Genomic DNA, 214609 nt, shown 5'->3' with positions numbered 1-214609 from the left:
TTTTGTGACTTTCGGTGGTAAATACGAGCCTCCACCAGGGCATGGCCCATTTTTTTATCGAATTTCTGGAACCACATACCATTTGATTAGTTCTCTGGAAGCAAGGAATTTAGGTGGCCAGCTTTACTTTCTTGATATTGAAGAAGCAAATATTCAACGACAACAACATCCTGCTAATAGCTCTCTATCTCAAGTGCTGCTAAACCATATTGGAAACAACCTTTTGGTACTCAATCCGTATGTAACAAGCTACGAAAATATGCACTACATACAACTTCGAGAAAATTTAGATGCGCAGGCGAATAACAGGACACCAAAACGTTTCGGTATCGAATTTTTCAATGAACCAAATGATGATCTTCGGCGAATGAACTTACCCACTGTGTCGGAAATCGCAGCGGTTTTTGAAACAGATGACGGATGTCCTCCTACTTTTCGAAGTTTGAAAATATATCCTACTGCCACAGATAGTCCTAAATATTTGAGTTATTATAGTCCTCATTTAGACCCAATGTGTTATCCTTTGATATGGCCAAAAGGAGAATTAGGTTGGAGAATCGGATTGCAACATCGAAATGGTACAGCTAGAAGAAATACGATTTCACAACGTCAATATTATGCACATCGAATAATGAAAAGGCCAGGGCATTTCAGTGCTGTCATTCATTGACAAAACTCTTTCAACAGGTTGTAGTTGACTTTTATTGCAGAATAGAAGCCGGCAGATTGTTATACGTGAGAAAACATCAAAAAGAGTTGAGAGCAGATACATACTCAGGCTTGATGGAGGCTCTACATAATGCAGCTGAAGGTGAAGGTATAAGAGCTGGTAAGGCTGTAATATTACCATCAACTTTCGATGGCAGCCCAAGAAATATGATGATGCGTTACCAAAATGCTATGGCAGTCGTTAGAAAATTTGGTAAGCCTGATTATTTTCTGACAATGACTTGCAATCCAAAGTGGCCTGATTTTGATCAAGTTCTTGAAACTTATGATAAAATTGAACACAGACCTGATCTAATAGTCAGAGTCTTTCATTGTAAAGTTGTCGAACTAAGAGACATGATTGTTGAACAGAAGATTTTCGGATCTGTTACAAATTTGGTTTATGTGATTGAATTCCAAAAACGTGGTCTTCCGCATGTTCATATGCTTTTGGGTGTTGATGATCCATTCAAACCAAGTGACATTGAACGAATTGATCGTGTCGTGTCGGCTGAAATTCCCAATCCAACAGATAATAAACTGCTATATGATTTGGTAAAAAAATTCATGATTCATGGTCCATGTGTCAATTATAATTCCAATAGTCCCTGTATATCGTCTGATGGAACCTGTTCAAAAGGCTTCCCAAAGACAATGAACGAAGAAACATCTATTGAAAGAAGTGGTTTTCCTGCTTATCGAAGACGGAATCAAGGACGGACCATTCAAATGTCAAATGCAGTCCGCCAAATTGATATTGATAATTCATTTATTGTCCCTTATAACGTGCTTCTTCTCAAATATTTTAGATGTCACATAAACGTCGAAATTTGTGCTACCATCAATTCATTGAAGTATCTTTACAAATATTTATTCAAAGGCTATGACCAAACAAATTTACGAGTTGTTGAGACAAGTTCCAGTGATGCTTCAGTATTAAATTATGATGAAACTGCAAACTTTCAGAATTCAAGATTCGTAGGTGCTACTGAAGCAGCGCACCGGATTCTGGGTATTCCTATGCACTTCAATTTACATACAGTAGTTGATTTACCCGTTCATCTTCCTTCTGAAAACTTCATAACGTTTACAGAAGCAGCAATCGATATTGCTTCAATTCAACGATTAAAATCCACGAAATTGACAGCTTGGTTTAAGGTAAATAGAGAGGAGGGTTGCCAAGAACTTTATCAAGATATGCCAACGAAATATGTTATCGTCAAACAAAGAGTAACAGGTGACCCTGATGCTCCTAAAGAATTTGTATGGAAAAAGAGAGTTAACCACAAAGAAAATGTAATTGGTCGGTTGCATGCAGTATCACCAAAAGATCGAGAAAGATTTTCGTTGAGATTGATACTTCTAAGAGCAAGAGGGGCGAAAAGTCCAGAAGATCTGCGAACCTACAATAATATCGTATACCCGACTTTTGTTGATGCTGCAAAAGCGAGAGGCTTAATATCCAATGATGATGAATGGTATTGTTGTTTATCTGAACTTGAGCCTATTGCGTTCCCATGCCAACTCCGAGAAACATTCGTATATATTTTAATCTTCGCGAATCCAAGCAATGCATTGCAACTATTCGAACGTTTCTTTGAAAGCTTAGCTGAAGATTTTCTAAGGAATCAAACTCTCGAAAACGCACGTCAATCTACATTGATCGCAATCCAATCTATTTTAACGACACATCAAAAAAACGTTGCCGATTTCGGACTTCCTGAAATCAGTATGAATATAGATTTTGATATTGTTATTACAAATGACGAAAGATCGAGATCTCTTGATAATGCTAATTATTCTCTAAGAATGGCAAATGCTGAACAAAAAATTATAATCGAAAGTATTATGAAATCCGTGCATGATGACGGAACAGAGCAACGTCTTTTTTTCCTTGATGGATCTGGAGGTACTGGAAAAACATGGATTTACAATTGTCTCATCGATTTTATTGTAGGTAGTGGTTTAACCGTTGTACCCGTAGCTTGGACAGGTATAGCTGCAACTCTTTTGAAAAATGGAAGAACAGCACATACAAAATTTGGTCTACCTCTCAGTTTCAATGAAACCTCAGTGTCTAGCATTAAATATCAGAGCAAAGAAGCTGAGCAACTTAGAAAAGCGAAAATCATAATTTGGGATGAAGCGTCTATGATCCCTTCAAGAGCATTGATAATTGTCGATGAATTACTGCGAGATTTGACTAGATCTAGCTTACCTTTTGGAGGTAAAGTTTTAGTTTTAGGTGGTGATTTCAAACAAATTCTTCCAGTTGTTAAGAACGGTAACAAAACAGCCATGATAAATAATTGTATCAAAAAATCTCATCTTTGGCCACTTTTCAAAGTTTACAAATTAACCCATAATATGAGAGTTGGTCAAGGTAATGATTCTTTTGTCAGATTTTTATCGAAGATAGGAGATGGTACTTATCCTTTTCTGCCTGCTACTGATTGCGTTGCAATACCAAACGAGTTTATTTTGTCGAATGATATTGATATTGTAACTGCTGTATTTGGAGCAGAAATCAATACAGATATAGTAAATAATCCATTATGTTTTGCAGATAAATCAATATTATGCACAAAGAATATTCACTGTGATGAACTCAATAATCGCATAATTTCAATGATCGATGGCGAAGAAAAAACATACTTAAGCACAAATTGTCTTTGTGATGAAGATCTAGAAAATCGTTGGGACACGCCAACAGAATTTTTAGATAGTCTTAAAATTCCAGCTCTTCCTTTACATGAGTTGAAGCTTAAAAAAGGTGCAATCGTTATGCTTCTCAGAAATTTAAATCTCAATGCAGGTTTGACAAATGGTACAAGATTAGTTATTAAAGAAATGTATAGTCATTCAGTAAAAGCACAAATAATAACCGGACATCGAATAGGATCGGATGTGATTTTGCCTAGAATAGATTTGATTTGCGATGATCCAAATGTATTGCCATTCAAATTCAAAAGGAGACAAATCCCAATAAAACTAGCGTTTGCTGTAACCATTAACAAAGCACAAGGCCAAACCTTGGGAAAAGTAGGTGTTTATCTTCCTGAGCCAGTTTTCACACACGGGCAACTCTATGTAGCTCTATCACGTGTTAAAAATCCAGAAAATTTGAAAATCCAGCTACCTAACAATCATCCAAACGTTCTTTTCAGTAATATTACAAAGAACATTGTGTACAAGGAGATTTTGTAATTGTTTATTGAGCTTATTAAACAAAAGTTTCAAATAAACAGTCAATCAGATGTATTTATGTATGTATTTGCTAATCTATTGAAAAAATCATTATGTATGAGCAACGTTCTTCAAGAGTCTACATAAACTTAAAAAATTTTAAATGAGAGATTTCTAGAGGTTACGAGATTCAATACTATTCAAATTTCAGAAATTTTATCAACTAATTGAATCTTTATGTATTTCATCTTATAAAGTTGCATTCCGTACATACACAGGGCAAAAGAGTTCATTTATTAAGGCTGGGTACGCTTGTTAATATTAATACAATAAATTTGAAGATGATACACCAATTGCATTCAAAGTCTCGGTTGTCTTCGATCAGCCTTCAGCTTACAGTGTTTATATTACATTGTATAACGACAATCAACTCAATATAGCTGAACCATTTACATTTTAAACTGGTAAATATGAATAATTTAATTTACAAAATTACCGCCTTTGTATAAATCGGATAAATTGAGTAATATCAGGATCAAAATACTAATATTGATAGTTCGAAGGTTTAATTTTAATCTAACGACTTGCATCCATTTTCTTGTGATTGGTAATTATATAAATTTTAATTATGATTATGATCATCATTGTTTTTCCATGTGATTTAACGGATTCAATACCAATCGAGTTTTCCAAGGTTTGTTTGCTATCTAAAAATAACTCAATTTCCAGTATTTAACCATGACTGTTAACAGGTTTCTTTTGCTTAATGATTATCAAACAATTGTGATTGTTCATCAACAAACATTATTTTGTGAAATTAGCTGGAAATGTTAGTCAAACTACTTAGTAATTATTTAATCAGCTTGATCAAGCATGTTACACCGAATGCAACTTGTTAGTAAATTTGCTCGGAAAAAGTTTAATGCCCAAGTCGTAGGTAGTTTCAACTTGAAACCTGAAATAATCAGTTGTACACAAGCTTACATGTTAAAGTCTCAAAGTATACATTTATTTATATATTATTCACAAGTAAGGTAACAGATTGATTTTGTCCTTCACAATTAGCTTATTTTTTTCACATCTTCATAGATGTTTTCTTGTAACTGAAGGTTATTACATTTCCAAAGAAAATATATTTACATGGTTTTGATGGATAAGCTTTCAATGAATTGATGAAGTTGATAAATAATAACATGTTGGTAAATATATGATAACAATACATGAATATATACACATTGCTAAAGGATGTTACAGTTAATAAGGTTCTAGTAATCGCTTGCTAGAATGTGGACATTATCATGTTCATCATTATCTCCTTTTGTACATTTTAGTAACTGATTACTTGAACCTTAACAACTACGACACCTTTTGGATGAATGTAATTAGGTGGACTTAGCTTTGCTAGTGAATGACAGTTTACTAACAAGGTAAGGAATAATGGCAACAAATACGTATGGAAGAATCATGTTAATGACTAAGGCAGCTCCATAAAAGAAGACAAGATTAACCATTGGAATCTTTATGTATTCAGATGCTTTGCAGACTCCTAAAGCCAGAATAGCTGAAACGATTTTCATTGGAGTCGTGAATGTAACTTTGGACGCAGATTTGGACCAAGAAGATGTTAATCCTAGACCCATGCCAATAAAGAAACCAACATAACGCATTACCGAGAAGAAAGGGGTTGTATCAAGATGGACATATTCACGTTTGACACACCATTTGAGTGCTCTATCAACCGACCACATTGGATCAACACCAATAGCTCGAAGAGAAACATATGTCATGATAGCAGAAGCAAACAAACCAACACCACCCAGGACGTAACCTCGACGAGAAAGGGAATCAGTATCTAAATTACTGATAATCATGGCCACAGCTACACCAATGATACCTCCAAGGAAACATTGGTGAGGAAAATGAGCTGCAATGTAAACCCGTGAAAGCGAAACCACAGCCAGTATGATTGTATAAAAAGACCAAGCAAGTCGATTGGCTAAGCTATTCTTACTCGAGTCAACGGATCGTTTGCGGAGGAAAGATTCAATGAGAATGTACCAAACAGAGGCTGTAACCATTGCATGGCCAGAAGGACTGCCTGGTCCAGTTTCACATGTGATGAAAAATTGTTGAACATCGGGTAAACTAGTTTTATTATACACGGAGGTTTCATGGATCCACCAGTATGGTCTTTCACCGTGTAATATCCACTTTAAAATCTGATTAGACCATTCAGATATAGCTGCAACCCACATCAACTTACGTCCAGTGTAACGATCAATTGAATAGAGAAGCGGTGCGTAAAATAGGAAAGCATAACGAGGATCAAACAAGGTTGAAATGAGAAACATCAAGTTGGAAGATTGATCAAACCTGTGAAAACAAAAGAGACAAAGATTAAGCATAAGTGAGTCAATGAGTTCAAAAAAATAAACAAACCATTTAGTCATCTTGAATATAGATGACTAAATGGTTAAAGACAAAAGACAAAAGACAAAACAATCAACACTTACCTATTTTGAAGCAATGAAATAGCTGAGATGCTATTTTCATGGACCAGTTCCATAGCATTGAAAAGCATTTTTAACTAGATCACTGATTTAGAATGAAAAGCAAAGATTAAATTGTTGGTTAAGATTGATTTTGTAAATGTGTGTTGATTAGCTCAGGTTAGATTGGTGTTTACCTTTAAACTAACATCTAAACTCTTCTTCGACTCGTCTTTATTAGCCGAGAGTTTTTTACTCACGCAATCTCTCTAACCAAAACAACGCAGAGTTGTTTACAATTAACTAATCATTCAATTTTGTGATGTCACAGTATCAAAGGTAAATTCTGATATTTCCTGTAATAAGTTACATCACACAGCATCTCTCTGATTGGTTAATTCAATTTCAACTATCAATTCCATCATCTTTTGAGCAACAAGGTATTTTCCAACATCTTCCAGACTTTTACAATTAACATTATTATTGGTGTACGATTGCTCACTCAACCATAATAACCTCAACACTTGCCTGATTCCGCCCTCCTGCAAATCATCGTAATCGTCATCAAAACGACCTTCGAGCTTATTATCATCACGCTCAATCTTTTTCAGGGATTACCTTTTTACTTTCATGTTTTCAAGTGATGATCAATGATCGGAGAGCAAATTAAACCATTTCATAATCAATTAGATGCTTATTACCATTATTGTTGCTGCTCTCCTCTAATTTGTATTATAATGGCCGTAAGTGTTCAATCAATTACTCTTTTAAATAATGTTTTTTGCAATTAAACTCCACTTGGAATTTTCAATCACTTTTCAACTGAACAACTCTTTTTTCCATCACCATCTCACTGGATTCATCTTTTCCGTCAGTTAACAATTCTTGAAGGTAAAAAAGCCCAATTCATGATCAAGATCATGATCTTGAAACATGTTTAGCTTTGGAAACGAAATGGAAATGGAAATCTAGAGTCTAATTCAATCCGTCTATTTGTCTGATCACTAATAAACCTTATGGCTTGTCAACGGAAATTTTAGTTGAAACCAGTGATTAAACATTGAACTGTTAATTAATTAAACAGATTTCCAGTTGATCGATGTAAAGGTAATTCAATAGGACATCACATATTAAAATAGAGGAATCACGAGCAATCTGTATTACTGTTCACGTGAAGATATAAAACTGTAAACAACTTAAATACACATTTCTTCATTTCTCACCTCAACAATTATCTCGATTAACCATTAAACTTTATCCCTTTTAATCAACAATTTATTCAATAACCCAAATTTCAGCTAATAAAGGATAAAGTCTAGAAATAACCAGAAAATTCAAGACTCAATCTTAAATCTTTTACCTTAAGCTGTAACTCGACAACATTAATCTGTCAAAGTAAACAAGTTTCCAGTTAGATTTTTAATTAACATTTAACAACAACAGTTACTGTTTATATCAAATGATGTTGTTGATTATCATTTATAACACAGTTGATTGGCTTAAACAACCTGATTGTTTCAACTCTATTCCCGGCTAAATAAGGTTGTTATCCTTGAACATGGTTCATGGTAACACTGTGATTATCATCAATCTATCGTAATTTTTGCTTACTCTTATCCTTGGGATATCCTACCTTAATTATCAATAGTAAATCAGCAAATCAAAACATCATCAATACATATGTTATTTGCCTTGACAACTCGCCAGTTCAGACTGCAAACCTGCAAGGCAACAATTTAAAAAAAAATTAAATTGTCTCTGAATCATTTGACATAATTCACTTTCTAATCTTTCATAATTTCATTTTCATTTTTTAGTTTCAATTGTGATTGCATCCAGTATCCAATTATCATTGAAAATGATATAAATGATTATATTCAACAAAAGCCACTTGAGATATATATTTCTTAATCAAACCAGTCTAATCAAGTCTCTATTGTTTGATTAGCAGCTTAATTGGAATCATCTTACGATAATCGTCGTGTGTTTTCCTGTCAATTATACAATTGATTATCAAAGGAAACGTCACTATCGCTAATCAATTGAAAAAAGTTGAAATTTCCATTTTAATCATTGTTCGATTAAGCATGAGTTAGAAGTAACAATCAATATATCAAAAGTGAAATGCTTTCAATTGAATATGGTGACCGAATTGACAATCAGGGAAACGTCTACTCTTAATGCTGATAATTATATATTAATTTTATATTAAAAAGGACAGGCTTGATGCATTGAGTCTATGAAATTTTACGATTGCAATTTTATTGATTTAGCTGCTATTTAATTATGTCTTTGGTAATTTTCATTTTGTTGAAGTCAGGTAAAGTTGTATTAAATACAGAATAAATATTAATACAGATTAAATATTGAATGGAAATACAAAAAGAAATGAATACAGAAATGCTTAAAATTATAAGTTTAAATTGTCACTTTCACCACAATAACTACAGACTTAAATGTAAAAGCTTTCCTAGTAATTGTAACTTGAAATGGCTATTTATTAATAATTATCATCTGTGGAGTTTGAATTATCTTTAATAATCTTATTTTAATTTTTGTTTAAACAGCAGTCCGTTTAAAAACTGTATAAAAAACAATTTGAAACGGACTCCTTATTCATATCAATAAATTTGAAACATAAAATTCAACGATTGCTGTACCTGTTTGAAGATAGCGCCAATGGATACTTTTACCCTATCTTTTTGTTTTTTTATGCTTTGTTTATCTTCAACCCTTGCTGATCCTGATGGTCCACCACACACGCATACATTAGAAAATTTATGCAAGGATTTAAAAGAATCAATTGATGATGGAACTTTTTTTGGCCGCAAGAAGATTCTGGACGATTGCTCGGTATTAATTCTTGTTGAGATATGATTCTTTAATTGCCAAGATTCATTTTTAAGATCGATGAGTTGATAAAGTCTTTTTGTTGTCTTTCGGCTTAGGCTAAATCCCTTCCACCGGATCAAGTTAAAGCTATGGAAAAATGTCGATCAATGATCCCGCTGGAGACTCCAAGTGATGTGGAAAAGGTTTGCTCTGATATTAAGTCACATGAACCTAAATTCAATGAGGTAAGTTTTTGACTAGTTTTACTCCATTTCAACCGTTTTGTTTTACTCATTGGTTCATTGCTAAACATTTAACATTGACTCTACTTTCTAGGCTCGATCATGTTTCAAATCCAACTCCCCTGCTTCAGACGCCAAGAAAACTTTTCAGGTGTGTTATTGCTCATTTAATTTGATTGTGGTTGTAACATGTTTTCACTTCATTAATTTTCATCTTTTCTTTCAATTTCATTTTTTCTAGGATTGTATTAAAGAAGCTTTGGACAAGGAATAAATCAATCAATGCAATCAATTCGGATGAAGTTTCGGATATTGGCCTTTTATTAACTGTCTTACATCGTTGTTACACGCTAAAAATATGATTTTCTGGTCTATTATTATTAAATGAATAGAGTTTATTGTCAAGTTTAAATTTCTTACTCATTAAATGGATTTTAATTTTGGTTAACTCGTTGCTCATGATATTTGATTAACTTTGAGTTAAACTTTTCTGGGTTCGCGAAGCTATACTCTTATGAGCTTAGAAAAACGATACTCTATGCTATTCTTTAGCATCAAGCTTTAGTCTCTGAATAAAGTTATTGCTTCAAAAATCTAAACAATTTAAGATTTAGAATGTAATTAAGATTGAATATCAATATACATTTTTAAAAGTTTAAAATCTGAGTTAGAGGATTAGAAGGATCCTATCTGTATCTTTACCTTCTATCTGCTCAGGGTCAGTATTTATTTAGATACAGTTGTGTTGAGCCATGAGAAAATAATTAATATCCCGAATCAAATGTGTATTTATAACGTAATTAAGCTCTTAAATAGATGTTTGTAATAATTTTGAAAATAAGTTTTCCACGTGAATGCATAACTAAATCTTATTGGTTGAATAAACTTAACAGCTGAAGTTACATATATCTTATTTACTGTTTGTTTTTAACTTAATGTTTTATCAAGAACTATTCAAATGCTTTGTAACCAACACCATTATATTTTTTTAAGTTTTTCATCTTTTGACCAGTTTATCAACATTCGTTTCTTATCTTGTATCATTTTTAAAATCTTGAGGCAGTGATGTCTCCTGATGATATTTCTAGTGATTCTAGTCCAGCCTTTTCTTCAGATGGTTTCTGCCAAATATGTAACTGCCTGCTATACAAAACATATGATCCTCACAATACAACTCAAACTTATGCTTGCTCAAACTGTAATCGCATTTATAGATTTGATCGTGACAAAACTGTTTCAAGAGCAGTCCAAACTGATTTGGAACCTCTGAAAGAATATTGGGAAAATTTGAAAGAGTCCATTCTGGAAGATAGCGTTTGTTCTGTATGCCTTGACCCATACACTACTCAATCTCATAAAGCTGTAATTTTGAAATGCGGTCATCTATTTGGTGATCAATGTATCACCCGATGGTTTACTGAAGGCAAAACTGATGGTGGTACAAAATGTCCAACGTGTAAAGCCAAAGCCAAATCTAGTGATCTCAGATTTATTGCCCCATATTCAGTTTTGCGGGCTGATCCAACATTAGTTACCAAATATAAACATGAAACTGAGAAAGCACGAATGGAACGCATAGCGGAAGAGAAACAAGTGGAGAGAGTTAACCAGGAGCTTCGTAATTTGAAAGATGATTTTGAAGCAACTAAACAACTGTATGAAGAAGAAAAAAGGGAATACGAAAGACTATTGTCATCAGAAACGGAACGGATCGCAGCTGCTTCTATGCAAAATATTATCGTTCGATCCAAATCTCAGCCCCTTGTACTGAGCAAACGATTAGATTTTGATAATAGATGTGATACAAGAGTTCTCACTGTTTCCGATATGTTGGGTGTGATCATGATTCCACAAAAAAAAGAGTCACTACTATTTCCTCCTTATGGTCTGCGAAACATTGGTTCAGCTGATCTTCATCAAAACGAATTTATTCCTCTCCATCAAGATGTAATTCGAGATGTTGCTTTTCATCCTTATGACGCTATGGTTTTAACGGCATCACACGATAAAACCGTTAAAATAACTAATATTTTCAGCTCATCGCCGGTGATGACTTTTCCCTTTGAAGATGCTGCCTGGAGCTGTTGTTGGAATGATAAGAAACCTCAGTATTTTTATGTTGGTTTGAAGAGTGGAAAAGTTTTCGAGTTCGATATGCGGGTTGTTGGTAGAACCATTGCTCAAATTCCTGTTTCTGATAGAACGCCTTGCATTTCTTTAAAATATATCTATAATGACATGTTCTCTGGCATCAGCTCGACGCGATTAAAAGGAAGCGAATTTCATTTCATAAGGAATGGAAACTATGAATCGCAATTATTTCCCATCCAGGGTGTTTTCATGTCTTCTCATTATGAGCGTAAAACAGCCAATTTTTTAGTTAGTAACCGACCTGCCAAACCTAAACAAAATTTTGTTAATCATACTGTAAGTAATTCATTCCCTAATTTATGAACTGACTATAAAACTAATCGAATCTTTTAAATTTCATGATCTATATAGATATTTAATTTAAGCCTCAACTCTAATATCTTGGAAGAAGCTTTAATCGACATTAAACCAGTTTTGACGTTAAATGGTGGTGCTAGAGCAGACCAATCTTTAAAGGCACGAATTTTTAACCACCCTACAAAGCAAGACCGTTGTCTTGTTATTGCTGGTGATCAAGATATTGGAGGATTCATTGCGTGGGATACCGAGGTTGGAGAATGCATTCAAAAAGTTGGTGGAATCGGTTCAGTATTTGATATTGCTCAAGTCAATCCAGTTAACTCTTCTACACCAGCTTACATTGCTTTGACCGATAAAAGTCTACTTTATTATACTTGGCGCCGTGATTCTTGATCAAAATTTACTTAACCAATTTAACTAGACGCCTTATACCTTTTTCAATTGATTAAATGGGAACGCAAAAAAATTGAATTCTCATTAATTTTGTAATAACATGTTTATTTCACATGTATTATATTTTTGGTTAGAAATTTTTTTACATAAGACTGATTGGTCATTATTTCATCTGTTACCAATGATGATGATTGTTCAGAATAAAAAAAATATGCATTGACAAAAGTAATTTCACTCAGTCCACTTGTGAGCACATTTGGAATCCGTGCAAACATAATAGAGTTTCATGTCGTCTTCAGCTCTTCTGGATTGACCCTGGAAAAAGACAGCTTCCTTGTGGTGGCATTTAGGGCATGGGTGATCTTTGGTACGGGGTAAAGTGGGGTCATGTACGACTTCGGGTACAATACGAGATAGTTCATCAATGTCATGAGTAATTTTGTTCACATAAACACAATTGTTCTCGGCAATCTGTTTGTAATCACAATTTCTACAAGCATACAGAAGCACTTTGTTTTCACGGTCCTCTTTTGGGTACAACATGTTGTTACATTCTTGACAAAATCTTATACCAACAAAAGTTGGTCCTGAATCACCAGAAACTCCCTCACGTGGCATTGTTGATTAAATTGATAATGTCGTTAACAATGAGTAAATTAGATAAAATAAATAACAAAACAGGTAAACACTAAAGGTAAACACAGCAACCTGAACCAGGATTTACATTTGTTTGGATTGGAAGAAATAGCCAATAACCGCGGTTATTTTGAAATGAATATTTACCTGCCGGCTTTTTGTAGTCATTTTGAATTTTTTTATGACAACTTAATTACAATAAGTCAAGTTCATTTATATAAACCCGATTCCGATAAATTATTCTTTAAAATTTATTAAAGAGGTTGAGTTAGATAAAGAAGAAACATATTAACGAAATGTTGTATCAATTTAACGTTGGCCAATGAATAGATTTATCACATAAACATCTATCATAACACTTTGAATATCTTAATTTAATCAATTCGCAGTTGTATTTGTTGAGCTTTAATGTCTACTTCAAAAGAAATTAATAAATAAATATCAATAGTATAGAGTTTTTGATTTTTGAATTAAAATTGTACATTAGAATAGATTTTGTGGATTTCATCTGCCGGACTATAGTTTTGATAAGTATGAATTGAGTTGATGTTAAAATTGTAATTACACATTATTAAATTGCTGAATTTAATGTGTTATCAATGAATAAATATCTAAAAAGTCTTACTGAACAGAATGAATTATTACTTTAATTGAATAAAATGTTGAATAAGGTTGTTTGAATCTGAAAGCGGGTTATTATGTAACAGTATAGTTAACAGATGTCACCAGAAACAAACCATGCATTTATCATATGTTTGCGGTGAAAATAGAATCATTATTTTTCAATTTGTTTGTTTTATTTATTCTTTTTGGTTTAATATTAATCGACCTGGTCGTTTGTTGCTTGTTACTTTGCTATACTCGCTTATGACAATCGATTGGGTCATCCTAAGATGAATTTAGAATCCTCTAATTTACCAATTTTTAATGATGAAGAGAATGTGTATGAATCTCTTCCTAGTCATTACAGTTTCCATATTCACATGGCCGCTGGTGCTCTTGCTGGTATAGTTGAACATTGTGTCATGTTTCCAGTTGATTCAGTCAAGGTAAGCTGATAACTTTCACTTCGTCATGTTTACTATTCTTTTCCTACTCTTGACCTCCATATATCATGATGTAAACTGATCTCTGTCTCTTTTTCATTCTAGACTCGGATGCAAAGTCTTTATCCAAGTCCTAAAGCAACTTATAAATCAGTGCCTGAAGCTTTATATAAAATTGTCCGACATGAGGGTATAAAACGGCCATTTCGAGGAGTTTCCGTGACGCTCATTGGAGCTGGACCAGCTCATGCATTTTATTTTTCAATTTACGAAAAAGTAAAAAGATCTATTAGTGGTACAGAAACTGGAGGACAAAGTCCCGTAGCTCAAAGTAATTTGATTTTGTCAATCTTTTTCTTCTATCTTGTGTATTCAATTGGTTCTAATCCTTGGAATCGCCTTCCTTTTCAAGGATTTATTCTTCAGGTCCAAAAGTAAATATCATATGTTCATCGTTTAGTGAGATCGTTGCTTTATCTTTTCCGTGTTTTTTATTTTACAAATTTATTCATCTTTCACAAGATTTGCTTATTTCATGATAAAAATAAGCTATCGATCAAGGTAAACTCTATAATAAAAGTTTTACGTGATTTATTTCACTCTTCCATTGACATTTACCAGCAGAACCAATCTGATAATTTACATCTGACTATTTTTTCAGCGTACACAGTTATATTATTTCTTTCATTTAATCTGTTTTTCTCTATCTCTCAATTCCAGTTGCCGCTGGATGCTTAGCAACAATCTTTCATGATGCATGGATGAATCCGGCAGAAACAATCAAACAGAGGCTTCAAATATACAATAGTCAACATAGTCGAGCATTCCCGTGTTTTATATCGATCTGTAAGAATGAAGGAATAAAAGCATTTTATCGGAGTTACACTACTCAGCTTTCCATGAACATACCTTTTCACTGTGTTCACCTTGTGGCTTATGAATATTCTCAAGAATTATTGAATCCAAATAGACAATATAATCCGACTACTCATATGGCAAGTGGAGCCATTGGAGGTGCCGTTGCTAGTGCAATAACAACACCACTGGATGTGTGCAAAACTCTTCTCAACACACAAGACCCGAGAACATTAAAAGTCTCCAAACAAGCTCGTATAAATGGTTTCTTTCATGCCATCGGAACAATATATCAGTGCTGCGGTATCAAAGGTTATTTTAATGGCTTACAAGCTCGTGTTATTTATTCAATTCCATCTACTGCGTTATCCTGGTTAGCATACGAATCTTTTAAAGCGTTCCTTAAATCAGAATCCAATTAAAAGTACTTAGTTAACGATAATCAACTTGTTAATCCAAAGGAGACGTTGCTATTCTTTTTCATCATCATTTGTACCAGTTTCGTTATACTTTGTGATTTGTTTTCTCTCTTCGCTGCCGTCTATCTTAGTGAGATTCTACTGTCATTTTTTGTGATTACCAGGACTTAACTATTTCACGGCAAACTTGTGCTATTACTGTATTTATATTTTGTACTCGAAGCAATATTGTTGCTCCCTGTATCATTTACTATAACTACAATGGTGATGGTGATCATTACTAAGAGAAAAGCTCGTAGGCTAAATTAGATTACTTATTAGTTCCTGGAACAAGGAAATGTTTGATGGAAAATGTAAATTGTTATGTGAAGCTTCGACAGACTTAATTTTGGTTAGACAAAACGAACTGATTAGTCGTTTAACAAAAATTTTCTCTGAGTGAATTAGTGTGATTTATAAATTTGTAAAAGATTTCGACAAATTTTGTAATTAGTACTTTAAAAACTGAGAATTGAAATATGAAACAAGATTATTGCTTAAAAGAAGAAAAAAGTCTTATTACCATCGTAAGAGATCTATGTAAATAAGTCTTTAAAAAAGCTAATAAAACCTCTTAAATGTAACTGTATCAGTAAAAAAAATTAATGCAAATCAATCAACAAATTTGAACAAAAGGTGGTTTGAATAAAAAGTAATTAATACAATCAACTTCATTTTCGTTCGTTATGATTTGTAATTTTACTCAATCAACAAAAAGAGACAAATTCATCGAGTTTTAACCCGTTACAATTTTCTCTTCATTTCTTTCATCCGTCATTATTTAATTATCCAACTTTTATTAGTTTATTATAATACAGTTGAGCTATTAATTGCCGAGCAAATAGATAAGGTACAGAATGGAAACATAGCTTCTTAAATCAACTTTGAGCATCACTATTTAAATAGAGTCTTATAAGTCTCATAGTTGGTTGTTGGTTAACGAAGCCATCGACAAAAAATTAAAATCAAGACTAGAAATAAAAAAAGTATAAAATAATTTCAGTCAAACTAAAACTGATAAAATACTGGTAATTGTAATTGTATTACTCATGATGAGCTTTAGGTCAGATTTATTCCTCTAGAAAAGTTTTCCCGCTTTTCATTACATGGACTACCAGATTGATGAGCAATGAAGAATAAGATCTTATTATCGTGTTCAGTTGATACAATTTAGCAAATTGAAGAAGGAAGAATTACTTTACTTAAATTCGCCAAAAGCTTGCAATCTGTTGTTCATCAACCAGAGAAAACGTATCAACATCAAATTAATGAAAGGTAACGAGTTTTCCAATACCAATTTCCATTATTTTTATATTCATTCATTTCAGTGATGAACACAATCAATTCAAAGAGCAGTTTATTCAGAGATAAAGTCAATTCATTATGAAAAACAATTTTACCGAAGAGCTTAACAAAATGAACAAATGAGCTTTGATTCCAAGTAAATTTCAGTCTTTACATTCTATAGAAATTCTGAGAAAAGTAATTCGTTTTCAAATTCTGTTTATTATTGATCCGTCCCTAAATAAAACATATGATCATACTTACAACAATTTGTGTATCTAAATTAAAAAAAACTAGCCTTGCAATTCTCAAAATTACCTTGATAAATTCAATTTAAGCATATCCCTACTGATTAATTATACTCAAAGCGCATTATTAAAGCAAGAAAAAGCCGCGTCTGACTATCAGTCGAAAGTACAACTGCATCAACGGCTCAGCCGATTTTGGTGAATAATGATTCAATTTTGATGGCAACAGTAATTATTTTTTTAAATTGATAATTTAAGTCCTAAATTTCATCCCAATCATCTTACAATAGAATCATTCAATTAGATTTAAAATGTACGATTTAATCAAACTGGCCAATCCTTGAGTTGATTTGAGGTCGACTACCAACCATGAGCCGAACAATCAGCGACTTATAACTGAATCGACTGGTTTTCGGTATTTATTTCATCTTGTTATTATGTTTATCGTTTTTGTTTCGGTGTTTATGACCTTCTTTGTGGATTCTTTAGGTAAGTTAATTTACCATAATTGTCTTAACCAGACAGTAGAGATTCAAATTGAGTTTCCAAGCGTTTTAAATACCAATCCTTGATATATTTCTTCTCCTCTTGCCTCTATCCTTCCTTCATCTTATTAAATAAACCTTGCTCTTTATTTCTTCCTTTCATTTCGCTTTTGTTTCAATTTTTTCTTCATCAATAGATTAGCTTCATTTATTATTTCTGTTATTAATCTGCATTGTTTTAATTTTAACCAATATTTAGCTATATTTTCCAGCCATTCATCCCTGTTTACTTTTGATGTTCATCGTCCTGTTTCTTTCTTATTTTCATTCCCATTCTATCTTGTATTTATTTTTTGTTTGTTTTTCCTCTCTCTTTCTCTTTCTATCTCTTTCTCTCTATCTCTTTCACCCCCATCTCTTTTTGGCTTTATCAGACCGACAATGATATCCTCTTTCCTATTTCTTTTCATTTCTGGAAACGATCAACATATTTTCAAGCTGTTTACAATCAGAAGCATTCCTATCAAAACTAACAAATTAGTCATCAATCTACTTCTACTAATAACCTATAGTTCATATGATTAATTAATAGAGCTTTTATCATCCAACTAGATAGTTTCTGTCTTTTGTTTACATTTTTTTCTCAAATTGCCATAGAAATTCAACAAATCATCTTATCTTTAGATTGCAAATGTCAATAAATTCATATGTAATGAGCAGATTGGTAAACACTAACAATTAATCTGAGTGTTTCCTGAATGCAAAATGGTTTTGTTAAAAAATCCAAATCCATCTAATGAGTTCAAGTTTTTAATGGGTTTATTTGTAAGCATTTCATCTTGATAATTGTTGATTAATGAGAAAAAATCTGAAAATTATTTCATGATTGTTTTGATGATTTTTTAAATTAAAACTCATCCACTCCCAGTTATTTTTTTGTCACCTAGGTGTCACTGTCTTTGAATTGTTCATCAATAACAAAAATTTTTGCCTTTCTTTCTTTCTGTCTGTCTTTTAACTGAGCAGTGTTGTGTATGTTTTGGTTTTCATCTGTAATTTACTTTTTTTTCTTTTAGATGAATTACCATATTTTTAAGGTTTTCAAATGTTCAGTTGGTTGATAGACATAACCAAGGAATCATAATCAACTATTAACAGTCACCGGCATGTATGGTAGACTTGTTACTCAGGATCAATTGGTTGCCCTTGCTGCTGCAACTTCAGCCAGCTCTGGACAGTCTGGTAGTGGCTCTTTAAATTGTAACGATATTGTTTCATCACTTTCCAATCACTCATCTAAACTGTTAAATTTCAAATTCCGTGATCCAGCTTCAGCTCCGTTACGTAAATTAAGTGTGGATTTGATTAAAACATATAAAAGGATAAACGAAGTGTATTATGCGAAAAAGAAACGACGTGCTCAACAAACCCAAGGCGAAGATGATAATGCAAGTCATAAAAAGGAAAGAAAATTACACAATGATGGTCATGATGATGAGAACCATGATTATATTGTTCGACCTGGAGAAAGGTTTTCCGATCGGTATGAAATTGATTCATTAATTAACAAAGGATCATTTGGACAAGTAGTCAAAGCCTATGATATCAAAGAACAATGCCATGTTGCCATTAAAATTATTAAAAATAAGAAGCCGTTTCTCAATCAGGCACAAATTGAGGTTAAACTGTTGGAGATGATGAATAACTTTGATACAAGTGGGTCAATCTATTCTGCCGGTAAAGAGAAGATTGTTCAGTTGAAAGGTCACTTTATGTGGCGTAACCATCTTTGCCTAGTCTTTGAATTGTTATCATACAATTTGTACGATCTTCTTCGGAACACAAATTTCCGTGGTGTATCCCTAAATTTAACCCGTAAATTTGCTCAGCAAATCTGTACAGCTCTGATGTTCCTCACCCATCCTGAAATATCAGTCATTCATTGTGATCTAAAACCGGAGAATATTCTTCTCTGTAGCCCCAAGCGAAGTGCCATCAAAATAGTTGATTTCGGAAGCTCCTGTCAACTCGGCAACAGAATTTATCAATATATTCAAAGCCGATTTTACCGTTCTCCCGAAGTTCTACTTGGTATTGGATACGACATGGCAATAGACATGTGGTCGCTTGGTTGTATATTAATTGAAATGCATACCGGTGAACCTCTATTCAGTGGAGCAAACGAATTTGACCAGATAAATAAAATTGTGGAGGTACTTGGCATACCTCCGAAACATCTTCTCGACCAAACACCTAAATCAACCAAATTTTTTGACAAAACTCCAGATGGGGAGTATGTACTCAAAGAAACACGAGAGGGTAAACATCCGGGAGGTAAAAAATACATGCCTTCTGGATCAAGAAAACTTCATGACATCCTAGGAGTAGAAACTGGTGGTCCTGGTGGCAGACGTTTAGGTGAACCGGGTCATTCTGTTTCTGATTACCTAAAATTCAAAGATCTCATATTAAGGATGTTGGATTACAATCCTAAGACTCGTATAACACCACATCATGCTCTCCAACATAGTTTTTTTCGTCGAACCAATGATGGAAGCACCAATACAACCTGTCACAGTATAAGTCCTCTAGCCGATCAATCATTGTTAAATGTTTCTACTCAAGCCAGTTCTTGTTTATCTGGCCAACAACCATGTATAAATGAACCTTTGATTTATCATAATCATGCAAACGAGAGTAAAAAACGTCATCCTCATCCTCATCCACACCTTCAGGGACTCGCTTCGCAATCATCTTTACCTTCGTCTCATCAAACACCAACATCAGGGAATGTTTCAACTCAACAACCACAACATCTTCATCAGGGCCATCAACCACCATCTTCATCACACCTCAACACTCATACTCATCACAACCAACATTTACATTCTAATCAAAATCAGGGTAATAGTAGTAATAGCAGTAGTAACCTTAGTAATATAAATAGTAGTAGTAGTAATAATATTAATAGTAATAGTAGTAGTAGTAATAGGCAGATTGTGAATGCCCAGCACTATCAGAATAGTTACACCGAACCTGGTGGCTCTTATGGTCACTTGACATCATCTACAGCTTCCAATAATGCTGCCAATAATATTAACTCTTCAAGTGGACCTTTGATCGCCAGTGGTGTTGCCACAAGACAAATAACTTGCTCATCCGCCATGGACTGTGAAAGTCCTATCACATCCGGGTTAAATGGACCTCATCCACCACCTCTCTCTTCTTTCACCTCATCTCACTCTCACCATCCTCAAATACCAAGAAGTGGACCATCAAAGTCATCTTGGTCTGCACCATCTGCATCAGCATCGTCAACATCCTCAGCGGCAACGGCAGCGGCAGCGGCAGCAACAGCATCAACATCAGCATCAGTTGCGTCCATCAACGCAGCACCCATTTCACTTTCCTCTCCTACTAATCATTATCATCATAGAAATGCCCGTAATGGACCACCTTCTGGAGGTTTAAATGGCTTTTTTTAACGAATGTTTTTTCTATTATGATCTATACATATATATACATAAATATTTAAAATCCATTGATATTCTTTAAAACAAAACAAAACTAATATCCTTTCTTCTTTTACTCTCCTCCTTCCCTTCAGTCGTCACTTCATCTTTTGTGTGATGTCCTCTTTTTTGTCCGAATTTGGATTCCCTTGTATCTCAGTTTTTTGACCCATTTCCATCTTTGCCGATTGATTGTATCTTTACCCAAAAAGTTTATCTCTTCCGATGAATCTTTTTTTGTATTATCTTGCTTTTTTTCTTTATCTTCCTTCTTTCTCTTTTGAACTGGGATGATTTATCCTCATAATGTATTATATCGGGGCACTTTAACAACTCAATGTGTAGCATCTAAACATTCATTGTTATCTCCTTAATAACTCCAGCTCACAAACACAAGCACACCACGCATCAAACACAACCATATCAACTCTTGGTTTGTTTCCATCGACGAATCATTAGCATTTACTCCTTAGTCCCTCGTTTATTAGTATCCTAATATTAACGGAGCAAAAAACTGTTTTTTCTTCTGCATACTTGAGTTGTGAAACTTGAAATTGATAATGATTCTGGATATTTCTCATGCTTTAAAGGTGTAGAATAAATAAATTAAAATATCAATCTCTTTTATTCATCATACCAACCGCAATTTGACTTGACAACTTTTTCCCGCTGTCAATTTAAATAATCAGCCAAGTTGACAGCATAACTCAAGAAAATGTTGATGTACATTTTAACTGTAAAATTTACAGTGTAAATCTTGTAATATTGTAAATATCAAAGAAACTGGACAAGTCTGTCTCTCGCTCCTGACAGTAAGTTTGAGGAAAGCAGGTTTTCGTTAATAATTTTTCACATGAAAGTTTGATTGAAATATGCCTAGCTTTTCAAGAATGCTAAGGGCAATGTCCAAGGTATCTTTCATTTGGACAAGAGATTATTCGTTGGATTTAAAATTTAATTATATAAATTATGGCAAATTACGATGAAACGGGAGATGTTATAATATATGGATTTATCAATTTACCAGATGAAGATTTTGAACTGATTTACATGGTCCATGAATTTCAGCTAATTGTAAAACAGATAATTCAAATAATTTAAGATTATATTGGCGGATTATTTTTTTTCATTACTTTCGTTAAGTTAACTGAACCAGATTTGAGTCAAATTGTTTTGGATTGCAATTACAGTAGTTCAGTAGGTCAACTATAGATGATTTTCTGCAAATGGGTAGTGGTCAAGAGATTGAAATAATTAATCGTAATAATATGACTGGGGAATTACGTACTTGATCGATCTCACTGTCAATCAGAGGGTTGTTTGCAAATTATGATACACAATTATTATGTACTACAAGTCGCGTTTACCGTAAATATTAGCGGATTGAGAAAAATGTTATACGCATCTGATAGGCTTTTATTTGTTAAACAAGTTTAAGTGAATAAAATTTTTTACACAAAAAAAACAAAAGTAATTAACTTATTTACATGATTGATATTTATATCTTTCGTCATAATTTCTCTCATCAAAAGATTCGTTTTCACTTTGTTCTGTACTAGTCGAGTACATATATTTTGGTTTACTGTTGCCCACCACGACGTCTTCATCAATATAAACCGCTGAAATATTGGATCCTGGAATCTCAAACATAGCGTCGAGTAAAAGATTTTCCTGATGAAAAAAATAAACAGAACATTAGCTTAAAGATTCTGATTATAAGCAAGTTATATAATATATAATATTAATAATAATGTATTAATAATATAATAATATTATACTAATAATAGCTGAATAGGAATTGAGAGAATTAACAAACCATAATTGCTCTTAATCCACGGGCTCCTGTTTTCCTCTCCATTGCAAATTTAGCTATCTTTTTCAAGGCATTCTCATGAAATGTCAGCTCTACTTTGTCCATTGAGAAAAGCATCTGATATTGAGGCACAAGAGCATTTTGTGGCTTTGTCAATATATCAACCAACATGGCATCTGTCAAACTATGAAACGGAACAACAACTGGAAAACGACCAACAAACTCGGGAATCATACCAAACTCTATCAAATCACGAGCTTCAACACATCGAAGCAGATTATCCTTTTCAGCTAAATCTTCTGCAGTAGAGTTAGAAGCATAATTGTTAGCAACATCAGCCGCTGAAACAGCTCGACGGCCTAACGATTCGGAAACAGTTGCACCAAAACCAAGGTATTTCTGATTTTTACGACGACTAACTACTCTATCTAATCCATTGAAAGCTCCAGAAGCAACGAATAATATGTTAGTCGTATCCACAGTAATACCATCGCCTCGAAGTTTACGAGCATTTCGTTCAGGAAAGGTGACTAATGTTCCTTCTAACATTTTAAGCATTCCTTGTTGAACACCTTCTCCACCAACGTCTCTAAGCTGATGAATACCGGGAACAGCGCCAATTTTATCAACCTCATCTAAAAAAACGATACCCTGTTGAGCACGTTCAACGTTAAAATTTGCGTCTTGAAGAAGTTTAGCTATAACTGATTCAATATCTTCCCCAACATATCCAGCTTGAGTTAGAGTGGTACAATCACAAATGGCGAAGGGAACTTCTAAACATTTTGCTATTGTTTGCGCTAAAAGAGTTTTACCACTTCCTGTAGGTCCAAGCAAGAGAATGTTGGACTTCTCTAATTTTAGTTCATGAGTTTTAGAATCAAGTATATCAGATCCACGATTAGATGACCTGGAGTCAGTGTTGAATCCTTCCGCATTGGATTCGCCAGCAGGAAAAGTTGAATGATGGGCGAAATTGCTAACTCCAAGCGCATTACTGCTATGTCCTAATCCAGAAATATTCAATAAATCTGAAAAAAGAATAGCATGAATAAATCAAGTTCTTCTGGTGTAAAATATCATAAATTAGCGTTAGAATATTAATTTTCTTGACTATAAGCATGAAGAAATATAGAACACAAACCATTGGAATGGGTCTCTATAATTGTTCCTTCTGGCGCTCCTGTTTTTTGACTCTTGTTTGAACTCAAAGGGATGTTATTATATATTCTTTTATAGTGATTGTAGACGGCTACTGACAACACTTTCTTAGCTTGTTCCTGTCCGATCACATGCCTGTTTAAATATTCATAGATCTAAAATTAGAATAAAAAAAATATTAGAAAATTATCAGAGTTAAATAAATTTAGTGAGTCAATTAACCTTCTTAGGAGGAGGTGGAGGAGGTCTTCTTGCTGAATTATTGTTTTCTGAATTGCTTTTAGGAGAACGCGCCTCTTGAATAGTTTTTTTCGAATCCACATCTGATAGAACCACGAAAAAGTGATGACATTTTTCACATTTTACAAATCGAGTTGAGGCTGAAAGAGAAAAGAAAATTTTTTTAAAAACGAATGCCTGTAGGAATCGCGATAATGATTTTGAATCCTTGAAAGTGAGAGTTAATGAGACGTAAAAACAAGATTGAGGTCATTATGGTAAAACAAATAAGAGATCGCACTGTTCTATTTAAATGCACACAAGACTGACCTCTACTTGTTACTTCCAGTTAAACTTGTTGAAAATAAGCTCTCAGATCTTGATATTGAACTAGTGACGCAATTATTTAAAAAGAAAACAAAAACTTACAAACAAAGGTTTCCACTTGAGTACAAGGATTGCCGCATTTGGGACAACTAAGTTGACCATCTTTACCTTCACCTGAAGATTGGGAATATAATCTTTTACCAGTGAGAAATGTTAAATGATTAGCACATAATTTTTGAGAAGCCAACAACTGATCGTCCAACGGTGAAGATAGCGTTGATGAGTAAGGACATTTGTTAATCAAATAAGACGAAGCTCTTAATAATCGATTTCGCTGTTGAGAGAAATAAAAGAACAGAAGAAGAATGAATTAATTTAAGTGAAAGGATATTAAAAATAAAAGATTAAAAAAGGGTTTAAAAGATGAAAACATTGAATTGCATTGTATCAAGGTTGTCAACTTTGATAAAACGAAACAAAATGGAAACAAAAAATGTAAAAAAGTATTCAATTTAGATAGGGAAATATAGTGAAGAGGGATAAATTATAAGATAAATGTTACAATCAATCAGATGAACATGAATATTACAGAATTGGACAATTTAGACGAGTAAAAAATATACTAACCTTGAGACAATGAGAGGATAAACTAGTTGGATTGAATTTACTTTTGATAGTGTTCATTATTTGTTGTTAATTTTCAACTAGAAATAAAAAGGCAACAATAAACAATCAATTAACTATAAGGTAATCTTGACGAGCAATAAACAGCAGTTCATTTGACGGAAAAAATAAAAATGTAAACAGAGCATAGGGACCGTTAACCAATTTTCTAATGGATTGATCATTAATTCAATAATATTTATTTAACTCTCAACAATTAAGACAAATCCGACGTTCTTAATGAAAATCAGTGACAATTTTTTAATTACTTTCTATTAAAATTAAAAAGGGTAAAACTTAACGAGATCCCGTCAGCTCACTTTTCACTTTCAAAGACTCAGCTAGCTTGAATAAAGCATCAGCGCTAACAGCTGACATCATTTACGGCAGTTTAATAAAATCTGTTTAATCCTGAACTAATCATCTTAGACTGACTTGGAATTATCTAAACAAAGCTAATCTTAATCAATCTAAATCGGATTATCTTAATCAGCTGACGGGTTCTCGTTTATTCTCACCTTATATTAAAAGGTAAGCTCTGAATGAATCATTATTCCTAAGTATTTTTATTATTGATCAGTCCCTAAGGTAACCACGTGACCACACTCAAACTCACTCTTTCTGAACTAAAGACAATTTGGTTGAAATTGAAAAGTGAAAACCATACTAAGTTAACTGAATACAACATCGATTTAACTTGTTATTTTGATTATGGCTACTTCCGGTGTTCGCGGTTTTTCTGAAGGATTCTCCAGGTAAGTTAGTTTATTATAATTGTCTTAACCGGGCATTAAGAATCAAAACTAGGTTTCCCACTGGTTTAAATGCCAATCCTTATACTAGTCCCTCTCCCACAGTCTCTCCCTCCCTCTCTTCATAAACCTTGCTTTCTTTCCTTTATTCCATCTTCAATTTGTTTCATTTTTTCCATCCCCAATCATTGTTACTCGGTATCTCTCATCATTTTACGTTTACGTTCTTTCGTTAGTCTCTTTTAATTCTGTTTTTTACTATCATTCCATACTAACCACCTATGTTCATTCTCTGTGCGTATCTTTTCTTTCTCCTTCTTTCTATTTTCTTTCTCATTCTCTCTTTCTGCTTTCCTTTTCCTCTGACTCTTTCACTTCATTCTCTAGATCCCCTTCTCCCTCTCTTTATCTCCCTCCCCACTCTGTTCCATATCATCTCTCCCCTTTTCTCTCTATCTCTTTCTTCTGGGTTTACTCTAAACACATCCTGAAACACTAAGCACATTGACATGCTGTTTGTCTTGTAAATTGAATGGCACACATTTTACTCATTACTTTTTTTCCTGTTACTTTACAGGGGTGGTAGAGACCGAGGAGGATCTGGCGGAAGATTTCAAGAATCAGATTCCTATGTTGCTCCTTATGCTGATCAACCATCACGATTTGAACCACCATACCAAATTTATGTCGGAAATTTGCCTCCCAATACTGTACAAGGCGATATTGACGTTATCTTTAAAAGTTTAAAGGTATAGTCTTCTGTGAAGATTTTAAAACTTATTTAACTCTAATTATGCTTTTTCACCCCTCAGATTAGCACTGCTCGTCTGGTTCGTGACAAAGAAACTGATATTTTCAAAGGTATAGTAAATAGCATGTTAAATTTCATTAAATCTATAATCTAACTTTAATTTTTACTATACTTTCATACAAATAGGCTATGGCTTCGTTGAATTTCATGATGTAGAATCATTAAAAAAATCTCTCGAACTCGATGGTGCGGTCAGTAACCAATGAAAAATTTTCCATCTCTTTGTATACTTATATTTTTCTTTTAAATTTTCAGGAATACTGTGGTCGAGTTTTGCGTATACATCCATGTGATAATAAACGTAAAGATCAAAACCGAAATCAGAGAGGAGGTATTTATTTTCTATCCCGTTCTTGTAATTTTCTATTCAAGTATTACAAGTACATAATTATTTATTTTACTTGTCTTAGGTTTCGATCGCAACAGGGGATCGCAGGGGAACATGAACAATCGAGGTAGAGGCACCGGTGGTTTTGTACCACAAAATCGCGGCAACTTCTTCAATGACAGAGAAGAAGGAAGAGGCGGTTTTGATAATAATAGGCGTGGGGGTTATAATGATAGAAATTATAATGACCGTGGATTTAGGGGTAGAAGCTTCGAAGAGCGTGGTAAAAATAATTTTGGAAACCGATACGGGGGTAATCGTAATTTCAACAACCGAGAACGTAAACCAGCACCAGTTTTCGAAGAGTTCAAAGAACCAACTGAAGAGGAAATTGCCAATCGGCCTAAATTAAAACTTTTGCCTCGTACCAAACCTACCCCAGTCAATGATTTAGCAGAGACTAAAGACCGAGACGCCATTTTTGGAGGCGCCAAACCTAGAGACGAAAAAGTCTACGAAGAGAGACGAAGAAAAGAGTCCGAAAAATCAGGTTTGTATTTTTTCTTTAGATTTAATTTCGCGCTCTTCTGACTTGGTTTTTTTTTCTAATTTTCATCTTCGTATTTATATTTTGCAGAAGATATAGCGTCCAATTAATGGATTGCTCCAGTTCACTCACAACCATCAACCGTTGATTGCGCTTTATAAACGCTACACTCAGACTTTACAATTTCTTCACAATTCTTTCTGTTGCATGGATGATATCGATAATAAAACCATTAAAAATCAGTAATTTATCATGTATAAAAGAACACCAAACCAGCCAAAACAAACCAGCACATCAACATCAGCAAACAAACCAACTGTTTCGACCGAAGAGTTAAAAGAACTTATTTCTTCCGCAATTCCCATTGCCAACGGTAAAAATTAGCTTGTTACATAAAAAATTGAAGATTGAAGAATGAGGAGATAATATTCTTGCAGTGTATTCTACATGTAAATCTTCATCTTCTATCTCATTTCGTCTTCATTTTTTCGAAATGAATATTTATTCTTTCAACTCTTTTTTGTTAGTTCTTTTTCTCTTCTAGAATTTGCTTTCTTACTTTTCTCTTTCTTTTTTTTTCTTGTGCCGGTGTATCACTGGCGAATTAAATTTTCACCTCACTATCTGATCAACATGTCTTGTTTTTCTAGAATGCTATTGGTTTTGTCTGAAAAACCTGATCACATTTCTAACCCATTCAACATTTACTCATCTCACCTTCATCCAAAAATAGTCTGACAAATCATTAAATGAATGACCTGTTGATTAAAAAAAAGCAAATCATTTAGACAGTTGAAAAAAATAATATTTTCCCAAAGTCGCAAAACCATCAACTCTCAAGATCTTTTTGTCAATTTGATATTACTGAACTAACTTTAAATGTTGTTTCAAGTTAACCATTATTAATGCAAAAATTGAACGTTCTCTATATCAGAATGCAAATCTTTGACAAAACGAAAATCTATTCATAAATTGTCAACTTCAGTATGGAATAAATCTAAATTATTAATTTTAGCAAAATAATGTTCACTTTCAACTGAACTTAAGATTTATCTCATTTTATTTAGAGTAAAATAACATTTAATGACACTAAATATTCTCAAAAATCCCTTGATTGCTAGGTAAAAGTTTAATTCGCGCCAGATCAAATGTTTCATGATTAATAATCAGTGAAATCTAACTAATCTTTCGCGCATACTTAAGAATGAAAACAACCGGCTTCATCGATTCTTGCATTTATAAGAAATATTTATCATAGAATGAGGTTAACTTGATATTATTCAAAATTATTTTTGAAGGGAATAATAATTGAAACAATGATTATGATTATGGAAATCAAAAATAGCTAATTTAGTTTCATTGGATTTAAATTAGTAAAATGAATTTTCATATTTACCTCGCATTTTGGCTCATCTGTATGGGGTGAGCATGCGTGGAATGGTTGGTTGGTTGAGTCTTGACTCCCAAATTGAAATCTTGAATCTAACATAAGTTTCAATGTGTGGTTCTTCAATCGGTATGAAGTCATCATCATTCTTTAGTGATGTTTGAATTGTTTCTTTTTTTAATAGCTTAATAAATAAATTTATATCTCCCTGTCCCCTAAGTTGGCCGACTCACCTTAGATCACCCGTTTTGTGCGGGTAATATGACAAATCAAGCTCCACCGGCAGCACCAACCATATCCTCGTCTTATCCGTTGCCACCAACATTACTAATACAATGGTACTCTGATGATAATATATCTAAAGGCCTTAATCCCGAACCACCAAAACCGATTACCGATGGAAGTTATTCTATGTTTGCTGTTGAAATCAAAGTTGATGAGCCAATAATCCGTACATTGGAAGATCAGGATATTAAACGCTTGTACCCCAAAGAATATGACTACCGGCGTGAGATCAAGAAGATGAATGTAAGCCTTATGGCTAGTATGTTAGATCTTTTGGATGCTTTAATTAAGTGCCCGGAATCACCCAAACGAAAAGAGAAATGTTCCGACATTGAGATGTTATTTATTCAGATGCACCACCTTCTTAATGAGATGAGACCCCATCAGGCTAGAGAAACCATCCGTGTTAAATTAGATCGTCAAAAGAAACAGCGTTCAGATATGATCAGTAAGCTTGAAACACAAATTGAAGAAGTTATTGAGATGCTCAACACTAGTATTAACTCTATACCTGATATTGTTGAACCTTCGATTGACATGGCTGACCTTATTGATGATTCAACTAGTGATAAAGACTCTGAAGACAATCTCTTAAATGATAATGATGAACAAATTGATCAAGTTGCTTTGTTGACTCAATTGGACTTTCTCATGTGTGATATCGTCGACAATCTACAAGTTGAAGCTTACTGAGATAATTTTCGCGTAAAATTTAAAAAACCATTTTTCTACAAATAACGGAGAGTTGAAACACTCGAGCATCAAAACATAGCCAAAGGACAATTACTGATTCATTTTCACCATCTTCCACTGTGATCACAATTTTTTTCGAGAAATCTAAAACTCTTTTCGCTATCTAGCTTCGGGATAGTGTTACTCGCACATCAACATCCATCCACCTCACATTGCATCATACACAAGATTCATTACCACATCTGCATTTCACTCTGCAAACTATATTTTCGCGTTTCCTCAACTGATACGTTTTTCTCATTTTTTGATATTTTTATTAACTTATAAAAGCCTATCCTGAGTCAAAAATGAGTAATGATAAATGTGACGAAAAATTCTCTAAAGATGTGAACTCTTTCGGCGATAGACCTTGTGGTTGCAAAGGCATTCGGACGTGTCTCATTTGTGAAAATCTAACTGTGAAGAGGAGCAATTTCATCAAAAATGCAAACCAACAAACTAAGATTGTTTATAATTATTGTTCTCAATGTGGGTCTAAAGCTTGGTTAAAGGATGATCTTCAAACACATCTTGATGATGAATCATACCATCTCCAACACAGCTCAATGGAAACTTCTATTACTGGCAGTTTTGAGTTTTCTACTAAAAGTAATCAACTGCCAAAATTTATTCCTATTCAAGGCATAACTGTTATTAAAAATGTTATTGGTGAAGATGAGGAGAAGTTAATTGTGTCTCTGATTGATGATCCTGCCACACCATCACCTTGGGTATCTTCTCAATCTGGCCGTCGTAAACAAGATTATGGGCCTAAAGTTAATTTTCGTAAACAAAAAGTTAAATTGAACGGGTTTAATGGACTGCCTGATTATGGTCATAAATTATTTCGTCATGTCCAAAAATCTGCCAAGGTTTTAGAAAATTTTATTCCCGTTGAACTTTGTAATTTGGAGTATGTTCCTGAAAGGGGCTCGGCAATTGATCCGCACTTGGGTCAGTTCAACTATTTTTCTATTCCTACCTTTTCCTGATGCCAAAACTAATTTTTTTTAAAAATATTGAGATTTAATCAAAATTTTCTCTAACTTTTGTTTTCATTTTACATCTTAAGCTGCCAAAGTATATTCAACAAGATTCGCTTAGTAAGCGAAATAAGTTTTTTTTCAAACTAACATTTAGCTTATTCTCAAGTCAAATGTCATCCTTTATTATAAATTATTAACACATAAAGTCTTGAGAGATTATCAATAAAAATCTAGTTGAAAAAGATATTTATTTATTAGTTACAGCATTTCTAATTATAAAACCCCGCTCTTTTTTTCTACTGAGCTTTAATCGCAATTCAAATAAGTTCTATTTGTTTTTGAATATCTCAATATAATTAAAAAATTTATCCTCAATGATTTGCTAATTTTCTCTTTTTTTCTTTATTTACAGATGATGATTGGCTTTGGGGAGAAAGATTAGTTACAGTAAATTTGATCTCAGAAACACGACTAACATTAAGTCCAGTTGAATGCTCACACAAAGATATTGATGAACAGAGTGATTATGATGAAAATAACTTTGATCATTCTAATTATAATGTTGAAATTGAAATATCTTTACCTGCAAGAAGTTTACTGGTTCTCTATGGTGATGCTAGATATAAATGGTATCATGCAATTAAACGAGAACACATAATTTCACGGAGAATTGGGATCACTATTAGAGAATTAACGCCGATTTTTCTGCCAGAAGGTCAACTTTATCAATCTATCGGGAAACAAATTTTATCCATAGCAAGTGAAGAGCTTTCCTGTAAATTAAATAACTCTGAAAGTCATATTCGCTGTGGAATCCGAGATGGAATTGAAATGCAAACTAAATCAACTGATTGAAAAGAGGAGAAATACATTTAAATAGAGCAAAAGAAGAGAAAAAGAAAAGGTTATTAATTTCAACAATGGTCGAAACATTAAAATGGTGACAACTGTATTCAAGAAATTAAAGCTAATCAGCCATCAAGATCTAGTTAAACAAATTGTTCCATTATAAAAATTATACAGATCTTGATAGCTGATGATATCATTTTCAACTTTTTTAGAGTATACAAATTGTATTTAACTAATTTGAAAATAAATTTGCTTGGATAGCAGATGAAAAGATAGCAAATTGTCTTATAATTTATTCCATTCAGTTATAATTATTTTCTTTCCAATCAACTTGCTAGTTATTGAGCCCTCTAATATTTCATTTCTTTGCGTATGTGTTTTATGTTTGACTGAAACCTTATGCAGACCAACCTGGAAAAATGCAGGTGTTAAAATTTGAATCACATTTAAAACAAGAATAGCTGTTTTAATCAAGTGCATGTGGAAGCAATTTGTTTCAACAACTCAATTTGAATATTCACAAAATTCGAGCCTTGCTTGTTGTTTCTTTCATCTTGTTACAGAATTGAGGATATCGGTAATCTAGAAATTGCTCAGTAAAGGAGAGTATCTAAACAGTTACGATCTTGGAGCATTGCAGGGCACGACATGATCGACTGAGATAGTTATTCAAGATTTACATAAATATTTGAATAGTAAAGAGTTAAATGTAGCAACAAAAAAAATTGTTTACGGTAGCTGGCGCCTTCTTGAGAGCTATAAATGAGTCAAAAATAGTGAATTTTACTGGAAAAATGTATTCATTTGAAAGCTAAATTAAAGTCCAAAATCATCGAATCCTCGTCCAAACTTTTTAGTGTTTTGTCTCAAATACTGCCTTTTTTGTATTGTGGTCATTTGTATTATTTAACTAGTGAAAGACATGAATTCTGGTAAAAGCGCAAGCAAAGGAGAAACTGATCCAGTTTTGAAGAAACGTAGAAGTCAAGTTCGTGAGGTTGGAAGCCAAGGCGTTTGGTCTTTATCCTCCTGCAAGGCAGGTTTTGGCGTTGATCAATTGAGAGATGATAATTTGGAAAGCTATTGGCAATCGGATGGTCCACAGCCTCATCTGGTCAACGTCCAATTTAAAAAGAAAACATGCATTGAAGATATTTGTATATATGCTGACTTCAAGTTGGATGAGTCTTATACACCATCCAGAATTTCAATTAGGACGGGAAGCCATTTTCATGATTTACAAGAGGTCGAGGTAATGGAACTACAAGAGCCTACTGGATGGATACATATCGACTGTCGACACGCTAACAACGGTCAAGGGATTAGAGCCTTCCTGGTTCAAATAGCGATTCTTTCAAACCATCAAAATGGTCGAGACACCCACATCAGACAGATAAAAATTTATTCAACTGCAAAGGAGGATAATGCATTCAATAACAATGTTGATTTACCTTTCAATTTCACAACAGTTGATTTTAATAAGCATACTACTATTCGGTGAAATTGTTAACACAACTGGCAGGTATAATTTATGTTGATTTATTCGAGCTCTCAAATTGAAAATTGTATTTGAACCTCTGGTTCTGTTAAGTCTCTTCCAAGCTGTTAAAATAGCTTTGTCTCTATTTACACTCATTTTTACCGGTATCTCGCTGCTAAAAATCTATGTTTATTTTTTGATTGCTAATTAAAATGGACAAACAAAATATGGACGATATTGCCAAAAACTACCATGTTTGCCGAAAATTTGAAAGCTTAAAATGTTTCCAGATTGAAGCCCATGTTTACAGTCATTCCAATTTTATTCAAATTAAACTTTTCAAGACAAGTTCCTTCAAAAATAGTCTCCTTTCTTTATATAATGTGATAATGTTTGGCATTATTTGTTTGGTTTGTAATTTTATTCACCCAATGGTTAGTATAACTAATTTTTCTCCACTACTAATGATTTCTGGATTAGTTTCATTTTTTGAAACATAAATATTCAATAAACCCGAATAATTGATTGGTTTGCTTTTGTTGCAGAGTCTCCAACTCAAGATATTACTTGTTTTTACCTTGACTTCAATTTTGACTTTATTTATCCTTAATTTTATTATTATTGAAGGTAAGTAGCTTGTTTTAGTTATTTTGGTGTGAACTATTAATCTTCAAATAATGAAATTTCATTCTTTTACTCTCAGAATCTTTAGAAATTATTAGATCTATAAAAGGTGTAAATTATTATACAAAGAACATGCTGGGAAAGGAAACCTCAAAATTTATCGGTTCTACTAATTTTGTTATAAACGAAGCAATTACAATGGTAAGAATTTTATGAAAACTTTTATTCGTTCATTTAATGACTCTCGATTTTCTCTTCACCGTTCCAGTTTCGAGTTATCAGCTATCTAGCCGTACTTGCCTGTGAAAGTAATCAACTCACGTCGTCAAAACAAGTAAATTTAATTTTTACTAAAATGTTACCAAGGAATGATTGCTTGGAATTTATCTACACGCACATCCATCATTTTCTCAATCAAAATTAGTTATAAATAACTGATAACTTAGTGCCATAGAAGGTTTGTTACATAGTTTTGGAGTTACCTTTATCTGATAGAGACCAAATTTTAAGTCATGTTTTGTCAAGTTGACTGAAACTTGTTGAATGTTGAGACATTGAATATCTAGTTCTGCTTTTTTTTCTCTTAATAGTTCAACTTTGTCTGGTCGAAATAAACTTCAGAGTCTCATGCGATTGGAATATTCACCATTTGTTTGATTTCAAGCCATACATTCCCAAAAGCAACAGGCTATTTCATATTTCTTGATCTGCTGTGAAAGGGTTAAGCTTACTGTGATCATCTTATTCAACTACCTGTAAAAATTTTCCTAATTATTTATTTTATTAGTTATTTCCCCAATTATAACAATATAGCCACATGCTAGATTGTATTGCAGATAAATTTGAAAAATTAAAATTTAAGATTTCTAATCTTTGCAAGTCATGTTGGAACCAATCAATCGTTACTTGTTTTTTTGCTATATTTGATGGAAATCGCTGTGTCCATTTCATCTTATAATCTAGTCTAATTTTCAATTATCTTTGATATCAAAACTTTGAAACATGAGAAAACATATGACAGTGAGTGAAAATAAAGTCTGTGCTATTCTCACTAACAGTATCGGTGGATCTCTCTCGATTCAATACTGTTTACTTTCAAAAATGATATTTAGTCTGATTGATTGCATTGACAATCATCAGATAATCTTTGCTCATTTTATTTTCAGTTTCATCATTATTTTATTTTCATCTTGTTTCTTATTTGATTAGTTATGGCAGGTTCTCGAAGAAAATCTAATGCAAGGTAAATCAACTTATACTTTTTTTGATTTTTTGATTTTTTTGTGTCTTTGGTTCTTTCATTTCGTTTTTCCTATTTTATTCGTTCATTTCTATTCATTAAACCAGAGAGGGGGTTAAAACTAGATCAGGCAATAGATCTACGAAAAAAACTAAGAAAGGAAAAAGTAAATCTCAAGATGAGCAGGGTAATGATCCACAAAGCTCAAAAAGTGTAGATGAATCTAAAAATGAAACATTCAAATGTTCACAATGCGATTTAGAGTTCGATGATGAAAATGGTTTAGTTTTGCATGAAGTATATCTCCACGAAGAGAAGAACTGGCATTGTGATGTATGTGACAAAAATTTTACCAGAAAATATCACCTTGATCGTCATCTTCAACTTACTCCTTGCTCTGGTCAACCTCCGCCTGCTCATCCTTGTGAAGTTTGTGGTAAAGTTTATACCCGTAAAGATAATTTAAGGGAACATTTAAGGGTCCATGCCGGAGAAGTTACTCGAAAAAAGAATTACAAATGTTCATTTTGTGGGAAAATGTTTCATGGTGCTTCTTTGTTGACGATTCACGAACGAATGCATACTGGTGAGAAACCTTTTAAGTGTGAATTATGTCCGAAAGCTTTCCCATCTAGTGGTGCCTTGGGTAAACACATGCGAATACATACCGGGGAGAAACCTTACACTTGTGCTGAATGTCCTGCCGCGTTTTCACTCAAAGGGACACTTAATCGACACATGAGAGTACACACAGGAATACGACCCCACAAGTGTCCTTATTGTGACAAAGAATTTATTCAAGCTGGAGGATTGAAAGCTCATCTTTTTCATCATACTGGTAAAGACGGGTTCAAATGTGAACAGTGTGGTAAAATTTTCAATCGCAAAGGTCGTCTTCAAATGCACCAACGCTATGTTCATGAGAGGAAAAAGCCTTTTGAGTGTGACCAGTGTGACAAAAAATTTACACGCAAAGAAGACCTCAGGAGACATAATATCCTTCACACTGGTGAAAAGCCTCACGTGTGTCCAAAGTGCAATAAAAGGTGAGAAAATTAATGTTGCAATCAAATTAATTACTAATTTTATGTTGTCATTTTATCAATCTCTTTATTAGATTTGCAATCAAGCCATCTCTCAAGTTACATCTTTTAACACATACCAAAGAAAAACCTAGATCATGTACTGAATGTGGAAAAGAGTTCTTACGGAGAGATTGCCTCATGCGTCATATGAGGAAACGGCATAAAGACATGTTGGGCAAAGTAGCGATTGATGATAAAGATGAGGCCGCTTCAAATACGTCCAGCTCAAGTTCAACCATACCATACAACGATGAATCAGAACCAGGTCCGAGTAAAGTATTAACAGAAACTGAGCTCGTTGACTCAATAAAAGAGGTGTTAAGCTTATTAGTTGATGAATCTACACTGGAAAGTTTCGGTTGGCCGGATAGACCCATTGATGAAATTTTGGATTCTGTTATAAAACGATGTGGACACCAGCCAGTTGACCCTAAAGAATTTAATTTTCCTGATAGACTCAGAGAAAACTCAAAGCTTCTCTTTACTGTAGTAATTGATGATGATGCAATCAAATCATTATTGAACAATCAAACGGTTGATGAAACGATTCTTCATGTTCTCAACTTAGCTAAGTCATAAGAAAATATCTGTTTAGTCATTTCTTATAAGCAATTGGTATTTAACCATTCAAAATTTAACATTCATTTATCCTTGAAAAATAAGTCATTTGATCTTTTAGGTTCAAGAAATTGATCAAATCTTCAATCGAGTACGTCAATGTGCCTTATGATGTGCCTAAAGATTTTAAAACTTCCGAGCAATAACTTAATCTGAATAACGCTGAACTGTCTCTGCCTTTCTTTTTCATTTGAAACTTTAAGCTATTCGAAATTCATAACGATATTGAAATATAATCAAACGGAGCATCATAATCATCTATCAATTTCTGAAAATTCTCTCAAAACCAAAGTCATTCACCAATATTGTAAATAATTTTATTCTGATTGAAATTTATTGTTTAAAATTACTTTTTAAAATTTTTGTATTATCTATCAAACATTTCGAAATCTGAACCTGAAAATGCAGTCTCATCGGCTGAAACAAAAGTTTGAGAAAATTCAACTTCCGATATGCTTGTATTGGACTTTCTCGAGCTTCAGTTTCTCCGAATAACCAATAATATTCAGTTCGATTTCAATTCATACTTCAATTATTTGTAAGCTTTGGATGAATAAATAAATGCAAATTTAATGTGCTATAAAAATGTTATTAACTGAGTTGATCTGAGCGAAAAAATCCTTTTAACGATTTGGGCTAAACCAAACAGCCGATTGTGATGAAATTTTGTACTAGCATACAACATATGAGTACGTAGTGCGAAAAGGAGTTTATAAAATTTGTTAAAGAGGATGAGGGGAATGAAAATGACTGAAAATGTACATAATCTCATTTATTTGCATTTTAATAGTTATATTTTTTTTAATTTTGAACACTCGCTTAGTATGAATCTTACCTCAGCACCTATCGATGTAAAAACTTCCATAACATCAATAATTCAGCTATAATATTAATAGATCATTGGAAGTAAATATGCATTTAAAAGTGAAATTAATATCTTTTGGTCTTATAAAACCCCTCCTGATTTATATTAGAAAGTATAAGGTAATTCCCTCGTTTTTTTGCTCAGCTAATTGAGTAAAAGCCACTCAACAATTAACCAAACTAAACTTTTGATAGAGGGTATTTTTTCCATCCATGATATTGATCATGGGAGATAAGAAAATCATTTCTTCTTAAACAACGCGGTAATCAAGATTTTGCAAATAATTGGGTTTACATTTAGTTTTTGGTGAAAATTTTTAATTTTCAAAATTTATTGATAAACTTTTTTCAGAGCATGCTTGAATGTGTTGATCTATTACAGATTAATGATGGGGAAAAGTCAGAACTTTTGGAAAATAAATTATAGCTGACATGAAAAGGAACGTTATTTTGAATGCGTTAAATTACATTCGAAACTAGAACCAAAACCTACAATTGAAGATGAAGATTGCTAATCAATTTAGGCAGTAGTAGCGGCAGAAGTAGCAACTGAAGCGGCGGCTGTACTAGCGGCAGCAGTTGTACTTGCAGCAGCAGCAGCAGTGGTTGTTGAACTTGGGGCGGCAGTAGTTGAGCTTGGTTTAGCTGCAGTGCTTGGAGCTAATTTTGAAGGTGAAGTGGCCATTGGTGTGCTTGCAGAAACAGTTGAAGGTGCAGCTCGGACAGCTATAGTAGGTTCTGCTCCTTGAATAGCGTTACCATCAGTGATACATTTCAAACAATCATCCATGCAGGAGAATACGTTTTTACTTCCAGCTGATGGGCACTTACCAACTTCGTATTTGTTGCAAACATTTCGAGTCATGTCAAACCAGAAAATATCAGATGAATTGGTTCCATTGGCACATGCAGTAGATGGTGAGTACTCTCCATGACATTTGATGTGTAGATCAAGGGAGTGAACATTATCACCAGGCTTGTGTGCAGTGTGTCCATCATTTTCGTAATGATCACTCTCATGAGAATGATTAGCATGTGAATTATGATGATGATGATCATGGCCGTGATCATGGCCATGGTGGAAACTAATTTCATGATGGCCAGAATGGGATCCTTCATCGGTGTGATTATGGTGTTCATGGGAATGTGCATGACCGGCAGAATGAGCAGTTTCATTGGTTGATTCGGCATGACTGTGGGTATGGGAATGGTCGGTTGGTGCTACAGATAAAACAAAAAGAAACAGAGTTTATACAAATGTATAACAGGTAAACACAGTTAAAATGAATGAAAACAAATGGTAACTTACCAGTGAGTACAACCGCTGCAAAACCAGCAACACAAATAGTAAATATGAATAGCTTCATGATGATGATTAATAAGTGAATTTGTTAAAATTGATAAACACAAAGGCAAAAGTAAAGGAAGAGTTAATGGTAAATGTTAGCACAATGTTACTTTGTTTGGTAGCTCAACTCAAGTTATGGACGGAAGGCAACGAATCCATTTATATATCGAAATACTCGAAGATGATTATTGACACTGGTTGTCAAGGTTCCAATCCCGGGAAGAGAAAAAGAAAGACTTATCTTCTCAATCATCCACCTTCACCTCCACCTCCTCTGATTTCCCTTTCTTTCTTATCTATTGCCTTATCAAAGCGCGCTCTTTCAAGAGTCTTCTTGCTGGGTAATGGTTCAACATAAGCCTAGCAAGCAATGGTTGCATACTTTATGTCAAGCTATTTTTAAAAATGATTAACCTTGTCTAGGTATTGTTTTTAACCACATTTTCAAGTGTTTAACATCGGCAAAAAGAGTAGATTATCGTTGAATTGATTAAACTGATTATCTTGATTGCGATTCTCAAATTAATGGGAAGTAAAGGAGTGAAAGAAAGTGAATTTTTTCCTCATTTTGTGCTGTCATATTGAAAGGGAATAAAGATGATGATGGTTGAAGGATCAAGAAGGCAACCACGATTATTAATAGTTTACAATCTATACTTTGTAGGCAAAGTTAAACCTTGCTTTTAGTTGAACAAATTGTTGATTAAATTGTTGATTAAATTGTTGATCCACTTATTAATAATAATAATAAAAATAAAAACAAGTGAACAAAAAGGTAAGGTATAAAGATTATCACGAGTGAAGTAGGCAAAAGAAATGTTCCTTGTTTACGTTGATCAATGATCTACTTGAGATATATGTTTTTAATTATCGTTATTAACATTTCTTATTAGCAATTGTCATTCAAGTTTGGGTTAAAAATTTCCCGGACGCCTTGATAATTTAGGTCATATTAACTATCGAGATAAAAATTTCATTGCAATACTTCAATTCAATCTTGAATGTTGAAGCCTGAACCTGCAGAAAAATCCTTCAAATTGCAATTGCAAATTTATCCAATCAATTAATCCGACATTTGGTAAATTATTGATTCTTGTAATATACAGATTTGCCATTTTCATCTGCAACTAACATTGCAATTAAATTTCATTGAACTACAGCCATTCAATGTGTAAGCTTTAATTCAGCAATTAAGCTGCATTTTTAGGATTATTTTCCAGTTTCCACAAAAAAAAGTGATTTTTATATAAAAGCACATTGAGATCAACAAGTTGGAATTTTGTTTGGTACATTAAATGACTTGATTATTATTAAGATTGTTTACATGAAGTGGGAAGTGTTTTTTATCATTACTAACTCAATAACGACGCAAAAAGCTTAAGATTAATCAATTGGTTCATTTTGATTGTTTACCTTATTCACCCGAAAAATTATTGATGGAAGAGGAAAAATCAAGGAGTCATGTATCAATTCATTTGCTCATATGATTGATTGCAAGATATGTAAAATTAAACGTTGTGATCTTATCAATATTATCATTAGCTTGATTCCAATTTGAGATCAAATCAAGTCAGGTATTACCTTTAATTTGAATTAAATAAAACACAAATCATCATTGCTCTATGGTTGGTTAAAGTATCAACTCAGGTCTCAACAATAAACCTTAAAATCTGGTTTCTCCAAAAACCAGGTTCATAACACTTTAATACAATGTAATTGGTAATGTCAAAACTGGTTAAAATGGTAATGAAAAAAGCGGTTAAACATTTACATTGGTTTTTTGGGTAACTCTTAAATTTCCCGGTTGATGCAAGAGGAAAGTAGCAATTGTTGAGCAAAATTTGGAGGAAACTTAACTGCTTAAGATTTATTTAATCTGATTTAACCCGTTCTCTTGACAATTTAAATAATGACTGTAAATGTGTGAATAAGATGTTCAAGTAATCGTTTATTGTCAATGTTTATTTGACCTATGATGGGTTTCATATGATGGGAAAACATTTTGATTTTTGATTTTCGGTCCAAGCAACTTTATTTGTATATTTTTTCAAATTAATTTCAAAGACTTTATGAGTAACAATTGATTATTAAAATTGAAATGTAAAGATTATAAAGGAAATACAAAATTAGATTTAAAAGCAAAGGTTTATAAAAGTTCACGTGTAGGAGTTATAATAACATAATAACCAACAGAGTGCAAAATCCTCAGAGTTTAAGTTACACAAGAAATGGTGACAACAACCTACATTGGATTTGCGTTTTTATGCCTTTTTTTCTTATTTTGTACCTTTTTTTAACATCTTCATCGTTGTTATCATTACTTAAATCGTCATTGTAATAATAAACTGTTCATCTCTCTCTCTCTTCCTCTATCATCCAGTAAATATCAATTCTGTATGTAAAACTTGTTCCATCAACTGTCTAATATATTTATATTTATGTAAAGGTAAAGAGATGAGAAACATAGGAACACACATTTTGAATATCAATAGAATAGGGTTAAAGTTGTTTTTTGGTTGTTGCTGTTGTTGATAATAATAATGATGATGAGAACAGGAATGACGTAAAAAGGCCAACAGTCATTTCGCCAAGAATTGAAAATGAAAGAGAAATAAAGATTCCTTTCTTTTATAGACTAAACCTAACATTTTTAATCGATAGAAGATACAGAAGAAACCTATCGGAGACTGTACATTGAAATGATTCTCACAGACTCACTGTCTACCTCTGGTTGTCCCTTTCTTTTCTTTCTTTATGTAACTCTTTCTCTTTCACCCCCTTCTCTCTCCCACTCACATAACCACCAAAATTTTGCTTCTCTCGTTTTCCAGTGTATTGTTTATTGTCACCATTAATATAGCATTTTTTGGATAATTGTAAATAAGCTTTAACCAATTTTATTATTTTCCTGTTCCTTGTGTCTTTTATTTTTACATCGTCTTTTTTTCCAATTCAACCAGTCATCCTGATCTTTGGTCATTCAATATCATTATTATCTTTAATCATATGCTGGACTATTATCATCGACATCTTGATACACATCATCTTCAGTTATACCTTGTTATCACTAGTCAACATCTTTCTTGACCAATATTGTTATTAGTCTTCTAATAATAATATCACTTCTTTTATTCAACTATAATGTTGGTAACTGTACCTTGCTACCAACACTCTGGTTTATTTAGGTTTTACAATTTATCATGGTCATTATTATTATAATGAAGTGAATGATTAGATTCTATTCTTATTTATAATCTGTTCTGTTTGTCTAATCTTTCTTACACTCATTTTAAACCTTCCATTGATATCTTCAACGCATTCTAATGAGAAATGGATTCATCTATGGAGGTCAATTTGGCCGAGAAAAAATTTAGTGATCAATCGAAGTCAACAATCGGGTCAACATCAACCATTAGCTCTACCCAAACAGCCAGTGATCTAAATGGAAAGACCAAACCAGAAGATCAAGGTAAGATCAATTTTGTCCTTGTAACTGTAATAACTTGTATTTTTGTCCAAAATAAATAGAGTACTTGGGTTAGCTGTTTTAGCTTCTATTTATTTTACTTTTTTGCTAGTCAAAAGTAATCACAGATGACACAGAAACAGTTTCAAGTTATTTTTGCCATATTTATGCTTTTTTATCGTGATTTTTTTCCATCCAACTGAATCAATGACTGTTTTGCATGTGTAATGTTGCTTCTAATGAGAATTGAACTTGATCCTTTATTTATTGCTATTTTGGTTGTTATCAACAATCAGAAGGAAAATATTATACAAATAATTGATTACTTAAGAGTTAAATGTATAAATAGGATAGCAGCACTTTTTGTTTCAAACGATTGAAGGATTGATGCCATGCTCCAGGATAATAGTCATAGATTTCAAGTGTTCAGTGAAGCCTAGGCGAACATTCAAACTATCTAATAAACTGTTAACTAAAAGCTATTAGCAAATTGTTGGTCTACAATTTAAACCACTTTCTTCTGATAGCCACCAAGAGTGTTATTTAATCAACTCACTTAACTTCTGTAACTAACACTATCAGTCAAAATCGTGATATTATTTTGTAAATTTTTCCCAATATGTTTATCTCTTTGATTGGATAATAAAAAGTTGAATAATCATTACAGAGTATAATGAATTTACACTAAACAAAATATTTAATGCACCTTTTTTATCTTTCTATTAACAGCTGGTAATGGTCACAGAAAACCCATAGATGTTGATGCTTTGTTGAAAAAATTGGAAGAGGATGACAAAATACTGAAGGAACTTGAGGAATTGGAAAAAAAGGAACGTTTACCTAAGAAGAAACCATCAACAACAATTACTGCATCAACCATCGAAACTAGCCATGAAATTGCAACAAATACACCTAAAACAACCGTTAATACAACACCATTGCCCTCATCAACTTTAGTAACTACTGCATCAAAATCAACATCCACTGAAAAGGAAAGCCACTCTTCAACACCTCCACCAACTTTGAATACAATTACAACCCGATCGGTATCAACATCAACAACTTCTACCAATACCTCATCAACTGTCACTGATCAAGTTTCAACAATTAGTGAACTGAACACCATTCCATTAAATCGAATTGGTTCCCTAGCATTGACATCTTATGGAGGAGGAGCAAATCTATCATCATCTATGCCATCTTTAATCGATACTCAACAAGCTTTGCAATTAATTTCATCACAATTAAATTCAAGACCATCAGGTTAATACATAATCTTTTTCATGGTCATCAAATTAATATTAATCATTTCACTCGATATTAAATTGGATTAATCCGTGTATTTTTCTCTCTCTCTCTCTTCATTTCTTTTCATCTCATGGGATTATGTCATTAGGTTCTTCAATATCGCCTCAAGAATTAGACAAGTTGATGGAAAAATTGGAACAAGACAATAGAATACTTGCTGAACTGGATCAAAAAGTTAAACGTATCTCATCAAGTAATGTATCATCGCCAGTATTTTTATCATCATCCCTACCAACTTTGACTGGAATTGCTCATCCTGGCTTACTACCAACACTTTATTCTCAACTTTTTTCTGGTAAATATTTTTGTTACCCACTAAACTTGACCAATTTAGTGTTTTTATTTTCTGTCACTTTTCTTTGTAAACCAGGCAATTTATGCTTGTTTCACTTTAAGCTTGAGTGAACAACAAACTATCCTAGTATAAATAACATTCATTAATTGACCCAATTTTATGGTATTAAGTGAAACAATTCATCTCTTTCTCTTAACCAACCAACTAACAATGATATTTTATTTTTCCCAATCAATCTTGATCAATTATTACAGGAGCCATTTCTGATCGTAATATGTTGGATAAACGATTGATGTTATCAGCGAATGCTTATTTTGACGAAGAAATTGACCATATCCAGCTTCTACAAGCTTTGATAAAGAATCAAGAACTTCAATATGCTGAAGATCTTGCTGATTATATTGAGCTTCCCAATCGTGGAAGATGTCGCGTGTTTATTGCTCGCTATAGTTATGATCCTTACAAACAATCACCAAATGAAAATCCTGAATCAGAGTTACACTTAGCTGCTGGTGATTTCATTCTTGTTTTTGGTGATGTCGATGATGATGGTTTTTATTTTGGTGAATTACTTGATGGACGGCGAGGTTTAGTGCCTTCTAATTTTGTTGAAAAGCTTACTGGGGAGGATTTATTTGAATTTCAAACATCCATTCTCTATGAAGGTAGAGATGGTGATGAATCAACCTGCAGTTATCCACCTGAATTTTATGATGCCATTTTAGACGATGTTATGGCCCATTCAAATTTTCAACACCTTATTGCACCCGGTAAGATCTTTATTGAGAAAATATAATTTTTTGGTTTTATTATTGAAAATGATTGGAGTTACCAATTTACATCAAATTTATTTTCGTGATTTTTATCACACTCAGTTTTAATTTAATTCTGAGTTGGCAATGAATTACATTTTGGCGGCCTTTCGCTACAATTCGTGTTTTATTGCAGCTATAATATTATCTCTTAAACCTTTAAATTTTCTCACTTACAGAGGACTTTCATAGGATGAATGATTACATAGAGCTTGTTGAATCGTCTGAAATTGACGAGGAAGACCTCTCTGATCCAGAGCGAGCTCAAGCGAATGCTGCAAAAGACACAAGTAAGATAATTTAATTCAAATTTCATCATTAACTTCATTAGTATATTTAATTAATAAATTGAACTTTCCCTATTCCTTCAACAGTTCCTCCACCAAAAAGATTAATTTTGGAACGTCAATTGCATAAAAGTATTTTGTTAAGCTGGTTACCTCCTGATTGCCCGAAAAGTTACATTGACAATTATCAAATTTATGTTGATGGAGTTTTAAAAGTCACAATACCAAGTATTGAACGAACAAGAGCCTTAGTAGAAGGCGTCGACTCATCAATTGTAAGATCAATTTTCGATGGCTCCAGTCTAAAACACTGATGTGTACAGTTGTTAGTTCTGATCCGACCCGGTTGATTCATTGAAAATACCAGATATTCAAACTTCCAGGCAATTTTAGTTCAATAGCTTAAGTTATTACTTATACAGACCTCCTAATTCAGCTAAAATATCATCTAGATTTGTATTATTTCCCTAAGAATTAACTATATTGATTATGAGGACAATTTACTCAAACGTTTAACTACAAGTTTTAGCTATTCTTTTGGCAGTGAAAAGTCTTCTGCTTGCTAGTTTATAATATTAATAATTTGGATAGTTTGAACAAAATTTTATAATCATGATTCATATTAAATAATTTTAATTTCAAAGGAATTATGAAAAAGTCAACTACAAAATTTACGTCATTTTCAAACATCTAACCTACTCTTTCCCTCTCAGCCCCATAGAATCAGTGTTAGAGCCATCGCACCTCAAGGAAGAGCTTCTAGGGATGCAGCATGTACAATAGTCATTGGTAAAAGTAGGTCTTCAATTATAATACACATTGTAATAATGAATGCACAATTTCATTATAATTATTGTACCTTTTAACGTTATTTTTAACTTATTTCATTTTAATGTTGATTTTATTTATTTATTTCTTAAGTTGCTCAGTAATCTTATGCTTTTTTTATATTCATTCATATATTGACAATCATGACTTTTTTGCATTTGTTTTATAAAACTTTTATTGATTTTTTTCTTCTGAGTTTATTGTTTTTCAAATCACCTTTTTTCAAAAATTGTCAACGTAATATTGTCCCATTTTTATCTTGATTGCATGTCAACTAATTCTTAATTTCATTTCTTACCATTCAGATGTACCATTTGCTCCATGTAGCGTCAAAGCTACCAGTATTACTGCGACGTCTGCTTTGATTAGTTGGTTACCTTCTAATAGTAACTTTTATCATGTGGTTGCTGTGAATTCTGTTGAAGTTAAAACTGTTGGACCCAGCACTTACAAACACTTGATTACCGGTCTCTCTCCAAATACTATGTATCGAGTTTCGGTGCGTGCTAAACCCGGTAAATTGTTGTGTTCAGAGGAGAAGAATCCTAAAAAACTTGAAATGCTCACTACTTTTGTTGACTTTCGGACTCAACCTAAAAGTAAGTTCAATTCATTTCATTTCTTCTTCAAAAATGCATGTGAAATGTTTCATGAATTACAATTCTTAAATTTTTAAGTCGATTAGTCTTTTAATAAACTGTACTTTGATTTTTCTTGAAGGTCTTCCGGAGCCTCCTGTTGATGTACAAATTGAGTCTGGACCTCAGGATGGTACTCTTCTTGTAACTTGGCTTCCAGTTACATTAGACCAATTCGGTACTTCGAATGGATGTGCTGTAACAGGCTATGCCGTTTTTTCGGCCCATAAAAAATTAGCAGAAATCGATAGTCCAACAGGTTAGATAATGACATAGTAAATTCCCAATTACGATTGTAATTAAAAATCATATTTGTTTTATTTATTTCCAGGGGATCATGCTCTTCTTGACATTTCTCAAGTTGAAAGTTTTCACAAAAAGGCAGTTACAGTACGGACAAAGTCTGGTGAAAATTTATCGCAAGATTCAATAGCATGTCAAATTCCTGATGAATTGATCAAGTTCAACGCCCCTCGAAAGGTAAATTTTATTTTTGATTTTCTCTGCTTTGAAAGGAGCTTTAAATTGTCTAATTGACTGTGTGTGAGTCTAATAAACTAATGTGTTTCTAAATTATCATTGGAATATATAACAAAATTAAAAACTTCCAATATGAAAATTGAAAATTGAATTGAAATGATAGCTTCATTTTTGTTAATTTTTTCACATTTGCTAGTCTATTGATAACAATTATTTTCATGGTCAATTGAGAATGAGAATTGAACCTGTCCAAAAAAGCCATTCTGATTCTGAATCGGAGACTGAAATCAATCAATTAATGAACAATGTCACTCGTCGATCTCAAGTTTTTGATCCTGTCCAACTTCAGGTAGCTTTATCTTTTGGTTTAAATGTTGTGTCAAACATTTATGTTGTCATGTATTCCCATTTTTAGGTGTATTCATTCCCTGAAACTGTTGAAAATTAAATTTTCAAATTCCAAACTAATTATTTGTTTCAAAAGCATACACAACTTTGTCTTGCTCGATGTTAATGAAAATGCACTTACAATGTAATAATCAATCCAACTTTGAAATCATAAATATTCAATACTTCATTCTAATTTTTTATTCAGAGTCAAAGTGGTAGCCCCGCAATGAGAGGACACATTCAAAACCGTGGCCAGCCTCGTATGGTATGGATTTTCCCATTTATGATTCAAATGATCTTGTTAATAATTCAATTGATAAATGAGATTTTAATACAATTCATTTCTTCTCAACAGCAACCATCGTCTCAACAAATGCAGATGCAGTCCCATCTTCAACCACAACAACAACAGCAAACACAGCAGCAGCAACAACAACATCATCAACAACAGCAACAATTTAGGCAACAACCATCTCATCAGCAACGTAATTTGTCAAATCATCCTAATCAAAATCAGTTTTCAAATCAACATAATCAAGTGAACCGAAATATGAATGTAAATCAGCCTCACTCCCAGCAACAGCAGCAGTTGCCTCATAATCAAATCCAATCCAACTTTCAAAATACACCAGGAAATTTAAATAATCAATCCAACATTCCGTCAATAGGTAAGTGATTATTATAAAATAAATTTTGTATATTCTGTTAGGTAATACAACTTTTTCAGCTATTACCAAAGATATGAATGACCCGAAGAAGGCTTTACAAGGTGGGAACAATCGAATTGGTGGCTCTTCTCCTCAGCCTCCTCAACGAAATCGCCAATACACCGACCATGAGAGATCGCATTTCGGCCAAGGACGAGGAGCTATTGCTGGTGGCCAACCTAGAGTTGTACCTAATCGCCAGCAGCGTGATGTTCGTTATTTTGTGGCACTTTACGACTATGATCCATTGACAATGTCTCCAAACCCTGATGCGGCCAATGAAGAGTTACCATTTCGTGAAGGGGACATTATTAAGGTAAAATAAGATCAACACATAATATGATAACAGTAACCGATTAATATATTTTTTCCTCTTTATTTCAATTATTGTACAGATTTTTGGTGACAAAGATCCAGATGGATTTTATCGTGGTGAATTGAATGATCGAATAGGTTTTGTGCCTTGCAATATGGTCTCTGAGGTTCAATATGATGCTGAAACTGGTGCACCAATAAGAGGACAAAATGATAATGATCCTTGGGCTCATTTACATGTAAAGAAAATGATTGCTCTTTATGATTATGATCCACAAGAGCTTTCACCTAATCCAGATGCTGAGGTAGGGTTATATAGTGAAGAAATATGTTATGAAAATTGTTAATTCATGAATATCTTCAAAACGAAACTTGTTTATCAAGAGTATTATGGACATTTCTAGATTTACAAATCATTACAAATGGTTACATATTTTAACTGTCAGTTACAGATTCAATCAAACTCAGAATTAACTTTAGATTTAAATTCACAGTCACTTAGAACCAGAAAATGCTTGAGTTGATGCTTTAGCTATTGAAAATTTTACTTTAATTATGTTTACTAGCCTGAGATAGTCAATTATTTAATCATCAGTGAATGAAATTATTTTTTTCCTGCAATGAAGCATGTTCATCGAAGAAAAGGATTTCCATTTCTTTTGGTTTTTATCCTTAATTTAATTTCTTCAGTTTGTCTTAGATTTTGCCGATCTAAATCTTATAAGCGTTTTAATAGAAACTGTATTTTACTATACTTGTACTATAATTTACTTTAATCATCTATCACTTTTCTTTAAAACTATTTTAGCTGTTGTTCATTTTAAATATTTCACATTTTTCAATTTTTTAAGTTCATTTCTTTTTTTTCTTTGCATTGCATTTGATTTTTATTATTGATCCATTAATAATTGTAGATGGAATTAGCTTTTCATGCCGGTGATCATATTTACGTTTTCGGTGATCTGGATGAAGATGGATTTTATATGGGCGAACTCAACGGTAATCGAGGTCTAGTTCCGTCAAATTTTCTGACTGATGCCATCGACGGGACAACTCGACATGTGAGTCTACGTCAAGGTGGGGGAGCGGAGCATATTAATATAATACATACACAATTACAATTTACCAGTAACACTATCATCTCCAAATTTGCTAATGTGCAATATTTTATCATTTGGATATGCATTGTAATAAGTGTTAATACCATGTGGTCATTAGATGCACTGAAGTCAGCAAGGAAAAACTGGTCTTTTCATTAAATCACATTGCATGAATCAACCACAAAATCACCAAATCAGCAAAAGTTATCCTTATTTATGTGTTTATCCATAAATTTTTGTCACAACTATCTTGCTTGAAATTGAATCAACGTTTAATTGTTTTGTGTATTTGTTAATAGCTATGTTTGCCATGAATGTTGCATGTTAGACATGAGATCCTTTTGTGGAACCAGTCAACTATCAATATTTTAATCTCACAATGATATATTCTTCGTATTTATTTGAGTTAGATTATTTGATTCACTTGTTTAAGCTTTTAGGGGAAGTCATTTTATGCAAAAATTTAAATCTATTTTGAATTTCATTCAATAGACATTTTTTTATTTTAATGTTGGAAATCATAAACTTTAATCTTAACTGTTCACTTACTATTAAGTCAATTTTTTCAGTATTATTAAGAAGATACACAGAAAACTCCGCTTATTTGGCTTTCTTGGAATGGCCCTAATCCAATAACTCGTCATAAGTGTTTGTATTGTAACTCCATCCTTTCCTGAAAATGTTTTAATGTCGTCTTTCGCTCTCTCACTCACCTGTATCATGTCTTTAACAATTCAATTTCATTAACTATTTTAATCACCAAACTATATTAATGTCAAATTATAACCCGAAAGTTCTTGTGTCTTGTGCTCTTTTTAATGAGATTTCAATCTAATCCACATTAACTTACCATTTAATGATCTTTTTTTTGTTATTAACTCCTTCAGGCTACTCCGAATCAAATAAACAGAGGACCGGTAGGCGACTCTCGAACATCCCAAACACAACAAAACCAATTACAGGGTCAAACTGGATATCAAACCCATCCTTCAATCAACCAGCAGCAATTGCAGAATCAGCAACCGGGATATTCCCAACAGCATCAACCTCAGCAGCATCAGCATCAGCAGCATCCACATCAGCAACAGCCACAACATCAACTTGCCCACCAACAACATCAGTCCCAGGGCCAAGGTTACGGTCAGCATCAATTTCACGGCCAGCCACAGCAAGCAACTTCTTCCAACCAGAAAGTATTAACCAATGTTATTGGTCAAGGAATGAGGCCACAAGGCAGTTACGGAGCTCAATTGACTCACCAACAACATCCGGGTCATCATCAACAAACAGGACCACAACAAAGGCCTAATAGTTTGGAATTAAGACCGAACCAAGGAGTTCAGGGACATGCTAATCAAATTAGTCAGCAGCAGCAGCATCATCAACAACAACACCAACAGCACCAACAGCATCAACAGCAATTATTAAAAAACCAACAGCAACAGTATCAACATTTACCTCAGCAGCAACAAACTAACAATCTTAACCCGATCTCAAATTTACTTAATAGTGGTAAGAAAATGTTAGAAGAAGCTACGACTCCAAGAGTCAACCACCCACCAAGCTTTGATGGCCATGGTCAGATGATGCAACAGCATGAACAAAATCATGTTAACATGAATCAACAAGGTATTAATCGTCCTGGATTGAACCAGCAGCAATCGCAAGCACAATTACAGTATCAACAGGGGCAGCAAAACTACGGCCAGCGACAGTTTTCACAACAGCAGCAACTGCAACAACAAAATCAACAACAAACAATGAACAATCGGCAACAATTTGGTTACGGAAATAATGTCCCTGGAATGGGCTTAGCTCAAGGTCAACAACAAAATCAAAATCAACAACAACCTCAACAAGGTCCAACTTTATCTGGTGCTCTAGGAGCAGTTAAAAGTATTTTCAAAATTTAATAATTTCAGGATTAAATTTAAGGTTGATCAACAGACCAAGATATTATATCAATGATCTTGACCAGTTCTCCGAAAATCTTTGGCTGTCAGAGGCTCGGAGCAAAGGAAATGTGTAATTAGATGAATCAGGAGTTGTACATTAGCTTTGTTGTGCCTTAGACTAATTCCGTGGAAAAAAGATCGAACAATTTAAACGAAGTCCATCACAATAGCAATCAATTATAACAAGATTTCACTGGATAGGCAATATTAACAAATTATGGTTGGTAACAAAACTGATTGGAAAAGGTGATCGTGATATACATCTGAACTTAGTCTCAACCGATTTTGGATAGTTTTTAAACGAGATCTTACCTGCATCGAAACCTGGATTCAGCATAAAAATGATGAAAGAATTGATTGAAAATTAATTTGACTATAAATGTGTAGTCATTGATTCACATTTAATTTCCTTCTCATCTCTTCAATTGTAATCTCACAGATACACACTGAATTATTTCACATTCAATTCATTCAATATATCTATTGATATTATAAATATTAATGGATATAATTATAAATATGTAAAAAGACATCAAATTGACAGTTTTCAGTTATTATCCATATTTGATCTCATAGATAATCGTACTTTTTTCTTGTTCAATTGAGTCTGGTTGTGCTGATTTTTTTCTTAGGACTATACATTTACTGATTGGCGTTTTCATGCTTTAATTGGCACTTTTCATCTCACTGTCAATTAATCGAAGCACATTTAATGTTAAAATTAAATTCGCTAAAACTGCCTAATGTTGATCATGAAATTGATTTGAAACATTTCAACATTATTGTTGAAATTTAATCAAATCATGTTGAAAATTTTCTTTTATTTTTATCAGAACTATGTCAATTTGTGGTTCCAATTGTAGAGTTTAAGGATTAAACCTGATTATTACCTTGTTATCACCATGCGATAATTGACTTGATTAGTTAATATAATCACGTTACTGCTTGAATTAGTGAAAAAAGTCATGTAATGTAACTAAATGAAACAAACTTGAAACACTTCAATTGTTTATCTCACCAAAATCAATCAACGATTAATACATGATTGATTCATGAAATGTAACTGTAATTATGCTAATATCAAATTTTATTTTGTTTGTTCCTTGCATCCATTGATCCATTAAACTAATTCAACTACAACTTTGCATTTCATTCAAAAAATTAACTTATCTAGAAGAGAACCGAATATCTTCCGTCTTCAAAATTCAACTCGAAATATCTGAAAAAATAAGCCTATCAGATAGGTTGGCAAACAATACCATCATAACATGATAATCAATCTACACTCATTTGATTTTAATTTCAAAATAGGATAAATCAAGAAATCTTTTGCATTTTATCTTGTTTGCCCTTCAATGTTACTCCGTCTCAATCATTTTAGCGATGCTTTATGTTGGTTTCAGAATAAAACAAAGGCGTTATCGTTATTAAACAATTGTAAATGTCGTTGATTGAAATAGAAAACTCAATGTCAACATTTCAGCAAAAAGATAAATTATAATGCAAACAATATGAACAATGAGTCGACTAAATGATAATGCTAGATATGATATGGTATTCATATTTACATACATTCACTATCAAATTTTGAATAATCTTTAAATTTCTTTAGATCTGTGCAGTCATGGAACCAGATGTTTTCAAATTGTTTTCTGATGTAATTTGCAATTGCCAATGAGAGAATGCAATGTTTTTGAAGGAAAAATTTTCTGTCAATGTAGAACAGGTCACTTCGATAAAAGCAAAAGATTCAGGAGGCAAAAGTAAATCTCTCTAGTATACAGCAATATATCTGAATATCATGTCCTGAATAATTATGCATAATCAATTGAAAATCATTTGTTCGTATTATTCACAGTTTTGTTATACTTTTCAATGTAAAAGATAGTTTTAGAACCAAATGTAAGAAAATTATTATTTTCTGTCTAACCTTTAAAATTGCAGTAGTTTTTCATTCCAATATTTTAAATTTATCATTCAGCTTGAATAATCCGCAAATAAATAAATAAAATAATTATTTGAGTTGAATTTATTTTAATTATGAATGAGAAAAAGCCATAAAAATTAGTCAAAATTGTTACATTCCTTAGAGATAGATGGCGCAAAAATTTTAACTCTATTACCTGTACAATGTAAAATAAGCCTTACTGAGCGCTACAAAAACCTTTTGTTTAGGTTTTTATACTTTGGGATATCAACAAAATGGATGGTAAGTTTTATTTAATTTTCCTTTAAACATTTAATCTGTTTTTGTTTAATACTGATTCTAACACAACCATTACTTGTATTTTACTGTGTTCCACCATGTTATTAGATGCTCAAATTGGTCCGCTTGCAACCATTGCAAAACCAACACAGATCTATCGCTATCTTAGGAATCGCCATCTCATCTCGGTAAGCTACTTATAAATGCATTCAAATTATTTTTCCTTGCCTCTTTGTTTCTTCTATACAATTTGTATCTATTTATCTTGTCATTTCTCTAATTCACTGTCAACTGAATCACACTTGACTTATTTTGGTTACTATTTTGTCGTTGTTCTTTTAGCCCATATTTCTCCATCGCACCCTTTCTTACATGAAGCATCGAATGTCTCGGTCTCATAAAGCCAGAAAAAACTTCAAAGTCGATTCTATTTACGTCCGGGTAGCTGCGAAAAATGATGATGATAATACTAGTGAAAGGTAATGAGTCTCTGTTTGTTCAACTTGCTTTTTCTCTAACCTGTATTTTTTTATTTATTCATTCACAGAAAAATCCAAAATCTGTCTATTGCTTGTGTTGGAGTATTTTCAAAAAACTTTGACAACAAAATGCGAGCTAACCTGGAACTGTCCTTAGTTAAATTCTGTCATAAGAAAAGAAATGATCCTCATTCACCTGTTAGTTCTGTTACAATTGGCAGCTGTGAAATTCCTATCAATCCGAATGATCAAGCGCCCACTCCAGTTACCTTGACAGTGCCAAAAGAATTTTTTAGTTTATCAAATGGGCAACTAGTCAAATATTACTCTCTCCATTTTAAAATCACTGCAACTAAATCATTTGTTAATGGAGAAACTAAAAGTGACGATAGTGATACTCCATCCTTTAAAAAGAGAAAAGTTTCTCATTCTGAAGAATTCACTAGAGAGTTAACAGTAATCGATCGTAATCATAAATGTGTTTTGACCAACGGAGAATATCAGATCGTTCTCGTGGAGGCTTCACAAGAAACAAACACTAGCCAAGTCAACAATCAGGTTAACAACCATAAAGTCTCATCGTGGGAATCTGTCTCACGAGCTCAAGATAACAGTGCTGTTGTTTTTGAAAAAGGCCCTGTATTAGTATTCCATTTAATGTGGACTGATAATCCTGGGAAATTACTTCTTCTCAATCTACCTCTTAGCTGCCCAAACAATGAAAATAATTCTTTACTCTACAATGGAGGAACACAAAATCAACTTCTAAAGAAAAACGGATTAAAAACATGCTCCAGTAGCTCTTCTGTTTCCAACTTGGATTTAATAGAAAAAAATACCAAAGCCAGTGGTAAAATAACTTATAGATTCCTCCATGGTGAAGTTGTGCTACAACAAACAAAATCAAGTCAAGACTTGAAGTGCCCATGGTGCTCTTTAAAATGTAAAGTGGTTATGTCTTTAATGCATCACTTGAAAAACTGTCACATGAGGTTCAACTTTTCACTCATTCCAGACCCAAAAGGGTATAAAATTAATGTTACCGTTAACGAAAACTTTGATGGTTCTTATGCGGGTAATCCATATGACCTTTCTCATCCGACTATTGGCCATGCATTCAGCAAAAAAGGTCCAGTTCGGAGGTCTCCTGTCACTCAACTCATTTATCTTAAACCAAAAAAGCTTTCACTGCCACAATTTGTTAAAACAGACGATCCTGATGGAATTATTTCCATTAGACCTTATATAAGAGGTCATAATAGACAATATTACCAATCCACAGATTGTTTTCCAATTAAACCTCAAGAAATTGATGAAGATAGCGAGGCTGAAATCGATCCGGAATGGATGAGAATAAAAACTCAATTGGTAATTATTTTTGTTTCAATTTTCAAAATTCTTTCAAGTTGTTTTCAATTAACTTCAATTTGTAACTGACTCTATTCTTTTATTGCAGATGATTGATGAGTTCACAGACGTGAATGAAGGAGAAAAAGAAGTTATGAAGTTATGGAATCTTCATGGAATGAAGCATGGGTTAGTATTTATATTATTGTGTTTGGCTTATTAGTTTACAAACTCCCAGCGCTATCATGTTTTAATTTATATTAATTTGTTCTTCTCATATTTGTACAGATATGTTGGTGACTGTCAAATTCCTGCAGCTTGTGAAAAATTTGTTGACCAGTACTGGCAGGAAATTTTCAATCGTGGTTTATACAAAAATTTCATTCTTCATTTAAACAATTTATTCGACTTTGGCATATTACCTGCTACTCACATGAGATCAGTTATTAAAAGACTGAATCAATATAGGAAGCAAATAATAAAAAAGCAAGAGTCGAATAAGTGAGCATGACTTTGATATTTTTTATTCTTTTTCATCATCATCATTTTAATATTATTTACTTATTTGCCACTGATTTCATCTAATGTCTTCAGTATTTGTCTTACCAAATAAACAAAATCGGTAATAACAATTTTTCCATCGAAGCTCTAATTCAAACTCAAAATTTCTTTCGTAATTTAATAATTTAACCAACTATATTTTCATCTAAATAATGTTATGATTACTGGATGAATCTCTTTTGAGTTTCATTTAATCCAAAAAGTATGAAGGTACACTTAAAGCAAATAAAATAAAATAAACTATTGCAAATAGATCAATTTTACAAAGTAACCATCATATTTGGTTAAAATTTCCTCAAATCAATTTTAAATTTAATTACGCGTTGTCACAATAAAAAAGAAAAAAAATTTGATGGAGAGTTGTTGATGAGGATGATAAGATAAGTCGGAACATGGGGGGCGAGAGAGATAGAGAGAGTGGAGAAGCGATGACGATTGAATAACATCATCATAGTTCTGTTTTCAGAGTTTTTGCTTGTTAAGTGTCTTTGTACACAATTTGGTTAATTTACTTATTATCACATCGTAACAAATTGTCAGTAAAGGAAAAAAGCTGAGAGATAATTTTCATTGAAATAAAAAATTTCTTTGGACTTGTTCTTTGATTTTTTTCTCGTAATGTTCAACGATTAATTTCAACTCTGCATTTTCATCGGCTAATTTTTCCTTAATAGATCTTTCTACAGCAAGACGAGCTTGCATCTCTTTCTCGATGGCCTCGGCCCGACTTTTTCTTTCTTGTATAGCTAATTCTTTGGCTTCCAACTCCGATTTACACTTACGGACAGTCTCTTCCAATTGTTCCTTCAGTCTAATATTCTCTGATTGTAGATCATCACTTTCACCAGGTGAGACAAGATTAGTAACTAACTGTTCAATTTTTTTCTGTGATTCACTGAATTCTTTAAACATAATGGTCAAAGATGAAGTTGCTGCATCAGCCTCTGCTTCAGGGTCTTCAATGGCAGCAACAGCAGCGGTTGTTTCACTTGGTGAATGGTCATCATTTGGACCTTTAATACCGTTCAGATCATCGACCCTTCGCTGTGACTCTATAATAATGCTACTACCGCTTGTAGGAGTGACAATACTTTCAACAGCAAATGAATAATCGACAAAAGATTCTTCCGGAGTGATTATTTCTTGGTGTATCACATTCTCTACTTGCGTAACCTGGTTGGATACAAAAAAGGAAAATATTAGAATGTAAAAAAATGATGCACAGATATTTCACTCAATAAGTAGTAACGAGTTGAACTGACTCTATGCGTTGAATGCAATAATATGACATGAAATTATCTCACCTGAGGTTGACTATTTCTTGAGTGGAGTCCTTCCAGCCGCACAATTTCATCATGATTGTTATCAACGTGATTATGTTTCAAAAAGTAGCCCACAACTTTACCATTATGTGTAGTTATTTTGGCATTGCAGCCACTTTTACGGCATTTCCAATAAACCTTTTCATCTCTACATTTGTTTTTACGGAACATAAATTCACCAGCAATGAGAGTCTCAGTGTTACGAGAATTTTTTATGTAACGGACTAAAGACATCTCCATTGGCCAGCTATTCCTATTTTGTTAGTATATGAAGGAGGGGAAAACACTTAGTTACAGAACAAGGTTTCAAACAGATTAACATGAACTTTTAATCAGTAGAGAAAGATTTTTAAGAATTCAGATTTAAAAGAGCAATTTTCGTAATAAAATATTAATTTATATTATACATTGACCATTTGGACTAAAGTATATTTAATTAGAGAAGCAATTATTTTTAGCAACCAGACGCATATCATGTACAAGCTTTAATGAACCAAGGTTTCATCAAAATCCATAAGATGGCGCTAATTCTATTTCCGCATAAAATTGATAATTCTTTTAATTCATAAATTCATTTGATTCTGGACCAAAAATTCAACTCCTATAAAAAGTTTGGAGAGAAAGAGCTTAAAGTGGCCATTGTTCAGTAAAGCTTCCAATCAGATCATTCTGAAAGTCTTTTGTAATGAAGCCTACCAATCTGCTGACTGGGATCGAGTTTGAATTACAAATCATAAATTGAAGTTCTGATTTTTTTTATTAAAATTTGAATCTTAATAATAGAATCATGAGAAAAAAGCTAAATAAAATTCAAGCTTTATAACTTGTGATGATTAGAATGCTGAAATGACATTTGACGGCTTGATGGATACTTTAAAGATGAGATGAAAATGAAACTTTTTGGTAATTAGACAATTTGACATATTTTTATTATTAACTTTGCGATTATAAAAATATAATAGATAAATGCCTGTGAAATCAAAGATAAATTTTAAATATATACAAACGAAGAAAAAGAGTGTGATTGTGTGTGTGTTAGGTATGCTCATGTGAAAAATGGAGGGAATGAAATTGATAAATTCAGCTGAACTGGAAAATCAAGATACAGATAGCTGTCAAGAGATTCAATTTGGACGGTATACTTTAAATTCCAAGGTCACAGTTATTTAAATTATAGTTAACACGAGTTTGTTCCAAGGCATCGAAAAATTGGCAGAAATGAACAAAGTTGAAAATGCAGAAATATTTTGATTGACGTTAATGTGATCTATGTTTACACATTCAAACTAATTGATTGGTAAATTTGAAACAAAAGTGAAGGCATTGGTGGACGAATTTGTATATATTTTGAATGCGATTGAAGCGTATTATGTCTTAACTTTGATTAACGTTAATAGTTATCGATGAAATGCATGATGATGTCGATGAAAGTGATGAACATGATAATGACAAAGGTAATAATTTTGATGATAATGATCTAAAATTAGATCAAATCGGCGCTGTCGATGGTGTCGATCCTCGTCCACCAGAGAGTGAACCACCCCCTAAGGAGCCTTGTGCAGATCTTGGCGTTGAGAATGTCCCGTTTGGATTGAGATTCAAGCTGAAAGCGGCCAATGGTATGGAACTAGCAGAAGGTGGATTACCAAGACGAGGCGATGGTTGTGGATAATAATGGTTATAGCTTTCTGATGAAGCATGAGAACCTCTGAGGGCTGTTGGTGTACCCTGGATAGAAGTATTGGGTGATGGGTTGGTCGTTAAATGAGGTCCCCTATATGAGTCGAGCGAATGATGAGATAGAGTTCGAGAAGCGTTGAGTGAGCTTATGGTACTCATTTTAAGTTTGGCCATATCCTCCAAATGAGTAATAGTATTTAATTCTTGATAATTGGAAACAATAACGAGAAAAGCGAAAACATTCAAAACGGATGCAAAAAGCCAAATAAGCAGCATCATTTGATGATAAGTGAAAAACAAATCATTTGCAATCGATTGAAACATGGTTGCACATGTACGTATAATAATGAAAATGGACATCGCTCTAAGCCAATTTTTAAATTTAGCTTCCTGTTCCTTTTTTAGAGCTGGAATCAATATTATTGAAGATATCAACAGGTAGATTGATATTAATATTAACAGCAAAGAGCATGCTATCAAAGAGCGCCGGACTGAGTTTGACAAATGGAGGGCCATGGTGATGAATAGAATGAATAGTCATTGTTATTTATTAGAAGAATTTTAGTTTTTAGATTTTGATCGATAATTTCAAGGTGTTGCATTTCGAAAAGAGGAGAAAAAAAATGTAAGAGAAGAGAAAAAAATTAGAAACTTAGATTGATAAAGGAGTCAGAATGAAAATCAACTTCAAAAGCCTGGAATTCTTAGGAATATTTACAAATGATTAGGTCAATTCTCTAAATCAATTTTCTATGAAACATATACATATCTGATTTATAAGTTATTTAATCGAAACACTGTAGAGCACTGAGAAAGACAAATTAACTTGACTACCTTTCCCAACTTTTCAAGTAAAAATTCTGAAAGATAAGAAATGTTTAGATGTGCTTTGTAGATATTGACATTACTTAAGATTCATAAGTTGCTTTGAAATTATGCTGATTCGATTTAGCTATTTCGAATGTATTTCCTAAGAGAACTTATTCACAATTATGAGGTTGATTTTCAGTCGAACTAAATAGTAAAAAATAGATACTAACTGTGCTCATTCCCACTGTAAACAAAGAGAAAACTGATACCAACGCTTCTGAAATGCCTTGAACCGGGAGCAGCTTCAAACAAACAGTATGTATCAAATACTGCTAATGCTATTTGAATTATACTTTCAACCTATAATAAAAAGTAAAAGATTGTTAAAAAGATATCTAAGACTGAAAAAGTTATCAATTAAAAAATAAAGACCTACCAGAGTATATATTGCAGCAATATAAGAACCCTTTTGGAGATCGGTAAAAAATGCAGTTTCAATAAGTGGTTTTCTTTGCCACCATTTAGGTTCTAATTTTCTCGATCCAGGTAGACTGTGTGTTATTGTAGCTCTAGATCGATGCGAGGCCAGTGAAGTGGTCGATCGACTTCCATAAATACTCTGCGGAGCCATCAATGTAACTAAATAGTTACACTAGCAAGAAAAGTATAAAAATAAAGAATGTCAGACATAAAAAAGGTAAGATTTACAGTTGAATAGAGGTAAAGAAAAGTAGAACTTACCCTTTAAGGGCGACCAGAATCAAACCAATGTATATCCTAACTTGAAGATACGTGTGGCTTAATTATCGAATAAAAAGAAATAAAATTAAAAATAAATAGTTGCACAAAAAAACAAAACTAAAGATAATTAAAAATAATTTTGAATCAACTTAAAAAAGCCTTGCCCCAAACAACAAAATATCCGATACCAAGGATCAGATACTGTCAGATCTCAATCCATTTTTGTCAATATTATTTTGTTTTTTGTGCAACTTTTTTCGATCTCATTATTTATTTGAGTAAATTTAGAACATTTTACTCACAATGTTCAAAGTATTAAATTCAATAAAAAGAAGTCAGGAGCTCGTCCACAGTTCGTTGATGGCTCTGAATCAAACAAGACATGGAGTGATAGACCAGTTACGGCAAGTGTACGGAGATCAACATCATCCTCTATTAGAGGAAACTGCGTGAGTTTTAATATTTCATGTTCTGTCCTACTTATATTAATTGTAATTTTCCTCCTTTTTTTCTTCATATTTACTTTATTTTACAGAGCAGCATACGATAATAATGTTAACATTCAAATAAGAGAGCTGGTACTCCTGTTGATATCTAAAATCACCCACGAATATCAACGTGATTCTAAAGCAGAATCACCTCTTATTGATCACCAAGAGATTGTGCATAAACAATTAATTTTAACCGAGATTATTGAATTAATTTATAAGACAAATTTACTACACAAATCTATTGCAAATCATCGAGTTGGTACATCAAGGTTAAGACCTGAAGATTGGAATATTCATTACAACAACAAATTGGCAATACTTTTTGGAGATTATTATGTTGCCCGGGCTTGGGCTTCTCTCGGACGACTTCGGTCAATTGATGTGAATCTTTTGATGTCCCAAGGTATCAGTGATTTTACTGAAGGACAATTTATTATGCAAACTGATGTTCAATTACCAGTTACTCCGATCCAATCATTAACCTTAAAAGCAAAAGACAACCCAATCAAAGATTGGGAGAGACGGCATTATCTTATGCATGCAAGTTTACCTGGACATGCTTGTCAGTCAATTAGTACAGTTGCTGGATTAAATTTATTCCTCCAAGAGGCTGCTTTTAAATTTGGTAAAAATTTTAGTTTCTGTTGGCAGATACTAACAGAAATGGAACCATTTCTATCTAATTTACATTCTTCATATTCAAAATCTTCTGAACTAGTCATAGATCTCAAATCACTACCAGTTTTACTTCATGTCCAAGAATCAATCAACAAACCTGTTGAGAAACTTTTTCTTGACTCTAGCTCAAACAATCGTGGAACGTTGAATGTTATTGAATTGTATAAATCCATTACTGGAGGATTAATCATCGAACAGATACGCGAAATCAAGAATCGCTATGCCGATGAGGCATTAAATGCAATCGAATGTTTTACAAAGTGTAATGCTTCAAGTGCCTTGATAGATATTTTAAATGTAATAAAGGAATCATAGTTTAAAACACTTAACTGCTCAAAAATTACAAATATGTAAAATAGTGCGAACATGAATAAATAGTGAAAATAAATTTGTTAACAGTTATTTAACCTTTATTTATTAGAAGCAATCTCATTTCATAATTTAGATAGGAAAAAAATGAAAAGTGAAGGAAGGTCTTTATGAAGGTTTTTTTGTCTTAGGAAGTGAGGTCTAATGAAGATTCAAATGATGTTTTTAATTTTGTTGAGAAATGATGGATCTGATGAATTACTGTACTTCGCATATCGGTTATCTTTCCACATGAATTGAAAGGAAACATCCTAACGGAGGTAATTGAATCTGAATAGTTTGGTTTGTCCTTTTTTGGTTGTTAAAAATGGATTATTAATGTGTCGTTAATAATAATAATTATAATTATCGTAGAAGTAATAGTAGAAGCAGTTGTAGACAGAATTGTTGGTGGTGGTAGATGTGTTGGTTTTGGTGTGAAAATTGGTCAAAGTTAAAAGTTGTTAGATTTTAACCGATTGTTACATTACATTGCATTTTCCTTTTTCAGCCCATGGATTGTTTTTCTTGTCCGGCGCATGAATCAATGGATCAATTGGCTCATTCTCTTCGATATAATCCCGCAATCTAAACGAAAGTAATAAGAGAGATTAATGATTTGGCTTTTTTAAATAGTTGTTCCAGCTTGATGAGTATTGTACAAATTGGCATTTGATTGATGACCAGCTAATTCAGTTATTTGGTCAGTCAACTAATGGATTGTCAAATGTATACATGTTGATTATATTTGGTAATGTCTGTCAGTCAATAGAAGAACAATGTTAAAGCTAAGCATTTTAATGTATGGATCAAATCACAATACTTTTTTTCATTGGTTGAACTTGATTCGCTTAAAATCAATGTTACGAAGAATGTAAAAGGATTTGGACACATTAAAGAAACTGAAGCCATAGAAAGATGAAGATGCAAGTGAATAGCTGAAGCAGTTTGCGATGAATCGAATGCACTGATACTAATCCAATTAAGACAAGGCAAGAAAGAAACAAATCAATCGTTGTTATTAACTAATTTCAGAGGATAGGAATTGCAAATTATTAAAATTAAATGCACATCTAATCAAATCTATTTTAAAACAATGAGATTTCAATTTTCAAACTCAGGATTGAGCAAATCCAGCGGAGTAAATAGACGGTTAATCAACACATTGTAACCTGTTCATCTGTGGGTGCGAATCAATCAAATGCAAATTTTGTAACAGAAAAATATGCTTTAGATAACAAACAATCAAAGTTGACTTACGCTTGAATTGACTTAGAAAGAGGCCATCGCTCCATTTGTGCTTGAATTCTCATGTTTTCAATTTGTTTTTGCAGTGTATCTTTATCCATTGTTTTTTGAAGGTTGGAGACACTTTATATACTATTGAGAGAAAAGGATGATTCGATGAACACCTTGGTTTCCAAAAGAAAGCAGTGAATTAATGGAAGGTATCAGATTTGTTTTAAGAGATGAAACAATTGTTATGTAAGCAAGAGTAGGAAAGATGTTTGAATGGAGATCCTAGTTGCAACAAAATTACAATAAAAAAAGAACACTAAAGATGATTTGTTTGTTATACTGAAACAAATGTGCTTGGGAAAAATTTAAATGGACAGATAAATAGAGAAGAAGAAGAAGAAGAAGGGAGAAAGAGAAAAAGAGAGAGAGGAAGAGAGATAGAGAGAATAAAAACAAAATTAAAAATGGTTGTGACTTAGTATTGACTATTTATTGTAAGACAAAATGAGTTGGATCAGCGAGCCTTCAAGCTTCACTTTCAAACTGTCACTTTCCTTATGTCGATTGGTGGTTTACCGGAACAACTGGATAACAGGTAATGACATAAGAGGAATAAAAAATCTTCATAAAGATTTACAGTAGATGTAGATGAAAAAAACGATGATGTCTAGTGCAAAATGGCTTGTACAGGCTTGTAAAAATTTTAGACAGACTCTGTTAGCTCTGTTAGACTCTGGTTTATCCTCTCTTTCTCTCTTTCTCTACGCCCAGTTCTTACTTTTCCTAGCGCTTCAGTTCCTATGATGCTGGGATCCAATTCAACTGAATTGATCTTAAATAAAATACTTTTCCTTGTGCCTTCAATAAATTTCTATGAGAATTGTTGAGGAATGATATTTATTGGATCAAAATTGCATGATTTAAATCATAAAATCTCTCAAGGTGGATAAGAATATGGTAGAAATAATTTAAAGGATAAAAGCAATCAAATTGAATGTCAATTAAAAAAATTATTAACGGATTCTGGTATCAATACAGGATTTGATTCGATAAGATTCGAAACCTGTTATCTGGATATGTTGCTAGGTTTTTGTTGTCGGTTGCTAATGCTATAGATTGGGTTTTTAAATTGACTTGTATTTTAATTTATTCAATAGGCAAAGATAGTTATAAGGATTGCAATTTGAGGGGTTCTACTGTAATTGTTTTCAACAGATGAATGTTGTTAAAAATTTGATTAACAGTCTTTTTTAGGTAATTTTAATTCTGGTCCCAATCAATTTAATCTCCTAAAGGTGTTCAACAGATCATCATTTCTATTGCCTAATAACATCAAAAGTGTATCCAACCTTCAAAAACAATGTCAACAACATTAAATATGACTATTGTACCTGATGATGATGATTTACCCGGACAAGGATTTGTATCGTGTCAAGCTTGCTCGTAAGTTTAATTACAATAAACTGGACTATTTAATTAGTTAACCTGGTCTTTTTATTGCCAACAAGTTTAACGTTAACTGTTTCTCAATCTTAGGCGCCACTTCATTGATCAACAAGCATTAGATAAACACATTAGAAATGTCAAAACTCGAGATATTGATCATAGGATATCGGTTAATGGACGGCGAAGACGACGACGAAATGATAAATTAAATTCAGTTAAAAGAGCTTTGTTTATTGATGGAAATTTGCTGGAACATCATCGTAAAACGTTTGAATTTCTTAAGAAAGAAATGACCAAGATTGAAGACGAGCAATGTGCAAAATATAATTTTGACTTTAAAAATGAAAAACCTCTAGATGGTAATTATGATTGGGTTAAAACGGACAAATCTGCATCCAAAACATCAACAAAGTGACATCTCTTGAAAAACTTTTTTTTTGATTGTTTAACTTAAATATTGAATTTTTTCGACTTCTCTTGTCTGAAAAAATTGTAAATTTTAACAAAATTCATTATACTTCATAGTCATTGTTGCATCGTTAAATTATCAACTATCAACTTATCATGGAATCAATTATTTTTAATTTTAATTTTAATTTTAAATGTTAATTTCAAGTTAACTTATCATAAAGCAATAAAATTTAATTAACTGCAAGGTTAAACAGGTTAAATTAAATTGCAATACTTTAATTTCAACTTAACCATTCAAACAGAACATCATTTTTCCAACAAGTTATAATATTTAGTTTAACTTTTAAAATTGAGTGATCCTATGGATGATGATTATTAATGAATCAATATAGATTCATTGGCTTCCAATCCAATCAACTAAACGACATTTTGGTTCCTTTCCGTTTGGAAGTAGACGGTAACGATAAGCTTTCTGATTCACTCATATCTGAACATCCTTCTATCAATGGATCATCCAATATGGAACTAGAAGGGAGTGGACTAGATGTATCCATTCTTTCATCAATACGATAAGGGTTATCATCATTTGGAGAAGCAAGCTGCTGACGCTGTTGAAACTGATGCATTCTATGGCGGTCTAAAGAATGAGTATCGTGAGGCATGAGAGTACGATTCTTTGAAAGTCTCTCTTTCAATGTTTGTTCGGTAAAATGTTGAAAGCCTTCTCGAAAAACAGGAGTTGAAACTGGAGTAGCGGGTAAGCTTGAACGAAATATGGTTCCCTTTGGTAAATCTGGGTATGCAACAGCATTCAAACCTAGCATGAATGATTCGGTGTGCAATTTTTGAAGATGGCGAAATCGTGAGCTGAACATGTTGGATATAAAAATACCCGAGCTGCAGCGACGAGCAGACAGCATAAGATTGGTGGGCACATTTGGCTCACTCTCAGTAAGCTTAAATCTTGGTCTGGTTGTCATCCAATCAGTTCAATCAACATGTAATCACTGAAGTAAATAACACATAGTTCAACGAAATTGTATTTTAATCAAATTGTATGCACATTTGCGAAAAAATTGCACAAACCAAAGGCTCTGGGAAAAAATTATCAACGACAATATTACTAAAATAAAATTAGACTCTTGCGATTTCAGCCATATAATGATACACTCAGCTGGTACAATATTGATTTTCCATGAGTAACTTTTCTTACCGTGAGATGGCAACGTCAATCTACCCTAAATCGAAATTGATTTAAATTTTTGGACCAAAATGCCTTTCAACTTTAATCTAAACTTGCGATTCAATCAGTGCTCACCATTTCAATAATAGATTGCGATTGTTTAAAAACACTTTAAAAAGCTATCTGATCGTTTTTTTTATCATAAACAATTCAAGATATTTTCAATATTCCATGTGTAAAAGAAAATACCTTTTTTCCTGAGCACGTTTACTCATCTTATCTCAAAATTTCAAACAAATCATCTTTAGTGTTTTTTATATCGTTATTTTGGTGTTAAATTTTGGACCCTTCGGCTCTTATTGAAAAACAACAGTTGTCTCATCTTGAAAAAAATCTGATACCCTCCATTATTTCGGCGCTACCTTCTTGCAACTAAGGTTTTCATCAAATTTTCCTTTTCTCTAAATAAAAAGTGTCTTCAACCTTTGTAGAAAATGGCAACGCATGTAAAAACATTTCAAATACCGACTGAGCCTGATGATGATTTCCCTGGACAAGGGTTGTTTCCATGCCAAGCTTGTTCGTAAGTTGCATTACAAGACACTTGACTTTTTGAAGTGTTACTCCTTTTATCGGCAAATTTTACATTCACTTTTTTTTATTATTAGGCGCCACTTCATTGATGAACAAGCATTAGATAAACACATCCGAAGTAAAGCCCATAAGAAAAGGTTAAGAGAGTTGAAAGAACCTGCTTATACTCATGCCGAAGCGGAAGCGGCTGGTGGACTCGGTAACTTTATTCCTCCCAAAAGGAGGAAAACATCTAATATGGAAGTTTCATAGAAATCCCTTTAATAGCGACAATTACAATATGTTTTCAGCTCTTTCATTCACTTTGATGACTAAATTAAAAGATTATTCAAGTATAAATTTGATGATCGATTGCCTCTACACTAACCCAATATTTATTCAAGAATATTTCGACTGTAATTATTTTTGTAAACTATCACCCGTTTCTGCGATAATGAAATTATTGGTTTCATCAATTCGTCAGTGAAAGAATTTTTTACCATCTTCATTATAGCCGCACCACTTAATTCATCGTGTCAAGTTTTCGATTATTGTCTGCCTTTGGTAAACATACAACCATCAACATCTCCAGTATCGGTGTTTTTTCCAAGAATAATTTCTGTATCTATAGACTTACTTTGATAACTCTGCTCAACCTTGATTTTGGAAGTTGAATTCACGATAATTCTTTGAATCGCTGTGACAGTTTCCTTACTATTCTCTATCATCTCTTCATCTATCGATTGAGCACTTTTGACATATCCGTCTACAACAAGAGCACCTATTATGATAAGAAACCTAGTTATAAGCCTTCAATTGCGCTTCAATCAATTTCATTTCTATCTGATCTTTTCATTTTCGCGGGAGATTAACAATTGATTATCATTATGAGGACCATTGAACTTGTTAAAATTTATGCTCTGATAATAATCTATGAAACACTCTAGAAGTAAGTTAGCAAGTCAATAGAAGTAAGTTTGTAATGAGTTTATTCTCAGTAGGTAAAATCCAATGGTACCCTTGATAGAATCAAAAATAATTTGCAATAAATCAATGCAAATTAAATTTAAAAGCGCGCTTCAGCTTTAACTCCGGACCTCGGTTAAATAATTGAGCCGCTGGTTACCGGAACACTTTAATTTCAATTACTGACCATTGGCTGGCTTATTATTGTCAAGCTTTAGAACCTTTGTTGATTTTCCATGAATCTATATTGATATACGCTTAATTTATTATTTTTTTGGTGAAATACAATTACACCGACTAATTGTAATGATTTAAAAGAACCGATACTTATATACGTGATACTTGGATCTTATTAGATCTGATATCATATGTTTAACTCGATAAGGAAAAAACAATACTGACCGTTTAAATTTGTTTTGGTCATCTTTAGTTTTGATCAACTGGTGTATTACTTGGACCACCTGAAGTTTATTCAATTATTCAGATAAATGTCTTTTCAAGGGCCAAACCCTCGTCAAGGTAAATACATGAATAAACATTAATTTGTCTTCAATATTTTATAATAAAATCGGTTTGTATTTTGAATTTTAGCTGTGGACCGTATTAGAGCATTGGAGGATGTCCAGAAGAAGCAACAGTTGCTGAAACAAAGCCAATTAGTAGGTCAAGCCTCAGTCACCAATAATCCCGGAACTAATCAGGCTTTCATAGATACCAACTATAGTATCAATATGACCAATAACAACATGAGCTTAGGAAGCAATAATAGCAATCAACGAGAAAGGAGTGCTTATCATGCCCATCAAAATACTTTTGGCTATTTTATAACTCAGGATTCTGCTTTTGGTAATTTAATTCTGCCTGTTTTACCTAGATTTACATGATCATCTCAAAAACGCTCTCTCACCTTGCTTTCATTGTTATCAAGAATCCATGATGAATATTATTCATTTTAGATCTCTATGATACATTAGTTTATCAATTCCACATAGCGCCAGTAAATTCTCTGTAATTCATCGACCTTTATTTTCGCATCATTCTTGTTGGAAACTTTCAGTTGGCTCACAGTCTGCTTTCAGCATAGCTAAGCAGTAGATGTACTTGCTATTTATGTATTTTTGAGGCTAAACTTGTAATCTACTGACACTTTCTGTCTCCTTTATTCGATTTATTTGTGATAACATGATCATATTCCATATTCTTGGCATAAATTTGTTAACTTTACGTCGCGTAAACTTGTTTATCAACAATATGGATTGTTGTCCAATGATGAAAATGAGCACTAATTTTATTATCTGAACATAGATATTTTTAATGCATGAAACAAAAGGATAACCTCATGTAGGTGGAGGCTCATCGATGGTTCATTAATAAGCGAGTTTTGTTTGAAAAATATTGATGTACATGCTTTAAACATCAGGTTTATTTAGTTTTATAAATTGTTGTAACAACATTTCCTTTGCCTTGAATAAGAATACGTCTGAATAGATGAGAAGAAGAGAATAGAAAAACAAATCAGTGAATTTCATAGGGAAAATGAATAAAAAGGAACAATGATTAACAAGATAATTGTGAAACACACCCTTTATCCGTTTCCAATTCTACTACTGGGTCATCTTCTGTATCTAATAATTTGGCCGAATTTGCAATGGCAGAAAAGATTCCGGAAAGATTTTCATTGATTCCTTCAGATTGTAAACACAAGCCTTTGTTATCAATTGCCATGAATCCTTTAACTTTGGGCCTAGACAAACTGATACGGCAACAGAGGGAAGAAAAAAAAGAGCTCGTAAACACAGTGAACAAGAGGAAATGGAATAAATTTGGCTGAACTTACACTTCATTAGATATCTCGACAAGACCTGATTCCATACTAGTTAGACAATTTAACTTTAATCAACGGTGAATACGTTCTGCAAAAATTTTAAATCTTTGTTTAAAAGGAACAAGACAGTCCATCGACAGAAGTTTGATTTTTTATTGTAAACATTTGTAAATAGCTGTAACCATGGAGTTATTTCACTTTTGGCGGTTAGTTTATACTTGAAATAAATAAAATACAGTAAAACCTCGGTTATTTTATACCTCAGTTATTTTATATTTTACATAGCGTGAATCTAGCAGCTAGGGAGCACAAGTTTCTCCCCCTTCGGTCATTTACAAAGATTTAAACTAATTTTTTGTTACGCCATCTCTTGTTTTCTTAAAATACCCAGCATAACAAAAATATAAAATAACCGAGGTTTCACTGTAGTGTAAAAAGATGTTGATAAACACATAACATGACCGAAAAATCATTCTGCTCTCAACATAAAACAGACGCAATATTAATTTCAGAACCCTTATTGATTTGTAAACAAGAATTTCGGCAAATTCAGATCTTTTCATGGACTTCCCATACAAAAAGCTTCACCAATTTTGAATTTACCAACAGAAAGGTTAGCAACGGACCCAATGGATTAGTGACTCATAATCCCGAATTTTCTTACGAGCACATGGAACTGTTCAACACCTCAACAAAAGTGGAAAACGTGCTGGAATAAACCGGCCTAGGAATTATTAATGTGGAAGTTTGTTTCAAACAAAGAACACACGTAAAAGATACTCGGATATTCCACGCTTATCGATTAGCGAGTAGAATTTGAGAAAATTTACTAACAGAAAGGTTAGCAACTGACTCTATGGATTAGTGACTCATAATCCCGAGATTTCCTTACGGGCAAAAGGAACTGGTCAACACCTCCTAAAATCACCCAAATGTGAGTATAAAAAGGAAATGTAAATACCATTGAAGACATTCAGTCTCTTCTAAACTATTTCAAGTCCACCTGATTTTGAACGAACTGTTTGTGTCAATTACTTTCTCTGTTCCAAAATGTCAAAATTATTAAGTTTCCTTCTTTTGTGTATCTATTTTCAGTGTACCCTTGGTTTCCATTTGGAGAAAACAAAAGGGAAACATGTAATTTCCGCCTCAACAGCTGAAGGAATCAAGAAAAAGTCCGAAGTGGCTGGTTTAATATCTGGTACTTCACTCGGTGTCGCCAAAGCAGCAATGAAAAAGCCTATTTTTATTGAAAAAGAGACTGTTTATTTTAAAAAAGTGGCTCCAGAAAAACCCAAATACAAGGTGGTTTGGGTCGAACAAAAAGTGCCAATCATGACCCAAGAGCCAGCAACTCCTATGGAACTGTACAAAAAAGAAACAAAGGTACAGGTAAAAAAAACCAATCTCTTAAAATTAAGTGTGAAGCCTTATATAAAAGGCTATTTCAAAGGTAAAACCTTTGGAAAAATTTTAGGTTAATTATATGAACACCAACAAACTTGTATTTAAAATTATATTAAATAAATAATTTTCTTTATTATAAATTTACATTGTTTTCATATTGTATTATTCGAGCTGAACCGGTATCAAAAAGACGAGCATTTCTATTTGCATTGCTTTTATAATTTACTCATATCTTAATTTTCAGATATTTTAAGAACCATTGCTATTACAATTTGTTTATTTAAAATTTTTGTCCCAATAAACGGCCATGCTGGAAACCATTTGACAGCAACATTAAGGAACAGCTGAGCCAATATCAACAAGACGTGCATTTCATTTCACACTTGACATCGTTATTTTTTTCAACTGAAATTTCATCATTCAGGTTTTCAATTGTCGGTGAAATCTTGAAATCGGTCAATTCACAAATTGATTTGCTAGTTGGAAGATTATTATTGCTTATAGATACAGTACGACGACACTTGCAGAGACAAAAGGATAACAATATGATCGCAACGCAGATTGATGATGCATATATTGTTTTCGCACTGAGAAACTGTTGGCATTTATTTAAATTTGTATAATCTGGACAGTTGTATGTTAGGAAGGCAGAGAGTTTATTCAACTTTGATGAAGGAGAACTGCAATTAGCAACATGAGAATCAAGAAGACACTGTTTCAGAATCATTGTCTTACAACATTGACTTTTCATGGAGTCCAAAAAATCAATCTTTTTAACTTTGGAATGGCAATGTTTAGCAATCATATTGACATGTGATGAACAATCTGATGACACTGAAGAGACGCTATATGATGAGAGTGCAGATAAATTTGGTAGTGATGGAGTGACAGTTGAATATACGAAATGGTTGAGCACAGTCGAAATGAGTAGGCCATATTTGTAGACAGGAACACATGAAGGCATATTTCAAAGATTGCACAAATACTTGCAGATACACAAACAGAGACGCACTTACAAGTGAAAGTCTGAAAAAATATATTAATGAAGTCAAAATAATTAAGTGACAGTTTTTAGGCGACTGTACCGACGTTGTATACACGTTGAGAAAAAATAATATCAATACAACTAGAACATGAAATAGTGTTATTGGAAAGTGTTTGCAGTTGATTGAAGTCATGTCTCGATCATATTTCATAACCATTTGGATCAACTCCAAGCCTTGCTTCGCTTCACTTTCCTGTTAAGAAGTAATTAGTAGATATTAGATCTTGATTGTTTCATCAATACTGTATGAAATGCCTCCTTAAACTGGATTCAACACAATGTTATACAGAGTCAAGTAACAAAGATCATTAACAAAGCCTAAATTGTTTGATTGATTTTAATTGAAAACAGTTGTACTTGCTGAAGTATCAATTGACTGAACAAAGTCTAAACTTTGCATAAATTGAAAAATGATCTATTTTGAGATAAAATTTGAGTTGATATCATGATACAGTAGAGAGATAGTCACTTGAACTTGGGATGGATTGGACAATGTTCAATGGGCATTAGTTTCGAAATGTAGCTTCTCTGTTTACTTAGGAATTATGGCACCGGCTTTTATCCAACATATTTTCATGAAAAATCTGATTGAAAATGTGGTGGATAAAAGTGGTTAACAATTCGGTGGACAGTTATGTTAGAAAAATGTCTTTTTGAAAAGAGATGATGGATTTGGTTGGTGGACAGTACGGTGAAAAAAGTGACTGATAAAATAGCGAAAAAGCCAATCCCGCGCATATTAACGTGATAGTTTCATTAAAAACAGAACAGAAGTAAAAGAGAATATCTTACGACCATCGAATTCTGCGATAAAGAATTTGTGAGAATAGCGTTGAGTTAATAATAATGGTAGTTTATGGACTTCCCATTCAATAAGCTTCGCCAATTTTGAATTTACCAACAGAAAGAATAGCAACTGACTCTATGGATTAGTGACTCATAATCCCGAGATTTCCTTACGGGCAAAAGGAACTGGTCAACACCTCCTAAAATCACCCAAATGTGAGTATAAAAGGGAAATGTAAATACCATTGAAGACATTCAGTCTCTTCTCAACTTATTCCAAGTCCACCTTATTTTGAACGAACTGTTTGTGTCAATTACTTTCTCTGTTCCAAAATGTCGAAGTTATTAAGTTTCCTTCTTCTGTGTATCTATTTTCAGTGTACCCTTGGTTTCCATTTGGAAAAGTCAAAGGGAAAACATGTAATTTCAGCCTCAACAGCTGAAGGAATCAAGAAAAAGTCCGAAGTGGCTGGTTTAATATCTGGTACTTCACTCGGTGTCGCCAAAGCGGCGTTAAAAAAACCAATATTTATTGAAAAAGAGATTGTTTATTTTAAAAAAGTGGCTCCAGAAAGACCCAAATTCAAGGTGGTTTGGGTCGAACAGAAAGTGCCAATCATGAGTCAAGAGCTAGCAGCTCCTGTGGAATTATACAAAAAAGTAACAAAAACAAAGGTAAAGAAAACCAATATGGTTAAATTAAGTGTGAAGCCTTATTTCAAAGGCTATTTCAAAGGTAAAACCTTTGGAAAAATCCTAGGTTAATTGTAATAAAACTAACAAACTTGTATCTAAAATTATATTAAATAAATAATTTTCTTTATTATAAATTTACATTGTTTTCATATTGTATTATTCGAGCTGAACCGGTATCAAAAAGACGAGTATTTCTATTTACATTGCTTATTTCTTAATTTTCAGATATTTTGTAAACCATTGCTATTACAATTTGTTCATAAAAATTTTTGTCCCAATACAAGGCCATGCTTGAAAACATTTGCAGGTAACAATCGAGAAAAGGATGATCCAGTATCAAGAAGAAGAGTATTTCTCACAGTTAGAGTTAGAGTTATCATCAATTTTACAACTGAAATTATCAAACTTAAAATTTTCAGTTTTCGGTGAAATTTTTACTTGCAAAATTTTCCTCTTTCAAATCTATTGAAAGGTTCACATCCTTGTAATCGTCGTTGACATCTTCAGCTGCGTATTGGCCCATTGAAGTAGGTTCAGGTTTTTCGATATGTATTTGCTCGGGTCCATAGGAAACATTATATTTGAAACCAATCTCTTTGGGGTCACCTCTTACTTCATCGCTAAACCTTACCCTCCGATTGGTTATGCGATACCTTTTGAACAGTTTAAATATCAAACATTTCATAAGTCCTAATAAGGAAAGGATTGTTAGGCCAAGCGAAAACCAAAGCATCACAGTCAATAGATCAAATGCTATGAAAAAAAACAGAAAAGAAAATTTATAACACAACATTGAGAGTGAAATGTTAGGGTACATGAAATATACTCACGATATTTATGCTTGGATTGACATTTAAAAAGATGTCCAAGTTGCATTTTCTCATAAATTTGCTCATTTTCTTCCAGGCAGTCCACTAGGTTATATTGCTGAAATGATAAAAAATGAAAAGACAACGATAACAGAAGAACAATAGATGAAAGTAAGTGTTTTCTTACATAAACTAGATCAATGCAAGTATAAAGTCCAGCTTTGGAGTAAATCGGACCCGAAGATGAACCAAGAATAGCAGTTATATACTCCTTTTGGACGGATAGCAAATGAACAAGCGTCGAGGTTTTTCCAATCGAATGATTTAGTGGCTTCAGAACTCGAGTTTCACTCCAAAAAGGCAAACCATTGGATATTTTTACCACATCATAACTATAGACACGGCGTTCATTGGCAAGGTGGTCTTTAGTGTAAAGTTGAATGGTAAAATCAGACCCGAAAAACAATTTAGATTCTCTATCTTTCAAACCAATAGCATGTTCAATAATTCCACTGAATGGAGAGAAAATTTCACTGATGGGCTTTTCAAATCTCTTATTTTTGGACACAAGGATAACACTTTGTTCCTGCAAAAAAATTAAGATATTAGGTGTTAGTTTTCATTATATTTAAAATTAGACAAAACTTACCTGAAAAAAATATTGGAATCCATGGCCATCAGTAACTGATGCAATTATTTTAACATATTTATCAATTAAAACCTGATAATTTTGATTAACATGAAAAGGGTAAGAAGAACAGTCACCATAAAAAATAAGATTGCTGTATGTGACCATGAGTTTATTTTCATGGTCACACGAGATGGAATCGTAGATGCCATCAACGCAAGGGTCACTATGCGCTGATGGCATAGACGATAATAAAACAATGTTCACAATTAAAAAATTGTGAACATTGTTTTCAAAATTTTTATATAAAAAAAGGATTAAAAAAAATAAAAGAAGCATTTTAGCTTAAGAAAGCTCTAAACAAAGCCTTAAACTAAACTAAAGTAGTTAATAAGGGTAAAGAAGCGTCTCGACTCTTTGGATCCAATAGAATCTGATAGGAGTTATGTGATTGGTTGATCAAATTAACCCATTACATTATCCTATCAAGTTAGAGAGACCCTAGATTTTGGTTTTGCAAGTGCATGTGAAATTTTTCCATCGAGTCAGGTTTCATTGTCTTAAATTTTTGTTTTGTTTGTTTTATTAATCATCTTTTGTTAATTAATTGTTAGATGATAATTGTTGAAAATATTGTGTTAATTTTCAGTTTGGAATGTTCTTCTTCTATTTCATATATTTTACTGTGATATTTCCTTATATCTTCCTGTCCTTATTGTAATAAAATGTTTGTTATTTAAACTGTTCCAAAGGTACCGCATTACCAATCGGAGGGTAAGGTTTAGCGATGAAGTAAGAGGTGACCCCAAAGAGATTGGTTTCAAATAAGTATCCTATGGACCCGAACAAATACATATTGAAACTCATGAACCTGGCTCAATGGGCAAATACGCTTTTGGTGATTTTAATGACGAGCTTAAGGATGTAGACCTAACAATTGATTTAAAAGAGGACAATTTTGCATGTAAGAATTCCCCTGACAACTGAAAAATTGAATATTTGAAATTTGCAGTTTGATATTTGCTCTTCTTCTTGATTTTGGCTTATCCTTTTCTCGAATGTTTTCAAGCATGACCTTTTATTGCGACAAATTTTTTTATGAACAAATTGTAATAGCAATTATTCTCAAAATATCTGAAAATTGAGACATGAGTAAATTATAATAATAGCAGTGTAAAAACGAAATAGAATAGAAACAGAATAGAAATACATAGAAATGCTCGTCTTTTTGATACCGTTTCAGCTCAAAATATAATCAGATAAAAACAATGTAAATTTATAATAAAGAAAATTATTTATTTAATATAATTTTAATACAAGTTTGTTAGTTTTATTACAATTAACCTAAAAATTTTCCAACGGTTTTACCTTTAAAATAGCCTTTGATATATGGCACTACACGTAATTTAACCATATTGGTTTTCTTAACCTTTGTTTTTGTTACTTTTTTGTATAATTCCACAGGAGCTGCTGGCTCTTGGGTCATGATTGGCACTTTTTGCTCGACCCAAACCACCTTGAATTTGGGTTTTTCTGGAGCCACTTTTTTAAAATAAACAATCTCTTTTTCAATAAATATTGGTTTTTTTAACGCTGCTTTGGCGACACCGAGTGAAGTTCCAGATATTAAACCAGCCACTTCGGACTTTTTCTTGATTCCTTCAGCTGTTGAGGCGGAAATTACATGTTTTCCCTTTGACTTTTCCAAATGGAAACCAAGGGTACACTGAAAATAGATACACAGAAGAAGGAAACTTAATAACTTCGACATTTTGGAACAGAGAAAGTAATTGACACAAACAATTCGTTTAAAATCAGGTGGACTTGAAATAGTTGAGAAGAGACTGAATGTCTTCAATGGCTTTTACATTTCCCTTTTATACTCACATTTGGGTGATTTTAGGAGGTGTTGACCAGTTCTTTTGCCCGTAAGGAAATCTCGGGATTTGAGTCACTAATCCATAGAGTCAGTTGCTATTCTTTCTGTTGGTAAATTCAAAATTGGCGAAGCTTTTTTGTATGGGAAGTCCATGAAAAGATCTAAATTCACAAATTCTGTTTAACAATAAGAGTTCTTTTGTTATTAATATTACCTCTGTCTTATGTGCAAAGCAGAATGATTTTTCGGTATTTTATGTGTTATCAATAGCGTAGTATATTTCGTTATTTGTTTTATATGTTGAAGGTATTTCATGTTATAGCTCAATGGTTACAGCCTTTATGTACTTCTGTCGATGGACTGTCTTGTTCCTTTTAAACAAAGATTTAAAATTTTTGCAGAACGTATTCACCGTTGATTAAAGTTAAATTGTCTAACTAGTATGGAATCAGGTTTGGTCGAGATATCTAATGAAGTGTAAGTTCAGCCAAATTTATTCCATTTCCTCTTGTTCATTGTGTTTACGAGCTCTTTTTTTTCTTCCCTCTGTTACCTATCAGTTTGTCTAGGCCCAAAGTTAAAGAATTCATGGCAATTGATAACAAAGGCTTGTGTTTACAATCTGAAGGAATCAATGAAAATCTTTCCGGAATCTTTTCTGCCATTGCAAATTCGGCCAAATGTTTAGACACAGAAGATGACCCAGTAGTAGAATTGGAAACGGATAAAGGGTGTGTTTCACAATTATCTTGTTAATCATTGTTCCTTTTTATTCATTTTCCCAATGAAATTCACTGATTTGTTTTTGTGTTCTCTTCTTCTCATCTATTCAGACGTATTCTTATTCAAGTCAAAGGAAATGTTGTTACAGCAATTTATAAAACTAAATAAACCTGATGTTTAAAGTATGTACATCAATATTTTTCAAACAAAACTCGCTTATTAATGAACCATCGATGAGCCTCCATCTACATGTGCTCCTGTCTACAAATATGATCTACTCATTTCGACTGTGCTCAACCATTTCGTATATTCAACTGTCACTCCATCACTACCAAATTTATCTGCACTCTCATCATATAGCGTCTCTTCAGTGTCATCAGATTGTTCATCGCACATCAATATGATGTAAATAAGATAGATTTTTTGGACTCCATGAAAAGTCAAAGTTGTAAGACAATGATTCTGAAACAGTGTCTTGTTGATTCGCATGTTGTTAATTGCAGTTCTCCATCATCAAAGTTAGATAAACTCTCTGCCTTCCTCACATACAACTTAACGATTTCAAGATTTCACCGACAATTGAAAACCTGAATGATGAAATTTCAGTTGAAAAATTGATGACAACTCTGAAAAGAATGCTCGTTTTGTTGATACTGGCTCATCCGTTCCTGAATGTTGTTGTCAAATGGTTTCCAGTATGGCCGTTTATTGGGACAGAAATTTTAAATAAACAAATTGTAATAGCAATGGTTCTCAAAATACCTGAAAATTAAGATATGAGTAAATTATAAAAGCAATGCAAATAGAAATGCTCATCTTTTTGATACCGGTTTAGCTCGAATAATATAATATGAAAACAATGTAAATTTATAATAAAGAAAATTATTTATTGAATATAATTTTAAATACAAATTTGTTGGTGTTATTACAATTAACCTAAAATTTTTCCAAAGGTTTTACCTTTAAAATAGCCTTTGAAATAAGGCTTCACACTTAATTTAACCATATTGGTTTTCTTTACCTTTGTTTTTGTTACTTTTTTGTATAATTCCACAGGAGCTGCTGGCTCTTGGGTCATGATTGGCACTTTTTGCTCGACCCAAACCACCTTGAATTTGGGTTTTTCTGGAGCCACTTTTTTAAAATAAACAATCTCTTTTTCAATAAATATTGGTTTTTTTAACGCTGCTTTGGCGACACCGAGTGAAGTTCCAGATATTAAACCAGCCACTTCGGACTTTTTCTTGATTCCTTCAGCTGTTGAGGCGGAAATTACATGTTTTCCCTTTGACTTTTCCAAATGGAAACCAAGGGTACACTGAAAATAGATACACAGAAGAAGGAAACTTAATAACTTCGACATTTTGGAACAGAGAAAGTAATTGACACAAACAATTCGTTTAAAATCAGGTGGACTTGAAATAGTTGAGAAGAAACTGAATGTCTTCAATGGCTTTTACTTTTCCTTTTTATACTCACATTTGGGTGATTTTAGGAGGTGTTGACCAGTTCTTTTGCCCGTAAGGAAATCTCGGGATTATGAGTCACTAATCCATTGGGTCCGTTGCTATTCTTTCTGTTGGTAAATTCAAAATTGGCGAAGCTTATTGAATGGGAAGTCCATGAAATACCATTATTATTAACTCAACGCTATTCTCACAAATTCTTTATCACAGAATTCGATGGTCTAAAGATATTCTCTTATACTTCTGTTCTTTTTAAAGCAACTTTCACATTTATATGCGTGGGGTTGGCTTTTTCACCACATCGATAAGCGTGAAATATTATCCTTCACGTGTATTCTATGTTTGAAACAAACTTCCATATTAATAATTCTTGGACCGGTTTATCTAGGCACGTTTACCACTTTTTCAATCACTCTTTTCTCACCGTATTTGCCCAACAACCGAAATAAAAAGATTGAAAAAGTGGGGAATTTGTGAAAAATCATGTCCATAATTCGTAAGCTACATTTCGAAACTAATGCCCATTGAACATTGTCCAATCCATCCCTAGTTCAAGTGACTATCTCTCTACTGTATCATGATTTGAACTCAAATGTTATCCTAAAATGGATCATTTTTCAAGTTATGCAAAGTTTAGACTTTGTTCAGTCAATTGATACTTCAGTAAGTACAACTGTTTTCAATTAAAATCAATCAAACAATTTAGGCTTTGTTAATGATCTTTGTTACTTGACTCTGTATAACATTGTGTTGAATCCAGTTTAAGGAGGCATTTCATACAGTATTGATGAAACAATCAAGATCTAATATCTACTAATTACTTCTTAACAGGAAAGTGAAGCGAAGCAAGGCTTGGAGTTGATCCAAATGGTTATGAAATATGATCGAGACATGACTTCAATCAACTGCAAACACTTTCCAATAACACTATTTCATGTTCTAGTTGTATTGATATTATTTTTTCTCAACGTGTATACAACGTCGGTACAGTCGCCTAAAAACTGTCACTTAATTATTTTGACTTCATTAATATATTTTTTCAGACTTTCACTTGTAAGTGCGTCTCTGTTTGTGTATCTGCAAGTATTTGTGCAATCTTTGAAATATGCCTTCATGTGTTCCTGTCTACAAATATGGCCTACTCATTTCGACTGTGCTCAACCATTTCGTATATTCAACTGTCACTCCATCACTACCAAATTTATCTGCACTCTCATCATATAGCGTCTCTTCAGTGTCATCAGATTGTTCATCACATGTCAATATGATTGCTAAACATTGCCATTCCAAAGTTAAAAAGATTGATTTTTTGGACTCCATGAAAAGTCAATGTTGTAAGACAATGATTCTGAAACAGTGTCTTCTTGATTCTCATGTTGCTAATTGCAGTTCTCCTTCATCAAAGTTGAATAAACTCTCTGCCTTCCTAACATACAACTGTCCAGATTATACAAATTTAAATAAATGCCAACAGTTTCTCAGTGCGAAAACAATATATGCATCATCAATCTGCGTTGCGATCATATTGTTATCCTTTTGTCTCTGCAAGTGTCGTCGTACTGTATCTATAAGCAATAATCATATTCCAACTAGTAAATCAATTTGTGAATTGACCGATTTCAAGATTTCACCGACAATTGAAAACCTGAATGATGAAATTTCAGTTGAAAAAGTTAACGATGTCAAGTGTGAAATGAAATGCACGTCTTGTTGATATTGGCTCAGCTGTTCCTGAGTGTTGCTGTCAAATGGTTTCCAGCATGACCGTACAATGAGATAAAATTTCAATTGTAATAACAATCACTTACAAAATATCTGAAAATTAAGATACAAGCAATGTAAATAGAAATGCTGTCTTTTTGATATCGGTTCAGCTCAAAATTCAATATCATTATGTAAATTTATAATAAAATTTTTTATTGATTTCACAGAAAAGGGTTCCATAATGTTATGAAAATTTTGATAAGTCTCCTTGATAAGAACCATAACTCATTAAAATCTCGTTAACTAGTCATGTTGACTAGAAACTATGATTATTTTGAGTTAAAGGTTTGATCAAAAGATGGAGCCCTGAGCTCACACATAAAGGCAAGAGCCAAAAAAGTCTGTCTTGGACCAACGCAACCTGAGTGTGAACTGGAAGAACTGAATCGCGTCTTTACAGTTTTTTGGCTCGTCATCTCTCTTCTTATCCTACTCTCTGGCCAAAACAAAAAAGCCAAATTTAAAATGGCTTAAAGTTTTAAGTCTTCAAATACAAAATAGATAACCAAGTCTAAAAAGCGATTTACTCAAACTAAGATTTTGAGTGATTTTAGGAGATGTTGACCTCTTGTTTAATCGAAAGATATCTTTTAAGAGTATAGTCGGTCAAATTTACATGTAAACTAACAAGAGAAAGCTGAAATTTTGGTAACAATGATCAAGTAAACAACAGGTTAGTTGTTCTTTAAATCTTTTATTGTGTGTTGTATCCAATATTGAATAAAAAACACATTTTCACTTCTTTTATTCATTAATGACTAATAAAAGATCTGACTTGTATCTTCACTTTTACCAGGTTTATATCAAATAACGTTGGATTTGTATGAATAATAAAATGGAGAAGAAAAGGAGAAACAACATGCTGAGATATCATACAAGATTATAAAGTTGAGACAAGGTCGATCAACGTTTTGGTGTTCATGTTGCCTGGTTTTTTCATATTCATGATTCATCATAAGGGAATGCAATTTGGAGAGATAAAAGAAATGTGAAAGAAAAGAAAGTACATCAATGAAATTGATTATCATCATCATCACCCTGACCATCAACATCATAAACACTGATTCACTATAAATGGCCATTTTGAATGGAGCGTGTTCATTGATTCCCAAATAACTCCAGAATTCCATCCATTGGACAATTGAGCTTTTCATTTGTATCAAAAATGATCAAGTTTATCTTGAACATAGATTTTCGCTATTTATGGCATAAAGAAACAATCTTCACCATTCACATGAACCTGTAAATAATTTTAGCCGAACTACAATCACAATCTCAATCACAAATCAAGATAAATTCAAATTTAATGGTGAACCTGATAACAATATCATCATCATAAACAAGAGAAACATACAACAAGAAAGTAAAATCTTTTCATCTACCGAAGGGAACATTATGGATTTTGAATATAAAAATGATCTGATTATTAAACATAATCTGTGGTTTGAAATGAGCTTGGGCGTACAGAAACACGCTTATTGGGTTGGGCATTTGATTGCCACAGTTCGTAATTCAATGTGTCCACCATCACCATTGAGATGAAGTCAACAAGCGAAGCAGAAACACACATAAAGGAAATCAAGCTAAAAGAGTGAGGTGGGTTAAACACGACAAACCGATCCTTCGGTCTGATTACCTGATTCCGTATTATCATGGCTGCATAGCTGGTGAATAAACCGTGACCACAGGGCGAGTCACGATGTTGATAAGTCAACTAAAGGAAATAAGCTCGTGCAGAGGAAAGTGAAAAAAGGTCAATTATGACAACCTTTTATTTTTAGCCTTAATGTGAAGCCAGTCAAGACCATGGATCCAGGGTGATGTTTCTCTTGATTGAAATAATAAGATGAAAGCAAATGATGACGATGGTGATGTTGATGATAATGAGGAGGAAAACAGTTTTGGTGATAAGGAGATGGGAAACATTATGATGAAGACGAAAGTTACTTTTTCTGATAAATGTCACGAATATTAGATTGAATTTGATATAAAAAAATATGAAAGGAAAGGGAGTGGAGTTGAAATATAAATTTGAAAGTGAAAATATTAGTAGGAAAAAAAAAATCTATTCAAACCAAAATTTCTTTACTTTCTCCATGTTAATATATTTTTCCCTTCTCTTCATCATCATCATCATCATGAAATCATTTACCTTTTTTTTACAAGAAACAATTTATTCTATTTACCTTTATTTACCTAACATTAATCTTATTTTACTTTCCATTTTATTAATTCATCCAGCTGAACAACAGTCAATTACTGGGCCAAAATTCATAATTTGTTTCATTACAAATTGATGTCAACCATGAATGACTTACCAAAAGTCTGACATAAACTGGTAAGTTGCTAATAATTTAAAACAACTCTATTAACTAAACAAGTCAATACCAATTTTTCAATACTAATCATTTTTAATATTTCAGCAATTTAATGGCAAACAAACAGCATGACTTTACGGTGGACTAATTAAAAAATATTACAACCAAATTCATCATATGTGAATAGTTATGTGGTGAGGCAGAAACACTATAAAGATGTCACCTTGCAAGCAATGGAAACAACTAATTGGTTCATTTTTCATGATAAATTGCACTTTTTTACCTTCTTCTTCTTCCAAATCTTCACCTTGAACACTCTCTCCAACCAATTTGATGTATAAAAAATATGTAATCTTCACAGTTAATTTAATCATCATTTAAATCATTTTACATCAAGTCAATTGTAAAGGTAAGAAAAAGGAGCAAAATTAAACGGCTAATGACCATTTTATTTCCTTGGTTAGCTTTCACACACACACAAGACACACTTTTGATTAATGTACATATTGGTTAACCTTAATCATGTTAACAACATTCAATCTTTAACAGTTAACTAATTACGAGCACTTCTTAATAGCTTGACTGGAAACAAAATAAGTTAATTTTGATAAATTATTGTCACTACCATTTTATATCATCAACAATTTACTTTCCAAGGAATACATTAATTCTCATAAGATTGTTAGACAAGTGTTGCCATAAAAACTGTTAGATGTATCTATTATAATTAACTATAACAAACTGACTGTTTAAATTGATTGTTATAAATCATCACTTGCCTTCTTTCACTGACTCGATTACTTTTGATACCTTGTTTGCCACCTTAATTGTTTCACCTTTCAATCAAATTGATCCAAATATCAATTTCTCTTGTAAACCTTCATTGATTTAATGTATCACCAAATAGACCATTAGTTGCCATTAAAATGAATGGTTAATAGGTAAGGTTTATAGCAAACAAATGAAGGCAACTGGTTAACTTGATTACAAGTTGACTATTAAAATGAATATTTTAATATGCAAAAATAGTAATCTTATTAACCATTGTTACCATCCAGTAAATCATCAATTCAATACATTTTTACATCTATTCACTTGACAATGATTTGATTAACTTGAATCTAAATACAAATCTTTAACTTTCATCGCTCAAATATTAGTACAAATAAGACTAATTTAATTTTCTTTGTTTGCTCTTGGGTTAATTTAGGTTTCCCAGGTTACTTGTAACAAATAATGGTAACATGAAAAGGTAAATTACTGGAAATAACGATTAACTAAAATTATATTAATTCAGATCTCTGTTTACCTGTTATTCATTCATTATTAACATGATCTTACGTGATTAAAATACAACCTTAACTGTCTTGAAAAACAACAATTTGATCGATATTTTGTGGACAAAGTAAAGTTTACTGATCCTGAACAGCCTGGGAAATGTCTTCTTTTCAGATTAACTTTTATTTTATTCATAATAACAATCAAACTGTACAAGTTATTATGATAAAAGCTATTATTATTACCATGATTATTGAGTCCTAATTTTGGTCAATCATGGGGAGACCAAATATAAATGAATACACAGACCATTGTAAAGGTTGATTGACGACTGATTTTCAATAATTAGTCTAATATCAAATGAATTATCATATGTTTTGCATGGTTAACCATAAATGTATACTTAATCATCAATGGTAACCTAACATAAAAACCTAACGACTCAAATTTACACATTAAACAAAAAAAGCTTATAATAGTAGAAGTAAAATTAGACTTTCAACAAAAAAAAAAGTCCAATAATTAGTAAGTTGATAAAGTATGCAATTAAAATGGGCCTCATTTCATTCCCCAAATTATCACCAATCCACGGTCAGTTTCAATGTGTAACACATGTTGATATTGGCCATAAAAATGTTCAAAATCCAATTGACTGGCTCCATTGAGAATGAATTTATTTCTGTTGGAATTTTTCTTCTCTGGTTAATTGTTTGCATAACTGTTTAACGGCAACAACTTTGAAATATTAAGCATTTGATCAAGTTGGTGGCAAATCATAAAAGTAATGGTGATTGTTAAAAAGTGAACCTTGTTTTAAATGGTTAACCAATGATTAACTATTGGTCCGTAAAAGGTTTGACTTGAAGGTTTAATGGCCAACAAGTTGAGTTAATTACTTGCAGTGGATGGTTGTGTAAATTAGATAAATAATCAAGCAAACAAAAAGCATAATCATCTTGATGTTGCTGTATATTGATGTGTGTGTATATATGATAATAATGGAACCATTTTCAGCTTTAACCATTATCGATTTCCATTCCAATAGTTGTTGTATGTAATAGAGTTATACCACTTTGAATGGTTTGAAAGGTAATTGAGCTTTATTTAAATCCAACTCCCAAATGATAGTTTATCATTTATCATGGATTTAACTTTCATCGTGACAATAGTAACAGAGTTTACTTGAGCATTTAAGATTTTCGAAGGAATCAAATCATTCTTGTTCTTTCACAGGTCCAGTTAATTAAGTAGGCTTGAAGATGAGTCTGAAAAGATAAAAAAAGGGTAAAAGATATAATTATTATGGAAACATATCATTACATATTCAAAAAGATCATTCTCTGGTATTAAAGAGTTTACATCAAACACTTAGTACTGATTAATTATGCACATTTAATCTCGTTTCTATATTCACTTCACAATCTTAAATTTAACTGTTATTATTAAATTTAACCTATACCTAGTGTTGCTATTTTTGTTATTGTTATTGGACTCGTGAGAAGTTATCAATTTTCAATGTAAAAAGCACCTTTGAGTGAAATGAAAAGGTAAATCGAGAAAAAAGTAATGATAAAAATCATTCAATTTCATGGTAAAATTGCATTTTCCACCTTCCATATTTCTCTAAACCATACAAGTTGCAGATGAACATCGACTGAGTTTTGCTTGAAATTGTTTTTCTCGTTGATTATAAACAGTATAACAGCAACATTAATCTCATTTGCCATTCCTCGATTATCCATCTTGATTCACAAAATTAAATTTTTTTAAACACCAACAATTTGTCACAAAATAAACAATCAACTGGTTGAGCATTCCAATAAATTAACGCCATCTTTCAATTTTGCGCTAAGCCTTTTCAACTCAAGGGGTCTTTGTCTCATTACGAGCGTGATGTTGGCTTTCAAATCAATGGTAATCTGTAATCAACCAAAAGAGAGTGAATTAATTCAGAGTTAAAACTTTCAACGATTAAATGACCTTTTTGAATGATTGGCTTAATTTGAACGTTTGTTTTACAAATCATGAGTTAACATTCACACATATTCACGATATTTTAGTGACCATTTAAAAACACGTTTGACGCTTCTAGGCAATCTAATTGAATAATGAAAGCTTAACTTGTTTCATAATAAACAAACAGCTCTCGTCAGCGTGATTATCATAACAAACAACACTGAGATAAACATTTGAGTTTAAAGATAGAGGTGAACACCATAATCTGAATCGTTGGAATTAAAAGCAATTGCTAATCGCCTAATCATGATTTCCAATTCCCTTTGGTTCATCAACATAACATTTTGATTGGCATATTTTGCATTCAGCTAATAACAGCGTCACCCTGAACTTTGCCATTTTTATCATTATTCTCATCATATTTTTACTTCCATGGTAATACCAATTTTTCCTTCTCCTAACTGAATGTCAGTCAAAAATCATTGCTCCAAAGTTATCCAACCAATCCATCAAAATCACGTAATTTTTAAGACATTTTCTGCTTTTCAATCCCATCTTCAAACCTTAGTCTTATTCATTATTTTCAATTATATTGCCTTTCATCGGAACCACTAAATTATCATAATTCTTGAAAAATCACTAATCACTTCTGTTTCCAATATTTAAACAAATAATGGGAGACTGATGATAGCTTGTGATTTGAATAAGTACCAAGTTTGATGATTATATAATGAGACTGCATTGGATTATAATTTGACTAAGGCCAATCAATCTGAACGAATAGTCTTTTCCATGATGCTTCTGTCAACACAATGAGAAAATTAATTAACAATTAGTCAATCAAATCAACATTTCTTGTCAGTGAATTGGTCAACAATTCAACTTGAAGCTTTACAGCGATTTATTAATATTTACCTTGATTATTTTACCATTCTGAGGCGATTCACTCAAAATGAATTTGCAATATTGAGGTTGCCAGTTTTAAATTAACTTTGACCACAAACAAAAAATTAAATTGAAAATCGATTGCATGAATCCTTGACTGAACAAAGTGTTGATGGTTCCTGAAACGAAGAGAGAAAAATTTAAATTTTAGCTTTTTTTTGCTATTAAAAGGTAAATTTTTTGGAGGTTAATGGAAAAATTTTCAACTATTTAGAGATGAAAGGTTTAATCGTGTAAAGTTGATGAAAAAAAGGAGCTATTTAATGATAAATAAGCTGGAGTTGGTGAATGGATGATATTATTAATAACTGTAAGATTTAGGTTTAACAAGGTTCAATAAGGATAATCAACCTTTGACTCGGTAAACCTGATATTACTTACAATTTACAATTTGTTGCCATCTCAATTACACATGTACATATTTCAGGTACATGTTAAGTATTTGGAAGATTTGTTTCTGAACTTTGATGAAAATTGATCAACACGAAATAACCATTAACCACCACCAAGCATTTTGTACACATCACAATGGACAGTTTTAATTTTTCCAGTTCCTTTTGCAGTTTGTATTGTATAATAAATGGCTCAACTTTTTTTGCTGCTAGTTAATATAGATGTATTTAAAAAAAAATACATTAATATATCAATAGACGAAGACAGATCTATTATAATTCTGGGTAACTCATTCAGATTCATTCTGATCACGATCCATTCATATCAAAGAGTGTCCAATGGAATGGTCAATCGGTGAAGAAAGTTCCTAAATTGTCCATTAAACTGTAGTTTGGTACAAAAAAAACAGAACTAAATATATTTTTTGAAATACATAAAGCCGGTTGTTTGAAAGACAGTTGTGAGATGTAAAAAAAGTCAAGTTTTCCCTTTATTCTTTGCCTTTTTTATCACCAACAAAAATTGGATAACGGTCAAGGTAAATGATAACGGAATTGTCCTTCTTTCAAATTGTTGCCAAGCATGTTAATTTGTCCATTAAACTTCACTGATTGACCTTAGTACTTTCTTTAGCAACACAATCATTATCCTTTTATATCTTGGGTTATTGGTTGTTGAGTATACAGTTGTGTAGAGATTTGGGTAATAATGATGAACAGGAATTGTTATTAACTTTTGTAATGGTATTAAACATAGTTGTTGAGTCTTGATTAATGTTTAATGAAAACTAGTTAAAATGATGAGGCCATTCCGGTTTCCCATGTAAGAAGGTGATAAATATGGCTGAAAGACGTTTGATGCTTCATCAGAGATTCCAAGCAATTAAATTGCAAGTGTACGTTTTTTTTTCTTGATCATCATCACAACAGGAACGAAGAAAAATAACAAATTAATTCACTTTGAATGAGCAATTAAACTATCAAGTTTAAAATTGAAGTAAACATCATGATTGATAATTTAGAGGATAACGGATAATGTTCACACTTATCACAAAAGCACTGTTTTCAAAAATTGAATGGCATTAAAATTAATTAAAGCAATTTCTATAAAAAAAAATACTCAAACGATGGTAACAAAATTACCTAATTTAATCTAATTTATTAGCTAAATTAATCTTCAAACAAATGTATTAATTGTCAATTAAACAAGTTAAAAGTCAGCTGTTTGTATTATAAATTCAAAATGTGCGTTTGTTGTCATGACAGTTGAGTCACTTTTTAATATCCGTTGTTTTTTATTCCAACTTTTGTATTCCAGTGCTTTTAAATCAACCCTGTTAATTATTTACTCACTCAATGATGGTTTGGTTAATGAGTTGTTAATAAATTAACCATCAAATTCGTGTCATTAATAAAGAAGGACAAAGTGGAAAAGGTAAGAAATAATGAAATTAATTTAATTTCAACTTTAACTTGTCAGGTTTGCCATCTTTTTTTATGGTTTTCATAATGGAAAAAGTTAAGAAGCAATTTCATTTCATTTTGTTAATACTTTTACACCAAATTTTTCAGATTACCAATGGAAAAATATGCCTCAAATGACTATAAATCTAAAGGATGATAATGGAAAATTCCTAGGCAACACTAAATCACTCTATTTCCAGCTCTGTACGAGGTATGAACATAATCTGAAGATTTGGAGAGACAAGGGTAAGCAAGACAAAAAAGATAAGAAAGAGGTTAATCAATGTTCATTTTTGCTCTCCTCTTTACATCGATTAACTGGTTGTACTAAGCTTTACCTTTAATCTTTTTTTTTCAGTTAACAAAAGACCCCTAAGTGGATCCAACACTTGTCCAAAGTAGCCCAAAGGGAATGGTAGCTACAAGGGGACGCCAAGCAACCCAGAGACAGAAGGAAAAGACCTTCACTAGATGGAAAAAAAAGATTTATGGATTTAGTTCATTATCATGGTCATTATTTCAAGAACGAAAAGAAAGTTACTTGTTTTGTTCCATTATTGTTATCATTACTGGACCTATCGTGGACCAAAATCTGACATCTCAATCTACCTAAAGGTCATAAAAATGGGAAAAAGATCCTGTCCGTCCTGGTTTTGGTCCTCTTTTTGTTACAAAAATTTCGCAGGCTTTGTTTAATGGAACATTCACGAACTCAATATTTTCAAAAGTTAATTAACTCTATTGTAATGGACACGATTTACAGAAGGAGAGAGATTTAAAATAACAACGATCCAGGCAAAGATTGTCCGTTTGATTGACTCGCTGGTTGTATATGAATAGGTTTCTAGTAAATTGAAATCAACTTAACTTACCTCAAAAAAGTTGTACCAATTAAGATGTCAAATACCCAAAGGAGCAAAAAAAAGACCAACTAGATCCCTGACTTGGCCAATTTTTGGTGTCCACTGTTATTTAAACAAGTGACCCCAATATTTCTCTCTATTTAAGCGTAACTGAAAAACGTAATGATCACTAGAGAGGTTATTGCATGATTAACATTTCAACTAATAACAGCTTATTCAGTTCAATCGTCTGACCGAACGGAAAATAACAGTTGCTATTATATTACATTCAATGAGTTGAAATTTTTTTATGGAGCTTTACATTCCCTTATTACAGAAAAATGATTCATTTTTTCCTTTTTTTTGCCTCACAAAAGTAACTTGATCAAGTCTTGACGAGAAACTGATTGATGGTTAGATTGGTTAACCTCTCATTTTGGGAATTTAATACATGTTTGTTTGTCAAAAATTATTTTCTTACATGCAAACAAATTGTATGTTTGCTTATTTACATGACTACATAATACGGTGTATTGGCAAAAGTATATCAATTATATTATAATTTGAAACTTTGAGGTTAATAATGATGATAGGACCTGTCTCATCATGAAAGGTATCATACAATTTATTGTTGCTCTTTAATGGCCACCCTTCTACCTTGAAAGTGCTACTGGAATTTTATTATTGTTATTAAAATATGATAATAAAATCACCCAGGGTAACCTCATTTAAAAAGGTGGACCAACTGTAAATTTACATAAGCAAAAAGCCAATTTGATGGACAGAATCACCCAATCTGATTGAGGGTATACATCAAATTCAGATTGAATATATTGCTTGATAGCTCACGTTGATTTACATTATTGAATCCAGATTGAGAAGAAAACAAAGAAAATATCTCGCTATTAATTATTAATATTCATCTTCTTGCTTTTTAAATGAGATTTCAACCTCTCAGTTGATCCATTCAGTTGATATCAAAACCCGAATGGTGAACAAAAATGATGTCAACTTCAGCCTGACTGTGATTTATTTATAAATTGAACACATTTGGTTTAGACAAATATCAAACAATCATTGAAACAATGGATTGAAATAGTCAATTAAACAAATTGTTGATCATTGTTTCTGTATCGAAATGAAAACAATAATAAACATACTGCGATGTTGATGTTAACTATAAAATTGCTCAAGGCAAATACAAACAGATATCCAACTGTGATTGTTGGTTAAACATTACATTTTACAATTAAAGATTGTTTACACAGAAGTCAAGTTTCATCAGTTAAATCAACGATGTTATTAATCTCCGCTAATTTACCCATCTAATTGTAACAACAAAACTTAAAACATGAGCAGTTTTAAAGGAGCAAAATAGAGTATAAGTCAATCATTGAAACCATGAAAAATTGTTGATATTCAATTTGATTGACAGAATCAAATTTATCCCTATTAATATGCCAATGATGGCAGCTTTAAATATATTTTCCAATAAACAGGTAAATTGTTAAATCTAAAGCAAAATCCAATTACGGTTTAAACTAACAGTACAACTATAATAAGACTTGAATCAAATCAAAATTCAATTATTGAAAATCTAAATATCGCGCCAGTTGTTGGTTAAAATTATAAAAATATTGATACAAGATATAGATACCGGTGTTTAGATCCTAAATTAATAAGGTAACAAAAAAATCTTTGCAATCGTTTGTTTTCATTTCAATCAACATTATTGTCATTATTAATCAATCTTAATTTATTTCAATTTCATCAACTACTTTATCTGGTTTATATTTTAACACTTTTAGCCTTGTGTGTGTGTTATAAAAGATTCAGGATACAAATAAATGTATTAACTAATGATTGAAATTACAAGCATCATCAATTGTGATTTATCTTCAAAAGTATTTCTTATAAAAGCCTTAGGCTGATTGTGTTTTTTAAATAAAGTAAAACAATAAGCTTATTGTTAAAGAATACGCTTCTAATTGTGTTTACTTATGATAACAGTTAAGCGATAAAAGAAAATTTAATCAGAATCTAATGAAGTTTAATACATCATTTGTTTTCTTAAGACAACATCTTTTTTGCTTACTTAGCGAGAGAAATGTAATTGCTGCTGTTAATTTAATAGTCATCATATTAATAATGTTAATACATAATGTAAATTGGAGTTGATACCAACTGATAATTAAATTTTATTTATAGCTTGATTAGTGTTTAACCGGTTGGTTAAGGTAGACCACAAAGAGTGCAAAGGTAAAGGTAATGTATTGGTTCAATGTAAAAGCAGATATTATTTAATTTTGTTGAAGTTGTATTGCAAGGTACAACAAAATAGTTAATTGTTTACATAGATGAAACAAGATTGGTAATATTTTTGTTACTACCTTTAATGATTGATAATCAAAACCTAACTCAAAAAATAATAATAGTGATAGTTATAATGATAATTATGATCAAGCGTGAGAGGTGAGATAATGCAAGAGAAACAAAATGATTCCTGTTTGATGATGAAGATGATCGTGATCGAACAGCTATCTTTATCTTTCCAGTTTCTGTGTATCTCAAAATTACGAGATTGAATATTAAATATACAAGAAACAGGAACAAGTGGAGTAAAAACAAAACCACCAACAATATAAATGATTACAATCATGATGAGGAACAAGGATTGAAGGTTGCCTCATGTAAAATAAATGAGTACCAATTGTGCCATTGAGCAATTTACAGAGTGTTTAAGCCTGTCTAGCGATATCAGCAAACATTAGTAAAAATTGAAAAAGATTGGATAAATTGTGCTCTTGTCTGGCTGTCCATTTTGCTTGTCCATTGTAATTGTCCTTTTTTTGGGACCCATTTTCATTATCAACGTCATGGTCTTGATTATCGACATCATCACCATCTTTGATTGTTTCTTTCTGATTCGTTAATCATCCATGGTCAAATGATTTCAATTTCTTGGACTTGAATCCTTGCCTTTAAATCCTTTCACTTGAATCTTTACTTGTATCTTGTGTTGGTTGTAATTTAACTTTGAATTTGAAAGCTGTTTTCATCCTTTATCCTCATCATAATCACCATAATCACAATTCAGTATTTCACTTTGATTCCCTTTGATGGCTTAATAGTTTAACATTAGATTGTACATTTAACTGTCCTTCTCATTGCACAAACCATTAACCCTTCACAACCTTTTACAATTTGACAGCAATTTATTAAGTCAAGAAGGAAGCACAACAAGAAGCTTTGGGAAGATGCAAGAAGATGATAAACAATATGAAGTTGACTGTGGATAAAGGCAACTCCATTGACTTTATTGATTCAATCATCATCATTCTCATCATTTCCATCATGCTTTTCCTAAACGTTTAGCTAAACTGTTTCTTTCCTCATCTTTCAGTCTTCTTTACAACATTGAAAAAGTGTTTTTTAAGTTATTCAGGAAAGACTATGAAAGCAAGATGGATGAATGTGTAATATATGTATAAAGAGGAAAAAGAAAAGGCAAAATGTAATTTCAATTGAAAAGCTGCAAAAAAAGCGAACCAAAGTTTGCTATTTTACAGATCATTTTTCACCTTTTTTTTCTGTATCATCAATAGACTTGATCTTCAGCAAAAGGATGAAACTCGAAAAGCTATTTCACTATTTTACAATTTTCAAGTTCTCTGTTTTTGCCTCCTTCTTCATCTTATTCATTTTCACCTTACTATCTTTGCATAATATTATGGATTGAGTGATGTTTCAAGGTATAACAATATCTAAATGAAAAGATGAAAATGATGGTCAATGTAAAACTTTAAGTTTACAAAAAGGGCAACATTGTTGTGATATTGAAATTGATATTAAAAAAACAACAACAACATTGAAGTTCACTTTGCTTGTAAAGAAGATTAGTTTCAAGTGTATATTGAACCACTTGAGTTTCCATAATTCATTGTTCCAAATTTTATATATTTTGACAAGTTGTTTGAGATAAATCTTGATTAAAGCTGCGTTTGATCGCCATCTAAAATCAGCCCAATAAGACGCGTTTCATTTTATTTTCTGGAACAGCCATTTCAAAATTTGAACAATTGTCACTCTGGGAATTTGATTTGCTGCATTTAGGTGAACACAAGTATTGAAGTAAAGGTAAACGATAGGAACCACAAAAGTCCACAAATTTAATTTGTTCAATGCGAGAATCAAAGTAAACACCTGAAAGAAATAAAATAGACAATTAGATGGAATCAATGTAAGGTTTAAATGTATGATGATTGTTATAATGTGATTAGAGTTTAAATGATTTCAATTTTGCTGTCAGATACAGAAAAAAAGAGACCATCAAACAAAACAATCTTCATTTTTTGATCTTTTTTTTCTCAATATTCTTAAAATGGCTTGTTCAATGGATTGTTACCGGCCATTGAAATGGGCCAAAAATACTTACCTTGACATTGAGGGTTAACACAATGTTGAGCTGTTTGAAGGTAACGATGAAGAGGTTGAGGAATCATGTAAGCTGGATAATTGATTCGGTTAATTTTAATACATCGACCAGCCAATTCAAGTAAACTTGGTGGATTGTAAAGATAGTCATTGATGAATCTAACCACCAGAGGATTATTACGAAGGCTCAACTGTAAAGGTATGAAAAGAAATCAATAAATTATTTCAACAATTAAACAGGGAAAGGTGATTCACAATGGTTCAACAAACATTTAACTACACTTTCAATATACAATAGGAAACAGCAATTGAACGTTGGTGAAACCATTTTGACAGCAATTTAATGCACCAAACAGAGTATAGCATTACAAAAACACAATTACACAGAGAGAGAGGAAAAAATCCCAACTGAATTGGATATAAATTAAGGTTTCAACCATTATTATCAGCATTATTTCAAGTTTTTGTAATGAAAAGTAACTCACAATTTTCAAAGTTGCCTTTCATTTGATTTTGAATCTCTTTTTTTTGCTTGAAATATAAAAAGGCAATCAGATGCTTTTGGAGTCAGTTTGATTGAATAGAAGTGAAAAAGGCTAACAATTAAATCCAAGCTTACAGCCTTTTTTAATCAATAGATGTTCATTATTAAATGTTTACATCAATTGATAGCAAGAATGTCAAGAATGTTGGTGACAATGAATTTACAGGGAAAAAAACATGAAAATTGTAAGCCACAATGTCTATTGTAAATCAATTCAATTTGCTAGCAATGGTCGGTTGAGATTGATTATGATGATGATAAAAAGGCAAACAATTGAATTTCATGTTGAAAAATATCAACATTAAATGAAGTGCAAAGAAAACCATTTTGATAGTAAATTTTGTTGGTCAAATGTGATGAAAAGTTGAACAATTTAGCTTCACAAATGTTCAAAATCAGTTTTACTTCATTATCTTATCCATATGAAACAGAAATGTCTGATCACTGTTCAAGTTAACCATGAATCAGATTAAGTCGCCTAATATTGAAAACAATGTCGCTCAAACATGGCAATGTTAATCATTCTTGACCAACAACAGTTGCAACAAATAGACAAAATGATGATCAATGGACAATCAGTGTGGATGAATGAAGAAGAATGAATTTCCCATAAGTTAACAATCAATTTAATTTCAATTGCAAGTAACAATTTGAAAATTCAAATTGCCAATCAAAAATTCATTTTCATCTTTTGTCAATCTTTCAATGGTAGTTAAACTGTTTTGAGGTAAAATTGTTGCCTAAAATTGAAAAATTGATTCAATTGAATTTTATTTAAATTGCGTTTGCTTCCAATATTGATCAATTTGTCAATTTTTTTTCAAAAACATGTAATTCTGATTCCATATTATTACATGGTGAATAACTGCTTCATTGTTACGGATTGTTGAATTGCGAGAGTTAATATAATAATAATCAACTGGTGGTTGGAATTGATTTTTTTATCAACTTGAAATCTCACAAGAGTTCAGTGAAGCAATACAGTAAATTAAATGAAGTAAATTGGATAACTATGAATGATTAGGATGATTATGATGATAACTGGTCAAGGTAAATTAGTGTTAAACCCAAATTTGGTTTATTCAAGTACATATTTTGGTTAAAGTTTCATAGCCTACAGGTGATGAGTAAATTGTGGCTAAGGAGGGTCTCCATAAGTCTTCACTTTTTTTATCTTTATTAGTTAAGATCTCAACTTATTTTCACTATAGATTCAACTATAAGTATCACGCAACAAAATGTTGTCAATTTTCCTCTGAAATTATCGCTTTTTTAGATTTCCAATGTCAAAGTGCGCAACTTTCAGGCCTTCTGTAGGCCACTTCATGTATTTTATTTTTACATTTCAATCTTATTATATATAGAATACATTTGAGACAATCGATCAAACCTGTTAAAAGTTTTCTAACCCACACGGATGCTGAGTTACAGTGTTTTTAAATTAATTTTTCAGTTAAACTAGAAACAGAACCCGAATCTTGAAAATGAAAACCAGATCCGATTAAACCTAACTTGAGTTGGTTACACAAAAACAAAACAATTTGTTTTTCTCGTGTTTGTGACCTTTGTGTTTGAGCAAAGTTCAATATTGACTATTCTAGGTTTTGGAAATGCTTTGAGTAAATGAAATTATGAAAAATTTGAAAAACCTTAAATAGTCAATATTGAGCTTTGCTCAAAGGTCATAAACACGAGAAAAACAAATTTCAAAATGACCAAGTGTTAATTTTCATTTACTAAAAGTTTTTTTTCTTCTATGGAATCGGTTTTGTTTTCGTGGAACGAAGATTAACTCAAGTGAAGTTTAATCATTAATAAGAGAAAATAAAAGTCACCCGAATCTAAGCATTTTTAACATTCCTGTATATCTTTGTCCCATTCAAATCTGACAAAATTTTGGCTAATCTAGTCAGTATCTCTATAATCATGTTTGGATTATTGCATTGGAATTTGTTTTATCATCACTTTCTGTCAAAGACAAATATATTGATTTGGAATTGATATTCTTAATGCTTAAGGAACAGAAAATGTGAAAGTGACCTTAATGATACCCATAGAGATCAAGAAATAGACCTTGGATGACATTGAAACTTGTGTCTTTGGTATCTGCAAAATTTTTATAAATTTGGGTCTGAAATAAAGTCTTCATAACTTCTGATTCAAGATTTCTCCGATTGTTCGGGCTTAAGATGAATGCTAGAATGTATTTGCTCAGTTATCTGTCGTGTTATTGCAAAACAGTTTAAATGATTTATTTAATTTTGATTAGTAAATTAGGGAAGGATTGCAATAACTGTTCAACATTCAAAGGTAGCAAATGGTGAATATAAGGAAAAATTGCATTAAAATGAATCGTAAGAATTAAAAACAACACTTGAAATTGTCTGATTGAAAAGAAACTGATTGCAATCAAATCCCTGTAAATTGTTAAGTTCAGTACGAACTGATGATATAATAAGTCATGAGTTATTATATCATAATATTATCATATTTGTGACAAATTAATCACCTTGTTTACCCATTATCTTGCCTTCATCTCCATGGGTAAGATTCAAGTGAATCTTAATGATAACTTTTCGTTGTACTGATACAAGTTGTGATTAAATGTTTCAGTGAATAGGTGCATCTATGTACAATTGAATAAATGATTGAAATGAGATGATATGATGAGTTGTACAAGTAGCAATTTAAGCAACTTTCATGTTAGTATATGACCTTAGGTGGCCTAGAAAAGGTGTGATCTCAAACTATTTTTACCCTCTTCTTGATAATTTGATGGGCCGTTTAAAAGGGTCGAATTGAATGGTACTTTTCTTCACCTCATTGACCGTAAATGGTCCACCGAATTAGGAGGGCCTAACCAGCCTTTACCCACCTTAGTTTGTTTTTTTAAACCAAGATACAACACACACAGAAAGAAAGGTAACTTGAAAAAGGTTGGTTAGGTGAAAGAAACAGTATTTAACTTGGAGAAAAGGTTTAATACCTTTTGCTTCTTAAACTGAGCGTGAAAATGATTTGCTTTTTTTACTGAAATTTTACTTCAGATGAAGACTGGTAACTTTGTTAAAATGATTTTCTATCGGTTCATTCAATGTGCCTTTTTTCATCAGTCAGCCATAAGTTTTATATTGAATAGTAAATAAAATGAGAGAAGAAGATAATATAAAACAATAATAATGATAATCATAAAATGAGAAGACAAATTGACTGAAAGAGAACCAATTGAAGCAATTGAAACAGTTGAATTGATCAACAGTTAGACTGGAAATGCAGTTTTTATATGCAAATGGCGCAAGTTATTATTAGTCTTTGATACATTGACGGACACTTGGCCTAGTTGTACTTGTATTGCTATTGTAAATGGTCTGAATGATGGTTAAAAATAAAAGATATTTGCTTACCTCAGTCAAGCTTTCTAACCTAATAATCTCGGTGGGTAAAGTTGTTAATAAATTCATGTGAAGTGCTAATGATCGCAGGTTGGACAGTTGAGCAATGGATGAAGGAAGAGATGAAATTTTGTTCTCACAGAGAGATAATGCTTCAAGTTTACTGAGTAGGCCAACTTCTTCTGGTATTGTGGTCAACTGATTACCTCCAAGGTAAAGGTATCGAAGTTTGGTTAGTTTGGCAATTGCTTTTGGTATGCTTTCAATTAAATTTGCTCCAAGGTAGAGGGAACGTAGTTGAACACAGTCTAAAATGGTTTCAGGTATGCTTCGAAATTGATTACCCGAAAGACTTAACACTTTGATGTTGGGCATGTATTTACTTGGATCAGCTTTGGACAATGAAATCTCGGTCAGTTTATTGTTACAGGCAATCAGAACCGTTAGGCAAGGTAAGTAAACCATTGGCTTAAGGGAGTCCAGTCCATTTTCACTGATATCTAGAGTTGTAAGGCTTACAAAAGAGGATAGGCTTGAGGGTAAATAGGTTAGTCGATTGTTGCTCAAATTAAGACTTGTAATAGATCGTTTGGTTGGTTCATCAAGACAATGATTATTACAATCATTATCGTTAACAGAACAAGCGAGACTGTTTTCACCATTAAAGTCAATTTCTGCGTCAACATCGTTACCAATATTGTCATTAGCAAAACCAGGGCTTATAAAATGATCAAGATTTTGATTAATTGTCTCAGAGTCCAGGTTCATTGAAGATAAGTCAATAGAGGTTCGAACAGCCCTTGATCTTGGTGTATTTGCAAATTTAACGGGTAAACCAAGTAAGATTGAATCATTTGAGCCAATTGAGGATTCACTTGAGCTTCGATCACGAACAAGCTCATTTGAATTTAATGAAGATGGTGATGATGGAGATGAAACTGCAGATGATGAAGATGGTAATGAGCTGTTATCCAAATTATTTTCCTGGTCCATTGTTTATGTTCAACTTTGATGACTCTTACAACTGATGGTAAAATCGGTGAGATGGTGTTTGGCACAAATAAACTGATTTCAACCACTAATTTACAAAGTGTATAAGCACGGAGGAAACAAAATTAAATGTTGGCATAAATATCAGTGAAATATCAACAAGGAAATAACAGCAACAGGGGCAAGGTTAATGATCTGTAGGAAGATTATGATGGATAAAAGATAGTGTTGAAAAAGATGTCAAATGAAAACGGTTATTCACAGGGAAGATTCAGATGAATAGCAAAATTTGTATGATTCCCAAGGAACCAATTAGTTGTTTCATCAGTAATCTTAATGGTAAAAGCAGCGACAAATATTACGTCAAGTTTTTCGTTATTTTTCTCCTCATCTGGTTAACTTTTGTATGTTTCACAACTATTTTCAATGTGTATTTGGTTTTTAATGAACCAGAAACCAGCCTTAATATTCAACCATAATCAACAATAAGAGTCTCTAGGTAATTATCAATGCTTTATCAGTAACTTTCAATCAGCTCTATCTGGTGCTCGCCTTAGTGAGTTCTCGTGAATAAGGATCAAACCTAAGATTAAAATAAAGATATTACAATCAACCCTCTCGAAGTTAGAGCCTCTCAAAGTTAGACGTTTCTAGCGATAGTGCAATTATTATAAATTAGGTGCAAATAAAGAGCGAACATTGATTAACTATTAACAATTAAACAATTTTTACCATATCAATTGATCCTTTAAACCATATTTACTATCATAGGTTTAAGACTTTCTGATTTACCTAATAGATTAATCTTTGGCTAAAATACGCAGACTTGACCGCAAAATAGACCATTAGCTATTCTTACGAAGTCTAACTTTGAGAGGGTTTGGGAAATTTAGAGTAATTAACTTAAACAAATGCATAATACAAACCTTCATTAAGCTTTAAAATACTCATTCATCCAACAATCATGCTTATGAAACTGATTCCTTGGTAGATTGAGAGTCTGTAGAAAGTGCAAGAGAAAGAGAGAAAGAAAGAGAACGATGAGTTAGTGATTTAATTAAATTGTCAGTGGTTAACAGTCTTGTTATTGCAGAACAATGTCAACTTTTTTTCATTATCCATAACAACAAATTGCTAAAATCAGCAATAAACGTCAAGTAGTTAGATACTTGTACCATCATAAAGTCATTATCTTCATAAACTCTCATATACACACCAATTTGAAATAACTCTTGAAGACAGTTCAACTCTCAAAATAAACATCACTTTCAAATTTTGACGCGATCCTGTTTACCTATTATCTCCAAAGACCAACACAAAGATGAGAATCACCATCACTTTGCCTTAATTGATTACATTTGTTTATCATCCAGAAAATAAATAGCTGAGGCTACAGACACTATGTAACAACACTTTAAACCAACAAATCTGGTACTAAAAAATATTTTCCTAACTTCTGAGTTGTAATACAAGGTGAGGTTAGCTGAAAGGTTGAACCTAGAAAATAATAATTAAACTGTCACAATCCAAGTCAATTTTAATGGAAGAATCGACACAAAAAAAACTTTTATAAATAAAAATAAATGCAATTTAGTATCTCAAAAGTACCAACCCTAACCTTAAGCTTAACTTACCTTAATCCATTGGTTATGGTATGTAATATCCAATCCAACGAAAGTTAATCACATCAAATTATTGATCCTAAACCTTCAAGAAAAAACATACAAAATTGAAACAATTTGAATGGGTTAACATGGCATGAAGCAATTGAAACAAAATAACTAAATTTTTAACATGCTTTACATTTGCACCAGCTGATCAAATAACACGTGATTGCGATAAAAGAGGCTCACAGCTTATTGATGACTCTCATTGTTGGCTTTGTTAATTTATATCTCAACGTTAATTCTAGATTTAAAATTAGACGGATAATCAATGCTGGTCTTCAACAAAGTTAACAAGTAATTAAGTTTACAATTGAAGAGGTTTACTGTCTCGGTCAAGTCAAACAAGTTTCACTTTTCTTCTGCTCTTGTAAGTCTTTGGCTAAAATTTACTTTCATTTACAATAAATATTTCATGGAATTGTGCCTTTCTCCGAGTTCAGCCCTCAGTATTTCAATTAACTTCAGTAATCCTGTGAATCAACATTCATCAATTACTAATCTTGTGTTATTTTTCATCATCTAAATGACAAAAAAACAAAAGCCAAGATTGAAAGTTACAGTCAAGTTAAATGAATACATTGAGCAAACCAAGAGGATCATCGAAATACTATCCAATTTAATTGAAACTGATTATGATTTTAAAACCAGATCTTACCTGATAAATGACCAAACCAATATAATCCGTGTTCAAAATTCAAATAAATCCATCCATTTTACAAAAATTACACAAAAAATAGGAACAAGATTTTAAATGGTCATCATGATTTGTTGCTCAAACTAAAGCCTAAAACAGCTTAAACATCATTATAGATAGTGAGCAATATCTTTATATACAATGTTGATTTATCCCGGGCAAATTCAAATTCACTTGACTAATTTAAAATCTTGAATTGTTCATTTTATTATTATGATAATATAATATTTACCCAGAAAGCTTATTACCTGTTTTTTTGCCTCTTCTTCATGCTTATCCCACAACTATTAGCAAACAAAATAATTCATTGGGCAAACAAAACGGTTATGGACGGTGATTAGGATTATCATTGGATTTTATCCTTTCATTTGATTACAACTTGTCAACCAGAAACAACAAGATTAGACTGAATATAAAGTATAAAATCAAATTGACCAGCACAATCAGGCAGAAACCAAACCCTGCATATTTAAAGCTGATCAAGTGAAATAACAATAATTCAATATCAAACAATTGGTTTAAACAGTTTCTCAAAGGAAAGTGTGTTTGATTATCATTTCAATTGAGTTCAGTTCTTTAATCTATGACAATCAAATGGGATTTGTAAACAATTGAAACATAAATTAAATTTGAATTATTGAAATTAGGCAAGAAAAGCAAGGAAAAGCAAGGAAAAATGAAAAAATAAAGTTAACTCAATAACGATGATAACATTGAATACAAGAAGTTATTTCATTTTTCATTATTTCAATTGTATGAAAATTATCATCTCCAGAGACTCTACTGGACATGGATAATTAAATTTTATTAATGGGTTAATAGCTTAATCATTGAATTCATCATAATTTTGATCATATTTTGGATCATTAAAAATGTGAACAACTCTTGACCCATTTTGGTTTCACTCAATAATTGAAGTTTAATTTTTTGTTATCGGCTATTAAACAATTTGATTCAGTTATTTCTGAACAATTCAAATGATGCAAGCAATTAGACAATTTAAAATATTGATTAAAGTTCAACTTGGTCTCAACGATTGTCCTGAAATGCCATCAACACATCCAATAATTACTATCCACTAATCATATAACTAACCAGATTTAGATGTTACAATACTTTTTTAGGCCTTTCATTACATATTTAAAAACCTTTTTGTAATGAATCAAGCTCAACAAATTAAATTAACCATTTTCTTTGATAATTATCATTGAAATTAGGTTGAATTTGATACCATTGATGAAAGATGAACCTGTGAATGCTGTTACCATTGAACATGACATCGTAATTCAGTGGTCAACTGGATATGTTGAGGGCCTCCTATACAATGTCATCTCAATAAATTGGTAATTACAGTAAAAGAAACTGAGAAATTAAATAAATCAGAAAGCAAAATGATTGAAGTTAATCAAATTGAAAACTTGCCACTTTGAACACTTTTGTTTGCAATATGCTGTGAATCCAAAATGATTAACACAATAATCAATATAATCATTATTATTGTTGTAACTCGTATTTTGATGATTGCAAGGGAAATTATGATACCAAATTAGGCCAGGAAGTCAATTTTCTTATTGTCACAATCATTATCATCCTCATAACCAACACAGCACATCACCCTCAATCGAATCAAAGTTACCTTGCAATAAAAATAATGAGATTGGTGAACTTGATAAATCAAGTTCATCGTTTGATCACTTTTGATGCCATCAAATATTTGATCAGAAAATCTTTAACATCATATTTGTAACCATCATTAACATCTTTCATAACCCTTAAATTAATGATGAGTTAATATTTAATCAGAGCTTGACTTGATACTTGATTGCTTGAGTTACAATACGATCTAATGAGATGCTTCACAGACTTGCCATTTTTCACATTAACAACCATCTTCAAACAGCACCTTCACTTGTCTATTTTTGGAAAGTTAACCCACACATAGTGACCATTGACCTTTTTTATTTAAATTTTAATCAACCTTGTAAACTCAACTGCCAACCACTATGTTACCAGGCAAAGAAAAATAAGGTTAAAGGTGTTACGCTTTCACTATCCATAATGGTTCCTTATTTTTGGCCTCTCAACAGCGCAAAGAGATCAGCCTTTAGCAAGAAAAAAAGAGAAAAATCCAACAAAAAAAAGCCACTGCTTTGAATACTTGTTATTTCGTCTTGGTAAAGGTCAACATGTTATCACTCAATTTTGACCTTAAAGGCTCCTACAAGGAAAAGAGAAAGAGCGAAATTTAAATCCTTTGCTGGCATATGTTGAGTCGAGTCTAACTAGACTCTAAGATGCTTTTCATCTACCAGTGAAAGAAAAATAAGATGAAAAGGACACAAAAATGAACATATGTCGAGTTTAAGAAAACCTTGAGGTCAAATAACTTTCAAATAGCACTGACTTTCTTTGTGACTTTCAAGCAAATGGGACAACAAAAGAAACTGTTAAAGACGTTGGAGCAAGTAAGAGAAGCGTCTTTTCATCTGCAGCCTTGACATCTCAAGATATTTTGTGGACCTTCAACGTTAACATTTAACCCCAAAGAAAAGATCAGAGCATTTTTTTGTTCCTGAGACGTTTAACGATGAGACAATTTGATGGCCCAGTTTTGCGCCAAATTCATCTTGGATCCATTGTAAAAGTAAACAGCTTTGAAATACACTTTCCAATCGATATTAACTGCAAGAGAAAGCAGAGAAACCCATTAGACACTTGCAAGAAAAGGAAGTAAAAATTTGGCAAAAGAAGAAGAAAGTAAATCAAAAACTTAAACCTTTACTTTAACTTGAATATTATTACCAACATTAACATCATCGTCATCATCAAATCAAACAAGAGTTGCTTATATTTCCCCCCATTGAATCTAGTCTTACCGTATTCATGAACAATTCAAGAATAAGTGCATTTTACAAATTAATTACTCAATATTTGAGACCAGATTGAAGTTATTATGATTCCAGTAAACGTGAATAATACATTTAATAACTCAATTTACATATAGTTATTTGAACAGCTCCTGTTGATGATTTAAGCCTCGATACCATCAAAAAATACACTTGAATGATTATGATGTAAAGCCATCTCTGAAAAGAGAAAAATAAATCATTAAAAGGAAAATCTTATTATTTAATTTTGCCCATTCCTAATCAGTATTACAAGTGTATTTACTTTTACATCAACTGACCTGTTGGCATGCAAGGAGGTCCACTTGTTAGACTTAATTTTCAACAACAATCAGAGACAGAAAAGCACAAAATCTTGTCCTCTTTGGTAAAAACCTAACCTGTAATAATGGTCAGATAAAAGATGAACATTTTTTTCTTGTTTAGCTTTGTTTTTAAATCCTCCTTCTCCTCCTCCCTCAACCAAGATAAAAACACAACACAACACACAAACACACAACCTCATCATCATCTTTTGATAATAATTTAAAGACTTCTAACGCCTGACAAATAATATGATAAGTACAATACAATACATGAAAACATGCAAAAATGAAGAGACGTAAATTTGAATGATAAGGTTAAAAGATGATGATGAAAAGGTATAACATAATAACAATAACATTACTTGATTTGAAAAGATGAAGGAGAGTGAAGCAAGAAAAAACAGCAAAAAATCAACATCTCTTTGTAACTTCCCATTTCATAAGGCGTTAAGGTATTTTCCCACCATTGGACAAGTCTGAAAAGCAATAAATAATGAACATCAATGTATACAAACAAGTAGACTCATAACAAACGTTGAAATTTTTTGATATAAAAAAAAGTCTTAGATGATAAAAGGAATGAGTGAAAGATTGAAAGAGAAAGTGGTAAAGTCCTCTTTATACATGTTAAGAAATTACAAATCATATTGGAAGAGAGAATTTCAATGAAAATTAAAATGAAGAGTAAGAAGATCTATCAGAAGATGTAGCTTTAGCTTGTAAAACCTCATCTTCATCTTCTTACCCAACAATCACTTTTGGCTTTCTTTTCTTCAATCTTTCTTATTTTTTCCTTATTCATCCATTTTCACTTACTTTTAGTGTTCATCTCTCTCTCTCTCTTTTTTTGGAAGATAGCCCACAAAACATCATCATTGCCTTTCTTTTTGCTACGTTTTTCTTCTGATGGATACACAAATAAGGCTCGTGATTTTCCCACAATATATTCCAGGTAAACGTTATTAGTTTACCTTTTCATAAAATAAATAATAGTATCCAAGTGATCTGTAAGTACAGTAAGAAAGAGTATGGCACGTTAGAGTTGGGATCAACTTGATTCAGATGATAATAATGATATAATAATAATCATCAGGATAATAATAGTTTCATCTTAACCATCTTTTTTTTACTGGGCCCGTTCACATGATTGGACATAGTTAGATCATTAATTTTCTCACGCAATATTCCACAGTTGAAAGTTGAATATTGAATATTCCAGATTCCGATCTTGTCTTTCATGTACACCATTTTTGTAATATTATGATGACCTTATCTGTTTCACCACAAATGGATCCACCATTGCTTATTCCTCCATCTTTGGAACTTTGCTCGATAACTTCAATCATTGCTCATAATAGCTACAAAACAATCAGATTCACATTTGTATTACGTTTTCATAAGCATGTGAAAAAAAAAATAATTTCTTCATTTTCCTTTTTCTCCTTTCTCATCAATTCAGAGTATGGATCCATCATTTTACAAGCCTTAACAGCTTTGGAAAGCTTTGCATGTCACAAAATTAAAAAAAACTCAAAATTCCCTTCAATTGGACTCATTTTATGTTGAAATAGTGACCATAATAAGGGCAAAACATTCAAAGGCCACATTCACTGTTTCCTTCAAGCTACTTAATCTTTCTTCTTTTTACTCCTTATCTTGGATGGTTTCTATTTTTTACAGAAAAAAAGAGAAAAAGAAAAGAAAATAAGATGAAGATTATGATGAAAAGGAAGAGAAAATTGAAAAGTGAAAATTATACTCACCAAAGATATGAATCTAGTCTACAAAAGGGTTACAAGAAAACCAATCAAAAGTAATCAAAGAACAATTGATGTCCATCATTTTTTAGTGTTAGTTGTTCAATTTGAAAAGTATCAGATGGATAGCTAATAATGGATTTATGTACAGTCAATCCAGTTGCCTGCGAAATGGGTGAGAAATGGAAGAGAAAAAAATGAGAAAAAGTTAATGAATAACGAAATGAAAAGAGAAGAAGAGAGAAGAAGAGAGATGATGATGAGTAAAATGAAATCAAAGTTGGTAAGAAGGAAAACAATGTTAACGATGTTCCTCTTTTACTTTAAATATCTTGATGATGATAATACTTGATTGGTGTGAATCCAGAGGAACCAACAAAAAATGACAGTTACAATGAATGATTCCCAAGCGATTAATTCTGGTGAGGTGATGATTCTGTTTCCCTCTCTCACCTTACACTCATTTATACTTTATCAAGATGGTTAAAGACTTTGAGAGTAGGTTAAAGGTGAAACCATATATTAATAAACAACAACCAAATGTATTGAACATGTATCATCTATTGGAAATGCTTTGATTTTTTGTTGTGTGTTTTCCATGTTTTTTTTTGCTTCCTCCTTCATCACCCATGATATGACTTATCAGCATCCTTTTTGCATCCCTTTAGCAGCCTTTTATCCTTTTATTTAAACCAATTTCACTTTGTTTAACCACCCAAAGTAGAGATGAAATAGTTAATGAATGATGATGGTAGTGATGATATAAAATGAATACTCGGGAGAATCCGATTTTAGTTTACATTTTTCAATCAGCCAAGTTTATCCAAATAAGTTACATTTTCTCATTGATTAATATGCGAAAATCAAGGAACCAAGGAATAAATTTGTTGTTGTTGCGATTGGCGGTGGAAAAAAAACTTCTGTATGAGAAAAAAAAAGAAGCAGAGAAAAGGGTAAAGAGTTACACAAAAATTAAAAAAAGCTGGAAGGGTAAATCTAGCTGAAAGGAAGTTTACTGATGATGATTAAAATGAAAAATCCGTGATGAAAAATTAACAAAAAAGTGTAGAGAGACAGAAGTAAGGTTAACATTTTTCAACTCTTTTTTATACCTTATATTGATGTGGTTAATCATTTGCCAAATTTACCTTCAATTTCTTGCCTAATGTTGAATGAAAAAATATCCAAATTTTGTGGTAACCGAAAAATTCTGAGGAGGAAAAAAAGAGTCAATATGAGAATATTTTCAAATTATTTGAATATTATATGGATATGAATTTAGATATACAACATATATTTATTATTTGTATATTTGATAAATATGAATAACACATTCATACTCCCATTTAGTTTCCTGTCTCTTTTTTTCCCTGATATGTATTATAATATGAAGTGAATGAACAGAGGCAAGGAAGATGAAGAAGAGAGAAAGAAGAAAAAGAAATGAAAGATGAAAAGCAACATCTTTTCCAGTGAATTTCAATTGATTCTTTCATGTTCATCATCCTTTAGTTTGCTAGAATTTCTTTTTTTTTATCTCAGATTACTTCAATGAATATTAATGACTGAATATTTCTAGCATGGTTAGTTAAAGTTAGTTAGCTGAAGTAGAAAGAAACTTAATGAGTTATTTATAAATTATCTTTCGTTCAATGGACTTTTGTGTGTAGTCAAGAGTTTTGGTGTAAAGTTGAAAATTTCAGCTTATTATGGTGGATACTAATGGTGATGGCGGTCATGGTGAAAAATGAACAATTAGATAAGAAGGTAGATGTTTCCATTCGTCTGAGAAAATCTAGAGAATAAAAAGACAAAAAGATTTTATTAGTTGGAGTTATAACGATGGTGATAACAATGAAAAGAGATTGAATGATAAATTGGATAAAAGGGCAATAGTTACCTGAATGATAATTTGCATTGCAAGTTGAAAAAAGAGTGAAAATGCGTCAAGAATTACAAAAGTTGATGATAAGTTGACTGACAAATCACGTTTTGGTGTATTTTGCATCAACAGTGAAAAACTTTGAATTAAATGAAGCATAGGATTACTGGTACATCATCCTCATTATCCTAATAATCATTCAACAGGATCAACAAGAGAGCAAAAATGCATTTGACAAGCTAATTTGAATAATACACAAAAAATTGAAAGATGAAAGAAGCAACGAAAAAGTGGATAAAAAAGGCAATTAGACTAACCGACAATTAAGCTTAATTGAAAGAGTTGACCATTAACTGTACACTTTCAACTAACAGTTATCACAATGGTCGATTCAATTTACTGACACACATTTTCTGGCTGATAATTGAAGACATTGAAATGCAAGAAAAGGTTAAAATCACCTAAAAAAGAAAAGAAATCAGAATTTAAATTAATAGTGTTTGGGTTAATTTGATGAATAAAGAAAGATGATTAAATAATCATTATGGCTACCTTTTTATACGCTTTCTGCTTCTTCTTATAGCAGAATTGGTTCAAATTGGTGGTCTTAATGAGTCCTTTTCTGGTCAAAAAAACCACAATAATTCACTAACTGGATTACAATTGAAACCAAAAAGGTGTGAGCTTGTTGAATGGCCGAAGTAATGTAACCAGGTATAATGGTGAGTATGAATGTAAACCAGTTAACAGGCGAGTTTGCTAATCCGTTGAAAACGGTGCTAAACCATTGTAATGGACAGTAATAACAATTAACTCGCTGACTTTTCCCCTTCTTTTTCACCTTGCTCATATTCATGGGAAAAGAAACAAGTTAAATTGTTTTTTCAGCTCATTCCTGGTTGGTGGTAATTTCAGTTTAATGAGAATCAACAATGTCCAGTTTTAAGTTTTCCTTGAAATGATATGGTGCTTGGCTGGATATGGCTACAAGTCCAATTTTAGATTTTGTTTGTTCTGTAAAGTAAGAAAAAAAAACAGTTAATTTGATTATGATTAACAAAGTCGGTTAGAGTTGATTGTAATTGAAAAAAAAGTGATATTCCTTTGGATTGTTTTGAAAAGCTGTTTTCAGCCAAACCTAAGTTTGTCTCAATGGGTGAAGAAGTCAAATTTTAAAATTGTTCAATTGTTTACAGTTGTAGTTGATCAACCAATGAAGAGTATAAAAAAAGGTATTCAATATCTTAGACCATTCAACTTGTTCTAGTACTGAATAATTTTTCGTGATACTCTACAGGTAGAGTTGCAATAAAAAAAGCTATTCAAGCTTCCTGAGTTTTTTTGAACTAATATCTGTAAATAGCAATAAAAGCTCCAGTTGATTTCTTATGAAGAGAAAACGATTTTTTTTCTCTTCTCCTGCTCAATCAGCAATTCAGAAGCATTTAAAGTTTAAACACAGAATGCTTTTCTTGTATTGACAAAAAAAACTGTTTAGATGCATACATTGATAACAATATGAAACATTTGTGAACTGGGTGAGAATGTCAATTTAGGATTGAAAGACTTTAAAAGAAATGAGAAAGCAATCTAAATGTAAAAAAGGCAATGAAATAATCTAAAGCTAAAAATAGTAAAGGTAAAAGATGATGGGCTAGAAATACTTTCGTTTTCACCTTGTAACAACGCTTGATCTTGACAAAAGTGAGCCTGGGTCAGTTAGAGGAATTGACCACTCAATTATAAACCTAATCACTGATTCAATCCAATAAAATGATATAATAGTTGAACGTGTGAACTCAAAAACTGCGGTTAAACGGTAAAAACATTGTCCCAATTGAAGGAGATTATAAAGAGTGAGGTGTTGAAAAAAACACATCTGATCAGCTCTTCAGAATACTCAATTGATTTTCAATTTGATTTTTATAGCTTGTAATGCATTGATTAATTGAAATAAACTGATTCACAAGGTAAATAGAGTATATTTTTTTCAGCTGGTGTTGCTGATGATGGGGAAAACGATAGAGTTGTAGGAGAAAGAAAGGGAACACTTGTTACCGGAAAAAGGAAAGAAGTAGGTACAAAATAGAGAAAGGAGATAAAGAAAACCGGAAAATTGAGAGCAGAAGAAAAAAAAGTTGTGTTTACCAGGTTAATATTGACTTTACCTAATGTAAAGTCGTGTCCAGACGATCCAATTTAACAATCAAATGTAATTCGTTACAGCTTAACACCAATCTCTTCTAGGTAAATACATTTACACTGCTGGTTGCCTCAAGTCCACCAATTTACAATCATCCAGGCTCAGCTGTAAGACCTTGCAATGATTGAAGATGTTTTTCCTTTTGATAGCTATTCTTAATAACAAAATCTTAACTTAATCATAATTCACATTCAATGGTGTATCTGGAAAGAACAAATTAGCAAAATTGAATATTATGCTTACAAGATGGCTTAAGAAAAGGAAGAGATGCAATTTACTTACCTAAATATTAGCTATTGATCTGGAAAGTTGATGGCTATTTTTATCTTGTAATTGTAGGATTAATGATTAATTAACTGTAATCATTAAATTTAAATGTAAAACAAAATGTAAAAATTTCAATTCTTCATGATTAAAAATACCACTTAACTTGAATGATACTTGAAATGAAAAGGTTCATCAAGCAAATTTCATCAGAAGATTTTACCAAATCATTCAATGGTCATTTTAAAAATGGCAACGGTTAAATAGAAACATTAACAAATTAGGAGAATTACTGGAAACGATGACAAATGGTTTCAATTAACTACACTAATGGGAAAATAAGAAAGAGTTGCTAATTAACTGAATCAATTAATGAGTCTATTCATTAATCTCTAACAATAAAGTGAGAATAGACACTGTAAATAAACAATCGATTGATCCCTTCAACCCATTTTAATGTATCGATAGATCTAAATGACAAAATGTGTCAGCATTTTTCATTTGTAAACAAAACCGTTTGTTATACAATATTTGTTACATAAACCTGATATTGTTTATTAATTTTATTGCAATTATAATTCATCATTTAAGCCTAGAGTAAAGTTCTGAGAAGATTCAAAGAGTTTAATTAATGATTCCAAGAAGTGTTTTAATTATTTGCATCTTGGATTGATCAATACTTTAAATATATTTAAGGTCAATGTCATAATGTTTTTTAAGATGAGCTTTTTTTCCTGACGAGACTCAATTTTCAATCATCAAACAAAATTGTTAACATTTGTGATTAAGAACTTTTTTCTTGTTTTGTTAATAGTTATGGTCGAGTTAATTTTGGCAAGCTAAAATTTTATTCTTTAAATCTGTGCTTACTCATAATCATCATGTTATCCTACCTGTCTTGTCATCAAAAGAAATAAAAGAGTGATTTCCTTTTCTTTTAACTTTGAAAATTATAAAAAGAAACTCAAATGAAATGTCTTTCTCTCTCTCAATAATAATGAAGGAAAACCATGACTATATCTTTGCAGATAGAACTATTATTTTGACGGATTGATCATCATTTAAGAATCCTCTTGGTTTTTTTTCCATTCAACTCTCCAAAATCATCTCAGCATGGAAACATAATGGAACAACAATCAGTCAACCATGATTCTTTCCCATAAACCAGTTATACTGTGAACTTATCATCATAATCACCATCATCTTCATTCTGGAGAGACCAACAGGATAAAGAAGAAGACGAAGGAAGAAAAATCATATTGTTCATATTTACTTGTTCAATTTAATACTAGATTCAGAGATTGGCTTCGTTTATTAATATTTATTCATCGTATTGATGTTTGGATTTGAAAGTTGATTCCTGAGAAACAGAGGAGATAAAACGACAAACTTTAATCGCTATTATCCAAACAAACTTGGCAACAAATTTGAATATTCAAATGATCAATTTTGGGTTGAAAAATTTACTGGATTGTCTCTGATTTATAATCGACTATTTACTCATTTTGCTAAATGGTTCATTGTTCCTGACAACAGCAACATCATCTCGTTATCTTTGTTCAAACAATTTGTTAATTAATTACCTGTAAATTTTTCATGCAGTATATGTATTTTTGTACAAACTGTTTGTTGAAAGATTAACGTTCAACAATAGCAAAATCTTTATCAACATCAAAAATCATGTTAACAACTTGTTTTAAGTTTTCTACCTGTTGACTGGAAATAAATCAACGTTGACAGAAACAAAATTGTTTTGGTAATCACAGTTTCCTGCTTTTCGGATGAAAATGGCGTTTATTTTCCTACAATTGTCAATTCATTGATTGCCATCGGCTGCATGTAGTCAGCTAAATTCTGTAGAAGATTCAAGATACCCATCAGATTAGAAGATAACTTTATATGGCCGCTTATATGACATTTGTATCAACTGGATTTGATCGAAGAAGCTGTTAGCTCATGATTCTTGACTGGATATGGTTACAAAGTTGGTTAGAGTTTACGATTGTACTTGGAGCAAAATTGTTATTCCTTTGGACTGTTTTGGAAAGCTGTTTGCAACCAAACCCAAATTTGTCTCAATGAATGAAGACGTCAAAATTCAATTGTAACTTCTAAGTTGTTTAATCATTGATCGATCTAACAACTCCTAGATACCAAACATGGATTGGTATTGAAAAACAATAAGATTGTTTGAGTGGATAAAGAAATTAATGAGAATTAACTCTCACAGTTGATAATTAGAGGTGTTATAAAATGATGGAATCAGAAAAATAAAGACAAAAGCGTTAATTGATATTTAATTGCTGTGTTCAACACTGAAAATGAAGAATCAAATATTTTTCAAGATATTCTGTTTTATACTTTTCCTGTTGTTAAATTGTTCAATTATCAACTGCAGTAAGTAATTGAAATAAAAATTTTGCCTCATTTTTTATTGATTATACAATTTGTCGTTACAATTTGAAGCATCTTTGGTGGACTCAAGAGTTACAGGCCACAGTAATACCAATAGGATTATCTATGCATCTTTAACAGACAGGGTTAGTTTAATGCAGTTGTAATCAGCATTATATGAGATTTATAATCTACATTAATTATTCAATTAAGGACACTGGTCGTGTTTGGCAAATCCAAGAATGGGTTTACTCAGGAAGTCCAAGGGCTGGAAAAATTGAAATAAAATCAGATGAAAATGAAGTCAATGTCTTCTATTCATACACAAACTCTAGAGACAACAAAAAACGTCTCGTTATTCATGGTAAGTCTTGTTTGTTGATAAAATCACTTTTAATTTCTGTGTAAATCATAATCAATCAATGATATTGATGCTTGATTTTTGAACAAATAAAGTTACAGTTTTACCAGGTTAGACGAAGAGTAAGATTACCTTGAATTTTAACTCACATAGACAATTGTATCTTGTTTCATTGAATATAAAAACACCCCCAGAGTTGATTATTATACAAGACTTAACTTTTTCATTTAACAAACAAATGATCAACTCGAGGTGTTAAGTTTCATTAACTAGAGCATGATTACTGAATTTATCACATTTTAACATTTGGTAAATTATTTATGAATCTTTAACTTACTTGATCTGAGCGAATAAATGATAACTAATGAATTTTCACTAAACTATCAATTTATTTAGACAATGAATGTGACCTTTACAATTATAATCTCAAGTGGGACAACTTATTGACTGGTGTAAATAAACCTTTAACTAATCTTATCCTGCTTTTGGGTCCATCAATATTGGATCGTTTTAGTGGCTTTGATTGGGTAATTAATAAAAACATTTATTTTTAATAATCAAGACATTTTAATGAAATGCAATTGACAGGCAAATGGTAACGATGAGATTATCAGAGGTGCTCTTATGCACAGCGTCTCAACTGATTTGGATAGTAAACTCAACATAACTTTATTTTATGAAAGTAAGTACAACTTTCCTTTTTTGTTATGTTATTGACGATATTAATATTCAATTAATTTGATTAATTACAAATTAGATTATCTTAACCAAATGAATGGCATTCAACAGCCAAGTCAAATTGTATTTACTGGTCACAATCCTGATACTTTGGTTGAAGGTGAACCCGAGACTCTGATTCTAGACATTGCTCTACAATCACAAACTGAACAAAGATTGGATAAATTAGTTCAGGTAAGTTTATTATTACGATGTTATTGTTTAGAGATCGAATATTAATTTTGATCTTCTAAGGTTACACCAGGATTTGGTTGCCCAGTATATCTAAATGGAGATGTTGCCTTCCCTGAACTCAATACCCTCCAAATACATTTCATAGCTGCTGAACAAGTTAATAAAGGTGCAAAAGTTATAAATGAGGTAACTGGATTTATTTGCTCGCTCTTTGAAATCGGTTATAATTGTTAATCAATTCTGTTTACAGTTCCATGCTGATGAAACTTATCAAATTTTGAGACAATCTGAACTAAAATATGGCTTCAAAAACGAAAAGCTCATCGATTATTCACTTGGTGCTTTTTACCGTTTATCAAAATCTGGTGACTGCCTTATAGCATCTGTGAATTCAAATGAACCTGGTATTGATGAAAGTGGTTCATTTTCAATAGCAAGACTACTTTGGTTATCCAAGACATTGAAGTATCTTGGAGAGATAATATTTGTAAGTTTTACCTTAAGTTGATTAACTGGCGAATGACCGATTGATATCGATTGCGTCTTTACAGGAACACAGATCGGGTTATAATGTTCATGTTTGGGAATCCATTGAGACCAATCGAGTGATAAACGGCGAAACATATGATAAAGTGGTTACAACACAGTATTTGAGTTCATCTGTAAGTTTAATTTGACTATAAGTTATTTTTTATAAGTGACAAAGTTTTTGATTCTTTCCTCTCATTCAGTACCAAAATGATCTGTTCAATCGCTACAGTCTTGTTGCAGCTTCAATAAAAGCCTACACAAAAAATGCAAAAGTAAGACTAGTTGTGATGATCATTTAAAAATATAAGAACTAACAGTTGAATATTGCAGGGTTCATATGTTTTATCATATACAAATCATCGAGATTATTATGATTCAAATAGTGATTTACCTGAGTCCGAATACCATGAAGCTTTGCAAATTGAAGATTGTTTCCAAAAGCCAGAAGAAAGATTGAATTTAAAATTTCATTTAACATGCAAAGGTAATGTTTAGCTTCAAAGTTATTTGTTAATTTACTCAAGCTATTATTCATTTACAACAACATAGATTCTGATGGATGCATAAAGAAGTCACAAGATTCAGTTTATGAAATGAGAGAACTATTCAGATCAAGTTTACTTGGACAATTAAAAATATCATCTACTCGAGTTGCTGACATTGACTTTAAGTTTCAGAAAGAAGTGATCGAAGCTGACGTTACTTTTCTCGAAGCAACAAAAATATCGGGTAACTGCATTAATCAATAGATTCTGCAATAATAAATCATGGTAGAATCAGTATCCATTTGAAATTTCAAATTAAATTTTTTCGTCTATCGAAGATGTTCTACCATTTGATGTATACACAATAAGTCCACAATCGATCAGCAAATTGCACGAGACTGTTGCTGGCAGTGATGAGAAGTGCCTTCGATATCATGCTTCATTCATTCCTACTGGAGCGTAAGTTGTACTGTTTTGAGTAACGTTAACTTTTGCATAACATTTAATTTTGGGCTTTTTTTATTTTACTTAATATTCCAAGTGCTATAATCTATTGTGCGACAGGAAATGTTTGTTTTAGTACTAAAAACGCAAAAGAGGTAAAGGAATCTAAAACAGGAACTTTTTGTAGTATTTACCACGATCCAAACAAGAAACTGAATAGGTTAGGCCAAGAAATGTCTTTAGCAGATTTACATGATCATATACTTAATAATTTTGGACGCATAACATTTAATATGAATCTTGATGCAAAAGGTAAATATCTTCGTTCATAATTTACATCATTAAGATTGAGTTTGAACAGATAGCATTTGAACTGATCACTTAAATTTACTTTTGTTTTACAGCCAAGGCTGTTACTTTTCAAGTAACAGATGCAATTGCTCAACTTGAAGCTCCTGCAGAGCTAAAAAAGCCATTTAAGTCTTTGTTTCGGTCTAGTCGATTCGATGAAATAGATGGTGTTCATACTGTCACTGTTCCTGGTGTCGACCGTTTCGGTGATTGTTATCGTGCCTGTTCTCAGAATGAAGATATACCTTGTGAAACATTTTCATTTTGCAACAGAAAAGATAAGAAGGAATGTGTTGTATCGATTTGGTCAGAATCACAGCTAGCAAATAATAAGACAAGTGATCCAGATTGTGTTATTTATTCAAAGAACCACTTGTCTGACTATACTGTTCGACGTGGTCTGAGGTACAAGCACCCAACCACAGCGATTAAGAATATTTACGTCGATGATTGTGCTTCGGAATGTTATGCTTCCAAAGATTGTTTTTCGTTTCAATATTGTCAAGGTCAAGGTAAAATGGGCCAAAAGTGTTCATTTGGCGGTTATGTCACATCAGCAAATACAGAATTTTATGAAAAATGTGATATTTATATCCGTAAGTACTAACTGACACAAATCGTATTAACTGATGCAAATGTAGAAACTTTATTAAACAATTTCTTTTATTTTTTCCCTTAGCCAAAAGCTCTGAAAAATATACAGTAACAGGAAAGAAACTTGTTAGTCAAGTTTTGTACACAGAAGTTGATTTGGATTTGGATCAATGTGCTACTCTTTGTGATGATGATCAATCATGTAAATCATTCAACTTCTGTCCTAAAGGGAAAGCACCCGCTCAATGTCAAATAACTTCATATTCAACTAAAGATCCCAAGACGGAATCAGTGGAATCATCCATTTGTCATAACTTTGAATCAACTGTTAAAGCCAAAGCAGACGCAATTTCAGATAACAGTCCTGATGTTAAAGTTTCTGGAGTCAGTGGTGGAGGAGTTTTCGGTATTATGTTGTTCCTATTTATTGGTCTTTTTGCTGGTTTCGTTGGTCCTTATGTTTACACTAAAGTAAAATCAGGAGATTTGACCAAATCGAAAGACAATTTTGGATGGTCGAAACAAGAAGATGATGATGAAAATTTAACACAAATTTAAGCTTAAATTTAAATTTATTTATATAATAATAAAATTAAAATCCATTTACAAACAAAAGATACATTTTCATTTGAAATTCAAGATTAACACATTTTAAGCCGCAAAGATTTTTCCATCAAAATCCTGTTTACTCATGAGTTTAATCATTGAAAAATGAGTTTCAGGTCAAAGCAAGAAGATGATGATGAGAATCTAACTCAAATTTAGTCTTTAATTTAAATTAATTTGTACCAAAATTAAATGTATCAATTTATAAAAATAAATTTGATTCATTCTCATTTGAAATCAAGATTGATTTTCATTGACAAGAAAGGTAGAAAGTGAGAGAAAACTGAATTAAAAAATGTGTTTGAATGAAAAAAGCAATTAAAGATAATAAAGCAATAGTATCCAATGAGTTCAAAACAAACATGAGTACCTTTAATAAATGTCAAAAATTCTTCATGAACTTGAAGGCACCAAAGCACATGATCAATAAAACATTTAGTTGACATATGAATCATGGTTTAATCAAACGAAGGCCCCGATAACGAGTTCCATAACGGATGTAGACAGAGAAATATGAAAAGAAAATTCCACGAAATGTTCAGTTTATTGAGATTCCATTATAACACCTTTATTTGAACTTGATCTTATGACACCAATAAACCATCCTGTTCATCTAATCATTGATCGATCTAAAAACTCCTAAATACTAAACAATATTAAATGCCAATAGGAGACAATAATTGATATTGAAAAACAATAAGATTGTTTGAGGGGATAAACAAATTAATGATAATTAATTCTCACAGTTGATAATTAGAGGTGTTATAAATGATGGAATCAACAAAAAGTAAAGCAAATCCTGAAAAGTAAAAAATCAAAATCATTAATTGATACTTAATTGTTGTGTTCAACACTTAAAATGAGGAATCAAATACTTTCCAATATGTTTTGTTTTATACTTTTACTGTTGTTAAATTGTTCAATCATCAACTGCAGTAAGTAATCAATTGAATTGATTTAAATATTTTTTAATTGTTTATTGATTATTCAACTTGTCTTTTTAATGTGAAGCATCTTTGGTGGGATCAAGAGCTACAGGTCACAGTAACACAAATAGGATTATCCATGCATCTTTAACGGACAAGGTTAGTTAAATTCAATTGTAATTAAAATTATGTGAGATTGATTAACTGTTGTATTCAGGACACTGGTCGTGTTTGGCAAATTCAAGAATCGGTTAACTCAGGAAGTCCAAGAGCTGGACGAATCGAAATAAAAACAGATGAAAATGCAGCCAATGTCTTCTATTCATACTCAAACTCCAGAGACAACAATAAGCGTCTCGTCATTCACGGTAAGTCTCGCTCATTTTAACTTAAATTGATGTGCTAATGAAAAATAATCAATAATTGATGCTTTATGTTTGCGATTTTTGAACAAAAAATTCAGTCTTGTTTCAGTTTTACCAGGTTAGACAGAGAGTAAGATTGCCTCAGTAAGATCAACGCACGTTGACAATTGAATCGGCGTGATTAAATATAAAAACACCCACCAGAGTTAAACATTGTAGCAAACAAGTGATCAACTTGAGGTGTTAAGTTTGATTAACTAGATCATGATTTAATATTTGATAAAATTATGCATCATCTTTGACTTACTCAATGATCTGAGCGGATAAATGATAACTAATGAATTTACATTAATCTATCAATTTATTTAGACAATGAATGCGATCTTTACAATTATAATCTGAAATGGGACAACTTATTGCCTGGTGTAAATAAACCTTTAACTAATCTTATCCTGCTTTTGGGTCCATCAATATTGGATCGTTTTAGTGGCTTTGATTGGGTAATTAATAAAAACATTTATTTTTAATAATCAAGACATTCTAATGAAATAATCAAACATAAAATTTCATGACCAGTCAAGTGGTAACGATGAGATTATCAGAGGTTCATCTATGCACAGCGTCTCAACCAATTTGGATGGTAAACTTAATATAACTTTATTTTATGAAAGTAAGTACAACTTTCCTTTTTTTGTTATGTTATTGACGATATTAATATTCAATTAATTTGATTAATTACAAAATAGATTATCTTAACCAAATGAACGGAATTCAACAGCCAAGTCAAATTGTATTCACTGGTCACAATCCTGATACTTTAGTTGAAGGAGAAGGCGAGACTCTCATCTTAGATATTTATTTACAATCGCAAACTGAACAAGAATTGGGTAAACTAGTTCAGGTAACTTCATTATTACGATGTTTATTGCTTAGAAATCTTATTAATCTTAGAAATATTAATTTTGTTTGCTCTAAGGTTACACCAGGATTTGGTTGTCCAGTCTATCTGAATGGAGATCGGGCCTTCCCTGAACTCAATTCTGTCAAAATTCATTTTATCGCTGCTGAACAAGTTAATAACGGTGATAAAGTTATAAACGAGGTAACTAGATTTATTTTCTCGCTCTTTGAAATCGGTTATAATTGTTAATCATTCCTGTCTTTAGTTCCATGCTGATGAAACTTATCAAATATTACGACAATCTGAACTAAAATATGGCTACAAAAACGAAAAGCTCTTCGATTATTCACTTGGTGCTTATTATCGTATATCAACTTCTGGTAGCTGCTATGCATCAGCTATTGATGCAAATGATCCTGGTATTGATGAAAGTGGTTCATTTTCAATAGCAAGACTGCTTTGGTTATCAAAGACATTGAAATATCTTGGACAAATAATATTTGTAAGTTTAACCAATAACCAATCACTCATTAACTGGCTAATGAACGATTGATATCGATTGTATCTTTACAGGAACACAGATCAGGTTATAATGTTCATGTTTGGGAATCCATTGAGACCAATCGAGTAATAAACGACAAAACATATGATAAGGTGGTGACAACACAGTATTTGAGTTCATCTGTAAGTTTAATTTGACTTTCTTCCTGGTCCATTGAAATGAAATATCTTAAAATTTCTTTCCTTTATTTCAGTACCAATATGATATTTTCAATCGCTACAGTCTTGTTGCAGCTACAATAAAAGCTTACACAAAAAATGCAAAGGTAAGACTTGTTGTTGATGATCATTTAAAATATAAGGACTAACTGATGTATATTGCAGGGTGATTATATTTTATCATATACAAATCATCGAGATTATTATGATTCCAATAGTGATTTACCTGAGTCTGAATACCATGAAGCTCTGCAAATTGAAGATTGTTTCCAAAAGCCAGAAGAGAGATTGAATTTAAAGTTTCATTTAACATGCAAAGGTAATGTTCAGCTGCAAAGTTATTTATCAATTTACTCAAATACATATTCATTTACAACAACAACATAGATTCTGATGGATGCATAAAGAAGTCACAGGATTCAGTTTATGAAATGAGAGAACTATTCAGATCAAGTTTACTTGGACAACTAGGAATATCATCAACTCGAGTTTCAGATATTCAATTTAAGTTCCAGGATGATGTTATTGAAGCTGACGTTACTTTTCTCGAAGCTCCAAGAATCCAGGGTAAGAAATTTAATCAATCATTTTTCAATAATAACTTAGATTGTGATAGAATAATTATATATTTTGAAATTGGTTTCATTTCCATGTATCAAAGAGGTTCTACCATATGATACTTACTCGATAAGACCACAATCGATCAGCAAATTACACGAGACTGTTGCTGATGATCAGGAAAAGTGCCTTCGATATCATTCATCATTCATTCCTCCTGGAGCGTAAGTTACTTTGACTAATATTAACTCTTGAATAGCATTTAATTCTGGTTTCTTTTCATTATTATCTAATATTCCAAGTGCTATAATCTATTGTCGCGATGGAAATGTTTGTTTTAGTACTACAAACGCAAAAGATGTAAAGAAAGTTAACACAGGAACTTCGTGTAATGTATACACCGATCCATTTAAAAGACTGAATAGATTGGGCCAAGAAAAGCCTTTATCCGATTTACATGATCATATTCTTGGTTACTTTGGACACATAACATTTAATTTGAATCTTGATGAAAAAGGTAAAATCTATTTCCATAGATGTCTAATTTTTTACTCATTAAGTCTTACAGATTGTCATCGCATTTAAACTTGAATTTAAATTTATATTTATAGCCAAGGCTGTCGCTTTTCAAGTAACTGATGTCGTTGCTCAAATCGACACTGCTCAAGAGTTGAAAAAACCATATGAGACTTTGTACTATTCCAGTCAATTTGAGGCAATAGATGGTGTTAATACTGTCACCGTTCCTGGAGTCGATCGTTTCGGTGATTGTTATCGTGCCTGTTCTCAGAATGAAGATATACCTTGTGAAACTTTTTCATTTTGTAACGGAAAAGATAAGAAGGAATGTGTTGTATCGATTTGGACAGGAACTCAGATATCAAATAATCGAACAAGTTCATCAGATTGTATAATTTATTCAAAGAACCACTTGTCTGACTATACTGTTCGACGTAGTTTGAGATACAAGCATCCAACTACAGTGGCTAAGGATGCTTACGTTGATGATTGTGCCTCGGAATGTTATGCTTCCAAAGATTGTGTTTCATTTCAATATTGTAGAGGTCAAAAGTGTTCATTTGGTGGTTATGTCACATCAGCAAATACAGAATTTTATGAAGACTGTGATATTTATGTTCGTAAGTACTAATCGACACAAATCGTATTAACTGATGCAAATGTAAAAACTTTATTAAACATTTTCTTTTATTTTTTCTTGCAGCCAAAAGCTCTGAAAAATATACAGTAACAGGAAAGAAACTTGTCAGTCAAGTTTTGTACACAGAAGTTGATTTGGATTTGGATCAATGTGCTACTCTTTGTGATGATGATCAATCATGTAAATCATTCAACTTCTGTCCTAAAGGGAAAGCACCCGCTCAATGTCAAATAACTTCATATTCAACTAAAGATCCTAAGACGGAATCAGTGGAATCATCCATTTGTCATAACTTTGAATCAACTGTTAAAGCCAAAGCAGACGCAATTTCAGATAACAGTCCTGATGTTAAAGTTTCTGGAGTCAGTGGTGGAGGAGTTTTCGGTATTATCATGTTGTTCCTATTTATTGGTCTTTTTGCTGGTTTCGTTGGTCCTTATGTTTACACTAAAGTAAAATCAGGAGATTTGACCAAATCGAAAGACAATTTTGGATGGTCGAAACAAGAAGATGATGATGAAAATTTAACACAAATTTAAGCTTAAATTTAAATTTATTTATATAATAATAAAATTAAAATCCATTTACAAACAAAAGATACATTTTCATTTGAAATTCAAGATTAACACATTTTAAGCCGCAAAGATTTTTCCATCAAAATCCTGTTTACTCATGAGTTTAATCATTGAAAAATGAGTTTCAGGTCTCTTACAACCACAGAGAACCGAAAACAATTGACAAAAACAAAAAATTCAATTTCACAAAAAAGTGCATTTTCTGGTCGATCTTCAAAAGTTGCATCAGAAAAATGATTTTTATGAAAAAATCTAAGGCTATTGTAGTTTCAACTTTGGCCTCAATTTCCTCGAAAATTGTGGATTGGACTAATAGCACTAACGGACCCTTATTCCTCTACAAACCTGCAAAGTCCTTACTCGAAAGGAAAGTCTTTTGTCCATAGTTCCTTTACATTGTTTTGGTACAAGTTGGTCATTTGGGTTTTTTAGTCAGACCCTCAATTTTCACTGATAAAAAGTATGCAACCATTTTGCAACCGATTTTGTTGATAATTTTTTCCTTTGAGAAACAATAGACTTGGCTTTATCTTGATAAATGTACACAAACAACAATGATAATGAAAAGCCCTACTAATCACCATCACAATTTTAGATAACTGCTTTTAATCTTTGAACTAGTGAACCATGCTAATGGCAGCTGTATCATAATGGCAAACATCCGTTAATAGCTTTTTTTGGCCTGCCATCTACAGGGGGGAGAGATAGCTTTTGAGCTTAGAGAGACGCCTTGCGTGCGTAGAAACCCATTTTCATTTGTTTAAACCTTTTTACATGAAAATTTTATATTAGCCGCTCTTTCTATGCGCATATCTATCCACCCCTCTTCTCACAAACTTTCTCACCAACTTGTACTCGCTTGGTCTTGCAGTTTCAGTTAAACTTGGTCAATGTTAAGCTGTTTTCATTATATCGTGAATTTATATATATAGTCATATTGTAATCGTTTTTTCATCCACTTTTTGAAGCCTTAACATGGCTCAACCAATTTATGACAGATTATTACCAACATTGGATTATAATTTCAACATTCACAGTTACAACAGTAAATTGGACAAATATGAGACCATTAGTAATGGTAACCATTTTGGTTGCAACAAGTCAATCGGAAGTTTAGTTAAATGTGCTTTTTTGTGTTTCTTGTTGTTTATTGTTTTAACTGATGCTTCACAAAATTCTATTCATGTTGACAACAATTCTTACAAGGATATTGTTATCTCTTTTGATCCTGCCATCTCTACAAACCTTGTTTCAACTCTTCTGGAAAATGTAGAGGAAAAAATTCAACAAGTTTCTGACCATTTATACACTGCCACCAATCAAAGTTTGTGCTTTGGTGAAGTTATTCTCCTTCTTCCTGACCATTGGTCATCTAAAATAGGCAATCGTCGTCTCAACACTACACGTTCATTTACACCACTTGATACGGATATTTACATAAATTCAAATGGTAAGTTGTCCACATTGACATCAAGTTGTTGACCAGAAACACAGAGTCCAACTTTGAACAGTGAAAATATGGGTTTTATTCAATTTTGAAGCAAAGACTGTAAATGTTGATGATATTGATTGCAATTGGAGAAACACTGGAAAGCAATTTTCCGATGAAGTTCAAGTTTATCTGAATAACAGTTGTAAACATATTTTTACATCTTTTACAAGCTTTTAAAGTATACTTTCAAGATATTCATGTAGATGTTAGAGACATGATAATTTATTACTGAACTTGATCAGTTTTTATAGTTATATTGATTGTACATTGAACATGATTTTAACCCAAATTGTACAATTTCCGTGTTTCATTTACAATAATTATTAGGTATTGTTGCTGAGGGAACAAAAGATTCATGATTGTCCATATAATTTACAGGTTAACATTACTATTGGAAAAAAGAGAAACGAAAAAGAAGAATAAAAAAAGTTGAATTTCTATGAAATTAAATTAATGATGCCAATTTGAATGAATAGTTGATGAAGTTAATTAAGTTTAAAAAATATCATTTCATTGTCTCTTCATTTCACCAACTTGAAAATTATATCTGAAAACAATAAACCAGAGAGGGTGAGAAAGAAGTATAAATGAATCAATGATTAATTGAATCGAATCCAATTTAAACAGAAAAGTTAATCATTTTTTTCTCATCCAATTTCAGGTGAAATGTTTAATGAAGAACCCTTTACCCAGCAATATGGACAGTGTGGAGTCGGTGGTAAACTGATTCACGTATCGAAGGAGGTTTTCCTCAAGAAGGACAATGGCAATGTCGATGTGAAAACAATCTTGCACCAATGGGCAGCCTATCGTTATGGTGTTTTCAGTGAACACGGTTTTCGCAATGACAAGTTTCACCCCGATTATACTGTGGACACCTCTGAACGCCTTATCATGACTTCATGCGCTTCAAATGTTGAAGGTGAAACAATGGACATTATTGTTTCTCCTGTTTCACCATCGGCCGATTGTTTCTCCCGGCCATTAAGTGATTCATTTCCACCCACCAATTCATGCAGCCTATCAACAGCACCTTCAACCATTGTCTCATCTTTAATGTTTTCACCAAGATTATCATCGGTATCAACCTTTTGCTCAGAAGATAATCATGATGCCTTTTCACCAACCAAACAAAATCGCCTCTGTGATGGTAAATCCATCAACGAAGTTATCCGATCTCATCCTGATTTCAGGTAAACATTTCTTTCAATTTCTTTCATTATCAGATATTCCTTTCAATTTAAACAAAACTATGTAACTATTGATTTAACAATCAAACTGTTAACAAACCCTGACATTTCACGATTCGCCATTTATCAAACATTTCATCTGACCTTTGAAATTTACAATCTTAGCCAATACAAATTAACATTTATCAATAGATTGATTTTTCAATTTAACAAACTCGATAAGATAAAATTTGAAAAAAATAATCTCAAATCTATTAATATCTATTGAATCTTCAAACCAATTTACCTAAATTGAAAGCAACATTGAAAATTTCAAAATCAACTTGAAATTTGCAAAAAAAATGATTCAGTTTTAATCAAATTATGCTAGCAACTGAACATCAAGATTCAATCATCTAAAGGTTCGATTAGTAATTCGATAAAAATTTAGTCTTGAAATCAGTCTAACGGCTAGAAAAGGTTTCATGAAATTTTGGCAAATTTAAATAAAATGAACTGATAAAACTTGAATCAACCATAAAGAACACTTTTCATGATTAAATTAAATTTAATCGTTCTACATTTTACTTTGAATTTTCAACTGTTAAATTGAATGTCAATTTTTGTCCATTTCATTTTGTTTCCAACGATTCCAAGTGAATAATTGATTACATTTGACCACAAAAATTTGAGACTAATAAGGTTAATGATGGACGACAATTATAATTGAACGAGTCCATTGAAGGTTGATAATTAGCAAATAGTCTACTAATTAAAGCAGAATTGCAAAGAGACTGAAAATGGTACAAATGAAAAGCCATGAGAAAATAAATTATTACCCATTAATTGTATTCATTTACTGTTTAATTTACCTTCTGTATTGAATGATTTCTGAAAGGTTAAACCATTTCCATGATAATAAAAATGGTGGTCATTTCCATCATTATTCATTTGCATGTCAAAACATTAATTCGTATATCTATCATGATAATAGGTAAAAAAGGTTGATAAATGTATTCATAATTAAAGGTTAAATTGGGTGAAAAGAAAGACATTTTTCAGAGACAATTCAAGTTTGGCTGGAAAACGTTTTTCGGTTGAACTTTCCAATGAACCTTTTCCATATTAATTAACATTGTTGACAGAGTAACATGATGTCCTGATAAACCTGTATCATGTTTCGATAACAGATGAACAGGAACTTATCGAACAATCTTACCATACTTTGTGTTTCCTCTTCTTTATCTTGTTTTACTTTTTGTTAGCCAAACGAGGATTGCATTCAAATGGTTCATTGAAAAGTCTAAATCATGATGATTCCTTATCATGATCCATCATCATTCATCTCTTTTCCCCTTAACTTGATTACGATTCTTTGTAGCTTCATTTATCCGTAGAACTTGTAATTTTTGTTCCTTTTTTTCAACCATTTATCTCATTGATTCCAACATGAAACATCTGAAGCAATAAAAAAAAGAAACAGTAAACATTCAGTTTCAATCTAAAACAATTATCATCATGAACTCTTCACCAACCACCTCATCATCTTTTATCAGAATCTTTGCAAATATGAATAAGAAAAAAATTCATAACAATTGTAATACAATTGATGATAAAAGTATTTTGAATTGCAAATATATTTGATCGTCATTTCTCAGCATTTGCTATAAACTAGTTTTCAGCTTCATTTTCCCCTGAAATAAAAAAAGCCAAAGATGACAGTCATGAGCCATTCTCAGCATTTACAAGTAAAATATTCAACTTCTCAATAAAATTATTGTTGAAAAAATGATGATAATAATAGCAACATAAATGGATAATGAAAATAATGAAATTTTAATAATAAATTGAAGTCTTTTCAGTATTCCATGTTATTCAAAGCTACTTGAATGAACAAACAAATGAGAGTTCATTTCCCGTTTCCGATGGACTCTTCTAACCCTCTAAGCCTTGCTCCTATTCAGGCGTATTTATTGATGATTCATTTCAATTTAGGTGAAAGCAGAAGAGGTTGAGAAGCGAAGAAGAAGAGAAAAAAAAATTGTCAGAAAAAAAAACTTTAACTTCTTGTGTTGATCCTCTGTTTTCATCATAATGCTCATGATGCAAACAGCTTATTGCACTTGACTGAACTTTATCCTTGCACTTAATTTTCTTACGTTTGTGTGTTTTTCACTGCAAGCTTTGGTTAATTGGCAAAATCGCACTTATTCATGTTGGATGTTATTATTTTTATCATTATTATTATAATGTAATATAAGAATCAGAGCTTAAGTAATCATCTAATGACTTGAAATTTCACGCAACATTGCATTTCGCCTTTGCTCTTACATATGAATTTGAACCTTTTCATATTTCTTCCTCCTTCATAATAATCATCACCTAACCCTTTCATACTCTCTGATTGCACCAAATAATAATCATCATCATCATCACCTGAAACTGTTTGCTATTAAAAGAGCTTGTAAAGTGTTAAACACAAAAACCAAGAAAATGAGTCAAATTAGACGAAATTAATTTACCTTTTGGTTAACCAATTAGTATTTTTAAATTAAAATTCAAGACTTTTCATTTCCGGCAAATTCTCAATTTCCTTGTAATCAATTACATGGAACAAACCTTACATTTGAAAATCAATAACATTTCCGTTTCAATTTTCACTAATTTACATGAATTCGTAAAATCATGTTTCATGGTTAGGAGTGCATTCAAATTTCAACTCTCATCTCAAATTACTCGTGTTTACATGGAGTCGCCTGAATCCAATTTTCCCATCTTCATCAACCATTTTTACATGAAAAAAACGATTCTCTTTTTAGGTCCATTCCTCATTAAGATTGTGTTAATTATACTTCATAATCAAGTAAACACTAAAACATCATCAGGCTGATGGTTTGCTTTTTAATGGTTTTTTGTGTTCCCTTTCACCATGTGATTAATTGTTTCTAATGGTTGATGAGAGTTGTTGTTTTTGTGTTGATGTTGATGTAAAAAAATTGAACAAATTTTTCTCCCTTTTTCTTGACTAGAGTACAACAAAAAACTAGCCTAATGATGATGTTGATGGGAAATGATTAAATGAGTTTTATACTGATTAAAAAGTTATCAAAATGAAACATTAATTTCATGGCATCATTGTTAGCCAACAGTTTAAAGCAATCAATTTAAAGTCACCAAAATGTTACCGTCAAAAAGCTTGTCCAGGGATTGCTTTGAACAAATAAAAAAAGCCGGTTTGCGCCGTTTCTCATATTTTCATTTGTGATTATCAAACTTAACCAAAGATTATTTGAGCAACTTGCAAGGTAAATACAGGTTGATGCAAAAAGCAATGAAAAGTGATCCATTTTATTTGCCAGTAAATGCAACACCTTTTGACATGTAATACCTTTGCCAAACACCTTTAAGACCATCAATAGCACTTTACCTTTTCTCAAATTATTCAAACCAATTTTAAATCACCTTTGAAAAGGTTTTACCTTTTTTATGTCTTTGTTGAGCTAAAAAAAGTGAATTTCGCTAATCTCTTTGTTAAGTCGTTCAACTTGTAAAGCTGCAAAAATGTAAATGAAACTGGTTGGAAAAGGCATCAAATTGAATTTTTTTGCCTCAAAATTAAAAATTAAAATCAAAGTTGAACCTTCATTTCAAACATCATTTCAAGCGAGCTTTTAATTTTTGCATTTACAATTAACAAAGTATTGAAAATTGGAATCAAATTTTAATCTAATTTAAAAAAATTCACCTTTCTCTTTTGGTGCAAATTACCTTTTCAAATTCACAAGTTTTTGGTTTACGTTTTTGTTTTCATTCATTTTTTTGCTGCCAAAAGATTTACTTTTGCAACGAAAACATGATTATTCATTTTATCTGGTTGCAAATGTGAGAGTCGCTGATGTAGCAATTTAATTAACTTGAGTAAACCAATTTCATTCACATTTCCAAAGGTGATAAAGTTGATTCATATTCTTAGCTGAGCAGAAGAGGGAAAAAAAAGTTCTGACAGCTTCAGAAGGCAAAAAACCAAAGCAAGACAAAGAGATGAGTTGTGAAAATAACAATACTTGAGCTTTACTCTTCAGTTTTCATTCTTCCTCATGACACTTTCACTTTCCATTTGCCATTCATTCCTTTTCAGTCTCTTTTTTCAAATCATGATTCATCCATGTAAATTGTTTTTGATTATCATTTAACTAGAGTCAACTGAAAGCTAAACTTTCATCTTAAATTCAACTCATCTTATAATCATTACAATCCTGGCAAGAGTAAAAAAAGTCAGTTTCATTTACTTGCAATGTTTACAGAATGAATCTTTCATCTGTATTTGTTCAATTATTTGTTGAAAAAAAAACAATTTACCGATAATTTCAATTAACAAGATTAACTCGAAAGTCAAATACCAATTGTTGATCCATTTTGTCAACATTTCAAGTAAAACAAGAAAATCTTTTGTTTACCTTTTGTTACCTGTTTCTTGCTCATCACTAGGGCAACTCACCCTGAATCATCAAAGAATCTCAACTCCAACTCTTGAGCCTCAGGCTTTAATCATGAGCCATCAAGTCAACTTGAAATATATCGTATTGATAAATGTATTGTTTTCAGTTTTTCATTTTGTTTTGTTTTCTACCAAAAAAAGTGAAACTTTTCAACATCAGTCAAGCAAAAGGATTGGAATCCTTTTCCTTACCTGGTTTCCCTGTTACACCTTGTATCTTATTAATTTAAAAGTTTCATCATTTCTGCTTTTCTGATGCAAAAATAATAAGAGTGCAAAAATTGAGACTTTTCACCTTCTAAGCACATTACTGAAACCTTGTAAAATGAAGCTTTAAATGAAAGAGTTACTCTTTTGCTTTGTTTTGATCAATGTTCAACTTTGAAAGGTTTATCATGATTCTTGTTCATAGGTTTTCCTTCAGTTGCTCAGATGAATCGATAATGATGAAAAGTTGCTTCAAAAATAATCCCTAATTCAAAATTGTTCATCTTCTTCAATTTACTTTGAAAACTGTTGACAAAACTTTGCTCATGAAAAACAAAAGTGAAGACAAAACTTTGGCAACTGACAATAACATGAAACAATCATGACAACAAAATGTTGAAGTAAAAGGTTGAGTTTTAAATGAGCGAAGGAGGAAGAAGAAGAAGAAGAAAAAAAAAAGTTTATTCCATGAATTTTCAGAATCTCGACAAATATTATTATGGTTATCATTTTTTGCTCCTCACCACTGTTTTTCATCACCTTAAATCTGTTATTTTCATCCATCATCATCTATTTAACTGAGGTGTTTAAACTCGTATTTTTTGTTTGCTACAAAAAAATGGATCAACAATTTTGTTGAAACAACTTTCAGACTAACATTGAATTTTTGATGGATAACAATTTGTAAGGTTAAAAAGTTATATTGATGTAAATTATTCTGGCTCATAAATTGTGTCAAATTATCATCAACATCATTTAAATTGAAAACAAAACCAAAATGTTTAACCAAATTGTCTAATTTAAACGCACAGATTTAATCAGATTGACAGATTGATATTTGAAAAAAGTGACAACTTTAACCAAATGCAATCCAATTTTGCGAATCTCAACATTAATTAAACTCTCAACTATCCCGTTGATTTCAAGTTGTACAGTTATTCCAGTTTTCATGATGAATACACTCGATTCAGTATCTTTTCCCTTCTTTACAAGCTTATCAAAGCCTTTTCTTGCACGGATAACCACAGGATGTTTCAATGGTTTATGAAACTCATTTTGTTTGAATTTCATCCTTTTTTTAATTTTCACTTTTCACTTTTGACGGATTGAATCATCATGAAACAATCTAACAACATAAACACACCTTGAATCGCTGAATTTATTCATGATTATTCAACTGATTACAGTGGGATAAAATAAGTTACAATTTTGCATTTGAATGATAAATCAGGTAAAATGTGTGTTCTCACTTGTTCCCATCATGTAAACAAGTCTTTACATGTTTTCCCATTTCCAGCCAACAATCTTTTTCTCTTGACCTTAATCATGAATTATTTGAATCGCTGATTAACATTTCAACAAATTGACCAAATGACAATCAATCAATTATTCAAATCAATTTGCTAATCACTTTTGTCCCAATTTGTGTTTACTAATTTTATTCATTCAATTTGTTTCTCAATTAATCATTTTACCTGGTTTATCCAAAAGGTCAAAGTTTAATGTTCATTTTGATGGCTGTTTAAATTGTCATGAAAAACGTTTCAAAAAGACATTCATTGCGAGCGATATCATTAATTGATTTACAATAATCGAAGTTGTTTCAATTAATTGGCTCTTTACATTTAATTGGTTTTCATTTCATTAATGATTTCTTCTTTTCTTTCATTATTCTTTTACCTTCTTAGTTGTGATTAAATAATGATAATTATGATGAAAACAGTATAATGATAATGACAATTATAATTTAAATTCCCTTTGAATTTTATCAACACTTTTCATCGAGTTCCATCTTTAGGATAATGATGATGATCATGTTAATGATATTAATGTGATTCCAGGATGGTAATGATGATAAACTGATTAACAGTGAGAATTGATTTACATTCAATTGTTGTCCATCTTGTTGAAAGGGTTTAACCATTCAACACTTATAAACATTTAGGCAACTCATGATATTGAAAGATGATTAAGATAATGGCATTGAATAAAGATGTAGGTTCAACATGGTGATCATTATCAGTTGAAACTCACCGTTTTCACCCAATGAACCCAAAGTGGAAAAGAAATGAAGAAAAAAAATGTTCAACCGAAGCCTTTTTAACGACTTGAAACTTTTCCTATGGATGATGATGATCACAATTGTGATGGATGCGAATAGGTTTGATGATTGATGAAATGAAGGTAAATGTTTCAAACAACTCACTTTGTCTCACTTTATTTGGATCCATCTTTTTCTTCGCTTTTTTGCCCAATTTTTCTTTTCTCTCATGGCTTCGTGATAAAATCAATGGGAATCCAGGTAAATGATACAGATTTTCTGGTTTGGCGGTTTCATGATGATCATTCCAACCTCTTTATACAAACCATAATCACCATCAGGGAACCTGTAGAGACTCAGAGTAAAGTGTTTGAAACTAAAGAGAAGAAAAAATTGGTTAAATTTGGTTACATGTTTACTCCAATTTCAAGTTTATTTATTTATCATGAAAAATTCAGTTGAAAAATGCTATTAAATTTGAAATTTCCATTCCACTTTTTTTTTCTTCCTCTTCTTTTCAAGTTTACCAAAAGTTCCTCTCAAGTTGCTCACAATTATCAATTCTCTCTCAAAGATGATTATAATTTTTCTACTTCATTATCTATTTACTTTTTACATGTTCATCTTTTCATTTTGTGCTAAAAAACACACATTTTCTCGGTAAATATCTCAATCTTTTCCATCCTCATCACTGGCATCTTGATCCACTTGACTATTGTTTCTCAATCTGAACAGCTCAATTGGTAAACAATGATTGTTATTTCTTTTTCTTCCTTCATTTACAAACCTTTCTCATCCAACCTCATCATCCTCATCATCCACTTTCCTCTTAATCTTGATCTATGAGAAAATGCTCAGTGTTGACTCTTGTTCTAGTTTTTTTCTTCTCTTCTCCTCATTTTCTCATCATCCATTCACATGCTATTTCATTTGATATTTACTTGTCTACTTTTCCATCCATGTGCTGTCTCTTCTTCTTTCCCTTGTAATCAAACAAATTCAACTGATGACCATCCTCATCATGACCATCTCACGATCATCATGACTACTTTAGCCTTTACCAATCCATGTTAAACATCATATCCAATGTGATTACCTTTTCCCTTTTGAAAAAGCCAAGACAAGACCAACAGAAGATGAAAAAGGTTAAAAGAGAGTAAAAACATTTCTCACCTTCACCTTTTTCATTACAACTTTGATTATTCCATTGTTTCAAGCCAACAATCAACTTGACCACATTTGCTTGACTCCTCATTGAATGGTCGTTAATCAATCGATAACCGATAACGGTTAAAAATACATTCCAATTTAATGATTAAAATGTTTTCTCTCTTCTCCTTTTCTCTATTTCAACTTGCAATTCTTGTTGCTCATCATCATGTTGACCTCATGTTGATTACTGCGACCTTTTAATATTGCATCGTTGCAACAACAATGCTTACAGCTTGTAATATTGAATGATGAACAGTTCGTTATTGCTGCTTTTTTCAAACTTTAGAGGTTTTTTTCTTCTTCTTCTCTTGCTTGTTTGGTACATCACGATCTTATTACATGAGTTGGCCCATCACGATTTTGCTTCAAGTATTATACCTTTACCTGGTGCGAAACAGGCAAGAAACAAAAAAGACTAAAATGTAAAAACAAAAAAAAACTGGTTTAAGCTTAAAAATCGTTTAAAGCCATTTTCAAATAAGCCTGCAAGGATTCGTGATGTTAAGAGACTCAACTTGCAGTGGTTAATTGTAATGAATGACTCGCCATCTTCATCATCTCCATCATCTTGACTCTCTTCATCTTTCTCATATCTCTTGCACACAAAAAAAGGTTGTTTTTTTGCTTGTAAATCTTTTAAGGTCAACCCAAGAATGATGAGATTTAATGCATGTTTCACGTCTTTTGCCCCAGCTAATATTGATTTCAATGTTGATAGTGATTAAGTTAATAACAATCAAGGGCCAACACATTTACGGGAAAAAAGCTTCAAATATTGTTTTCTTTTTTCTCTCTTCCTAACTTTACTCAACTTTGAATCTTTATTGTAACTATTTTTGATCTCATTTTTAGTCTGATTTTCAATTTTGATTATTTCATCCATTCTAGATAATTATATCAATTACAGTTTTCAATCTAAATGTGTGTTCATATTTCAATTATTAAACATGCTCAAGTTTATCATGATCATTTATGCATTTTCAGTTGAATCGATAGCAAATTTCCATCTCAAAGGATTGGGTTCTTTGACTATCAACTTTGAGTTTCTTGCAATTTCCAATTTAACTGCATAATTACAATTATGAGTGCAATTAAAATGATTACCTGAAAAGTTGAGCTTTCAAATTATCATCAATTGCAATGATTATCGTTTTTTCCGTTTCTTTCATTGGTCTATTTTCATCCTAGATGTTGAGCATTTCAATTATGATTAAACAATGGATAATTGAGTTTAATATATTTCCGATTTTTTCCATCATTTTCCTGTTGATCATTATTGTTTGACTGTGAAAACAGTGTTGAAGCAACTATTGAAATAACTTGCAAAGGTTCCTAATGATTCACTTCTTTTCAATTGTTTCCCTGATTATGTCATTAAACGGCGACAATTTTATAGTTGAAATAATTAAAGTTTCCCGGTGAAAATAAATAGTTTGTAATATAATGAGAAACAATCAATTTAAACATAAACTATTGTTATCTCAATCAATTGAATGCGTGTAAAAAAAACAGGAGAAAAGTTGAAAATTGTTTTCAATGGGAAATACAACAAAAAAAATAAAAGTTATCAAGTGAACAAAAGTACAACTTGAACCATTGACCAAATTTTAAGGCCATTGGACTTGATATATAATGTTAACATGATGAAGATGATGAAGACGAAGGATGAAGGAAAATATAAAATAATAATAAGATGATAAAAGATAGCCAAAGAGGTGAATTAAGTGTACGATATGGCCAATAATGGAGTTAAAATTGCAATCCAATTGAAGTAAATTGTTTGAAGGGAACAACAAAAGTAAACGTTAAATTGGCAAACCAATAAAAATGAGTAAAAATTGAAAGAAGAATCAGAATGAAGCTCAATTGATGGTAAAGGTGGGTGGTAAAAAAGGGTGAGATTGAGAGGTAGAAACGGTAAAAGACGTTATTGCGTTTCAGTTGAGGTTAACCTTTTGTCTATGGAATCAGCTTAGTCTCGCATAAAAAGGCAACCTTTGAAAGTCAACAACCGGTTGGAAGCATTCACTTCTCACCTGTCATGGAAACGGAAATTGAAAAATTTGTCTTGAAGGTAACAATGGGTTGACATTTTTGTCGCCATTTATTGATATTGTTTCGCTTGCCTTCATTCATCTTTTTGGGGATCATTTTTTAAGTCAAGTGTTTTCTGGTTGATAATTTTTCATTGAAAATCCTTTCCCAACCATCATCATCATTTCCATCATAATCACCATGATTATTATTCAGGCTCTTTTTCACTTGAAAAAAGGTTCATTTCAATTCCTAACTCAAATTGTCTCTTTTTCAGAAGATGAGTCTTTCTTTTTTTCCGGGATCAACAGTCTTTCATTTTTTTATCTTCTTGGTGATACTCTATCAGCTTGTTGATTCCTGTGATCTGTAAAACTGAATAATCATCAGTCAAATGTAGTGAATCTTGCATGGGTCACTGAGTTGACTAGGTTGATTGTAGGTTATAAAACAGATTCACAACTTTGAATCTTATTTTAAATCAATGCTCAAGAAGAATAAGAAAAAACACTTTTCATTTCTTTGTTCAACCATGTTTATCATTATAATCATCATTGAGTTATCCCGTGCTTATTAAAACCATATGCTTTAGTTTGAGGAAAAGTTGAAAATAAAATTTCAACCTTTTTGTGATTCAGTTTCAGTTACTTGGGAAGAGTTGAAATTGATTAACAAAACTAGATCATATAACATGGCATTAACTTTGATTGAAACACTAGTTATTAATCTGTTGAAAATAATAAATGTTAGACAATTAATTATGGTTATTTTGTTATGGCAAATGAAAAGAGTAACAAAATATTGCTATTACTAAATTGTATCAATTAGAAGTCATTAATAATGTAAAATGTGTGCTTCTTACCTCCTTCTGGTTTTTAAACCAATATCAATGTAATTAACAACATGTTTAATTTTCAATTAAGACTGATGATTCTTTATTGCAATATTAGCCAAACTTGAATTTAACCTCATCTGTGCTCATCAAAAAAGCAGCTACCAAAGGAGTGGCTGCCATCCATTAGCTAAATGGTGTAAAGATGAACCTTTTCATATCAATGATGATAGCAAAATCGGTTTTTGGTCCATCATCTTGATCCAATGTTATCGTCAGTAAATTGCTACTTTAAAATTGCAGCCTGCTAATTAAAGGTTTGTCTTGAAAATAATTTTTGAAATGAATGACAAATATCATGATAACTATCATGATGACACTTTCTTTATTTACTGGTTTTATTCAAGACAAACAAACAGTCAAATGTGACAGAAGTAAAAAAAAATGTTTCAAAAGTGAGCCTTCAATGTAAAACCATTTGAATCCTTTCAATCTGATAACATTGAAACGTTGCCATTGCAAGAATGAAAAACTGAAAAGAAACTGAACAAAATTATGTCAAAAGGAATCTTCAGTTGCCTTAAAGGCAACTTGCATCGCAGGAAGAAGAAGTAAAGTTAAATTAACTTCAGGGTATTGACGATTCCAGCAGCTTATCATATTATTATTATCATTACATGATTATTAAAGAGGCTACAATGAAACTTGGCCTTACTCAGGAACATTCACCCATTTGAATGAACATTTTCCCAATCAATTATACAAAATTAACTTTTAATTCAATCCAAATGTTTTGTTTCTGGAAGAAGAAGAAGAAGAAATATTAAAATTGAAATTAACCCTGTAAATGAAATAATACGCAAAGATTAATGAAACCATTGAATTGATTAGCAACATTATTGCTCATCATGATTAACCATCTTTCTCATCATCTTCCTCATCTTCCTGATCAGCCTCATTAACATGATGATTACCAATCGTCATATTTGACAAAAGTTTATAAGAAACCTTCTTACCGTCAAAATTATATTCCTAATCACGGAATTTGCTTGAGAAGGAAAAGTGAAAGAGAAACACTAATCATGATCATGTTACACTGAACATTACCTTTCAACCCTGTCCAAAGTGCATACTGGCTCATTGTAATGAGCAAAGTAAAATTCAATGTCAGGTTTCTTGTTGTGCTTATGATGATCAGGAAGATGATGGGGATAAAAATGACGGTAAACCATGTAAACCTGTATATAGAGAGAGAGAGAGGTTCAACTGTTCAAGGATTTACCAGGTCATTTGCTCAACAAGTTTCCTCACTCTTCTGATCCGTTTATATTGAATTAATTTCACTTGTTTGACGGCCAAAAATGAAACTCTAATAACTTGCAATTTAAACATCCTAACCAGCAAAAATAAACTTAACAAGCAAAAGCAAAGTATCACCATTAGCAACATCATCTTCATCTTCATCATGGACTTAAAAAATGCACACAAAAAACAAGCTAAACTTTACCACCCTGCATTATGAAGGATTTTGTGTTTGCATTAAACGTTACGCTGTCAGTTTCCAGGTAACAGCTTAGGTTACTTTGGGCATTACTTTTTTTTATGCAATGGGCTTAGGCAATTATCAAAATTAATACAATAATGAGCAAGTCAGGGAAGATTAGAAATGAACAGATTAACTGATTATCAGCTTTTTCCTATGTAAATGGTAAAGTCAAAGTGATATTTAAAAGCAAAGCCTTCAAATTATGTTTAAGAATTATTTCTTTTAATTTACCTTTTTTTACCTTAAAATTGAACATTTTCTGGTTTATAAAGCTTAAGTTTAATCTTTTTTTCCTAACAATTTTTACTTCTCAAGAGTCAGTCAAGTAATCCTTCAATGGCCAATAAAACAATAAGTTTAATTCAATTTTACGCGCTTTTCATGTTCCACTGAAAATTATCGTAAATTTTTAGGAAAAATATGAATCTATGGTTTGCTTGAGTGTTCAACTCTTGAGAAATGATTCATTTTTCATGATCATTATTGAGACATAGTCAGGTAATGAGTGCTGATTAAAAGCAATAAAACAAAAAGCTTTCAACATTTGCTGGTGAAAACATTTGAAAGATATTTTTGAATGCAGTTACCTTCAATAACAATTATAACCTTTCTTGATCCATTATGAGATATTGATGAACATTACTGAAACCAATTAATAGCACAATGTTAATTCATTTAATATAATAGTTGGGCTTTTTTGTTTTTTGTTTACAATTACCTCAGTTTTTTCCTAGTCTTTTTTGTTCAACAACTCTTGCTGTATATTACCTGTTCAACTATAATCTTGTACAGTTAACTTTACAATGAAGTTTTTTTGTTTCCTTCCTTTTACCTCATTCACATGGATATAACTGATGGTTAATAATGATGGTTATTATCATTTTTCATAAAATAATGAACAACCTAATGGTGTATGTTATACTGTATTAAGCTAATCAATCGATTATATTGTGTATTAAACAGTAGCTCAAAGGAAATTATCTTTGTTTAAATATTGTTCCTATTGTTGTCAGTTGTTTGCTGTTTTACCTCCTTTTCAATTCAACATGTGATTATAATAGTATTTTGTAGTTTTGTTTTTTTTCTCACTCCTGTTTTTTTTACCTTACCTTTAGTTTTATTTTTGATAAGTTCAATTGTATGGTTAGGGTTTGACTTGATTGCGTGATTGTTGTAAAAAGTTAAAAATAAAATATTTATGTAACTTACCTTGTGAATGTTTTGTTGGTCTATACAGTCTTGTGTTTCCCTGAATACACTTTTATTTAAATTTATGTTGATTTGTGTATTGATGTAAATGAAGAGATAAACGACAGATGATGGAATCCACGATTATCGTGAATAAAATGTTCACAACAATTAGTTGTCTATTGATTTGGGTTTCAAATTTATCTGATGTCAGTCGATGTTGAAAAAACAATGGTTAATATGGGAAAAGATGGACTTTCATTTTCTGTTTCTTTTTGGTCTTTTCCTGGATAATTTTATTTGTTTCACTTGATCGTTGGTTAGTCCAACTGTTGTTGGTTGATGATGGAAATTATTAATTGTCTTAATATATTAAAAATTGGGTTTTTGATTAGATTTTGATTAACTCATGTGAAATGTTTTGGTTAGTGTGCTCTAGACGCCATCTATGATAATTTTTTATCACTATAATGGCTTTCACTTGTTTAACGGTTTTTTTGTTTTAAATTTTTGTGCAATAATTAATTAGTTTTGTAGTTTTTTTAATTGAAACGATTGTCGATTAACTTTTATTGATTATTTTGTTCAAATTATTAATTTTGACTTTCTTTTTTCTTTACTTTTACAGGGGATTACAATCTAATGCTAACAAATGTAATACCAAGTTTACTCTTGTCACTGAAAAGAGACCAAGGATTGGTGTTTTCGTTGATTTTATCATTGATCATGATGATTCGATGATTATGCATCCCATTCTTACTTTCTTTAAACCTTACAACCCACTCATCTTGCAATTGCAACCTCATGAGGCTGGTGTTTTGACGGCTGATGATTTTACTCATGGTCATCCGGAAGACGTACCTGTTTGCTTTGACTGTGCCATGGAACATATTCGAGGAAATGTGAAAAATGTTGACAATAGTATCACTCATCTTTATCTTGTAACAGCGGGTCATTACCGGACGGATCGTTTTCCATTGGAATCTTATGCAAAAGAGTTGCTCTCTTATGATATTAAGGTTAAAGTTGTTATTTATCCTTACAGGCCAGAAGCAAATTATTCAACGCTTTTACGTTTTGCTCAGGCTGCATCGGCTGAGCTCTTTGTCATACCTCATATCGATGCTAAAAGGCCTGGATCGACTTACAATCGTATTGCTTTTCTGGAAACACTTGTTTTAGCTCAAGATAACTTGCACCCTTCTGAACTTGTTGTACTAGCTAAAAACACAACCTCTGAAACTACAGATTATTCATTCAAATTCAATGTTGACCAATCTTTAATTGAAGCTAACTATTCAATCAAAGTACTCCTTCTCTGTCATACTGAGGACTCATGCACCGATAGACGAATCGCACACAAAGTATTTATCAATGATGTGCCAGTTAAAGTTAAAGGTCAAAGATTGGCTTCTTATTCCAATACTTATACATTTAACGCTCACCCGGAGCGTGGTCAAGATGGCGTATGGGAAGTTAAGTGGACTGGGCTTGATGATACCAAAGTTTCATACATCACAGCTATTGCTGTCACTCCAGATAGTGCAAAGGTCCCATCTCTTGAGAGCAATTTTTTCACTGGTTCATGTTGGCTTTCACACAAACAGCCCATAATTAGTCCCACTTCACGAGACCGTGTTTATGCTTATGTCTCATTAACTAAGAAGCTTCATGAATATGTTCACAATGCTTCGGTAGCAATTGCTTTCTATGATGAGGTTGGTGCTCTTGTGTCCATGGCTCCAATGGTTGATGATGGTCTTGGTGATCCTGATATTACTCGAGGTGATGGTGTTTGGAGTTATTTACTTTCTGATTTACCTGTAAAGCGTTTCATTCGTGCAGAAGCTATAATAACCTCTGAACGGTTTACTTTGTACCCTGGACTCATGGATCGTCCTTGTTGTGGTAGCGCTGTACCTGAACAACCTGTTGTTCAAGGTTACAAAGATCTCAACCGAGTACTATCGTGTGGCTCTTTTTACATTGACGACGCTAGTTCTACTGACATGTTTGTTAGATCTAGTCGTACTTTTGATTTATCAGTTTCCTTGGTTGACGAGACAAGATACATTGTTAAAGTTGATTTTACTCTGCCTACTGGTGCCCATTCAATTGAAGATATTAAAATATTCAATTGGACGGAAAGACCCTTCATTCGTTCTTCATTTGATTCTTATGGTGTCCGCTTATTCTCTGTCTTTGAACAAGGTTTGAACAAATATAGTAAAGAGTTTGAGATTCCTAAAGGAACAGTAAGCATCTCTGGTCCATATGTAATTGCTGCCCAACTGAAGGATCCAACAGGAGCCAAAAGTCTTTCCAATTTGGTTAACATCTACTTAAATGGTGAGCCTGATTTACCTAGTGAGCCGCCTGAGTCAATCATGCAAAGTTCAGATTCTGATTCATCGGATTTCTTTGATATTATCAATTCAGCGGGCCCCGGAAGGAGTTTCTTTAGTGGTTCGGATGGTTCGGGTATTCTTGGCATTTGGCATGTAACGTTCATTGTGGTTGGTTCTTTCCTTTTCATACTTGTGATTCTTTTATTCATCATCTGTTTGGTTGCTGGTCGTAAGAGGCGAGGAACCGATTCTGGTCGTCATTCAAATGGTTCTAACGGGTCAATTAATGTTAAAGAAGAAGCAAAGAAAAAGATTCCTCCTGGCTCAATGGGAACCGAAAATCCTGATAAATCTGTTTACAGGTCTTATTCAGATGGTTTAATGGGTGTCAAAGGTGATGATATTAGTGATATTGGTCATCATCATATTCATTCTCACCATATAACATCCAATCATTTGACACATCAAACATCACACCTTCAACACCAGCAGCTTCAACAGGTACCACCATCTCAACAGCAACAGTTAAACCAGCCAACCTACCAGAATAGTTCTGTTAATTTAGACAATGGTATTAAAGGAATCAGTCCAGTCGATTCAATTCCTGCAAACAAATTGTTATCTCACTATGATAAAGTTAAACAAGCCAAACAGCGAAATGAACCTTTACCTGTTATGCGTATTGAAGACATCACAGATATTGGTTCTGTACATAATGCATCCTCTTTATCAGATAATGATTCTCGTTTCCGAGGGTCAGTCACCGGTTTACCAGATGATCCTTTTGTAACAATGTCTAATGATCTTAATTCTTGGAGATATCCAGTCCCAGTTGATCAATATCAATATTATAATCCTCATGCCAATTATGTGCCTCAAAATACCAATCATTTGCCCAATAGTGTAATTGAATGGCGAAACTCTTATGATGGTTCGGAAACTATTTCAGATTATGATCCCAGATATGGAACAGTTGATAAACAAACTACTGCAGTTTCACAAGTATGACTATAGATTTTTCAAACAATTTAAAATCTTCACACCAAAGAAATTAAACTTCACCGACTAAATTGTTCATTTGAACAGGTATGTATTTATCAATTATCTTTCAAACCTTTACATTCTGTACTCTTTGAAATCTTTGGTTAACTCTATTTTTATGATTCTAATAATTTTTTCTTTTCTCTTTTACAGTCTTCAGTCATTAGCTTTAAGAGGCAATTAACTAATTAAATTCAGATTTACTTATCAAACTGAATTATTCGTCACAAGAGGATGTGATTTAGTCATTATAAATGTGGTTAGAGCCCAAAATTTTCTTACCAGAGGATCTCTTTTTATCAACGGAATCAACCTTGCAACAGTTTAAAGCCTAACACTTAAACAACTTTTCGAACAATGTAAACAACAATGCAAAAAATTTGTAGATTTTTTTCAAACTGGACCTGATTTTCAACCGACAATCAAACTCTATATGAAACAGCACTATTCTTCTCTACTTCTACCTGTACATTTCCAATTTTTTCGTTCATTTCTTTTTTATCCACCAACTTGTTGAGTTTCGTATTCTATTTTGGTTCAACTTTGGTCCAAGTAGCCGGCAAGCAATGTAAAGATGATCAACAGACAAAATGAACAAACAACATTCGCAAACCTCTTTCTCTACCTGAAGATAAAACATTCACACCAACATTGCCCCAATCTTGTGTTTTTTTGCTTAGATGTAAAGTGCCATATACATTAATGTAAATACTTATTACTCTAACACGATTAACTCAAAATTCGTGTTCAAATTTCTGAAACAAAAAAGCAAATCGTTATCACAGAAAAACAAAAATAAATATTGTATATCTCATTTGAAAATGTATGAAAAGATTTTTTTACGATATATCATGACTTATAAAGAATTGTTTAATTCAAAATACATAAATTGCGTTTCCTTTATTTTAATTTACAAATTATTTTCTCATGTATCTTGCAAATAATCAACCCTTGCAATTCACAGAAATAGTGTTGACTATCATAATCTCAATAAAAGCAAAAATATAAATGCAACAACGAAAATAAAATACAATGAGAATAGATGAACCAAGTTGACTGGCCGGTTTCGTCTAGACACAACTAATTTGGATATAAGCTATAACCTCGAATGTTTCAGTTGTGAGCATTGACATGATAGAATGCGATTGATTTACAGTTAAAATGTAACCGTAAAATCTTTTGGTGGCATTTTGATTAATCTTATTATCGTGTTATCATCCTGGCCTTGGTACAACATTTCACCTTCAAAATCAACAAAACCATATTTACGAGCTCGAAGCAGCATTCCAACAACCTTATCCGATATTGCTACGTAAATCTGAAAAGTTAAAATGAAGGAACATCGTTAATATGAAGAATAAGATTTAAAAATTAAAAAAATATTTTTACCTTGAATAATCTTCCAAATGTAATTGATGTGGTTCCATCGGCAGCATCAACTCCGCTGTCTCTGATTATTTCACACAAATATTTAACTTCCTTTGTTACATGAGAGTGAGCTATAAGACCACGTTGTAATGTTTTTGAGCCTTCAGCCGGTCGACCATAGCTTTAAAGAGTTGAAACATATAGACAAGCAAAATTGTTTCAAAATAATTGTAATGTCATGATAAATTGTGGTTCTTTCAAGAAAAACGGAAAACAAGATTACAAGTGTAATGGATACAAGTGGGTAAACAGTTTAGGCTTTTGTTGGTTTTCAATCCTTTCATCAACAATATTATGAAAGAATTCATTTCATGTGACGACCAAAAATTTTATGTAATTCTGCAATTAGGTCAGTGTAATTGATCTTTCTTGGTTACATTTTTGTAGAATGAAATTCAAGCTGTTCAGACAAGGTCAACAAATGGACATAAACATCAAATTTTTAATGACAACAGTACACTTGAGAAGAAACTTGACGATTCGGAAGCTGATACAAGAAAAAGCATCAAGCAGCAGGAAATTGGAAATTCGTCTATTTTTGAATTATCTTCAAAGTGAAGTAAACACAAAACAATAATAATCGACACACAATTACGGTAGCAATGGCAATGAAAACAAAATCAAAATCATTAAAATCAGAAACTTACTTATTTGAAATCAGAAACAAAAGATGGCGATAGTAAACGATTTTAAAAAACTGTCAGCTGAGCAATATTAACGGTTTTAGACGAAAATAATCCTTACATTATAATTTAATCAGAATTTTATCATTAATCCTTTATTTACTTTATGTAGATTTCATCTTAACCAATTCTATTTTCGCTAAATACTCTGACTTATGACTTACACTTGTATATGGCCTTTCGTTCGAAGTCTACATTTTTACAACTTCCTGGGTAAGTTTAATCAAGTTATATAATTTTCAAGTTGATTTCTTTAAGATCACAGTTTGGCTCATTTAGCCTGCCATATTTTGATTAAAACATCATGGTAACTAGGTTTCTCTAAGTACACAACCTTTCGTTAACAGCTTAATCAATATAAATTGATGGTAATTTGACTGTTCCAATCATTCATGTAAATGGAGTTTTCATTCTCTTGACCATCATCAATTTCCATTTTAGCATTTCAACTGTTTCAGTGTCAAAAGTTTCATAAATCATGGAAACTCAAGCTTTAGCAAGATTGCCTTCAATTTAATTTGCATATTATCAATGGGTTGAAAAGGTTAAATAATGGAAATATAAATGGAAAGCCTTCGTTTTCTGACCTTTCTTTATGAAACAGAAGGCTTTAGTTGAAAAATCAAATTTGAATATTGTCACCATTAACATAGATAATGGTTGTTTAATCAACACCAAACCTTATTGAAATGATGAAACTTCATTAATTAATGTTAGTTTTCTTTTTAGGCAACTTTTCTCTGATTGATGCATCATTACTTTGAAAGTAAACTTTCTTACAAGAGTCTAGATGGTTGAATTGGATGGTTAAATTGTATCCAATTAAGTATGTGTCATCAACTACATCAATAAGCAATTCTCAATAATCCTTTAATGGTTAAATGGTGCTTCAAAGTATTAACTATGGAAACGTGGATAGTGCATTTAATGCATACAAAACAGTAAGTAAACCTAATCAATCTTAAAAAGCTGAACAAGAAACAGTGGAAGCCCAAAAAACAACTAAACATCCTAAAATCAATCAGTATTCATTTGCTCTCTCAATTAAATCAAATTGTACTAACATTATTTTTCTCCTTTTTTTAAGCAACAAATCAACCGTAACTACATTTCCACCTTGAAATGGTTAGACTGAATCTACATTGAATGATAAGATGATGGTTTAATAACACTTGATAGTTTTCCTCTGTTCCTAACCAAACATTGTAATGGTCAAAGTAAACCAGGATAAGACCGAGATGAAAAATTGGTTATCGATTAATCCTCTGAATCTTTCTTTGGACAAGAAAATGTTTCTTTTTTTACTTTCTTTCTCTCTTTCCACAAGTTAATTTGATGCAAGAAATGGAAATGATCGTTAGCTGTCTAATAATATGTAAATCTTAATCGAATTGCGTCTCAAGGTAAGATTTATTTTCCTTTTCTGACAACGTCTTGAATCAGACATTTAAACAAGTTTATTCTTAATGATTGAAAATAAGGTGATAATTTACATTATCTATCCATTAAATTCTCAATCATTGAATTTTCTTGAAATGAATGTAAAAACTCTAGTCTGAACCAGTTAATGATAAATTTAGATTTTCTTACTTTCCTTCCCAAGTCAAGCATCATTCATTAGATTACAGTATAATAATATAATATGACATAATATAATATTCTAATATTTCCATTTACGTAAACAACATTGACATTTTCATTGAAATATCCATATCCATTCCTAATTTCCAAGTCACCTTCTAACTTACCAATCAGACTATGATCAATTTCCTATGTAAATCTCAAAGCTATAATCAATAATTGCATCTAACTAACGAAAAGATCAACTATCATTTATCATACAGCAGCCAAAATAACCCAACTTAATCCCATGAAAGTCTCGAAACTTGAATCCAATCCTAATATCTAATTATTTCCCTTTTATTTACAGCAATGCAACCAAGAAAAGAGGAAAATGTGGATAAAATTATGAATTTAAAATGAATCAAGATGTAAACTCGACTGGTAATCTGGCCATTCTATGGAAATAGCAACTATCAATCCAATGAGAAAAGTGGACTCTATCAATGTTCAACATTAGAGTCTTGAACTCAACTAACCCATTCGATGACTTATTAAATCATTAACTCGATCCGCCCCAACTTAATTTGCTTTCCCTTTCATAATTGGCTTTGTGGCTTAGTTGGTTAAAGCGCCTGTCTTGTAAACAGGAGATCCTGGGTTCGACTCCCAGCAAAGCCTTTTTGACCATTGGCGATGTTAATTATTTTACCATTCAATTGTTAATTGAACCCTTTAATAATCACTGGACAACATCAAGTGAAACCGACTCAAGAAAGATCCTTCAAAAGTCCAAACCTTTTGGTTTAAACTCGACTTGAATCCAATTTTATGGCTGATCAAATGATCACCTTTAATTATCCAATTAACTGGTGTCTACTAATTAGGTTTTGAGGTAAAAATGAGATGAAAGACGCAAATAATCAATTCAAGAAAAGTCTATTGTTGCCTTTATAATGTCAACTTTACCTTTTTGGTTAACCTTGATTTATCCAATGGCAAGTATGGTTACAACAAAATGATACATGTAGCAATGAATTTGTAATTAATCCAATTTGCAGTGGGAATTAATTTTGTACCGATGAAAGTAAATTTTTAATTAAATTGCGGTATAAAATGAAAGGGATGCAAACAAGTCAACAAAAAAGGAGAACCAAGAAAGCAACAACAAAACAAGAAAAGGAAGAAAAATTTCATTCTCGTTTCCAATCTACAATCAGACGGGGATATAATTAAAAGTAATCAAATCCATCGCTAATTAACTAGCTTACAAATTGCAATTGTAACCTAAAAAACAGGACAAACAGAAAGACCAGAAAAGTCAAAAGTTAAACCAATTTCAACTTGATGGCAAGATTCATGTTCAAAGTGAAACCATGAAAACATGAAAATCCCTCGAGAAAAAGGTTGAGTGTTGAAAATGAGAATTGAAAATTGAACTAATTAACTTTGTATTGGGATCAATGAAAATCTTAATCACAAAGCCATTAATGAGCAAAGAAAATAGGTTTCAATGAAAATAACAATCAACCTTAATGACCATTAATGATAGTCTTTGAGTCTTTAATATCTTTCACCAACATAATAGTTATAATGATAATAATCTGTATCAATGGTAATGATGACAGCGATTCTGGATTATTATACCAATGAATATAATCACATTGGCCAGAACTCTCGATGGCTGTTGACTGTTGGAAATGTTTTAATCATACTTGAACAATATTGAATGTTGCCCAAAAACTGTCGACTAATAATCTGAATCAATTGCCTCAATACCAGGCAAAGGTTACACTGAAGGTCATTAAATGGTTATCTTACCTTGAATTGATTTTGGTCAATTGTTCCAACTTTTTAGCTCCAGGTGAACGAATGGTTGAAGCTTGTTGATTGTCACCTTTGTGATTAACTTCAATTGAAGGGTTCATTTGTTGACAACAATTGAAGCAAATATGTTTCCACTCATTTAACAAAACTGGAGAAGAAGAGGAACAAAAATGTGTTCAGTTAAAGAAGGTAAAGAAATGAGGAAAACTCCTTCACCATGATCATTTTGGTGATGCTAAAACTGAATAATAATCATCTCTCATCATGATTAACTGGAGTCAATCCAAAATAAGAGTTGAGTGATTTTTCATTTCAGTTTGTGTTTTGTAAATTTCAAGGTTTACTTTTGATTCAAACATTTTTCTTCTCGTAATTTCAACTCTTTTTGCTTGTCTGAACTATTCATGAGTATTTCATTTTTCTCGTACTTTTTTGGCCCATTATTCAATTCGTAAAATTCAAGTTTAACAGATGAATGAAAGGCAGGAAAAATATGAAGATAAAGGTCAACGAGCATATGCAAGTATTGAATTTGCCAAAACTCCTACTTGGATGAACCTCTTGTTCATTCAAGTGTTTAAATCGACTTATCTTTTCGACCTGTTTGATTCCATCTTTTGAACCTGATTAACTTGGAAAGCTCGATTAAACTGTTTACCATGAATTGAGATTACATTTTGTCTCCTTCTCACCATTACAATGACTTTGGATTGGTAAAGAAACCATTTTTTACTTTACTTTTCTTAACAAGATTGAGGTTAGGTTTTCGAGTTTCTGGTAAACTCTTAGTTCTATGAAGTCTTTTAATGCTGACTGAGAAATGGTCTTGTCAATGACGAAGTTGGTCTCTTGTTTGACTAAGAAAATCCATTTGAAAACAAAGCTGGAATGTTACTCCATGATGTGGCGAGTTTCCTCATTCACTGAGAAATCTTTTTTTCTCTTTTCAAAACTAAATCTTGCCATTCTGACATGTTTCAGGTTCTATTCAGAAGCAGATAATTTGGGTTCTTTCTTTGCGAAAAGATTGCAATCAATCTCAAAGTTTTCTGACAAACTTTTCAAGACTGTCTATTCTCAAATTAACCTCATCATGATTAATTGTCTTTCGAGTTTTTGTACTAATCCAATCGAAAATTTCAAGATCAGATAGTTTTCGAGTTGCTACTTGGCAGTTTGGTGCGTTCGTGTCTTTATGTTTAAACAGTGTTATCTTAGCATCTAGTGAAATAGAGTCAAGTTATAGTAACTAACATAAGTTATTAATGTTATAATATTATAATGATTCTAATCAACATTCATTGACTGTTGAATGCACCAAAACTACTCTGTATTGATCTCTCAAGTGATCTTGTGATATATTTAATCTTGTTTTCAATATGAGAATCGAGCTGGAAAATGTACTCATTCCTAGTTTAACCCAACTTAACGTTAGGCTTTCCAGGTCAGCTGTGTGTCAAACCGAGCAAAAACAGTGAAAACTTGAACCACAACGAAGATTCTTTGAACCACTCAGTGGTCGAACTATGGATTTGTAGCGATATCAAAACTGAGTCAATTAGGGATATTAAATTACTCCAATCGACAGAAAAAAAAGCAAGAAAAGTTTGAAATTCGATCGCTGTTTGTTCAATTACGCAAGCAGATTTTTAATTAAAATCATTTTACTCATGTAACCTTTGATCATTAACAAGAAAATGCTCTTATTTTGAGAAATCAAAATTTTATATTTTCCGATAAAAGATTAGTTCGATTTTCACATTTTACGTTCAGGTTAGACCTTCCTCATTCTGCGGCCATAAGAGAACTGAAAATTATTATTCCAAGTTTAACAAACGCATGTTGACAATGAATAATTAGTGATTGAACAAAATGATAAACTTGACTTTTTCCTTACTATCAAACTCATTCATCTTTTCAAAGTACTTTTTTTGGCGAACACAATAATAATGAATCAAGATATTAATCTTTCTAAAATTTGGAAAATAGAAAGAGACTAAAATCGTTGAGATGCTCTACACCATGGAAAACATGATAATACATTGTAACCATTTTCAGATAACCTTTATCCTTCTTCTTCCTCATTACAATCTTATCCATCTAAGGCTCTTTACATAAGATTCTTACATTACATTAGATTCTGTAATATAATTAACATTTTCAAACTTAAACAAACAACTATTAGGAGTGAAAAAACGTATTATATTTCTGTCAAGTCAAGAAAAAGTCCAATTCTAACAAGTTTTAAGTTCAACTCTTTGAAGACTTACATGCTCATTGTATAATAGCAATGTTCATCACTTTTTCACGGGAAAAGACGAATCAAGATGATGAGAATAAACACCTCAAAGCAATCAGAGAAGACAAAAAATAAGAATGATTCAAGGTTGATGAAAAAAGATCTGAGCTTACATATATTTCGCCTCATAACTACGAATAGGTTATTATACAATTGGACTAAACAAGTGGTTAAAGTAATTGCTTTGTCTGGTTCACATTTAGCCTTTTGTGGTCCAACACTAGACTTTAGTATAAAATGAAAATGATCCCAGACCTCGAACTCTCTCTCGACTTAATTGACCGTTTCAACAAATGATAAATTAAACTGTGTGACTCTTGCACAGTTTTATTTATCGATATCACTATTGAGTTGGACTCTGATTTACTCGAGTTACTCTTTGTGATCAACTGATAACCATTTTTCAAAAAGGCAATCAATCATTTCCACTTTTTGCCAATTTATTACTTCGCTTTATAACAATCAATCATCAAGTCTACTCACTTTGATGCAAACAATATTTAAGATGATTAAATTTTGTCAATAAACAGTGTTATCTGAACGTTTCACACCGAAACTAAATGATACTCAAACTGACTTGTCTCAAGTTTTTCACTTGATACCAGTTGAATCATTCATCAGATTCATTCCTATCCGTCATGTTATCCAATCAGTTAGCAAATCAATTTAAAGTAATGGAAAAATTAATTATTCACTAAACTCAATCTTTTAGTAAAGTTAAACAATAAGACAATCAGGAAAATCAATTTTCACATTTTCTCATTCAACAGCTTTTCCAACAAATCGTCTTACAATTGCTATTTAAATTGGACAATAACAAACAATTGCGAATCAATTGTTACTGTCAATGATTAATCGATTAACCAACAATATAAACATTTAATCTCAATTGAACTCGACCTTTTCAATCGACAATCAAAGGAACATTGAATGATAATTAATCATTTTCATTGGAAACAGAAACATCAACAAAAGAATTATCAAATTGAATAATTTTTGCCTCTTTAATTGTTTAACTCAAGATTGTACATAAAATGACTTTGGTCAGTTGAATCGTGAAATGGCTTTTCATAGAAAGGTTAAAATGACCAATTTATCATCACTAAGAGATGAAGTTAAGAGAGTAAAAATTATCAAAACTAAACTTTTTCGCTTAGCTGAACTTTTTCCAAATTCATCATCGCATTCCACCAAATTACTTTGAAAATGAAGAGAAGAAGAGGAAAAAAATGAATCGAAACATTTGAAGTTTTTTAAACATAAGTTGATTTTCATGATAGTAAAGATGAGAATCCATCATGATTTTGGTATCCATTTGGGTAATAAAAAAAAGAAGAAGCAGCGTGAAGACAAGAATGTTGAACCAATGAATATAGCTTGAGTGATGGCAAAGTTGAAGCCAATATTGACCAGAATGGAACAAGAAGAATCGAAGAAAAAAAAATTCTCTCTTTACAACATTTCAATTTCAACAGTTTTCTGGCTGGTTTTCATTGATTTATCCTTGTCAAAGGCTCGTTTACCAAGTTTACAGGGAATCATTTTGAGAAAATAAGTTCGATATCTGGGAGTGAAGAAGCAAAATGTAAATAAGAAATCTTTTTTAATAATGTTAGATAAAAGAAAAAGATAAATGATTTATTCAAATGTGAGATTCAATTGTGGGCAGAAAAGGCGAAACACTGGCAAAGAGAAGAAGAAGAAACAGAGAAATGCAAATGATAACATTATTCACTGGGAGTGATTATTATCATAATCTTTTCAAATGTTTTACTCGGTGTTCCATCAACACACAAAACTGAGCAATCAAGTTGCTCCTTAGTAACTTGATTGGCTTGAAATGTTTCCAAAAATATTTAATTCCGTTAATAAGGTTGAATAAGTGATTACAATTTCCTGTTTCTTGTTGTATAAATTATCTGTCAATTGCATAGCATTGATAATTGATGATGTAATCGAGTTAATTTTTTAAACGTTTAAAGCTTTTTGTTTTGATGAATCTTTTTCATGGTAATTTGATTCTTAACTTGACTTAACTTTTACTATTTGTGGTGGAATCTTGTTCAATGTTAAACAGGCAATAATGGCAAGCTGATGAAGGCTCGAGCTTTTTTGATGACAATCAAATAATATTAGCTTGGCACTGGGAGGGAAATGTTATTACTTGAGGGGAAGTTGAACCCAAAAAAGCATCTGAAAGTTATCTTTTTTCACTCAACTCCTTGCAACTATAATTATTGCATTTTATTATCAAGACATTATCGTTATTATTTTAAGGTTGACAGAGTTGACAGTTAACAATGACATCCAACAATCAAAGTTATCCTTATGTGTTCCTTAGCTCTTGCCGGGTCTCGTACTTAAAACATTATTATTGTTTCCCTTATTGTTAGCATTTCTTAACAATATTAATATCATTATTAAGCTAATAATATAGTTGAGGTGATGTGAGGCAATGAGTTAGTCTTGATATTTATAGTGCTTGAATAACCCAAAATTAATATGTTTCAAGTTTCTCTATTGGTTGCTCAATAATGGATACAAATGTAAAGTTAAGGAAAATATCTTTTGTTTTTGTCAGGAAACTTTGATTTGTATTTCAATTTCAGTCAGAGTGACATTTCAATTGAGTTATTTTGTCCTTTTCACAAAATAAATGTAAAATGTTACTTTAGATTGAATTTTCAAATTGCTTTAGTCATTTCAATCACTTTTTTGTTCAATTTGTAGTCGAAAGTTTGTTAACTTTTTTTTTAAAATCCTGATTAAAACGATTTAACTATTGATGAGCACTTCAAGTTAGCAAAAACTATTCATTTTGTTTAACAAGGGAACCGCGCCAATCATACCTGAGGGATTTTGATGTGTGATAGCGCAATCGATAGGGCTAACCTTCCATATAAACAGGCCAATGGCTTTTGTCTGTAAATTGGGGCAATTTTTATGAAAATTTTTTCAATATTTTTTTTTGATTGATTTTGATTTTTAATTGTTTTAACTGATTCCAGGGACAATCCTAAATCAAAATCAATCAAAAAAAAATATTGAAAAAATTTTCATAAAAATTGCCCCAAACGTGATTCGAACCAAGAGAACCATAAACCTTTGCAAGTGCCTTAACCCTTGCGCCACCGCAACTACTTAAAATTACATAATTTTAATTTTGATTAAAACAAAAATGGCTCAACTTTAAACCCAAAAATCTAAGGAACCACCCAATTTACAGACAAAAGCCATTGGCCTGTTTATATGGAAGGTTAGCCCTATCGATTGCGCTATCACACATCAAAATCCCTCAGGTATGATTGGCGCGGTTCCCTTGTAAGTAGTTTGCACATGAATTATTAATATAACCTGTTGGAGTAAATTATTGTAGACAAAGACAGTTGATGATTTAATTGCTTTATCATAATCAAATTATCCCCTTTTTAAATTGATTAGTTAGTGAAGAATTGTTAAACTTCTAATGAGGTTAATTGCTTTTTGCGAATCGTTTAGTGGTTGTTTTAAGGTTATTAGCTTTTTACTTTGTATTGTCTTTGCTTTCGCAATTTGTCTGGATTTTCAATCAAGATGATTGTGAGAAATGATCATTTCACATTTCGTTTTCACTCGTTTTAGCTCATGGGGTACTTAATGATCTCCTTTGCTTTCAAGTAACTTGTTATTATGTAACTTTTGTAGATTGAACGCTAATCAGAACTTTAGTCCATCAATATTGCAATATACTTTTTTTGCAGAAACATTTATCGATTTACCGATATTATCGCTTATGCTTGAATAAAGTAATGATGAAAGTAGTTGAGGTTTTTACATAACTCAATAAACTAAATTGAATGACTTTATTGCATTGGAACCAGTTCCAAGTAACATCTTTAATTTTCTTGCTAAAGGGTTCAGTCTAACTTCAGTCCATTACATTTTCATCACTCGCTCCTTATGCATGAATGTCTTTCATGCTTTCATCATTTATCTTTATCTTCGTCGATAATATCAAAAGTCAGTACAAAGTATCATTCCAGAAGCAAATATCGAGAAACAATATTCTAGCAAAATGTGGACACTGCTTGGTCTTTTTGATCAGAGTTAATCTCCAATTATTGAACACAATTGTTCAAAACTTTTTGAAAGCAACATTCAATTTTCCTTCAACTAATGCTTCGCTACTGCGTTCTCACCGTATCTGAAGTCATAATCCAGAATCTGTTAAACTTCTGTTGAAGCACATTAACTATTTAATCATGATAAAGTAATTCAATTTCATCTAATAACTAATTTAAATTAAAAGGTTATCTTTAAAAGGAATTAAAAGGATCTCTTAATATTGATTATTTTAAATGGTTTTATAAATCGAAGTTATTTGTAAAAAGCATTAAAGCTCATTGCATTCAACAATTTATGAATCAAATTTTTCCATCAATTTTCAATTCGCTCTTGAATTCAATGATTAATATTAATATCGTTACATGGAAAAAATGATGAAAAGCTTTTTTCAATATAATATTTACCAGAGTGTTGATGGAACCAAACATTGAACAAAACTCAACATGATTGTATTATTAATAGTTGTAATGATAACAAATGATCAAGGTTTATACCTTGAAGGCTTTGTTTGGACACAATAGACTCGGAAAGGAAAATGAAAATATTAATAAAAGAAGAGGAGAGAAAAAAAGTCGCGAAAAGAGTACAATAAAAATGGTAATAATAAAATAAATTGATTGTTAAAATGGGTCACTATCAATAAGATGATAGGATAACAGGGAAAAAGTGCATAAAGATGCAAAAAAACAAGTTACAAGTTGAATGAAAAAAACATTACAACGAATAACAAAATGATCCATTTTTACCCAAATCCTTAGAAACTTGCATTATTTTGTTTTTTGAGGTTAAGTTTATCAAAAGGATCAAGCTTTCCTTTGATGTGATCAAAAGATGAGCAAATACGAAGCGTTTCAAGTTAAATAAAAGTTGTTCATTCAGACGATTCCATCAAATTGTTGTTAACTTGATCATGTAAAGTTGCCAGAAATGCTATAAATGCAATATCTCTCACTTTCATCTTTTTTTCAAACCAAATCTAAATATTTTTTCCTTTTCCCAAACATTGAGTTACGAGTTTACTGAACAATGTTTGAACAACGAATAACTTGAAGTGAATAATGGTGAAAATGTTTTGTCACTAATTACAAGTGATGAATTAAGAGGTGAAAAAGTGTTTCAAATAATTACTATTAAATAGATTAAGTTTGTCAACATTAATCTAGTGTTAATTGCAAGGTAAACAGAGTTGGAAAAGAGCTAATGAGCTGTGATATTCGGCAATTTGTTTGGAAAAAAGTGTTTCGATGGGAAAAGTGTGAAACAAATAAAGGGTTGAGGTTAAAGTTTAGTCTTGAAATGAATCCATTGATTTTTAGATCAATTACGAGAGGAAAAGTTGAACGTAAAAAAAGATTAAAAATAGACTAATCAAGCCAACGAAACGAGAAACAATAATGATGATGATAGGAAATGATATATATTTTTACGTTTCTCCATCAACTATCTTGCGATCACTAGAGATATAAAATGTCAGGCTGTTGTTATCATTGCAACAACTGGGAGTGAAAATGTAATAATGATAACGATGAGGAAAGTGAATAGCCCATAAGAGAGTTGAATGTTTTTTTTATATTGAAACTTGGAGGAGAAAAAAAAAGAAAGAGATATCAGAAGGAATGTAATTGAGAAAGAAATGATGATAATGGGGAAGAGAGGATTCAAAGGGAATGAAGGGAATGAAAAGGCAACAATAAAAGTCCTGTTAGTGACATCATTTTTTTCATCTCTGATTTAATTGTCGTGTTATAATCTCAATAATTTGCCATGTAACTCAGTTCAGTGTTTAATAATGCTTCTCTTGGCAAACAATTTTTTCCTGAAAAAAACAGATAAACGATTTACTGTATACCAGCATCATGTTAATCATTATTTATAGTCGAGATTGAAAATGGAAATGAGCGAAAAGGCCAACGAAATGAGAAAATTGATTTTTTCTCACTTTTTATGCTCAGAAGTTTTGTGAATAATGGCATCATTTTGTTTGGATAAATTTTGCCAGTGTTGCCCAAAAGGTTCATTTTGGTTTGAGAGGGCCAACGAATGGTCAACTTACCTTTTGCTTAAGATGGCGTAAATCACAGGGTTAATGGCTGAGTTTGACATGGCTAACCAGTAGATTGTTAGGTAAATGTTGGAAATGTATTTGTGTGTAATAATGTTTGGATCGTATTTTATGTAAATAAAATAAATGTGATATGGAAGCCAGCAAATGGCAAACAGAACAGTCACTGTTATCAACATTGTTACGACTCGCTGTCGACCACGAATCGCTTCACGTTGACCCTCAGTTAATTCACCAATTGCCTGGCTTCCCCAAAAGACTCGACCGATACGGTAATATGTGACTGACATTAGAACCATTGGAATCGCATAGTCAACAGCAAATATTACTAAATTAAAACTGTAAATGAAAGAAGAAAATGTTTTTATACTTTGACTTGTTTGACTTGTAATGACACAATACTCACTAAAAGTCGGCTTCGGATCGGCCAGGAAGCCCATCAGGCCATTGAAGGAGACATATTTTTCGTGTATAGTTTCCATTCATATCATAAGTTATGTACGTAGCATAGACAATGGTCGGCAATGATAGTAAAAATGAAAAGAGCCAAATCAGTATTAGGCACGCAACACATGTAGTCTTGGTAATCCTGGGTTTCATTGGATTGATGACAATTCGATATCTGATTGAAGAATGAGAAAATCAAATTAGAAATGAACTTCAAAATAATATTGAACATTGAACAAGATTCGATTTGCACAGTCATGTAGGAATACATTTTCAACATTTTATTACAATGGCTACTCAAGTTATTGGTCAAGTGTTGAATCATTTAAAGTAAATTATCATTTCAACTAGAATATAAAGCATTTATGAAGAAGACCAATTTGTTGAGAGTTAATCCATTTATCCTTTGGACAGTAAAAGGAAACGAATATATTAATATTAATAGAAGAATTCTGTTTTCTGTTGAGAATCGAGAATATCAATTATCTATGGATTTACAATCCATCTATTAAGGAATACATTACAACAAGAATTGCGAACAAAATCACAGGCTAAACCTTTCCAAAGCTCATCTCTTGTTAAAGACTTTAACTTTTCCGGTCACCATTGAGCTGATTGATAAAGTGTTCAATTTGGATTGGAAATAAACAGATAATCTCTTCAACCGAAAATATATTTTGATTGGTTCTTGTTAGATAGAAATGAATATCATTTCAATGGAAATTCAAATTGTTTTCTCTTCTATTGCAAAGCTAATTTGATGCAGACGGTTTGACTCGATTAGATGAAAGAAAAGTCTTTTAATTTTCGATTTTGAATGTTGTTTTCACACTTCATTTGTCTTGTTCTTTTGCTTCGAAAGTTTGCTTAAAAGGATTGTTTATTCGTTTCACGTAATTTCAATTGCAATGAAATTCTGCACAAGTTTAAACTATTGAGATTAATAGTCACTTCGTAAAGTCTAACCAACACTTAATGTGTTAAAAAGTAATAATTCAATTTTCAATAAAAACCTTTGAAAGATTAAATTGGCACCAATCTTTTTATTGGAAAAGGAACCAACATTTGAACAAATTTTCTTGCGAAAAGAGCAAAATTCAATAAAAAACTGACCAAATTGCGTATCATTAACGAGCAATGTGTACAATACAAACTGACCATTATAGCAATGGAAAAGATTAATGGCTGCCAATTCGTATTGTATGCAATAATCAATCGGTTAGCATTAAATCAAGTTGAATGTTGGCCAGAAAATAGTGAAACTAAATCGAAAGTGGTTTAATCAATTGTTTGAATTTACAGCATTCTGGTCAATATTTGCAATGAATTTACATTTTCAGGAGTTTTTAAAGGGAAAAGTTATTTTTGCATTTCAATTTCAACAGTTTTCTTGGCCATTCCTTATTCCTTCATAACATTCATCAAACTTTTTCCGTCTATTTATAGATTGAAGCCCATGATTCCTGGAAACAATATCAAGCTGTTCTAACCTGCCATTTCTTGTTCCTTTCATCAACTTTTCCTTCTGACCAACTCTAATGATAATCCAATTTTAATGGTCAAGTGTTGTGACCAGTTTGACAAAGCAGATTTAAATATAAAAATAAGTTGTAATCTTTTATTAAATCAGCCTTATTTTCAGTTGAATAAATAATCAGTCAAGAGTAAACTTGCAGGTAAAACAGAATGTCATCATTAAGGCAATATTGGTAGAGATGAATCTTGGAATGGTCTAGAACGCACTTTAGAAACTTTGCAAAAATTGGGAATTTTGCTTGAACAATTTTCCAAAGATTCTCTACATTTTCAGGTTAGTTTGGAGGTTATTTGCCCTGATCAATATCAATCGATTAACCTCGTTGTTTTTTATTTTCATTTGTTGAATTTAGCTTCAAGTCATGATACTTGTTGATATCGAAACAAAATCTATCAAAGAATCTTGAATTTGCAAAAGGAAAACATTTCATTCATGTTTTCATGTTTTCCAATAAGCGATATTGTTCCCACGAATGTAAACAAATTTACTCAAATTTAATGGGAAATAACATGAAGTTACAAGAGCCACTTTTTACTCCTTTGCCAATGTCGTACACTTTGTTATCTTATGTATCTCATTAGGTGAACATTTATCATAATATTGTACTTTACTTTAGGCAATGTCGATATTGGATTCTCGGATTTTTGCCCTACTTTAGTTTTTACCTTTTCTCATTCAAGTTTCATTTCCTCACTTGTAGCATCTTGTTCAACTTGAGCCTTGAAATGATGAGAGGAATGTTGTTGAAAATTGTACCAAGAGCAAACATAATTGAAATATTAGGTAGTTCAGTTAAGTGCGAATCAAATGTACTTCCATAGGTTTCCGCTAGGGGGCGATATCGAAAATCGAATTTTCGAACTTTTTTACTCCAGATACTCGATCACAACTATTAGTAAGCTTTTCCTAAAATTTCTAATTCTCGTTCAAACAAAATGTCAACTATTGAATTTCGAGGTGTGATAAGAAAATTATATTTGGACGGACTGTCAATTCGAGAAATCGAGGCCGATCTGAATAGGACCTATGGTGATCGAGCCCCTAACATTTCGTTCATCCGTCGATGGTATCATAATGCTAAATGTGGACGCGAAGATCTAGAAGATAGGACACCAACGGGAGCTGCCCTTCAAATCGATTATTCCTCTTTGGTGCCAAAAGTGCAAGCGGCCTTAGCAGGTGACCCGAAATTGACCATACGGGAATTATCGACAATGTTCAAGGTATCAATCGGCACCATGCAAGATATCGTCTCTAACCAAATTGGTCTGAGAAAACTGGCCCCAACAAAAGTTCCACACCTTTTAAATGATGCTCAGAAAGCACAAAGAGTAGACTTGTGTGAACGCGCTTTATCTGCCTACAATAAAGAAACGGAACAATTTCAGAAAGCCCTGTTCACCATGGATGAAACATGGATTCCCCTTTATGACCCTGAAACTACTCCGGAGTCGAAAATGTGGGTTAAGAATCCTTCAGAGCTTCCCAAAAGAGTCAGGTCCGAAATAAGGGAAAGAAAGGTTCTCGCCTGCGTTTATTGGGACTGTAGAGGAATCATAAAGATTTTTTGGATCAAACCTGGAGAAACAGTTAATGGAGATGTTTATCGTCAACAATTGAGGGAAGTGGCGCCATTGGTGCGTGAAAGAAGGCCAGCCAATGCTAGGAGAAATCCTCTATTCTTGCAGGATAACGCTAGGCCCCATAAAGCCAAGGAAACCATGGAGCTTTTAAAGGAATTGCGATGGAATGTCCTTCCCCACCCACCCTATTCCCCTGACCTAGCCCCCTCGGACTATTTTCTGTTTTCACATTTGAAAAGATTCACCAGGGGAAAAAGATATGACTCAATAGAGTCACTCAAGACCGCTGTCGAGGACTTTTTCAATGATAAGCCCCCAGCTTGGTTTGCAGAGGGATTTGCCCAATTACCAACTCGTTGGCAAAAGTGTATAGCTGCTTCAGGCGATTACTTTCAATAAAATTTTTCTAACTTGAAATTTTCTTAGTTTGATTCGCGCTTAACTGAACTACCTAATACTAATAACTATACATTAATAATGCTCTCATGTCTTCAACTGAACTCTCAACAAATACTGAGTCTCTTGTCTTTTATGTTCAAAAAAAGAAGAAGAAATTTTGATAATTTCCACTTTGAACTCCATCATGGCTCAGTGATGACAACCAGTCTGTTTACACAAGAATGATTCATTAGTGATTAACTGATTTTCCTCTTGATGAATGCGAAACTTACACAATCTTTACCTTCGTTTAATCAAAACTAAACATTTTCAAATTAATATAAACCTTTTTAGCCAAACATTTATCTTTCGTCTGAAGCTAGGTCAACCATGAATAGACTGAACAAGGTTTCATGTAAGATTCAGATTAGAATAGGTAAAGAGAAAAAGATCATTTTATCTGATTCCATGACAAAAGCAAGTTGAAAAGGCATCAAAACTAAACATTAATCAATTTAGTCGTTAGTCTTTTCATAAAAGCTAATTTGTTTGCCAATAAAGGCCAACTTAAACTAATGAGAATCTTTTTCAACTTTAATTGTGCAAAATTTTGAATAATTAAGGTTAATTGGTGACTTAATTAGATGATTTATTGATCAATTAAAAGTGACAATTTTCCAATGCTTGTAATACAAAAAGTTTGAACTAAAAACGAAGTCGAAAAATCGAAAGGAAAATGTTTCAATGAAAGATTTATAGCAACTTTAACCAACATTAACATTCATTTTATACACTTGATCAAGTAAAGTAAAAATAAAGTTTTAGTTTTTTACATTTTAAAGTCGCGTTGAACTCGAATTTCGAAAAACCTTTTCTTGATTACATTAGCAAATTGACGGGCAAATTGTTTTCAGATATTTGAGATTATTTTTCACATCAATCATGAACTTGATCAGATAATGAGTTATAATTTAAAGCAATTACTTTAGTTTGATATTTTAATGAACCATTTTGATGGAAAGGAAAAAGTTTAAAAATTAAAAGCTTTCCTTTCATTTATTTTCATAAATTTTGACTCTTAATGATATTAGACTTGAGTCAGTCTCATGAAGTATTTTAAAAGGTTGATATAATTTACATGTTTCAATGTAAAGTTCAAATGGTATTAATGAAGAGCATTTTGTTTTTTCTCTCTTTTCTCGCCTTTTCTTTCTCATGTATCTAGATTTTATCAACTAAATTGAATGTCAATTGTAAGACTTAATGTTGAACTTGAACAGATTTATCATCGTCAGGGAATTATTTTCATCATCAATAACAAAGGAGTGAGGGAAACATCAGTTGAATGCTGTCAAATGTAACGGATTAAATGAGATAAAATTTGAAAAATATTATCACAAGTTAACCAATTTAATAAAGGATAATTGAATTTACCATGAAATGAAATCTCTTTTTGCCAATGAAATGTGAAAAGATTTTGGTTAAAATAGTGCAAAAAACAGAGACAAGTGTTAAACTGTTGGGTCAACATTGTAACACAATAAAACAGTTTTAAGTGAAAATGTTTCATTTTCAGTTGATGTGTTAAAGCGAAAATCTCAAAATTTTTCCAACTTGTAAGTCAATAACCTAGACTAATAACTTTGCTCATGATTCCGGCCATTCAATGATAAAGACCATTTCATGTTGCATCAAGTTGCCTTTTCTGAAACGTCTGTATCAAAGTCGAAGACATTTTGTTCAGTTTCCAGACACAACATTTGCACCTTTTTCCAGTCGAGTTGAACTTGTGAACAGACGAGAAAAGGTTAAAAGGTGAAAGGAATCATATTTTATTAACAAGTGAAACTGATTAAACAAGATTGAGTAAAGAAATGGATTTAAAATAATCACTCAAAGTCTTTCTCATCCTTGGTTAACTAGCGATTCCCTGTCTTGCATCTCAGAGGATTGAGCCTCTGAACTGGCATTTTGTGCATAAAAAACTTGTCTAACATTAACCAGTGATTTGCAATGTAAAGTTGCTTTAAATGGTACGATTACCTAATTCACCAATCAAACACCAAAAGAAAAATGTTTTTTTTCTCTTGGCATTAAATTCACTCCGAGTAATCTTGTTATCCAATAATTAAATTTAATTTTCACATTAATATTGAAGTTGGGAAATTTGTTAATCGCTTTTACTCCCTTCTCTTGTAATTAACGTTAATTATCAGATAAATGCTTATTACTGGGAGTGAAAAGAGATTTTTTACTATTTTTGTCTTTACACGAAAGGCAGGGCATTATTGATATAATTGGGTAAATGTTGGTGAAAAGATCAGATTAACTGGAAATCTTCATTATAACAGTTTCATTGTAATCATCTTTTCCTCTGTTTGTCTTTCTGAAAAAAAGCTTCAAGATGAAACTTTCCTTCTGGCATTTTGGTTACGTTTTGACAAGAGGAATGACAACAATGGCATAATTACATGTATTGTGAAACTGAATTTCAATTTCAACCATTTACATTACATTGAATAACTAATGATTCTTGAATACTGTTCATGTTCATCATGTGTAACATGAGAAGAGAAACGATGAAATGGTTATGAATGGAAATGAGAAGGAAAAGTGTTTTTTCTTGTTGCTGCAATAATTGAATGATTAAATGTTAAGCATTTTTCATCTCAAATTCAAGTGTTGATGAAATTTTTCCACTGATGAATTGAGTTAAATTGAATCAATTTGCTAATTAATACGATAAAAAAAATAATCAATTCATCACTTGGTTATATGAACTGTTCCAAACCTTATTTTCCTCGTTGAAATCTCAAATGCAGTAGTTCAAGCTAAATCTCAGCCCGAGGGCTCATTATGAGCGCTCAATCTGAAACCTTATTTTTTAATAAGTAAAGCATATCACAATAAATTAAATTTTTACTATTACGTTTATTGAGAACGAAATCCATGTTTGAAATATTTGAAACTAAACATCAAACTAAGCAAACCTAACTACTCTGACTTTAACCTGAGAATCGGTTAAACTTCTTAAAATCATTGAATGAATTTTCCCCTCAAGCCCTGTATTTGAACGTTGAGGATTAAAGGATTGGTCGAGCAGGAATAGACCATAGGAATAACACTTGACGCTCCACAACGAGGACTCAAAGGTCTTTGAAAAGGAACTTTTGTTTTACTTTAAGCCAGTTGGCAATCCTTCTATTGTAGAAACAAGTTTTTTCTTATTCTTTCATTTCAAATAAAATTTACTTTGCAAACGAAGTCTACATTAGAGTTGAATGAATCAATTTCATCATTGAACATGGAAAACGAAAGTTCTCAAAAAATTTTTCGACTTGTTATTTATTCAATTCAACTGTCAATAACGATCTTATCGACTTGATGAATGTAAAGTTAAAGTCATTTGCTTTTGTCCATCAAAGGCAATGTATAAAATGAACATTAGTCTTGATCGTAATGATAACAATTTGCAACCTTTTACCCTGAATTACCATGCAATTGCTTAGACAACGGGACAATCTGAAAAGTGTAATTTTAAACATGAATTGCAATAAAAAAAGATGAAGTGACTTTTTGTAAATCACTTGGATGAATGGTGAGTTGCCAAGGAAAGTGCAAAAAGAAGGAAAAGAATTGCTTTGAAATGTTATTGTAAAGAGAAATTCATTCGAATATTTTTTTATTTTGTTGAGTTTCGTTTTCGACTGATGAAAAAAATGAACAATTTTTCCACTTTTATCCTCTCTTAATGTTTCCTCCATTCAAAGGCAAACCTTATCTTGCAAGCCTATTCTCATCAAATAGAGATTCATCAGAATGCACTTGAACAAGGTTTGGACAAAATTTTCTGTTCATTCATAGTTCCACTTGCACAAATTCAATCAAGATCAGTCAACTGAACTTTTCTCTCTTTTTCATTGGACAACTGTTCCATTTACTTGACACCAAAAGAAGCGCTTGTAACTGTTGAAAAGACTCTGAAATAGAGTTCCAAACTTCATTGAAAGTATTGATGTTGTAAAAGTTTTAAACTAATTGCAATAAACAGCTTTTAAATCAAACAAGATTACAGTTTATTGCAATAAGAAAAGCTTGCCAGCTCTTGTCTTCATGAAGAAACTGCTTATTCCGGACCTGTTGAAACTGATAGTTTGTTTCAGTTTTTAAAGTCATTTGAAATTTATTAGAGTTGCACAATAAATTATTGTGCACTGAACTTGGGCCATGAATTTATCAAGAATCCATTTTGTGTCTAATTGCATAAAGATTTCGAAGGAGAGCGAAGTAATCAAAAGATGAAATTGATCTGAACATTAATGTTTTTGACATGGAGAAACAAAAAGGTGAAATTGATATGCAGCTAAGGGTCAACAAGATGGACCATAGGGATGAAAAAGCAAAGACAAAGTCAGTCTTTATAACATTTGATCCTTGAAATGTGTATTGCTATTTAAAATTACAATTTTTCTTCGATAAACTTGAGAAGTAATTGAGACAAAGTTATGGGTCTTTTGAGTGCTCCTTCGAGGTTTCAAGCAAACAAGACTTAATCAAACTAAAAGCAGAAGATTATCAAAATTTGGGAAAATTTTGCATTTAAGGCCGGATTGAAGGAAACAGTGAAGGGTAAGAAGTGTTAGACTTAGGTGGCGATTATGATATGCAATGAGTGGGATTCAAATAAAGAGATATTCTCTCATTTTATTGATTGACTTGTGAATTATCACTGCAGACGATTTTATTTTGCGTGGGCCGTGAACTGATGTTTTTATGGGAATTCTGTGGAAACCGTCATTTGAGCAAAAAAGGATCAGTTTGAAATGGAAATATAATAATAAAAAAATCTTTTATTTTCCATCTTTGCTGTTTTTTGCTGTAATTTGATCATGAATAAAGGAAGCTTCTGAAATACTGTCGAACAGAACTTTTCCTTGTTTACCAGCTCAAAGTTGAATTTACCGTTACTGATTAATCTGAGCACCAATAGAGAGATAGCCTTTCACTGGGATTTCCAGTTTATATGCTATCAATGTAAGGGATCTGTTTACTCATCTGTAGACATGTCTCTTCACGTACACTTTGTAATTAACAGTAAACCCTTTATGTTCCTTTTATTTTCCCTCGAATTTTCCGCTTTTCTTTTTCCTTTTTCTGAATAGTATTTAAAGCCAATATAAGTATGCTTTTGTTCATCTGCTTATTTCTTTGTCTTCAACAATTAGTTAATTGTTCAAACTTTAATGAAGAGCTCTACTCGCATCTCTATTGTGTCAATTGTGTAAGATTGAAGTTAAGTAAAAGTTCCTCAAATTCTGAATAGTTATTTGTTCGAAGATCTATCGCATCACTTTCTGTCACATACCTTAGGGCACTCATGATAAATCATGATATGATGATGAAATTTGTGTAATCAGACTGAATGAGTCTTCAGACTTTATCGTCTAGTCGAAGATCCATCATATGCAAAGTTCTGAGATAATGTCGAAAGATTAATTAACTAGTCAAAAAGCAAAATAGAGTCAAATTTCTTGGACATAAAATAGAAATTTGTAACATTTTTATCTGAAAATTCACTCACTCAAAAACATGTTGCATCAATGTCATGTTGCAACTCTATTAACGGTGAAGAAATGCACCTTATTTTTAATATTAATATTACAAAATCAAGATTCTCCATTCAAGCCTGAATCCTGAACTTTTCTGAATCCATGGAAAAAGGGAAAATAACATAAAAGACTTTGTCTCAAGAGATTCATATTTCATACTTTAAATAATAACTAATTTAAAATCACAGAGCAGATTGACAGGATTAGAGTATGAATGATTTTCTTATGCAATAGATTTTAATTTTTCAAATTCATAAATCTCTATATTTAGTTTGTGCATCTGGTGAAAGATCATAAATTGAACAAAACATTAGAGCATTGATCAAAATAATTGAATGAGGTGTGGATGTTACAGCAAATGTGCCATAGATAAGTTCATTGAACATGATAAACTGAAACTTTAAGAAAGATTTACTGTTTGAATTTAGGTTCTGAACATATATGCTTGAACTCTTTCAATATTATCACAAGAGACTCCAGTGAATATGAATGATTGTAATTTGAAATTCAAATTTGAATTATCAAAAATTTGATAGAACTAATTGATTGTTTTTCCTCACACACACAAGGAATTACATCAGAAAGTAAACTGCAGCGACCGGCCATTAGAGGAATAGAAAAGTTTATAAGTTAGGATCAATAATTGAAGGTTTTATTAATAACTCCTACAGATGAGAAAGATCGCATCAAAGGCTATCATAGAGTAAGTATAAAGAGTCTGGACAAAATAATGCCACCTCCTTTACAACTCCCAATATCATCAATGGGTATCTTCAGACAGATTGACATTGAGCTTATCAACGATCAAGGTGCCTGACAATAGCAGGTTAGAGTGCCAATCAATTGGTCTGGACCTTGAGAGAAACAAACATCAAACAAACATCAGAACGCAATCGTGATGAAGCTTGTAACAACATTCGGACTGGGTATCTAATAGAATTCGGAATATTCGGATTGCATGAAAAAAGCATTACTGAAATTATGTGTCAGAGTAAATCATGATGTGAGATTTGATGAAAAGGAAAGGATATTTATGGTTAGATGTTAGCTGTTCAGTTTAAATCATTTTGAGATGTTGATCAAGAATAGAGCAAAAATGAATGGAAGAAGAGTTCGGTCGTTAATGTTGCTCATTGGACGTAAAAAGAGTTAAATAATGAGCATAAATCCGTTGCTCTGTCATACTGTCAAGTCTTGAAATACTTTCTGAGAAATGGCCTTTGCTCTTGTCAACAAAATATATTATCGCTTTTTTTACCTCAAAAACAGTTATAGTTATAAATCACCTAGAATAGAGTTCCATCTAACGTGAAATCAATATTTTCTCGAGTCGTTTTCCATCAGAAATAGTTGTAATAATTGGCCCAGTCATTCGAACGTTGAAACTGCCGAGATTCATCCAGTGATTCAAAAATCATAAAACCCCAATTTTCACCATGAAAGTGAATCTCATCACTTCAAACATCAATTGTTCATCATCTCTTCTTTGATCCAATCTTTTAATCATCAGAAAGTTTACAAAGGAAAATTCCACACTTTTCATTTCTTCGATTTCTAAGAGTCAAGAAACGAGTTTTTCCCTGAACCCAGATTCATTGACAATCAGTGAAAAGATCAGATGGATTGACATCAATTGTCAAAAGGATCAATCTTCAAGTTTTTTTCTCTTCAACTTTTGTTCGATTAAATGATTTATGATTAAACATCAACTGAAGGAAAAAGTCAATAAACCATTTTTCTCTCTATTTTGACAATTTTTCATTCTCATGTTGTTCACATTCAACAATGAAAATTGTTGATTTCCAATGAATTAGTTTCAAGTGACGAATCCTCAACAAATTGAATCACCTTTATCCATTGATAAAGTGTTAATAAAGTCACTTAATCAGTGAAGCATTTCTTATCTCACAAATTGGACCCATAAACGAGGAGAGAAAAAGAAGTCGCCGAATTTTCAACATTATCTTTTTTCAAAGGACTTTCCAGTAATGATGATTTTCGAAGCAAAACTGATACTAAAAGGAGCAAAATGAGAGGGGAAAAAAGTGTTTTTCATGGATGATAAAGTTACATGGAAAGAGCAAGAAAAGTTGATGTTTTTTTTTCTGGGCACATTTAATCAATCATAAACGATGACAATGATTAGTTGATAAAATTGAATGACTTGACCTGCAATTATTGATCATTGAAAGATGAATGGTGAAAGCAACCCTTGATTGACATTAATTTATGAAATTTGACAAATTGCGACCGGTCAAGAGTCAACCTCAAATCCCTCGATTCAATTGATTTCAATTTTAATGGACAATTCATTGACACGAGACTCAATAAGGTCAACATTATTAGCAGCATTTAATAAAGATTGATCAACATTACGGAAAAGTCAAATTGATGATGAAATTTTAATAAACTTAACCTTTGGAGTTTTGCAAGAATAAACAAAAAGAAAACCAATTTGAATGAAAAGTTTTGTTCAACTTTAACTAGCTCAGAAAAGCTATTCACATTGAAATTTTTACATTTCATCGAATAGAGTTTCAACTGCATAGATTAGGAAAATAATCTTGGAATAGAAACAAAAAGAAGACAAAATGATACATTTTTGTTTCATATAAGAAAAGCTGAAGCATTCATTTCCATTAATGGACGAATACTTTTTTCCCCTGAAAATCGAGGCATTTCTTGCTTCATTATAATCTAGACTCAACAAGTTTTCAATTCATTGCCATTAGATATCATTTTCATAGTGAATTTCATTCCAATGGTAATGAAAAAGAAAAGTAAATACAAGATTTAAAACTTTTTCTTGTTCATTTACAGTTTCATTTCATGTTGAGCTTGGCAAAATATTTCTCATTCAACATTAAAAGGTAAAAAATGTTTGACATTTTTTTTTTCTAAGTCGACTAAACATGAGAAAATCATTTCAAATCCAAAGCAATTTAATGGGAAAAGAAAATGATTATTTTCTGTAAAATTATTCCGAATGATATTCATTGCTGATAAATTATACTCGAATTATATTAATACTTGCCATTTCTCTTTTCATTTTCTCCTTCTCCTTATTGCAATATTTTACTTTTCACTTTTTGTTCCATTTATTTTTCAGATAATCATGATAATGGAAGAAAATTGCAACTTCAGGGAATGAATTAGGAAAAGGCAGCAAAAATGAGTTTAGAAAATTTTTCCAACTCAAACTTGTTTGATCTTTCAACTTGAAGTTGCCATGAAAATGACTGATTGAATGGAAACAGAAAAGTCTAATTTGATAGAACAAGTAAAATTGTTTTTCTCTCTTCAGGATGTAATCATTATTTTTATACAATTTCACTCCCTGTTTACAAACACACTGAATCGATAAACAACTGGACTTAACATTCAATTTTATCTGTTCATGCAATTCGACGATGAAAATCGGGCAATCATTGGAGTTCATCTTTTGTTGAAAAGATTTAAAAATAGTTGCAAAGGTTGAACTCGAATGCTCAAAATCACCATTTTAAGGTTGCTTTTTATCATGTCATTATAATGATGTTGTATAAGCGACCTTTTGATTCAATGAAACATGATTTGCGGACGAAATTGTAAACCAATTTTGTGTTTTGTTTCATCAAGTCAAGAATATATTTAGTTGAGAAAAGAAGAAAAAGATTGGATAATTTTGATAATGTATGATTAGTTTAATTGTGGCTTCATTTCTAAATGATACTCAATCTCTTTTCATGTTGACATTTGATTTACAAGTCATTAAATTGTAATGATGTTTTGTATTAACAAGAAAAAAGAGCTTTTTCTTTTACTTCTCTAGTTTATTAACTTGGACATGAAGAGTAATGAATGAATGAAAATGTGAATTATTTCAATGATAAAACTGCTCTTGATGTGTATATCATGGTTCATAGATGACATGAGAAGGCAGTTAATTATTAGTTATCAATCCTTTCATTTCTTTTCCTTATAATTGAGATAAATTGTTTACCATTGAAATGAATTAACTTTTAACCATTTAAAAAAATTAACTTTTCATTTTTTAGTTTTGCATTTTTATTATGAAATTTGTTTTGACTGGAAATTTGCTCAACCAATTTATTGTAATCTTGTGTTAAGAGTTATTGTTTGGTTGAACATTTCAACTGAAAATTGATTGTAAAGGAAACTTTTGAAATCAATTTTCTTGTTTTCCTTCTAATTGTTCAAGTTTTAGCCTACAGATTAAATCAAATTATAACAGTTAATCAATCATGAATAATGAAGAAATCAGTAGAAGCAAATATCGCCAAAAGCAGTTGATAACTATCAGTTTATTTAGATAATTGCGCATTGATAAAATTAGGTGCGTCTTTTAATCGATTTGGTGTTCGCGATTTCCATCCAATGTGTTGTTTGTAGTCATAACTCACTAGCTTATGTAATTTGGTGAAGCTTAATTTCTTGCAATTCTTTCCAATTAATTCACCCTCAAATGGAGAATACTATCAACATTAATTCAAATTGTGAACAAAATGATCAATAAGTAATTGAATATTTAAGCACAAAACACATAAAATACGACAAAATGAAATAAGCTTAAATGATTTAAACACTAATCACAACTTACCCTTGAACGTTTTATCTCTTGCATCGCTACAAGAGAAAGCGCTTTTTAACATGAGTTTTATTAAATTGCAAAGACTTGCAATAGTTTGCATAATTTATTTTTATCATAATTTTTCATCTGAACGGAAAGCCTTCAATTAGAAAGAGAATGAATCCTAACTTGGACTTTGCCATCATAATGAAAACATTTAACTCTTTTAATCTTTTGTCACTTCACCTTATACTCAGTTGTATATCTTGGAATAGATTTTTGACTGTGAAATTGATTTAAAAAATTATTTGTCAGATGTTTGTATCAACTGAAAGTTGAACTAAAAGTCAAAACTAGAAAAGATGAAATTCAATGAAGCTTATTGAACAAACTTCTCAAACATATCGAAAAGATTGTGTAAACTTGGCTTGAGAACAGAATAGGTTAGACATGAAAATGGCATGAAACTTGAATTTTTGGAATGAATGTGAATGTTATTGTGAAGTTATTTTGTTGTGACAGAACTCGATATTGTTTTTGTTGCATCTGAACTTTTAATTTATTTTCCTGCTGATAGAAACTTTAACCTTATCGCGGTTCGAATCAAATGAGAAGCAAAATGAGTTGTTGGTAATAACAATGAAAACTTAATGAGCATCATGTTACACTTGATGAAGAAATAAATTTATAGATAGATTATTCCAATTACACAGAGAAAAAGCAAGTTTAATGAATTCATGTTTGTTTCTTGGTATTGGTAACAATTGAATAACAGATTGTCAAAGTATTCAGAGAAGCATCGAAAAAAAGAAACTACGAAATCGATGTTCATTTTCACATTTCAATCCTATAACATTTACCATCCAATAAAAAGCCATTGATTAATGATGAACAGCAAAAACAATCGAAAGAAAAATAGTTGCTCACAGATTAGAACAGATTAAGAGAGTAAAAAAGATCATTTCAAGCGTAAATTTCACTTTTTTTCATCATCATCAGATCATTCATCTCATTTATTAATTCATTAAAATTCCTGGAATTCAGATTATAACATGTAACGCAAATGTTTTGTCATTTTGTTGGAGCAAAAAAGTCGAGATAAATGATAAAGGTTAAATGAAAATGTAAAAAAGGCTCAACATGAACAAGAAACGTTTTCATTTACTCTTTGCCTCCACACTTAGGACAAAAATATTGATGAAAACAGGTTATTAATGATACAAAACTATTCAACAATTGAAAGTTGAAAGCAAAGTCTCGATGATTTGGATTACAGTTTAAATGAAATTAAAAAACTCGAAAGTTTAAAAATCTCTGAATGCCTCGAGTTGAGGATAAAGTGTTGAATGTATAATTAGCCAATTATGCTCATTATTGCCTGAATTGTGGTTATGCAAGCAAACCTTGGATTTTCAATGTTTCGTACGAACAAGGTTTTCGGTGAAATTTGTGAACATGATTGAACATTGCGATGTTTCAATTGTCGACTAATTAAAGTTAATGTTATCCAATTGTAATTCAATTTAGTTTTCAGACGAAAATCTCTTTTAATGAAGATAATTATTGTAGTTTTGTCAAGTGTAATAACGAGAAAAAAAGAGAAAAAGTTTCAAATGAAAAAGAAAATTATTAATTATCCAAAGCGAAGAAAACGGGAAAAGTGTTTCAAGTCATAATGTTCAATGACACAAAGAGTTACTTTTTCTGGTTCCTAATGTTGTTTAAACCTTTTGAATGTCAATTGATTATTGAGGTTTCAATATGTAAATGTTAATGAAAAGAAGAGGAAAAATGATCATTATTCAGCTCATGGAAATTAGTTGACTTGGAAAAAAAGGAATTTACAGATTTCCATTTTTTTCATCTTCATTTGTTCAGCTTAACGTTTCTCTACTTTACTGTGTATTTTGGGTCAACATAATCTTAACCATTAATAATCTTTATGAATCTTTAGACTCTGTTCATCTCGTGAGATTAATAAACTTTATTGACTCGAAAAATGGAAACAACTAAATTAAAGGAAACAATTAAGAAGTTGCCTTAAATGGTCCAACTGTAAATGAAGATTCTCGGTGAAAATTAAAGGTTGATTAACTTGGATAATGAGAGCTTTCAGGTTCACCAGTGGATACTCAAAGGTATCATTAACTGCATGAGAAGGTAAAACAAAAGAGAAAAGATAATTGTATAAACCTTTTTTTTTGCCTTCAATGTCAATTGTTATTGTGTGTAAAATGGTTAAACAATATTGAATGTTTCATATCAAAGCTGCTTCAAACTGACCATTCAAAGGCAATTCAATTATTTAATGGTTAAACCTTTTCTTTTTACTTTTTTCCTTCTATTGTGCATAATCAACATAGACAAATGAAAATTTCATGGGAATCAAACAGTTAGTGAATTAGTGTGCAAACTTAATTCCTGCGTCAATTTAGATTAGTCGACCAATGATGAGAAAATGGTTTCTTTTGTTTGATCAAAATTCCAACTCATTTGTCTCAACTGTGATCGATCAACGAAAACAGAAAAAATGATCAATGAAAAGTTCATCGCTCATTATGATTGGAAATTTTGATTTTAAAGTTTGAAAAATGTCCATTGGCTGGACAAGAGGTTCGATTTATTGCAAAATTATTGCATTTATTGATAAAAGTGCAATAAAATTGTCCATCAAGAGTTGAAATTGAACCAGTTTCTGATGGATAAGTTCAGTAGAAATGACTTTTTTTCTGATTTAAAAAAAGATTAAAATGGTAAAGTTGAAAGTCGAATTTGATTCGATTCCTTTTGATATTAACTTGGACACTTTGATTGAACTTGGTTCCATGAGATTAATGTTCATTTTTTCAGGTGAAAAGCTATTTATTGAAGCTTAACTAACGAGTTTCATCTTTACGTAATTTTGCCAGTTAATTATTTTTGTCTTTAACGTGACAAGGTTCCTTCATTACAATTGATTTGTTATAAGGTTAAAGTGTTAACTAGTTTTCATCAGAATTTCATTCAGAAAAGTAATTTCATCAATTCAATTGGTTGAGATCTTAATGAAGGGTTAAGTTGCAATAGATGGATGAACATATTTTGTGTGAATCTGCGTTTAAATGAAATAACTTTGGACAAGAAACAAGTTCAAAGAAGTGTAAATAAGTGGGAAAAGATTGATTCTCATTCTTGATCAATAAACATTTTTGGCCAATTTTTCTGTGCAAAATTGTTTGTTTTCTTCTTGTTCATGGAAAAAGTGGCCAATACAATATTTGCTCATTTGAACATGATGGCTAATGAAAAGAATTAGAAATTTTTTACTTTACCTTTCAAGACTTAGAGCCATTATGGTGAACACGGAAGCAGAAAGGGTTACATAGGCAATGAAAGTGTTAATTTTACAGAAAAAGTAGCCAAAGTACCATTGGCCCGAAAGCATAAAGATGAAGTTGAAAGTTATGTTAAGCATTGATGTAATTAAATCAGCAATGGACAAGTTGAGGATGAAAATGTTTGTCACTGTTCTCATCTTTCGATGTCCAGTTATAATCCAAATGATGCCCAGGTTGCCTAGGAGAGCCATCATTATCATAATCACGTAAACTACAATCCAAAGGAGTTTAACATTGAAAGAGATGAAGTAGGCTTTTGAGTTGTCATCTGGGCTGGTTGATGTGGTTGCTGGTTGAGCAGCGGTTGCCACTGCAGCTGAAACCACGGAAGAAGGTGAAGAGGGTAGAGAGGAGGAAAAGGACGACAGAGATGAGGGTATCGACGAGTATGCCTCTTGATGAATTAAAGCGGCAAGTGAAAGGTTGAAAACACTGGACATGTTTAGACACAATGGTGATGCACAGTCAGTGCAAGGCGATGATGAGTTGAGTAAACTTGGGCTACAACGTTGATAGGTTAGGTTAACTTCTGGTTGTTGTAGAGCCATTATTTACACGGTCAATTATGGGAATTATTAGTATCGAAGAATCAGTTTCAGAATGATATTTGATATGAAGATAATGATGATGATGATGTAGAGGTGAAGTGAAAAACGAAATGATATTTTCCTTATGATGCTAATCAAAAGAAGAAGAAGAACAAAAAAACAAGAAAACAAAGATGATTGTTAGATGATTAGAAAGGAAATAATGGTTTTCAAAGAGATTCACAGAGATAAACAATTGGAACATTGAACAGTGATGAGCTGATGATGAAAATAATGAACATGATGATCAGAATGATTGGCCATTGGATGTGAAAGGAAGAAGGTAGAGAGAAAAGAGAAAAGTTGATTGGAAATTTGCAGAACGAAAAAAAGGGGAAAAATATGTTCAGCGAAAGAAATGGTGAGAAAAATATTGTTCACAAAGAAAGTTGTTCGGTTTCAAGTTTGTCGTACTTTCTTCATGTCAAGTTTTCAACTGTTTGGTATCTTGAACAGAATAAAAGTTCTAGTTGTGTTTCATTCAATTCAGGATTGAGCCTGATTTTGCGCACTTTTCAACTAATAAATATCATCAATTTTGTTGCACAAGTGAAGAAGAAAACTTTTCTGTGAAAAAAAAAGATATAATGAGACATGAAGTGAGAGGAAAAAAAGGTGAGAAGGAAAACAAAATGATTATTAAGAGTGAGAATTCAGTGATTTTGATGAATTATCAAAGGATAAAGAATGGTTAAACTCGACAAAATGAAGAGTGATGAACGCATAAACAGAGTTTAATCCAAATTTAAGCCATTGATTACAACCTTTTTGGTAGCTTTTTTAGTTCTCTAACCGATGCTTTTATTCCCTAGGCTTACATTGGGAAATTTCATGTACTTTTGAGGTTCTATCATATGAGACGATTCCACAGATTGGAATCGCGAACTTTTACTCATGCAAAATTGCAGAAGTGACAAATTAATTTTCACCATTCAATATCACTTAAACCTTTATTTCATTTTGAGAACGATTTTTAAAAAATGGAAGAATTACGAGTTCTGACCTCATTTTTTGGATCTTAGGTTCGAAGTTTTCTGTAAGGTTTTGAATCTTTCATTGTCCTTTTGTTAATTATAAACATTTTGTTCCAATTGCTTTTCTTTTATTCCATGCATTTTAAAACTCTGCCTTTTATCCTTATTTTTTGTCCTTTATTACTTTTGTTATTCACTTTGCATAAAGATTTTAGATGATAAATCCGTCGTTATAATTGGTTCATCAAGTTGAGCATTTGGTTTTGCTTTTCTGGTAAAAAAAAGAACCAAAAATTGCACTTTTTTTCTTTATTCACCAGATAAAAATAGAAGTAATTCTGCATTTATTTTCTTTCATTTGAATGTTCACAATGAAACCCATTATCGTTGAATCAAAAACAATAAGCTGTTGCCTTAACTATTGTCTGATTTTGTTTGTACATTTAGCTTTAGTGAATTATCTCAAGGAACACAGGAGACGGAATTCTGTGGAAACTCTAGTCGAGAGATTTGTGAAAGTAAAAAGTTAAAGGTAAAAGGCTAGTTAAACTGTTTGATGAAAATTATTTGATGGCTTAGAGAAAATTCTTTACGAAATCGCTGGTACCTTGGATTATGCAAAATGCTCGAGTTTTCACCGTTGACAGGTAAATGGAGAGGAAAAGCGGTTCAACCGAGAAATTAAAATAGAAAAACGACTTTTTTTGGGAAAACAAGTGCAAACAAATCAATTCCGAATGAAGGAAACCAAATCAAACAGATCTAATGGTTTTAAGAATGAGGTAAAAATATATTTGAGTGAATAAAAGTTTGCTTGCTTTTCAAGCCTTTTGCATTTATTTTAATAACCTGTTATCTGTTTAGCCTAGAGGTATCCATGCAAGTGAAAAATGTGCAAAATTTGTACAAAAATTGATGAAATTTCAGGAAAAATGATTCATTCGAAAGAAAGAAAATTATGAAATCTGAATAAGAATGACACTATTTTTGATTGATGATATTAGGATACATTTAGGCTGACAAACACTCTTTTCATCGCGATCAAAAACTTGCAATAGAGTTGATATCAAATATGAATATCAAATGAGATCAAATTGAATTAAAAAGCTCAATTTTTTTGGATTGATTTTGATTGAAAGGTGTTTAACAGGTTATTTTCACCCTGCTTATGACTTGTCATTGGAAAAAAAATCACGCCCAAATTGCCAATGCGATAAGAGCCACAGATTTGCATAAATGAGTGTCTGGTGAATCGAGCAATGCTAAATGACATTTCTCTATCATCCTAGAGATTATGACTGAACTCATCTAAGCCAGAATCCTGTAATTATACGTTAACGATGAGTAGTTTTTCCCTGATATTTTTTCACAGTAAAAGTATCGATACTTTGTCTGTCGATAATATTCGATATCTTATATTTAATTAGTACAATACTTTCAGTTGTTTTTAGAGACTCTCAGAATGACTCACTGCACAAACCCATGCTTCAATTGTACTCATTAAATACTCGATACCTTTGCGGTTGATACCGATTCTTTTTAACGATACATTTTTTAATATCGGGAAACACTAACGATGAGTACTTACTGTGACCATAGGTGGAGCTATGCTAATATTATACTAACCTTAGTTAGGAGTTCGGATGAAATATGCCTACAGAGCAACTTTAACTAGTAGAGGCAATGCTATGTGTTATTGTTCGATAGAAAAAATGTCAAAGTTTTGTGTTTGAAGATTTTTCAAATACAGGCTGATTTTTGGTAAATTGTCAAAGTCGAAAAAGTGGCACATGCTGACGCATACTGAGCCATTTTAGGCTTCTAAAAAGGTTCTGTCCACTGATCTCATGGATAACATTGGGCAATGAATTTTCTCAAGATATCAGCGTTCAAAGTCAGGAAGTCTTTCATAGAAAATAATGGGACTCACAAGTCAGTTCGAGAACTTACAAATGCTTCAACCAACAAAAGTGATAGGTTTAATCGATCAGTTATACGGACACAGGGAGGAGCGTTAACACAATTTGATCAAATCACAAAAAAGACAATCATTTGTTAATTTTAATTCATTACTTCATTACGCAGTATTTATGTTACCGGCTTTTGTTTCAAGCGTTAGTGGAGAGAAAGTATTCAGGTTTGGGTTGATGTTACATTAGACCCGCTATTTCCGACCATTAATTGAGCAGACATTTATTAATAAATATGTTAATCTGATTGTAATAAATGACCTGATTTTAAAAATTGATCATTAAATGATTCTCGATGCATCCATCGACTTATTTTTCCTCATTTTTCCTTATTTCTCTTATTGCCTCCTGGGTCAAATGGGTTACTCGCACATTTATCTTCTGATTGATTGCTGTTTTGTGTTGCATCTTTATTCATTAAAGCATTAATCATTGCTCAAATTTTATATCATAGACAATGCACTAAATAGCTGTGGCTAAATAATTTGCATATCATCATGAATTAACCCAAAATTGACGAATAAATTAAGGAAGAAGAGAGAGAGAGAGAAAAAGTGGAGATTGATTTTCTTGGTTAGTGTTACCAAACATTTTTGTGCACAAAATATGTGAACAATCACATCAATTTATTGATCTCGTGTATTCCGATTAATATGTTTGTAGTTTAAACGTATCTTATTCCAACTGAGTCAAACTGTCTTTTACATGTTCAATTTCATGTTGCTACAATGAAAGATGATACATTGTAACAAGAAAAATCGATTGATTTACGATAAACAAGATGATGATAGTTTCTTGGCTCTACTGCTGTTTTTATTCACTCTACCTGTCTATCGCCATGCATTACTTGTTACACAGATTCCATGATGATGTTCTGTAAACAAGTTTCCAAATGAAAGATGAGGTAAATCTATTAACATTTTAGATGCAACAGAATAAATTTTATCTGTATCAATCATTGAAAATAGTAAAGATAAAATATGAGAAAAAGGAAAAATCAAATGGTTGCAAAGACGAAAGGAATTCATTGCTATTTACAAAAGTAAATTTAGTAATACCGAGGAATACCAATGTGCAACTATTTAGAAAACTTTTCACTAACATGTTGTCAATCATTTCAACTTTACTGTGAACATTGAAGAAGATGGTGAAAATAGTAATGGTGATGACCTAAGGGACCAAAGGAATGTGACTTTTATCACAAACCTAATAACTTCAATCTAGTTATTTTTCATCATGATGACTGCATTTACCATTTATTCTTGTTTTTTCAACTTGCGATCTTTTACTGTACAAGGAAACCCAATAATAGTGCAATTGAAGGATGTACGGACTAAAATTGAAAAACTAAACTTTGGACAGATAAGTAAACTTTCACTTATTTTGATAAAAACAGCTCCATCTCTGGCCATCAATAAGAGATGATGTAGGCTCAGATGTTTTTGATTAATGTAATGTTTTGTACTTATTAGATAACCAAGTATTTAATTAATTTTTTGCTATTAGCGATTGAATCTTGGTGAGAATATTTTCTGAATAACTATTAATAAACTAATAATTAAGACTAATTTTAAACAAGTAGTAGGAAACCATACGCTTCTGATACTAAAGGAAACGAAAACTGGCCAGTTTCAGGCAGTGAATTAGTACTGCTTGTGATCAGAGGCATTCTTTTGACCATTTCAAACTTCTGAGTTAGTGCTAATTAGTGGTGTGCTAATATATCAAAACAACCGATATATATCAATATTTTTTTCACAAGAAAATATCAATATGATTTACGATATGGTATCGATATAAAAACATTGAAAAATGGTTAAAGTTGCACCTTTGGACATTAATGCGTCCAATTTTTTCATGAACAATCTTTCTTGAAAATATCTGTGTTTTACAGCTAAAAATGTTGAATCGATGGTTGAATTGATGGTTGAATTGATGGTTGAATTGATGGTTTAATTGATGGTTGAATTGATGGTTGAATTAAGGCTACGAATATGTGACAAGAGAAGCGGCAATCCAATTGTAGCCATAAATCTGGATAAACATCAAGATGTTGAAGGCGAAACTTACAAACAAGGTAACTATAAGTAACAGCTTCATCATCACCAGGCTGACTGAAAGATATGCTACAAGAGTGAGCCAAATCCACGCAAAATTCAAGATAAACTCAGATCGACGATCAGGAAAATTAATACGATCACGAACTGAACCGAACGCTTGAAAAAACGATATGAAGTTTTGACCCAAGATAAGGACTCTCAACAACTCCCTTTGGGAATTTTCTTTATCGAAATAGACGATTATTCACTAGACCAACACGGAAGCAATTATGCTGGAAAAGATGAGCAACAACAGGCTGGGAATTAAAGAATGGTAAAACAGCACAAATGAGGAAGCAATATCCTCGGACATCAAAAAACCAATCAAAAAAGGAAGCTGAAAGCTAGAAAAACAATAAGCGATAAATTCGGATTGAAACGAACTCAGGAAGGAAACTCACGAAAGGAAAAGAGTGAAATTAGTTAATCCAACGGAAAATACAAATGTATTAAATGTCCATTAAATTATTAAGGTCTTACTTACAAAGTATGTCATTAATGAGTTTTTTAGACCCTTCCAATAATGGCTCAGTCTATCGACACAATACTAGCTTATGAAAGTAACTTGACATAGCTTATTCGTACCATTCGCCTGGCAGTGTATTGAACATACAGATTTTAACCCCTATTTAATTATGGCCCATTGACAAATTTACTGCCATTGTCTGGTATTTCAATGTAATAGACTTTTTTGTTAGACATTCATCTAAGTTACATTTCGATGTTGTGATCACCAAAAATTATTCTACGTGAACTCATTAGCAGTATTGAATCATCAAAATGATGAATGCATACCAACTATCGATCAAGGTCATGCAAATTTAGTCCATTCGGCAATCCAGGAACTAATTCAATAAAGCATTCATTTCTGCGCTCATCTTTAGGAAATGGAAAGAGCGAGGATTGCTCGTTCGAAGAATGACCACAAGTTTTTCAATACAAGGCACTTAAAGGATTTTAATATTTGTAAGATTTTAAGGCCATTTAAAAACATTTATTAATAATAACCATTTGTGGACAATAATTTCCATTTAAATTAACTAAAATTTAGTTAAACTAATAATTAAATAAAGGACGAGGTCCAATTGACCAAGCACCAGTTCCAGACATTTTCAAGTTACCACTTTGGAGTCTTAATTTCAACTCCCCTCAATAATCCTTTAGTTAAAACAAAGTATTTGTTTTGCCCTTCTGACCATTGTTAAGAATGAGAAATAAGACAGGGGAATAGACAGAATAAAGAAAGAGGAGAATAATTTAAACCATTTCTCTTTCTCAATTTAAACACTTAATGTTTGAATCTTACATATTGTAAAGAATTCAGCCAATTAATTAAATATTAATTAATATTTGCATAATTGATTTAATGTAAGAGCAAATGTCAAAGTTATATTCAAGCTTTAATCAGAATATAATAGTTACAGAAATTCAGCTCATTTCATTTTTAAAAATACTCTTAGGTAATAATATTCTTAGGGAATTGATGAAAGTCAAAAAATTGACAATTCTGCTTATCGCCAGTTTATGTTTAATTTCGTTAATATTTCATGAAAAAGATAATTGAAAAACACAAATAATCTAAAAATCGCAACTCACTTGCTGTTATAGGCAAAAAGACAGAAAAACTGAATTAAAGTTTCATTTAAGAATTAACAAATTACCCAGAAAAATGCATTAAAATTGTTTTTTAAGGCAAAAATGTAGTCAACTTTTTCATTGATTAAAATAGTTTCTATTGCAAGCTCCGTCTGAGAGTCAACATTTGAGTTTTATTTCACACCCTGCAAAATTATCATTAAATGAAGTCTCTTGTTACTGTCATCTACCAGATTATGTCAGTAAATTTATGCTCGGTACCTTAAAAAGCACTATTCTCCTTTTGTTTATGTTTGTTCAACGTGTTTTTTAGTTATGCCTCGGCGTAATCTCAGTATTCTTGAAAAAACCTCATTAATTGAGGACATCGAGAATTGATGATAAAGTGAAATTGTTTATATTGAAATGCTTAGAGAAAGGAATCCCATTGGAAGCGACTTTCATCATTGAAAAGGCTAAAGTGATTGCTCATGCGATGTGTTACTTTAAATTACAGTGCTCGTGGCAATGGTTTAAATGTTTTAGAGAGCGAATTAAATTGAAACAAGGAACTTTGTCTGGTGAAAGAATTTCAGTTGATAGTGAAGTTATTAAAGATTGGCGAGAAAACAAGATACCGATAATTATGCCGAATTGGCAAAAAGAGTTTGTTTTCAATTGCGGTGAAACTTCACTGTTTTGGCGTCAATCTCCATCAAAAACCTATTTTATATCTAAATCAGATCATATTGGAGATAAGATATTTCATGAAAGAATATCAATTCTTTTCTGTGTCAGCCAAGCTGGTCAATCACTTAAGCCCCTTATAATAGGTAAATGGGCAAAACCTCGTTGTTTTTATAAAAATTGTCTTGTAGATTTGGACCTACATATGTTTCACAGTCAAACGCCTGGATGAATCACAATTTATTTACTGATTGGTTGAAAAATTGGCATAACGAACTTGTTGGTCAAAACAAAAAAGTATTACTTTTATCTTAGTTGGAAAATCTTCAGTATTAATTTTAAGGGACATAAAATTAATACTGAAGATTTTCCAATGATAACTTTCAATTTCCTTCCACCATCCACTACTAGTCTTAGTCAACTATTGGATGGTGGAGTAATTAGAGCTTTCAAAGCTAAATACTTAAATATCTTTGTTAAATATATTTTAAATGGATTCTGGTCGAATGAGTGATATTGTTAAAAATATTAATTTACTGAATTCCTTGAACTGGGTGGATGAATGTTGGAAAGCTATATCAGAGCAAACTATACGCAATTGTTGGTCCCATTTTGGCTATGTAAGCCTTGATTTAATAAAAATGATAATGTTCATGAAGAAGAGCTTGTTACTAATTTAAATGAATTTTCCCTAAATTTAAAGAATTGGTGTTCCTCCGAAGAGTTGATTGAACAAGTTTCATTTGATTACTTAGATTTTGAATGGACTATTCTTACACCATTTTCGTGTAAATAAGCGATTCCGGGTAGTGACATTATCTGGTAGATGACAGTATATTACTCTTTGGTAAAAATTAATCAATTTATTGCAATACAACTTGAATATTTTAAAGTTGTGTTTGATTCTCATCATCATCTTCTTGCTTCGACCATCCAAAATCATCTTTTGATTTATTCGCTTCTCTCGATTTTACTTTAATGTAAACATAAGGACCAACGAAACCAGCAAAAAGGCCAACAAATAGGAATAACATGATAATACCAAAAACTCTTCCACCGCTGACTCCAGAAACTTTGCTGCCCTGAATATTAATGGAAAGTGCCTCTGCTTTGGATTTAACAGTTAATTCAAAATTATGACAAATGGATGAATCCAATGATTCCGTATTAGGATCTTTAATTGAATATGAAGTTATTTGACATTGAGCGGGTGCTTTTCCTTTAGGACAGAAGTTGAATGATTTACATGATTGATCATCATCACAAATAGCTGCACATTGATCCAAATCTAAATCAACTTCGGTGTATAAGACTTGACTTACAAGTTTCATTCCAGTTACTGTGTATTTTTGAGAGCTTTTCACTGCAAGAAAAAAAACGAAAGAAAAAGTTCAATAAAGTGTTCATAAATTTATATGATTCGTCGCCATTAGTACTTACGAACATAAATATCACAGAGTTCATCATATTCTGTATTTGTTGCGGTCGCATAACTATTAACAAATGAACACTTATCATTACTACAATATTGAAATGAAACACAATCTTTTGAAGTATGACATTCCGAAATACAGTCAGCCAATTTCATCTCCTTAACCGCTGTAGTTGTCTCCTTGAATTTCAAATCAGGGATTCCAGCATAGTCAGACCAATAGCTATTCGCATAAATCATACAATCTCGATCATATGTTCGATTTTTTTCTATCTGCGATCCCGTCCAAATCGATACAACGCATTCCTTCGTATCTTTTCGGTCGCAAAATGAAAAGGTCTCACAAGGTATATCTTCATTCTGAGTACAGGCACGATAACAATCACCGAAACGGTTGATCCCAGGAATTCGGACAGTATAAACACCATCTATTGTATCGAATTGATCGTCACGATATAAAAAGTGAAATGGTTCTGTTTGCTCTTCAACACCGTTTTGAGCAATGACATCCGTTACTTGAAAAGTAACAGCCTTGGCTGTAAAACAAAAGTAAATTTAAGTGATCAGTTCAAATGCTATCTGTTCAAACTCAATCTTAATGATATCAATTATGAACGAAGATATTTACCTTTTTCATCAAGATTCATATTAAATGTTATGTGTCCAAAGTAATTAAGTATATGATCATGTAAATCTGATAAAGGCTTTTCTCGACCTAATCGATTCAGTTTTTTGTATGGATCGGTGTAGATACTACAATAAGATCTGTTGCTAGTTTTGCTTATATTCTTCGCGTTTGCAGTGCTAAAACAATGATCATCATCCTTACAATAGATTATAGCACTTTGAATATTGAATAAAATAAAAGAAATCAGAATTAAATGCTATCCAAAAGTAAACATTACTCAAAGTAGCACAACTTACGCTCCATAAGGAATGAATGATGAATGATATCGAAGGCACTCCTCAACATCATCAGTAACAGTTTCGTGTAATATGCTAATTGATTTCGGTTCTTCTGTGTAAAAATCATGTGGTAGAACATCTTTGATCCATGAAAATAAGAGAAAAATCAAAAGAATAAAAATTTTGAAAGGAATATTCTATTATCTATTATTTCAGAAACGATTGATTAATTTACTTACCAGAAATTTTTGGAGCTTCAAGGAAAGTAACATCAGCTTCAATCACTTCTTTCTGGAATTTAAAGTCGATATCAGCAACTCGAATGAATGACATTTCTAATTGTCCAAGTAGACTTGATCGAAACAGTTCTCTCATTTCATAAACTGAATCTTGTGACTTTTTTATGCATCCATCAGAACCTAAATTATGCATCAATGAGGTTTGAGTAATTAAAGAATAACTTTGAACCAAAACATTACCTTTGCATGTTAAATGAAATTTTAAATTTAATCTTTCTTCTTGGTATTGGAAGCAATTAACTGATTGTAGAGCTTCTTGGTAAGTAGACTCAGGTAAATCACTATTTGAATCATAATAATCTCGATGACTTGAATATGATAAATAATATGAACCCTGCAATATTCAACAGTTAAGTATTATATTTTAAATAATAACTAAATCTAGTCTTACCTTTCCATCTTTTGAGTAAGCTTTTATTGAAGCTGCAACAAGACTGTAGCCATTGAAAATATCATTTTTGTACTGAAATAAAGGAAAGAAATATTAAGATATTTCATTGGAATGATGTCCAAAAGGAAAGTCAAATAAAACTTACAGATGAACTCAAATACTGTGTTGTCACCACTTTATCATATGTTATATCGTTTATAACTCGATTGGTCTCAGTGGATTCCCAAACATGAACCCTATAGCCTGATCTATGTTCCTGTAAATACAAAGTCGATATGAATCGTTCATTAGTCAGTTAATGAGTGATTGGTTAAACTTACAAATATTATCTCTCCAAGATATTTCAATGTCTTTGGTAGCCAGAGTAGTTTTGCTATCGAAAGTGAACCACTTTCATCAATACCAGTTGCACCATAAACAAACGGTAATGTAATACAGGATCCAACACTTGATATACGATAACCAGCACCAAGTGAATAATCGATGAGCACTTCCGATTGAAACTCATATGGTACATTGAAAATTTGTCTCAAAATTTGATGAGTTTCATCAGCATGAAACTGAATAAAAAATTTATTAATAATAACCGATTTTAAAGAGCAAGCAAATAATTCTAGTTACCTCACTTGTTATTGGATTATCATAATTTTCTTTTTCAGCAGCTATGAAATGAATTTTGAGCGTATTGAGTTCAGGGAAGGCAACATCTTCATTTAGGTATACTGGGCAACCGAATCCTGGTGTAACCTTGTTAGAAAAAAAATTAATATTAAATTTCTAATCAAAAAACTATCGAAACAAAAAACTTACCTGAACTAGTTTATCCAATTCTTGTTCAGTTTGCGATTGTAAATAAATGTCTAAGATGAGATTCTCGCCTTCTCCTTCAGCTAAAGTATCAGGATTGTGACCAGTGAATACAATTTGACTTGGCTGTTGAATTCCGTTCATTTGGTTAAGATTATCTATTTTTTAATAAGATCAATTGACAGTAAATATTATCACTAATATAGCAGTCAAATTGAAAATTAGACTTACTTTGATAAAATAAAGTTATATTAAGTTTACGATCCAAATCGGTTGAGACGCTGTGCATAAGAGTACCTCGGATAATCTCATCGTTACCATTCGCCTATCAATTGCATTTTATTAAAATGTCTTGATTATTAAAAATAAATGTTTCTATTAATTACCCAATCAAAGCCACTAAAACGATCCAAGACCGATGGACCCAAAAGCAGGATAAGATTAGTTAAAAGTTTATTTACACCAGGCAATAAGTTGTCCCACTTTAGATCATAATTGTAAACATCACATTCATTGTCTAGAATATTGATATTATCATAAATGAAAACTCATTAGTTATCAATAAACTCAGATCACTATCAAGTAATTTAGGATTAATGCATGATTTCATCAAATGTTGAATTATGTTCTACATTCTACATTCTAGTGTTCTACATTCTAGTAGTTAATCAAAATTTACAAGCAAGCAAAACAATTTATGTATAAACAAGCAAGACTTACCATGAATAACGAGACGTTTATTGTTGTCCTTTGAGTTTGTGTACGAATAAAAGACATTGACTTCATTTTCATCTGAGTTTATTTCGATTCGTCCAGCCCTTGGACTTCCTGAGTAAACCGATTCTTGAATTTGCCAAACATGGCCAGTGTCCTTAATTAAATAGTTGATAAATTGAGAATAATTTCAGCTAAAATTGAATTAAACTAACCTTGTCTGTTAAAGATGCATGAATAATCCTATTGATATTACTGTGGACTGTAGCTCTTGATCCCATTAAAGATGCTTCAAATTACAAAGACAAGTTGTTCATAATCAATAAACAATTAAAAAATATTTCAATTAATTCAATTTAATACTTACTGCAGTTGATAATTGAACAATTTAACAGCAGTAAAAGTATATAGCAGAACATCTTGAAAAGTATTTGATTTCTCATTTTCAGTGTCTAACACAACAATTAAATATCAAACAATTATTTTGATCCTTACTTTTTAAAGAATTGTTTTGCCCTCTCTGATTTAACACCTTTAGTTATCAGCCATAAAAGTTAATTATCATAATACTCCAACAATCTCTTCAGACAATCTCATTGTTTTTCAATATCAATCATCGTTTAGTATTTAGAAGCTATCAGAACGATAAACGATTGACAAAAATGGAACTAATTTGTTTATTGATTTCACAAGATTAAGTTCAAATAAAGGCGTTATAATGCAGTTCTTGAACAAACTGAACATTCAGTGCAATAATTCTCTATATTTTTATCATTCATCATAAAGCTTTCAAATGTTACGATCTTTTGGTTCATTGTTCACATATTAACTTAATATCTCATAAATAATCATGTGCTTGGTGGCCTCGGTGCAAGGCAACATTAATTCTTGGAATTTGTCCATTGCATTGTAGTGATATGTCATAAGAAATGGCAGTGTTTCAGAGCACAGTGATGAAACTGTGTGTACTGGTGATGAACAGCCGTTTTTAGTTATCTCCATTCCATTGCAATATTTCAGCTGGCATTTACATTTGCTGATATTATCAGTAAAATGTCTTAAAAGTTGATCTTGAAATTACTTCTTCTCAGTTTCAAAGTGTAAATCTTGAGGTACTCAGGTAAATACACATTGATTGCCCTGAAGTGATTGCTGTCTAAACGCGATTGAACTCATTGGATTTTATTGCTTTCTTTTTTTCATTCAGACCTCTTTTTTAATTCTGTTTAATCTCTTTTTCACTTTGCTATTACTTTAATACCTTCTTTTGCCTTGAAAATCAATCAATCTCAAAGGAGCGGTGCCAAAAAATCTGACTTTCGAGTTAAGAGTTGGAACTTTGTGAGTTCGTAGGGCCATGTAAACTGAGTCCATTAGTGGCATTAAAAATTTTCTCCGATCGACAGTTTTCGAGAAAATCGAGGTCAAAGTGCAAACTTCGATCGCCTTTTTCACATGGGATAAGATTTTTTCATGAAACTTATTTTTCTGGGGTAACTTTTGATGGCTAAACAGAAAATGTGATTATCTTGAAAAATAAAATTCTCTGTTTCTGTGATCACAGATCACTTCGATTTTCGGTTAAACCTCCGCCATTCTGTGACCATGAAAGCTAGAGATCTGAAACTTATTATTTGTCGATAAAAGTTGTCGGTACATATCATCGATTGAAAACTTTTTTCAATTTATCAACAGTTCTCTTGATTTTGGCCATTGGCCTGAAAACTTTGAACCTCGATATCTCGCGACTGGTAGTACCCAAAGTCACCATTTTTTTATCTTATCAATAGCTTTTAACATGGACTAGATAAAATTTGACATTTTAAATAATAAAAAAAGTTATAGCATTGAATTCATTGTTTTGTCAGATTTCATTGTCTGTTTAATAATGTGAATGGTTATTCAATCACAAATCATAGAACGCGTTAGAAAGATATTCATTTATAAATGAGAATCAGGTCAATTTTTGAAATGCAAATTAGTCTAATATTATAGTCAATGTTAAAAGCCATTGATAAGATAAAAAAATGGTGACTTTGGGTACTACCAGTCGCGAGATATCGAGGTTCAAAGTTTTCAGGCCAATGGCCAAAATCAAGAGAACTGTTGATAAATTGAAAAAAGTTTTCAATCGATGATATGTACCGACAACTTTTATCGACAAATAATAAGTTTCAGATCTCTAGCTTTCATGGTCACAGAATGGCGGAGGTTTAACCGAAAATCGAAGTGATCTGTGATCACAGAAACAGAGAATTTTATTTTTCAAGATAATCACATTTTCTGTTTAGCCATCAAAAGTTACCCCAGAAAAATAAGTTTCATGAAAAAATCTTATCCCATGTGAAAAAGGCGATCGAAGTTTGCACTTTGACCTCGATTTTCTCGAAAACTGTCGATCGGAGAAAATTTTTAATGCCACTAATGGACTCAGTTTACAGGCCCTACGAACTCACAAAGTTCCAACTCTTAACTCGAAAGTCAGATTTTTTGGACCACTCGTTCCAAAAGAGAATGCATCAAAAATTGAAAAAATGAGAAAATTGTGAGCTTTTTGCTACAAGAAAACAAAACCAAAAACTCAACAAATTTTTACGTTTCATCAGTTGATATAATTGGTTGCCATTAGTACTTTCTAATATATTATCCACTTACTATCAAAAACCTCTTTTAAAATGGTGTGAACAATCTTACAATAATGAATTCATTAACCCCTTAAAACAAATGGGCCTAGAAGTTGAAAGAATAAACAAAAGAGTAATCAACATGAAACAACTACCAAGACCTATAAGAGAATTGGTATCAGGGCTTTTGATTCTAGGGAGTTTGACTATTAGTTCACTATTTAGTGTAGGTTTGGGTGCCATAACACTTGCCACACACAAATATGCTATTTCACGCACACCTGCCCAGAATAAGTTTTTAGTATACCGTCCAATATAAGCTTTGAAATTGACGAGTATATGTACAGTCCGAATGAAATTAAATTAACAAGGGAAGGTTGTTGACCCTACCTGAGGGATTTTAATGTGACATAGCGCGATCGATAGGGCAAACCTTCCATATTAACAGACTGAGTATCTTTTTTCTGTAAATTCAGTGTTTCCTTAGATTTTTGGGTTTAAAGTTGAGGCATTTTTGTTTTGATCAAAATTGAAAATCTTTAATTTAAAGTAGATGCGGTTTATTGAAAGATTTCGTTGAATGTCTCAGCAGAGCGTTTCGCGAATCGTCGCATTTACTCAACTCTTTCTAGAGAGTTGTTCTGCTGTTGTTTTACATTATAATTTACATCACAATTTTGTCATATTTCCTTACATATAAATATTTCGTTTTAAAGTCGTAATGTTAGGGAGAGGAAATGTTAGTCGGAAAAATAATAATAATACAAAAATGTTAGTAAATTAGAAGAAATAAGGGAAAATTTAGATGAAAGGGTGTTAGTAATAAGATGTCCTGAAGTCTGATATCTTTTGTATCCAGGGGCTTGGATGCTTACAGTCCTTTTGTGTCTTCGTTTGATTCTTTTTTTGATTGCCTATTGATTGATCAAGTTCCAACTTGCCCTCAACGATTGCCTGTAATGCACTTATGGCTTGGTTCAATGACATATTGAGGGTTAAAGTGGTGACTTGTTTTGTTGATTGTTTTTCAAATTGTTTGTGTTTTTTCTGCAATCTTGCAGCAATATCGGATTAACATGATGTTGAACTCATAAGCATTCCTTGTATTTTGATTGTTCACGATGCCTTCATTCCATCTTATTTGTTAATTTATGGTAGGTTGGATTGATGATTTAGGGGGGTAGTTCGGTTCGGTCAATAGGAATAATGATCTGCTTCTTTGTCCATAAGTTCAATTACTTTAAACATTGCTGAAACATTTTTTGCAGTATTAATCTCAATGATTTTCATTCTAATAAAGATCTACGTAATTGTAGTCAGTATTGGACATGGCTTTTTGAGTTTCTTGTTGAACTGTTGGACAAATTCTGGACATACAATGATGTTCGTGGGGAAGCGATTTTTCTTTACAATTGAAGCATTTGTAACTTAATGCTGTGCATTTAGTCGTGTCATGATCTGGGTCTCCATATTTTTTACATCTCAATCGATGTTTACATTCAGAGGCTTTATGACCATCCATTCTTAAGCATTTGGCACATTGAGGTAAGTTAAAAGTGTCCTCAATGTTGAACACTTGGTAACCATATTTGATACATCCATTGTTTTTACTTATTTCATCTCGAGCTCTTGTTGGTACAACCATGACCAAATTTTTCACGGTGCGTTTTTTTTTGTTAGTAGAGTTGAAAGTCTTCAAAAATTTGAACTCAGGTTTTATTTCTTGGTCGGTCCAATTGTTCATCTTGATTATTTCATCCAAAAGTTGATCATCTGTCATTTCTTTTTCAAATAGCTCCTTTAAATCAATATTCTATACGACAATTATTCTTGAATTTCTTTTCCTCGGCTTTTCAATAGTAAGCTGGGGGTGATATTTTTTGATCTTATCACTAAATGTTTGGACAGCTTTTTCACTTTCATTTACAACGATGGTGCTTGTTGGTTTGATGATCGTTCGGACGGTCATGTCTGGGTGTTTTTTAAGTACTCTTGTAAGTTTATCATGAACACTTTCTCCATTAATGAACTTGTTGTCTTTATCTTTCTCCTTTACAAAAATGGTGTTTTCCTTTTTTATTGTTTGGCTTTTTAATGGTCTAGTAGACGTTATTGTCTGTTTAACCATTTCAGCGTAACTTTTCTTATTGTTAATTACGCTTATCTTTTCAATCTTATTTTCCAATTTTTTAGTCAAATCTTCAACCATTTGATTAACATCTGGTTGCTTCTTTAACTCGGCCTTCGCATAGTTACATACGGATGACGCAACTTTGATCAGCATGGATTTAGAGTCAAGGACATAACTTCCCTCTTTACCAATTTCAACAATAGCTTCAGCTAAATTGAGTAAAAGAACATCTGGTAGGCAATCTTTAGCCTCTAAAATACGATCCAACTGACTAGTTGTTTTAGCCTTCACCAACTTTATCATGTCTTCCATGTTGGAAAAGCTTGATAAAACGTGGGTTATGGGTGAGTTGCAAGGTGCGATTTTTCCAATCACTTTTATCAAAATAATTTTAGACTAAATTATAACAATTTATATATGTTTAGATTCCTCGTGTTCTCATCTATTTAAATATCACAAAATAATTAATAATTAACTATTATAAACGATGTTAAATTCAATTAAAGATAGAGCACAATTAAAGCATCCGACGGTGGCGCAAGGGTTAGGGAGCAGGCAAAGAATTATGTAATTTTTGGTTCGAATCTTGATGGAGGCAATTTTCATGAAATTTTTTTGATATTTTTTTACTATTAATTTTGATTTTAATTGTTTTAAACGATTCCAGGGGTAATAATAAATCGAATTAATAGTAAAAAATATCAAAAAAATTTCATAAAAATTGCCTCCATCAAGATTCGAACCAAAAATTACATAATTCTTTGCCTGCTCCCTAACCCTTGCGCCACCGCATCTACTTAAATTTAAAGATTTTAATTTTGATCAAAACAAAAATGCCTCAACTTTAAACCCAAAAATATAAGGAACCACTGAATTTACAGAAAAAAGATACTCAGTCTGTTAATATGGAAGGTTTGCCCTATCGATTGCGCTATGTCACATTAAAATCACTCAGGTAGGGTCGACAACCTTCCCTTGGAAGTTCTAACTGCAGATTTGTTGAGAATTTGAATTTCAGGGTTAAATTATATTTCAATCTAACCGCCATCGATCCGATCGCCAATGATTTAGTTTATAGTGAGGAAATGTTGGATAGATTGATCCTAAAAGCAGAAAACACTCGTAACAATATATATGATCATACCATATGGCTCATTATTTCAATTATTTTCCTTTTTGTGTTAACACTAACCCTACTAGTCACCTTACTAATAAACAAACTAAAAAATAACAATAACAATATTCAACATGAACCTGAATCCTCTATCCCCCTAAACCCAAACTCCTCTAATAAAATAGTAATTTTCAAACAACAATAAGTAAACTGAAATAAAACAAAAAAACACAATAAAGACAAAAATACATACATGCAAAAAAATACATTAAAAAACAATGATACACAAAAAAAATAAAGAAGAAAAACGAAATCAAATCAAAATAAGAAATCAAAGAAAACAAAAAAATCAAATTAATAGCTATTAAATCCCATCTATTTTGAAGTAAAGTACGGCCGCGCTCGTAATCCAGCTCCATTCTCAGCAAACGATGATCGGAACCATCTAACATCTCATGGGTCACGAAGTTATTTGCTCGAATTATTTCACATCCAATAAAGAGATCATTATTGGTGGCAGTGGTTCCTCTCATCCAGGTGGGCACAAAACCTTGTTGACAGATCTTTAACAACAGAAAGATCGTATTGCTCCATCAATTCAACCTATTACCCTTCCAGGCTTTCCTAGTGTCCCGATTGTTTTCACTTGAGCAACTAGGGTGATAAGCATTGAAGTCACCTACTATCATCGCCAAATCAAGCTTGCTGTGAAGTAAGGTATCCAAAGAATCGATTAACAACAGACGAGAATTGCTCTCTGGAAAGCACTGCATTTGTTTGCGACAGTTAAATAGATCCTTACATCACTCGCATATGTCTCCAACGTAAAGGCACCACTTTGGCTACAGTAATAGGTAACACGGCTTTCAGATAAACACTCAAAGTCTCACTATTTGCGATTTTATCGCTGCAGCTTGATGATGAGAAGAAGTGAACACTCCGACATTAGCGTCCCTTTTAATAGAATCAGGGATAACTTCTGTGAACACGCAGATATTTGAATTCGATTCAGTGAAGGCATTGTCCAGAAAGATTGTTGCCTCATTCGTTCGTCCACAATTACCATAAACAATAGAAACATTATGGGCCATGTTGAAATATTTAGTTGACGTCAAAAAACCAAAATGAAAAAGATTCACGAAAAACATTCCTTTATATACATCTTTTCGCTTATATTATATTCATAGGAACTCTCAGCGTAAAAATTTTTTAAGATCCCCAAGAGACTATATCCTTTCTTTAATCCACAACAGATATTCTTCATATCCACTATATTCATTCTTAATCATTCGTTTGCGTGATTATTATCAACTAATTAATCTATTTTATGTTAACATGTGAGCCTATGGGAGGACTATAGCGTCCAAAGAGGACTATAGCTATTCCAATTGTATCGCATATGCTCAGTAATTCTATGTTAATTTTACTATTTTGTATCCTAAATTTCATTATTTTTATTGTACCGATTCACATTTAATAATGTGACAATATTTCATTTCAGCAAATCAATGACGTTTATTAATTTTATTCAAAAAACAGAGAAATTTACATAAAAACATTACTAGTTTTTTTTCTTGATGGCATGGATGTGCGTCCATCAGGAAGAGGAACATAAGCAACCTTTCCAGCGCAATTTGACTTGCATATATCAGCCACACAATTATGATTGGTGACCCTGAGAAAACACAACTTTTCTCCTCATAACGGGTCATATTACACTTTTTGGTGCAAGAAGAATCACAGAAGAGACAGTAAAACAAATTTGGGTCGCTTTCATCAGGATCCGATGTAAAAACGAGATTTTGTTTCAGCATTTTCGGTATTCCATAAGGAACATTAGTGGAACTCTCATTTCTCATGTCTCTAATAAATATGAGGGCATCCCATGCAAGTTTAGAAACGAGTTTTTGAATGCCGCGCTTGCTACAATCGCCCTAGTGGAGAGTTTTATACATCATTTTGACCGTTTAAGTTTCTTGTATTTGAATTTGAAGCAATTTTTGATATAGCAAAATGTCGTTGTTAGAAAATATAAAAAAAATCAAGTGATGACCATCAATGTTTCTATTTTACTAAATTTTGTGTCGGTTTGGAGCACTAAGGTGGTATTATACATTCAAACTTGATAAATTACTTGGAACCTCAGCCCCTAAAAAGTCTACTGTAGATAGTTGGTGTACCCACATAAGAAAAGGAGATATGGACTATAGAGTGAATTATGGAGGCGATCGCTCGGACAGCCGACTTCACCATGAAAGATATGAGAACATCAAAGCTTCTTTTGTGAGTTCGAGAACTTGGTCAATAGAGTCATTAACGAGCTATACGGGAATACCTAAATCAAAGTGCCACAGAATTGTAACGCAAGACTTGAAGATGAAGAAGCTTGTGAACAAATGGGTACCTCATGAACTGACACCACACCAGAAGGAGACCCGGCTGATTTGTTGCGAAAATAATTTACAATTATACCGAAAAACACAAGCACTACTCAAAAGAACAATAACTATTGACGAGTCTTGGGTCGCTCTTTACATGGCACCAAATAGGACCAAGCAAGGAGCTGGAGAATGCCAGGTGAGATAGCTCAATCTGTTGTGCGTCAAAATATCCATGGTGAGAAAAAAATGCTTATTATGGCTATGGAGTACGACAAAATTGCATTCTGGGAGCTCCTTCCTGAAAAAACCTCTGTTGAAGGAACTGTGTACCGTAACTTCCTCGATAAACATATTGACTCCTGGCTTGGTACAAGAGATAGCAATCACGTCTGGTTACTACATGATAACGCGCGACCGCACAAGGCTCAAGTTGTAAAGAGTTATCTTGAAGAAAAGGGAATTACCCTCTGGACCCATCCACCGTACTCCCCAGATATCAGCCCTTTAGACTTTTGCTGTTTCGGTCCATTAAAAAGGGGTTAAAAGAAAGGGTTGCCACTGATTGGGACCAATTTTCCGCTAATTTAAACGAAGTCGTTGAAAACTGAATGGGCGTGGCCTAATGGATGGTGTATCAAAGTTGCCTGAGCGTTAAGCCCGAGTAATGGAAGCTGAGGGTGACTATATAACACTTCGATGCACAGTTAAAAACTTCAGTCACTTTGCGCAGACACTGTTATTGAATGCTTGTATTTCAAATGAGGTTGAACAATAAAGTCAGACAAATGGTTCTTCGAATAAATTCTACAATCAAAAACTTTTAAATGGCCTTCTAAAGATCTCAAAAGTCAAAGATTGAATCCCCTAAAATGACCTCCGACTTATAAAGTCAAGATTTCTCTAATAATAACATCCTAGACCAAAATCGAGCTTATTCTGCTGTTTCACTCGACCGTAATCGTGCAAACGATAAGTTCAAATTTGTTTCAACAAAACAAACAAGTTTCTCAAAATGTCCTCTCTTCTTTACGATTACCGCTGTCAGACGATTCGCGAAAAAATAGCTATAATTTTTTTGACAAGTTTCCATTGAAATGTTATTAGTCTCAATTATAAACTTCTATTTCGAGCTGGGTAAGCTTCTGAATACCTGTCTTTTAGACTTTAGACCGTAAGTTAAATAGGTTTTGAGAGATTAAAAAGACCAGCTTTTATTGTTGAAATGGAGGTTAAACGTGTGTTTGACACCCTGATACAACTTTTCAATTTTAATGCCTGAAAGTAATGACTCAAGATGTCTCTAGTTTCCATTTCATTTTACACCATTACTCAGTATACGATAGATAGCAGAACAAGCAGGTAACGCCATCTTACACAAAAGAGTCTAGTTATTGAATGAATCAAACTCGAGATAAACTCAACGAGAACTCATGTCACATCTATTCTTGCTTCGGTAATGTACACTGCTTGGAATAGTTCAGTTATTAAAGCTCCGTTTATTGATACAAATGTTGCTGTTGAAAGTAATACAACTTCATCAACCATTGATAAAATTACTTCAACAAGTCAGATTGAACCTTCAAGTCCAGTTGAGATTTCAACATACGATAAAGAAGTTCACATTCTTGAATTTATCGAATCTCAGTATAGCCATAGAGAAACAACCGTTATTGTGATTACCCTTCTCTATATGGTTCTTTTTATTCTGGGTTTAGTCGGAAACATTTGCATAATTTATTGGCATGTTGCTCCAAAATCATCTTATTATCAGCGAACAACTTCCAACATACTTGTTATCAACCTTTGTTTATCTGATTTGTTGGTTACCTTTTTCTGCTGCCCATTTGTGGCTTATGCCAAGAATACAACCATTTGGAGGTTTGGTGAAATACCATGTACTTTGGTCCATTACATGCAAGGTAAGAAAAGTTTAGCCCAAGATACTTGAAATAAGTTGAAAGAACTCTAAATTGCAATAAAACTTAATTAGACGAGAGCATTTACTTGATTTTATATGTTATATGGTGACCAGATAATTTTCATGGCCATTTTTTCCATTCTCAAACTTCAATCCTTTTCCTTATTCATATTCACATTTATCTTAAATTTTCACCCTAAACATATTTAGCACTCCAATCGATTACTAAAATCGAGTAAGCAAAGTAAGGAATAAATTGTGTTATAAAATTATGAACTATTAGAATTACGTACTCAAAACGAAAATGTTGCTTGAGCTCTCGAATTGAATGCTTTAAGAAAGCCCAAGATTGCCCATTTTCAATCAGAATATAAGCTTCGTTAGAAGACTTTGAAAACTCTCGATTCGAGCGTCTTTTACTTTGAAATAAAATTTTCAAATTTTCAAAGACTGATGTTGATGAAGATGATGATGATCAAAAAGATGTTGAAATTTTTTGGTTAGTTTGCAATGATTGAAGAGTTTTCAATAGAGTGCTGATTTTCCAGTTTATAAAGCTTATTGAACAAAATTTATTCTGATGCTGTGTAGGAATAAATCTTGTTTACCTGACAAATTGAAAAGAAAAAGCAAGAAACGAAAAATTTAGTCCAATTCTCAGTCAAATTGTTAAAAAAAAGTAAACCAACAGTTAAATTATATTTTCAATCAGTTTATTAAACATAATGATTGTTTCTTGTGTTTGTTTCAACAAGAAAATTGAAAAGTCCAACTATTGGAAAAAGAGATTACAGAATAAAGATCACATTTCAATTTTAAATTGAACATTTCCAATCGTAAATCTGTTAGTTTAAGATGCAAGTTTAGACAAAGTGCCAATTTAGGCAACAAGTTTGTATTTTTTATTCATCTGAGTAATACACCGTGATTCATAATCACCTGACGGCCCTTGATTGCTAATAACTTTAATCTGTATTAAGACTATTATTTTTTATTTTTATTATTATTTATGTTATTTTGCATCATTTATTAACTAAGAATAGATCCAATCGATCCAATTTCGCGTTTAATTGAGTTAAAATTTAGAAAAATCAAAATATGGGAATTTTTGTTTTAAACAACTTTTGACCCGATTTTCTCCTCTATTAATGGCCAGAATTTTCTGATTTTCAGTTAAATTGTAGAGTAACTATTCATCAGTCAGAATTAGCATCAATCGTTTTTTTCAAATTCTTTGTTAAAAAGCTACAAAAAAATCTTTTGAGACTGTAAAATGAGCATTTTTCAACTTTCAAAAACGACTCTGAAACATCATTGTTTCGAAAGGGTATCATTTCGAGCATATTGTCAGTTAACAAGCAATCTTTGAGCTACAATCAGGCACCAATTCGATCTTAATATGTTAACTAATGCAAAAGTTATTAGCAATTAAGCGCCGTCAGGTGATTATGAATCACGGGGTAAAACAGATTTTATTTCATGTTGAAAAGTTTAATGTAATTTTTTTTATTTACCATTAGATTCAATGCTATTTATACATTATTTTACACTTTAACCTTATAACCAGAGAGACTCAGTCAACTATTGTTTCTTTTGTTTCATGACATCAACAAGTTATTAAAAGACCATATTTTACAGCTCAGTTCGCTTTCAATGATGTCATTTGATTCCTTTTCATTTTGTTCACTAATAAAGAATGCTTCACAACAGCCATGCAACGCCATAACTTTCCATTATCAATATTTGAAATTCTTCTGTGTTTTCCAAGTCAACGGACTAAATCTATTACTTTCACCAATACCAATGATGTAAACGAATAGTTTTTGTTTGTTTCATTTAATGAATCTTTTTCAATTTGGTATGGAATCCCTCAGTAATTCTGTCAAATTGAATAGTTCTTCATATTATCGATGTTTATCGGAAAATGTTCACTCTGCGATTATTCTTGTTAACTGTTTCAAGTGAAAAGTGATCAGAAGGCATTTGGTTTTCATTGAGAAATAATTTTGTCTATTTTGCTTGCGAATGCTCTTTTTGTTTTTCTGTGGTTTTTGTCTGGCTTCAGTTGTTACTACATCTAATGACAGAAAGGTGAAAAGGTAGTTGCAATAAAACTCGAGTGTCTTATTTTACTTATTAATCACTGTAAGAATCTGGATGAAGTCTCTCAACATGGTTTGACGTGAAAAGAAGAAAAAATAAGGCAGAAAAAGTTAGCGAATAAATGATGGATAGAAGGAAGCATCTGATGATTTCTTGTTTTCTTGTCAACCCATCTTTGGGCTTCTCATTAGATCAACAATAGCAATGTTCAATGTAAAGGTAACTTGATGACAGTCTAAGGTTACCGTTTCATCCAAAAATAACACTTTGATTCTCATTCAATAGCATAACCAATAATTAGGATAACGATGAGTAATGATAGACAGTCAATGAAAATTTAGACATTTACATGATATGAAATATTAGATGATTCAAGATCTTACAAAAAGTATCAGCATTGTGTTACTTATGCTGTCAAATTTGATTCTTGATTTATAAAGTTAAAGGTTACTCAAACACAAATCTTATGATGTGCTCGAAGAATATATTACCAAATTTTCCGATTTTCTTCGTTATTCAGTCTTATAGCCCATAATAAAATCTACTGATATATCAAAGAATGATGATTGTAGGTGCTACCGTTATCAAATATTGATGCTCAACGTTTTAAGGCTAATGGCCGAAATGGAGAGAACGGTCGATAAATTGAAATAAGTGTTCGATCGTTGATGTTTACCAAACATTTTTATCGACAAATAATAAGTTTCAGCTATATAACTCTTACAGTAACTCGAAAATCCAAGTGATCTGTTGTACAAAATTTTTTTTTCACAAAATAAGTGCATTTTCTGGTTTTCCAGGTTACTATTCCAGTTACATCAAATAAGTGATATTGATGAAGAAATCTGGTTACAACTGTACAACTGAAGTTTCAACTTTGACCTCGATTTAATCGGAGAAATTTTTCAACAGAACTAATAAACTCAGTTTTCACCCCTAAAACTCGAAATCCCGTTACTTTTGATTAAGGAAATGTTGAAAATATATTTTCACCAACTTTTTTTTTGTTATCATTGGCAGTTCCAGTAAATCCCTTAAAACCAAAGAGTGATATTGCAACACTCGACTGGAAGTCGACTGTCAATTTAAGGTAAAAAGTGTTACAATCCAGTGTAACAATTTCGAAATGACTAGACAAAAAGAAAAATCGGTTTCTTCTTGTCAGATTCAGAGCATTCTGTAAGATTATTTTCTTTCATTGCAGTCACTTGCACTACAGAATCCAAAGGTATCATAAAAACTAGACTCAAATTGAATGAGTAAACCAGAGTAAAGTGCTTTATTACTGTCCAACTGACCGAATTGCATTTAGAATGAAAATTGACATCATTTTTTTTCTTTTAATAATAATGAAGTGATGAAATTGTCTTTTATTTCTGATTATTTGTGCTTCAACGAAAGTTGATTAGAAGCTGATTTCCTCTTTGATTTCTTTCTTTGTGCCTTTCATCAATGAGAATGTACTTGAAGCTGTTATTTAAGCATCTTCATTGTTTTTAATAATCACACAATTGTCATGCATATTCTTCATGATGACAGCCAAGTGAAAATTATTCATGATTAAATTTTAATGAAAAAGTTTTTCCCTCCTTGAAACAAGGTCAAAATGGTTTCAAGTGCACCTAAAGACTAGAGGTAAAGCAAATCAAGTAAACAATTGAAATGAACCTTTGCATAAGCCTCTACAAAGACAAGTTAAATCATTTTCCGTTTTTTTCTCGTTTTCATTATCAAAACTCTACATTTTTCATGAGTATATTTTGTGCAAAAAAATCATACAAAACCATTTTCTACATTCCACATTCAAAACAATGTTCACATCTTGATGAATAAACAAATCCAATGAATCTTCAAATCAATCTTTTAAACTCAAACCCCTTTGAAACAAAGCATACTTTTATGATCATCGATAGACAGAAATAAAGCGATTTCCAGAGATGCAAATCCAACAGTTGGTATTCACTTTACAAGTTGCATTTTTCAAATCCATATCCAAAAGACCTACACTCTTGCAAAACCCCAAATTGAAATCTTCAGATTTTTCCAAATGGATAATATCCATTGCATGGTGAAAGATGCTTTAAGCATCGATAAAAAACTTGCATTCGAGTTGAAGGGTAAACTTTTATTGGTTGTATGACATTGATTCTATTTGTTGAATTAAAAAGTTTTTCTGATGGACAGTCTTTGCCAAATTCGAGTTCCGATTGCAACTTGGATCAACTTTTTTAGAGTTGAAGCCTCTGGTTTTTTCACTCAATCTTCAGTATTTACTCTTTACTCGATAGACAACCGACAGACTCGATGCTATGGGTGCATAAATTTTATTGAGATTTGCTCAATAATTTTGCCTTAGCGTTGGTATTTAATTATTTCCCCAAATTTTTCATGCTAAAGTTTTCACTGACTCTCAGACAATCAATCCCTGAAGCGAAAAGCTTTTTTTTGCATTGAAATCCTTTTAATGATTGCAACTTTTTTTCCGATTCAAAATGTAGTTGCCAAAAAATGAACTGAGTGAACAAAAAAGTGTAAAATTCAACAGATATTCCCAAAATTGACTCCAACATTTCAATTATTCATTATTCAGTTTTGTTCGCAACTCAAACTTTCTCTATTATATTCATACTTTTTTACTTGGAGCTGTTGATCAATATTGTTACAATAACATGAAATAGATATTATGTATGATATAATTTAAAATGTGATGAAATTTTCGTTATAACTGTACTATATTTGCCTGAAAAAAAGCTCTTGATGAAAATGCTTTACTTTTCATGTTTACTTTTCATGTCAATACTCGAAAAGTCAAAACTCAAATGTAATGCATTGATAATAATCAAAAAAGTTATTACAATTTTCGCTTCTTTTTTTCTGTGCAAACTTTCCATTTTCTGGTTCAACTAGTTTTACTGATTTTATTATTTTCATCTATTTATTGCTGAATCAAATACAATACTCATACTCACTACGATACTTATACTCAATAATTGCAAGTATTAGTAACTAAGTAATGACAAGATGCAATACAAAGCCTTTTTCACCCTTTAACCATAACACTCTTGTTCGACTAATGTTTTCTTCGCTTCAAGCTGCAATTAATTTCCAGAAGCAAATAATGCTTTTAATCTCAGGTTATTGGACACATCATCTGAAAAAAGGTCACCACTTTAGCTTTCGCTTTTTTATCTACACATGAATATTAGCATGTGCTGTTATTTGTTATGAAACATAATAGTATTGATCGATAAAGAATGAAACTTGAGACTTTCAATGTTGCAAATTTTGAAATGCTTTTCATTCCACAATATTCCTAGTTTTCTTCATGCTCAATGGAATGGTGATAATCTGAAAGCAAACAGAAGTATTTTGTGGAATCGGCTGAAAACACTTTTTCTGGTTTTTAATTTTTTTGATTTTCAACCTTTAAAGGTAAACAAGTTTTCATGAATATTTTGTCTTCTCTCCAGATTGTTGCATCTACAGCTAAAACTCTTGGAGACGAACAAAAATCGAAAAATGAAGAGAAACTTTTGCAATTTGTATCAAACTAAACCAATCAGGTTCAGATTCTTTAATCTGTTGAGTTCAACAAGAATAAAACAAAATGCTTTTTCAGAGAAACAGAGTTCACAATGAGAGGAATGTTTTTGTGGTTTAAACATTTTGGTGTATCTCATCATGTGATTGAAATATTTCTGACAATTATTAGCAGTGATTACATCTGAGGCAAGTTCAACTCCACGAAAAACATGTACATTTGAAATAGTCATTGGAATGCTTTTCGTTTTCAGCATTTGGTTGAAGTTATGTAACGATTAATTTGTGCTAATAAATAGATTATTGATTATTGCATTGATTCAATTTGAAAATAACTGGATCGAAATTCTGATGAATTTTTCTTTTCTAAATGGTTTCGGTTTAAATTTCAAGTTGATATTTCATTTGAAAGGTAGTTTATCCAATTTCATTTCATTTCGTTGCCAACAATAATCAACTTTGCTCGGTTCAGTGAAATACAATTTTTCTCGACTTCTTTTCTTTCCTCATCAATTTGTCATTGCAAGCATTTTTATCATTATTATCATCATAATCATCATTACGGTAAACTGGAAGAAAAGTGAAATTGGTGTAAACAGGGAATGAAGATAAAGAAGGAAACCTTTTTAGCATGAATCAGATTTAGTTGATTGAATTATTGAAGTTAACCTTAAATACAATATCATAATCATGTAATCTTATTCATTATTATCATTTTGATCATCATTTTCATCATATTCAACCTCGTCTGCTGAATGCTTGGTTTACTCCAATCTTTTCATTTCAATGTTTTCCTACCTTCTTTGCTCAATGCAACTTCATTACATTTCTCAATAAAACTTGATGAAAGATTAATGAATGACATTATTCAACTCGGCAAGATGAATCGCTTTTACCTTATTCATTACCAAGCATACAATTGAGCACATTGCCAACCATGTATCAAGTAACGTGAAATATTAACTCAAAAGTTTCATGATCAATTGGAAAAAGACTTTCAATAGAATCACATTTTGAAACATTTTCCTCGACAGTAAATTTGTATATTGCAAGTCAAATTTCCATTAAAATGAATAAGCTTAATTGAAACATTAAAAGTGTTCAAATAGGAAAATTTGAATTCTTGAAAAATTACAAACTTCTGTGACTTTTCAATGAGAAGCAAACTGATGAATTTTTCGTTTGTTTATTATTCCATTGAAAACTTGGTCACACTAAACTCGAATCAAGTATTTTAAACGAACCATTAAAAGGATACTTTGAAACGCTATCAAACGATTTTGTTTGCTTTTCCAATTTCAAAGTATTGATCGAGTTTTTCATGTTTTTTACTAACAAACTTAAGTTAAGTTGAACCATTATAAACGTTATAAATCAACTGAAAGATTCCAACTGAATAGACTATATCATGCTGTGGAATGTGTCTCAAATGCTAATTTTTGTGATTAAATGAGAACACAGTAAATTGATATTTCCACACAAACAAATCCCTTCAACTAACTAGACCATAATTGAATCTGCAACGTTTATACATTTCGCTCATAATTTAATCAACTTTTCTTCTATTAACTTTACTATTATGTTATTAGATTTTGTTACTTTTAATCAATATTCATGAGATAAAATGAAAAGTTGAAACATGAGTGTTTGCTTAGTCACTCAGAAGCATGAACAAATTTCAAATTTTCTCAAAGAGTAATCTCTGAATTCCTGTGAACTTGAGCTATTTTGAGCTTTTGTTATTGAACAATTATTAAGTCCAGCAAGTTGTGGTTTATGATCAGATTAAAAGTTTTTGCTTTTCACTTTCACAGGCAAAGCTTATAACAACTCAAATTACCATTTAGGTTGTTGCAATTAAAAGGGTTGAAACAACATTGAACAAGTTCAAAAGGATAGATTCAAATAGAATTGTGTTACAAAGTTTATCTGATTGGTTAACAAAGAAACATGGTTATGATTTGGGTTTCTTGGTTAGTAAATAAGTCTTTAATATTAATGTTTTTCGCTTCACAAAAAGTGAATTGTGAATATTCATTCATGGAGCAAATAATCTGTGGAAATTGTTTTCCTTGGTTGCTTAGATAATTAAATTTATACTCACTATTGTATTAAGCCTATTCTTGCAGCCTTTATTCATAAGGCTGATAAACTTATGAAATTATTGGATGTTTATTACATTATTATGCAGTTTATTGCAAAGTAATTGCATCAAAATCAAATGATCGATCAACTCTTCCATTGCAAGCCTTTTCAAGTGAGTAACAATTGAAGCAGTTACAAAAAGTAGGTTCAACAGCAACTTGTTGTTGCACTTGAGAAACTTTAATCTGATGGATTCATCCAACAGAAGGAAACAAATAAATTGACATTGGAAACTTGAAAGTTTCAAATTCAACTACAAATCTGTAATCTTGTCAACAGGTTGACTACGTGCCCTGCAAGCTAATGGGTTGATGTTCAGGTTGGCCAGTAATGCAGTCGAGATTTCAGAAGTAATACCAAGTTGGCTACGAAAAAAAGAAAAATCTATCGTTCTTTTAACGATTTGTAAAAGATTTCTATTCATTTCGAATGGAAACAGCATTGGCATTCCAATCGAATCCAATTAATATCAAAAACTGAAATTGAACTTAAAAAACTGTAAAATCAAAGCAGAGTCTTCATCGAATCTTAGAAATAGACTTTTCTTTTTTTCGTCCATTTCTTATATTTGGTTGCGATATGAACTTTAAAAAATTAAGTTATTCAAGAAAAGTTTTCTAATCAGTATTAATATTAGTAAATTTAATTAGACTAATGAACTATTCTTGTTTCGTTATAATCGTCACCTTTTCAAATTGACGTTACACATGACAAGGTAAAAGATGATAAACAACTCAACGATGCAAACTTGAACCAACTGACAATACTCGAGCAATTGAAGTTAATGAAAAGATTGAAAATACTCAATTTTTTCTCCATTAATAAAAAGATTGGAATCAGAACTTTTCTTATCCTTAGATCTTATTCATTATTACATTTAGCTTGAAATAACAAAAGCAAAGCATTGAGTTTGAATTAAAAATTGATGTCAACTATTTCCTCTTCATTCAACTTTAATTCACTTCAAAATAGACTTTAAATTATTAAAGCATTTTCACTTGACTAAATAGTGGGAAGAAATTTGATCAAAAATGCAAAGCTAATTGAGAAAAAAGTGATTTTCATTATTTTCAAGTTTCCGAACTATTTTTACCTCTTTTTAATTGCTTTCATGGTGAGACAAGTTTAATGATAATTGACGCAAATAACAAATTATTCAATATTTATTCAAACTATTAATTAGACTAATTTATCAAAATGAAGCTCTCAAAAAGTTATAACAATAACGAGTTTCGAAATATAACTTTAATGAACAAATTATTTTCAATAACAAACGAAAGTTTAACCTTCAATTTGAATATTAAATTTTACTCATTTTTTTGCTTTTCATGAGCTGAACCAGAAAAGTTAATCAGAATTAAGCTTTATTTATTCAAGCTTCATGTTCAGTTGTTGACTGAAAACTGTAAAGAAATTCAATTTTATTATTAAAATGTTTCTTCCGACAATTGCTTAATTCATGAGCTTACAGATTCTTTAGCTTTACCAGATTCAGATTATTTTTTGATACTGTATTTTAGGTAAACAAGAAAATTCTGCAAGTTTCATGGGAAAAGAATATTTTGCAAAATTAATGCAAATATTTTTTTCAATATTATCAGCCAGTAACATGAATGTATGGGAACGACAATTATATGAATATTGCAAAATTTTCTAAACCTCTTTTGATTCAAGTATTCTCATCACTTATTGATACAATGTGTGCTAAATTAATTATAAACTTGCAATCAATTCAGGGTTGACACTTGGACTGTCAAGTTAAACTTCATTAATTTCATGAGTACCACATGGGATGTTGGGTTATAAAGTATCACAAAGTGATGATTAAACACTTAGATGATGAAGAACTGTTCAGATTCTGTGAAAAAAAAGAAGTTAAATTTTCTTCAATAGTTTAATGAACAAAGACACTTGGCTTGGTTTAGGACAGACAACAACTCATGCAAGATCTGGTTCGAGAATAACTTAATGCTTCAAATTGTGAAAAATGAAAGGCCATGAGGCAGCAAGAATTGTTGATCAGTTGAACTGGTTCATTGAACGAAAGAAAATGTCGAGAAAAATGCTGAATTGCAAATGCATGTAAATTGTCCTTTCAGCACATCTTTATCACCCAAGCTGCTTAATATTCAAGTTGAAATGTCTTCTTTTGATAGCTGATTGAGTTGATAAACTATATGTTTTAGTAATGTTGATAAAAGAGTGAAATAACCATTGAGAGGGAAAAGTAATACTTTGTAATTCAATCAAATGCTTAGTTTTGACAGAGAAAAGATAAACAAAATTTATCTTTAGCTTCCAACAGCTTTAAGTAGTTTAATATTTTCTCACTCCCAGTCAGTTGGAGACTAGGAGTGAGAAAATATTAAAACTAATCAAAACTTGTTAACTAAATGCTGGATGAAGAGTTTGACCCTCGAGGATCAATTATAAGTTTAGATTCAGTTTAAGTTTAAATGTTTACTTAAAACAAAAACAAAACTTCAGTCCAATTTGAAGATGAAGAAAAAATAAACTGATAAACAACCATTCTGTAATCATGAAAGCGTATTAATATTAATAAAAAAATTTCATTTCTACGTTCATTAATTCTACAACTTTACAAATAAACGTGAAACTTTATCAGCGAATTTTTCTTTAACAAATTTCTATGAATTAATTATACAAGTTTCTTTTTGTTTATATTCAAAGTCGACTGGGAGTGAATAATTATTTGTGAATAACCAGGAAAAATGATAATTTGTTTTTCGTTCATGGGCTGTTTATGGGCAAATGAAATAATATACATTTTATGATTTCATGAATCTCATGAGATTATTATTTTTCTGTCTGAAATCTGGTAAAATTGATGGAAATGAATGTGGAAAATTGATGCACTTTATTCAATAGGTAATTATCCGCAAAAATCGAATTTCAAATTCTGACTGAAAATTACATAATAGAATCTATGGATTTCATGGAAAACTTGAATTTTTTCGTTTAGAATAATTTCATGTTTCATGCAATTTCAAGTAAATAGATCATGATTATGATTAATTCATTTACTTGTTCAGAGACAAATGCTGAGCTCCAATGCTTCTCCTTACTTGTTGATTCTGATGGTGGATTTAAATTGCAAATATCCAATTTGCCTAATAATTTTTTTGCTAATCTTTTTTAATCTCTTTTTACAGGAGTCGCAATAACATCGACAACTCTGTCAATGACTTCACTGTCCTTTGCTAGGTACACATTAATGCAACGAAGCGATCTTGTCTCGATGCGTAAATTTGCACCACTCAACAGTATATTTTTGTGCATTACTTGGCTATCCTCGACTCTGTTGCCAATACCATTACTTTTTGTCCGTAAACTCAAACTTGTCCATTTACTCGACTATTCTTTCTCCTTTTGCCTTGAACTTTGGCCTTCCGATGTTCACCGTAAACTGTTTAGCGTTATAACTTTCATCATTGTTTACCTGATTCCTTGCTCCATTCTAGTCTACTGTCACACACGAGTCTCTTTGGCTTTGGTCTCATCTAATCGGGAACTGACCAACAGACGGGGAACCATGAATGGTGATATACGTGGTTCATCACGTAAAAGGGCTTTCCGTGTAAAATCGTCAACCATTTCATCCGATTCGTCGACCATTGATAACCTTGAAATTTTAATCAATCCTGAGATGAAGGAGAAGAAGAAAATGGCCATGAATAGACGACACTTGTCTCGATTCCTAATGTCCATAACAGTCTGCTTTGTCTTTTGTTGGCTTCCATACAACATACTTTCCTTTTATTTCGACCTAACAGAGTCTCAATATGCCCTTGATATGTTGCCTTTCACTCTTTTCCTGGGTCATTCTCATTCTGCCATCAATCCTTTAGTCTATTGGACTTTGATTAAAACGGAACGTGAAAAGCGTTTAAGAGCCATTGAACTGCGATCCATTCTGGTTCAACTGTCACACAATAGTATGAATGAAAGAAATGCCAAGCCTAAATCGGAAGAAGAGAAGTGTAAAGACAAAAGTGAATCCAAAATGGACACGACAATATCAAGCTGCTCAAGTTATCGTTATTGCATTCGTTACTAGTATTTTAAATTAACAAATAATGATCAATTGAAACAAGGAATTGATCCATCAAAATCAAAGCATGTCTTATGCATGTAACAAAATCAATGACCAAGAAACAATAACAACAAACGAGCTTAAATCTGTTACAATAATCTGTATAAATAGATGTTCGAAAGATCTTGTTATTTAATCATCAAATAATTTCAAAATAATATCTTGTAAAAAAAGATCTATAATTTGATTAAACTCCAATGTTGATATTAAACTATAAAATTTCATTTCTATTGAAGACCATCTCAAAGTTGCCTAACAATTAAAGTCCAACTTTTCCGATTCAAAGCGTTCCTTTATTCAGAATGTTATTGTTACAATGACTTGTGATATGAGGTTTAACATTTGAGTTGTCGATTGCTTGATGAAGAATAAATTAGTGAAAAACAATGAAAATTAAGTTCCATGTACTTTATTGTATCTTGTTGCTGAAGAGCAATCAAGTGATCGTCTCTAAACCTAGCCCTTGCAGTCAATTTTATTTCAACAAACAGCATCCACAATGATGACTGATTCCTATCAATTTTTGTACTACAGTTATTAATTTTTAATGAAAATCTCGTATTGTTTTTCGTCGAAACTTTGAAGTAAATTAAATCGTCTTTGAAGTTCTGTCAAACAGTCGGTCTAGTCTCTCTGCGTTTCTGTGATCAAATCAAATCGACAATTATAATGGATATCAAGCTATGCAATTCAGAGCCTTCCAGCTAATTTGTACAATATCCGCTGGCTTGGCTTTTAGAAAGGTAAGTTTTGGGCAAAAACGGAAGCGAGTCATGTCCAGAACTTGACATATTTTCGGTTGAAAAGTTTTCAACTTTAACGTTTTCCTTTCTTGTTAGGAATCTTTTTTTCCCTATTACGTCCATCTTCAATTCCAATTAGTTAAAACTTGTGTGGTTGTTGAAATGAAAGAAATCAAAGGAAACAGGCAACTTTATCAATGAGGTTATTCAGTTTATTTTCAAGTTGCTTCAACTGGCAAAACTCAAGATACAGTAATGTCCAGATAATGTCCAAATAAATGGAAAGGAAAACACGATTCATGGAATAACAGCAGCTGATGAACAAGAAATGAGTTTTACTTTTCTTTTTCATCAAACATTCTATTCTATTATAATGTGAAAATAAATCAACCTTGAAACAAATTTTCTTCACAAGGAATTATTTAATAACATTTCGAGTAACAACCAACAAGAAGAACTATTAGAAAATTTTTTGTCAATTTTCGTTCAACAGTTTAACCTTGCAAGTTGGTCTGGCATTAAAATATTACTTGATTGACTTTGGAAGCAATAGACTGGAAATGCTCAAAAAGAGTAGATTTTGTTGAGAAATTCATATAAAAAGGAAAAAGAAAGTGCAAAATTGGTTCAAAAAGAGCAACAAACCTGCTCCATTAATCAGGGAAAAAAACAATTCATCAATAGTTCGACTAATATGAAATGATATATTGAGAAATTTTTGCCATTCTTTGTTCAATCGACGAAAAAAGACTCGATTTCTTTGGCTTCGGGCATTCAGTTGATGGAAACAAAATCACCAAATATTCTTATGGTTATTAAATTTGTACATCGAGTCCAATGGAAATTATACTTGCAAATACTGGGATATTGAATAATTCAATTCTGAGGTTTGTATTTTGATGAGTCGAATGAAGAATGATATTGATAAAGAAATTTCATTCAAACTAGGATTGAAAATTATTTTCGTTTTCCCTATTTTATCAACGAAAAACAATTCTTGTTCAAGTGTTAGTTGAGTTTGTCAGTTGAAAGTTAGTTGCTTTGAATTTTCAAGAAAGTTTTATCGAACTGCTTAGCAATTTTTACCCATAGAGAAGGGTATCATTCAACTGCAGGCGAATACAAAGGGTCTGGAACTCTGGGTAAATTGACTGAATCATTAAAACCATCTTCAGCATGAGATTCTACATTTTCTATTATCATGTAAAGGAACACAATTAATTAAACAAAAATAAAACAAAATATATGGCAACTCCATACTTACGCCATCTTTCTCATCTTATCTTCACTATTTTTCTATCAAATACTGTTATTGTAAGGTAACAAGAAAGAGCATGAAATGGTAAATCTTTCAAGTTGAGATTTACTTCATTCGGTCACTCTCAGATGACGCTGGCAATCAAAAGCCAATTCATTTGTCCAACTAAAGAGACAATTGAAAGATTTTTATTGCACATTGGATTGTTTGTTTGATTAAGGTTTAATTAATGTTTGTTTTCATTTTTTTGTCTAAGTTTCACTAAAGGTGCCTTTTATAGCGAATTAAAGAGAATTCTGGAGAATTAAATCTCAACCTTAATCTGAGATCATCTTGCGACACCACCTCTTATAACTTTACCCTTTAACAGTAATTAAACGTTTATTTTTACAAAAAATCAGAGCCGATTGAATTAGAATTGATTAGAAAACTAGAAAATGTGTTCGAAGTCGATTGGATAAATTGTTCACACCAGTGAAATGAATGTAAGAAAAAAGTTTATTGAATTACCTTTGATATCAAGTATAATTAAAGAATGTGAAGTAGAGAGTCCGTCGATAGTCTCTGAAAGACAGCATCAGAAACAAGTGGTCAGTTGTTGGCAGAAAGTTGATATTAATAGATAAATGATTTTTGTGAAATAAACGTATAATTACTGTAACCTTATTTTCAATATCAAAGCACAGGTAATCTTAACAACCGAACTAAACATGAAATGTACTCAATCTAACTCCGCAATTTTATACCAATTATCTTAATTATCCTCACTATTATCATTTACATACGATTCAATTCAGGGACTTGAGGCTCAACTATTTCATCACTAGATAATGAACCTTGCCCAAGTCCACGGTGAAATTCAGGAGGTCGAATATTAGTTGGCGTTCGGATATTAGATGGATCTGCTTCTTGGCTATGATTAAGCATCGATACATTTGGCTCATCGATTTCAGACAAAGATTCAGAAGAAATTTCATGTTGTTGCAAAAATGATATGATAGTATTTTTTCTTCAAAATTACTTCACGGTATCGTGCTGATTTCGAGATCCATCCCCGTCAACTGTTTGTCCTTGTTCTATGAATTTTACATCGAGGATTCCATAGTAGCCCAACAAATTGCAGCCATAACCTTTTTTCAAAACGATTGAGTTTTGGCCTTACATTGATCCTTACTTTTTACCCATTCTTTTGACTCAAATGATGTTTCAGGTTTATAAGTGTGCAATCAGGTCTCGTCCATGGTCAATAAGCACTTCAACTGTGGAGCTCAAAGCATGTCAAAAACATTCAATTCAGCGCTGCTTGTTGTCCAATGTTAGAGCATGTGGCACCAACGCGTGGTTAGTTCCCTCAGCCCCAACCCTAAATGGTGCTATTTCCCGCGTTTGAACTTTTTATAACTAAATATGAATAATTTCACTATTTTGTCGCGAAAATTTTACTTTTTGATTTGAATTAATAGATAGCCTAAAGCATAGACAATAGTTATGCTTACCCTATTTTATCAAGAAAAATTAACATTTTTATTAGGCAGAGATTTGAATTCGTTCATAGACACAATGTCACGTTTGTAGTTTTAAATGCTCATTTTAATAAAGTGATTCAATTACATTACTTGCAGATAAAATTGATGAACTGCTAAAGTGAAGCTAAAATCAGCAATAGCAAGATCAATTAAAAACGATAAAAGTAAAGACAAAAGTGAATAGTTCGACATTGGTTCAAATAACATGAAATGAAAAATATCATCAGTCGAAAGTAAACCAAGTTTTGCATTTGCCTCCAGTATTCAATAGTTTCAAGCACAATTACCTTGTACTTGATCAACCTGAGACATTTGAATGGCACCCTCTTCAAGCTCAATTCAACCTTTTAATCAATTTACTCTCACTTTCTTTTCACTCTTAAGCCAATCAAATTTGCCTATTTTATTAACCATAAAGTGTTTCAATTTGATTCCAGTCACATGATTTAACACATTTACTTGCATGTGTTCAACAAAATTGCTCAATAAAAATGGAAATGAAGAGGAAAGGTGAAAAAAGATGAGCGAATCAATGATCAATTTTCCTCTCTCAGGTCAGGTCAACTGTTATTATTATCATTATCATTTCAATTTCAGTCAATTTGATCAAATTAATTTACCACTTTTCCAGTCACTTGACCAGCCAATCACAATCACAACCAGAAAGCCTCTTGTTTAATCAAATGCTTGAAATAATAAAATCAATGCCATTATCAACTTGCATCTCATCACATTGTTGTGAGAGACAAAAAAGTAAGAGTGAAATTTCAGTTTCGACCGATTCTCAAAAAAATGCAAATTGATCAAACGACGAATCTCGTCAAACTTTAAAGGCACGAACCAAAAATTTGAAAATGATTTCAAGTTTAATCAGGTTAAAATCGATCACAGAACATCTCATCTTGGAAGAAAAGTTCAATTGATATTCCTAAACTTGCATAGCGACTCAGAGATTGAAATGGAAACTGAGATTGAAAGGTATTTCGAGAAAACATGAAAAAAGTTTATTCCGCAGCAAAAAAAAGTCAGGAAAATGAAAGTTGCGAGTTTTCCAGTTCAATTGCCATTTAAAGAGATAATTTTGGGTAAATTTTTTGTCTTCTTCCAACCAACAGTTTACATCTTGATTAATCAGACAGCCGGTGACAATCAAGAGACGATTTTTGTTCAATCAAAATATAACTTTCAATTTCACCATCAATCCATACTCATCTCATGGCGTGAAGCAACAAATTTAGATTCTGATGAATCAATTGTTCTTGTTACACAATATTGCAACAAACTCAATATTTTGATATTTTTTTCCAATGTTATGGTTAATTTGATTTCAAATTTCACTACCATTCATCATAATCTTGATTCAGCAAACGATAACAATTATAATGATAAAGAACGGAAATGCATTTTTTTCTCGCCACTTTTGCTCATTTTTGCTCAGCATAAATTTCCTGTTATCTGAATCTCGGCGAAACGAAGAGAGAAAGAGAGAGAGAGTGAAACCAGAAAAAAAATGTTTCAAAAATGAAACCTCAACATGAAGAAAAGACTAGAAAAAGTTGAAAGCCATTTTATTATAAGATTATTATTGTGATTATAATGGAGAGTTAATCAGCTCAGCATGATAAACATTATGGTCAGAAGGCTAAGGAAAAGTGAAACAATTGAAAAGATTCAATTGTTAACAATTAACTGTCAATGAACCGATAACACACGTTTTCATTATTTAAATCTTAATCTTGATTAATCTTGAATCATCAATTAACTTTGCAATTTAATTTCAATATTTGATTAAAAGCTTAACAAGAGAAGTGAAAAAATTTGATTGAAAAATTGAAAATTGCAACAATTAAAAGTGCAAAAATCAATTTCCGTACAATTGACTTCAATCATGAAAAGTTGTCAACAGTTTTAGACTCGAAATTGAAAAGCAAAATTTAATTTCGACAAAAAATGTTTCATAAAAATGTAAGTTTGAAGATTGAACCCTTTTTTATTGCTCGAACAGTGATCAACTCTTGGTTCTTAAATTGGGCAACGCTGGTTACTGGTGCTGATAAAAGGTTAATGGTAATCAAATTAAAGGTGTAAAAGGGTGAACAAATTGATGAGTTGATTGTTGGTGGAAAAAGAAAGTCTCTTGGAGTTAATTTTTACTGAGAAAAAAATGGTTCTCATTCTTTTATCAATTCATGATAATGGTTGATTCGGCAAAGAATCAAGAAAATGAGTAAAAATTATAATCATGATGATGATAAAAGGTAAGAAAGAGGAAGGATGTTGAAGAGAGTTGTTGATGATGATGATGATGATAAAGATGATGAAACTAGTTTAACTGGGTATACAGTTTAAT

The 214609-nt window shown here is 31.9% G+C and overlaps 34 protein-coding genes, 8 long non-coding RNA genes and 1 other non-coding gene across 63 annotated transcripts; 26 read left to right on the top strand and 17 right to left on the bottom strand.

Moving 5' to 3' along the window:
- The first annotated feature begins 783 nt into the window (after window positions 1–783).
- On the top strand, window positions 784–3915 carry LOC112539989 (uncharacterized). The gene has a single exon (XM_089269325.1). The coding sequence runs from the start codon at window positions 784–786 to the stop codon at window positions 3913–3915; it is 3132 nt and encodes a 1043-aa protein (XP_089125451.1).
- A 966-nt stretch (window positions 3916–4881) lies between these two features.
- G6P (Glucose-6-Phosphatase) lies at window positions 4882–6582 on the bottom strand. Its single transcript, XM_015937646.3, has 2 exons — window positions 6408–6582; window positions 4882–6267 (listed from the first exon to the last, which is right to left on the bottom strand). Exons 1-2 carry the CDS (start codon window positions 6473–6475, stop codon window positions 5277–5279), a joined length of 1059 nt encoding a protein of 352 aa, XP_015793132.2. The 5' UTR covers window positions 6476–6582; the 3' UTR covers window positions 4882–5276.
- Window positions 6583–9012: 2430 nt separating this feature from the next.
- Window positions 9013–9905, top strand: LOC107369672 (uncharacterized). Its single transcript, XM_015937647.3, has 4 exons — window positions 9013–9236; window positions 9332–9460; window positions 9552–9608; window positions 9699–9905. The coding sequence occupies exons 1-4, from the start codon at window positions 9063–9065 to the stop codon at window positions 9729–9731; spliced, it is 393 nt and encodes a 130-aa protein (XP_015793133.1). The 5' UTR covers window positions 9013–9062; the 3' UTR covers window positions 9732–9905.
- Window positions 9906–10385: 480 nt separating this feature from the next.
- LOC107369674 (E3 ubiquitin-protein ligase rfwd3.L) lies at window positions 10386–12467 on the top strand. Its single transcript, XM_015937650.3, has 2 exons — window positions 10386–11884; window positions 11960–12467. Exons 1-2 carry the CDS (start codon window positions 10523–10525, stop codon window positions 12299–12301), a joined length of 1704 nt encoding a protein of 567 aa, XP_015793136.1. The 5' UTR covers window positions 10386–10522; the 3' UTR covers window positions 12302–12467.
- Polr2I (RNA polymerase II subunit RpII15) lies at window positions 12386–12919 on the bottom strand. Its single transcript, XM_015937652.3, has one exon. It carries the CDS (start codon window positions 12917–12919, stop codon window positions 12533–12535), a length of 387 nt encoding a protein of 128 aa, XP_015793138.1. The 3' UTR covers window positions 12386–12532.
- A 774-nt stretch (window positions 12920–13693) lies between these two features.
- On the top strand, window positions 13694–20854 carry LOC107369687 (uncharacterized). Its single transcript, XM_015937662.3, has 4 exons — window positions 13694–13986; window positions 14089–14314; window positions 14704–15257; window positions 18447–20854. The coding sequence occupies exons 1-4, from the start codon at window positions 13831–13833 to the stop codon at window positions 20796–20798; spliced, it is 3288 nt and encodes a 1095-aa protein (XP_015793148.2). The 5' UTR covers window positions 13694–13830; the 3' UTR covers window positions 20799–20854.
- A 1366-nt stretch (window positions 20855–22220) lies between these two features.
- ClpX (Caseinolytic protease chaperone subunit) lies at window positions 22221–25136 on the bottom strand. The gene is made up of 6 exons (XM_015937614.3): window positions 24973–25136; window positions 24448–24679; window positions 24022–24179; window positions 23783–23954; window positions 22642–23669; window positions 22221–22496 (listed from the first exon to the last, which is right to left on the bottom strand). The coding sequence occupies exons 1-6, from the start codon at window positions 25027–25029 to the stop codon at window positions 22305–22307; spliced, it is 1839 nt and encodes a 612-aa protein (XP_015793100.2). The 5' UTR covers window positions 25030–25136; the 3' UTR covers window positions 22221–22304.
- Window positions 25137–25626: 490 nt separating this feature from the next.
- On the top strand, window positions 25627–28074 carry LOC107369648 (eukaryotic translation initiation factor 4H). Its single transcript, XM_015937615.3, has 7 exons — window positions 25627–25763; window positions 26338–26509; window positions 26573–26621; window positions 26698–26762; window positions 26827–26902; window positions 26982–27449; window positions 27537–28074. Exons 1-7 carry the CDS (start codon window positions 25720–25722, stop codon window positions 27554–27556), a joined length of 894 nt encoding a protein of 297 aa, XP_015793101.1. The 5' UTR covers window positions 25627–25719; the 3' UTR covers window positions 27557–28074.
- An 871-nt stretch (window positions 28075–28945) lies between these two features.
- On the top strand, window positions 28946–31082 carry LOC107369618 (mediator of RNA polymerase II transcription subunit 7). Its single transcript, XM_015937585.3, has one exon. The coding sequence runs from the start codon at window positions 29095–29097 to the stop codon at window positions 29809–29811; it is 717 nt and encodes a 238-aa protein (XP_015793071.1). The 5' UTR covers window positions 28946–29094; the 3' UTR covers window positions 29812–31082.
- LOC107369616 (alpha-ketoglutarate-dependent dioxygenase alkB homolog 4) lies at window positions 28946–31965 on the top strand. Its single transcript, XM_015937583.3, has 2 exons — window positions 28946–30804; window positions 31249–31965. Exons 1-2 carry the CDS (start codon window positions 30159–30161, stop codon window positions 31689–31691), a joined length of 1089 nt encoding a protein of 362 aa, XP_015793069.2. The 5' UTR covers window positions 28946–30158; the 3' UTR covers window positions 31692–31965.
- A 642-nt stretch (window positions 31966–32607) lies between these two features.
- APC10 (anaphase-promoting complex subunit 10) lies at window positions 32608–33526 on the top strand. Its single transcript, XM_015937587.3, has one exon. It carries the CDS (start codon window positions 32608–32610, stop codon window positions 33184–33186), a length of 579 nt encoding a protein of 192 aa, XP_015793073.1. The 3' UTR covers window positions 33187–33526.
- On the top strand, window positions 33378–34668 carry LOC107369619 (uncharacterized). Its single transcript, XM_015937586.3, has 5 exons — window positions 33378–33599; window positions 33711–33792; window positions 33869–33990; window positions 34058–34246; window positions 34380–34668. The coding sequence occupies exons 1-4, from the start codon at window positions 33378–33380 to the stop codon at window positions 34211–34213; spliced, it is 582 nt and encodes a 193-aa protein (XP_015793072.1). The 3' UTR covers window positions 34214–34246; window positions 34380–34668.
- A 267-nt stretch (window positions 34669–34935) lies between these two features.
- On the top strand, window positions 34936–37318 carry LOC107369614 (uncharacterized). The gene is made up of 3 exons (XM_015937582.3): window positions 34936–35032; window positions 35137–36075; window positions 36147–37318. The coding sequence occupies exons 1-3, from the start codon at window positions 35001–35003 to the stop codon at window positions 36691–36693; spliced, it is 1518 nt and encodes a 505-aa protein (XP_015793068.1). The 5' UTR covers window positions 34936–35000; the 3' UTR covers window positions 36694–37318.
- Window positions 37319–37897: 579 nt separating this feature from the next.
- Window positions 37898–39068, bottom strand: LOC107369617 (uncharacterized). Its single transcript, XM_015937584.2, has 2 exons — window positions 38906–39068; window positions 37898–38817 (listed from the first exon to the last, which is right to left on the bottom strand). Exons 1-2 carry the CDS (start codon window positions 38961–38963, stop codon window positions 38117–38119), a joined length of 759 nt encoding a protein of 252 aa, XP_015793070.2. The 5' UTR covers window positions 38964–39068; the 3' UTR covers window positions 37898–38116.
- A 2692-nt stretch (window positions 39069–41760) lies between these two features.
- Window positions 41761–52665, top strand: LOC107369612 (RIMS-binding protein 2-like). 10 transcript variants are annotated; one of them, XM_089269923.1, is made up of 17 exons: window positions 41784–42413; window positions 43140–43673; window positions 43807–44013; window positions 44268–44783; window positions 45005–45115; window positions 45200–45387; window positions 45826–45907; window positions 46246–46539; window positions 46661–46837; window positions 46910–47058; window positions 47255–47407; window positions 47654–47713; window positions 47804–48116; window positions 48188–48471; window positions 48551–48775; window positions 49385–49531; window positions 50458–52665. In XM_089269923.1, the coding sequence occupies exons 1-17, from the start codon at window positions 42275–42277 to the stop codon at window positions 51481–51483; spliced, it is 4605 nt and encodes a 1534-aa protein (XP_089126049.1). In that variant the 5' UTR covers window positions 41784–42274; the 3' UTR covers window positions 51484–52665. The 10 variants fall into 10 exon arrangements, with proteins under 10 accessions (XP_089126054.1, XP_089126049.1, XP_015793062.2 ...); XM_015937576.3 differs by having other exon boundaries at window positions 48176–48471; XM_089269930.1 differs by having other exon boundaries at window positions 48176–48471; window positions 49385–49547.
- A 1039-nt stretch (window positions 52666–53704) lies between these two features.
- On the top strand, window positions 53705–56202 carry Su(z)12 (Polycomb protein Su(z)12). The gene is made up of 6 exons (XM_015937642.3): window positions 53705–53734; window positions 53840–53919; window positions 54074–54210; window positions 54279–55578; window positions 55667–55746; window positions 55846–56202. The coding sequence occupies exons 1-6, from the start codon at window positions 53728–53730 to the stop codon at window positions 56060–56062; spliced, it is 1821 nt and encodes a 606-aa protein (XP_015793128.2). The 5' UTR covers window positions 53705–53727; the 3' UTR covers window positions 56063–56202.
- An 89-nt stretch (window positions 56203–56291) lies between these two features.
- LOC107369668 (uncharacterized) lies at window positions 56292–57916 on the bottom strand. Its single transcript, XM_015937643.3, has 2 exons — window positions 57423–57916; window positions 56292–57291 (listed from the first exon to the last, which is right to left on the bottom strand). The coding sequence occupies exons 1-2, from the start codon at window positions 57678–57680 to the stop codon at window positions 56686–56688; spliced, it is 864 nt and encodes a 287-aa protein (XP_015793129.1). The 5' UTR covers window positions 57681–57916; the 3' UTR covers window positions 56292–56685.
- A 431-nt stretch (window positions 57917–58347) lies between these two features.
- Window positions 58348–60885, bottom strand: pasi2 (Protein). Its single transcript, XM_015937626.3, has 4 exons — window positions 60672–60885; window positions 60367–60582; window positions 60161–60290; window positions 58348–59611 (listed from the first exon to the last, which is right to left on the bottom strand). The coding sequence occupies exons 2-4, from the start codon at window positions 60559–60561 to the stop codon at window positions 58929–58931; spliced, it is 1008 nt and encodes a 335-aa protein (XP_015793112.1). The 5' UTR covers window positions 60562–60582; window positions 60672–60885; the 3' UTR covers window positions 58348–58928.
- Window positions 60886–60891: 6 nt separating this feature from the next.
- LOC107369651 (all trans-polyprenyl-diphosphate synthase PDSS2) lies at window positions 60892–62236 on the top strand. Its single transcript, XM_015937625.3, has 2 exons — window positions 60892–61120; window positions 61207–62236. Exons 1-2 carry the CDS (start codon window positions 60975–60977, stop codon window positions 62153–62155), a joined length of 1095 nt encoding a protein of 364 aa, XP_015793111.2. The 5' UTR covers window positions 60892–60974; the 3' UTR covers window positions 62156–62236.
- LOC107369653 (guanine nucleotide-binding protein subunit gamma-e-like) lies at window positions 62229–64126 on the bottom strand. The gene is made up of 2 exons (XM_089269028.1): window positions 63449–64126; window positions 62229–62776 (listed from the first exon to the last, which is right to left on the bottom strand). The coding sequence occupies exons 1-2, from the start codon at window positions 63535–63537 to the stop codon at window positions 62671–62673; spliced, it is 195 nt and encodes a 64-aa protein (XP_089125154.1). The 5' UTR covers window positions 63538–64126; the 3' UTR covers window positions 62229–62670.
- A 462-nt stretch (window positions 64127–64588) lies between these two features.
- On the top strand, window positions 64589–66374 carry LOC107369676 (uncharacterized). The gene is made up of 2 exons (XM_015937653.3): window positions 64589–64870; window positions 64964–66374. Exons 1-2 carry the CDS (start codon window positions 64788–64790, stop codon window positions 65286–65288), a joined length of 408 nt encoding a protein of 135 aa, XP_015793139.1. The 5' UTR covers window positions 64589–64787; the 3' UTR covers window positions 65289–66374.
- A 209-nt stretch (window positions 66375–66583) lies between these two features.
- On the top strand, window positions 66584–67516 carry LOC107369677 (zinc finger protein 593). Its single transcript, XM_089269027.1, has 2 exons — window positions 66584–67050; window positions 67136–67516. The coding sequence occupies exons 1-2, from the start codon at window positions 66962–66964 to the stop codon at window positions 67311–67313; spliced, it is 267 nt and encodes an 88-aa protein (XP_089125153.1). The 5' UTR covers window positions 66584–66961; the 3' UTR covers window positions 67314–67516.
- An 867-nt stretch (window positions 67517–68383) lies between these two features.
- On the top strand, window positions 68384–69150 carry LOC107369642 (SOSS complex subunit C). Its single transcript, XM_015937612.3, has 2 exons — window positions 68384–68525; window positions 68598–69150. Exons 1-2 carry the CDS (start codon window positions 68495–68497, stop codon window positions 68888–68890), a joined length of 324 nt encoding a protein of 107 aa, XP_015793098.1. The 5' UTR covers window positions 68384–68494; the 3' UTR covers window positions 68891–69150.
- Window positions 69151–69292: 142 nt separating this feature from the next.
- On the bottom strand, window positions 69293–69970 carry LOC107369643 (ragulator complex protein LAMTOR5). The gene is made up of 3 exons (XM_015937613.3): window positions 69844–69970; window positions 69589–69759; window positions 69293–69486 (listed from the first exon to the last, which is right to left on the bottom strand). The coding sequence occupies exons 1-3, from the start codon at window positions 69876–69878 to the stop codon at window positions 69429–69431; spliced, it is 264 nt and encodes an 87-aa protein (XP_015793099.1). The 5' UTR covers window positions 69879–69970; the 3' UTR covers window positions 69293–69428.
- A 290-nt stretch (window positions 69971–70260) lies between these two features.
- On the top strand, window positions 70261–71378 carry LOC107369645 (uncharacterized). The gene is made up of 2 exons (XR_001570366.3): window positions 70261–70765; window positions 70927–71378. It is a non-coding gene; the product is annotated as an uncharacterized LOC107369645 (long non-coding RNA).
- A 2483-nt stretch (window positions 71379–73861) lies between these two features.
- LOC107369641 (uncharacterized) lies at window positions 73862–75570 on the bottom strand. The gene is made up of 4 exons (XM_015937611.3): window positions 75224–75570; window positions 74762–75160; window positions 74596–74692; window positions 73862–74518 (listed from the first exon to the last, which is right to left on the bottom strand). The coding sequence occupies exons 1-4, from the start codon at window positions 75539–75541 to the stop codon at window positions 74181–74183; spliced, it is 1152 nt and encodes a 383-aa protein (XP_015793097.2). The 5' UTR covers window positions 75542–75570; the 3' UTR covers window positions 73862–74180.
- A 1527-nt stretch (window positions 75571–77097) lies between these two features.
- On the top strand, window positions 77098–78703 carry LOC107369644 (ragulator complex protein LAMTOR5-like). Its single transcript, XM_089269026.1, has 3 exons — window positions 77098–77558; window positions 77642–77812; window positions 77915–78703. The coding sequence occupies exons 1-3, from the start codon at window positions 77524–77526 to the stop codon at window positions 77970–77972; spliced, it is 264 nt and encodes an 87-aa protein (XP_089125152.1). The 5' UTR covers window positions 77098–77523; the 3' UTR covers window positions 77973–78703.
- A 2667-nt stretch (window positions 78704–81370) lies between these two features.
- On the top strand, window positions 81371–85244 carry LOC107369682 (uncharacterized). 3 transcript variants are annotated; one of them, XR_003083529.2, is made up of 5 exons: window positions 81402–81707; window positions 81831–82851; window positions 83276–83372; window positions 83458–83761; window positions 84563–85244. It is a non-coding gene; the product is annotated as an uncharacterized LOC107369682 (long non-coding RNA). The 3 variants fall into 3 exon arrangements; XR_003083530.2 differs by lacking the exon at window positions 84563–85244 and having other exon boundaries at window positions 81371–81707; window positions 81831–82630; window positions 83458–84123; XR_001570385.3 differs by lacking the exon at window positions 84563–85244 and having other exon boundaries at window positions 81401–81707; window positions 83458–84123.
- On the bottom strand, window positions 84795–89076 carry LOC107369680 (uncharacterized). Of its 2 annotated transcripts, none has more exons than XR_003083528.2 (5): window positions 87913–89076; window positions 87502–87650; window positions 87298–87387; window positions 86159–86549; window positions 84795–85895 (listed from the first exon to the last, which is right to left on the bottom strand). It is a non-coding gene; the product is annotated as an uncharacterized LOC107369680 (long non-coding RNA). The 2 variants fall into 2 exon arrangements; XR_016200258.1 differs by having other exon boundaries at window positions 87234–87387; window positions 87913–88660.
- Window positions 89077–89216: 140 nt separating this feature from the next.
- On the top strand, window positions 89217–90520 carry LOC107369607 (uncharacterized). Its single transcript, XR_001570344.3, has 3 exons — window positions 89217–89358; window positions 89496–89633; window positions 89746–90520. It is a non-coding gene; the product is annotated as an uncharacterized LOC107369607 (long non-coding RNA).
- A 1986-nt stretch (window positions 90521–92506) lies between these two features.
- On the bottom strand, window positions 92507–102059 carry LOC107369650 (leucine-rich repeat-containing protein 58). 7 transcript variants are annotated; one of them, XM_015937623.3, is made up of 6 exons: window positions 101912–102051; window positions 101224–101296; window positions 100516–100589; window positions 98612–99784; window positions 94665–94854; window positions 92507–94432 (listed from the first exon to the last, which is right to left on the bottom strand). In XM_015937623.3, the coding sequence occupies exons 4-6, from the start codon at window positions 99590–99592 to the stop codon at window positions 94248–94250; spliced, it is 1356 nt and encodes a 451-aa protein (XP_015793109.2). In that variant the 5' UTR covers window positions 99593–99784; window positions 100516–100589; window positions 101224–101296; window positions 101912–102051; the 3' UTR covers window positions 92507–94247. The 7 variants fall into 7 exon arrangements, with proteins under 7 accessions (XP_015793109.2, XP_089125929.1, XP_015793110.2 ...); XM_089269803.1 differs by having other exon boundaries at window positions 98612–99677; XM_015937624.3 differs by lacking the exon at window positions 101224–101296 and having other exon boundaries at window positions 101912–102059.
- Window positions 102060–104077: 2018 nt separating this feature from the next.
- On the bottom strand, window positions 104078–106720 carry LOC107369683 (uncharacterized). 2 transcript variants are annotated; one of them, XR_016200259.1, is made up of 8 exons: window positions 106340–106720; window positions 106133–106166; window positions 105978–106064; window positions 105524–105637; window positions 105138–105236; window positions 104827–105036; window positions 104355–104632; window positions 104078–104168 (listed from the first exon to the last, which is right to left on the bottom strand). It is a non-coding gene; the product is annotated as an uncharacterized LOC107369683 (long non-coding RNA). The 2 variants fall into 2 exon arrangements; XR_016200260.1 differs by lacking the exons at window positions 104078–104168; window positions 106133–106166; window positions 106340–106720 and having other exon boundaries at window positions 104496–104632; window positions 104949–105036; window positions 105978–106121.
- A 222-nt stretch (window positions 106721–106942) lies between these two features.
- Window positions 106943–108170, bottom strand: LOC149093338 (uncharacterized). The gene is made up of 3 exons (XR_016200261.1): window positions 108031–108170; window positions 107719–107838; window positions 106943–107082 (listed from the first exon to the last, which is right to left on the bottom strand). It is a non-coding gene; the product is annotated as an uncharacterized LOC149093338 (long non-coding RNA).
- Window positions 108171–113305: 5135 nt separating this feature from the next.
- On the top strand, window positions 113306–117954 carry LOC107369657 (uncharacterized). The gene is made up of 16 exons (XM_025162363.2): window positions 113306–113664; window positions 113734–113807; window positions 113875–114025; window positions 114419–114549; window positions 114611–114704; window positions 114780–114934; window positions 114995–115120; window positions 115185–115421; window positions 115486–115596; window positions 115666–115737; window positions 115796–115949; window positions 116015–116194; window positions 116289–116409; window positions 116492–116706; window positions 116799–117341; window positions 117425–117954. The coding sequence occupies exons 1-16, from the start codon at window positions 113589–113591 to the stop codon at window positions 117895–117897; spliced, it is 2913 nt and encodes a 970-aa protein (XP_025018131.2). The 5' UTR covers window positions 113306–113588; the 3' UTR covers window positions 117898–117954.
- An 800-nt stretch (window positions 117955–118754) lies between these two features.
- On the top strand, window positions 118755–123136 carry LOC107369655 (uncharacterized). Its single transcript, XM_015937628.3, has 16 exons — window positions 118755–118880; window positions 118957–119030; window positions 119089–119239; window positions 119606–119736; window positions 119813–119906; window positions 119983–120137; window positions 120213–120338; window positions 120403–120639; window positions 120711–120821; window positions 120893–120964; window positions 121023–121176; window positions 121245–121424; window positions 121519–121639; window positions 121718–121932; window positions 122027–122554; window positions 122638–123136. The coding sequence occupies exons 1-16, from the start codon at window positions 118805–118807 to the stop codon at window positions 123111–123113; spliced, it is 2901 nt and encodes a 966-aa protein (XP_015793114.2). The 5' UTR covers window positions 118755–118804; the 3' UTR covers window positions 123114–123136.
- An 892-nt stretch (window positions 123137–124028) lies between these two features.
- Window positions 124029–143646, top strand: LOC107369632 (uncharacterized). 2 transcript variants are annotated; one of them, XM_015937601.3, is made up of 5 exons: window positions 124029–124599; window positions 125303–125834; window positions 139997–141717; window positions 141808–142802; window positions 142911–143646. In XM_015937601.3, exons 1-4 carry the CDS (start codon window positions 124125–124127, stop codon window positions 142722–142724), a joined length of 3645 nt encoding a protein of 1214 aa, XP_015793087.2. In that variant the 5' UTR covers window positions 124029–124124; the 3' UTR covers window positions 142725–142802; window positions 142911–143646. The 2 variants fall into 2 exon arrangements, with proteins under 2 accessions (XP_015793087.2, XP_015793086.2); XM_015937600.3 differs by having other exon boundaries at window positions 139997–142802.
- LOC149093337 (uncharacterized) lies at window positions 137015–139783 on the bottom strand. The gene is made up of 2 exons (XR_016199746.1): window positions 139390–139783; window positions 137015–137433 (listed from the first exon to the last, which is right to left on the bottom strand). It is a non-coding gene; the product is annotated as an uncharacterized LOC149093337 (long non-coding RNA).
- On the bottom strand, window positions 143610–148474 carry LOC107369633 (actin-binding Rho-activating protein). Its single transcript, XM_015937602.3, has 3 exons — window positions 148250–148474; window positions 144147–144306; window positions 143610–144075 (listed from the first exon to the last, which is right to left on the bottom strand). The coding sequence occupies exons 1-3, from the start codon at window positions 148354–148356 to the stop codon at window positions 143914–143916; spliced, it is 429 nt and encodes a 142-aa protein (XP_015793088.1). The 5' UTR covers window positions 148357–148474; the 3' UTR covers window positions 143610–143913.
- Window positions 144909–147550, top strand: LOC107369634 (uncharacterized). Its single transcript, XR_001570355.3, has 4 exons — window positions 144909–145081; window positions 145598–145809; window positions 145956–146271; window positions 146799–147550. It is a non-coding gene; the product is annotated as an uncharacterized LOC107369634 (long non-coding RNA).
- On the top strand, window positions 147036–147109 carry TRNAT-UGU (transfer RNA threonine (anticodon UGU)). The gene has a single exon. It is a non-coding gene; the product is annotated as a tRNA-Thr (tRNA).
- Window positions 148475–151531: 3057 nt separating the features above from the next.
- LOC107369694 (tachykinin-like peptides receptor 86C) lies at window positions 151532–175271 on the bottom strand. Its single transcript, XM_015937668.3, has 4 exons — window positions 174156–175271; window positions 157127–157342; window positions 156712–157059; window positions 151532–152118 (listed from the first exon to the last, which is right to left on the bottom strand). The coding sequence occupies exons 1-4, from the start codon at window positions 174767–174769 to the stop codon at window positions 152007–152009; spliced, it is 1290 nt and encodes a 429-aa protein (XP_015793154.1). The 5' UTR covers window positions 174770–175271; the 3' UTR covers window positions 151532–152006.
- A 7690-nt stretch (window positions 175272–182961) lies between these two features.
- Window positions 182962–187558, bottom strand: LOC107369611 (uncharacterized). The gene is made up of 16 exons (XM_025162369.2): window positions 187030–187558; window positions 186878–186951; window positions 186669–186819; window positions 186335–186465; window positions 186180–186273; window positions 185952–186106; window positions 185763–185888; window positions 185462–185701; window positions 185287–185397; window positions 185142–185213; window positions 184931–185084; window positions 184691–184870; window positions 184470–184590; window positions 184174–184388; window positions 183554–184081; window positions 182962–183476 (listed from the first exon to the last, which is right to left on the bottom strand). Exons 1-16 carry the CDS (start codon window positions 187103–187105, stop codon window positions 183001–183003), a joined length of 2904 nt encoding a protein of 967 aa, XP_025018137.2. The 5' UTR covers window positions 187106–187558; the 3' UTR covers window positions 182962–183000.
- Window positions 187559–196363: 8805 nt separating this feature from the next.
- On the top strand, window positions 196364–208943 carry LOC107369576 (neuropeptide Y receptor type 6-like). The gene is made up of 2 exons (XM_015937541.2): window positions 196364–196831; window positions 207792–208943. The coding sequence occupies exons 1-2, from the start codon at window positions 196369–196371 to the stop codon at window positions 208694–208696; spliced, it is 1368 nt and encodes a 455-aa protein (XP_015793027.1). The 5' UTR covers window positions 196364–196368; the 3' UTR covers window positions 208697–208943.
- The last annotated feature ends 5666 nt before the right edge of the window (window positions 208944–214609 follow it).

This window comes from Tetranychus urticae, chromosome 3 (genome assembly GCF_039701765.1).
Source record: "Tetranychus urticae isolate SD_2017Ah chromosome 3, NJAU_TeUrti_SD_1.0, whole genome shotgun sequence".
NCBI lineage: Eukaryota > Metazoa > Arthropoda > Arachnida > Trombidiformes > Tetranychidae > Tetranychus > Tetranychus urticae.
The sequence above is the reverse complement of the archived record's forward strand: the minus strand, read 5'-3'. Positions and strand labels throughout refer to the sequence as shown.

Coding starts and splice junctions, on each gene's coding strand:
- LOC112539989 (XM_089269325.1), top strand. CDS start 784: ATGGAGGCTCTACATAATGCAGCTGAAGGTGAAGGTATAAGAGCTGGT.
- G6P (XM_015937646.3), bottom strand. CDS start 6,475: ATGCTTTTCAATGCTATGGAACTGGTCCATGAAAATAGCATCTCAGCT. Junction 6,268..6,407: donor ATTTCATTGCTTCAAAATAG/GTAAGTGTTGAT, acceptor TTGTTTTCACAG/GTTTGATCAATCTTCCAACT.
- LOC107369672 (XM_015937647.3), top strand. CDS start 9,063: ATGGATACTTTTACCCTATCTTTTTGTTTTTTTATGCTTTGTTTATCT. Junction 9,237..9,331: donor AGATTCTGGACGATTGCTCG/GTATTAATTCTT, acceptor CTTTCGGCTTAG/GCTAAATCCCTTCCACCGGA. Junction 9,461..9,551: donor ATGAACCTAAATTCAATGAG/GTAAGTTTTTGA, acceptor TCTACTTTCTAG/GCTCGATCATGTTTCAAATC.
- LOC107369674 (XM_015937650.3), top strand. CDS start 10,523: ATGTCTCCTGATGATATTTCTAGTGATTCTAGTCCAGCCTTTTCTTCA. Junction 11,885..11,959: donor AAAATTTTGTTAATCATACT/GTAAGTAATTCA, acceptor TGATCTATATAG/ATATTTAATTTAAGCCTCAA.
- Polr2I (XM_015937652.3), bottom strand. CDS start 12,919: ATGCCACGTGAGGGAGTTTCTGGTGATTCAGGACCAACTTTTGTTGGT.
- LOC107369687 (XM_015937662.3), top strand. CDS start 13,831: ATGAATTTAGAATCCTCTAATTTACCAATTTTTAATGATGAAGAGAAT. Junction 13,987..14,088: donor TTCCAGTTGATTCAGTCAAG/GTAAGCTGATAA, acceptor TTTTCATTCTAG/ACTCGGATGCAAAGTCTTTA. Junction 15,258..18,446: donor TCCTTAAATCAGAATCCAAT/TAAAAGTACTTA, acceptor TAGACATAACCA/AGGAATCATAATCAACTATT.
- ClpX (XM_015937614.3), bottom strand. CDS start 25,029: ATGAACACTATCAAAAGTAAATTCAATCCAACTAGTTTATCCTCTCAT. Junction 24,680..24,972: donor TATCCTCTCATTGTCTCAAG/GTTAGTATATTT, acceptor TTCTCTCAACAG/CGAAATCGATTATTAAGAGC. Junction 23,670..23,782: donor TATAGAGACCCATTCCAATG/GTTTGTGTTCTA, acceptor TTCTTTTTTCAG/ATTTATTGAATATTTCTGGA.
- LOC107369648 (XM_015937615.3), top strand. CDS start 25,720: ATGGCTACTTCCGGTGTTCGCGGTTTTTCTGAAGGATTCTCCAG. Junction 25,764..26,337: donor TTTTCTGAAGGATTCTCCAG/GTAAGTTAGTTT, acceptor GTTACTTTACAG/GGGTGGTAGAGACCGAGGAG. Junction 26,510..26,572: donor TTATCTTTAAAAGTTTAAAG/GTATAGTCTTCT, acceptor TTCACCCCTCAG/ATTAGCACTGCTCGTCTGGT.
- LOC107369618 (XM_015937585.3), top strand. CDS start 29,095: ATGACAAATCAAGCTCCACCGGCAGCACCAACCATATCCTCGTCTTAT.
- LOC107369616 (XM_015937583.3), top strand. CDS start 30,159: ATGAGTAATGATAAATGTGACGAAAAATTCTCTAAAGATGTGAACTCT. Junction 30,805..31,248: donor GGCAATTGATCCGCACTTGG/GTCAGTTCAACT, acceptor CTTTATTTACAG/ATGATGATTGGCTTTGGGGA.
- APC10 (XM_015937587.3), top strand. CDS start 32,608: ATGAATTCTGGTAAAAGCGCAAGCAAAGGAGAAACTGATCCAGTTTTG.
- LOC107369619 (XM_015937586.3), top strand. CDS start 33,378: ATGGACAAACAAAATATGGACGATATTGCCAAAAACTACCATGTTTGC. Junction 33,600..33,710: donor GTAATTTTATTCACCCAATG/GTTAGTATAACT, acceptor CTTTTGTTGCAG/AGTCTCCAACTCAAGATATT. Junction 33,793..33,868: donor TAATTTTATTATTATTGAAG/GTAAGTAGCTTG, acceptor TTTTACTCTCAG/AATCTTTAGAAATTATTAGA.
- LOC107369614 (XM_015937582.3), top strand. CDS start 35,001: ATGGCAGGTTCTCGAAGAAAATCTAATGCAAG. Junction 35,033..35,136: donor CGAAGAAAATCTAATGCAAG/GTAAATCAACTT, acceptor TCATTAAACCAG/AGAGGGGGTTAAAACTAGAT. Junction 36,076..36,146: donor TGTCCAAAGTGCAATAAAAG/GTGAGAAAATTA, acceptor TCTCTTTATTAG/ATTTGCAATCAAGCCATCTC.
- LOC107369617 (XM_015937584.2), bottom strand. CDS start 38,963: ATGAAGCTATTCATATTTACTATTTGTGTTGCTGGTTTTGCAGCGGTT. Junction 38,818..38,905: donor TGCAGCGGTTGTACTCACTG/GTAAGTTACCAT, acceptor TTTTATCTGTAG/CACCAACCGACCATTCCCAT.
- LOC107369612 (XM_015937576.3), top strand. CDS start 42,275: ATGGATTCATCTATGGAGGTCAATTTGGCCGAGAAAAAATTTAGTGAT. Junction 48,776..49,384: donor CACCTAATCCAGATGCTGAG/GTAGGGTTATAT, acceptor TAATAATTGTAG/ATGGAATTAGCTTTTCATGC. Junction 49,532..50,457: donor TCGACGGGACAACTCGACAT/GTGAGTCTACGT, acceptor TAACTCCTTCAG/GCTACTCCGAATCAAATAAA.
- LOC107369668 (XM_015937643.3), bottom strand. CDS start 57,680: ATGGAGATGTCTTTAGTCCGTTACATAAAAAATTCTCGTAACACTGAG. Junction 57,292..57,422: donor CAAGAAATAGTCAACCTCAG/GTGAGATAATTT, acceptor GTATCCAACCAG/GTTACGCAAGTAGAGAATGT.
- pasi2 (XM_015937626.3), bottom strand. CDS start 60,561: ATGGCTCCGCAGAGTATTTATGGAAGTCGATCGACCACTTCACTGGCC. Junction 60,291..60,366: donor TTGCTGCAATATATACTCTG/GTAGGTCTTTAT, acceptor TTTTTATTATAG/GTTGAAAGTATAATTCAAAT. Junction 59,612..60,160: donor TTACAGTGGGAATGAGCACA/GTTAGTATCTAT, acceptor TGTCAAACTCAG/TCCGGCGCTCTTTGATAGCA.
- LOC107369651 (XM_015937625.3), top strand. CDS start 60,975: ATGTTCAAAGTATTAAATTCAATAAAAAGAAGTCAGGAGCTCGTCCAC. Junction 61,121..61,206: donor CCTCTATTAGAGGAAACTGC/GTGAGTTTTAAT, acceptor TTTATTTTACAG/AGCAGCATACGATAATAATG.
- LOC107369653 (XM_089269028.1), bottom strand. CDS start 63,537: ATGGATAAAGATACACTGCAAAAACAAATTGAAAACATGAGAATTCAA. Junction 62,777..63,448: donor CTTTCTAAGTCAATTCAAGC/GTAAGTCAACTT, acceptor ACTTTCGTTTAG/ATTGCGGGATTATATCGAAG.
- LOC107369676 (XM_015937653.3), top strand. CDS start 64,788: ATGTCAACAACATTAAATATGACTATTGTACCTGATGATGATGATTTA. Junction 64,871..64,963: donor GTATCGTGTCAAGCTTGCTC/GTAAGTTTAATT, acceptor TCTCAATCTTAG/GCGCCACTTCATTGATCAAC.
- LOC107369677 (XM_089269027.1), top strand. CDS start 66,962: ATGGCAACGCATGTAAAAACATTTCAAATACCGACTGAGCCTGATGAT. Junction 67,051..67,135: donor TTTCCATGCCAAGCTTGTTC/GTAAGTTGCATT, acceptor TTTTATTATTAG/GCGCCACTTCATTGATGAAC.
- LOC107369642 (XM_015937612.3), top strand. CDS start 68,495: ATGTCTTTTCAAGGGCCAAACCCTCGTCAAG. Junction 68,526..68,597: donor AGGGCCAAACCCTCGTCAAG/GTAAATACATGA, acceptor TTTGAATTTTAG/CTGTGGACCGTATTAGAGCA.
- LOC107369643 (XM_015937613.3), bottom strand. CDS start 69,878: ATGGAATCAGGTCTTGTCGAGATATCTAATGAAGT. Junction 69,760..69,843: donor GTCGAGATATCTAATGAAGT/GTAAGTTCAGCC, acceptor TTGCCGTATCAG/TTTGTCTAGGCCCAAAGTTA. Junction 69,487..69,588: donor GAATTGGAAACGGATAAAGG/GTGTGTTTCACA, acceptor TCATCTATTCAG/ACGTATTCTTATTCAAGGCA.
- LOC107369641 (XM_015937611.3), bottom strand. CDS start 75,541: ATGCTTCTTTTATTTTTTTTAATCCTTTTTTTATATAAAAATTTTGAA. Junction 75,161..75,223: donor GATTCCAATATTTTTTTCAG/GTAAGTTTTGTC, acceptor ATTTTTTTGCAG/GAACAAAGTGTTATCCTTGT. Junction 74,519..74,595: donor TCAATCCAAGCATAAATATC/GTGAGTATATTT, acceptor TTTTTTTCATAG/CATTTGATCTATTGACTGTG.
- LOC107369644 (XM_089269026.1), top strand. CDS start 77,524: ATGGAATCAGGTTTGGTCGAGATATCTAATGAAGT. Junction 77,559..77,641: donor GTCGAGATATCTAATGAAGT/GTAAGTTCAGCC, acceptor GTTACCTATCAG/TTTGTCTAGGCCCAAAGTTA. Junction 77,813..77,914: donor GAATTGGAAACGGATAAAGG/GTGTGTTTCACA, acceptor TCATCTATTCAG/ACGTATTCTTATTCAAGTCA.
- LOC107369650 (XM_015937624.3), bottom strand. CDS start 99,592: ATGGACCAGGAAAATAATTTGGATAACAGCTCATTACCATCTTCATCA. Junction 94,855..98,611: donor GGTTAGAAAGCTTGACTGAG/GTAAGCAAATAT, acceptor ATACCTTTACAG/TTGAGCCTTCGTAATAATCC. Junction 94,433..94,664: donor TGTTAACCCTCAATGTCAAG/GTAAGTATTTTT, acceptor TATTTCTTTCAG/GTGTTTACTTTGATTCTCGC.
- LOC107369657 (XM_025162363.2), top strand. CDS start 113,589: ATGAAGAATCAAATATTTTTCAAGATATTCTGTTTTATACTTTTCCTG. Junction 114,935..114,994: donor GATTGGATAAATTAGTTCAG/GTAAGTTTATTA, acceptor TGATCTTCTAAG/GTTACACCAGGATTTGGTTG. Junction 115,422..115,485: donor ATCTTGGAGAGATAATATTT/GTAAGTTTTACC, acceptor GCGTCTTTACAG/GAACACAGATCGGGTTATAA.
- LOC107369655 (XM_015937628.3), top strand. CDS start 118,805: ATGAGGAATCAAATACTTTCCAATATGTTTTGTTTTATACTTTTACTG. Junction 120,339..120,402: donor GTGATAAAGTTATAAACGAG/GTAACTAGATTT, acceptor TCCTGTCTTTAG/TTCCATGCTGATGAAACTTA. Junction 120,640..120,710: donor ATCTTGGACAAATAATATTT/GTAAGTTTAACC, acceptor GTATCTTTACAG/GAACACAGATCAGGTTATAA.
- LOC107369632 (XM_015937600.3), top strand. CDS start 124,125: ATGGCTCAACCAATTTATGACAGATTATTACCAACATTGGATTATAAT. Junction 124,600..125,302: donor TATTTACATAAATTCAAATG/GTAAGTTGTCCA, acceptor ATCCAATTTCAG/GTGAAATGTTTAATGAAGAA. Junction 125,835..139,996: donor CGATCTCATCCTGATTTCAG/GTAAACATTTCT, acceptor TTACTTTTACAG/GGGATTACAATCTAATGCTA.
- LOC107369633 (XM_015937602.3), bottom strand. CDS start 148,356: ATGAACCCTTCAATTGAAGTTAATCACAAAGGTGACAATCAACAAGCT. Junction 144,307..148,249: donor TTGACCAAAATCAATTCAAG/GTAAGATAACCA, acceptor AACTCTTTAAAG/CTATGGTCGACCGGCTGAAG. Junction 144,076..144,146: donor CATTTGGAAGATTATTCAAG/GTAAAAATATTT, acceptor TTAACTTTTCAG/ATTTACGTAGCAATATCGGA.
- LOC107369694 (XM_015937668.3), bottom strand. CDS start 174,769: ATGGCTCTACAACAACCAGAAGTTAACCTAACCTATCAACGTTGTAGC. Junction 157,343..174,155: donor ATGGCTCTAAGTCTTGAAAG/GTAAAGTAAAAA, acceptor TTCTTCAATCAG/ATATCGAATTGTCATCAATC. Junction 152,119..156,711: donor TACGCCATCTTAAGCAAAAG/GTAAGTTGACCA, acceptor CTTCACTCCCAG/ATATCGAACTTATTTTCTCA.
- LOC107369611 (XM_025162369.2), bottom strand. CDS start 187,105: ATGAGAAATCAAATACTTTTCAAGATGTTCTGCTATATACTTTTACTG. Junction 186,466..186,668: donor TAAACGTCTCGTTATTCATG/GTAAGTCTTGCT, acceptor TCAATATTCTAG/ACAATGAATGTGATGTTTAC. Junction 185,214..185,286: donor CACAGTATTTGAGTTCATCT/GTAAGTTTTATT, acceptor CCTTTATTTCAG/TACAAAAATGATATTTTCAA.
- LOC107369576 (XM_015937541.2), top strand. CDS start 196,369: ATGTACACTGCTTGGAATAGTTCAGTTATTAAAGCTCCGTTTATTGAT. Junction 196,832..207,791: donor TTTGGTCCATTACATGCAAG/GTAAGAAAAGTT, acceptor CTCTTTTTACAG/GAGTCGCAATAACATCGACA.